At 36.5% G+C, this 233046-nt stretch overlaps 3 protein-coding genes and 1 long non-coding RNA gene across 7 annotated transcripts; 3 read left to right on the top strand and 1 right to left on the bottom strand.

The window, feature by feature from the left end:
• Window positions 1-49428: 49428 nt before the first annotated feature.
• On the top strand, window positions 49429-66742 carry LOC149803796 (ras-related C3 botulinum toxin substrate 1-like). 3 transcript variants are annotated; one of them, XM_089953599.1, is made up of 5 exons: window positions 49429-49569; window positions 54198-54269; window positions 57289-57389; window positions 63899-63961; window positions 65267-66742. In XM_089953599.1, exons 2-5 carry the CDS (start codon window positions 54239-54241, stop codon window positions 65549-65551), a joined length of 480 nt encoding a protein of 159 aa, XP_089809725.1. In that variant the 5' UTR covers window positions 49429-49569; window positions 54198-54238; the 3' UTR covers window positions 65552-66742. The 3 variants fall into 3 exon arrangements, with proteins under 3 accessions (XP_089809725.1, XP_089809723.1, XP_089809724.1); XM_089953597.1 differs by having other exon boundaries at window positions 57272-57389; XM_089953598.1 differs by lacking the exon at window positions 63899-63961 and having other exon boundaries at window positions 57272-57389.
• A 12349-nt stretch (window positions 66743-79091) lies between these two features.
• On the top strand, window positions 79092-134752 carry LOC149803795 (ras-related C3 botulinum toxin substrate 1-like). Its single transcript, XM_089953596.1, has 5 exons — window positions 79092-79230; window positions 109391-109462; window positions 113204-113321; window positions 128346-128408; window positions 129748-134752. Exons 1-5 carry the CDS (start codon window positions 79196-79198, stop codon window positions 130036-130038), a joined length of 579 nt encoding a protein of 192 aa, XP_089809722.1. The 5' UTR covers window positions 79092-79195; the 3' UTR covers window positions 130039-134752.
• A 9236-nt stretch (window positions 134753-143988) lies between these two features.
• Window positions 143989-153828, bottom strand: LOC149803794 (uncharacterized). The gene is made up of 3 exons (XR_016420254.1): window positions 153740-153828; window positions 147128-147186; window positions 143989-145242 (listed from the first exon to the last, which is right to left on the bottom strand). It is a non-coding gene; the product is annotated as an uncharacterized LOC149803794 (long non-coding RNA).
• A 189-nt stretch (window positions 153829-154017) lies between these two features.
• On the top strand, window positions 154018-209203 carry LOC149803793 (ras-related C3 botulinum toxin substrate 1). Of its 2 annotated transcripts, none has more exons than XM_089953594.1 (5): window positions 154018-154194; window positions 168697-168768; window positions 170510-170627; window positions 198233-198295; window positions 200493-209203. In XM_089953594.1, the coding sequence occupies exons 1-5, from the start codon at window positions 154160-154162 to the stop codon at window positions 200781-200783; spliced, it is 579 nt and encodes a 192-aa protein (XP_089809720.1). In that variant the 5' UTR covers window positions 154018-154159; the 3' UTR covers window positions 200784-209203. The 2 variants fall into 2 exon arrangements, with proteins under 2 accessions (XP_089809720.1, XP_089809721.1); XM_089953595.1 differs by lacking the exons at window positions 198233-198295; window positions 200493-209203 and adding exons at window positions 190022-190084; window positions 191408-196049.
• Window positions 209204-233046: the final 23843 nt, after the last annotated feature.

The following is a 233046-nucleotide window of genomic DNA, read 5'->3' as shown; positions in this document are numbered from 1 at the left end:
ATATCGGACAAAGTTTGCATAGCTTTGAGAGGCAGTAAATTTTAAAGGTTGAATATGTCGGAAAAACAGGGTGATAAAATGTAAAATATAAATATGCCAAAGTACTCAACCTTCCTGTTTGATAATGAAAAGTCATACCTACCTGTTCTGCTAAATCTGCAGAATCAATATATAAAATATTTTTAAAAATCAGTCAGACTAGACGGTTCTTATTGACTAAGTATAAATGTAACAATCTAAGACGATACTGACCGATTGTTTTTATATCTGTTCCCCTTCGATTTAAGAGATTCAGTGCAAGCAATCACGTATGTATTGTGAAGTTAAGAGTTCTTGTAGTATAACATTTTACAAGTGACGCTTAATAATGAGCTGAGAGAGAGAGAGAGAGAGAGAGAGAGAGAGAGAGAGAGATTATTTCAACGTTGAAAGTAGCATAACAATGTATTCTTTACATATGTGTCAATGAAATAATAATTATAACCGATCTTTTCGTCCACTTTACGGCGTTAGCGATAAATCGAACAAGTTGATATTGAACTAATTGCATAGTAACAGTAAAAACTTGTTTGTGGTAAAAGTCACAAAATAAAACAGAAACAGTTTCCATAAATATATTGAGTGATTCTCAATGTATATGCATTGAGCAGGCATTCAGTAGTATTCATATGTAAACAAAATGTTTATAACTCTTGCTAAGTTAAATCGTAGAATATTTCGCTTTCTTTATTTTACTTTTCTTTCTTTCCATCTTTTAATTTCACTTTGTTCCTCATTTCATCTACTCGCTACATTTTTCATTATCTATATTTTCCTTAATTGCATTTTTTCTGTCTTTTATCTTTATAGCTTACATAAGTTTATTCTTTACCAGTACTGCAAAGATTAACAGCTCACCTCTTTGAGCAGCAGAGGGGGCGAATCCGACATTTTGTCCAATCGTTATTTTGCTTAATTATTACTTTCTGCACTCAACGATCTAGTGTCGTCAGCGCCTGGTAAAAAAAAAACGACGTCGGTCCATCTTACACGATGGTGACGTCATTTGGTTTAATTAACACCTTCTGCGCGCCGATCCCCAGCGTCGTCAGCGTCCAGTAAGCACATCGACGACCGCGTCGATGTCATCGCCCCCTCTGCTGCTAAGAAGTTATTTACAATGAAAATTATTTACAACTAACCGAATATTTGGTCAAGTCCGATACGATATCGTGTCCGAGGATCATGTAAATTTATCGTTATGAATCCATGTGGGGTCGACTGAGCATGACTAAAAAAGTTTCGAAAAACATTAAAGTCCATGTCACCGCCGCACCATGTCTGCCAAATATTTCGTAGCGTGTGTGTATCAACGCCGTTGAATACAGCAAGAATATTGCAGTTATCTCTGATTACTTTTGGAATCTGAGTGTATCGTTGAGTGACATATATCACGTCAGTGTTTTTATGCCTGCCTCTGGAAAATATCCTAGCTGGGTTCTTTTGATTGTCTAACATAACATCATCGTACACGACTAGATTGTTAACGTCGCCATCAATATCATCAATACCCGGTGCATCATTGATATCCGTAATAAACTCAATAACATTCTTTTTAGCGATCGCTGATGCATTCTCGTTGAAATCTTTCAACACCTCGTAGCATCGTTGATCATCTACGCTAGGAGCAACCAAATACAACTTATCCCACTTCATCCATCTCATTATTAAATTGAGTAACAATTGCGTCTTGCCGGATCCAGATGGTCCGATGATAATCATCCGGATCGAGTTTGGTAACGCTGCAACATGCTTAACTGGTTCTCTTGTTTTAGTCGCCGAAAAATCAATTATATTCATATCTCTATACATAAATTATGGATCTATATTGTGTGAAGTGTAGAGTGCGTACTGGCACAAATGATATGACAACCATTACGACAAGAAATAACAGATCGGCGCTTACTGGTAAGTGTGTACAATGCGGTACAAAGAAATTTAGATTTATTTCTATTAGACCCGGAGATGTTTTAAAAAAAAGCGAGGAGGTGACATCGCAGCCAAATTGGCAAAACTCCCCGGAACACCGTGGGCAAAGTATCCAGGAGAAAAACACCTCCCAGGATATAACTACTGTGGCCCCGGAACACGATTAGATATTAGACTCGATGATCAAAATCAGCCCAAACCCGGTGAGTATCCAATAAACGCTATCGATAAGGCGTGTCATGCTCATGATGTTGCTTACAAAAGTAGCGATCTGCAACAGCGTCATATCGCAGATGTAAAATTAATTCACGCGCTAAATGCTATTCCTGATAAATCCGTCAAAGAAAAATTGGCCTCATGGTTGGTAAAATCGGCTATGAAAGGTAAATTAATGATTGGCGCTGGTAATTAATAACAATCATCCAAGAAAAACGATGGATTCCATCTATTATTCTCCGAGAGGATACTGGAAGGGGAAGGCCGCAATTGGTAAGCTTGCAAGCGCTGCAAAGGTAACAAAGACCACTGCGGCTAATTGGTTATCCAAACAGGCTATATGGCAAATCTATCTACCACCGCCTAAACAAATCAACTTCTCGCGCTTTGATGTTAGCGTACTTAATGAAGTTCATCAGGCTGATATACTATTTCTGCCGCATGACAACGGTTACAAATACGCGCTAACCGTAGTTGATGTTGCGAGTCGATACAAACAAGCGGAACCGTTGAAAACAAAGTCAGCAACTGAAGTAGCCGATGCGTTTGAGCGGATTTATCGAAGAGGTCCTCTGCGCTGGCCAAATCTATTACAAGTTGATCCTGGTAGTGAATTTCGCGGCGCTGTTTTATCAACGCTGAAACATCATAGCGTCGCGATACGACGAGGTCATACTGCGCTACATCGTGATCAGGCAATTGTTGAACGATTCAATCGGACTCTCGCTGAACGGTTATTTGGATATCAATACGCGAAGGAATTCATTCAAGAAAAACGATCTCGTGAATGGGTCAAAAGGTTGCCAGGTGTAATTGCAGCGTTAAATAACGAGATTACCCGAGCAATCAACATGAAGCCCAGCGACGCGATTAAATACGAGTATATACCCGGAAAATTAAAAATAAATAGCGTTTCTAAGCCGATTCTTGGCGATGTCACTGTTAGATATCTGTATGAACCAGGAGAGCTTGAAGGCGGTAAAAAAAGGGTTACTGATCCTATTTGGAGTGTTACCACACATAACATATCAACGATAACACGATCAACTGGTAGACCACCGATCTATAGGCTGGATTCAACTGCTCCTCGGCGTGGATTTACACGCGAGCAACTACAAGTGATACCTAACGATACTCAATTGCCCCCACGTGGTCTTAACTAGCGCCGTTGCGTCTATTACACTCAAGACAGGTCAACCTCACATTGTTTTTGACATGACCGAGACTGTTATCGATCCTATCCACGGTAAATTGGCGAGTGTCTTTATCCGAATAACGCCAACTCATTATACAATTGCAACTCGCGCAGTGATTATTCTGTTGTTGTCGTAGCGAGATTATTAATTCGGCATCAATATCAAAACGCCGCTGTTTTTTTTTATCCTGTTGGCGGTAACCCGAGAGTTTTCTATCAATGACGCTTGCATCGATGGTGACTTTGTCGCCGGCTTCGTCAGTGACTCCGTCGGTGACTTCGTCACTGACTCCGTCAATAACAATTCTTCGAAGCTGATTTATCCTTCGTACTCTGGACACTGCAAGATAGACTAGATTCGACCATTCGATGCGATTATCAACTATCCAAACAATTGTGTCCGTGATGGTTAGTCCCTGCGAGGAATGTATTGTTGTTGCGTATCCTAGCGTCCACGGGGATTTATCAGCACGTAGCGCGTCCTCGACGACGCTGATATCAACGAGCACGATATCATTCAGCACGAGAATTTGTTTTTTTGTCCCCGACGCTGTCGGGGCTGGAATTTCAACTTCAATGTTCTGCCGCCGTGTGTCCGCGGGTCTATAACATAACGGCACTGGACGCGTTGGAAACTTTTCCTTATGCAACGCAAACAACCTCCGCTGAAGTGTGTCTCTGACTATCTTTCTACTCGCTACAATCAAATCGTTTGGTCTCCATGTTTCCCAGAATTCATTCAACGGCGTTTCCGGAATTACCTCGCGGATTATTTCACACTGAACTCTATCCGGCTGTAATCTGATTAATTTCTTAACCTCGCGCAGTTGTTCATCAAGTGCTCGGTAATCAGTATCGGTTTCTTCATAATAGTCCACAAAACCCCTTAACCAATCATGTGGACCCTCGCCGACAAATGGTGGTGGTTGGCCATGATCTCCACACATGATTACCGCTGTATTCGCGCGCAGCAACCACTCAAGAAACATTTGTAAAGTATCTAACGAAACAGTACATATCTCATCCCAGATGATAATGTCGGGAATAAATTTTTCACCCATTCGATCAGGAGTCCACTCACCGCCGCTGTATCGAAAAAAGCTGTGATAAGTAACGGCGTCAACATTTCGTTGTTTTATCTCTCGCGCTAGTCTATGGGTCGGTGTAAGCACGATTATACTTGCCCGCGTTCGAAATAATTCAATTGCCCGAGTCGTCTTTCCTGACCCGCCACAGCCGCTTAAATAAACCGTCTTGTGTCTACAAATTGGATCAGAACACGACGGTGCATTAGACCATTCTGACAATTTATCACCGCGTAAGTAGTTGTTCTCAACGGTGACATCTGCTGACGGGGAATAATCGCGTCGTATTTCATTTTTAATTCTCCATGTACCCCAACTCTCGTCCGGACTAGTAAACCCGGCTACGTTTTCCTTATACGCTACGTCAATATAAAACGAATCAACGGCTACTCTAACCGCGGTATCGGGGAATCTATTTATCATCGAGAATAAATTGATAGCGGCATAACCCAGCATAGACGCCCTCAAATGTGGATACGCCGGGCTGTCTCCATCGCTGTAGGTAACAACTGTACCCAACCTCGTTCCATTGGACAAGAAAGCTGTTTTGCAGTTCACGTATCTATTTTTTGCCACTGCGTCCTTGATTACGAAATCATATTCTGCGTCATCTATAATTAGCCGTGAGCAATATCGTTTGTAGTCGCAGTTTTTTCCACCTTGTGTGAACTTACCAATTATTCTTCTACCGAGATCTTTTGCCTCGTGGTTTCGTTGGTTAAATATCCTCCTGGACCATTCGATGATATATTCCTCGTCGGCATCAATGTGTTTTCTGGACTCGTCAATTATGCTATCTAGACGCTCCGGTTCTGGTAACCAGACTTCAGTCTGTGCCCGGTATGATATAATCGCGTCACTGACAATCAACGAAACTAGCATTTTACAATCAATCATATACCGTAGCAGCGCTATTGGAAGCCATCTCTTTTCAGCTATGTGTCTACCGATCCAAATATAGCAACAGCGATGGAGTCCTGCCGCGAATTCAAATGATACTATGCGAGCGAATCCGGTTAAATCAAAATCAGGCAGTGGTCCATTAATAGCAACACGAGTCATTTCATGTCTGGGGTGTCCAAATCGTTTGAAATACTCAGCGGCGGATCCATACCCGAGAAAACTCGCTGGATAACAGGCAACCATATCAACCGAGATCATAGCGTCGCGGTTGTATTCAGTGTTCCATAGTCCACCGTGATAGTATTCCAAACAACTGGATTGTACATCCGGTAGAAATTCCTTGCGCGTTGGTCTCCACGCATTTTTCCTTGCTGCAACATGAGCTACAACCGATGGAATCGTAAAACAATTTGTTAGCAGTTGTTCATCATGCTCTTCAAATTCCATGGCGGTTTTTTTCATCTTGTTGTGAAACGCTTCAGTGCGATATAATTCACCGTTTGGTCTTACAAACTGATCAAAGGTATCCATGTCGTTTTCAGCGCTGCGAAGTAACCACACTGACACAGGGTCGTTTTTACACAAACAAGCAATAGCATCAAATAGTTTCCTCTCCGCGAGAAAACCGTTCTCTTCCAGGAATTTCCCCGGGATATACTTTACTGTTCTATCCCGTGGAAATATTGTGATCGCGGGCGTCCATGCGTGTTCGTTATGATCAATAATTTTGATTGGGGCTCCATTTGATTTGTACTTTGATTCGTATAATACTTCACCGGTTATCGTTGTAACGGTTATTGGAAATCTCAGCAATGTTTCTAATCTCGCTATGTCGCTGATGGTTGCTCCACGCTCTTTTACGGTTAGTTCCCACTGGTTGATTTTGCTACGTCGTAAATCAGTCAATTTGTTTCCTCGACATGCATTTGTAAAATGCTCTATTATTCGTTCTGCTACACAATTTATCCCCGTTGACTGTTTCATCGGTTTCAGTTTTCCGATATCAGGTTTCTTATTTAACGGGTATATTCCATAAACAACTGCTGTTTCAGGATACGCTCGTTCATAGTATGGTTTGTCAATTCCGGTTAACAACCCCGGCTTGGAGTCGCGGCTGACAATGACTGTTTTCTTGTCGCTGAGAACCGGTTCAAATTTATCACGTATGATCCAATCACCTGATTCCACCCGGACAATGAATTTTACTCTGAAGAAATATCTTTTACCGTCAAGTTGTGATATTATCATTGCTGCGCGGTTGTCGTTCATGGTAGCATCAACAACACCATCAATTCGAAATGTTGACCAACTGTGAGATGCGCCATCACGCTTGAATTCATTGATACAATCGCGTATTTTATTCAACAGGGTTCTATCGTTTATTAACGCTTTTGGTGTGTCCTTGAGGACTCTATCGAGATTGAATTTAATATTTTTCCGGGGTTTAATTGCTGCCAATCTCTCAAACTCATCCATATAATTAAAACAAGTATTTAAATGAAAGAACATAGTATAATGAATCACTGCAAATGGTTGATGATTGGGTCGATAACCCCGTGCAATAAATCATGTAGAGGTGAATTCTGCGGGTATCATTTACAAAGCGTTCGTAATGGTTCTCTTGGCCCCCTACCGTGCTTGGTTTGCCACGTTGGTGTAAGAGGAAAATCGCAGTTGTGTATCAATTGTGGCGGAAAGCGATACAGAGAGTTAAAACGCTATTATGATAAACGAATAAAAAACGCCGTCATTGACCCCACCGCTGACTCAGTCATCAAAAACCCCCAAGACTACGTTGAAAGATTCATAATTAAACCAAATAATAAATTAGACAAATAGTATTATTATACAAATGGACCAAGAATTTCAGCCGCATCCTGTGTTCGTCAGTTACGAGGCGTCTCGCGACGGCATTGTTAGAAACCGCAAACTGAAGAAGCCGGTTGGTACCGTAAATAATCACGGGTATTTAATGTTTGGTGCCGGAAAGAAGAAATATCTCTGTCACAGAATCATCTATGAATGTTTTCACGGATTAATCGAAAATGGGCTTGTGATTGATCATATTAATAATAATAAGACTGATAATTCTCTTACAAACCTGCAAGCCATCTCTCAGAGTGAAAACACCAAAAAAGGTAAAACAGGGAAGCACGCAAAAAAAGCAAAGAGCGTCAAATCGTTTGATACAACAACGCACGAGGAAAAAACATTTCACTCCATGAATGCGGCAGGAAAATATTTTGATATTTGTATGCCCGCAGTACGATTTGTTGCAGAACGAGTATATCAAACAGCGATCTCAAAAAAGACGAGTCACAGAATTCGATTTTCATATATAACAGAAATTAGCGAGTGACAAGGTCACCAGCGCCTATGGCGCTGACAAGGCCACCATGACAGTGTGAAACGTTATTGTCTATTCCGGAAGAAAACAAAGTATGAACACCTTCGGAATTGATACACGGGGTTTCATTTTTTTTTATTTAAAAACAAGATGTTTTATAAGAATAATGAATATCGAAGACATCAATAATATATTAGCCGAGATTTCAAAATTAAAAAATCAAGGAATTGAATTATCTGATGGTCTCGACAGTGAAAAAATATTATCCGATTATGAGATTATTAACGAACAGTCGAAACGGGGGCGTTTTACCCTGGCCCGCGAGTACTTTTTTATAAAACGATTACAACATACGATTAATGAAAACTTGTACCACAATGACGCAAATGCATTCATTGGACTATTTACTGCCGTTGAAATAATACGAAAAAAACTCGGACGTGTTTATGAACGACGCCGGGAGATTTCTAGTAAGATCAAAAACATTAGAAGGATTATAGACGAAAACTCCGGCGAGAAATTAGAAATTGCGAAGCAATTGCAATAATGGTAGGCGAATCACTTACTACTCGGCTAGCCAGAGAGCGGCTAGCGGCGCTTAGAAGGTTTATACCGTTACGGGACAGGGTCCGAGAACAACTTCAAACGCGGCAGCAACTACAAACCGATTTTACTGTTGGAAGCGAACAACTCTTTGCCCCGGTAACTAAAGCGACCAAAGATGTTACGGCGGCAACTGTGCCCGTCCTCGATGCGCTTGAAAAGATAGCGGCAGAAACAGAACAAACAAAAAGGTCTTTAGAAACACTCCCTGCAAAAATAGCGGCTGCTACAACACGGAGGCCACCACCATTCGCTATAACGGAACCACAAGAACCTTATGTTACAATGGCCGACGAGGAAGAACTAGGTGCTACTGCGAAAGAACCAGAAGAAGAAATACCAGAAGAAGAAATACCAGAAGAAGAAATACCGGAAGAAAAAGAGGGGAATATACCCCGTATTGTACTCAAGAAGAGCACAATAGATCAAATTAGAGGCTTCAGCAACAGGGAAGAATTAATTAATTTTACTGCCAACAATTTTGCTAAGAGCATACGAGATAAGAAGCATATCAATAGCGGTTACGAGAAAAATATAAAGTCGTTAAAAGACTGGGCAAGAATAGTGTATTTAGCAAGTAAACATAAAGATGCATTACCACATCATAGTAAATCCGATTACGACGCATTCCACAAGGAAGTTAAGAGTATAACACCAAAAAAAGGAAAAGGATACTCTGTTGGTAAAGAATCCTATGGCGTTACCTGTCCTAATAGTGTTCTCAGTGATATATCACGGCTGGAAGTACTAATCGGAGGAAAACGAGCCGGAAATAACTCTCCGGAAATAATCAATGAGGCCGCTGATATTTGCAAGCGTTTATTTGCAGGCGGTATTATGGACATTAATGCATATCGAACGCTCATAGACGAACTCGTGGATGATTAATTGGAAAACTGGTGTTTTTAATAAGGATGATCATACACTACAATCACGATAAACCAGTACTCGTCTACGTGGTAAACTCGCGATTGCCTGTTTACCGTGCGTACTATGGAGATGGTCTCGGTAGCACCATTGCGGGGTTATTTACAAGAATGGCTCCAAAAGTAGCGCCGTTAGCCAAACAATTAGGAATGAAGGCTATTGATGTTATTCGTGATAAGGGAATTAGTGCTATTGGAGATGTTGCCGGAAAGGCGCTTTCAGCCGCGCGGGACAAACTAATGTCATTGGTGAAATCCAAGAGAAAAAAACAGAAACCACCGGTAATGCCATCAACGACAGTGATGCCTGCAAATGTCAGTAAAGTAATAAATAACGCCGTGGAAGAAAAATTAGAGTCGTTGGCGGCTCAGCCATCCGCCGATGCGGCAACCAACGCGCTCATGAACGCGATAGCGGGGAGTGGTTTAAATTCAAAGAATTTACGACGAAAAAATCGCAATTGAAAACATCAACATGATAAATAATAAAATGTTTGCGCGAACCGCTGATCCCGCGTTTGATATGGATGCCCCAGTGCACAGGGATGATTCTGTCCGCGATTATCAATATTATTCTTATTATGCAGCGCAACCCGACCTACGATCGCGAATTGAACTTCAGGTCCAAGATACCAGTAAATACTTTCTGCCGTGTGAAGCGTTTATCGAAATCGAGGGAGAACTCGTGACAAATGCCGCCGATAATGCACCATACGCAGATGACCATCGTGTTCGAGTTGGCTTCGTCAACAACGGTATCATGGCGTTATTTGAGAGCGCCAGATATCTTATTGACGGGCGAGAAATTGAATCAATAGAACGCGAGGTTGATGTTGCAACAACGATAATTGGGTTGGCGAGATACTCGGATGATTATACAAGATCGGCGGGCCCATCTATGATGTTTTCGAAGGACACCACCAATAACGCTGACCATCTTCAGTACATCAACGTGCTGGTGGAAAGAGATACCGCAACTGACCCACAGGCTGAAGCAGCCAATCCAGACCGCAGAGCAGGACCAGTCGCTAATTTCAATATTATAAAAAGTCTTAACGATAATTACAATATGGGATTCGCAGCACGAGTAGGAATGTTGCAAGGACCACGCCGAAAGTTTTCATGCGCGATTCCACTCCATCACATATTTGGATTCTGCAGAAATGTTAGAAAAGTTGTCTATGGGGCCAAGCACACAATCGCGCTGACGCGAAGGGGCGATGATAACAATGCAATATGGCGTGCTGCTGGCGTCGCTGCCGGTAAAGTCATTTTAACTAAAATGGCATTGTGGATGCCGGTGCTGACTCCATCAGTTACCACGGAAGCACGATTGTTAGCATTTATGGAACAGGGAGGGAAATCGTTGTTGAGTTGGCTAGCGGTAACAACTGATGCTAAAGAGGATAACGTCGCCGATACGTTTACATGGCACCTGGCATCAAAACAAGGTGTTTCAGCCCCGCGTCATATATTCATAGCGCTGCAGAATAGGGAACGATTGGGTAGTCAAGAACGCAGCCATATGATATTTGATCAATTAGGAGTCAGGGATGTTTCGCTGAGAATAAACGGACAACAGGAACCATCCGAGGATATACAGCTTAATTACGGCGATAACCATATCGCACGTGTGTATCATCGATTGCTGTCGTATATGGGTCGTGATCAAAACGTCGACACTGGTTTGCAAATATCACAACTTGATTTTAAAAACCTGTATCCGATTTATTATTTTTCGTTGGAGCATCTTGATTTAACGAGACAATCCGTCGTTGATATACACTTCCGAGCTCATATAGCCCCGGCTGGTGCCAATTATAGAGCGGTTGCTGTCATTCTCAGCGATAAATCAATGCTGTTGGAAGGCGTTGGTGGACGAATGAGAATCGTTGATGCGCCAGTGGAAAACATGTAATTGAAAACACAAACGCGTTTACAATAAAATGTCGTATAGTGTCGTCAGTGTAGAGTTGACTGATGGTCAAGTCAAGAAATTACGATCAAAGTCGGCTAAACAATGCGGAACCACAATAACGCTGAAGCCGTCACAGATGGCAGGTGGTAATCATAAGATATCGTTGACGGCGCGTCAAATAAAACATTTCAATGATGCGATGAAGAATAAAAAGGGTGTTCAAATAGATTTTTCAACCGCAGCAATTAAAAACATGGAAAGGACCGGTGGGATATTTCCGCTGTTAGCTGCGATTCCGGCATTAATTGCCGCGGCCGCACCAGCAGTGGCTAAGGCGGCGGCGTTAGGAGCCGTTGGTACCGCGGCGGGGATGGCATTGAAGAAGGCAACCGGGAAAGGTTACAAAAAAAAACGACCCGTAGCCGGAAAGGGTCTAAGACTACCGGGAACCCCGTATTCATGGTACTCGGGAAAGGGTCTAAGACTACCGGGAACCGTTTATTGACTCGGGAGTTAATGACTCCAATGTCTAATTTTGATTTAATAGACGCCGCAAACGCGCTAGCGATAAAAAACTTCAGAGGTGTTTTCATGAGGGATCAATTACCGGCGGCACCAAGGAATATTGAAACCGGTATAATTAACCTCGATGGGTCCTCCGGAGCGGGAACTCATTGGGTTGCATACGCGATTGATCCGCGTGCAATCGTCTATTTTGATTCATACGGGTTAGCCCCGCCGAAAGAGTTCATGCGGTATATCCGGGCGTGTTCAGCCCGGGCGTGTTCAGCCCGGGCGTGTTCAGCCCGGGCGTGTTCAGCCCGGGTTTTTTATTCCACGCTGCCAACACAGCGATTAAGCGACCCACCGATATGTGGCCGCGAGGTATTGAACGTACTTGCGGCGATTTCATCATCGCGGAAACCACCTCATGTGGTTGTAAACGAATACACTAGTGGGGTCGTAGAAGCTCAACGGATTTTAGAGAATAACATTTACAATAATAATGATTGATATCTGGGGACGACCGGTTTCGGCGCTGAAAAAGCCCACGGAAACGGCCGCAACCGATGACATAAAAAAACTAATTGAGGATGAAATCGCTGATACGTTGAATTTAACAAGTGTTGACCCAGGTGAAATAGTTGTATTTCAAGACCGCCAGGGTAAATTGAAATCCGGTAATGTGTCACTGAATGACGTTTTAATACGACAGCGTGATACCGACGAGGGCGCTATCGCGTTGTATACCGCCGACGGACGACTCAGACCGGGTGGACATATATCAGCGGTGACGGATAGGGTAACATTAGTCCAGGACGGTTTTACAAGGTTAGATAGATCGGTGACCGAACTTGACGCGCAGGTGAAAAAATCTGCCACCGAGGTGAAAAAATCTGTCACCGATATACAACTCACTACCGCTAGTTTTTTTGGAACCCCGACGGTAACCGAACCGAATCTTGCAACAATAAAAAATACTATTTTGGAGTTTACGACGCTGTCGGGCCAATTTACCTCGTTACGAAAAAATGTTAACAGGATCGATGACAACTTTGATAAATTCCTTGGTAAAAAAAATACCAAACCGGATGAAATCACAATAACTATAAATGATATCACTGCGTATGGACAGGAAATAGAAACAATCAAAACTGATGTTGCAACGAACAAAAGGAGTGTAGACGCGCATGAACGGGAAATAGAAATAATCGGCGCTAATGTTGCAACGATCATAAATAATGTAGACTCGCATGGACGGAAAATAGAAACAATCAAAACTGATGTTACAACGATCATAAATAATATGGACACGCATACACAGGAAATAGGAACAATCAAAACTGATATTGAAGCGAACAAAAAGGGTGTGGACGCGCATACACAGGAAATAGGAACAATCAAAACCGATATTGAAGCGAACAAAAAAAATGTAGACGCGTATTGGCGGGGAATAGGATTAATCAAAACTGATGTTGCAGCGAACAAAAAAGGTATAGACGTACATACATATGAAATAGGAACAATCAAACTTGATGTTGCAGCGAACAAAAAAAGTATGACCGAGAATACACGGGAAATAGAAACAATCAAAACTAATGTTGCAACGAACAAGAATAATATAGACGCGAATTTGCGAAGAATAGAAATAATCAAAACTGATGTTGAAGCGATTAAAGACGGACTACCGAGAATAACAGAGCAACTCGAAACTAATATTGAAGCGAACAAAAAAAATGTAGACACGTATGGAGGGGAAATAAAAACAATCAAAACTGATGTTGAAGCGATTAAGGACAGACTACCCAGAATGACAGAGCAATTCGAAAAAATAAAAATCCCTCATGAGAACATCATCAACACAGTATACACAATTCGGCATGGATCATTCGATTGGACTCCTACACAGAATACAGTAAATATTACCGCAACTGTTAAGGGTATTTATCGATTGACACTGGTTTCAATGATGCAGTTTAATATATTATCGTCGAGTTCATCCGGGTTTAACAATACAATATCAACAATTATAGACAGGAACGCAACTGAACAGTTTACAATTTATGCCGTTGATAGAAATCTAACCCGGGCAAACATTACATGGTATGTGGAATTTGCAGCGAATCTAAGTAATTAAAAACACTAACCCTTTTAAAATAAAAATGACCACCAAGGAAGTTGAATCAGAGGTATCACCGACGTCACATCAATATCGATTCGATACCGCAAAAGAATTTTCCGCGAATTTGAAAACGCTTTCCGAACAATACCGTGCAAAAATAAAAAAATACCGCAGAAAAATAACCGCCATCGACGCGGTCGTGTACTCGGTATCGGGTATAGTAGCTGGCGCCGGTGTTATTTTATCCACGGTGACCACGATAACCCCGATCGCTGTTCCAATCGCTATCTCCGCGATGACAACAATTGCTGGAGTTGCCAACGCAATCACTAGGAAGATATCATCGTGTTTTCAGAAAAAACTCAACGAGTATACAGTAAAACATCAAATAGTATCCGACGCATACTCGAAATTATCCGGGTTGATCTCGTTATCGATTGATAATTTGTTCGTATCCGATGTTGAATTCTCCACAATGGTCCAGTTGTATAGCTCCGCGATGTCAAAAATCGAGGATTTTCAACTGGAAGCCGGAACCACCTGGTTGCTGAAATTAGACACTAAAGACAACGAATAATAATAATGTCGCTGAACCCCGAAGGGTTTCAATTACTTCAGCGGATCGCGGAGAACACCACTCCGGTACAAACAAATATGATATCGATAACGTCAACGAAACCCGAATTCAGTGTGAACTTCCCGTCGCCGGTTCCAGTGAAGGAAATAGCGCTGGCAAAATTGCGAATATATCACAGTTGGCCTAATATTCGAGCGAACGCATTTAACGGACAACAACCTAATAACTCGCTGGTTTTTGCACGGACAAATAAACCCGATGGGACCCCAAACTGGGAGGAGGTTACAATACCAACTGGGTCATACCAAATAGAGCAAATCAATAAAGAATTTCAACGCAGGATAAAATCGATCACAGGAAAAGAATCAAAAATCGCTATTACGGTTCATGAACCGACGTTATCGTCGACGATTGAAATAAGCACACCGGGGTATATGGTTGATATTTATAACAGTTCAATAAGAACCATACTAGGATGGCCTAAGAATCCACCTTATGAAAACCCCGAGGGTAAACAATCGTATCATGAGATTAATCCCAATTATCGAGATGTTTTGTTTGTTATGAAAAACTCGTCACCCCCCGACTGGTTTACATTTCAAGACAGGAATACCATGTATTGGGATTTTAGGTACGAGAAAACTCCTGGATCGCACATCAATGCCGAACTTAATTTAAATGATATCGATAGGTTTTTTATCGAGATTAATCGTATTTGCCAATCACAACTAGAACAGCTACGGGAAACAAAAGCACGAAAACACATTGAGGTGTTAAATCAACTTATATCAGACATGGAATATATCAATGAAAGAATCATCGGGGTAATATCCACTAGCAGAATTGATAATAAACAAAAATTCCTAACCGAGTATAATATCGCAGAAGCCGATTTACCCGATTTCAAGTTTCCAGGATACAACGCGCCAGAACTAAGAAAGTCTCTTAATGATTTTCTCGGTCCATCAACTTATATCCTCAGACACGATAACGGGGATGATGGTAGGCATATTGCTCCATACAACGTAAATATCGCATCGGTGATAGCAATCAATCTAGTGTGTGATGTTATCGAAGGGAGTTACCAGGTAGATACCAATCAATCAAATCAAGCTCAACAGGGATATATCCTTTATTCATTTTCACCAACAGCCCCTCCGGGATTTTTAATCGTTGAGAATCCGATTAATCCGGTCTATATGCGATGCCATGATCGGTTTTTAACGAGAATTAATTTTAAACTCACCGATCAGTCAAATAACCTAATTGATCTACAGGAGGAGGAGTTAGTGATCACTCTGTTTGTAAGATCATTGTAAGCAGCAGAGGGGGCGATGACATCGACGCGGTCGTCGATGTGCTTACTGGACGCTGACGACGCTGGGGATCGGCGCGCAGAAGGTGTTAATTAAACCAAATGACGTCACCATCGTGTAAGATGGACCGACGTCGTTTTTTTTTTACCAGGCGCTGACGACACTAGATCGTTGAGTGCAGAAAGTAATAATTAAGCAAAATAACGATTGGACAAAATGTCGGATTCGCCCCCTCTGCTGCTCTTTGTCCGATTTGGGCACAACTTAAACATTTGTTCTTCGACAATGTTAATCCTGTGGTTCTAATAGTAATTTTTCATACACTCACATTTAACTTTAAATGTGTAAACTGTGTAAATGTTATATTTGACTGTCTGAAAATTTAAAATCAGCACAGACTTTCTATCTACAAATGTGGAGGCACCTGATTACAATACTGATGGAGAAACATGTTTATATTAACAAACTTGTATAATATATTGACGTAGTAATAATTACAGAGCCTCATGCAGCGTGCTCAGTTTAGGTCGACTGAACTACCTTTGGCATAGGATCAGACAAGTATCTGTTTATATGACTCCTGAAAAGGCAAGAATTCTCTACCAAGCTAATGATGAACAGTTGCCCCAAGTATATGATGCATGTGTCCTATACTCATGTACTGTTCTTCCCAACACAACACAACATAATTACGTAACTAACCAACTCCATTTTTCAGCCCATAAGACAAAAAACTAAATCTCAGAAAAATGAGATTCTGATGCAATGACTACAGAACTCGAATGTCGGAATAATCTAGCACTCCCTTTCTTTATCTCCATCTCTTTTTTCCCACATTTATGGACTGGGGGAGGTAAATAATAAGTTCACATGGGGAGAGGCACATACAGTGTCATATTTTGCACATCGATCCTACTGTACAAATTAATTTCTTATTAAATAAAGGCATTTCTTTTTCATCTAAGGTTTCTTAATGAGGGAGAGAGAGAGATATCATACTATTTGTGCCCAAAAATGTGTTCTGAAAATATCTATTTTAAAGAATAATGTCTGACCTGCCACTCTAACTATAACTCATTTTCTTAATGCGATTTTCATTTATTTTAAAAAAAATATAATTGTTATGCGCAGCTGTTTGTTTATTCTCGTTCAGTACAGGAATGATAACGCAATACAACAAATGCAAGAGATTCAAAACAGAAGACGTTCAGGGAAGATGCATGCTCTGCTTCAATTGCTCTGCATCACACACTTGTAAAGTGTGTGTAGTGTGGAAGGAGAATACATGGTCTAATGTCCTTAGAATACAGTTTAAGGGCCGCAGAAAAGTGCAATATCTATTTTTGTCAGCAAGGGTTACTGAATCGAACGGTAAACTTAGAATCTCTCACAAGTCTCATGGGCCATATCGATGTGCCCCCTCAAAACTCCATAAAGATTCAGAAGACAACGCTAGATCTTAAAGCAGCTAGAATAAATGAGAGAAAGTTCCAGCCAAAAGATGGAATCTTGCATGCTCTTTCTAATCGATATGGCAATATCGTCCAGACTGTCGACGACGAAACCGGAAATATTTAATGATTCCATTAGGGATAACCCTTTAGTTCCTCCCATTAGATGCGACAATCCTAAGTCGAATATCACGCCACCTGTGGGGCATGATGGTGCAGTCTTACCTATCATTGCCCATGAGTTGCGAAATATAATAACCCAACCATCATATAATTTATTCATCCGTCATATACCGTTCCGACCGCGACTCAGTGGTCACGGTTTCTTATTTCGAACACCCCAACAGCGAAACCAATCACCCGGATCAACTATTAATATACGAGTTCATTGCGATCCGACTTTATCCATAAAGCCGTCCGACCCAGCCAAACCCGCGGCGCAAAACCAGCATTCTATTATACTACCACTTTTAACAGCATATGCTATGAAAAAGGATGCATGCCAATGGTACGGTACAGCATAATCAATGCTATATGACATATATAGAAGAAATCAAATACATGCTGCTTCCGTCCCAATTTCAACTTCTTCCTATGATTATCCCTGCCAACAAGGTCAAAGGATCTGTGGATGTATACTAAGACGATAGTCCATCATTTAGAACATTGGCTCAGTTAGTAAAAGTTGCAGACACCACCCATCGTCTCTCGAAAAATTATTTGCGACCACGGTAATGCAAAAAGATTCTTTTCCATGAAGCAAGCTTCTCTTTTTACTGGTTTAAGTCCCTCTCCGATGCATACTGTTCGAATACACCAAATAATGACAATGATGATTCTGCGTTTTCATGACTGCCCCTGTGTTATAATGTGGATTGGAAGTCTTCAATATTACCTCTAAGTTACTGAGGAAGGATAAATGGCGTCTTGGCGATTTTTTTTTTGCCTCGCTGAGAAAACCAGAAAAGATCACATCTGAGATTCGGTGAGTCCTATTGCCATTGTCGTGAATAGTGCTTCTTAATGCACTATGGCTAACGCCCTGATGGCCTCCTGCAATATTGACTTTGTAAGATGATATGCACTCGTCATCTCTTAAGTCCCACAATGGGGCGGAATTGTGCATCCTTCTGTTCGGCGCTCATCTCCTTTTTGGAGGTAAAAGTGATGCAACTGCATCTCTCCGCCCAAGCTCCCTTATCTGGGCATCATATTCACGGTCGTTCTAAAGAAACAAGAATCGTCAGCAGGAATTCAATATAAGCATTTCCAAAGGCGATAGAATAGACCTGGCGAGGCGAATTATATGAATTACACGCCTACGTATCGCCGTCACGTAGGGACAGGAGATAGGAAACAACGTTTCTCCTCCATCAAGCCTCCCGCTACCCGTCAGAGCCCGACTTTTATCCCTGCCCACTGTCCACCAACTTCTGGGTGCCAGACTTCATTTTGTTTATATGAATGAATCGACTACTTTCAGAAAATGACTCGGTGGTCCAAGTTGTGTCGTATTAACTCAGAATATTGTTTATAAGGCCTTCTGGAGATTCAGTGTCCTTCGGTGAACTTATCACAGAGGGATATTAATATTTTCCTCATAAAGCGAGCTGTGGAAACTACGATAAACGTACATACAAGGCTTCTACTACAGAATGTTTCTAATCACGAAGTACTAAGGAAAATTAAAACCTGTGATCTACCATAGCAGTCCAACCAACCAACTCATTTTGACACAGAAATTCAAAATGAAGTCGGCAAAGTCTGTTGGTCTTTCAGTGCCAAGAGACAACTACGCGATCAGTTTCGACCTGTCCGATGTGTATTTTCACATTCCAATTTCTCGGCTCGCTTATCGGACAACAGTACACAAAATTCCGTAATATTCCTTTTGGCCTCAACCTAAGCATTTGCCCCTTAACCAATACACTAGACCGAACAATGTCTTGGGTTCAAGACAACCTCTTCCACAGTGATGTCGGTGTACCTGGACGACATACGTCAAAAACATTAGGTAAGTTCAATTGTGGTCTCCGGAATGCAACGGAAAACCATTGTTCATGCGTCGTAGAAAATTTCAAGGAAAAAGCGAGGAAGTTTCTTCAATTCCTCGGCATGTTCAATGTGACGTTCAAAATTTGTTACATCTCCTATCCAATAACGATATTTCACTGGCAATCTAGATCAGAATATTACGATATCTATCGACATAAAAACTTTCTTCTCCGGTGGCAAGACATGAAGTGACTCGCAGCATGAATACCCCTCGAAACCCAAAACCGGAATACACGATTTGTGCAGATGTTAGTCCGTCGGATTGGGAAGCACACATGCTACCGGACTTTACGACGGTCAGTGTGAAGTGGACGTAAAAAGAGATGTCTCTTCAGGTTAACCTCCTGGAAATAAAAACTATCCTCGATGAATCCAACAATTAGCTAGAATGTATGGCTCTCACTTTTACAGATCACATACATCTCAACTCTGTCAGCGTGGGTTCGAGTCTCTGGCTCAGCCAACGTGGGTATGTAAAAAGCTTGTCAGTAGCTTTCCGTGTAAATGTACATCTTCCCTGGGTTTTCTAGTTCTTGTTATACCAAATATACTGGTCGCCTAGTACATCCTATCATTTGCTTAATAATGGCTTTAAACCCATAACAATAAAACAGCAACACATTGTCGAGGAGAGGACAATAATTTCACACTTCTCTCCATCCTTACACATTCAATTCAATTTGCGAACTATCAGGTCGCCCGATAATAGATCTTTTCAAAATTAGGTGGAACAATAAATTGCCCTTCCGAACCAGAAGTATGGGTAGTCAAAACCTATCAGCCAGCTGGGACGGAATATTGACCTACGCCTTAGCGCCGTTAGTCATAATACCAATTGTAGTTCAGAAAAAGAAGGACGAACTGCCAGATAGGTCTGCCCGCTTCGTTATGATTAGAATTAATAAAAACCTGGGATCTACAATATATTCTTGAAAGTTATAGATACCTCCACCATACTGAGGCAACCCGGATCGCCACTGTTGCATCCGTGTCCACAGAAGTTCATCCTTCACGCCTTGCTGATACCATGGACGCTTTGCTGGAAAATGAGTATAGAACTTCATAGGATCGCAAAAGCTAGAAGGCCATTAATTCGTAAGGCATAAGAAGGAAAAATGAGGGTTTTTCAAGACAGCTGTCACATCACTAATGTTAATGACTCCACTATGTCTCGAATGAAGACATACCGTACTTTCTACATTCCTCAACTGACCTACTTCTTTCTCTTTCTCGATGAAGCCAATATCCCCATTAATATAACGGGATACCATTCAAATGATACAAGATACGTTCCAACATCGTGGACGAGATGATCTTGGACACAACAATAACCTTTCCGACTTGATGTCCAATTTTGATCTATTGAGACCATTCTCACCTGCGTTATTCCCAAAATTAAATCTCCCCTGTGTGTTGACATGTCTTATCTCATCTACATCAATCATTCAGTTATCATATAAGACGTATTTTCTGATAGCGCTTGCCTCAGAATGAAGAGTCGGTGAGCTATATGCCCTCTCCGTGGACCGAACTACCAATAGATTCGTCCGACTGGTCACTTGCCCTAATGACACATCCTGGTTTCACTGCCAAAAACAATTGCCGTCACGAGGCAACCAACAATTAACCATTCCCTCTTTCTTTCGATCGATGTGCCAAGATAGTCGAAGCTCAAAGATACCGTCCGCGCTCTCAGATATTATCTTAAGCATACGGAGTATATGTGCAATGGCAAAACCAAGTTTAATCTGTCTCTCGTGTTCAGAAATTGAGATAACACCACATCCGCTGGGTTAAATGGTGTTATATCACCGGCGTACACTGACCTCTCTCGGGGACTGATACACCTCTGGAGAATCTGGGTTCACGAAATACGTGCAATTTCCGCGATAATTTCATTTTTGTGTAATATCTCCATGATGGAATCAATTGGATGGCATGCAAAGACCACTTTCTCCAGATTTTATCTACAGGACATGGTCTCTCAGAAGAGAAAACTGCTGCACAGACAGTAACTACCCACCCCCTTCTTATGACAGCACAATCTTGTAACCAGTACATATTGGTCATTATCGGTGGATTAGCCTGGGAAAACCTTTAAAGGTGAGACCACTTAAGTGTAGAATCTAATAAGGATGTCCTCACATGTGTCTAACGAAGGTCTCCCGTTGTGCTAATAGACGTAGGATGCATAGCGTTTCTTTCTTCTCAAGCCCATTCTTCTAATGCAAAAAAAACATTCTTCTAATGTAATGTGATCGTGTAATGTGTTTGCCGGAGAAATTTTGTTTTTGAAGTAAATTAGGTTTCTCTTATAATACTTATCCGATCACATTACAAATAATCACTCTTACCATTCCACGCAATGCGAGCATCATTTAAGAGTTCGCTAAAGTAAACAAATTATTAGAAACCTGATGTATCGGTAGCATCCCAGTGATTAGAGCCTGTAAGAGTTTCTTCCCTTTGCCTAAATGATGTATAGACAAAAAGACGTTTTCCGTCTTTCTGGAATGGCTGGAATCGAAGTTAGCAAAGAAAATTATCCTAGTGTAATGTTATGTGGTAATTATTATAGGAGAAACATATCTTACTACATAAAAATTAAAAGAGCTTTCAACCTTTTATCTTGCATGTATATGCTTGAGCTCTACTAATGCATTTCATTGGGAGTGTATTTTGATTGCTTTGTCTGATTCACATAAATATACCTTTGGATGCCAGTGCACCATATCCATGCAATATAAATTGACAATTACATTAAAATCCTGCCAGTTCTGAGGTGGTTTTTCATGCTGCTGACTGTAATGAATACCTCGTATTAGAAACCATAGAAACAGATAAAAATGACTATAACATCCAATCATAGGTCTACTATTCAAGATAAAAATGCAATCTGCTATATAAACTTTCCATAATGAGAGCTGCGAATTTTGTTCGGTAGTTTCTAGAGTTTTATGATGAGCATTAAGACTTTGTAGTTTTCAGTAAACCAGATAAAGGCTCCAAAATAGATGCAAGACATACATATATTGATAATGTATCAGATTCAGATTGATTGACACAGGCACAGATAATAGTTCAGTGAATTTAATAGGTCAAGGAAGGTTACAGCTGTTCACACAACCTCATTGATGTTGAAAGACTTCTTATTTCTAAACTGCTTAATAGAGTCTTATCATACTTGACAGAACGCATTCTGGCCTGAACCCTTTTCATGTTAAATATGAATGTTAAATATGAATGAAGTCAATTGGCCATTAAATTTGCCAAATTTGATTTAAAATTAGAAACATTTGAATGACTACTTAATCCCGACTGCATAAGAGAATTTCACTAAAACTGACACAAAACATCATGAAACTGACAAAAAACATCATGCCATGAAGATCTGTCAAGTACTGGACAGGTGATGCTCATCCACGATCAATTATGGCCACTGATACTAAAAGAAATAGGAGATAAACTTCCAACATCTTGGAAATTGCTCAGCAGAATAGGACCAAGTTTTAAAGAACGAAATCTGGTATTAGGAGTTTTCAAAATTGTATTAGTGATGTAAATCTGTTATCAGATATTGTCAATATTATTAAAAAAAGAAAATTGTAAGAGCAAGCCGTCAAATGATTTGACCAAAAAAGGAGAATAAACTCACAGAACATTTCTGCATTTGTAAATAAAAATTTTGGCCTGAGAATAACATCCTAATTCCACTTTCAAAACATCATGTTTGTTCCCATGTCCACTTGTAAACATGTATGACCACAATTTCATTGTACTCAATAAATATCTCAAAGTAATCAATATCAAGACAAACATTGTTCAGTGATTGAAAATATGCACAAGTGTTTTCTGTTTTATAAGTATGGGTCATAAGTTAACTAGACTCAGCATACTGTCAATCGTACATACGTTTATCCTTTTAAACTTCAATTAATATCCATTAGTATTTCTGTAGGGACATTATCACTACCAAACTTTGTGAGATTTGTGTATGATAATTATATAGGCAGTTATCATCAGCTCTTACCTATGGCGAAGAAACAAAAACAACACTTAAGATGTACAGACGTCGGGCAAAGACTCTGGAGACTTTTAAATTTCTGAGAAAGCGTACTTTCAAATTGTATGTTTGTATACGTTTTAAACACAATAACCCAGTCTAAAGTACTGAAATATTTTAGCAGTCCACAGATTTAAACATTTTGTTAAAACTTAATTTAGAAATGTAGCTGCGATTCTTTGTAATGAGCTACATAATCAGAAAAAGATAATAATTGTTTGTTCTTAAATTAAATGAATGTCAATGGTGACATCAAATATGGCTTTCATGGCAGCCATCTTGAAAATGCTTGTGATGGCTACCCCTCCTGAATCGACAGATACCTTACTTAAACTTACAGTAGTGGTATAAGGCAAATTACTGAAGTTACAATCGCTACCATTATGTTCAGTCTTACAGATTTCATGATAGTTCTTGCAAACATGATACAGTTAGCCCTGCTACATCGAACACCATACTTCAGCAATCAAGTTTTAATGATTATTTTGTGTTTATTATTTGACAGTGTGTCACCAAATTAAACCTCTGTGTGAGACCATGTTTATGTACGGTAGAGTCCACTGATTCATAAATAAGTACACTGTGCCGTTTACCCGCGGACGCCGGTTCGAATCTCCGTAGAGTACGAATTAAAATTCTCTAACCTGTATGATAGTATTATTTGTATTAAATATTAATTCTGCCTACTATTATCAAGCATTTTTCTATAGAATCCAGGGATAGCACTTTCCGTTCTGTCTGGTGAATATGTATAATTTGCATTTGCATGTATATATTGTTATGCGTAAATGATATTTGCATGCAGGTGAGATACATATATATATATATATATATATATATATATATATATATATATATATATATATATATATATATATATATATATATATATATATATATATATATATATATATATATATATATATATATATATATATATACCTATATCACCTTTCTCAGAAGTTCTTTAGCTTTCTTCAGTTTGTCCAGGCCCCTTTTGACAAATGACCAATCTGACCATTTCATCATGCCTTCCAAAAAACACCTTACTTCAATAGCATTATCCAGAGCCTCTTTTAAAGTTCCAACTCTGACATAGGGTGGATTAATGAACCCTCTCAACTTCTTCACTTCTTCTTCTATTATCTCCTCTATCTTCTCCCTGGCTACTTTTAGTTTGTTAGCAAAGTCCAGGCTGTTTCTTATCCTCCATTCTCTTTCAGTTCTTTCCACTACATATTCATTATCCATCATCCAATAGTATGTTTCCTTTAAATTGTTGAGCAGGTCTGAAGCTGCTGCCATCTTCTTCTTTTAGTTATTCCGTAGAATGGCGCAAACGACGAACGCTATGAGATCTTATATGTAAAGCACGGATGTGAAGGAAAACATCCCCTACTTTTCTCTTCTCATATTATCTACCATCCACACTAATGTAATGAGAGAGTAAAACATAATCATAATATACTATCCACACACGCGAAGAAGGAAAATCAAACCCAAATTATACTATCCACACGCGAAGGAGCAAAAAACAAAACCCAAACATACCATCCACACACGGGAAACAGCACAAAAAAAATAAATAACATAATCTACTATCCACACACGCGAATCATCAAACTCAAACCCAAATTTTACTATCCACACACGGGAAGCAGCATAAACATAACCATAATATACTATCTACACACGGGAAGCAGCAAAAACATAACCATAATTTACTATCCACACAAACGTAGTTGAGCGCTTACAAAACCCAATAATCTACCATTCACACAAACTTACGTTAGCTTTTACAAATACACATAAACACATACAATAACACCAAGAAAAGAGTTTATATTCACTACTACTCCGCACTCATACGATTGGCAAATTGAATAGTGTTTCTTTCTAGAGATTTGGTTAGCCCTGAAAAGGGCTGATTTTTTTGGAAACTCCAAATGCATCCTTATAATGATGGCATCTTCCGGATCTGGCACCGCAGGCACATCTCTTGCTCCAATCTCCTTCGCAGTTGACTCTATTAGATGGGCGTGCAGAGGCTGGCTGGTTAGCCTCAGCACCCCAATCTTCACTTTCTGGCATTCGGAACACTTGTTGTTCCCTCTGTTCTCTCCTGCGCTGCCAGACCCGAGGATGGTGTGGTTGCGGTTGTTGTGCTGGTACCGGCGCTACCTGTGGTTGTGGTTGTTGTGCTGGTACCGGCGCTACCTGTGGTTGCGGCTGTTGTGCTGGTGCCGGTGCTACCTGTCGACGTGTCCTCACCATGGGCTTCACCTCACACACAGGTCTTACCATGACGTGAGGCAGGATTCCTTTTTTCTTTTCCTTCTCTTCTTCCTTCTTCTTCTTTTCTTCCTCTTCCTCCATTTGGGCTTCTTCGGCTATGGCCTCCATAGCCAGCTCATCCAACAGACGCCTGGCATATTCCAGATGCATCTGGAGTTCAAGAAGTTTTGCAATTCTAGTATTCATTTTTTGTTGTTAACGAATCAACAAGGGTAGCCAGACTGCCGAGTGTTTCCTTATGTATACTTAAAGCATGGACGTGAACGAAAATATCCCCTAAGACCCAAAACTTATATTACCTATATCATCACCGAGAAACGCGCGGACCTAAAAGAAACACTCACTTTTTTGTACTGACCATCACTATTTTAAAATTTTTTACAAGTCACTTAAAGAAAATGCTTATACACTCACTTTCTAACCAAGATAAAGAATTTTTTCTAACTGACTAACATATCATAGGCATTGGAATGCTTTTTCTTTTCGAGAGTATGGGGTAGACCTGAAAAGGGCTGGGTTTTTTGTGTGAACGAGGAGCTATGGCAATCTTTTAGGATCTAAGATTGTGACCTCCTCTGGCGACAGGCTTTCTCACAAGATAAGGTCTGCTTCTTCGGAAAGAGAAGGAGAACTCTTTCGTGTCGACACGACAGTCGACAAATCCTCTGTCAGGTTCATGTTGCTGATGTTGCTGTTGCTGCTCTCTCTGTTCTCTATGCTGTGTCTGAAGTCTGTACTACTCCGTCCATTCTTCTTTCTCCCTGTTAATTTCTTCTCTGAAGATCTCTTCTATCAGGTCTTCAGTGACTTTTAATATTCTAACATTCTTTATCTCTTCAGGCTTCCCTATCAGACTTTGTCTGACACGATGCAAATTCACGTAGGCTTCGTTCAACTTGGCTAATCTTGAGCACATCTTCGTAGGAGGATGAGTCAACAATGGATGGTCAGACTGGAGACTGCCCCGGTTTTATGGTCAAAGCGCGGACGCGAAGGAAAACATCCCTACACGGTTTTCGAGTCGGAACGCTAAATTAGTGTCATATGAAGGATAGAGAGAAGTCAAAGAGCATGAATCGTGATACCCATAGCAAAACAAATGACAAACGCATTTTTTTAAACACAACATTTTAATTCCATTAACTCACAACTAACCATTAACAATAAAATTTTAAAATTAACCATTCAATATAACTAACAAGCATTTTTTCTTCACAGGTGATAAGTCATCAATTCGATCCTGACTTTCTCTTGGAAAATGACATGTAAAAGGCGTTTAGCTCCGACTTCGTACCCTGGTCCAAGAGAGTTTCTATGCGACGGATCTCTTGAGTTGTTAATGGAGGACAAGAATATTTATGCAAGCATTTATACCACTCATCCAACACGAATTCTTTTGAGATGAGACCCCAAGCTTCGTCCAGATACTCGTCCAATTTTTCTTCTTTACTCAACATCAGATATTTATTGTGTTGAACTTTACTGGCTTGAACATAGCAGTCGTTCTTGATCAATTCCTTAATTTTATCTCCCAGGACTGTAGCAAAACAGCCGACTAAATATGTTTCTTGCTCTGGCCATCGGGACTTCATCATTATGACTTCTTCGTCTTTGTCTTGGGGTTCTCCTTTCATGGTCTCCTCACATTCCATGTCCAAAGTTTCTCCACTAGGTAAAGAGGGATAACAGTCTTCCATAGCTTCTAATAGTCTAGAATGACTTCTCTCAAACTGTTGATTTCTATCGCATTATCAAATTCAGCATACAGGATGACGTTCACCGTATTATCTGCGCGTAGATTTTCTGCAAACTGAATTTCCACACGAATCTGACCGGATTTTATAGGGTGGAAATGTCCCTCTTCGCTGCCTTGGTCTAGAGTAAAATCAAAAGCCAACAAAGCATAGCCTCCTGAAGAATTATCGTACGTAATGCCGTGACTGGTGTTGGTTCCTAAATGTTCGGTGGCTTCATACAGGGACAAGTACGATCTCAAGTAATTCTTCTCGTCACCAAACTTAGGTTCGAAAGGTCGGGTACACAAGATCTTGCCATCGCGACTCACTTCGATCTTGGACACATTGTAATGTTGAAACTGGAAAGGAGTTTCATTGTAGGCTCCGTTGAAGGCTGAATTCTTGACGATACCAATAATCAAACGCTTGGGTAACTGGCCTTGGAACAGATGATCTTCGATCATGGATCGCTGTCCAGCAGGAATAGTGAAGGTTTTCACTTCCACGCGTTGTATTGGATACTTGGCGGTCGTTCTGCTCAACGTGAGACTGATGTCGTTTCCCACTTTAGGTAACACTTCCACACGACGCACGTAGAGTCTGGCTTCTTCGATTTTGGTTTTGTAAGTGGCATCAACAGCAGCCATCAAATGGAAAGCGGCACTGCTACGATTCAGTCTCAGACGGATATCCACACCGCTCAGCAAACACTTTTATTGCAACCACATGTCTAAATGCAAGCGATCCATCAGTTCTAAACTACGGCTTCTAGCAATTTTCGTTCTTCGTTCTACAAATCCCGATACATTTTGATCATCCCCAGCAACTGTAATGCTGTTGAACTTAGTCGCTTTGTCAGGTTTCCGTACCACGCAGGCATCCAGATGGGTGTTCTTGGCTTCTTTTCCGTACGTCAAGAGATTTTCCAGGTACGCTCGGTAAGGGTAAGTATCCATGCTGCTGATGACCAGTTTGTTATTCAAGTACAAATCCACTTCACTGAACAAGGAATGCATGAAATTGTTGACGGAAGCTACTACATCATCGTTGTCTATGAGAGTGTTGGGCGGTTCTATCACTTTCACTTTCAGGTACAAGTAACTGCTATTCAGATCGATGTAATCTTCTGGCTGTCCTTTGATTTCAAACTCGATAGTGCTGAATCCGTCAAAGAGGAGACGGGGTGAAATTCCACCTACTGAGATTCTTGAATTGTCATCATAGTGGGTGGCATGGCAAACAGATCCAGTTCCGACTTGGAACAGGCGCAAGACTCTCGGTGCATCATTTTTCTGTTTCTCAATAATGTAATAATCAAAAACGTCTAAGTCTCGAACGGTTCTTCTTTTCTTTGTCTTTCTAGCTTTAGAAGAGTGAAGTCTTGTGAAGGGGTGTTTTCTTCGTCGTATCTTTCTGCCTTGTCCTTCCTGTGGCGTCAGGGAAGTTGGAATGCCTGACTCGGCCGCATGCAGGGCATTTATAGGCGTTTCTCGTCAGCCCAAAATGTCTTTGCCCGTTTGCAGCAAGACATTTTTGCCTGCTCTTAAGAATACTTCTTTAAGGTTTTGTTTGTCGATGATAACATTTTGGAGAAATTCTTTACCGTGTGTCAATGCCGCATCTTTCAAGGCGTGGAATCCGCGTGTCACCATCGGTTTCAACACGGGGGCCACCGAACGACAGGCTGATTTTAACATATCTCCTAAACCGTGTCCTCTCTGTCGAGCAACGCCTCGGTACACTGGATACATGACTTACAATTCGTTAGAGAACCGTTTTCGAAAATGGAGTTTCATTGTGACTTTCCCCTATGGAGAATGGAATATTTTGTCCCAGATCTCCTTTTATAGCAATGTTGACAGTGTCAAAATACAACTTACTGACAGGCAAATAATGAGGATGTAGAAATTCACGGTGTACATGAAGGTGTTCGCACCTTCCTGGTCATTGGTTGAGGTACTATCCACTTTGAAAGGATTGGCACGCAGTAACGGTACGGAGGTGTGTCCCACCACGTTGTACTCCACCACATCGGAATATACAAAGATCAAATTCAGTCCTTCGTTCAGTTCTACCGGGTTTCCAAAAGCTCTGTAAAAATCCATATTACTGTTGATCTTGGGGCTCAAATTGTTTATTACCATTTGTGCATGTCCACCCAAAATTTCAAACAAACTACCATTAAACCTGAGGGACAATGTCTCCGTATCTTGAAATTTGATCATGAGGTGATGAGCCACTTTATGGTTCTAAATCTTCACACTTTTTTTGGCTCTGTTCAGGGCTTTGCCAAAGGCTAAGTCGAATCTGGCTGCAATAGTGTCCACCAAATATTCACCACTAAAATAATAACCTAAAGGAATTTTTAATGTGTAGATACTGAAGGATTGGATTGCTTGCTGGTCTTGTGTCCGCAAAAAACCAGATTTTATTTATTTCTTCTTGCAATTGGGCATTCACGATTTCCACCTGGAAGTGTTTTTCTTTTCGGTGATGTTTTTGATTTGTGTCGGGTGAATGATTTCCACTAAAGCCACTTCCCAATGAGCTTCGTGATCTAATTGGATGGTCAGAGGTAATTTGGCCGTGTAACAGCACAAAGCATTGTTGGGAAACACCTCCATGGAACTGTCACTGGGTAAGGTTAAGTAAAATTGGTTATGGTGGCTCATAATTCCAGAGTTCTGTGACTGTCCGAGGGGTTACTGGAAGTCAGAGGAGTGTCTCCGCCCAAAATGGGGTTGTTGTTGGAGTGGTGACTGGCACTGACACTGGACACAAGGTTCCCGTTGTTCCCGTTGGAAGAGAATTTCAGGGAGAGATTGGGAAGAAGGTAACCGATGCAACTGCTCAGTAAAATCGTCCACAATTGTTTGTCTCCTTGTTGCAAACTCAGAATTGGCAATGACACAATACACCACAAAGATTTGGCAGAAAAAGACGATTTGAGTTTTAGGCACACTTCTCCACACCACACCCACAAGGGTTGTTTTTGTAAATCTTGCAGAGAAGAACTGGGTGAAGGAGTGGTCGCTGAAGTGGTAACAGTAGTTGAAGCTGTGTGAAAGGGCATGATGGTCACTTCTTTTGATAGTCGATGACTTGCGAAGCGTCGATCCAAGAATCAAAACTGGGAGGATATCCTTTCCAACGTACTTTGACTTCTTTGACACGTCGTTTGCCCACTTTACGGTTCTGCGTTCGAGAATGCTTTCGATGTCGTACACGTCGTCTTCTTTTTTGGTGACACGTTGTAATCGGGTAAGTAAAACGTTCCTTTTAACACTTCTCCGTTCATGTCTTCCAATTTATAGACGGCAGGATGACGGCCATGCACTCGTCCAGTGACACGAAACAATTCGGTAGTCCAGTTAGGTAAGTAACCTTTGTCGAAAGTGCGTTTGGCTTTGCCAATGCGCACCTAATCTCCTACGGCCAACACTCCACTTTTCTTGGGGACAGCCCCCGTCGGGGACGTACCAAACAGACGATCAGAAATCAGCACTTCGTTTTCGGGAGTCACCTCTTGCGGGGCACGTCCAGTGCTTCGATGGTAAGATTGGTTGTACGCTTGCACCAGGTGTGGTAAGATGTTGATGACTTGAGAGTGTGGTGATGCGTAAAATATTTCCACATGCGTTCTTTCAAAGTGCGTTGAAAACGTTTTACGATGCTGGCTTTGGTTTCAGGATTCTCGGAGGTAAAAAAAATGAATGTCACGTTTCTTTAATTCTTTTTGGAAAGCTTGTTTCAGAAATTCGGTACCTTTGTCCGTTTGCCATCGAAGAGGGTGACGACCACTTTGTTTCAACACCAGTTGCAGGGCTCGCACTAACTCGTTGCTCGATTTGGAAGTCAATAGCACGACTGAGGCAAATTTGGAAAAGACGTCGATGACACAAAACAAATATTTGTAGCCGCGATTGTCGGTGGCCAAATGAGAGACATCGGCTAAATCGGCTTGCCATTGATGATCGATGCCTTCCACTTGGGTGCGACTTCTGGAAAACTTGTGTCGAATGGGTTTGTGTAAAGTGTAGGTTGCTTGTTCTTATAACCATCATTGCACTTGAGGTAAACGGAGACTTTTCAGTCGAGTTTGGCAGCACGATACAATTTTTGAACTCCTCCGTAACCTGCAGGATGGGATGGATCGTAGTAAATGCTGGTTAACACCTTTTCCATTTTTTGTTAATAAGTAACCCACTCTTCGCTGATGCTACTTTGAATGGGGCGAAAGGGTGGCTTAGAAACGGATTTACGTGTCCGATGGGCCACGGGAGTAGAAGTCGAAGCTAATGGCGGAATGGCTTTGGTCATCTTTTCTTTCTTCACTTCTGGTTTCCCTTCTTTCTTTTTCACTTCTGTCGAAGGAGGAGTGGACATCATCTTTTTAACCCAAGCTTTCATTTCTTCTAGTTGGGGTGTGGTGGAAAGGGGACAACAAGGATGCTGCAATCTTACTAGAAATTGGAGCTGCTGACGGTGTTTGAAAAACTTCTCGTTTCTCTTCTTCCTCAGACTTTCGTGGGGTAGCGTCTCTCGTGACCCCTGGGGATGGTACTGGCAGTGGTGGTGGTGGTGCTGTGGGTGATGGACTTCTCATCAAGGTCTTAAAATCTTTCAGAGTGGGTAGAGCTGTTTCGTCTAAAGCTTTCTGGTGAAAGAGTTGCAGTCGTTGGAAGAGTTGACCGTACTTTTGCGATTTTTCTGTTTCGGACAAATCGTGGCGATCCATCAGTGACTGCAATTCGTGTTGTAACTGGGACATCTCGGTCAAATTGGGATTGGGAGGCAAATGCAGAGTTCGTTGTTCTTGCCAACGATGGTATTCCATCCATCGTTTGTAAGGTACTAAAGCTAGTTTTCGTCCTTCCATTCGATGTCAAGGGTCGCATCTGAGATCTTGGGACTTCAGACGGCCTTATTATCTTGCTCCCACGAGTCCTCCCAACATGGTTCCCAAGACTCCTTTCAGCAAAGGTCCTAACAAGAGTGGCAAAATTCCTCCACGTTGGACCAACATCTTCTTCTTTTGACGAATGGAGATTTTCTTTTGAACCATTTAGCAAAGAACGTGACGATGTTTGCCTAAGCATTGTTTCTGATGCTTGGACAAAGGGACTGTGCCTTTCAAGACGTTGAAACAACATTCGCACACGGTATCGATGACATCTTTGGATGCCGTTTGAATGAGTTTTTTTTCGCATGGGTGGAGAAGCTTTGGACAGGACAGACAACATGTCCCCACGTTTGACTAAACGAGGAGGGAGTCCTTTCCTTTTCTTTCCTTTGGGTTTAGAAGAGGGATGTTTTCTGGGGGGTGACATCTTTGCTTGTTGGTTCCGAGACATTCACCAAAAATATACTAAAGACGATGTCTAAGCACACGCCCTTTTATCTGTTTTTTTGGACTATCGCTTTGTCATAAAGGTGATAACGTGTTTTCCAAAATCGCCAAGGACTCCTCCCCTTTGGTGACTCCTCTTTTTCTTTGAACGACTGTATCTTTTCTTAGGGTAACGTCGATGCTTCGCTAAGCTGTTTCTCGGATGACGAGATTGTCTTTGTCTCTTTCTTTTTTGACGATAGGGACGGTGTGAACTTCTTTGAGGTGACATCTTTTGGGAGTTCAGGAGCACAAAAACACTGATACCCCTATTTTGTCGCAGCCTTTTTTATACTGGAACGCGTCGCCACTGATTGTCTTTACGTCGTATCAACATGAGGACAGGCATCACACTTCGTGCAGGGGTACGCAAGGTACTAAATCGAACCAGTTCTTGCTTGGACAAATCCAGTAAACTCTGTAACATGCCCGATCTCTCTAGGACTTTGATTTTGGGAGCAGGTACTTTGTGAGTAGCTGCCACTGCCACTAAAGAGGAGGGTGTCGCCACTGGAGGAGAAGTTCTTGGAGACACGGGCTTCCATGGTGTCATCAACGGAGAAGTGGATGAACCTGAGGCTACCGGAGACGCGGTCACCGTCGTTGCAGGTCGTGGTTTGCGAATGTAAGGTTGCATCCTGGCCGATGTGCCTCTCTTGCGACTAGAAGCTGTTTTCTGTGGGCTTTTCTTTTTCGGAGGACTTCTCTGTTTCTTTTTCTGTGGGCTTTTCCTTTTCTGGGGTTGTGACCTGGTCTTGACACCGTTGCTCTTTTTCTTCTTAGGGCCTCGTTTGGCTTTTTCCTTGGGGAGAACTTTGGGGGATATTAGGACCCCATCTTAAGAGGGAGCGAATGATGACACCTCCTAAAGTACCGCTCCCTCCAGGTTTCAAAATGATTTGTTTTTTGGTCTCTGTATCGATGCGGGGATCGGCCAGTTGAGTCAAAGCTACTTTGTTTCGATCAAAAAAGCGTTTGGTTTGATGAGGAATATGAATGATGCCTTGCAGTAATTGACGTGCTGTCACCGTGAACCATCGTAAGACTTCTTTGAGACTGGCTTCTAAGACACCAGCACGCATTTGTGGATTTTTTTCGCGACTGATGCCATACAAGGCACGAATCAATTTGACGGGAAGATGAGACTAACGGGACGTCATGTTGACACTGTGTGAGACAGACGAAAAGTCTCTGAGGTTTTTATAAATTTTGTTGGGATTAAGTCGAGGACGGAGACGTGTACAGGACAGGTCCTCCGTCTTGACACCAGTGGTAAAACAAATGGGTACGAAATCGCAAATAATTGGGGGTAGTGGGTTTCAAATCGACGAGTAAATAGGCGTGTGGAGTTTGAGTGGCATCGTCGTAGGCCTGAGTGAGCCAAGGCGTTCCTAACTGTTTGGCTAAGACTTGCACTTGCGATTTATCTCGAGGACTTTTAAACAAGACCACGTAATGAGCATTGAGACTGATGGTGCGATGGACTTTAATTTGTTGACACAAATTTTGAGTGATGTAAATGACACTGGCATTACGGTGATGCCCTTTGCGCGTAAACCAAAGTTTAATTTCTTCTTCGTCTTCTCCTAACATGTCGTCGAAAATGACCAAATGGGTTTGCCGGGGGTCAGACACGATTCCGTCGTCTTCGTTAGGAATGCCTTCCACAAACACGATCGAATCGCCTTGACAATCTCGCAAGAGGCTGTACGCCGATTGCCACTTATTGTAACACCACGCGATGCGCTCAGGTGGACGATCGATCGAATGGTGTTTATGTTCGATCAAACGTTTGATAAATTCGGTTTTGCCTGAACCGCTAGGTCCAGCAATGAGCATGTTAAAGGGATGACGAAGATACAAAGCTTCCCAACTGGCACGATCTAAGTGTTCGTCGATGACTTTGAAAGTGGAGGAAGAGGGAGCAGAGACAGCAGAGGTAGCCATAGTGTCGGGAATGTCACTTGTGACACGAAAACTGACAAGACAAGAGTTTTTATACTTTTTTTCAGGACACCTTTATTGATGTTTTAAAAATGAACACCAAAGACAAAAATACATAAAAGCCAAAAGCTTAAGTACAACGATAAAATGCATATGAAAACGATCAAAGTGGAATAGAAACAAGTTTCTGTACAACATGTTTTGGGCAATGTTCTGACAAGTTTTACAAGGGGTAATGTTACACAAGTGTCACTAACACAGGTTGAAAAGTGACTTTTTTCCTTGGACAACTCTCGAGCACAGTCGGCCACTTCTTGGGTTCAAGCCTCAAAACCCCATTTTTTCCAGTCACGTACATCTGTCCAGTGGGGGTGTAAGTTAGAAGCTACTCACATATAGTCATACACGTCTTCGGTAGCTAAAAGTTGACGAATCTTTTTTCCCGTAGAGGTCGAGAAGTATCCAGATGAAAACGCAAGGCTTTGAGCAAAATGGGTCTCTCGTGATCATTTAAGTCCATTCGGGTGGTAAGTACTGTTCGTAAAGAGTCCACAAGGAATCGGCTGGTAAACGAAATCCCAGAAAACAAGTCACTAAGACACACACCACTTGTCGACCCAAATTCAACGGAAACAGTTCTTGTAATAATTGATGGTAATCATCCACGGTTTGAATATTGTCATTGAGTTCCTTCCACGGAATCTATTAAATCACTTTTGATAAAAGCCTTGGCATGGCAGCCTGTTTTTATACCCTCTTTTTTCGGAAGCAATAAATGTACTTTCTGCCCAGAGACCTTCGTTCTTCAGTAGGAAATCTAAATCTTGCAAACTGTAACCTAAACTTCAGAGTTCGTTCATAAGTTTCCTCTTCCACTAAGTAGATTCCACGTAAAAGATTTTTGTAATCCTCTAACACTTCTTCCTCAATTCTTTGCAGTAGGTGAATCTCGAAGTAACGAAAATCATGAACATGTTGATCATTTGCGAGCTCAAAGTGTTTAACAAGGTCTGACCACTGGAACACTTTCTCATGAATCAGTCCTCTTATAGCATTCAGGTACCAGTGGTTCAAACACCGGTGACGTAACGGATGCAATTGTTCTTTACGTTTGACTTGTATTTTGACAAGTTCTCGGTAAATGCGTTCTCTCAATTCCACAGGCAAGCCACGAATGTTCTCGTGTAAAGTATATATGATCAGGTCATACTAAATCCTCTTTTCTCTGACACAAGAAATGTACTGTTTGCACGGACATGTTTTTACTTCAGTGTCGAATCTAAATCGTTTAGTCACTAATTTGCACATCACAGTTCGTTCAGAAGTTTCCTCTTTCACTAAGTTGACATTGTGTAAAAGATTTTGGTAAGTCTTTAACTCTTCCTCTGGAATTCGATGCAGTAAGTTTACATTGTAAGAAATAGAATCATCAATAACAAACCAATCCTTTTTTAAACCAAAGGGTAGTTGATGAATGTCTGACCAATGGAACACTTTCAACTGAATCAGTCCTTGTATTGCATTCAGGTACCAGTGATTTAAATACTGGTGACGTAACGGATGCAATTGTTCTTTACGTTTGACTTGAATTTTGACAAGTTCTCGGTAAATGCGTTCTCTCAACTCCACATGAAAACCACGAATGTTCTCTTGTAAAATATCCATTCAGGGATTACTGATATCGTCCCACTAAAGATACATAGTGACAATTGGGAGACCATCGAGCATGTTCTAGGTAGGCCGAATCTTGTGGTTCCCAGTGGTGAAGTGACACACCGCAACTGAAGCACTTGACTTTATCCCCTTCGCCCAAGTAGAAAAATCCGGCTCTGGCTAATTCTTCGGGGGTCGGTCCTCCCAGATAGTTAGGCCATTTTCCTTTGAACGATTGAAAACGATTTTGAAAGTCGCAGTATTCAGGCAAACGCACAGGGAACGAATATTCGTCTTTCACAAGTTCGTTTCGATGAGGGTAGGGTGACATCGACAGGAGTTTGCTCAGGGCTGGATGACATCCGTAGGGGGGTGGACGTGAAGGTTGACATCCACATTTACCATGAAACCCTGTAAATGTCCAAGATGACGAGTGGCATCGCTTTCGCATCCATCAGGTTTGACACGCACATCATCACTTTCCATGATAGGGGTAGTGACACTAAAGTTCCCATGATGCTTTACTGCATCACTGAGGTCACAGGGTACAGCATCGCTCACATAGCAATGCTCAGCATCGCATTCCACTTCAGAGGCCCCAAACTTGAATTGTGCCTGTCTGAACTTGTTTTGTGTTTCTCTGAAAGTATTCATCTTGTTCGCTTGGTCTTAGTAGTCACAATGAATTATTGATCCTGCTCATTGTCCCTTTTTATACTAGTCGCAATGAAGTCTCAAGATTGTACATCGTTCTTTTTTATGTCTAGTTTTGGAAGTCTTCCTTTTTTTCTTCCTGGACAACGGTACTACCTTCTCTAAGGTACCGTCATAATTGTACCGTAGTGTAATGGGTGGAAAGGCCATAGAAAGGTAAGGACATTGCGGAGACCATCGAGTATGTTCCAGAATAGCTGAATCTTTATAGATACATAGATCCATTCGTAACTTCAGGCCACAACTGAAACACTGTACTTCGTATCCCAATCCAGTCTCAGGTCCCAAGTAGACAAATCCTGTTCTAGCTAAAACATTCAAAGTAGATAATCCTTCTCTATCCGTGGGCCATTTCTGAAACGTTTCCAATCAATGGGCACAATCACAATAGTCAGGCAAGAAGACCGGAAAATGGTAGGGTTTGAACTTGGAGTTCTCATTGCGTTTCTCACTTGATTCTTGCTGTGGCGAAGTCATCCTTCTGGTGGGTGGCTATCCTCTTACAACCAATGTTTTATACCGACATGTCCATACGGCAAAGTGAAGTGATTGGGAAGTCGCACTCGCTTCTGGTACACGATTTGATAGGTTTTTTTTCCAAGGGTCGACTGACGATTTGGTGAGTAGGTAAACGTACAATCTTATGCGGTTCACGGGTGGTCACTTTAAAGTTTTCATCTTCTCCAGACTGCAAGGCTTCTTTCAATACGCCAAAGTTCACCACTCGAGTGGTACGATAATTCAGAGTCAATCCTTTCACTTTACACTCGGTGTACACTTCTCCTTGTTTGTCCCGGTATTCGTAGCCGTAATTTTTGGGACCGCCACTAGCAAAACTTAGAATCTTCTCGTTGGGGTGCTCGTCTGTCCAGGCTCCTAAACGGTCTCCTTCGATGTTAGGGTGATGTTGACACGGGCGATCGATGTAGATGCAACTGTCCGTGTCAAAGTAGAGGACGCGTTCCCCTAACAGTTCTAAAGCTTCGTACAATTTTAAGCGAACATGAGCTGTCACGTAAGCCGCAATGATGACATTTCCAAATTCGTCGGCTTCTGCAAAGTCCAGAACTTCTTCGTAATTGACTAAGATCAAATCCTCGCGAACGACGTCCACGTGTTTCATGTATTTGGTTTTGTCGTGAATCATCTGGAAGTAGAGAGAAAGATCTGTCAAATACTCCGTCTTGGGTAAACACGATTGTTGTGCCATTTTGCCCACAAGCAATTTACATCACTTTGGCAAACGATCGCCTGCCTTCGTGTTTATCGATGTGGTCTAAAGTGATGCCTTCTTGTGCCCAGTATTTCTCTTTGAATGTCTTTTCGTCTTCGGGAGTGTGACACCAGGAAGGATAGCCACTGACCTCTTGCTTCAGTTTCAAAAAGGCATCCACGTAGTCTGCGAAAATGCCTTTCTGAGTGGGGTCACCCTTGTGGTAATGTTGTGTCCTTGGAAAGTGGTAAATTTCGTACACTTCTAACAGTTGGTATCCCATGTCCAGAGCTTTGAACAATTCCACGCTGACCCACGTTCCCGTTAATGCGCGTTCTTCCTGAGTGGGCTGACAAAGCTGATCTTGGTTACACGTTTCAGCACATGTACGGCACAAGGGAAACATCAGTTTGCCTTGGCAATGGTGAGGTAACACGGGATGGTACAAGGCCGTGGGAGGCAAAACTTTGCACTTGATCAAACCTTCGTATTGTCGAATGTGGTCCAGGTCAATGTGTTTCGTCAGCAATTGCGGGTGCCCTGCAGGAAAGCGACAATATTTACACACGTAGGGATACAGTGAGCACACGTCCAAGTATTTGATTTATTCTCCTTTCTTTTTGTTCGGCTTGGACAGGTGGCATTTGTCTGTCCTCCGTACAAACTGTCCCTAGGGTTCAAGGGGTCCACCCACTGGTAACTTTCTACGATACGTTTAAACTCGGGATCGGTTTCAAACGGTGATCGTATTCGTGTTCTCACATTTCCACCACTTGGTATCGTTGCTGTTATAACTTCAAACGTCACTGACAAGTTGCCTGGTACAAGTCTTCCATGGTTCGTTGTAAAAACTGATTTTTAGTGCCACGATCAGGGTAACAGACGGGACATCCGTGAAATAAGCAACCGTTAAACTCGTATACGATCTTGGGGTTTTCTAAGTCTCAGCCATCTACCGAATACGTTCCGATGGTCTTTTCGCCCGCTCAGTTGCGGACATGCTGAATCCATTTGTCTTCCTTGTCGCACAAGTAATGTAACCAGCGTAGGGCTTTGACCGAGTATTGACGTTTGACATAGTTGTTCGTTTGAGGACTGATGACAGCCAGGGTGTTTTCGGATAATAATCGTTGTCGGTACACTAAGGAACACGCTTTGGCAATGGTGCAAGCTTCTTTCAAAGGATCGACCCCTCCGTGTTCCATGAACAGTTCTCGAAATTTCCACAGCAACGTCGTAAAATGTCCACGTCGGAACGACAATACTTTAACATTTCTTCCTAAAAGGCGAAAGGGTCAGAGGCATGGGTCTGATACCAAGCGTAGAAAGCTTCTCGTTGTTCGGTACGCATGTTGTCGGGGTCGTAATCGTGAGCCTCAGGCAAATGGGGTAGAACGGCATAATGATTGGCTTCGGTATTGAAAAAGTGTGGAAAGCAGCCTTTGGCCATTTCTGTCATTCCAAACGTTTCAGGCATTCGACTCAAAGGCATGGCCAAATAACTCATCGAATCTTTAAACTGTACTTGTCCTACTTGCATGGAAATGATTTTGGCTCCGTTCAAAGTCACTTTAGGACGTTCGGTGCCTTGTTCCGTATAGTATCTGAGAAGAAACTGTCCATCGTATCACGAGAATTGTGAGCCATCACTGTGGCCTGGCGATGACAATCTCCGTAACGTTCGATGTCCTCTTGGTTCCACGTCTCGTCAATGGGGTCTAAGAACCAATTGAGCGAATTCGGCTAACGTGTTCGGTCCCGAACGATTTTTCACGTCCTCCAGGAATCTTGCTGCAGTGAGAGCAATTACTAAAGATAGGTTCTTGAATGCACTTTTCACTCGCTCGATAAGCAGCACAGAAAATAGGAATGTGAATGTCGGTCTCTTGCATGCATTCGAAATCGAATAAGATGGAAATTCCCTTTCTTCTTGTCGTTTTCTCTTGTTGGGGTTGATATTTTTGCATGTAGCATTGATGTTCCAAGTCCACGATTTGGTGACAAATGTCACATCGCTTCTTTCCTGAACATATGTGAGCCTTGGTATTATTGGTAAGTATGCCTTGTTCACACGTAGGACACAAATCTCAGGAGTTGACAAGCACATTTCTGCTGTGAACCTTGTGTCTTCAAATGTTGTTGGTAACAGTCAGGGCTGACAAGCAGAGCAATGTACTCGTTCTTGTCCTTTATCCAGACAGGGTTGAGAGGCCAAACATCATGAGCATTTCGATCCACAATGCTTGTGTTGCTCTCGATTGTTATAGCCATAGTCACATTTCTCACAATAATAACCGTATCCCAGGAATGCGGTGATACTGGGACATCTTGCAATTTTTGCATTTCAGGAATGCCACAGGGTGTGTCTTTGGAAAGACCCGCTTGTTGTAACAGTAGTTCTGCTTCATTTCGTTTGGCTCGGTTCGATTGTTGAATAGTTTTCCAGGCTCTTTTCCATTCTGCCGTGTCGTTCTTGTTGGCATACGTTCGTCCCACCACGATGGCTAAGGCTAAACACATCTGGTCTTGAGGGTTGTTAATTTGGACGAGGCTACGCTTAATGCTGCGAAGGTCGTAAACCAATAAACCTTTTGCGTCCAATCCCTTTGGGAAGAGAGACGTGGGTCATAGACAGTGTCGCTTTTCCATCGTTGATGTCAAACTGGTCATTGGATTGTTGCACGTGTTGTATCTTGTCGATGACTTTGGAGGTGTCAGTTCTGCTGGACTGCTAAACTCGATCCCAAACAGGGGATTTCAAACTGTCGTGATGTATGGAAAGTCTCAAGCTATCGTCTTCTTTGCTTGACATTGTCGCTTTAGTGTGGTTAGCAAATAATTCCACATCTCCAGTGATGAAGCCCCCTGCTTTCTTCAATGGTACGTCGGACTTGAAATCTTTAAACTTCACCCTGTAAGTGTAAGCCGTGGTTCAAAATTTTCTAGAGGAGCTCTTTTCCGCCTCTCGAATGTGATAGTAATTTTCAGGGTTTACTAAGAGTGGTGAACTTTGGTTAGACGAAGACTCTTTGGGTCTGGATTCTGGTTCACTCATGCCATCTTCAAAATCACTGGCATGAATTTGTGCCAAGACTTCAGCTATGGTACAAGGCGATAGATCACGTTTCTTCTGCCTCTTACTTTCTTCTTCTTTCTTCTCGAATTGATTCAATCGTTTCATCTTGACTGCAGAAAGTCAAATGACTAAATGTTAAACACCAAGGGTCACTTTATATCCATGGCAGACCAGCGTATATATAAAGGGTTTGTGTCTTGTCCTTCCACTATTCATTTCACTCTCAAACTGAGCAGAACAATGGAAGAACCTACACAGATCGAACGTTTCATCAGAGCTTTGCGAGGGGTCATCAGAAAATTTTCTTCAGACAAGCCGACGGACTACTCACCCTCCTTTCGAGATAAAAGTCAAGATACTTGCTATATCTGTAAGAATAAAGGGCATTGGTCTTCAGAGTGTCCAGACCGTCAAAAAAGTAAAACAGGGGCTAGAAGAGACAAAAGTCAAGATACCTGTTATCATTGTCAAGAAAAAGGACATTGGTCTCCAGATTGCCCTAAGAAACAACAGGAGCAAGAAGAAGAAGAGAGGAATTATGAAGAGGAAGAAGAGGTAACCTCCCCCAAGCAAGAACCCATACACGTGCAGAAAGAGAAACAAGAGAAGAAAAGAAGAAGGGGAGAAAGTGAGGAGGAAGTGGAGGAAAAAAGCTGTGAAAGTGAAGAAATTAAAAAAAAACAGAGAGTGAACATAGACACAGAAGAAGCCTAAGAACTTTTTAAAGTGCTATATTGTAATCTGAATTGGATTGTAAAATTTGTACTAGAATAGACCAGTCATAAAACGTAAGTGTCTCTTCGTTTTGTTTTTTAGAATAAGAATCTACACTCACGCACTCATACATTCACACGTACCATAAGGGTAAAAAAGGACTTTTTGAGTTTTAATTGATGTTGGCAATTGAAATACTATCTCTTTTCGAGAGAAATGGGTGGCCCTGAAAAGGACCTTTGGGTATTTGTTGATTCAAACAATCAACTTTAACTGTCTTAAGTCTTTGCCGGGGCCCCGAGTGGCCGAGTGGTCTAAAGCGCTCTCAGTTACGGATCACTGCCATCTCACCTCTGTCTGCGTGGGTTCGAGTCTCGGATTCGGCTAAAGTGGGTATGTGAGAAAGCTTGCTAGTAGCTTCTCGTGGGTCGGTGGTTCTTTCCGGGGTTTTCCTGGGTTTTTCCTCCACCATTAATACTGGCCGCCATGTATAGCCTATCGTGTGCTGAAAAATGGCGTTAAACCCTACAACAACAACAACAACAACAACTTAAGCCTTTGCCACGGCCAAGGCCTACTTCTGGACTGCGTCCTGACGATGATTTGGTAGAAATCACTAAGGGTAGTATGGCAGGCGTAGACACAGGACTGGGATGTTTAGCTCGGGAAGGTCTTTTTATCTTCGGTCGTAATAAAAAAGTCTGATAAATTTGTTTCAGACTTCTTAACTCCGCTAAGATGTCTAACAGTACCGTGACCGGTTGACTTTCACACCCTTGTTTCTTTGCTGCTTCTTCTTGTTGTTTCTTTCTTACCTCTTCTTCTTGCTCCTGTTACTGAAGGAGAAAAGCTTGTTCTGCTTCCTTTTGCTGCTGTATAAATTTCTCCAATTCTTCTTTCTGTCTCTGTTTAAAATTCTCCACGTGTGGTAAAGAAGGAGAAGGTGGCGAAGGTACTGGTTCCGGAACAAATTCTTGCGAGGTAAGAAAATCCACAAAATCCCAACTGAAATTCACCTCTTCTGGAAGTAAGTCCGGGTTAACTTGGGTGATCGATGCTATTCCATTGCTTTTCGTTTCCACGGCCGGTGCACCCCAATTCATCGTCTTCTGAGTTTCCGTCATGATTGAAAACTGTCGTATGGATTGACTGCGCACAGACGCTAGCGCCTCTATATAAGGAATGTGACGTCACAGACTGCTGTCTTCGGATTGGACGTGTGGTGACTGAATTTTGTAACGCGTGTTTGGATTTGTCAATGAACTCAATCCGTTTCTATCCTCCCTTCCTCTATAAATAACCGCAGTTCACTGCATTCCTTCACCTGTTCTCATCAACAAGATATGGACCAACGTGGAATCCTCTACTCTAGTCTCTTCAATGCTGTTCCGTACGGACTTACCGAAGTATGTCCGATCATCGTGGACCATTGTCAGGATGACGGATACAAGTTTGTGGAAAAGAAGAATCTACGTAGAAAGGCAAGGCTGTTTAAAGAGAGTTTTAATTTACGTACCAGAAGTGATCCAAAGTTTAAGGAAAAGAAGGAGGCCTATACGATGCCCTCTATGTTAACATGGAATAAAGTTAACATAAACCCAAAGGCCCTTCTCAGGGCCTCTCATTGATCTCGAAAAGAAATTGACTTTCTTCCTTAAAATTTTTTTTTAATGTTGTATATGTGTTTATAATCCCACGATATATTCCCATGTTAATATTCTTCTTGTTGAAAATGCCCAGAAAAGATGTGATAACATCTCCACCACATTGGTACATACAGAATATTTTCCCAATGATAAACACGAACATTAATAGGTGGTGTAGCAACAAGATATGTTTTTCTTTCCCTACTAGTTTCCGTATTTGAAGCTGCATTCACAGGCTGTCACGTCAGGTCCTAGGATGAGTGATGTGAGGCCCACTTGGTCCTCTTGCTTTATATACTGTCCTCTCCATCTTTTTGAAGAACGGTAGGGAACATACTATCTGCATTTCTATTTGCCCATATATCTGTCCTTCACACTTTGCTTAAACATTGATGTTGCTTGAGATTAAAAAATCAAACTTGGTACTGTATGTACTTACACATCATCACAAGAAGGTATATCAGGTACCTCATTTGGGGTCTTATCTTTAAGATCACAATTACTGTTTGTTTTGTCCCTCTTCGTACTTTCCCTTCCATTATATATCTTTAAAGTTGTTTAAAATCAAGGGAAGCAACTTGGAAGACTTACATTTCATTACTATATAGTGTGTTACATACAATATTTGGAGTGCTATCCTCAATGGGAAGGTCATAGCTTAGGTTTGTTTTATCTTTCCTTCATGATTCTCTTGAGCTTCATAACTTTTAAACTGTTTAAATTAAGAGATGAAACTTGTTATAATTGTGGATTATAATAGGCCTGTCGATGCATTTGGAGTCTTCAGGGCGTGGTCACATATCAGTATATTTTTTTAATATTTTCCATCAGCCTTTTGAAATTAAGTGATGCATCTTGATACAAAAAGATGTCATTGTTAGCTGGTGTGTTATGTACCACATTCGAAGTGTAATCTTCAATGTTAGTGTCATGGTGTTATATATTGATTTTTATATTATACTTTCCACTTCATAATGTTAAAACCGTTTCAGATGAAGGGATTAAATTTGATTTATCATAACCAGTTTCAGTCTAAGAATTCTTTATTGTAAATATATAAGTATCCGTCCGGTTCATATAACTTGGTGTGGAGCTCTTGCAGAATGAATCAAAGAAGAGGTTACACTTTATTTCCTACATTGATTTATTTTATAAGTTTATTTCCATTTCAAATCAATTCAGTTTCCAAGATACTGGAAACATAAACAATTGACCATCTTCCATTCAATTTATGTATTTCATCTTTAAGCAAAACAGCATGGTACATTTACTTTTTGTGTTTAACAAACGTTTGCAAATTTTAACACAGAAGCTTTTGGATCAGAATATTTTGGTTCTCGATCAGCTGTTCGTTCTGTTGACAGATTATATTTTCCTCCACAAATGCGGCACAAATTCCTGTTTTGTTGGGGTTTTTTTTGACCAATGGGAATGTCCTATACCATGATTCATCCAACAAATCTCCCAGTCTATCTGGTTTTCTGTTTTCATTTTCAAGCATTCACCTTATCTATAGCCTTAAGCTTAGTACGAACGTTGTATAATGCAGACAGATTCTAGAATAAAGTGACGACTGTTTTTTTTTTCTCCATTCAAATTACATTGTTCATTATATGAATGACCATTAATTAAGAGCAACAGTCAATGGGATGAAGACAATTCCACACATACCTTCTCATTAACAATGTTATTTTCAAAGTTTAACATTAAAGATACAGAAGAACATTTTTTGCAGCATAAATCATGCAATAGTCGTCATTTTAATTCTAGTATAAGAAGCTACTATTCCCATAATGCTTTATTGTTCTTGACCCTACATGTAACATATAAATAGTAATGCGTTCCGTTGTAATCTCTTTCCTGTTTTTTTTTCTCTCTATTATCTGTCAATAATTTCTTCAAAAGTGGGCCTTGAAAAGAGTATAAAATAAAGGGAATCTACTACAAATGAGTAAGAAATATCCAAAGCGCTTTTATGAAATATCATTTACTAAGAAAGAACATTGAAATTACTACTTGATGCAGAACAGTATGTCAATTTCCACTTGTATATATAATAGGTTTATGTATAAATAATAGGTGTATGTATACATATATAATCGATCAAAAGGGATGCACTTTGTAGCTGGACAATTTTTGTGATGTACGCTGTGTCATGGATAGGGCTGGGAAGATATCCAAAATATTTATAGCCTCATGTTTCTTGTGCGTTTTTAAAAAGAAATGTATTCCCAGCCACTAAAAATACACAAGAAATGTTACCACTGTACAGTATAACAGTTAAAAGACATTAAATTTACACCTGCTAATGTCGGGATTATTTGGTCGGGCTGTCTCCCATTTGTGCCTTTGTGTCGATTCATGGAGCAAATATACCAGAAGCAGATAGTGGTGATACACCATACTGAATGGACATCCACTACTCATAGTGGACACCTAATTCCTTGCCAGTCTGTTCACATCAATCGGACTGAGTGGGTACTCCACCATCCACGGTGTGTGTACTATATGAGGCAGGTGAGCATTATCAGGCACATTTAGGCCTCTTGTCAAGACCTTGTGCTTGACAAAGACAAGACACATGCTGTGATTTTTTAAACTCTTATTTCTCCAGCTGATCATATACAGTCTGATATGATTTAGATGCCGAATGTTGTATGTCCCCTATATATGGCGAGAATGGGGCACACAGTGGCCCCTATATTTGGAATCCTAGGTGCAACAGGGAGCTGACTTCAACTTGTTTCCGTATGAAATTGATATGGCTAATCACTTTGGACCACTGGAGGAAAATATCTTGAAGCTACTCTAATGAATGCTGATTTGAGAGCAGATGCTGAGAAATAATTGAAAAACAATTTCTGAAATAAGAAATTAAGTTCTTTTTCCTAAATTATTATAAAGTGGAGTTTTTCTTTGCTGCTGTCTGAAACATCATGTAAATCGCGTAAGTCATCATTTGCCTTTACTTAATTAAGGTTACGTAAAACAAAAATGTTGGTTTTCATGTTATCAGCCACATGTCAGAAAACAATTGGTAATATTCAGTAATTTTAGTTTAAGATAATCCATTTCTTGGAGCATTTAAGAATGTTTGAATAATATCTGCATTACATTGTCCATAATAGTATCAGCTGATAAAAGCAGCAGAATTGCAAATGATGTTTGCTTACAGTAAAGTAAAAAGCCCAAGTAAAGTAAAGAACGTAGCTATTCATATAGATACTATCAGATACAATTAAAATGCAATTTAAATCACATGTTACCTAGAACATCCCACATAAGATTTGTGGCGTGTATTCATTGTTCATTATCCGGCATATCTTATATTCATTTAAACTGCTTTGGCATTTACTCTTCTTATTTAAGAGAGATTTGTTTTCAATGATCTTGTTTCGTAAAAGAAAGAAATGATATGTACACACTGTTCATTATCTGTTATTATATATTTTCACTGGTGTAATTTGCTGGTCCCTATCTTTAGTTATTGATTTTAATGATTGCTCGTTTATTTATAATGCGGCTGGCATTGTTTCAGTTATTTATATTTATATGCATCAATAATGCCACGACTCTACTGTCCTAAATTAAGTAACGAAAAGATGGGGAAACCAGCAATTTCTTTAAAATAAACAATTAATTCATTTCGTTAAGTTACAAAGTTCAGATTTAAGAGGAACTTACATTATTGTAATTAAATCCCAAATGATACTAAAAGTTTATCGCAGGTTCAAAATTAAAGTCCTCCGAATGAATCCCATTATTGAATGTGCTGATATGCTAATAATTTTGACCAAGCTGATGTACCAACAGTCTTAATGTATCACAATGATATAATCCATAATTTCTTTGAAAGAATTCAGAATAATTCCAAAACAGTACTTTAATCCAAAAGGTCAATGAACACTTTGGTATTCCAAAGACTAATTTTTAATAAATGATTCCTCCCACATTATATCTAAACACAACTGAAAAAATTCCAAAGAATGCTCTGAAGATAAGAATGAAATAATTTTGCTCATCGCAACCTTATATAAATATCTGTGACAATAAAATGTCCAGGGTGTACGACTGAAGTTCTCTTCCGGAACACTGTAAGTTTTAACTTGAACTCAAATATCAGTAAATGTCTTCATTCACGGACAAAGGTCAAGCACATAATACAGATTAAATCTACATAACACCTCTCCTCATAAAAAGAAAATAAATATACAATAATATTCAATATTGCATATTAGTCAAATATATGTATGATATTATAATAATTAAAATTTGATAGAAAGATATCATAGAGATGTTTCAAAATATACATAAAGCACTATTGTACTTTTATACACAGCTTGTCAATGTTCTATTCCTAGTCAATGTTGCATTCCTACAACATCGATCTCTGATTTTTGTTTTTCATTTTGTTAATGAAAGTAATTGGATTGTGATCACTTGATACTATAATTAGAGGCACACTCATAAATATATATTTTGTATGCGCTTGTTTTCGTATTCTCTTCCATTACGGAAATGACAACACAGTGCCACAAATGCAAGATATTCAAAGTAGTGGAAGTCGTTCTGCATCACAAACAAAATATGTGCAGTGTGGACAGAGAATGTATGGTCTAATTTCCTTAGAATACAGCGCAATGGCTGCAAAACATCCAATATTTAGTTTTGTCTCTATGGGATACTGAGCCTACGTCAAACTTCAGAATCCCTCACAAGTGTCACGAGGGATGTCGAGATGCCCCTCCTCACGAAGATTAAGAGGACAACGTTATATCTTAATGCAGTTGGAATGAGAGACGATTCCTGAGAGGAAGTGGAATCTTGCATTCTCTCTCTTTCTCCTGCTCTAAAATAAGGTAAAATTGTCAAGATTAGAAATTCCCATTGGCTCACATTGGGAATTCAAAGTAGTGGAATTCGTTATCGCCTTTAGCTCTGCACACTAAGCGTGACAAATCTAAGTCAAATATCACCCCGACTGTGAGGCACATTCCACATGCATACAAACAATCATATTCCATCTTTTGTCTTCTGATTGTAAATGTCGAGTCAGGATGGCGTTCACTTTTTCATGGCTCAGAGGTCCCTCTATCACTCATGTCATCGCAGATTCCGCGTTCTGTATTTTCCACCACGTTTTGTGTGAGTTTTCGAGGGAGAAATATATTATAAAATTAGTACCGTGTCAAAGGAAGATAACTCTTTAATAATATTGTATGCACAGAGTACCAATCCATCACCAATTATCCCAGCGATTTTATGGTGGGCAAAATGGTTCCATCGATCTAATATTTATTATTAAGTAAATGCAGTTCCCACTTTTACTAAAAATTGTTCATGTTTATTTGTCTATGACCCAAATCCATTCTGCCACATACTGATGCTACATACTACTCAAAATTACGCGATGGTCACCGGTGGTGTAAAAGAGGTCAGATATATGGAATGTGTCTGAATATAAAAATGTTAAATATGGAGATATTTCGTACTGAATTGTGGATTGTTAGAATTCCTGTAAACGTCGTACTCGGCGTACAAAGCAAGGTCCAAGGTCCTGCTGCCAAAGTGATGTCATTATTTACGTTACGACAGCCGCTTCTATCAACAACAAAAATAATACGTCAAATCCGGGACGATTAAACATACAATTCAATCACATTTAATAACTAATATGGTTACTGAAGTCATATAATATAAAAAAAAATTAGTGTTAGTCAATTATACGTATTGTTAAGGAGTTAAGTGGTAAGACACGTGCTCCTTGTAAAAATAGATTCTTATCAGGGATCACTATATAAATGCAACAGCCCTTATAAACAGTCGTATCAATCAAAGAAATTCTCAGCTCTAAGATCTTTCATTGCACAATAATGGGTGTTGAAGATCTGTATATCTGACAGCAGCAATGCAGACAATCAGATGTGTGGTGGTTGGCGATGGGTAAGTTTTCATCAATTGCCCCACAGGAAAACGTAAATTTGTGGGGCATGTTCATTAGAGATAACATTAACAGCCTAACATTAAGAGGCACGATGATCTATATAATACTCGTTTTCTTCAATAGAGCTGTTAGGGGGAGAGAATGTTTGTGTGACTATAATGGCTGACATTAATCCATGAAATGCTTAGGAATGAATAACAAAAATCGAAGCTACTCGAATACCGTAGCAAGTTTTCAATAATGATCCCAGTAAAAAGATAAAATCAGTATTTTTATAAACAACCTCTCAAAAGAACCGTTAAATGTTTGTTTCAGTTTGTTACTATCTTCCTAATTCTGGTTTTGAAAACTAGGACTTAAAATTCTGAATTTCAGGTTAACAATGCATGGGGAGAAATGTGTTAAATATTCAATAATATGTATGTACATATGTTATTAGGCATTGGAAAGGATATTCCTTTTGATCCTTGAACTATCAGAGTTTCAAATCTATTAAGGACATTAGTAACATGGGCGCAATATTTCAATGTAATCAGTATCAATTTGAAAGAAGTTAAAAAATGATAAGACGTTAAACTTTAGAAGAGCTGCTAGAGAGAATCAAATTCCTGTTAAAGTGGGGATATCAATCCTTCTGGGAAATATTACAGATCGAATTAAGAAAACTTTACAGTCAGCTATTTTTCCTGATCGTCTAATGGAAGCTCAAGTAGATGCGATTGACAATGGCTACCGACAGCAATTCGATTCACACATGTAAAAAATCTCTTTTGGAAAACTTAAATGCAACTATCACTTTTGTAAGTATGGGTCATAAATTAACTAGAATCAACATACAGACAACCATACATATTTTTACCCTTTTCAACTACATTTTATATTAATTATTATTTCTGTAGTGATTTGATCACTAACAAGCTTGAAAAATACAAGAGAGTGCTCTGAGATTTGTATATGATAATTCTACAGGCAGTTATCATAAGCTCTTACTTCTGGCAAAAGAAACCAGCTCTGAAAATGCAAAGACGCCAGTCTATGACTCTGGAGACTTCAAAACAATTCTGAGAAAGCGTGCTTCCAAATTGGTTGATTTTATACGTTTTAAACACAATACAGCCTAAAATATTGAAATAGTTTAGCTGTCCCAGGAATTAAAACACATTTGGCAAAACTTATTTTAGAAACGATGATGCTATTATTTTGAATGAGCTGTCTAATACATTTAGAAAATAATAGTTATTTGTTCTGAACTTAAATTACTGTCAATGGTGATATCCAATATGGCCTCCATGGCAGCCATATTGGAAATCTCGGTATGGCCACTCCTCCTGAATAGACAGATGTCACTACCTTACAAAGACTTACAGTACTGGTATAAGGCAAATTACTGAAGTTGCAATAGGTACCATTCTGATCAGTCTTACAGACTTGATGATAGTTCCTGCAATCATAATACAGTTTGTCCTGCTACAGAGAACACCATCATTTATCTGCCATCTTTGTATGATTTGTGTTTTTGCTTTTTGACATTGTATCACCACATTAAACCTCTGTGTGAGACCATGTTTTGTACGGTAGAGTCTATTGATTCATAAATAAGGACACATTTATATATACCACCTGCATCCAAGATCATCTACGCATATCAATCCATTCTTGTTGATACCTAGGCAGGCTTGAAAAGAAAAATGCCTAAAAGGACAGCGCATAATTGGAATCCATATGTCCAGCCTCTTTGGAGTTGGACTTGTCTCTGCTTCAATTGTCCATGGTAAAATTTATTTGCCTTAATATATACAGTGTCGTGCAGAAATAGTTAAATAACATTTGTATCATTTGTGCAACATCCCAGAAATTAAGAGCAAGATAAAATGAAAATTCAGTAATTTAATTCTCTCTTGAGTACTACTTGATTTTAAGTCTGACCTTTTGACAAGTGTTCTGAGAAAATTCTATGAATATTATTCGTCATATTGTTAAGTGAAAGTTTAATTAATTCTTTGATAAAGTGGTGCAACATTTTGTTTTATTTTACTATACTCGCTTATAACTCGAACCCAACTGCAGACTTCAAACACAAAGATCTACAGTTTGTATGGCGTAGTCAGTAGAACAAAGTACATAGACCCTGATCGTCCATTGCATATGAAATGGCAGTTCAGCAGTTGTTTGCATTGGTCTTGACTTGTGTAGAGTACATATATTGTAGTTGTACATTACTTGGATGATCCAGGAAGTCAAAAGTACAATGATGTTCAAGTACTGATTAGCTCTGACACGGTATGAAACTTCGTGTTTTGAGATTGATGATTGATATCAACATGTAACATCTCCAACTAGGTACATTGCATAAGTGTTCAGTGGAGATATTTTATGTCTTACATTCCAAACTGTCAGTATCCCCTAATTTTATCTACCTAGCATTGTTATTTTCAAAGTTTAACATTAAATGTACAAAAGAACATCTTTGCAGCATAGATCATGCAATAACTGTGATTTGAATACCCGTATACGAAGCTACGATATTCTCACATGTCATAATCTTAAAGTGTTATTGACCATGCATATATAACATAAATAGTTCTTTGTAATCCCTTTCCGATGTTTTTTCTATTAATGTTTTCAATAATTTCATCAAAGTGGGTATTGGAAACACTATAGAATAAAGGGAAACTATTACAAATGAATAACATATACCCAAAACGCTTTTATGAAATAACATCTACTGAGAAGGAACATTGAAGTTATCACTTGATACAGAACATTATGTCAATTTCAACTTCTGTGTATAATATGTGTATGTACATGTAATAGGTGTATGCACATATCATAGGTGTATGTACATATAATTGGTGTATGTACATATCGACAAGGGTGAACTTTGTAGCTTGGCAATTTTTGTGATGTACGCTATGTTATAGATAGGAATGGGAAGATATCCACAATATTTAAAACCTGAGAGGTTTTGCTATTTTATTTATTCCCAGCTAGGCTACTAATAAATACCACAAGAAATATTACCACTGTACAATCTATACAGTTAAAAATTATGAAATTGACATTTGCCTTAGTCGGGTTTATTAGATCTGGCTGTCCCCCATTTGTGCCTTTAATATCTAGATTCATGGAGCGAATATACCAGAAGCAGATAGTGGTGATACACCATACTAAATGGACACCAGCTACTCATAGTGGGCATTTAATTCCTTGCCAGTCTGTTCACATCAATCGGACTGAGTTGGTACTCTATCATCCACGGTGCGTGTACTATATGAGGCAGGTGAGCATTATTAGGTACATTTAGGCCTCTTGTCAAGACCTTGTGCTTGACAAAGACAAGATACATGCTATGATTCACAATAAAGAAAACATGTCCTTATTTGTATTTAATTTTGATAAGACTTTATTTATCCATAGTTCTAAGCTGTTACTATGACAACATAATTTTCTTCGTATGGAAAGTATAATGTATTTCAAGGTAGAAACATACTAAACCACAAGATAAAAGCAGTGTTGGACCGTGATGTTTGGTGGCACTACACATCAATGCAGAATGAAATAAGGCCGTTCAGTACTAATCACTTCATACTGAAATTGTGATGTCGCAACTTGTGATATCACAATCTAACCCTTTACTACTCTTGCCCCTAGGTCAAGTTTGTGTTTAGGACCACGGGGTCAATATATATGACACCTGAACTTATTAATGTTGTGCATGTATCTCTTACTTTTTTAATAACTATTTATCCAGTTCATTTCAAATTTGAAATAGTGTATGATCACAATGTTATCTTTCTCCATCAACTAATTTTGTCCACGATTAATTTTATTGCGATTGTGTAGAAATTGGGCAGCTTCCACACTTGCACGACCGAGAATATAACCTATCACTGTAATACATGTTTGTGTTAACACTAACATTCTCTCTTGTGTAAGAATGGAGAGATATACGTATCACTTTTTCAGTGGAAATGGCGGAATCAATAATGAAAAAATTGTAAGTAATAGGTTTTGAAAGTGACTTATCTTGGACATCAGTGACTTTGGACCCTGATATACATGTGCCTCTGATTTCTGGCTGGACAGTGTAAACATTTGAACTTTAGCAGGCAAAACTTCATTTTGAACAGAACTATTGGTTTTCATAGTTCGTGTATTGTTATGGAGAAAATACAGAATTCCGTACTTGCAAAAGCAGTTAGGACCAACCTATCGATAACTTTTGCATGAACTTGATGTAGAAATTACTTGCAGTATATCATTGTGTTTAGGGTATTTCAGTTTTCTTTGTAGTTAAACACTCCATTTCAGTTTGAGCGTGTAAATTGGTACAATTTTGGGATGTATTTCTGAGCCGAAAAAAACAGAATCTTTTCTGACCATAGAAAAATTACTGCTGAGAAGACAAAAACAAAATCTTTGGTTCTTAAATACACCACACAATATCACGTGTGTCATTAAAACACTTTTATCAAGTTCCATAATGCCACAATATTGAAGAAATGAATTTAAATTTGGCATCATTAAAGGACCAATTGATGGCCTGGATAAGTTGTGATTTAGTATTCATTCCCTTATGATGTGTTTGGACCAAACTTGGTAATAATCTTTGTTTTCTCCTATGCAGTTCGGTTGGTAAGACCTGTCTTCTGATCAGCTATATCACCAATGCCTTCCCAGGGAAAAATGTTCCAACTTCGTACGTATATAACTTGAATATAAACTTTAAATCACACGAATTCATGATTTTTCTTTTTTTATATTGATGCCAACATGACAGTTCGTATGCTGCCATCTTGCTTTTGATATCTTAATGATTGTATTCTATTGATGCAATAAATAGCAAAACTTTCCTGAGATTACGTAGATTTTCTTTATTTTACTAGTGTTTGTATGTACAAAATGGACATTTAAATACAGCAGAGGGAAATGTACTTTACTGAATAATTAGATATGCGTTTTCATCTAATCAGATCGGACTGTTGTAATCAGTAAGTTGTTTGGTGTTTAACAACAAACGAACAAATTCAGCACATATAAATATTAGTGTCTGCTGTCTTGCCATAGGACATACCCAGGCTGCTAGTCCAGGCTAAATGCTAAATATAGCGTGCATATATTTCTTTATGCACTGCACTTAGCTTTAAGGATAAGTATAGCTCTATTCTAATCTTATGCTTGGAGATTATTAACGCGCTTTTACTATAAATAGGGAGGAAGCCTCGGTAGTTCATTTGATATAGCCTTGGATTCGTAATCCAAGGGTCACGTATTTAATACCGATCCGTGCCATCCCGGGTCATCTGCCTAGGTATTTCATTGGATAAAGACACAATTAGGCCCCATTTCCTCGGTATGATAATAGCAAATTATGTATTAAAATGTCATTAAACGTACAAGACACGAAGAAAATATTTCAGAAATGAATAAATATAAGTAATCAGTTAATCAGAAGATAAACAAAAACATAAAATAAGAATGCAGTTCAATTGCGATATACAAGAAAACAAGTGCAGATATTCCATGGTCATGTGCACTTTGCAGCTCGTCAGAATCGTGCTAACAAAAGATATTCTCGCAACAATGTCAAACTGATAATCTCCAGTTTCAGCAATGGTCAGATTTTTCATTTCCACATTTACTAACAGTTTTTCTTTCTGCTGTAAGTATTTAATAATAATAATAATAATAATAATAATAGATTCACAAATTTAGTACTCAGACCTATTCTGCAAAACATTCTACAAATAAATATAGTATGCGCCATGGTGTGCAGGAATTAAATGCGGTTTTCAATTAAGTATGCATACACAATTTCCTTTAAAGAATCAGTGTATGATATTATAAAGGTGTTTCTACCACAAACTGTATCATTCACCATTCGTGTGAATTATCAAAGATTGTCGAAGACTAACAGCCGAATTGATATAGTAAGAGAGATTTCGTATAATCAATATATTAGTGTGACTCGTAAGGGATAGAATTTTTTTTACAGACGGTTAGAGATAGTGAACTAGATTAAATTATTTCTTTCTTAAATGGTCGTAAGCTGGACAAACACAACCGAAAAAGAATTCATCTTGTATCAACATTATTTTTCCGACGTAAGTCACAGTACCAAATATTGCTCGTGTTATTCTAGTATGCCTATCGGTCTTTATTTGCAGTATGTAAGCCGAGCCCCTGAATTTAGTACAAACGTTACTAATTAAATATGACAGTCCATATGAGAAGTCTTTTTACGGTTCTAATTTAGTTTTATATATTAACGGTACACACATTTATGTGAATTCTTAATATTGTTTTACCTGTTTTGGAAAGTCGAATGCTCAATTCTTTGCGAAAATATGGAGTAAGATAGTTTTTCGTCTTCAACATCCTGGTTTAGCGCGACATACCTAAACCCGAAGAGAAATAACATGTCTTTACCTTTGGTAGACCAGTTGAAATAACATGTCTTTACCTTTGGTAGACCAGTTGAAATAACATGTCTTTACCTTTGGTAGACCAGTTGAGATAGCTAGTTTCATCCAGTAATTTCAACATTAAATAATGTTGGTTTGGGAAGCGAAATGGATGCATTTTTACAAATTTTAGTCAGTTTTAATACATCATTAAAAAATAAATGGAACAAAGCGGGTATCTTCTGCTCTCCCCTTAACTCAATCGCATTATTGGTATTTTTATGAACACTGAATACTGTTTGCAAAAGCTGTTTGTACAATTTCAATATCTCTACTAAATTCATATCCCGAAAATTCTGACCTGTAGCAAGCAATTAGTTTATATCACAGAATAAAACATTTCAAAAACACACTAAAACTGTCTAATAAGTTTTGAGAATTCAAAAACCATGTAGTTGATTTCATTTCCTGAAATACTGGCGGTTATTATCGGGATACACCTTTTTACATTTCTATACCTATCTGTTAAAATGTTTACTGTTTTACCGTTGATACCGTTACTTATTAATGACGACCATAAAATACCATGATATACTTTATCAAAAGCTTTTTTAAAACTCGATAAAAAGACAATAAAATGTACCTTTCCACTGAGAGATATTTTTTGAGCTAAAGACTGAATAAACGTTTTGGCGTATTCGAAGTATTTTTAGTATACTCCACTTGTCAATCAGACCATTGTCCTCCGGTCAGGTTTTTACTTAGTACGATATACATTTTCTCACATAAAATCATTAGGCGTGGAATCGAGTTCAAATAATATAGCCATATTTTCATCGAGATTGCAGTATGCTTCAACTGGACAGGACTACGTGGTTAGTAGGCCGCGAAATATGTTTTGTTTTACATCTGGTCATTTCTCGACCAGTTAAAAGATGTTGCTGATGAAAATGAGAGCATGTATTGCAGGATTGTTTGTAATAAAATTTTTTTTTTACTCGAGCTATTATTACAAAAAGACAATACCCCTACCCACCCTATTCGGTGCATAACTAATGTTGTAGAAATCAGCTCATCATCACGACAAAAAGTAAAATTACAGTGATATGTTTCAACTTTTTAAATAAAGAACTTGCAAGAAATCATGTAATATAATTTATCTTTTCCGTATTTTCTTGTATTGTGAAGTTGAGAAACATATAAACAGCCCTGTTTTATCGATGATAAACAATGCTATAATCAAAATACCTATATGTACATGAATTCATCAGTTTAATGCAAATTTGTTACTGCCCAGATTTTCTAATTACTCAGTCAATGTGAGGGCGTATGGTACATCAATCAACTTACAGTTGTTTGATACAGCTGGTTGTGAGGACTACGACAGACTGCGTCCACTTTCCTATCCCCAGACAGTAAGTATCCACTAAAATATAGTGCAAACAAGTATTGGAACATTTTTTGATCATCCAGATAAATGTCCCTAAACCTGATAAATTGTCTTGCTTGTGAATAGCACAATACATATATATCATTGTCTGAACGCAGCAACAGAACAGTCTGCAGTGACATATACAATGTATATCCACTCATAAGTCGGGTCCAAACAACATAAACACTTGTCTGCTATCACAAGGTGCTGGCAGATCAGGGTCTGTAATATTTGTTATGCTATTTACTTCTAACAAACTGCATAGGTTCCAGTTTAAGTGGTGAATCATGCGATGGCACATCTGGGTCTATGCACTTAGCTGTTGAACCCAACTTATAAGCGAGTAAAATCGGCATCTGGAGTCCGACGTTAATAGCTTTGAAAGATCTAAAAGGGATAATTCCTTGGTGCAGCACATTTAAGGTCAACCGGATCTTCTGTAATTGGTTCTGCAAAGGGCTGAAAATAATTATGTGCCATAGCCTAACTTGTTAAACATTCACATAATGTTCAAGGCTAAGTAAATACTTTATAGAAACAAAAACATTCTCAACAAATACAAGAAACTATACACTTAAACGTGTTCTACAATAAGCTCACACGTATCTCCCTCAACGTCGTCAATTAATAGGACAGAAACTTCTCCGGCTAATATATTATCTAATCAAATACATTTGGATAATGTTCTTTGCTACCTCCAAATACAGACCTCGCAGAAAGACTATTTGTCTATATAGTATATAGAGAAATGGAAGTAATTCTAACAGCTTATCTCCCTATCTACCCTCCAGGTGGCTATTGCTATATCCAGTTTAAGTCAGTGTTATGTATATAACAATATGTTTTTGTAACTCCTGGTATTTGATTTTGTTTAATTTTTTGTAATTTTTATTTATCGTTTTAAATTATAGTGATTACATATAGCTTAATTTTAAGATATTAATGAACGAAATATTGCATAGAATTTATAAATAGATGCTTACGTATGTTTTGAACGTTACTAAAATAAAATGTTGATTAATATGTTTACGAGATTCGTCCTTTTTCCCACTGGGCAGATCGGTTAGGTGGTGTCTTAGAAGAATTAAGTTAATAACTATTGGATGATTTAGGTCACACGAATAGGTATTTTGAAATATTAGATTGAGTAGCAAGATATGTCACGTGGAGTATATTGCGAGATATAGTCGTGATAGACTCTTGAAGGTGTATATAAGAAGAGAACTAAGCAAGCAGATAAATTCACATTTTGTAATCATTCTTATTTCTTGTGTTTCTGTTGTAACATCAAGTTTGCAGACACGTCTTATGTTGTGCTTAGACATTATTTGAGAGGAAAAAACATGTTTTGACTGTTCAGTGGCAATAGAAAGTGCTCATTTGTTGGAATATATCCTGGAACTATGGCGAATTATTTAAAGGAGTTCTGGATAACGACATATCGATAACTGGCGTACCAGTATATTTTTGGTCCTGAAGTTTACACTAAACTAATCATTCTTTGTGCTTTAATAGAACTTACTCAAGATTACTTTGGAATCATTTTACAATTTTAAGTTTCTCCAACATTTTAATTTATAACTATGATAAATAATTATATGGCCTATCTTTTGCTGAAAAATGGCGCTAAACCAATAACAACAATGATTTATCAAGGAGAGGACACCTACTAAATATTTTTCTCGATCCTTGCATATTCAATTGAGCTTGCGCCCAATGAGGCAGCCCAATCATAAATGCTTTGGAACGAGGTGAAATAATAAATTATCCATCATCGTATCTTCTTTTCGGGACAAAGAAGCAAGGGCCGTAATTGTTCTGTCAGTCAACTTGGACGGAGTATGTACCTGCACTTTCCCTTCCCATTAGTCCTGATAGGAAAATATTACAGAAAGTGAGGGAGATGGACTGCCATATAATTTTTATCGCCCATCTGCGATGGGAGACGTCTTAAATCTACGATTTGAAACCACTGGCGACAATCGTACCCAGGAATATTCACCCCGCTCGAACAGCCCAGATAGGCACTGTTCCATCCGTGCCAAAATTGGTTGTCATAAAGTGGCAAACGAAAACGAAATATCCGACCCCTCTCCCCGACTAATACTTCGAGAGATATGAACGTCCAAGATCCGCCTCATTAAAATCTTGAATATGAAATACATGCAATTTCCACTAGCCTGTTATTCGAACTCATTGTCTCCATTCAAGGCATAGCGGAGTCGATTCGATAGCATTCCCAACCACTTTCTCTAATTATTATCTGCAGAACATGGCCCGCAGAGGAGTCTCATCGGGCCAGTGGAAGTTGCACGGACATTATCCTCCCACTAGCGCTTATGAAAGTACAAGCAAGGTATTGGCCACTTTCGCTGACTGCGCCTAAGAAACACTTTCACAGTGAGAGCAATCATATAGGGATCCCATCTCCCGTTGCGCTAAACTAACACAAAAGAGAATTTCATCCGTTAACAAAGCAAGCATGATCATCCTGGATGACACATAGAGGTAGAATGCTCAGTATTTCCCCTTCATCTTACCTATTCTCCTGATGTAATGTGATTATGTAATTTATTTGCCGGAAAAAAAGAATTGTTTGAGTAAAATTATGTTTCTTCTATAATCTGTACTTGATCACATTTCAAATAATCCCTTCCACTATTCCTCGAAATGCGACCATCCTTGAAGGACTCTCTCAAGTAAAAAAAAAACAACTGGGTTAAACCATATATACTGTAGCTATGTAATGGGTACAAAGGGAAGTTAAGCTGTAATAGTTGCTTCCCGTTGTCTAAGTAATAGAGAGACAGAAAGACGTTTTCCATCTCTTCAGGAGTGCTCGATTCAGTGGTAGCACAGAAACTTTTATTAATGCAATGTAATGAAGTAGGTATTATAGAAGAAACAATTTTCTCAAAAAATTGATTTTCGTTGAGTATCACAGGTCTGTTTGAAGTTTTCTTAGCTTAAGACTCAATCGACTGTAAGGCCATATGAGATTATGGCATGACCCTTCATCCTGTGTCCAGACACGTCAAGCAACCGTTACTATTTTTAGCTTTAAAAAAATGCCAGACTATTTTCAACGAATTTGTTATAGAACACTTTGGCGTGATGACCATTCATGTTTGTGCAAATGATGTCATTACCCATCAAATATCATTACTATTACCAAAAAATAGAAAAATTTAAATCTTCTTCAATAATTGCTATTTTACCTGCTTCTCAAAATCACCAGTGGCAACCATTTCACACAAATTTGGCATAAAGCATCATGGGATAAATGCCTTTCAAATTTGTACAAATTATCTATCCTGCCATCAAATCTGGCTTCAATTACTAAATCGTAAATAATAGAGGACTTATCAAATGCTGCTGAACAAACCTTGAGCAGATTTGACAAGGAAATATAGTTCATGAAGAATTTTGATTTTTTTCTTCAATATGTGACAAAGATGTTTTATCAGATTGAAACAACTTTCAACCGATTACTTGGGTTGAAATTCTACTAAAGCATGTCATTAGAAGTGGAAATTAGCTGATGCAAAAGATTCATTTCCATCTCCAAAAATTGATTACTGCATTGGAAATGCAAAGCATGTCACCAAATTTGACCTCTGAGAGGATTCTGTGAAATTCCACTGACGGAAAGGGCAAAGGAATTTTCGGAATCCGTGACTCGAGATGGACTTTATCAAAATAAAGTGTTCCCCGGAATGAATGGTTCGCCTTGTACTTTTCAACGTTTAATGAATATCATTACGTCTGGTCTAGATAATGATGATGCTTACATCGATGATGTAATCATCTGCAACGACACCTGGAAAGATTTCATTTAGAGACAATTTAGAAAGTTTTGACAGACTCACTAATGCAAATCTGACAATTTATTAATCCAAAGGTGAGTTGTGTTTGTGTTACATTTCTGTAACATAATGTTGGATATGAACAAGTTAAACCTATATATAATAAGGTCAAGGATATATCTGTACCCCTCTGCCTATCAGTAAAAATCAACTGATTTGAATTTTTGGGTATGGCTGGATAATTTAGGAAATTTTGTTCTAATTTTTCGTAATTGCTGAACGTCTGACAAATTTGTTGAGCAAGAAAATTAAGTTTCATTGGTCTGAAAAATGGCAGGAAGTTTGCGATAAGTTAAAGGCGATACTTAAGGGAGCATCAGTTCTTTCAGTTCCAAATTTAGAATGATCATTAAAAATATCTGTTGTTGCAAATGAAGTTGGTGTTGGTGCAGTATTGATTCAAGAAGACAAAATTGTGAGATTCAGCCAGTGGGCTTATTTTCTACGAAATTAAATAAGTACCAGAACATTTTTTCCACAATCAAGAAGGAATGTTTTGCTTTGATATTGGCATTGCAACACTTTGAAGTCCGTATTAATTAATGTCCTTCTCCGATTATTGTGTTTAATGATCACAACACTCTTACTTTCATTGGCAAGATGAAAAACTATTTCAGAGATTATTAAGGTAGAGTTTGATGTTGCAGGAATACAATAATGACATCAGGCACGTGAAGGAAAAATGCATTTTAATAGCTGACGCACTTTCACGTGTATAGAAATATTGTATTGTTGTGTTTATACTTTGTGACATTCATAAGATTTGATCTTTTGTACTTCTTTATTTCATTGTATATTTCGTCTTAAGTATTTTTATCATATGTTAGTTCACTATTGATAACAAGAAAGCTTTACTGTATAAATCTTTATTTTATCTTTATGAGGGGAACTTTTATATATATTGAATTTGCATTGTTTCTTAGTAATAATATATATGCTCTCTCTCTCCCTCTCTCTCTCTCTCTCTCTCTCTCTCTTTCCCTCTCTCTCTCTCTCTCTCTCTCTCTCTCTCTCTATATATATATATATATATATGATCTCTCTCTCTCTCCCTCTCTCTCTCTCTCTCTCTCTCTCTCTCTCTCTCTATATATATATATATATATATATATATATATATATATATATATATATATATATATATATATATATATATATAATAGAATGGAGGGAGTGGCTATATCTTACAACTGTCTTTGAGAAGTTCAACTTTATATGAAGTGACCAACAATACAGTTTATACTACGCACAAAAGCTCTAAGACCACTTAACTGGAACAATTTAATACTTTGGTAGAAACGTCATTCCTTTCTAGTTTTAAACTCAGATACAAACGTAAACTTTCTGCAGTAAAAATAATAAACAGTCCAATCCCTTTTTAACACACCCACGACAAGGAAGAGTGTAAAACTGGTATGTTGTAAGTCCATCTATCTGACTTAACCAATTTGATTCTGCACAAGAATCTGACCGGATATAGATTTCAAACTTTGTGGTCAGATTGCACTTGAGGATTGATGACGAAACGTATTCAATTGGGATATAAAGGTTAAAGGTCTAGATCATTGACTGACATGACAAAAACCGTTTACTATAAAGAAGATGTGGTTGGCCCTGGAAAAGTGTACAGCTTCTTTTGTGCAAATTCGTGGTCCATGTCTCCAAAAGAAAATTATGGTTGCTCCATAATAGCATTGGTTCTATAGCACCCACATAACTAAATGTTTGTAGAGAACTTCGTCTTGATGTATGCAAAAAAATGCGTACAGATTAATGGTTAAACAAGGCAAAGATGATTGGCATTATGGATAAATTAATGGACTTTGCAAAGTAACTTATGTTTTGCACTAGATTGCTTGACCAAATTTTGTGGATTAATTTTTTATAAAGTTAAAGATGAACACTCAGTATGTAGGACATCTGTCATCGGGGTTTATCATGAAAGAAATACTAAAATCATTATAAAATACCAGCTTAGATTAAGCTCTGGCATATTAGTTATAGTTCTGATGAGTAGAACATTAATTTATAGTTCCCAGTTTGTTGACAGTTAATGAAATTATTAAATGGCATACCTGTGTATACACTAGCTCATATATCCATGTGAATTGTGGCTTAAACCCTCCTGCATTTAACAAGATAAAATAACTCAGACTTTCCAATAGTATTGTTTCTTCTTATTTAATTTGTATTACACTGGTGCATCCGTGGGGAATGGGTTTAGGAGATAAGGTGGATTAACTGAGAATAACTGAGAGAAATTTGGGGATAATACATCTTTGCAGCATCTTTTTTTTTAGGCCAGGTCTGCTATGTTGTCATTAAATAGTGACATACATGTACATGATTGGCGGGTTTCATATTTCAGCGGTGATGCATTACATGAATAATTTTGTCATGACTTACATTTGTGGAAAGCCAATGGGGGTAGCTTCCTTTATTAGCTTCAGAGGTAAATTCTTACATTCTTATATAATGAGTCTTTCAAATTCTGTGTATTATGGTTCCACAAAATAAAAACTTGAAACTTTACAAATACTAGTGAATTCACATATTTGACAGGCGGATGTGTAATGTTACAGTTAAAAGATTTGTCCATTCAACCAAATTTGTATATTTTTTTCAGGATGTTTTCATTATCTGTTTCTCCTTAATCAGTCCAGTTAGCTTTGAGAACGTGAGGCAAAGGGTAAGCTGTTAATGAGGGCAATTTGTGTTCTTGAAAAACTTGCAATGTTTATAATATTGAGATCTGACTTTAAGACTTGATATAATAACAAATAATTTCATATGAAACACAACAATAGTGCAGTAACAATACACAAGAATTTAAGCTCTACTTCTCACACGATCATGTATGTATATTAAATTTCGTGGGGATGTTTCAAATTTAACGTGACTTTTTTCCAACTTATTTAATACGGCTTTATACCGTATTTGCAGGGTGTAGTTGTAACATACCTGTTTTTCACCACTTTAGATCCATGCCTAATGAGGGAGATTCAAATACTCTAACTGGATGACAAGTTGACTAATATGCGTAATGTCAGGAGCATGATTAACAGTAATAAAAATATATTTCTCTTACACTGTCAGTCAAGAAAACTCTAAATATTTAGTTGCAATTTAACTTTTAATGCAGAGAAAAATTTGTAATTTATACATCAAACTACTCATTTTTCTAACTTAAAAATCTTTGATTAAATCTGACCTTCATATTTTTCCTTAGAATAATCAGTTTTCATTCTCTTAATTAACTTCACCATTCAGTTGGAAATACAAAATAAATCGTTGCTTTGTCATCATGTTATGTCATTTTTAGGAATCGTATATGTGAAATATCTAATATGTCGTATTTTCCTGGAAAGGAATTATTTATTATATTTACTTATACGATGAAAATAATTTTTAAAAAGATAAAACGGAGCCTATTTATATAACAAGCAGTAGTTACTGGATTATTATTTTACACCGAATGGAATTTCATTGAGAAAGGGAAGAAATATTAAATGTATACACATTCGGAGTCACAATAGCTTAGTTGATAGAGCGTCGGACTTATAATCCAAAGGTCTCTGGTTCGATACCCACCCAGGCTAGCCTCAGCTGCCTCAGTGTATCCTTCGGAACGGCACTTGTTTCCCATTTCCTCGGCTGGATTTTGCCAAGAATGTGTAATTAGAACCCACAAAGGCAAAACAAAACACATACATTCTAACTTAAATAAGTATTCTTTCAATCCAGACATTTGCTATGTCGAGCTTAAATGTATATAGTATTAGAAAAATAAAGACTGATACAAACGTTTAGTAGTACATCTTCGTTAAGTAATGAGGTTGACAATAATATGCTAATTTTCCACTTCCAACCCTAATTTACATTGCGCTCTTTGGGCTAAACATGTAAGAAACACTGGAATCTTTTTTTTTTCAATTTAAGGATAACTCTTACATGCAATTAGGTCTGATAACACTTGTAATTTTTATATTTATAGTGGTTTCCAGAAGTCAACCGTCACTGCCCCAAAATACCAATCATTCTAGTGGGAACCAAACTGGATTTGAGAGAAGACAAAGAAACAAGAAAACGACTACAAGAAAAGAAACCAATTACCCATGAACAAGGACTGATCCTGGCTAACGAAATTAAGGCAGTCGCTTACGTAGAGTGTTCCGCCCTTACACAGAGGTGCTTACAGCTAGTTTTCAATGAAGCAATAAGTGCTGTGATGAACACTGAACTACTATATAACAAAGAGCGACAATGTTTAATTGTATAACCTTCAGATAACCTATGTTGTTTTGGTGCAATAACTGGACAATTGTTCATATGCATTGCCCAAAAACAAATAATTTATATTTATTATTAATTGTTCTTGTTGATTTATGAATATTTGGGGTTGTAGATACTGAACACTTGAAAAACGTTTGTCTTTCTTATCCTTTTCCCTTTTTATGCCAGCTACGTTAAAGAAATAAGATCAGTAGTAAGTCTGCATGTTCATATATTATTATAAGTTATAAGAAAGTCGTATCTACCTTTTAGCGATTCAGATTAATTTAAAACTTTACACTGGTAAATTTCTCACAAGTTTATTTTCTAATAAAAAAGAAAAGTTGCTTGCCAGTATTAATATATCAAAATACTTAGACATAAATAAGACTTCTTAGGAGATCTGTGCTGATTTATTTTTGTTGAGCACACATTATTCGCTTTTCTGGCAACGACATTGAAATCATCAGTAGTTTGTTAAGTGTGGTTAACGCTTTTTGTTTGCACGTATTTCTTAAACTCTTTACTCGACTCGCAAAGAATCATTATACAGCTAAGAAAATCATTGCATGTCATGCTTTTTGCCTATTCTACCTTGGTGGATGGTCATAGTCTTACAAATGTGTGTAGGGTTTTGGTTACAGTATTTTTCATCTGAATTATTTCCGAAATCCATTGATAGATTCGTCTCATATTTGGCATTCTACAGCACACTCCCTAGTCCCCATATTTGGCATTCTGTAACACACTCCTTAGTCCCCATCAACATGGACTCAAAGTCACAGTCATTGAAAATGTACGTTAAGGAATTTGGTTTAAGCTTGTTTAATTTTTTCTAAAGTCGTAGATGACTTTCTTAATGCTAGCGATGAATCGTCAAAAAGCTAATTCAAGTCATTTTCTGAAATGCATACTTGTTCCTTCTACCTTAAGATCAAAGTAATTGAAAATTTAAGCTAAGGTTTTGTTTAAAGCTTTTTCATTTGTTCATATTCCCTAAACCTCTTGATGCATTTTCTGCATACTTGGATTGAATAATTATGATGCTGATGCAATTTGGCATTATGTCCACTCAGTCTTTGATGCATTTTTGTCATACTTTAATCATTATGAAGTTATTTCATTCTGCGACATGCTCTCTCCAGCTTCTTACACTGGAATCAAAGTCATTTTTTTATATTACAGCAATTAGGCTAGACATGCCGGTCTTGACCTTCATGCTTTAATATGCTGATCTATGCATTATTGATATATATATTAATATGCTGATCTATGCATTATTGATATATATATATATATATATATATATATATATTAATATGCTGATCTATGCATTATTGATATATATATTAATATGCTGATCTATGCATTATTGATATATATATTAATATGCTGATCTATGCATTATTGATATATATTAATATGCTGATCTATGCATTATTGATATATATATATATTAATATGCTGATCTACGCATTATTGATATATATATATATATTAATATGCTGATCTACGCATTATTGATATATATATTAATATGCTGATCTATGCATTATTGATATATATATTAATATGCTGATCTATGCATTATTGATATATATATTAATATGCTGATCTATGCATTATTGATATATATATTAATATGCTGATCTATGCATTATTGATATATATATTAATATGCTGATTTATGCATTATTGATTTATATTAAGATAAATATGATTAGAGACTTCATGATCATAGTTATTGTTAAAATAGGAGATGCTGAAGTGGACCTTTCCTTTAGTCCATTCTTTCGTCCTTTCTTGCATCCAGACAGCTCACTTTTTGTGCACAATAATTGCCTTTATAGGTTTTGGATTGCATTAAAATATAATATACGCCTGATGGCACCCTGTTTCTATTTCATTTTGACAGCCAGTGTACTGTATCATTATTTGACGTATTGACATTATTCCTAGATTGTTAACCAAGCATTTGTTAATATTCGTCATCATTTTTATTAGATTTTAATCAAATTGTGTAGCAGATTTATGTTGATGAGGCCTTGGTAGAGTGATACAACCAACATTTTATCACATGGTTTAATACAATTATAGCCCATTAAACGAACCCATTCAATTTTCTTTTCAAGTCAGCAAATATTTAATCATTATATTTCAACTAAATTTGGTATGCAGTTTGCTATTGATGAGCTCTTGGTTGAGTTTATCACCATTCTACTTTATAGTATTCCACAGTTAAAGTCACTGGTTTTCAGAGCAACCTACTGTAGTGTTCACACACAAACATGTAATTATTATTAAGGGATTTCAACCAAGTTCTGCATGCAGCTTGATATTGATGAAGCCATGATGAGTTTGTTTGTTCAGACTTTTTAACTTAGATTGTTCATCCCATCCACTTTTATTTCCTGACAATAAGTTCTATATTTATGTCATGGTGTATCCTGTGTAAGTCACTTTACTAGAGTTACCTTGGTATTAAATAGCCCATGTGTGTCGCTTTGCTGTAAAACACGAAACATTTACAATGTCAACCGGATAAAGTAGAGATTTTGATATAATTCTTTTTCTGAGACTGATTATCAGCATTTACATTATTATTTATCAGAAATGCCAGTCTACTATCAACTTTCATTTCAGCATAATAATCATCTTAACTATTAGTAGATTTTAACCAAATATGGAATGCAGATATTAATGAGATATAAGGTGGGCTTCATTATTAGCATTCTACATCATTCTTCAGAGTTATGGCCATTATTTTCAGCCCCAGTAACTTTTGCTGAAGGACAATAACTCCCATTTTTATTATTAGGTTTGAAACATTTAATATTCAGCGTGATTCTGGCAAGACCTTATATATGTTTTATTGTTATGGTTGCTGAGTTAAATTTTCAACATATTGCATCTTTTTTTAAGGCCCCTTATTGTTGCACACATTGTTTTTTCCTATCCGCATCATACATATACTAATTTTAAATAGATTTCTGTCTATATTTTTGCACATTTATATTGGCTTATTTCTTCAAACACTTCAAATAAGTATTGCAAATTCCTGAAGCATAAAGCCAGCGATTTATTTTACACGCTTGTGACAAAGAAAATCGTTTATGCTGACAGATAAATTGCTGTATTTATATCTAGTTCATTTGAATCGCAGTTTTAAAGATTACACAAAGTCTGTTTGATAAGCAAATATACTGACCAGGAAAGAAAGGTTCGACAAACTTAGTTTTTAGGCATGCATACATGTACATACAAACACGTATCTGCCATTTCTCAAATTGTTTGTGGATAATTTGCTCTAATTATCTCGTTTATAAATTTAGTATTTATGTTATGTACTGATGCAGATAACGAGCATAAACTTTTTTCTCCAATCTTTTTTTACGTGATTTTCAAAAAAAATTAAGGTGTTGCTAAAATTTGAACTTTGAGAATATCAGCTTTAACATGAAATGCAATTTTATCAGCTTTTATTTGAAAGGCAATTCTTCAATCATGCGGGAAAAAGTATATTTATTCAGCCATTTTAATCAATTGGTTGGTTGCTATCTACTTGTAAACATATTTATTTGGATCTGGGTCTAGGATATAGTTGGTATTTCCCATGGAAAACCTGTTGCGTCTTATGTTTACCACATTTTTTATCATAATTTTAGTAACAGATTGTATATGTTCACACCTTAGAATTTTCTAGAAACGAACTGGCTCAATTGTTTTGTCAGTTATATATATATATATATATATATATATATATATATATATATATATATATATATATATATATATATATATATATATATATATATATATATATATATATAAAATCTTGTTTACTTGAAAATTATTAACATATGAAGCAGAATTATTTGTATTGTTGTGTTCAGTTGTTGATCTGGATGGAATTATTTATTGAAAATATTATTCACCGGAAATACAAAGTGCGCATATGTAGTATTCTTGGAGTTGAACATTATTTGAAAATTAGAGTGATTCCAGACAAGAACATCTAGGATTAAATTATTTTCATTCATAAAAGACTGATGGTTTATCTCCAGATAACAGGCTACTGCCAGATTTGAAGCCTTTTAGAACACCAATGGAATGTGTGTGTGTGTGTGTGTGTGTGTGTGTGTGTGTGTGTGTGTGTGTGTGAAGTGATTTAGATTTTTAACATAGCTTTAACAATTTTCCAGTCACATCGCTACGATGTCTACAGTGGGGCAGGTTAAAGTGATGTCTAGCCCTGGGGCATCATGCCTCAGACATGTAGCATGATGTCCCACCCAGTCACATTATCCTTACACAAGCCCGACCAGCCCTAACATTAACCTTTTTCATATAAATCGACGTTGTTTCTAACCCACGACCTCCCGCATAAGGGGCGAACGCTCTAACCACTTGGCCACCGGAGCGTTACCCACTTGAATTTAATTAGACCTTTATTAATTAGGACTGGTGTTAGACCTTTATAGACTATTTGGGATTTAATTAAAAATACTTTAGGGTCTCTTTGAAAGTTAATTTTGTATTATAAGGAAATGAGTTGTTTGTTAAATATTCAAAACTTGTTTGTTTTCGTTCTTTTCTGTTGCTTAGCTTAAGATCATAGTCAGAATAGAAATTTCATAGGTTGTGCTCTTCTAAAAAAAAAAGGTGATAAAAACTATGATAGCCTAAGATATCTTATATCAATTGAAGAATTCAAGAACTATGTCCACAGTGACATCAAAACCTACCATGATAAGCGTTGAAACTTTAGAAAATGATGCTCGTACAGCTGACGAATATTCCTTGACTCACATAGTTTATTTTGTCAGTAATTCTTCCACTCAACATTTTATTGCTAAAATGCCATTTCAGAGTTAAACAAGCACTTCCAAATGTCAATCTGGCAAAAAAAATATTTGGAATGATAAGACTGATCACAAATCCTTATCTCTTCCTACTTGCCCCTTTTGCTTGGAGAATGGCATGCTATTTCTGATAGCTACAGGTTGAAAATTAAACTACAGAATTAAGACAGACCTATTCCAAGTGCCCTTATTTCTAAGAGGTCAAAGTCACGATTATGTATTGAAAGCAATACATTGTTGTGTCAATGCAATCCCAGTCGGATATTATTAAGGAGAAATATGAACCATTCACGCATTAAGGTGCTGTATCACTCAATAATTATCCTGCTAATCCTGTCCCTAGTAAATCTTTAAGGGACACATGAGATTCTCAGAGTATTTTATTATCATATACCTTGCATTTTTCTCAGAAGTCTTTTCCAATGAAAGTGTTTTCATCATGGCAGTACAGTGTACTTCTGTTAATGTTTATCTTCATTGTGTAAATTTGTCATCAGACTTAGTCTCAGGACCCGAGGTTATCGGAACAGTAACGTTTGTACCCAGGATATTCATTTATTACTAGGCAATGGCCTAGCTGGAAAGAAAAAGATTGTGGTTAATCCGTCTGTAACTAACATCGCTTGTTTAGATCAGAAAAGTCGATAACATTGAAAATGAAGTCCCTGATGTATACCCAGTTCGTGCGGTTAATAGAGTTATTATGAAGAAAGTTCTTGATGAGTGATGTTGATCAGGAAAGTATTCATTTAGCTAGCACATTTATTGGTCAGAATTTTGATGAGGTTACTTTTATTCCCGGTATGGATCAATTGAATGATTCTGATCACATTAATCCTTTCTTTACTACTCATTCACTTTAACAGGGTGACAAACGACGTTTGTGTTCTAAGAGGAACAACATCCAGAAATCTCCTGTTTTTTTCAGAGGTGAATTAGGAAAACCTAAGCAACAGAAGTATTTGTTTGTTATTTTGTTAAAAATTGAGTCCTCATGAGAAAATGGAGAACTGAAGTACCCGCTGGTGACGAGTGGACAGTGAGCAATAAAACTGTTGTTCCAAAGTCGTATAGACAGGAATGTATTGTCCGAAAATCCAAAGAGATGCTAGACTGTGCCGGTCCCTTACCTAAGACCAAGTCAGGCAACCAATACTTTTGATCGTAATGTGTGAGTAAAAAAGATTCCTAGAGCCAATTCCTTTGAGAAATATTAAAACTAAAACAATAGTAAAAAGCTTCGATAATTGTTTGTGTGCATAATTTTGCCTTCCTAAATCTGTCCAGTTCGATCAGGTGTCAAACTTTTATGTCTGAACTTTTTCAGCAAGTAATGCATGAATTAGGCATCTAGCAATTTAAGCCTTCTGTCTATCATCCTGAAGCCAAGGGGTTTTATAAAGATATCATCAAAACTTTGAAAAATACGATTCGGTCATACTGTTTTTATACCGGAAAAGACTGGGGTGACAGTATTGATTTATTGTTGTTTGCTGTTAATGAATCAGTTCAAGAATTTTTAGGATTTAATCTCTTCGAACTAATTTTGAACACACTGTCAATGGACAACTGAAGTTATTAAAAGAGAAACTTCTTTCAAATGAAGATATGGAAATGAATCTTCTTGACTATGTTTCTAATTTCAAAACTGAAGTTCTCAAAGGTTTAAGTTTCAAGAACTAATCTTCGCTCTATTCAGTTAACATTAAATTAACGTATGACATAATACAAAAGAAAGGAGTTTTTAGCCTGGTGAAGAGGTTCTGCCACTTTTCCCCTTTCCTCACAATCCACTTTAGTCTAAGTACTGTGGTACTTACACAGTTGAAAAGAAAGTAAGTAATTTAATACTCGTGGGAGTCGAAAGGAAAAAGAACTTTGCCAAATAAATATTTTAAATGCGTATGTTGATAGAGATAACCAGGGAAATCATGCAGTCAGTATAGTATCAGTCTAACACAGTGAGGATTTAAGTGATGGTATGAAATCGGAATGTAGTGACTTTGGTGTCACCAATCATCGGTATTCAGAAATATTGAATAATCTGGAACTGAAACATTCACATCTTCAACAGCAATAACGATTGAACTATAACAGCTCTTATTTGAAAACGAACACTTGTTTCCATATGTTTCTACAGGAACAAATAGATTCTACCATGCACTGAAGTTGTAGATTCCACTTCTGTGAAACATAATCCTTACTGGATGATTCCTCTCAAACAGGAAAAAATAAATTCAGCATTTGCTGGAGAATTATTTCATATAATCGACTAAAAGTGACTAGAGTTCATGATGTATTCTTGTGCCGATACCAGGAAAAAAACGAATATAAAAAAGTGGACAGTGTGACCAAAACCAATTTTATTTACAATGCAAAGAATCGATGACTGCAGTAAAAAAATTGGAAATGCAAAATATGCCACGAAGTTTGATTTTTCTAAAGGAATCTGGCAATTCGACTGACTGAATGGGAAAAGGAAATTTCGGCATTCGTAATGTCGTTTGGGATGAAAGGTTCGCCTTGTAATTTTCAATGTCGATTGAACATGTTTACATCAGATGAAGATAATTGTGAAACTCACATCGATTACGTCATCATATACAAGACACATGGAAAGATCACCAAGAGACAGGTTTAATATTATATATAACTACTCTTAGGTCCTAAACTGAGTAACAGAAAAAGTGAAATCCATTAATTTTGGTAATATTCAAGAAATAATTTATTTGCCTAGAATACAACGTAAAAATTTAAAAATAACATATTGTATTGTGAACTAAATCCCATTTACTCCTAAACGTTCTATCACGAATCCAAATGTATAAAGTTCTTCATGAATTCCAGAGGTGATCCACGTTCTTGGCATGTCTTTTCAACCAGGCTGAATTCTTGTCACTAACAGTAAATTTGAATTTGTATGTCATATATGATGCTGCCGAATACATCAAAACTTTCTGTCAAAGCAGAAGTTGTGGACTTGGATCAATTGGATTGTAAAACAAAAGTCATTTGAAACCTGGCTGTATTTACCATTATTGACATAAAAATAACTGTGTCTACTGCAACACTAGTTTGTGATAATGTAACATCCATAAACTGAAAAGATAATGTCACATCATCCAAAAATTGCTGTACGGGAGGTTAGGGGTACATGAATTAAGCACCAACAAGACATGACGATCAGTTAAACAAAATGAATCAACAAGACACATTCCCCTGATGAATTAGAAAGGTAACGAAACCGGTCAGGGGAAGGGGGTGACTAGACACGTTTGCAGATGGGAGGGAACGCCTCCACATTCATTCACATAGTACCTTCTCTGAGTTTTAACTTCATTGGCAACAAAGGCGACCCTCTACGGGATACTAATATCATATATCCCAAATCTTTAGAAAGACCGACGAACCTGAAAAATGTGTTGTCATTCTCTGTTGCAGATTTGCTGTTGCTAAAGTTCAAGCATTGTCCTTCAGCTCTTCACCGGTTATCTTTTGAACTTTGAATTTTGAGAAGAAAAAATATTTCACATTAGAAACAATACATCTCTCCCTCTGCGCCAAGATAACTCGCAAAACCCTCTTATAATAGAGGGTTATGTAAACACCAAAATTATTGACCTTTTTTTTCTTGAACGTGAAGAAAATAGCGGTCATGGATGGTATATGAACGTTTGATATATCGCTCATTTTACCATCCAAATTACTAATTTCATGAAAAACAATTGGTTTAGAGTAATCCTTATCTATGGTATTTGATTAGGGAGAAGCGAGTTCCAAAGTTATGAACATAAAATTACCAAAACAGCACCCAAGGACTTGCTCGAGGATGAGTAATACTTGCAACTGAATCAAGACATCAATATGTTACTAATAGAACTTTAAAACAAAATCAAATGTTTAGTTAGATTGTCGTTGTTTCATTAATTATAAATATTGGTTACTTTTTTGAAACAAAGGAAATTTTGTTTCGTTTTCATTCAGATATGACACTGGTATATATCGACATTCACGTACAAAATGCTCTTTCGTAGCACAAAATATTTTTGAAGATATACGAGATACATGTTGAAACTTCCTAATGTTATGCTTTTTTTACGATCTTTCACATGTTTGTTATCTTGAAAATAAAGGTAATTTGTACAGAAAAGATAACAACTTCATTTGCAAAACAGCATCGTATTGAAAATTAATCCAAACACGACAATACAACTAGCATTAAACCATTAAACTATCCCACCCCGAACCTTCGTCTTCTGATTGTCACTGTCCAGCCTCTATATTTTAAAATTATTAATTTACAATATGTCGACTTTCTACCTCAAAGTTTGTAACACTTAAGTGGCAGATATTTTCAGTAAAGTTCAATGATCAAATTTTATTTTCCAGGTCTCTGAAAATTTTTTCCTGGATACTAATAAATGATAATTGTTGTCGCAGATAGCATTTACCTTTTTAATTACGGATTAGGCTGCAATGTACTTTGTTCTGCAGGTCTGATAACTATTTCTACAATAAAATTAACAAATATACTGTAATGGCACATTTTATGCCTGCCCTCTGTTTAATAGTCCTCTTTTGCAGATTACTGAAATTCATGTGTGAAAACCATTTTCCTTCTTTCAGTCAGGGACCTTGACTTATGACATTTTGACCCCAAAATAAATAGGCTACTTCCTTACTTAATTGCAAGCCGTCGTCAAAGTTGAGGCATGATGTCACTGTACAGAAACCATTTTTATTATTTGATCCCCAATCAATTGGTTTCTTCCTTAGTTAAGTTAATGTCATCCAAAGTTTGATTGAGGTATGTGGTTTAGAATTAATGACGTTAAGCAGAAATCATTTTATTATTTCTGTCAGTGTCCAACGTTTGACCTTTTGCCCCAAACTGGTTCTACTACATCTCATGTACAAACCATATCCATAGTTTGGTAACTGTAGTTGATTGAGAACCCATGCTATTGAATGAAAACTATTATTTTCCTTTTAGATATAGTGAACTTGGCCTTTTATTTTTTTAAATCCAAGATTGATATAGTTCTTCGTCATCCCAAGTGCAAGATAGCGACACAATTTGGGAACTGCTGATGGTGGAGAACATGTTATTATGCAGAAACTAGTTTTCTTCTTTCTGTCAAATTTTCTTTGACCTGAATTAAATAGGGTTCTTCCTTGCTTTAAGTGCTAGCTGTAAACGAAAAGGTTATTAAATGGTGGACAATTTGGGGTATTGTGTAGAAATTAAATTGTTAACAAAAAGATGGACGAATGAAGAGCATCATAACGTAATATTTTAGCCTTCTATGGTGTATGATATTGATGTTATCATTCCAGGAGATAAGCTTTAACACATCAGTTGTCGTATGCTTTGTGGCTATTGAGTGATTAAACAGTTGGAGAAGAAAAAAAACAATGGACAAATAATTGTTTAGGATAATTAAAAGCACTATATTTCTAATAGCTGACGTGACACATTAGCAACCAAACATGTGACAGAATCAAGACGTCAAATCTTTTGATCGGTAAACTAGCTCTAAAGCCAGAATACTTTTAATAACATGATACGAATTGTTTCGAGGAAACTAAAACAAATCAAGCGCATTTTCGCTTAGAAATATATTCTTAATCATGACATAAAACTTCTGATTCCTACACATATTTTCAACTGTTCAGTAACAGTATGGGTCTAGGACCTGGGTCACAAATGTGTTGTCTATGTACATTAGCATAAAACTCTCTATGCAATTTTTGAACCTGGAAACGTAACATAAACCAGTTTATATAAATGGTCTTGAGTGAGGTATGATAAATTGTACCCTGCTTAAAAAATTTGCAAACAAAAGTTTCTGTAATGCCCCATTTATCCACTTTTAATGCGGTCTCAAACATAGCCGTACTAGTTTATGCTTTTTTTATAGGAGAACCAAGCGATGGTGTGATATAATTCCTTCCTCCATATACCATCTTAAAATTAATTTGCATGAAATATGCAATACAAACTCAAAACGTTCAGGCATTACTGTACTACTGTAATATTTTGTTGCCAGTGATTTGTTTAGCATTAGGAGAAAGTAAATATTTCTCCATTCTGACATAAATTAACCAAATATGATGACAGCTGCCCTTAATTATTCCGCTTAAAGAAAAATAAAATATTTACACCATTGTTTCTGTTGTTATGTATATTTAATTTGTATTGTTTGTTGACATTTTTGATGATTATATATTATAAACATCTGTATTATGTATCTGACCTTTGTTTAAAATCAAATTATGGTGTACCTGACCAGTGACATTTATTTTGTAAGCAACATAGCTACATTTTATTTTGATTTAATTTTGAAATTATTAAAGTAGTAAATATGTTTATTTCAATTTAAGTTAAAGTTACAGTATTGATTCTGACCTTAGAAACCTCCAGAATTGAAAATTTCTGTTAAGTTTAGTTATATTGTAAAAATAGCTTTCAAAGTATTTCAGAAAACGGTAATCGCAGCCTAGGTCAAGTAAAGGGCTATATATCTTGTTTATCTAAGAATTATTCATTCTTACCTTAACATCTGAAGTAGAATCAATATTTTTGTTTTGTTCAATTAATTTTTTTATTCAAAACATTATTAGCTAGAATAGAAAGTGCTCAATAATTTTCTTGAACTAAAACATTAATTTGGAATTTTGGTGGATTCAGACAAGGAAATTTCGATTATATTATTGTGATACATCAAAAGGCAAATAAACGCATCACCACATTCCAGGCAATTGGAACATTTGCACATTCGAGACTACAGGCACATCAACACATTCAATATTGGCACTTATTCGGAAAACCAGTGGAATTCAATTCGAGCTTTATAGATTTGGCCCTGTGATAGAACTTTTAGGACAATTAGGACTTAATTCACAATACTTTAATATCTTGATAACTATTCACCTTGTAATCTAGTTAATTAAATTATTGGGTATGTGAGAAAGCTTGCCAGTAGCTTCTCGTGGGTCGGTGGTCCGGGGTTTTCCTGGGTTCTTCCTCCACCATTAATACTGGCCGCCATGCATAGCCTATCGTGTGCTGAAAAATGGCGTTAAACTCCACAACAACAACAATAATTAAATTATTTGTTGAATTTTACAAAACGTGTTGGTTTTCGATCTTGTCTGAGAATTAGTTTAAGGCCACAGAGTCGTTACACTGCCAATATAATTTCTTGGTAGATCTTACCTTTTGATCTCACCTCCATCAAAGGTTCAAAACTCATCTTGGATCACCGTTGAGCTCTGTATTACTTACAACACCTTAAAAACCCAATGACTTTGGCTTTAAGCTCTCCAAATTACATCAACATGTACATCAATTAACAGCTTCTTGTGTAGATATGTTAGATATCATTTAACAGTAATAAATTTGACTACATAGCGCGAACCATAACACCGTTTCGTTCCAATGATGGAACAGTTCCATTCCCCAGTAAACTGGCTCTGAGAAGTTTTTATCATTGGTGGATACAACACATAAACATGCCGTACTTTTCTTTTTTCAATTCGTTGATTTGAATAAAAAAAATGTATTTGCATTCGATCACATTAAAGAGGAATTCTTGTCTTACCACCAGTAGCATCATGTTCATTCACAACGAATATTTGAAGTTATTGATGGTCATACACGTGAAACAAATTCAGCCAGTTTTTCAGCTCTGGACTAGAGGTGTAGATGTGCACAAATATTTCAGAATTTGGAGCGATCACCCAAGAGCCAAATCGAAGGTTTGAATGTATATTTGAAGGTTCTTGGGCCAAGTATTATTTAGGAAATTATCAGAATGTGCAGGAAACTAGCCAGAACACTGTTCCATGCCATGTTCAAGCTGACATGCCAACAAATACAGTATATTATACAATCTGACAAGGGAGGAAACGTGCCAGAACACTGTTCTATGCAGTGTTCAAGCTGACATGCCAACAAATACAGAAAATAAAGTCAGGTGCTACTTATATTGTCACATTCGCAAACATGTATGTATTAATTCTGTTCAAAATCTTTAGGACCTTGCCAACCAATTCTTGCTTGTTGACAGTAAATTTGGTTGAAACATGCAAGTTCCACCAAAGAATTTCCCAGTAAGCTTCCTCTTTTGTTAAATTGTAGTCTCACCCTTCCACCACCAATCATTCCAGCGATTTTATAGTTGGTAAAACAAGCTAACTGTTTTTATTTTACAGATGCAGCTCACACTCTAAATGGACTTTGTTTATTTGTCTACGACCCAAATCCGTTCCGATACGTGTCGATGATGACTGCTACTCAACATTACGGGATGGTCACCGGTGTAGTAAAGTGGTAAACTATATCGAATGTGTCTGATTTTAAAAATGGTTAATAAGGACATATTTCGTCATGAATTATGGATTGTTGGGAGTTTTGTAAGGTCCCAAATTTATGTCATTATATACCTTCCTTAGGCCGCTCCTTTCAACAACAACACAAATACTTTTTCTTATATCTTCAGATCCCGGAAATTTGAAAATATAATTAAATTAATTTTAAAATCTGATACGATAGACAATTTCATATAATGTAAACATTACTTAGAGTAGGCCAATTAAACGTATAGTTAAGGATGTAAGCGGTAAGACACATCAGTCTAAAATTAGATTCTAATCAGGGAACAATATATTAGAGCGAAAATTGTTTTAAACAAACAGTCAGATCATCTAGGAAGTCTCCGTTAACACCTTGAAACATTTTATTACACAATAATCGGCCTTGGAGATCTGTATATCTGACAACAGCAATGCAGGGAATAAAATGTGTTGTGGTTGGCGATGGGTAAGTTCTTATCAAGTCCCTTACAGGATCTGAAAAACTTGTGTAGAATCGAAGGGTAGAGATTTTATAATTAACTTCAATATCATAAGAACAAGCGACAGAAAAAGCTATATACTAATCTTTTATATAATTATGTAATAGAACTTGCAGGGGAAGAGATCTATGAACCAAATGGCTGGTGCAGATTTAATGTTTGATAATAATCCATGAGAAAATAAATGAATTTACCATATCAAGCTTTCAATAATGATCACTTGAATATCCATTTGTATTCATCATCATCAACATTCAATATTGTAAGCAATATTTTTTTACCTTCCAGACCAACTGTATAATGTTTAATTTAATTATGTACACAATTTTTTACTTTCCATTTTTGAAAACTAGGATTAAAAATGTTGACGTTAAGGTTTAGCAATGACAACGAATTGTTAACTGTTCAATATTTTTTATGTACATGTAGCATTATACATTGGAGAGGATCTATCACTTGACCGTTCAACCCATCAGGAAATCAAACGTTATTAAGGACAATAGTAACATATATACTTTTTGAATTTCCTGGATACATACAGCACTGTGCAGAGATTGTTAAATAACTTTTGCATGGTTTCTAAAACATCCCATAAATTAGGAGCAAGAAAAATATAAAATTCAGCTTGTCATATATCTATGGAGCACTAGATGATGTGAGGAAATATTTATGTTTGACCTTTAGACAAGTGCTCTGTGTACATTTTCTGAGTATTATCTGTCTTTTATCTGTACAATTAACTGAACGTTAAGCTAATAATGTTAAAAAAAAATGTATTAAAACTGTTAAATGATTTATTAATAACGTTAAATGATTTATTAATAATGTTAAACAATTTCAAGTGTTTTATTTTTTAGTTTACATACTGGAGACTTCACAAAGGCAGGTCTACACTCTATTAGGAGTAATCAGTACAAAGTACATCGACCCTGATCTTCCAGTTCATTATGCAGTGGCAGATCAGGGTCTTAGTGGTTTACATTGGACTTGACCTATATTGAGTATATATTGTAATTGTACATTACCTGGGTAATTCAGGAAGTAAAAAGTCCATTGATACTCAAGTACAGATAATCTGTCACGGTATCAAACTTCCGTAATCTTGTTTTAAGATTAATTATATAAATATGTATACTCTTCAACTGTGCATTTTTTTTAAAAGTGATTGGGGAACATGTTATGTACCTTTGTCCCCCTATAATGATAAATATTTGTCAGGTAGCTAAATTGTAGGCAGACACTGACAGTTTGGGATTAAAGAATGTCAAGTGATTCGTTTAAGGTATAACACTGTCTATTGATGGGAACGTTGTGCTGCCCTACAACATCTCATCGGCATGTGCAATAAACCAGGTGTAAAGTCACCAAACGTTGTAGAAGCTATGGCATCCACAAGCAGTAGGGGTTAGCTGTGCTGTACTATCGAATCTAATCCAGTTATCTTAGGATTTACCACTTAATCTATCCCTGTGGTTTCATTTTATTTTCGTGGTTATCAGGTTTAATGAATTGGGGCTTTCTGAATCACATGTACCTCAGTTTTTCCTCGGTCTTAGGTTCATTGTTTGGAGCATTCACAAAATGATTCAGAAATGATTATGAAAAAATCACAGAATACCTTCTTACTACATATACTCCACATGGAGCGTGAAAACAAGATTGGTTACTTTTATTGTCTGAGAAATGTCTACATTTCTAGAATTTTTCCAACAGCAATAAAAGCAAAAGTACATAGGGAAAATATAGGGTAAAACATATCTTTATTCACACGCCCATACACACAGACGCTAGTAAGAATCTTTGCACTAAAGTAAAAACTCTTGAAGAACAAATCCTACTTTTTGAGATAACCTCTTTCCCAACACAATATGATCTCAATACAGTCGGTATCGCAGTAGAGAGAATGATAAATTTATCTTACAAAATAAATCCATGTATTAATAAGCTGGTCGTTGAAAACGACAGGTAGTCTCCCAAAACATATGTCTTTCAAATGTGGCTTTAATGTGTATAAATTATCTTGCATTATAAGAGCTACTACAAAATAATGATTTATTCAAGCTTTATAAATAATAAATTATATTAGCACATGGACAACTGTGCTTGTAATCAGTATAACTCTGATAAAAATATACGTCATTGGATGTCTTTTGGTATGTAAATTGCCAATTATGCATGTCCCTCAAAGGTTAAAAATGTTAACCATCAGTTTTGTTGGACTTATTATCATTTATCATTAATATTATATCTTCATTACAGCAGATTTCTTTAACTAGACAACACTAGCTGAAGAACCATTCAACGTATTATAATGTAATATGATATGTACACGTGTTTGAGTGAGTGTTTTTTCAACTCCATTTTGGACAGAGCTATGACCATGGAATTTTGCTTGTAATCAGCATATTCGGAAGCAATTTGGAATTGATATTGTCTTGTAGACTTCATGTGCCAGCTGTGGAGTTTGTCTTCTTTAAAAGAGCTATAACCCCTAATTCCTTGTCCTCCTGACATAGCTAAAGCAGGCTTTCTTATATTTCATATTGTACAACATTCTACAGTTCTATTTCTTGTTGAAAATTCCTAGAAAATATATGATAACATCTCTAGTGCATTGTAACATAAAGAAAAGAAATTTTAAAGAGTTTTCACAATCAAATACAAAAATACAATTTTCAACAGAACTGATGTCAAAATCACACCAATATTAATAGATTATGAAACAACTAGGCACTCTTAACGTTTTCTTTCCCCACTACAGTTTCAGTTGGTGGATTATGCATCATCTCAGCAACTCAAGGGAGTGATATCAGGCTCACATGGGCCTCTTGTTTAACAGTCTGTCCCACGTATTTTGAAAAACAGCAGGGAACATAGTATCTGCAATTCCATCAGTCTGTTCATCACTCTTTCCTTTAACTTTCAAGTTGCTTGAGATTAAGAGATGAAATTTGGTATAATGTGTACTTACACATCATCACCGGAAGGCGTATCATATATGACTTTTGGGTCCTATCTACAAGGTCACAGTCCCTCTTCTTTTTTATGTTTTCCACCACACTTTGCCTTCCATTCTATATCTTTACAGCTGTTTGTATGTATTGCTATAGCGTGTTGCATACTATATTCAGAGTGATGTCCTCCATGTTAAGGTCATAGCTCAGTATTTCATGTTTCCATTAAGCTTACTCATCAAGAAGTACCTTCAAGTTGTTTCATCTAAGACCTGAATCTTGGCATTCATGTGCATTATAACTAGAAGGTTCGTCTCCACATTGGTGGTATTCATGGGCTATATCACAGATCGGTATTGTTTTGGGGTTTTTTTCCCATCCCACTTTCTTTTCATTCAATAACTTCAGAGTTTATTCAGATTTAGTGATGCTGCTTGATATGGTAACCCGACAAAAGCGCGCAAGACAAATGCGCGCCGACATAAGCGCGCAGTGACAAATGCGCGCAGGACACAAGCGCGCAGACATAAGCGCGCCTAAGAACGTTTGTACAAATGTTCTTGTAATATAATGCATTAAATCGATAAAACATAAATTGCTTAAAAAGAATGTTGGTTATTTACTTAGAATGTTTATTACTCTATACACGGCGGGCGCCCTATACACACTTGTAGTGAAATGCTAACAAACCTATTATTGACTTATTAAAATACTGAAGAAATTAAAGGAGAATAATGTGCAAAACTAGCCTGATTTATGTACAAATCATAAGTAGAAATGTTAGATGTTAACATTGTGAGCTATTCCTCGCAAGTAATCTTTTAACAGTACTGTTCCATATGTTGGGACCAAAGCCTGCATACGGCGTTAAGGCGAACGTACTTTGATTTAGATCCATCTGATTGTCTGATGCCCAAACGAAATCTCAAATTTCAATTTGTAGAGATCTTGTTCTTTCCACACAGTTAAATTGTATAGAAGACCGTACGATTTACTTGTGCGTATGGTCTCTTCTCAGTTAACATTTTTGTATTGTCTTCTCAGTTAATCTTTTCTTTATTGTCTTCTCAACCTTATCTTTGTATACATGCGCGCTTTTACCTTGTGCGTATTTGTCGGGTTGTTTATCATTGCGCGCAGTTGTCGGAGCGCTTTTGTTACGGCGCCGCTTGATATACATACATGTCGTTGTATGCAGATCTGTTGTGTGCCACATTGGGAATCGAATCTTCAGTGTGTTAGTGTCATGATGTTATGTAATGAATTTCTAATACACTTTCCCTTACACTCAATAATTTTAAAACCATTTGAGCTAAAGGGATAAAATTTGGTTAACTATATATCATTACCATGGTTCCTCCACTGGGTTGTGAAAGTTTCAGTCCAGGAATCTTCCCTTGGAAAAAAAGTTCAGTCCCAGCCCTAAAACTGGAGGTACCAATAACAATGCTATTTTCCATGCAGTAATTCAAAACATTATGCCTGTTATGTTGTGTCATCATCATCATCATCATCATCATCAGATGTATTGTATTATTGTATTATAAACTGATGCAGTTGATAACATTTATCATAGCAATAATGACGTAATAACTATAACAATTCGCAATGCCTTTACCTGGTGATTCTTTAATTTTGTTTGGAGCTACTGTAGAAGGAATCAAAGAATAGATTACATTTTTTTCTGCATGATTTATTTCATTAGCTTAATTCCACCATTTTAAATCAATATCTTCTCCAAACAATTGGAATACGAAACAAATGACCATATTGCATTGAATTTTTCTATTTCATCTTTAAGAAACACAACATGCTGCATTTACTTTTTTCCTAAACAAGCTGTAACAAAGTTCTCCATAGCAGGGTTTGGATCAAAATCTTTAAGCCGTGGACCATGTGTTCATTGGGTTGACAGTGCGTGTTTCCGTCCACAGTTGCGACACAATGAGCATTATAATCCTTGGTGTCACTCTTTTTCCATCTTTGGGTGTATCCTATTCTATGATTCATTCCACTAATCTCTCGGTCTCTTTGGCGTTCTCTTTTCCTTTTCAAAACGAGATGCAGCTTCTAGTTTCTGTCGGCCTGCCAGACAAGAACCGTGCTTATCTGAAGCCTTACGCTTGACACCAACGTTGTTTAAATAAATCGTATAATAATGCCATCGAAAAAGTACACATATATTAACGTGAAAACAAGAGTATATATGAAAAATGACACCAAAAACTATATTCTTATCACGATTTACATGGGACTTCATATTCGTCCAACACATAAAAGAAGTTCCATACTCTTGGCATTATTTTTTTTTATAAAAGCAGTATATGATTAAATTAAGACTCCATGATTCTGAAATTTTGTGACCTCGCCATGACAGTCAGTCGACAAAAACTCGGACAGTTTGCTTGTGGCAGACAAATGAAATTTGCTAAGGCTATTTTGCATTATCATGTAGATAACCTGACAAGATTTGCAGGCCATGGAAGCAATTTGTTAATTTTGTTGAACTTATTTTGAAACTGTTTAGACTTGGACATTTAGGACAAAAATTGGTAGCAAAAGCTATTTAAGTTTGTCAAAAACATTTGGCATGAATATGCATAGGCATATGTCGATAACTTCTTTTACACTGTATGCCATTCTAGCAATGTTTCTACATTTTTAAAATATTGTTTTGACTGAGACTTAATTTAATGAGCAGTGTTTTACAAACACGTCTCTTTTTTTTGATCCAAGAATTTTACCCACTACCCCATCTTCTGCACAAATATAAAATTCGTCCAAATATTTGGAAATCTTAAGCTTTCTCATTTCATTTTATTCACCTGTTCTTCGTAATTTTTACTTTCTATCTATAAAGTATCCGAGTGACATTTGTAATGATGGGGGAGGGGGGCAGAGTGAAAGTGGTGGAGGGGTGGCAAGATACACGTTTTTGAGAGAGAGAGAGAGAGGAAGACACACACACACACACGCAGACAGAGAGTCGAGCGTGAATTCTCTGTACATTGTATGTAGGAGAGAATGACGTCATTTAAAACATAGTTATTATATATAGTGAATCTTTGTTAAATTCATGAGACATTAAGTTGGATGGGCTCCAGGACGCTGAGTGATCGAAGGCCCCCGCCTTTACGTCTTTACAAGTCACTGACATCTGACCACTGTCCACTTAGGTTCGAGTCTCAGGCTCTGCCAAAGTGGGCATGTGAGAAAGTTTCCGGTCGCTTACTGTGGGTTGGTGGTAATTCCCGGAGTTATTCTGGGTTCTTTCGTCATTAAATATTCTGGCCATCATGTTTAGCTTATCAAGTGCTAACAGATGTCGCTAAAAATAACATCAGCGTTTTAGCTCCTGAATATACATTTTTTCCAAACTTTGCTTTTCCAACAAATGTTCTTCCATTTAAGTCCCTACCGAGCAAAGTGGTGAGAGCAGTCATTTTGCAATGTACATGTGCTCTAGTTTCATATTGTTTTTCATATTTTGTTTTCATGAATAAGATATTTGCAACATTAATCTACACTAAACAGTTGTGAGAGTGTTGAAGTTTCAACAAAACAGCAATTTTACAGTATTGTATTCAGTCTGTGGTATATCAGCCATAATGTTATTACAGTCAGCCGATTGATAGATACCTTTTAGTTCTATAAAGAGGCGACTGATGTTTCAGTCAATATGGTAGTACCCCACTGTAAAGCTTCTGTCCGCGGCCTTTTCACATAAATACAGTATTTATGGTCATGGACCTTATTTATTTTCTTACATTTTATCAGTGCTTGTTTTACATCATTTCATATTAGTTCCAAGCCAATTGTAATGTGATTTCTTATCATTACCTGTTTTGTATGCACTGTTATGGCGTAGTCTTATCGAAACATTCCTCATAAAGCTCCCCCACTTAAAACAGTTTTGTAACAGTTTTATTGGAACGTCCCTAACTACTAGACTCCCCACTTATCTCATGAGTTTCATTTATGACTCCAATCTACCTTGCGATAAAGAGTTCGCAGTGTATTTGATATTGTGATAAAGAATAGTGTATTTGTCATATTTTTCCGCACCGATTCTGATTAAGTTAGTGAGAATTATCCCTACGTGATTGGATCGGAATGATAGATGAACATTTGTCAATGTTAAATACATGTAGTTAGTATCTATTGGGAAGTTTACATAATCATTTCATTTGGGTCCAAGCTTAATCTATATGAATGTGAGTAATTTTATCAATGATCCTTCTAAAGAACTTATCTTTAGATCGGGACGTGTTGTGTTTTGACCAGGTTATAGTCCAGACGGTGGACAGGTATCTACGCATGATATCGTGTTGTACATTGATTAAGATGGTAAGCAATGCAAAACTACAGTACCATGAAGCATACAGTACCAAGTACATATGAATACTGAATGCATTATTTTCACATATTATAATTTAAGCTAAACTGGACCTTGTTATTCAAATGAATGTGGGAGAAATAAGACACTTGATGTTCGGAATACACCTATATTCATCCACACAAACAATCCTCAGGGATTTGACTACTCCTATCCCTCTTAGTTCTGTCCATAATTGAAGTAATTTGGTTAGGAAGTACATGTATGATTTAGTATATAAAAAATTATACTTATTGTTAGAACTTACTGATTTCTTTTAAGGAGGTTTCGGAAATAGTTTGAACATTAAAGGGAAACTAAGACAATTTAAAAACTAGTATAATAAGCAGTTTTGCGTAAGATTATATATTGAGAAATAGCATCGAAGTTTATGTTTGACGCAGAAAAGTACATGTACGTACATGTAAATATTCAAATACTCGCCTCCTATAAAGCATCCATATACGTGTATTGCGAGAAATGAAATCTAAATTATCGGACAAAGGATAATGAGAACATTTAGGTGCTACATAAAATACAAAATTATAGTAATTATAGTTTAAAATATTGTGTTTATAAACAATTGAAGAAAAAACCTAATCAAATATAACATTTAGTGGGTTTTATTCTATTATTAATAATAATAATAATATGAAAAATTGTGTTTTTCGTCTGGGAAGGAAAGAAATGGAGATGATGAGATATAACTTGGAACATGTTGTTGTTGTTGTAGGGTTTAACGCCATTTTTCAGCACACGATAGGCTATACATGGCGGCCAGTATTAATAGTGGAGGAAGAACCCGGGAAATCCCCGGAATAAATCACCGACCCTCGAGAAGCTGTTGGCAAGCTTTCTCACATACCCACATTAGCCGAATCCGAGACTCGAACCCACGCAGACAGAGGAACTTGGAACATATACACTGATTCCTATTTTTGGAATTAAAGAAATAATTTAAGACATGCATCAAGGCCTTTAAATTTGTTCTAAATTTGAGTTTGAATTTCTTTAGATTTTGCATATAACGCCTGAGAAAGGTTTTACATGATAATATGAGACGTGAACATCAACTGCGTATATATATATATATATATATATATATATATATATATATATATATATATATATATATATAAACAACTAGCATCCTTTATTAAACGGTGTGGTTTTGGGACATTTTCGTTCAACAGTTAAAGTACCTTTGAAGTACTGAAGCTAGACATTACTGAGCTGTCCTTACTGACTGTTATTTTCTCGAGGCAGGAAACTGCAGTACAGGCGTAAGTAGTGAATGGGGTCGGATTAGCGACAATGGGAATTAGCATTACAGAGACCCTTGGGTCCGATTAGCGACAAGGGAAATTTAACATGGAGAAAAATCGTGGGTCCGATTAGCGACAAGGGAAATTAACATTAAAAAATATCGTGGGTCTGTCTAGCGACAAGGGAAATTTAACATGGAGAAAAAAAAAAAATAATCGTGGGTCCGATTAGCGACATGGGAAATTTAACATGGACAAAAAAAAAAAAAAAATCTTGGGTCTGATTAGTGTCAAGGGAAATGGAACATGGGATTTTTTTTTTAAAAAAAAAGGGTAGGCAATTATAAAGGCTATCTCTTTTCGAGATATATGGCTGGCCCTGAAAAGGGCCTTTGGTTTATGTTAATATGCCCTTAACATAAAGGGCATTTGCGACATCTTCTTGTCCTCAAACTTCGTCTTACAGCAGGGCCATACATCAGAGTCCTCTTGAGGCAACCTTGTCTCTCTATATAGACTCTTCTTATCCACAGGCTGCTGCTGGTCCTGTGGACAACGGTCCACTTGGATCGGACATACATGAGCATGTCCGTCCTGAACATCATTGTTGACACAAGGGTTGAAGATTCAACGTCGGTCCACATGTTGAGGCTCCGAAAATAGGTGAATCAATGCAGTGAACTGCGCTTATTTATAGGGACAGAAAGGATTGAAACGGATTGAGTTCATTCACCAATCCGAACACGCGTTACAGAATTCAGTCAGCCCGCATCCAATCCGAAGAGAGCAGTCTGTGACGTCACGTAGTCAATATAGATTCGCTAGCGCTTGTGTGCAGTCAATCTATGCGACAGTGATTCAACATGACGGAAACTCAGAAAACGATTCAATGGGGTGCACCAGCAGGGGAGACCACCCAAGGGAACCCGGACTTACTTTCAGAAGAGGTGAATTGGGATTTTGTGGATTTTCTCTCCTCGCAAGAATTTGTTCCGGAACCTGTGTTACCTTCTTCATTACCGCAAGTGGAAAATTTTAGACAGAGACAGAAAGAAGAATTGGAGAAATTTATACAACGACAAAAGGAAGCCGAACAAGTTTTTCTCCTACAGCAACAGCAGCAAGAAGAAGAGGTAAGAAAAAAACAACAGCAGCAACAGCAAGAAGAAGTAGCAGCAGCAAAGAAACAAGAGGGTGAAAATCAAACGGTCACGGTACTGTTGGACATTTTAGCGGAGTTAAGAAGTCTGAAACAAATGTATCAGACTTCTTTATCACGACCGAAGAGAATACGACCTTCCCGAGCTAAACACGTCAACCCTGTGACTAAGCCTACCGTACCACCCTTAGTGATTTCAACCCAATCATCATCAACATTACGCAGTTCAGAAGTAGGCCTTGGCCGTGGCAAAGGCATAAGGCAGTTAAAGTTGATTGGTTGAACTCACCCCTGCACCTAAATAATAAAAGGCCCTTTTCAGGGCCACCCACATTTCTCGAAAAGATATACAATTTCAAATTGCCAATAACTCAAAAAAAAAAACCCACCCATTTTACCCTTATAGTACGTGTTTGTGTATGAGTGCGTGAGTGTACGTTCTTATTTTAAAATCATAACTCAAAGACACTTACCTTTTTATACCTAATTTATTCTTTTCTCCATTTTTTTTTACAATCCAATTCACAATTCACCAACACTTTAATTAAAAGTTCATTGACTTCTTCTTTCTCCTTATTTAGTCTCTCTGTTTTTTTAATTTCTTCACCGTCACACTCTTTTCCTCTTCTTCTTCCTCCTCGCTTTCTTCCCTTCTTCTTTTTTTCTCCTGTTTCTTTTTCTTCACCTGTCTTCTTTCTTCCTCAGAAGAATCCCTCTCTTCCTCTGAAGAATCCCTCTCTTTTTCTTCTGAAGAATTCCTCTTTTCTTCTGACTCCTCTTGTTTCTTTTTGGGGCAATCTGGAGACCAATGTCCTTTTTCTTTACAATAATAACAGGTATCTTGACTTTTGTCCTTTTTAGCCCCTGTTTTTGTTCTTTTTTGACGGTCTGGACATTCTGAAGACCAATGCCCTTTCTTCTGACAGATATAGCAAGTATCCTGACTTTTATCTCGAAAGGAAGGAGAGTAGTCCGTAGGGTGGTCTGAAGAGAATTTTCTAATAACCCCTCGCAAAGCTCTGACGAAACGTTCAATTTGGTTAGTCTCTTCCATCGTTGTGCTCGGCTTGAGAGTGAAATGAATAGTGAAAGAACAAGACACACACCCTTTTATATACGCTGGTCTGCCATGACTATAAATTAGTCTATGGTGTTTGAACTTGAGTCATTTGACGTTTTTCACTCAAGATGAAACGAGCCCATTCATTCGAGAGGAAAGAAAAAGAAAGTAAGAGGCAGAAACGTGATCTATCGCCTCGTACCAGGGCTGAAATCTTGGCACAAATTCATGCCAGTGATTTTGAAGAGGACATGAGTGAACCAGAATCCGAACCCTCTAAACCAAGTTCCTCACCCTTACTCAACCCTGAAAAATACTATTCCATTCGAGAGACGGAAAAGCGCTCCTCTAGAAAATTTAGAACCACGGCTTACACCTACACGGTGAAGTTTAAAGATTTCAAGGCCGACGTACCGTTGGAGAAAGCAGAAGGGTTCATCACCGAGATGTGGGATTCTTTGCTCACTTCACTCAAGCGACAATGTCAACCCAAAGAAGACGATCGCTTGACACTATCCATCGATCACGACGGTTTGAAATCCCCTGTTTGGATCGAGTTTAGCAGACCCGCAGAACTAACCCCTTCCAAAATCATGGACAAGATTCAACACGTACAACAATCTAATGACCAGTTTGACATCACCGATGGTAAAGCCACACTGAAAATGGCTCACGTCTCTCTTCCTCAAGGGACTGGACAACGCAATAAGGTGTTATTGGTGAACGAACTTCGCAGTACCAAAAAGAGCCTCGTCCAAATTCACAACCCTCAAGACCAGATGTGTTTAGCCCGTGCCATCGTGGTGGGACGAACCTATGCCAACAAGAACGACACGGTAGAATGGAAAAGAACCTGGAAAACTATTCAACGATCCGATCGAGCCAAACAACGAAACGAAGCAGAACTCCTGTTGCAACAAGCTGGACTGCCCAAAGACACACCCTGTGGCATTCCTGAGATGCAAAAATTGCAAGATGCCCTAGCTCCACGATACACCTTGAAAGTGCACCCTCAAGAAGTGCGCGGACCTCTGTTGTTTCGAGGTCAAAACTTTAAGGACGGAAAATACATTCATGTCTATTATCACGATGACCATTTCGATACCATTACCAGTATCACTGGATTCCTGGGATATGTTTATTATTGTGAGAAATGTGACTATGGTTATAATAATCGAGAGCAACACAAACATTGTGGATCGAAATGCTCAGGATGTTTGGCTTCTTCACCCTGTCTGAGCGAAGAACCAGTGCCTTGTTCAACTTGTCTGCGCACGTTTGTCAGCCCTACCTGTTACCAACAACATCTGAAAACGCAAGGTTCACAGCAGAAATGTGCTTGTCAACTCCTGAGATTGTGCCCTACGTGTAGACAAGGCATACGTACCAATAGTACCAAGGCACACATATGTTCAGGAAAGAAAAAATGTCACATTTGTCATCACATCGTGGACTTGAAACACCAATGCTACGTGCAAAAATATCAACCCCCACCAGAGAAAGAGGATGGTCACAAGAAGAAAAGCAATTTCATCTTTTTCGATTTCGAATGCATGCAAGAGACTGGCATTCACATTCCTAATTTCTGCGTGGCTCATCGAGCGTGCGAGAAGTGCATTCAAGAACCTATCTTCAGTTATTGCCCTCACTGCAGCAAGATTCCTGGAGGGCGTGAAAAAATCTTTCGGGGACCGAACACGCTAGCCGATTTTGCCCAATGGGTCTTAGACCCCGTCGACAAGACGTGGAGCCAAGAGGACATCAAACGTTACGGAGATTGTCATCGTCATGCCACGGTGATGGCTCACAATTTCTCCGGATACGATGGACAGTTTCTTCTCAGATACTATACGGAACAAGGCACCGAGCGTCCTAAAGTCACTTTGAACGGAGCCAAAATCATTTTCATGCAAGTGGGACAAGTACAGTTTAAAGATTCGATGAGCTATTTGGCCATGCCTTTGAGTCGAATGCCTAAAACGTTTGGAATGACAGAAATGGCTAAAGGGTACTTTCCACACTTTTTCAATACGGAAGCCAATCAACATGCCGTTCTACCCCATTTACCTGAGGCTCACTATTACGACCCCGACAACATGCGTACCGAACAACGAGAAGCTTTCTACGCTTGGTACCAGATTCACGCCTCGGACCCCTTCGACTTTCAGGAAGAAATGTTAAAGTATTGTCGTTCCGACGTGGACATTTTACGACGTTGCTGTGGAAAATTTCGAGAACTGTTCATGGAACACGGAGGGGTCGATCCTTTGAAAGAAGCTTGCACCATTGCCAAAGCGTGTTCCTTAGTGTATCGACAACGATTCATGCCTGAAAACACCGTGGCTGTCATCAGTCCTCAAACGACCCACTTTGTCAAACGTCAATACTCGGTCAAAGCCCTACGTTGGTTACATTACTTGTGCGACAAGGAAGACAAGTGGATTCAGCATGCCCGCAACGGAGGAGGCGAAAAGACCATCGGAACGTATTCGGTCGATGGTTGGGACTTAGAAAACCCCAAGATCGTGTACGAGTTTAACGGTTGCTTATTTCACGGATGTCCCGTCTGTTACCCTGACCGTAGCACTAAAAATCAGTTTTTGCAACGAACCATGGAAGACTTGTACCAGGACACTTGTCAGCGACGCCTAAAGTTAGAACAGCAAGGATACCAAGTGGTGGAAATGTGGGAACACGAGTACGATCACCGTATGAAAACCGATCCCGAGTTTAAACGCCTCGTGGAAAGTTACCAGTTCATGGACCCGCTGAACCCGAGGGATAGTTTGTACGGAGGAAGGACCAATGCCACCTGTTTGCTGTACCAAGCCGACGAAGAGAAAGGAGAAGAAATCAAATACTTGGACGTGTGTTCGCTGTATCCCTACGTGTGCAAATATTGTCGCTTTCCTGTAGGGCACCCGCAATTGCTGACGGAACACATCGACCTGAAAAACATTCGACAATACGAAGGCTTGATCAAGTGCAAAGTTTTGCCTCCCACGAACCTATACCATCCCGTCTTACCTCACCATTGTCAAGGCAAACTGATGTTTCCCTTGTGCCGTACTTGTGCCGAAACGTGCAACCAAGACCAACCTTGTCAGCACAGCCAGGAAGAACGGGCCTTGACGGGAACCTGGGTCAGCGTAGAATTGTTCAAAGCTCTGGACATGGGATACCAACTGTTAGAAGTGTACGAAATTTGCCACTTTCCCAAGACACAACAATACCGCAAGGGTGACCCCACTCAGAAAGGCATTTTCGCCGACTACGTGGATGCCTTTTTGAAACTGAAGCAAGAAGCCAGCGGCTATCCTTCCTGGTGTCACACTCCCGAAGACCAAATACAATTCAAAGAGAAATACTACGAACAAGAAGGCATCTCTTTAGACCACATCGAGAAAAACGAAGGCAGGCGGTCGTTTGCCAAAGTGATGTTAAATTGCTTGTGGGGTAAAATGGCACAACGCCCGTGTTTACCCAAGACGGAATATTTGACAGAACCTTCCCGCTACTTCCAGATGATTCACGACAAAACCAAATACATGAAACACGTGGACGTCGTTCGTGAGGATTTGATCTTGGTCAATTACGAAGAAGATCTGGACTTTGTACAAGACGACCCTTTTGGAAATGTCATCATTGCGGCTTACGTGACAGCCCATGCTCGCTTAAAATTGTACGAAGCTTTAGAACTGTTAGGGGAACGCGTCCTGTACTTTGACACGGACAGTTGCATTTACATCCATCACCCGATTCAACATCACCCTAACATCGAAGGAGACCGTTTAGGAGCCTGGACAGACGAGCATCCCGACGACAAGATTCTAAGTTTCGTCAGTGGCGGTCCCAAAAATTACGGCTACGAATACCGGGACAAACAAGGAGAAGTGCACACGACGTGCAAAGTGAAAGGACTGACTCTGAATTATCGTACCAGTCGTGTGGTCAACATTGGGGTAATGAAAGAAGCCTTGCAATCGGGAGAGGATGGAAACTTTAAAGTGACCACTCACCAACCGAACAAGATTGTACGTTTACCCACTCACCACATCGTCAGTCGACCCCTGGAAAAAATTTATCAAATTGTGTACCAGAAGCGAGTGAGACTTCCCAATCATTTCACCTTACCGTACGGTCACGTCGGTATTGGTCTGTATATAAAAAAAGGAACCCTAGGCAAGATCGATAGTTCATTGTGACTACCAAGACCGAGCGAACAAGATGAATACTTTCAGAGAAACACAGAACAAGTTGTTTAGAAGGGCACAATTCAAGTGTGAGGCTTCGGAAGTGGAATGCGATTGTGAGCCTTGCGATGGGTACGATGCTGTACCTTGTGACCTGAGCGATGCCGTAAAGCATCATGGGAACTTTAGTGCCCCTACCCCTATCATGGAAAGTGATGCTGTGCGTGTCAAACCTGTGGGATGCGAAAGTGATGCCGCTCGTCCTCTTGGACATTTTACTGGGTTTCGTTTTAAAGGGGAATGTTCACCTTCACGTCTACCCCCCTACGGATGTCATCCAGCCCTGAGCAAACTCATACCCATGTCACTCAACCCTCATCGAAACGAACCTGTGAAAGACGAATATTCGTTCCCTGTGCGTTTGTCGGAATACTGCGACTTTGAAAATCGTCTTCAATCGTTCAAAGGAAAATGGCCTAAGTATCTGGGAGGACCGACCCCCGAAGAATTAGCCAGAGCCGGATTTTTCTACTTGGGCGAAGGAGATAAAGTCAAGTGCTTCAGTTGCGGTGTGTCACTTCACCACTGGGAACCGCAAGATTCGGCCTACGTTGAACATGCTCGATGGTCACCGAATTGTCATTACTTACCTTTAGTGGGACCGAGACATTGAAGTAACTTACTATAATCTGTTCATGGATACTTTACAAGAGAACATTCGTGCTTTGCCTGTGGAGTTGAGAGAACGCATTTACCGAGAGCTGGTCAAAATACAAGTGAAACGTAAAGAACAATTGCATCCGTTACCTCACCGGTGTTTGAACCACTGGTACCTGAAGGCTATACAAGGATTGATTCAATTGAAAGTGTTCCATCGGATAGACATTGATCAACGATCCTCTAGTTTTAAAAAGGATTGGTTTGGTATGGACGATTGTAGTTACATCATTGTAAACGTACTGCATCGAATTCCAGAGGAAGAGTTAACGAATTACCAACATCTTGAACACAATGTCAACTTGGTGAAAGAGGAAACTTCTGAACGAATTGTAATGTGTAGATTAGTGACTCAACGATTTAAATTCGACACTGAAGTGAAACCATGTTTGTGCAAAGAGTACATTTCTTGTGTCAGACCAAAGAGGATTTAGTATGACCTATTCATGGATACTTTGCTAGAGAACATTCGTGCTTTGCCTGTGGAGTTGAGAGAACGCATTTACCGAGAACTGATCAAAATACAAGTGAAACGCAAACTCAAAGTGATTCATCCGTTTTTAAATTATGCTCTGTTCCAAAGTACAAGAAGACTGATTATGAGTGGATATTACATTAGACACAAAGTTAAACGAGGCTATTGGTCACCACCCAACGATTCCAAAAACAGTGTATATACTTATGGATACTTTACAAGAGTACATTTTGGGCTTGCCTGAGGAGTTGAGATAAAGGATTTACCGAGAGCTGTATTGCTTCCGAAACAAAGAGACTATAAAATTAGGCTGCCATGCCACGGCTTATGTCACAAGTGATTGAACAGATTCCGTGGAAGGAACTCAATGACCATATTCAAACCGTGGATCATTACCATCGATTATTACAAGAACTGTATCCATTCAATTTGGGACGACAAGTGGTGTGTGTCTTAGTGACTTGTTTTCTGGGATTTCGTTTACCAGCCGATTCTTTGTGGACTCTTTACGATCAGTACTTACCACCTCCATGGCCTTAAATGGTCACGAAAAACTTCTTTTGCTAAAAACCTTGCGTTTTCATCTGGATACTTCTCGACCTCAACGGGAAAAAAAGATTCGTCAACTTTTAGCTACCCAAGACGTGTATGACGATGTGTGTGTAGCTTGTGACTTACATCCCCATTGGACAGATGTCCGTGCCTGGAAAGAATGGGGTTTTGAGGCTTGGACCCAAGAAGTGGCCCAGTATGCATGAGAGTTGTTCAAGGAAAAAAAGTTACTTTTCATCCCGTGTTAGTGACGGTGCCAGAAGAACCCGTCACCCAGGACAGGACTGTCGTGGACAGGCCTGAAAGACCCTTTCGGGAGGACACTTGTGTGACCTTACCCCCTGTTGAAGTGGTTAGAACATTACCCAAAACATGTGGTTGTTGTACAGACACTTGTGTTTATTCCACATTCATCGTTATCATGTGCCTTTTATCCTTGTACTTAAGCCTTTGGCTTTTATGTATTTTTGTCTTTCGTATTCATGTTTGATAAAAAACATTCAATAAACGTGTTCTGAAAAAGTATATAAACTCTTGTCTTGTTTGTTTTTTCGTGTCACAAGTGACATTTCTCACACCATGGCTGCCTCTACTGTCTCTGCTCCCTCTTCCTCTACTGTCAAAGTCATCGACGAACACTTAGATCGTGCCAGTTGGGAGGCTTTGTATCTTCGCCATCCCTTTAACATGCTCATTGCTGGACCTAGCGGTTCTGGCAAAACCGAATTCGTCAAACGTTTGATCGAACATAAACATCATTTGATCGATCGGCCCCCTCAACGAATCGTGTGGTGTTACAAAGAGTGGCAATCGGCGTACAGCCTCTTGCGAGAAAGTCAAGGCGATTCCATCGTGTTTGTGGAAGGCATTCCTAAAGAAGACGATGGCATCGTCTCTGACTCCCGTCTAACCCATTTGGTCATTTTCGACGACATGTTAGGAGAAGACGAAGAAGAAATTAAATTGTGGTTCACGCGCAAAGGGCATCACCGTAATGCCAGTGGCGTTTACATCACCCAAAATTTGTTTCAACAAAGTAAAGCCCATCGTACCATCAGTCTCAATGCGCATTACGTGGTCTTGTTTAAAAGCCCTCGAGATAAATCGCAAGTGCAAGTCTTAGCCAAACAGTTAGGAACGCCTTGGCTGACTCAGGCGTACGACGATGCCACTCAAACGCCACACGCCTATTTACTCGTCGATTTGAAACCTACGACCCCCGAGGATTTGCGATTTCGTACCCACTTGTTTCACCACTGGTGCCAAGACGGAGGGCCTGTCCTGTACACGTCTCCGTCCTCGACTTCATTTCACTCCCCATGAAAAAAATCTATAAAAACCTCAGACCCTTTTTCGTCTGTCTCACACAGTGTGAACATGACGTCCCTTCAGTCGCATCTTCCCGTCAAATTGATTCGTGCCTTGTATGGCATCAGCCGAGAAAAAGATCCACAAACACGAGCTCGTGTCTTAGAAGCTAGTCTCAAAGAAGTCTTACGATGGTTCACGGTGACGGCACGTCAATTACTCCAAGGAATCATTCAGATTCCTCATCAAACCCAACGCTTTTTCGATCGAAACAAAGTCGCTTTGGTCCAACTGGCCGATCCCCGCATCGACACTCAAACCAAAAAACAAATCATTTTGAAACCTGGAGGGAGCGGTACTCTAGGAGGGGTCATCATTCGCTCACTCTTAAGATGGGATCCTAATGCCCCCAAAGTTATCCCTAAGACAAAAGTCCAACGAAGCCCCAAGAAGAAAAAGAAAAAGACCAAGTCCCCAAGAAGAACTTCTCCAGTGGCGGGACCCTCCTCTTACCAGACACCACCACCATCACCCCGGAAAAAGAAAAGAAGCCCCCAGAAAAAGAAACAGAGAAAAAGTCCTCAAAAAAAGAAAAGTCCACAGAAGAAAACTAGTCGCAAGAGAGGCACTTCGGCCAGGACGCAACCTTACACTCGCAAGCCACGACCTACCACAGCGTCTCCGGCAGCCTCACGTTTGTCCACTTCTCCGTTGATGTCACCAGGAACTGAAGAGTACTTGGAGACGTTGATCACACCAAGAACATCTCCGTTGATGACCCCCAAAAGAACTTCCCCAGTGGCAGGACCCTCCAATTTAGTGGCAGTGGCTGCTGCTCACAAAGTACCTTCTCCCAAAATCAAAGTCCAAGAAAGATCGGGCATGTTACAAAGTTTACTGGATTTGTCCAAGCAAGAACTGGCTCGATTTAGTCCGTTACGTACCCCTGCACGACGTGTCATGCCTGTCCTCAAACTGATAAAACGTAAAGACAATCAGTGGCGACGCGTTCCAGTATAAAAAAGGCCTGTGACCGAGTAGGGTATCAGTGTTTTTAGGTGCTCCTAAAGACTCAAAGATGTCACCCTCCAGAAAACCCCAAGGAAAGAAAAGAAAAGGACTACCACCACGTTTAGCCAAACATGGGGACCTGTTATCTGTCCTGTCCAAAGCTTCTCCACCCCTACGAAAAAAACTCATTCAAACGGCCTCCAAAGAGGTGATCGATACCGTGTGCGAATGTTGTTTGAACGTTTTGAAAGGCACGATCCCTTTGTCCAAACACCAGAAACAATGCTTAGGCAAACATCGTCACGTTCTTCGCCAAATGGTTCAAAAGAAAATTCCCATTCGTCAAAAAAAGAAGATGTTGGTCCAACGTGGAGGCATTTTACCTCTCTTGTTAGGCCCCATACTGAAAGGAGTCTTGGGAACCATGTTGGGAGGACTGATGGGAGCAAGATAAAAAGGCCTTCGGAAGTCCCAAGATCTCAGAATTCACCCCTGACAACTCCATGGAAGGACGAAAACTAGCTTTAGTGCCTTACAAACGATGGATGGAATACCATCGGTGGCAAGAACAACGCACCCCGCATTTACCTCCCAATCCCAATTTGAGCGAGATGTCCCAGTTACAACACGAATTGCAATCCTTGCTGGATCGCCAAGATTTGTCCGAAACAGAAAAATCGCAAAAGTACGGTGAACTCTTGCAACGACTGCAACTCTTTCACCAGAAAGCTTTAGACGAAACAGCTTTACCCACTCTGAAAGATTTTAAGACCTTGATGAAAAGTCCAGCACCATCACCAGTACCAGTACCACCAGTACCCGTGACCAAGACAGAAAAAGGAAAAGAAGAAGAAGAAGAAGGGTTTCAAACTCCACCAGAAAAAGTACGCAAGTTAACAACACCACCTACCTCCAGAATTGGATGGATTAAAAAGATGATGGCCACCCCTTCTTCCTCACAAGAGAAAAAGAAAGTGAAGACAGAAGTGAAGACAGAAGTGAAACAAGAGCCGATATCCCCTGCTCAGACATCCTCCTCCTCTTCGACACCTATTGCTGGCCGCACACGCAAAGCCTTGCAATCCAAGAAAATACCCCAAGAGAAAAAGAGTAGCCTCTTCCAAGAGTGGGTGCCTTATTAAGACACCAATCAACACAAAAAAATGGAAAAAGTCTTAGCTAGCATTTACTACGATCCCTCTCATCCTGCAGGTTACGCAGGAGTTCAAAAATTGTATCGTGCTGCCAAAACGCGACTGAAAAGTCTCCGTTTACCTCAAGTGCAACGATGGTTACAAGAACAAGCTACCTACACTTTACACAAACCCATTCGACGCAAGTTTGCCAGAAGTCGCACCCGAGTGGAAGGCATCGATCATCAATGGCAAGCCGATTTAGCCGATGTCTCTCATTTGGCCAGCTACAATCGTGGTTACAAATATTTGTTTTGTGTCATCGACGTCTTTTCCAAATTTGCCTGGGTCGTACCCTTGACTTCCAAATCCAGCAGCGAGTTAGTGCGAGCCCTGCAACGGGTGTTGAAAGAAAGCGGTCGTCGCCCTCTTCGATGGCAAACGGACAAAGGCACCGAATTTCTGAACCAAGCTTTCCAAAAAGAATTAAAGAAACGTGACATTCATTTTTTTACCACCGAGAATCCCGAAACCAAAGCCAGCATCGTGGAACGTTTTCAACGCACTTTGAAAGAACGCATGTGGAAATATTTTACGCATCACCACACTCTGAAGTACATCGACATCTTACCGCACCTGGTGCAAGCGTACAACCAATCTTACCATCGAAGCATCGGACGTGCCCCGCAAGACGTGACTCCCGACAACGAAGTGCTGGTGTTCGAGCGCCTGTTCGGTACGTCCCCGACGAGGGCTGTCCCCAAGAAAAGTGGAGAGTTGACCGTAGGAGATTGGGTGCGCATTGGCAAAACCAAACGCACTTTCGACAAAGGTTACTTACCTAACTGGACGACCGAACTGTTTCGCGTCACTGGACGAGTACATGGCCGTCATCCTGCCGTCTATAAATTGGAAGACATGAACGGAGAAGTACTCAAAGGAACGTTTTATTTGCCCGAGTTACAACGTGTCACCAAAAAAGAAGACGACGTGTACGACATCGAAAGCATTCTCGAACGCAGAACCCGTAAAGTGGGCAAACGACGTGTCAAAGAAGTCAAAGTACGTTGGAAAGGATATCCACCCAGTTTCGATTCTTGGATCGACGCTTCGCAAGTCATCGACTATAAAAAGAAGAAGTGACCATCATGCCCTTTCACACATCAGACGCAACTACGTCGACCACTCCTTCTTCCCCTAGTTCTTCTGTGCAAGATTTACAAAAACAACCCTTGTGGGTGTGGTGTGGAGAACGTGTGCCTAAAACGCAAATCGTCTTTTTCTGCCAAATCTTCGTGGTGTATTGTGTCATCGGGGCAGCCATCGCCAATTTGAGTTTGCAACAAGGAGACAAACAATTGTGGACCATTTTATTGAGCAGTTGCATCGGTTACCTGCTTCCCAATCCCTCCCTGAAATTCTCCTCAAACGGGAACGTTGTGTCCAGTGCCAGTGCCAGTCACCACTCCAACAACAACCACAACCAGAACCCCATTTTGGGCGGAGACACGCCTCTGACGTCCAGTAATATCCCCTCGGACAGCCACAGAACTCTAGAATTATGAGTCACCAAAACCAATTTTACTTAACCTTACCCAGTGACAGTTCCATGGAGGTGTTTCCCAACAACACGTTGTGCTGTTACACGGCCAAATTACCTCAAGCCATCCCCTTAGATCACGAAGCCCATTGGGAAGTGGCTTTAGTGGAAATGATTCACCCAACCCAAGTCCAAAATATCATTGCCCAGCAAAATTGGTTTAAGGTGGAAGTTCATGACCAACAATTGCAAGTGGAGTTGGATAAAATTGGCACATCTACCAATAGAACCTATGATGACAAACTTAAAACGTGGACCTACAACTTGTCCATTCTCCCAGGCTATTATTTCAGTGGTCATCATTTGGTCAGCGCCATAGCCTCCAGGTTTAATGGCGTGTTCCATAAAGCTTTGAGTAATGTCCAAAAAAGTGTCACCCTGGAATACCACAAAATAGCTCGTCGCTTTCTGATGAAATTTTCTGAGGGGTCCAAAAAATTCATGTCTTTCTTATTTTGTCCTGAATTGTTTGACATATTGGGCGGTGACACGGAGATGAGAATGGTCATGATGAAGAAAAACGAATTGCCAGTCATTTCCGACAACGATATTTTTGCCAGGTATTTTCGTTTCCCGGTAGAACTGAACCAAGGACTGAATTTGATCTTTGTGTATTCCGATGTGGTGGAATACAACGTGGTGGGACACACCTCCGTACCGTTACTGCGTGTCATTCCTTTCAAAGTGGATTCTGCCACGAACGCTGACGAGGAAGGTGGAAACACTTACCACGTACACCGCGAATTTGTCCATCCTCACTATTTGCCGGTCACTAAGTCGTATTTGGACACGGTCAACATTACTATAAAAGGAGATTTGGGACAAAATATTCCATTCACCAAAGGAAAAGTCACGGTGAAACTCCATTTTCGAAAACGCTTCTCTCACGACTCGTAAGCAAGTCATGTATCCAGTGTACCAAGGGGTGGCTCGACAGCGAGGACACGGTTTAGGAGACATGTTAAAATCGGCCTTTCGTTCGGTGGCCCCAGTGTTGAAACCGATGGTGACACGCGGATTGCACGCCTTGAAAGATGCGGCACTGACGCAAGGCAAAGAATTTCTCCAAAATGTCATCATCGACAAACAAAACCCTAAAGAAGCCTTCATGAGGGCAGGCAAAAATGTCTTGCTGCAAACGGGCAAAGACATTTTAGGCCGACGAGACACACCTATAAATGCCCTGCACGCTACCGAGTCAGGCATTCAGCAAGGACAAGGCAGAAAGAGACGACGAAGAAGAAAACACCCTTTTACCAGACTTCAAGCGAGAAAGGCCAAGAAAAGAAGAACCGTTCGAGACTTAGACGTTTTCGATTATTGAGACACAGCAACAACAAAAAATGATGCACCGAGAGTCTTGCGCCTGTTCCAAGACGGAACTGGATCTGTTTGCCATGCCCCCCACCATGATGACCATGCAAGAATCCCAATGGGTGGAATTTAATCCCATCTCCTCACTGACCGATTCCGCTCCCATCGAATTTGAAATCAAGGGGCAGCCCGAAGATTACATCGATCTGAATAGCAGTTACTTGTACTTGAAAGTCCAAGTTCTAGAAAAAGATGATAGTGGAGTAGATGACGCTGACGAAATAGCTCCCGTCAACAATTTCATGCATTCCTTGTTCAGCTCAGTGGATTTGTACTTGAATAACAAACTAGTCAGCAGCAGCATGGATACTTACCCTTACCGTGCCTACTTGGAAAATCTCTTGACGTACGGAATAGATGCCAAGGATAGTCATCTCAATGCCTGCGTGCTGTGGGTAGCTGACGAAGCGAACAAGTTCGACAAAACAGATGGAAGCAATTCCGGCTTTGAGGCAAGAGAAAGCAAAATCTTAGACAAGAAAAGTTTAGAACTGATGGATCGTTTGCATTTGGACATGTGGTTGCAAGAGAAATATTTGCTGAACGGGGTGAATGTCCGCTTGAGACTGAATCGCAGCAGTGCCGCTTTCCATTTGATAGCTGCTGATCCTACTAAGGCTCCTAAAAGCATAATCCAGGAGGCCAAACTCTACGTACGACGCGTAGAAGTGTTACCCAAAGTGGGTAACGACATCAGTCAAACGTTGAGCAGAACGACTGCCAAGTATCCCATCCGACGTGTGGAAGTGAAAACGTTCACCATTTCTGCTGGACTTCAATCCATAACCGAAGATCATCTGTTCCAAGGACAGTTACCCAAACGTTTGATCCTTGGTATGGTCACGAATTCAGCCTTCAACGGAGCCTTCAAAGAAAATCCTTTCAACTTTCAACACTTTTTAGTGAAGAAAGTCGAAGTCAGTCGTGATGGCAAGACCTTGTGTACCCGACCTTTCGAAACTGACTTTGATTCCAAAAAAATGAATTACTTGAGATCGTACTTGTCCCTGTACGAAGCCACCGGTCAGTTAGGAACCAACACCAGTCACGGCATTGAGTATGACGATTATGCAGGAGGCTATGCTTTGTGGGCTTTCGATTTCACTCCAGACCAAGGCAGCGACGAGGGACATTTCCACCCTATAAAATCTGGCCAGATTCGTGTGGAACTTCAGTTTGCAGATAAACTACCAGCGACAGTGAACGTCATCCTGTATGCAGAATTCGATAATACCATAGAAATCAACAGTTTGAGAGAAGTCATTCTAGATTATTAGAAAGCCATGGAAGACTGTTATCCCTCTTTACCTAGTGGAGAAACTTTGGAGATGGAATGTAAGGAGACCGTGGAAGGAGAAGAATCTCAAGACAAAGACGAAGAAGATATCATGATGAAGTCGAGATGGCCAGAACAAGAAGCCCATTTAGTCTCCTGTTTTGCCAAACACTTGGTCGACAAAATAACGGAATTGATCAAGAAAAATTGCTATGGATGTCAAAACGATCATCCCAGTCAAATTCAACACGATAAATGCCTAATGTTAAGTCAAGAAGAAAAATTGGACGAGTATCTGGACGAAGCTTGGAGTCTCATCTCGAACAAAGACGTGTTGCACCAGTGGTATAAAGACTTGCGTGAACATTCTTGTCCAGCATTAACCACTCAAGAGATCCATCGTATCGAAGCTCTCCTGAATCAGAGTGAGGAAACAGAACGAATAACCGTTTATTCGTCAGACATTTTCAAGCAAAAAGTCAGGATCGAATTGACGACGTATTATTACCTGTGAAGAAGAAAACAAACACAAAACAATGGATACCTGGGAACTTTATTACCTTTTGAACCACAGTTCGTATACGTCTTCTTGGAATCCTGTCGTCTGTGCTAAAGATGAACTCCCTCATCGCAAACCTAAAGACCATCAAGCTTACGTGATCAACACGGACGACAGTCATCTCCCAGGAACCCACTGGGTAGCCGTCTACTTTCCTCAAGAAGGCTGTGTGGAATATTTCGATTCGTACGGATTGCCCCCTTTGGAAGACGATATCATCGACTTTATGAGAAGAAATGCTCAAACCACCCGATTCAATAACGTGAAATTACAAGGCACAGATTCCTTGGTGTGTGGACAATATTGTGTGTATTTTCTGCATCATCGCAGCCTGGGCTATTCCTTAGAACATTTAGTGACTCATTTTGATCCTCGTTCTTCTGCTAGAAACGATGTGAAAGTAGATCGATGGTTTTGTGACCATTATGCTTATCTTTTGTCTCAAGCTAGGAAACGTAGTGTCCATCAATGGCCTAATGATTTCCAACAGTGGAAATCACAATTTCATTCACAACGTTGTCAGCCTTGTTTAAAGTAGATTGTATTTGAAGAAAAAAAATGTTTGTGATTTGAAAAAATTGTTTGATGTTATCATGTTGGATTATTGTTAAAAATGTTGCTGTTTAGTGTTAAGTGATTTTTTGAATAAAAAATGTTGTGTTTAGAAAAAAAATGCCTTTGTGGTTTGTTTAGCTATAAGAATGTTGGATTGATGCTCTTTCATTTCTTACTATCCCTCTCATGAACGTTGCGGCTCGAAAACCGTGTGGGGGATGTTTTCCTTCACGTCCGCGCTTTAACTTTAAGAACCGGGTTGTTCCCAGTCTAGCCATCCATTGTCGACTCATCCTCCTAAGAAGATGTGCTCCAAACTAGCTAAGCTAAACGAAGCCTACGTGAATTTACATAGGGTCAGACACAGTCTGATACCGAAGCCAGAAGAGATAGAAAATGTGAGAATGCTAAAAATCACTGAAGACCTGATAGAAGAGCTCTTCAGAGAAGAAATGAACAGGGAGAAAGAAGAATGGACAGAGAAGTACAGACTTCAGAGACAGCAGCAACAGCAGCAACAACAGCAACAGCAGCAGCAACCTGAAGCTGACAGAGGCTTTGTCGATTGTCGTATCGACACCAAAGAATTCTTCTTCTCTTTCCGAAGAAGCAGACCTATCGCCAGAAAGTCTATCCTCAGAGGACATCGCATTCTTAGAAACTAAAAAAGAATGCCATAGCAAAACAAAAAACAGCCCTTTTCAGGGCTACCCAATACTCTAGAAAAGAAATAACGATCGATTTGCCAATGTGTGTAGGTAGAGTAGTGTGAAAATAAACACTAACTCTTTCTTAAAAAAATGTGAGGATATGAGTTTGTGTGTTTGTGTTTCTAAGTGATAAAATAGGTTGGTGTGGATAGTAGATTAAAATGATGTTTGGTTTTTTGGGCTGTTTGAGGTGTATATTTGGGGTTAGATTGGATTGCCTTGCGTATGTGGATAGTCTATTGAAGTGATGGGTAGCATAAAAAAGTGAGCGAGTGTTTCTTTTAGGTCCGCGCGTTGTTCTGGTTAATGATCTAGGTAAGATGAATTTTATGTTTTTAGGGGGATGTTTTACTTCACGTCCGCGCTTTCAGTATAAATTGAAACTCGTTCGGCAGTCCAGCTACCCTTGTTGATTGATCAACACAGCCAGAAGAATGAATAGCAGAATAGTGAAACTGTTAGAACTCCAGATGCACCTGGAATATGCCAGGCGCATAGTAAACGAACTATCAGCGGAGGCTATCGTAGAAGAAGCAAGAATAAAGAAGGAAGAAGAGGAGAGAAGACAGAGGGAAGAGGAGGAAAAGAAAAGAGAAGAGATGATGTCGTTTAATATTCCTGAAACAGAGGATTGGGGTGCTGAAGCGAATCATCCTCCCTCTGCGCTCCCCAGAAGAAAGGTGAAAGAAGACTGGGGAAGAAGATGCGTGTGCGGCGCCAGGCCAGGAAGGTGCAACCATTAGATAGGTGCATCTGGAGTTTAAAAAAAACAGCCCTTTTCAGGGCTACCCAATACTCTAGAAAAGAAATAACGATCGATTTGCCAATGTGTGTAGGTAGAGTAGTGTGAAAATAAACACTAACTCTTTATTAATAGTGGAAGTGTATGTGTTTGTGTGTTTGTAAGAGCTCAGGTATGTTTGTGTGAATAGTAGATTATGGTTTTTTTTAGCAAATGTGGAGAGCATAGTTAGGGTTATATTATATGAAATGAGAAAGTAGGGGGATGTTTTCCTTCACGTCCGCGCGATGTTTGGTCATCATCTAGGTAAGATCCATTTTATGTTTTAGGGGGATGTTTTCCTTCACGTTCGCGCTTTTCGTATAAGAACCCACAGTATTAGTTGTTCAAACCATTCTGCAAAGAATACAAAGAAGATGGCGTCAAACCAAATGGACAAATTACAAACCTTGCAAGACGTTTTAGACAACTTAGGAATAATGGAACAGATGCTATTAAGACTGGTTGAAGACCATTATTCCTATAGTCCCCATCGTGTGAAGATGGAAATTAATAACTTAAGGAAAGCAAAGGACAAGATTAGTGGTGTCATGAAAGAGATCAAGGAGGAGAAGGAGGATGAAGAGGAAAGAATAAGAATACGCAATTGGAACGAAAAAATTGAAAAAGAAGAAGAAAATGAAAAGAAGAAGAAAGAAGAGGAGGAAGAGAAGAAAGAAGAGGAGGAGAAAAAAAAGAAGAAAAAGAGTGTAGGTGAGAAAATAAGAAGTTGGTGGAGGAAAAGAAGAAATTAGAAGCAGAAGAAGAAGAAAACCCAAAGGCCCTTTTCAGGGCCAGCCATATATCTCGAAAAGAGATAGCCTTTATAATTGCCTACCCTTTTTTATAAAAAAAAAAATCCCATGTTCCATTTCCCTTGACACTAATCAGACCCAAGATTTTTTTTTTTTTTGTCCATGTTAAATTTCCCATGTCGCTAATCGGACCCACGATTATTTTTTTTTTTCTCCATGTTAAATTTCCCTTGTCGCTAGACAGACCCACGATATTTTTTAATGTTAATTTCCCTTGTCGCTAATCGGACCCACGATTTTTCTCCATGTTAAATTTCCCTTGTCGCTAATCGGACCCAAGGGTCTCTGTAATGCTAATTCCCATTGTCGCTAATCCGACCCCATTCACTACTGGCGTAGCTGCTGACTTCAAGGAAAAATGCCAATGCCCGGCTATTGTCTTGTGATGCATGTATATTTGCAAATACAAGTTACAAGAGAAAATGCTTTTTTTCATTTAAATCTTGACATGAATGACCACTAATAGGTCGTAACAGCCAATATCATTTATTCAGAAAGAACATCAAAGTTACCACTTGATTCGAAGCAAATCAGATTCTGTATATGCTAATAGTTGCATATACATATAATCAATCGATATGGCTAGGAAATTTTTCTGATGTTCGCTTTGTCATGGATAGGACCGCAAAAATATCCAAGATATTAAAAAAACTCATTTTTTATTCGACGTTATCGGTGTTCATATTTATGTATTCCTAGCTCGGTCACTGATAAATAACACAAGAAATCTTACTACCGGATAGCTTGTACAGGTAATGGTATGAATTTGAGACCTGCCATGATCTGGTTTACGGCGTCGGAGTTTCTCCCATCTGTGTGTTTAGTGTGTCGACCCACAGAGCGAATTTCACAGATTCAAATAGGGGTTACACACCATACTGAGTGGACGTCCACTTATCATTGTGGGCACTTAATCCCTTGCACCACTATCTATATCGACCGGATTGAGTTGTTAATCTATAATCCACAATGTGTGTAATATATGAGGTTGGTGAGCATTAAAAGGATGCACTTAGGCCTCTTGTCAAGATCTTGTTGTCTGTAAATTTGAAAAAGAACAGATGAATGCAGTGATTCGCAGTGACAAAACATTTTTTTTTCTTCAAATTAAGTTAAATCAAACCTAATTTATCCTTAGAGCTGTTATTTTAGCAACCTAATTTTCTTGATAAGGAAAATATAATGTAGACCAAGGTAGCAACATAATAAAACATAAGATAAAACGATTAACCGGGATTTTGGTACTACTACCCATCAATGCAGTATGAAGTAATGGATTTTGATCCAATCTCTTCATAGTGAGATTGTGATTTCGCAACTTGTGGTATGACAAATCCCAACCCTTACCACTGGTTCAAGCTGGAAGTTGTTATATTATATGATGCCAAAGTGGTCTTTCTCTATGAACTGTGTTTGTCCCCAAATGATTTTTACGCGATTTTTTTATTCAAATTTAACAAGTTCCACAATTGCAAGTACGAAAATAGAACAAATTACCATGATACATATTTGTGTTAACACTAACTTTATCTCTTGTCTATAAATGGTGGGATATTTGGTATCACTTTTCATTGGCAATGGCAGAATCAGAAATTTAAATGCCGTAGGCTTTCAAAGCTTTTGACCCTGATATACACGTACGTGTTGTTACTGGCTTCACTGCCTTAGCATAAGATCTTAAAAGGCGAAACGCCATATTCCACATAACTATGTATTTTTATAGTGAATATTTTGTTATGGAAAAATACAGCAGAAGCTGATTGCAATAGCTATTAAGACCAACCTATCGATAGCTTTTACATTGATGTAGAAACTACTTGCAGTATGAAAGTGTATTTCACGTAGTTCAGTTGTCTTTGTAGTTAAAGCGCCTCGTTTTATTTTGGACATGTCGAGTGGTGTAAGTATAGGGTCAATTTTAGGCGAGAAAAAATTCGAATTTCTTCTAACTATTGACAAATTGTTGCTGAGAAGTCAAATATAAACTATTTGGTGTTTAAACACCACCACCTTACCCCACTCCATATCAGGTATAATGAAAACGTTTTCTTAAGTTCCACACTGCCAAACTATAGAACAAATTATTTGAATTTTGGCTCAATTAAAAGACCAGATTATTGCCTGAACAAGGTTAGTTTTCAATACTAACTCGTTTCTTATGTGTTTCTAGCAACCACGTAAAATTTTGCAAGTTTTAATTCAATTTACAGAAGATGTATGACTTGATAGTAAATCTTTGTTTTCCATGTTACAGTGCTGTTGGTAAGACCTGTCTTTTGATCAGCTATACCACAAATGCCTTCCCGGGGGAATATATTCCTACTGTGTAAGTATATAAGTGGAATATAAACTTTAAATGAAAATGAGTTTTGATCTTTAATTTTCTAATACTGATGGTCATGATATTTTAATAATTGTAGGATTATGAGACAATACAAAGACAAGATTTTCATAAGGTTATATAGCTTTTCTTTTTTTTAAACTGTCCTTTATTATTTTAGGGCCCATTGGGCGAAGTCATGAAGCCCTGAAGTAATCATGTCTGTACATTCGTCAGTTTATTTGTCTGTCCATCCATCTATTAATAATTTGCTTATGCAAAATGCTTTACCTGGAATTAATGGATTTTAACCTAATTTGGTATGTAAATATATGTATTGATAAGAATTCAAATGAATATTACTTTTAGCGTTTTATGTCGTTTAGTGAGTTATGACTTCAGTCCTCCAAACGTTTGTTTTCAAAATGTAACTTTACCAAGGTTTGTTGGATTTCAGACAGTTTTAACATGCCGTGTTATATTTTTGAAACCTTGAATGACTTGCATTGCCGTTGTTCCTCCATTTTAACTACAGGAGTTATGCCACATGATTCCCCATCCTACTGACCATGCTTTCTAGAGCATATGGAATCGAGTCTTGCTTGATTTCATGCAAATGCTGCTTGTGGCTTCATACTGGTAAGACTTTGAACGAGTTTGATTTCCTGCATTTGATAACCACAGTTCCACGAGCTATGCCACCTAAATGTTCTTCCTACGAACTTGGGTTTCTGCAGGTTGTAAGGTTGGTTGGATTTCAGACAAATGTGGCAGGTGATTTTATATTGATAATACCTTTACTGAGATTGATGGCCTGCATTCCATGACATGATTTACAGAACTTATGTTTCTTGATTTCCACTCCTCCTGGCTTTGATTTTTGTTGCATCATTTAGCAAGTATTGTTTGATTTCAACTAAATTTGAATGACCAACGGTTGAATGAATTTTATTACAGTATTCCAGGCTGTTATTCCGAAAAGTTATGGCAATGATTGTCCTTTCTTCATAACTTTGGTTTTAGTATCACAATTGTATAAAAGACTTTTTGGATTCCAGTAAGATTTGGAATCTACCTTAATATCAATAAGTCCTTGAATGAGTATAATTTTAGTTTTGACAATATGATTTACAGACGTCCTGGTCTTTCATTTCCTGTCCTCTTAAATCTGGTTCCTATAGAATTTAAAGGTGTTATAGGCTTTGAATAAACATCCCTTGAATCTCAGAACAAACTCATCTCCTTAACATCCTGATTAGTGAATTGTGTGACAGTGGAACTTTGTGATGCAACAATAAATGTATGCTTTTAAATAGAAAGTGAAACCAAACGTACATTTACCATTCAGGCTATGGAAAAATCAAATGACTATCTGAACATCTATATGAAAATATAAATTGTATGGTTTCACTATACAGTTTCTGATGATTTGAAATAATTGCCTACATGTACCTTCCAAAGCCTATCTATCTGTATGAATATAAATAGATCCATGGTAAAGGAAAACAACTACATAAAAATCACCATAGAAAAGGCTATTGAAACAGTTGTAATCAACATATCAATGGAACTGTGATACCCAGAATGACCTATTGGTGGCGTGAAATGTATTGTGTCTGTTAAGCCTCATTGAAACAAGAAGAAAAAGCTGAATTGGCTCAAAGCTCAGTTCGGTTTCTGAAGTATTTAGATGTATTATGGCCCTGAATAACTATCTCCTAACTTTGAAATCCCAGAGCAAGCTGTTATCTATGAACCTTGTTGAGTGAGCATAATCATTGGACTTTCCGATGCACCCATCACAGATAAGTCTAGTTGCGTGCATTTGAGGAGAAAATGAAACAAAAAACGTACCTTTACAACACAGGCAAAGGAAATAATCAATTACCTACACGAATATTTGCATGAACATATTAATAACTAGTATGTGATCCACTCTACAATTTCTGACGATGTCATTGTTTGACATAAATGCCATGATCTGTTACGCTGAAATAGTCATATACCTTCCCGACCGCAAATATCGGTATGCAGATAAATAGATCCGTGGTCATTAAACACAACCTTGGAAAATAATCATAGAAAAAGCTACTGAAACAGTTGGAATCAATTTGTTACAAGAATGTGAAATTTCAGTGCAATTACCTCAGAATTTTTTTTCCTCTTTTAATTCAAACAGCAGAACACAGACTATCCAATTAGCGGTTAGAAATGTATAATGTTCCACAAACCTTATTGAAAATTGCAGAAATACGTGAAGTATATCAAAGTTTGTGGTGATCCCGGTGATCAGTTCAGAGAGATTAAAAAAAATATTATTTGTTGGTATGCACCATTTGCCGATTCAAAACAACAGAGAGAACAGTATTTAAATGAATCATTAAATCATGGAACGAATCATGTGGGGATTTGTGGTTATTAAGTTGTTGGGTATTTAACTACAAACGAGCCATTGAGCACATATAAATATTAGTGCTGAGGCAATGAGAGCGTGCAGTCATGCCATGGGACATACCAGGGCAGCTGGTCCAGACTAAAGATAGTATCCTAATAATTCTTCATACATTGTATGTAGCTTTAAGCATAAGTAAGGGAATATTCAAATGTTTGGAGCATCTTATTCTTGGAGATTATAAAGCAGTTTTGGCTACAAATAAAGAGGAACCCATGATAGCTCATTTGGTAGAGTTTTGTACTCGTAATGAAAGAGTCACAGGTTTAATACCGATCTATGCCATCTCGTGTCAGCTGCGTGTCATAGGACAAATGCACTTAGCCCCCATTTCCTCGGCAAGAAAGCAGCCAATAATGTATTAAAAATTTCATTAAAACAGACACACAAAAACAACGACTAAAAATAACTTTAGAAATAAATGAATGTTAATGAAGTAAACAGTTAATCGGACGATAAACAAATACATAAAATGCATTTCAGATTGCGATACACAAGACAATAAATTCAGATATTTGCTTGGTCAGGTGCATTTGCAGTTTCTCAAACTTGTGCTGACCCGAAATATTATGGCATAAATATCAGCCTGATTATCTCTAACTTCAGAAATGTTCAGATTTTACATGTCTACCTTTCCTAAAACTCTTGCCCTCTGGTGTTAGTGTTTCATAGCTTTGTCTAGAAATTTTATCGTATAAAATCATTTGGCAGATTGTCGAGTCCAGATAATTTCGCCATGCATGCCAAGTAGTTTGCCATATGTTTCAGCTGCGCAGTACCGCGTGATGAGTAGGCGAGATATCTTCTCTTTTACGTCTGGTCATTTCTCAACCAACTAAAATGAAGTTGCTGAAAGTGATAGTTGCAATACCGAAATCCTTGGTTTTGTTTTTTGTTTGAAAAAGATATTGTACTCGAGCTGATATTCCAAAGACAGTACTCCAACCAACCCTATTCATTGCATACATAATGTAGTCAAAACCAGCTCAGCATAACAATTAAGGTATAATTATAAAGTGAAATATTCATACATTTTAAATTTCAAACACGCTTGTTGTTGTTGTTGTGTTCAACGCCATTTTTCAGCACAAGATAGGCGGCCAGTATTAATGGTGTAAAAAACATGCAAGAAATCACTTAATATAATATATCTTTTCTGTGTAATGTTGTCTTATATTGGGAAATTGAAAATAAATATATACAGATATGTTCTATTGATGATAAATTAAAACTAACGTCAGAATACATATATGCATATGAATTCATCAACTTAATGCACATGTTTTACCACCCAGATTTGATAATTACTCAGCCAATGTGATGGTGGATGGTAGACCAATAAACTTAGGATTGTGGGATACAGCAGGGCAGGAGGACTACGACAGACTGCGTCCACTTTCCTATCCCCAAACAGTAAGTTTATACTGAAATATAGTACAAAAATGTATTGGACATTTTTTTGATAATCCAGATAAAGATAGTGTTCCAAAACTTTATGCACTGTTTTGCATGTAAATAGCAATATACAGTTGCCATTTTCTGAAAGTATCAGCAGAAGTGTCTACATTGACACATGCCATATATATTTAATTATATGTCGTGTCCAAACATCACATAATGTGCTGACAGATCAGAGTAAGTGCTGTTTGTTCTGCTAATTACTCATAGAACACTGCATAGGTTCCTATATACCAGTGCATAATGCCTAGTTTTGAAAGTTACGTATCTTATGCATATTTGAACTTAAATATTTAAGATAATACTACTATAGTTTATATACTGTAGTTCCAATGTTTGAACTCAGACATTCTAGGATTAACCATAAAATGTTCTTGCTACATTCTTCGGCATAAGTATTTATTTTAACTATTATTTCTTCAACTGATCAGATGAGTCTTGTATCATTTAAATGGAATTTTTTGCCCTGTACATTGTTAGATATACCCAATTGTTGGATAGTTTACCTTGATATGGAATAAAAGCGTCAAGTCAGTCACATTAATAACAGTGTATTGCAATACTACTTGGGTCTACAGAAGTCTGGTAAATGATGTTGGACTGTAGCTGAATCAGATCCATACAGGGCTGTCATCTAATTGGTTGTGTACTGCTTGAATATTTAAGCAAGTGGAGAAAATCAACTTACAAAGTCCTCTTTCTATTGGCATATTTTTAATTGTGTTATTTTTACTGTAATCCAGTAATTTCAGTCAGTTTTAATTCTATATTTCATTAACTTTTTGAATTTAAAAAATACCCGTACGGCTGAAATGGTCAGCAGTGACCTGTAATTTAAAAGCAATGCATTCACTCTGCACATTTTGTCATAATCTGCGTTGTCTTAATGTATTCTGATGTGTCTCCATCACTTCCACACAGAATCTATGCCTCAACATTGTTGTGATCAGACCAGTTGCATTAGCCACTAAAACAAGTCACTGAATATTTAAAATAAAAACTACATTAGTGCGTAATTAGGTCAAAAACACCAAATTTGTCCATAGTTCTTGGATTATCTGGATGGAACACAAATGATTTATAGGACGAGAAACTGAAGAGCAAACTACCGAGATAAAACAGCTCCATTTTTGCACATTGAGTGCAGGATCGCAGGTTCAGCGATTATTTTGTCCTACTTCTCCCAAATCTTCACCATGTGCACCGGCCTGGATACAATTTTTCATCAGGAAAAAAAAAATTCTTTAGTCGATGTCCATTCACATCTATACTGACATAAGCAATGACCAGAGCCGCTAAAGGCGATAAAACCTGTCAAGCAATGAAAACATTACAGATTTGTGGATGCAATGTAAAGTTCTGGACAACTGTAGGTATAACATGTTTTTGATGTTCACGTCAGAAGTAAGGAAAGGATGATTTAATTTATTTTAAGGTTTAACTAATGACAAAACGTATGTGCCAGTAAACAATTATTTCTTGTTCAAAGAATTAGTTTTTAATCTGAAAAGAAAAGTAATTCATAAAACATGTGTATTTATTCGAATAAATTCTGGAAGATAATGAGGGAACCCTGATGTTAAATGAGAGAATGATCCAAAACAGAAACTTCCATGATGTTCATACATGTTCATGTTTTCATCTGTTAATTGAACTCATGATAAAATGTTTATTGTAATAATGTAAGTGACGAAGGAAAATATGAACATAAGGTGCAGACAACAAAGTTCAGGTGACGAAACGGTCCAAAGAAATAAGATTCGATTATTTTTAATGCTGCTAGTGCATTATATACTACGATTTCCATTTGATCTAAAATTTAGTCTGCTATCCCCACCCCCACCACAAGATTTGGAGGAGGAGGCCACAGTTATCACTGCCCTTGGGATCCTAAGTGCAATAATGAGCTGATTCAAAAGTTTTCTATGGTTCGTACAGATACAGTCAGTAATGATGAAGTATACAGTCTGAATGACAGATTAACTAGGATGAAAATCATTGTACGCATTAGAGAATATTTGGACGCCTTGATATACCCTAACACAGCTTGACCTTGATAGTCTTGATATACCCTAACACAGTTTGACCTTGATAGTCTTGATATACCCTAACACAGCTTGACCTTGATAGCCTTGATGTACCCTAACACAGCTTGACCTTGATAGCCTTGATATACCCTAACACAGCTTGACCTTGATAGCCTTGATATACCCTAACACAGTTTGACCTTGATAGCCTTGATATACCCTAACACAGCTTGACCTTGATAGTCTTGATATACCCTAACACAGCTTGACCTTGATAGCCTTGATGTACCCTAACACAGCTTGACCTTGATAGCCTTGATATACCCTAACACAGCTTGTACCCTAACACAGCTTGACCTTGATAGCCTTGATATACCCTAACACAGTTTGACCTTGATAGCCTTGATATACCCTAACACAGCTTGACCTTGATAGTCTTGATATACCCTAACACAGCTTGACCTTGATAGCCTTGATGTACCCTAACACAGCTTGACCTTGATAGCCTTGATATACCCTAACACAGCTTGACCTTGATAGCCTTGATATACCCTAACACAGCTTGACCTTGATAGCCTTGATATACCCTAACACAGCTTGACCTTGATAGTCTTAGCCTTTGCATTTACACTCACGGTTCGTGGTGTGTATTCAAAGTCCATTGTCACACATATTTATACTTACTGAATAATAATTATGGATATACAAATGACACTTACTCTTCTTGTTAAGAGAGATTTGTTTTCAGTCATCTGTACAAAAGAGGCAAGAAATAATATGTACAGTGCTCATTAGATGGTTCTGAAGAGGGCTGAAAATAATTTTGTACTACAGTCTAACATGTATCACATGAACAAAATGTTAAGACTAAGTATATAATTTATAGAAACAAACGTATTTTCTTAAATACAAGAGACTATTCGCATACACTTACCATTAAATAAGCACATATAAATCTCTGTCAATGGTGTCTATTAACAGGACAGATTTCTCCAGAAAATAATTACATCATCACATTACATTAGGATAACTTTCTATGTTACCTCCCAGTACAGCACTCCCAGAAAGACGGAAACATTTCTTTCTCTCTGCACATTATATCGACAAATGGAAGCAACTCCTACAGCTTTACTCCCCTTTCTACCCCGATTGGTGGCTACTGGAATATTCGGTTTATGTGAGTTATCGTTTCAAGTGCTAAAATATCCTACAGACATTGCATCTAATTCTACAAATTACATAACTTAAATTTATCATCCATATCTCCTTTTTAGTGGTACAGTTTGTTAAAATATTGTTGTATATGGTGTACCAACATTGTTTATCAAAACGGTGAATTTAATTGATATTTTTTAAATTATTGTTCGTGTGGTTTCGTTGCATTTGACTTCCAATGGTGGAATATCCCGGGCGTTGTCTTTATGCATGTAATCTAATTATATAACTTTTTATAATGATTCTATGATTCATAATATATATTAAATTGTTGTATGTGTTGTATGCACCAGTTTGTATATTCTCTTTCATTACAGCAATGGCAATACACGACAACAAATACATGAGAGTAGGGTACGTTTACGAAACGTGCCTTCTCTGTAGCAATTGTTCTGCATCACACACTTGTAAAGCGTGTGCAGCGTAAATAGAGAATATGGTCTAATGTCCTTACAGTTAACGGGTTGCATAAAAGAGCAATATTGATTTTTGTCAGCATGGATACTAGGCCTACGTAAAACATAAGAATATCTCACAAGTCTCATTGGAGATGATGAGATGCCCCTCCATCACCATGACGATTCAAAGGTCAACGTTCTTGCCAGACGTTCTCGTACGGTCGGCCGGACTGAACAAACTGCAAGTAAAATTGCACTGACTGACAAAAGGCCGTTACAACCGACCATCCTGACATTTATCATCCGCAGTATACCGTTATGACGGTCCACCAACCGGTCTGGCCTTAACAACGTACGATATACGTACGACACATTGGGTACAATTAGCTTATCAAAGACTTGTGAGTATTCAGGTAGCTAAAGTATCTTATGCCGAGCATACCGTACAACGAAACCGATCACTAGGACGAAACATGAATATACGACTTCATTGCGAATCAGCTTTATTCATAAAATCGTCTGGCCCCGCCTAACCGACATTCTAGAATACCATCACTTTTAACGGCATATCCTGTGCAAACAATGATGCATGTCAAAGGTATGGTATCATTGCGATTGGAATGCTGCACCAGGGATTCATGGTGTACAAGCGGTGGATAATACCCAGCTAGACGAAGTTGGTAAAATTGAAATGCCTGATTCATCTATTCCGACAATGTAACAGACGGAACGCAGTTTAACGGCAATTATAGAAGATATATGTCGCATACTGACACCACTTTATTTTAAGGTTATCAGGCGGACTGGCAAGTTTTCAATACAATCTCCAAGCTAGCGAGGAAAGTTCTATCAACTATCTCACTACTAGACTCCTTGGCGATATTTCGCTTCGCCTTGAAGGCCGGAAGTGATTACGTGTAGTATTCAATGATCCGAAACGCCAATGTTGTGAATAAGGCTTCTCACTACACCATGGCTAAGACCCTGATGGCCTCCTGCAAAATAGCCTTGGTAATACAAGATTCACTCTTGCCCTATTCGTCTCTAAAGTTTCAGCATGCGGAGAATTTGCTCATTCTCCCGTTTTGCGCTCCTCTGTTTAACTGGGATCGATTTGAGGAGCAGGCTGGAAACAGTTTCCACTACATCTGTCAGTTGAAGCTCCCTTTTTTGGACACCATATTCAGGGACCATTCCATATAAGGGACATTACCAGCAGGGATACAAAACAGGCAATTTCAAAGACGATAGAATATCCGCGACCATGAGAATTATAGGTGGTTATACACCCCTACTTCTTGCCGTCAGGCATGGAAGGGAGATAGAAAACATCGTGTCTCCTCAAACAAGCCTCCTGCCACCAGTCATTGACTTACATTTTCCCCGCCCGCTGACACCCCATATGTGAGTGCCAGACTCCTTCTTTTTCGTCAGGCTAGGATCGACCTATTTCTGAAAAACAACTTAGTGATTAAAGTTGTTGTAAAGGCCTCATAATATTGTCTATCAGGCCTCCTCCACTTTCAACGCCCTCTATATGGCTATTCTATGAGATTGAATATTCTTTAGTAGGATATAAATATTTTACCCATAAAGCGAGTGAAATAAATTGTTCAGAATAAGAACACCCAATGCTTCTATTGCAGATTGTTTCTGGTGACTAAGACCAACGGCAAATTGAGACCTTTGATCGACCCCAGCGGGCTCAACCAGCTCATTTTGACCTCAAAATTAAAGATGGAGACAGGCAAAGTCGGCTCCTCTTTCAGTGCAATGCGACAACTACTGCTTCGACCTGTCCAACGCGTACTTTCACATATCAATATATACGACATCAAGCAAATATATTCACTTCGCCTATCGGGGCATAATATATAAATTATGTGTTCTTCCTTTTGGCATCAAACTAAGCCCTTGCCATTTCACAAAATATCAGACTGTGAAATCTCTTCTTTCAAGACGACCTCTTCCACAGTGAAGGTTGAAGGTGGCGTACCTGGACAACATGAATGCCCCTCTAAAACCCACAACCGGAATTCACGATTTTTACAGATGTTAATCTGTCGGGTTGGGGAGCACACTTGCTACTGTATGTTAAGATGGACTTTGACAAGCCGCCATGACGAGAGATGGATCTTCAAGTTAACCTACTGAAAATGAAAGCCATCCTCAATGCATCCAACAATTAAGAAGAACGCTTACCAACGTACGGTCATAATACTGTCGGTCAGTTCGGTATTAGTCACGTACTTCCTCAAACAGGGATGGACAAAATCACGGACCTTTCTGTCGTGGTATGATATTACCTATGGGGTCACTCGATGATAAATATGTTGACGACGAGGTGGAACAATAAATTTCCCATCATCATTTCATTTTTTTCGGACCCAAATACATGGGCTGTCGATGACCTGTCAGTCACTTTAGAGGAAATACGGGCCTAAGCATTTCTTCCATTAGTCCAGATACCATAGGTAGTTCAGAATGTGAAGGACGCGAATTGTTGCCAGATAGTTCTGATCCCTCTATTATGATGGGATAAATCATGAATCAGCGATCTGAACCACATGGCATACACTGACCCAAGAAACAGGTACGTCTCATGAAATCGACCTATAATGACCTTTCTAAAAAAAAGCAAGTAAGCCTCGTCAGATTCTCGGTTCATGAAATACATGGCATTTTAAGGCAATGTATCTATTTGAAACATAGTGGAGTGATTCGGATGGTATGTCCAGACTACTTTATCCAGCTTTTATCTATTGGACTTGGCTGCACAGAGAAGAGAACTGAAATGCATCGGGCTAGTCCTAGATGCACAGACAGTAACAACCCACTGCTTATGACAGCACAACCTCTTACCGAGGCTTATTGGCTACTTTCACTGGATTTGTCTAGGAAAGCATTTAAAGGCGAGACCAACTGAGTGCAGAATCCCATAGGGATCTCATGTGTATAACAAAGGTCTCTTGTACGAAACAAGTATCATGAGAATTTCTTTTGTTAGTAGAGCAATCATGTTCCTTCTGGGTGACAGAGGTGGAGGTAGGGTGCTCAGCATTTCCACAAACTCTGAACTATTCTCCTAATGCAATGTGATCAAGTAATGTATTTGCCGGAGAGACCAAATTCCTTTGCAAATTATATTTCTCCTAGAATGTTTACCTGATCAATATACAAATAACCCCTGTGACCATTCCCGCAATTCAGGTATCCTTTAATGACTCGCTAAAGTAAACAACTGGTTTAAACCAAATATACTGATACAAGCCTAGTGGGTAGAGCCTGTAACGGTTGCCTCCCTTAGTCGAAATAATATATAGACAGAGAAACGTTTTCTATTTTTCCGGAAAGGCAGGTTGTCCTGATGTAATATGATCAGGTACGTATTACAGGAGAAATATAATTTATCAAAACAAATTTGTTTTTTATTCAATAACTAGAATCACTAGGCTATGTGATGCTTTAATTTAAAGCCAAATGAGGTTATGGTATGTCCATTCACCATATGTCCAATTGCGTCCACCAACGGTTGCTTTTTTCAGATTTTAAAAAGCTACCAGACAAAATTCAACCAAACTTGGTAGAAAACACCCTGATGTTAAGGCCTTTTAGGTTTGTGCAAATGATCTAATTAGCAATCAAATATGCTTACCATAACCAAAAATAGAAAAGACTAAATTTTCATCGAAAATTGCTATTTTCACTTTCTTATAAATATCACCAATGATACTAGTTTCAAACGAATTTGGCACAGAACAACATGGTTTGAAGGCCTTTCAAATTTGTACAAATTATCTAGCCTGCCATCAAATCTAACTGCCGTTGCGAAAACTGTAGAAACCTTCGGAGGACTTCTCAAATCTGGTTGAACAGAATTTGATTAGATTTGACCAGGAAACCTATGTTCATGGAGAACTTTGGTTTTTCAAGACGTGAAACAAATGTGGTATCACATATGGCTAAAATTGTCATGCATAATATTTACAAGCTACCAATACCTTGGGAAATTCCCTCACGTTTTGCTCTGTTGGTAATAGATTAGAAGAGCTTATAGGACTCCATGTTGACTATGGACTTGTCATCCGTTTGTCCATTTGCCCGTTTGCAAAATATTGTTTTCACAACAACAACAACACACACCCCAAAAAACTACTTGGATAATTGCTATGAACTTTACACACACACACACACACACACACACACACGCACGCACGCACGCGCGCGCACACACACACACACACACACACATTCATGCCAAGGTCGAGTTGGTCTTAAATGAAAATGGAACTTCTTTTTTAAAATCCAGTTATTACTACTTCTCCTGAATGGAAGGGCATATCAATATCGAATTTTCACTAAATATTTGTTATGATTCCTGCTTACTTCTAAATGAGAATGAAGACAATCGGACATCCAATATAGCCAACATGGCAGCTACTCTACCTAAACAGAAATTAATATCGCCATGGGCTTTCTACCAGAATATTTCTTATCTTGTCTAATTGGTCCTAAATGAACTTGGTGCTGCTCAAACATGCAATATGCCTTCTTGAAAATATATTTATAGCTAATTTTCCTGAATAGATCATCATCTCAGCCGGGGGTTTTGACGAAGTGGGTCCTAGACGAAAATGGCGCCAATCTAATGTCAAATATTTCCACCATGACAGCCACCTTGAACATTTTTGTTATGGCTACTAAATGTGTGGGAATTCGTATTGACATGGATTTTTTTCTCCAGAAGACTTCTTATCATGTCTAGTTTGTTCCGCGTAAATAATTAGTGCCAGCCTGTCACCAATATAGCCACCGTGACTGCCATCTTGAAATTGTTTTCACAGTGCCTTTTTAACGGAAAGCCATACTGAAATGAACTTTTTACCAGAAGGCTTGTTAAGATATCTAGTTAATTCTAAATTAAACTTTTAATTTCAAACAATTTTCCTGCTTATTAGGTTAAAGTTTAAATCGCCCAATGATCACGTGTTCCTTAGTCAAATTACAAATGGTCCTACGTCATTTTGGGTAACTATAAAGTATTCACATAGATTCGAATAATCGATTAATTTGCTCATCCTCCCAGTTTTATAGTGATACAACGATAACTGTCAAATCTTTTCTTGGCGATACGATATTTAATATTCCACCAAATGATGATAGTCAGAATATGATAACAAATCAATTATTTTTCCATCAATAAAAGTAGAGATTATGTAGTAAATATTCCAGATGTATCTGCCGATGCTGCGGAAGTAAATATATGGTTCTCGATTGTCACATGTACTTACTAGACAATTGCTGATATACACATGCAACACATGTTAAGTAAATAAATATCTTGATTTAAATGATTTTGAAGACATGCACATGCGCAATAATTAAACATTCCATAGAAATGTATGTATCACGATAGATATTGTATCGAGTGAATTGTATTGCAACACATATTGTATCATGACTGAAGTGATGATTCACATAATTAGTGCAAAAGAAAATTTCTTGTCCTATTTTGCATAAATGTGAGATTAACGGTTGTGCACCTATCATGTTCCATCCTTGGGCTCTTCGCCTGGCTCTCAGTTGCTGAAATCGAAATATTTGATAGTGAAAACACGCGGTTAGTAATTCCTTTAAAACATTTTAGTTGAAGGTTATCCACATGAGGCTAGACTGGGACGGGTGACTTGGCGTGTCCTTGAGGAAAGCAATTAACATCCATTTTCTTTTCACGATATAGATAGCAATGTGCTACAATGGCAGTTAAAATCAATAAAAACAAAAACAAACTTTGGGCTCCGTGTGCAGATTTACATTGTAGGAAAATTGTTTAAATCTCACATGCAGTAGATGTTCCATGTTCCAGTGAATAAAAAAAATAAAACCAGATCAGACGTTTTTTGCGTAAGTAAATTACCTGTAGAAGTTGATTGTAACTACAATAGTCGAAGGTATTTAATAATTAACAGAAGATGAATTGTGGCATACTGAGTTAACTTTTTAACCAGTTTTCATCCTTGCCTTTCATTTCTTGGTTTGTTGCATAAGTAATACAACGTTTACTTCTATTTACATTACACTTATACCTTTGAACTTGTAAGTTTCTATAATACAACAAAACCAGACTTTCCATAACCATTGTTAGAAACAAGCAACCCGCATAATATTATAGTTTATGACACTTTTGCTTAGATTCTGTTTAATATTAACTATACACTGTAAATTTACTAAGACACAGACGAATTTATTTGTCGTATTTTGTATTTACGATTCGTCATTTTTTTGTCTTTTTGAGTTGGATGCTGAAGTAAAACTGTGTACTTTGCTTTTGTGGAATACAAAGTAGATCATAAATATCAGGACTAGAATGTACATGTAAGAAAAACCTCCCTTCAAAATATGTAACTAATTACAACATAACTACCTACATTATTATATAGCATTTTTAATTGAAAATGGAATTTTAATGGACTAGAACTGACCTAAATGAATTATTAAATGCATGTTTATTTTTAACGCAGCTGTTTAAGTTATACATTTACGTTTGTTTATTTAAATTTTTCTGTGCAAATTTTCAGATATATACACGTCTTCACAAATACAGAAGAGATTATTTATTTAGCATTTTATATCTGTCCTTTTAATGTATTCAGTTTCTAATCAGTGTTTACATGCTTAATTTTTATGTTCTTTATTTCTGCTTGGTGGCTTGGTAAATTTTTCCACTTGAAAAATATATGCATATATTCTTTCATTTTCTTTCATCATGCAGCTCTTTTAACACGAAAACTAATGTTAAAGCTTTTGACACTTGCAATTTCATCTCTGCCATTAATATATAGAGAATGTTAATGTGTTCAATATGAAAGTTACAGACTACAGAAGGAAAAGTCCATGATTTTTTGATTTCTAAATTGACTTCTTAGATAATCATAATTGCAATGACTACTAATTTGCATACTATGTTTAGATAGTTTCTCCCCACAGAAAATTAATTCCAACTGAAAGGTGACTTGTAATTGTTTTTCTAAACTTTAACGAACCTGGACTTGAAATATTAACAGGAATTGTATAGGCATGAGCAATCCTTCATTTTAAATGGGTTGCCTTGCAACAAATCTGCCAATTTGCTAAAACTCTCATTGAAGCTGCCTTGAAACTCTTTGAATTTATCTGAGGGAATGCAGAACTGCTGAAAACTATTTGAACAAATCTAGTTCTGAGCTGAATAAAATATGGTTGATGTTAACAGTCTTGACACTGAGTTGCAGCAAGTCATATAGTGCAGACATAATGGGTAATGCACTGGGCTCCTGTCTGAACACAAATCACTGTTGCACAATCAGAACAAATACTGTCTGACAGCCTGTTCAACACAAACATCATGATTAATGGAGAATTAAACGATATTTACCTAGTTAAAGTTTGATGATAAACATCGAGATTGTAGTACCATTAGGGATCACATGAGATGACGAACAGATCACGTGACTGGTCAGTCTTAAGAGAGGTCACAATATACAAGATGAGAGACATACAAGAAGGATGGGTTGGCGTGTATTCCTATGGATACGAAAGGTTCAATGAAATTATCATCAAACTTCAACGTGGTAAGTATCATTTTATTTTCCAGTTTCATTGAACCTTTTGTACCCTAACAGGCTCAACTAGATTATTACAGTATATCCTGCAACTAAACAATAGTATGGTAAAAAAAGAAAAAAAGGCGAGCCACTGTGCATCGTAAGGCATGAACGAATTTTAACATGCAAATTCGACTCAACATGGTAAATGCATGTACTGAATTTAATCACAAGGTTGCCACAAGCACAATGTCTGGAATGTGGGCACAGTTGAATACCATACTTGTACTATATGGCGTAAAATATCAGCACAGATCCCAGCTGTTTGCGATGTGATTTTAATCCTTGAAATAGTGTCCCTGTTCAGTATACGAAAAGGGACTGGATACTGACAAATAAATTGGTTTTATTATTCCTGATAATTTTTGTCGTATCAAAATATCTACAAGAGCGACTGTACAAATGTGTATGTCTGGTGCGTAAGCTGCTATCCAAATCAAAGCCGAAAAATTTGTTGCACATGATTGCTTAAGATCACCTATTACTCTAATGACGGTAAGTGTTAGGACACTGTATGTTTTTGGACTCCCTAAATTATTTTTAAAAGCAATTTTTACGATCTATAAATGTTAGAACGCGACGTTATAATGTACTATAAATCAAGGGACACCTTCTACATTTTTATACTAATCGATCGATGTATTTTCTTGATCGTAACTTAGTAAACAAGGAAAAAGCGACGCTGTAGCTGTTAAGGGACGACCATCATGAATTATTGCATGGAAATGTTATAAATTAATATAATTTGTTTTAAAAGGTCAATAAAAATATACAAATGTCCTATGTTTTCGTATCATTTCTAACTTATACAAATATGTATAATTTTTTTGGACAATGACAAGATAACACTGTTCTTATTTACGACTTAATATATACGATCTTAGAAATGAAGGGTTTGCCTTCTTTGGCATGAAAGCAATGCTAGAAAGAAACCCCATTTATATGAGGTAAATTTCAAGGGAAGAATACAAACCGGTGAATGCGTTTGTAAATATCTTAGCACAATATCAACATCCCATGTACGTACGTTCTTTCTTGGACAAATTATGTATTTTTTAAACACTCATTTACTAAAACCTCGAAGCAATAGGTGATGTGAATAATTTTAACCATCTAAAAAATTTAGAACTGTGTTAATAACAGATTTGGCTGTGTTCATAGCACTGTTATCCATTATGAAAGAGCATAGCTAAGAATTCCAAATCAATATGTACAAACGAGAAAAACGAAGAGATCTGGTTTTTGACATAAAAGCACATCCATCGCTGGAGATATGTCAGATATAGTAACTTTTTTGACTAACTGACAGCAGTAAGTTCCTGTTTTCCATAGCCCTCATGATAACCCAATCACATCAAAACGGAGTTTTGTTAATGGATGCAATATGTGCTATATGGTGGGGTCCTGTGAAAGAAACAGAATCTCGGATATTCTGGGCAGTGTGTAAGACTGATCTGACACAAAAAGACGATAGTTTGGGGAACCATGGCTGAGTCCTAATTATTGCTCCTACCATACCGACCACCCCTCCCCCTTCTCAAAAGATTTACACTGAACGCGGGATGAACATATGGTAGAATGAAAATACTCCCAGACACGTCTTACTATTAAGCACGAGGCTGGGATATAGATACAGGTGGAATGGTGAAATGTCCATTCTGAATCCACCTGTCAACAAGTTTGCTACTGTTGTCACACACACACACACACACACACACACACACACACAATCCCCAAAACAGAATCTGCAGATATTGTCTTAGGGTGGTGGTATTTCATTGTGGGGCTTCTGCTTTTGTTGGTCATTGCTCATCGGCCGCAGCCATGCCTACCTGTTTATCAACTCCTTTTTTATCATTGTAAATGGTGTTTCTTCTCCAATTGGATCATGTTTGTTGTCAAGAATTGGATTGGGTCATTTGGTTTTGGTAACTCTGATTCACACTTATGCCACAAAAGGCACTAGAAAAAGAATTGGCAGGAACACGCACACAACACTTGACACAAATGCATATTCCCTCCGTCAGTTAGTGTACGAACGTAAGAGTTGTGTATCCTTGTGATTTTTCCGGCACTTCGAACAGCAGTAGGGTTAAAACACCAGCGTTACAAGTGAGGATAAATCAACACAACTATCACTGTATAAGATGACTTTGTTAAAATTCCTCCTTTTTGTAACTACGCACAAGAAATGCGTAAAATAAAACAAAATATTAATATTAATACATGCAACTACTGACGGGCTATCCTATTATGTTATAAGTTGATGAAGTCTTGCTGAATCACCATAGCTGAAGGACTATAATCATTTACTAAGAACTTTGAAAGCCCACGATGGTACGTTGGTCCTGACTCTAATAATATCATGTGGGCTAAACGTGGTGATCGTTGACCATATTTAGCATGTGATTGCAACACACGTCTTTGAAAGCAAGGTGATGAGATTGACTAAATCTGACAACTCTCTTTGAGAAGTTCAACTTTATATGAAGTGACCACCAATACAGTTTATACTAGACATGAAATCTTTAGCAATTCTAGCAAAAACTAACTAGAAGAATTGAAAAACCTAGGTTACAAATCATTGATTGTTAGTTTAATCTCAGAAACGATCAGAAACGTTATATCGTAAAAAATAAAAACGGACTAATAGCGTATATACTTCAATGCAACATTGATGTTGATTTCTCAGAAATAGTGCCAAATCGTGACTAAATGTGTGGAAATCACAGATAATAATTTTATTCTCTACGTTTGTTTTATTGAAAGCCCATCTTTATTTAATAAAATTCCTCCTTTCCTCTTTATTTTTTTACAAACCAACTATAACGAAGAGTGTAAAATGTTGTGTTGACCATTAATTTGTCTGCCTTTCCAATTTTGTTTCTGCACAATAATTAAAATTCTTCATTATAAATTGCTACCAAACTTTGTGGGGAGGTGGGTAATGAAGAAGCTTTTTAATTTTGGAATATAAAGGTCAAAGGCCCAGTTCACTGACTGAAAGGATAAAAATGGTTCCCATACAGTAACATGATTTTATGGATGGCGTTGAAAAAAGTGTATTGCGTCTGTAGTCAAACGTCATCGTGTCTGTGACTAAAACAAAATACATGGATGCTCAATATTAACCTTGGCACATTCCTTGTCCCATGTTTGCAAAGATTTTCGACTATAGAGGTGGTGGTCAAAACGACAAACATCATGGATAGTATTACTAAATGGGCTTTGCAAAGTATCGTATATTTTAGAACCAGTTACACGACCTAACATTGTGGAAGACTTCTTTATAAACTTAGAAGGAAATGAATGATAAATAATAGAAGTGTGTGTACAATATTTCCTTGCTACATTCTTGTAGGCCAGGTCAGCTAACGTATCACTGAATAGTCACCTACATGTACAGTGATCCCAATTATTGGTAGATTTCATATTTCAAAGGTGATTCATCAAATAGACAATATTTTCGTTACTTAAATTTGAGGATAGCCAATTAGGTAGCTTGTGGTGGCCTCCTTTATTTTCTCCAGAGGTAAATTCTAGTTCTTTGAGTCTTATAAAGGTCTATACTGATTCTACAAAATAAAAACTGGAACACCACAGATAATAGTGAATTTACGGTATTTACAGACTGTTGCGTAATGCTAAAGATGAAAGATTTGTCCATCCATAGAACTTTGTATCTTTCTTTTTCAGGATGTCTTCATTGTCTGTTTCTCTTTAATAAGTCCGGCTAGCTTTGAGAATGTCAGAGCCAAGGTAATCATTAATCAGAGCCTTTTTATATTATTTTGGAAACCTAGCTGTGCTTCTAGCACTAAAATCTGAATTTAAGAATTCATATAATAAGAAATGATTTCAACTGAAACACAACAATTGTGTAGTAACATTAAACAAGAATTGAAGTTCGATTTCTGAAATGATTATGTATGAATAATTGGATTGGGAGTAATGTTTCAAATTCATGATGACCTTTTCCAACTTTACTGCTTCATGACCTATTTGGATAGTGTAGTTGTAACATATTTGCTCTTCAACACGTTGGACATATTTATGAACGGACGTCGAAATACTCCACCTGTATGGCCAGTTAACCATCGTATGATCTGTCAAGAGCATGGTGTACAGTTAGCACAAACTGTTATGCAGTTGCCATATAATATCATATGATCAGGGTTTTATTTAACAATATCCGTCAAGAAAAGCCTCAGTATTTATTTGTAATTTAAGTTTATCTTGTACAGAGTACTTTGCATTTTTAAAAAAAATAATAGTCAATTTTTATACTTAAAACTCTTAGATGAAAACAACACCTCATATTTTTTTTTAAAAGAAGCAATTATTCAATGTCTTAATAAACTTCACAATTCACATGGAAAGGCAAACCTTCGTTACATTTGTCATCAAATTTTAAAGTTTTTGGCACTGAAACTATTAGACATGACGTTTTTAATTTAGTTCAACTTTCTTAGAGAAGAATTATTGTGTTATTTTTACCTAGACGGTGTATATGTTTTTATTTTTTTATTTTTATAAATAAGACCGAGCTCATTTTATCACAAGCATCACATAGTGGATTGTTTTCTTTATTCAGAATTTCATTTAAAATTTATTTTAAAAAAACATCAAAAAAACATCAATTATTCAGGAGTCAAAGAAGCTCAGTTGGTAGAACGTAAGAATTGTAATCCAAAGGGTTGCTCGTTCAATACTGACCCAGGCCAGCCCGGGTCAGTTGCATCTGTGAGCCCTTGGAAAGGCACGTTAATTCTCCCATTTATTCGGCAGGATGTAGCCAAGAATGTGTCATTAAAACCCGCAAAGACAAAGGACAAACATTAAAAACTGAATAAGTATTTTTTTTAATCAGGAAATTTGCTAAATCCATCTTTATTGGAGATCAAATGTATCTCATAATAGAAAACACCAAGACATATAAAAAAATATTTCGTTTGTCTTCGTGAAAAAGGTGTCTCCCAATCATATTATAGTTTTCCACTTTCAAACGTAATTTTCAAGACATTTTCTGGGATTGTCATGGAAAAAATAGCCATAACTTACCTGCAAATGATAATACTTGAAATGTTCGTATTTATAGTGGTTTCCAGAAGTGACTCATCACTGCCCACATAGGCCAATCATTCTTGTGGGAACCAAGCTGGATTTGAGAGATGACAAAAACACACAACAACAGCTAGGAGAAAAGAGATTGAAACCAGTTAACTACACACAAGGACTGGCCATGGCAAACGAAATTCAGGCAGTCAAGTACCTAGAGTGTTCTGCCCTTACACAGAAAGGCTTGAAGCAAGTTTTCGATGAAGCAATACGAGCTGTGATGAATCCTAAACCTCTACCTAAGAAAAAGCGACGATGTATAATTTTATAGCCAACAAATATCCCATGTATTATTTTGGTGCTGTAAATGGAAAGTTGTTCATTATTCGTTTACACATAAATAGTTTGTCTATTTATTATTACTGGTTTATCAGTGATTTGTGAAACTCTGGGATTGTTGATAGTGAACACAAAAATCTTTTGTCTTTTTTTTTTCTTCATCAGCCGTCTTTGTATATCTACCTACGTTAAAGGAATGGCATTAATATTAAATCTGTGCAGTTTCAGATATTGTTTCAAATAAGTCATGTTTTCTTTAAAATGATTAAGGCCAGTTTAAAACTTTATATTGGAATATTTCTCACAAGCCTAAGTAAAATGAAAGAAGGGATATTTGCTTTTGGATGATAATATATCAAAATACTCCCACATGTTATTAACTTTTCTGGCAAGGACATTGTTATCATCCTTAGTTTGTGAAGCTTTTGGTTAACACTTTTTGCTTTCCTATATTTCATAAACCCGTAACAGACTCGGAATGAATCATTATACTGCTAAGAAATTCATTCTTTGTAACGCTTACTGGCTCCTTTTTTACTTTGGCGTGAAGGATACAGGCATAACAATTTGTATGATTTTGGTTAAAGTGTTTTCATTTGCATCATTTCCGAAACTCATTGATAGATTATCCTGACATTTGGCATGTACAACACACCATCTCATCCCTATCAATATGGAGTCATAGAAAATAGGCGTTACTGAACTTAGTTTAAGTTTATTTGCTTGCTGATATTTTCTTAAGTCCTTGGTGTGTTTTCTTCATGCTTGGGATACATCATTATATAGTAAAGACAATTCCTATGAATTGCATACTTTGTTCCTTTGACCTTATGTTCAAGGTCAAATTCATAGAAGATTTAAGTTAAGGTCCTGTATATAAAAAAAAATGAATTATTTTTATTCCTTAAACCCTTTGATGCATTTTCTTCATACCTGGATTGAACCATTATGATGGTAGGTCAATTGTGTAATATTTTATATCACCACTTGATGCATTTTCTTCATGCTTTAATCATTATGAAACTAAGAAAATTCATTCTATAACATTCGCTCTCTGCGTTCTTAAATTGGAATCGAAGGCACGTGTTATAGAGCAATGATGTGATCATGGGATTGACATGCAGGCCTTGACCTTCATTTTGCAATATGCTGATCTATACATTATTAACAAGTACGAAGAAAAATATGGTTTCATACTTCATAATAATGATCATTGTCAAAATAGAACACATTAAGATTGGGCCTTTTCGTTAGTCCCTCTTTTCGTCCTTCCTTCCCGTCAGCCAGCCCTATATTGTACACAGTAACTGTCTTTAATGGCATTGGATTTCAACAAAAATTTGGTTTGTATCTGGACGAGTCTTTAGCTCCGTTTTAATTGTGATTGCCAGTATTCTCTGTTATTGTTTGACAGTTGGATAGAGTTATAGTCTCAGACTGTCAAACCAAACCTTTTTTCCTCACAATAACTCTCATTACTTTTCATTCGATTCTAACAAACTTTTGTCGGCAGCATTATATAGATGAAGCCTTAGCCGACTTCAACTGTCAGCTTTTATATCATTGTTTAAGAGAATTTTAGCCCAATTGACGAATCTACCAACTTTTGTTTCAGCTCAGAAACGCTTTTAATTATCATTAGATTTAAACTAAATTTGGTTTGTAGTTTGCTATTAATACGATCTTGGCTGAGTTTATGAGCATGCTGCTTTGTCATTGACCAGAGTTATAGGCACTGGTTTTCAAAGCCACCAACTTTAGCGTTCACACATAAACATGGAATTATTATTAAGAGATTTCATCAAAATTCTGTAGGCAGCTTGTTAATGGTGAAGTAGTGTTGAGTTTGATTGTCAGTTCTGAACTGTAAGCACAGATTGTTCAACCCACTTTTACTTCCTCACAATAAGACTTTTATTTTGCCATAGTGCATCCAGGTGCTAGGCACTTTACTCGATTTGCGCTGGTATTAAATAGCCTATTTGTATTGATGTACTGTAGACACGAAATCCTTCAACCAGATTTAGTACCGCTTGGTATTGATAATTCTTTGGCTGAGTTTGTTTATTTGTATTTTACATCATTATTTAAACAGAAATATTGTCTAGATTGTCAACCTACAAACAGTATTTCCCATTACCCTCATTTGTGCTTCAGAGACCCCCAAATTTTTAATCTGACCCCCAGTTTTGATACCAAAGTTTGTTTTTAAGTCAGTCTGACCCTCAGTCTTGCACCCTAGGGGATACACTGCTACAAATTTACTTTCATTTAACATAATGATTGTCTTAATTGTTACAAGATTTCAACAAAATTTGGTATGCAGATATTTATCAGATTTGGTATGCAATTATTGATGCGCTCTAAGGTGGACTTGAATAATAGCATCCTACATAATTAATCAGAGTTATGGCCATTATTGTCAGCCCCAATCCCAATAACTCCCATATTTATTATTGGATTTCAAACATTTTGTATTCAGCGTTATATTCACGAGACATTAGATGTGTTTGATTATCATTGTTGCTTAGTTAGGCTTTCAACATTTTAATTATCTTTTAGCAGAGTTATGCCCCCTGCATTTTGGACTATCCTTCTTTCCTTGCCGCGTAATGAATACCGTTATTCTTGTTGGATTTCAGTCTATATAATATGGTATGCAACTTTACATTATCTTATTTCTTCAAACATTTCAAATGATTGTTACAAGTGACTGAGACACATAGTCACTGGATTCCTGCATGGGTAATATGACACAAGAGGGTGAAAATGGTGTATGTCAACAGATAACTTTCTGTATTTGCATCTAGTTTATTCAAATCACTGTTTGAAAGGTTATATAAAGTATGTTTGATTATCAAAGATACAGGAATGAACGGTTTGAAATCTTTAAAGTTATAAAAAATTATAAAGAAAAATAATTCTTAATGAAAATGACAAAATATTCAGACATACCCACATATACATACAAACACATATATGCTATTTTTATCAAATTGTCTGGACAATAAAATCTTATTTCCTCTCTGGATATGTTATGTATATCTATATTTGTTGTAACTCCTGGTACATGATTTTGTCTATTTTTTTATTAATTCATTGCTATAAATTGTACTTACCTTTAGTTAGATTTTACCTACATAATTAGGGTCTGTTTAAGGAATATGAAGAGCGTAAAATTACATAGAATATATATATATATATATATATATATATATATATATATATATATATATATATATATATATATATATATATATATATATATATATGCTTACCTATGTCTTAACATTTACTAATTATACAATTATTAGTAAACATGTTTACGAGATTTGCCCTTTCCCATTGGACAAATCTTTTAGGACAGTTACAGAATTAAGTTAATTCTTCTTGGATGAGTGAGGTCACATGAATAGGTATGTTGAAACATTAGAATGAATATAATGATCTGTCACGTTAGGGTATGTTGTAATAAAAGGTGTATATAAGGAGAAAACTGAACAATCAGATATAATTCCCATTTTTGGAATCATTCTTATTTCTTGTGTTGTAAAATCAAGACTGCAGAAGTGTTTAATGTTGTAATTGGATATTATTTTGAGAGGAAAAAGATTTGTTGTACTGTTCAATGGAAATAGAAAGTGCTCATTTCTTAGACTATAATATTATTCTAGAACTATTGAGAATTATTCAAAGGATTTCTGGACATCACATTTTGACAAAGTCACAATTCCTGGTGCACCAGTACATTGCCTTTTCTAAGCTTATACTGAAATTTTCATTCTTTTAGACTCTAATATAACTCTTTCACGTCACATTACTGTAAGATCCTCTCACGTTTTTATTTTATATATATTGGTTTAATAAATAATTAATTCTTCTTTTAGATCCATCTCAGGGAATCCAATCTGTGGTCAGAGTTTATGGTTGTTGTTAACATTTTTCAAAGACATTCTGAATTGACTCATTGTGGTACATCAGGACATTCAACACTAATGGATTTTGTTTAGAACATTCAATATTTTTTTAACTTGTTATAGGAAATTTAGGATTATTTGGTATTTATTTCACAATACTGTACATGGCTCTTGAATTTTCACGTATTGTAGAGAAATAAATTGCTTCTTGATTTTACTTAAATTACGTTGCATATTTTAAAACCTATAGTCGTAACTATTATCACAGGTCTGTACTAGTTATTTAGAGTAACACGTATGACAGCCATTCAGAATAACAGTAAAGTTACCATGTCTACCATTTAAAAAACTTTTGTGATCTATAACAGTTGACCCTTAGACAAATGGAGAATGTTCCACCTTCTCAAAATTACGTTTCAATTTCTTTAAAGTTATGAAGAATTTTCCATTGATTGAAAGATGCCTTGTACATAATACATGTATTGTGAAAAAATGGATAAAAATGCTCAAGTTATAAAGTATCTGTTAATTCCTGCTAAAATAAAATTTCATCGTTTAGGAGATAATGACACAGAGTACTTTCACCTTATAACAGGCACTGTCTTGAAATGAAGGGCTTTATAGAGATAAAGTCCTGTATTCGTTTGTTATCTTGCCTTATGACAGGAATGGATGTGTGTTCTAATGAAGGACTTTATTGTGATGGAGTGTTGATAACTGGAACTGTATTATATGATGGAGTGCTGATAACTGGAACTGTATTATAATTAAACACATTTTTGTGATGGAGTGCTGTATTCATTTCTTCTTTGATTTATAACATTAACTGTGTTACAATGAAGGACTTTGTACTGTCTTAATTGTGCTTTGAGAATATCAGCTTCTGTATTTATGTTCATAATTTGTAGATTTATTTGTTCTTTGCCTTATAACACGAAACTATGTTATAATTAAAGACCTTGTACTTTCTTTATTGTGTTTTGAGAATATCAGTTTCTGCAGTTATCTGTTCATATATTGTAGACATACCTCTGATGAACAGGAGCTGGTCATGTGATCCTCACTCATGGATAAATTTTGCTGGATCTTTATACTCTTTATTTGAAGCATGACAGTCATCAAAAATGGTTGTCTCATGAACATTAATGAAGTATGTATATTCTGACAGATATAAACAGCAACCAAGCAACTAACCGACCAACCTACAACACCATAGATAACTTGATAAGACTGCAAAGGATAAGGTTAGCTAAATATGGAACTTTTGACAGAAAGCACACTACTGATCCAGATTTTGTTCAAATTCAATTTTCATTTGTTGTTCAGGTAGAGGTCAGCCATGTAAATAATCTCTAGGCAACATGGGCCACATGTGGGTGTTGTAGTCTGAATTCAATGTCTGGCCTCCTATAGTATTGCAATATGAGACAAGATGAGAAGAGAACCAACTGACTGATACTTGTATACTGGAATAATTGAAAATATTTCATCTGCAAAAAATTACACCTGTACTGTACTGTCCTATGAAATTTCCAGCTGCTAATTACCATACATATCTCTAAATTGATTATTGGTTAATGGTGGTATAGCAGATGTCAAATCTTATCTCCAAAATGGGATTTACTTTCTTGTCTTGCCCTACAACATTATTGTCGTAAGCTCCATTTATCGGACAATATAGCATGTATGGTCATGAAACTCCACTGCATTCATCCTGAAGGGTGATACTAGCCACAAGAGTTTGTCATAGTGACCTACTTACTATAATTCAGCAGTTAAATTTTTGCACTTAGCTCCATTTCTCTGATACTGATGCATCTAGTCATTAAGTTTAATGGATGCATTCATCGTGAGAGGTACTGTTCACCATGAGTAAAAGTAGGTCACTTACCTTCTTTAGTGACTAAAGTAGGTTTTTAGATCTGTTGGTCATAGACTCCTCTTATGGGATGGTCGTCCATCCATCATCTATCTGTCCATTAACATGAGTTTATTATCGCTACTCCTACTAACTACTTCAACAGAAAGTCATATTTACAAAGGCTTCTTATGAGTGACTAGATGGTCAAAATAAAAATGGTGCCTATTGAATGTTGAATATGGCCAACACGGCAGACATTTGAAAATCTTGTTCTTGCTACTTCTAAATGGAAAGTCATAACCTGAAAATATTTTTTCTTAACTTTCAATCATAGATGGCTGCATCATCATGGGGTTTTCACCAATAGACCTTTTATGATACCTATTTGGTCCAAAATGAAACTCAGATGCCAGTCGTACATGGCTCCCATGACAACTGTCTTAAATATCTTCTTGTCATGTTGTCTCTACTACTCCTGAATGGATCATCATGTGACGCCATCTTTATTATGTCCTAAAGCAAATGGTGACAGTTGAGTATCCAATATGGCTTCCATGGTGACTGTCTAAAATCACGATATCACTACTCCCCCCGATTGAATGATCACTGTGACACGAGGTTTTCACCAGAACACTTCTGATGAGGACTACTTTGAAATAAAAATGTTGCCAAACTGACATCCAATACTTGCACCACATCAGCTAATTTGAAAATCTTGATATCACTGAAAAATTTTGGTTTCTACACTCACTGGTTAAAAGGAAGAAATGGTCCTATCTTGAATTCCTGGAAATTATATTTACCCGGTAGAGCCTCAGTCCCCTCTTGTGGACTTTTCTAGGGTTTTTGGATTAATCAAAGAAAAACAGGTAAGAGACAACATTCTGCAGAATTCGCTCTCTCTATTAATTGTTATATATATTTGATTTAATTTATATTTGATTTAAGTTGTGTTTTATTTGATTTGATTGTTTGTGGATTTTGGAGTATTTTTATTGTCTTTACATGTCAATGTAATGTAAGTTTGTTTACTAAGAATTTAATATTTTCAAGAAAATTCAGTTTGACACTTGTTTCTATTTTTGACTTAGTTCCTGGCCTTGATTGAGGGTCAAGTAAACAACTTTTTCTAGGAGTAAAATGATTGGTTCTTATCAAGGACATACAGGAGCCATGTGATTATTTTACATGTAAGCATGATGATGTCATCCTCTATTTTGCAATTTGGCATTTCCGAAATTGTGAAATACTTATTATTAATAGTGATGTTTAGAGAGAGGAGAGGAGAGTCCAGGCTTTAAAACACTCGATGTCAAGTTGTTTTCTTCTGTTGTGACCAGTATTGAAGAGTTTTTGAGTTCTATGTTAATTTTTCTTGAGATTATTTGAACTCTAGAAGATTAATTTGTTTCTCTGGAAATATTATTGTATTTATACAGAACTCCTGAACAAGGTCATTTCTTGAAAATGTTATTTGGATTTCCAAGACCGGAGGATTAATTATTATGTTTCTACAAGGAACTGTAGATGTCAAAACAGTACAGGATACAGCATATGTCATCACCTTCCATCTTGGATTCTTCGTCAGGACTCGAAATTGGAATCATTAGAACATTTCAATATTAGGACTTTAAAAATTTTATTCGTGGATTAGTCTTGTATTATTTTTGGATTTGATTCTGAAAACTGTAAGTTTCACATTTTTTCATTTTTACAGCATTATTTGAGCCTAAACACGTAATATAAGAATAATATATATATATAAATAAAGTCTTTAACTTTGTGACCTCTGTTACTTATATGATTTGATCCCCATAAAATGTTATGGGCATTAAAGTCCCCAAGTAAAACAAATGGCGCGGGAAGCTGTTGAACAAGGTTGTCTAATTCGTTTGGTACTAGGTTAGTGTTTGGTGGGAAGTAAATAGAGCAAAATGTAATCACTCGATGAAGAGTGATGCTTACAGCAACCGCTTGTAAATTTGTGTTTAAATGAATGACGCTATGAGGGGCTCTGTTGTTCACAATAACAGAAACTCCTCTTGAGGCCCTATCAACATTTGGAGAGCAGGTGTTAAACAGGGAGTAGTTTTTAAATGTTATGTTGTCCGTATCTTTCAAGAATGTTTCTTGAAGGCATAGTACCGCAGGATCATGTTCATTTAAAAGTAGGAGAATATCATTGTAATTTGCTTTAAGTCATCGACAATTCCATTGTATGATATTGTTTTTGATTATAAATTTAAATTAAAGATTGTGGAACTAGGTTAGACCTTTCACAGAGGGAATTTGTTTGGTTATTTCTCTGGAAGAAGTATGGGGATGAAGTTTTTGTTTGTAGGTCTGGAGCTCCCTTGGGCACATGGAGCAGTTTCTTCTGCATCCATCTCTCAATGTCTCCAAACCTGTTATAGAGTTTGATGGGGTCATCTGACCCCTTTTGTTGCCTGTTTCCATGAGTTTTGTTTTTGTTTTTTGGCGATTTCGGTGGTTGGGTATTGTTGAAAGTAGTTTGTGTAGATGCTGTGTTTTTCTGTGCTTGGTAATGGGGGTATTAGAGCTTGGTGTTGAATCGCGTAGATATGTCTGTGTTTGAGCGTCCTTCATTGTTTTAGGATTGCTCTTCACTACAGTGGAGAAGGATGGGCCAGGATGGGCTGTTTTTGCCTGTACAAGTTTTCTGGCTTCTGGATAGGGAATATTAATTGTGTATTTTACCCTCTGAATTTCCTTCTCCTGTTTCCAGGTATCGCAATCATGCATGTTAGTAAGATGAGGTGTCCACATTCACTGACCTTATTTATTAACAGATTTTGATGAAACTGCTTTTATCGTGCCTGATATCATGAATTATTCATTCAAAATTCTTATTGACATTTTTCATCTCAAAAACCACTTTACATAATTGAACACGATTTTACACAGATAATTCTGGTATGAAGACCTTTCAGACTGGTCAACTCACCTCTGTCTGTGTAGGTTCAAGTCTCAGATTCGGCCAATGTGGGTATGTGAGAAAGCTTGCCAGTAGCTTCTCGAGGGTCGGTGGTTTTTTGGGGGGATTTCCCAGGTTCTTCCTCCACCATTAACACTGGCTGCCATGTATAGCCTATCGTGTGCTGAAAAATGGCATTAAACCCTACAACAACAACAACAACAGATTGGTCAAATGGACATTGATATGTCATCCATTACGGCCACCATTACTAAACATAAAAATGTTTTTAAAACACTCAGTAGAATTTGACAAACATTTCACAATTCATCTGCCAATTCACTATCAAATATGGCTGCTGTTACATATATAATGTTCTTCAAATTGGAACAAATCATGCCAATATCCCAGCAGATACTACAACAAACAGAAAAAGAAAAAATATTAAATGGAATTTTTTTCGGAAACCCCTCAGCAGAATTTGGCTAAATCTGAAATAAAACATTGACATTAAGAGTTTCCAGATTTATACAAATTGTTTCAAATATGGTCACATTGATTAAAACCAGAAAATCCAGTAAATGACTTGTTCTCAAACGCTACTCAACAGAAAGTATCCTGACATGAAAGATATTTTAATTTGCACAAATTATATCAATCTACTACCAAATATTGTTTCTGATACTAAAAACAGAAAACTTTTATTAACTTGTATGTTACTACAAAACAAGATTATTTTATCCTGAAACAATCACACATCAGAATTTGAACAAATCTGACAGAATGTTGTGGCATTAAAATTTATAGACATTATGCAGATCTGCCATCAAATATGGATACCATTACTAAAAATAGAAAAACATTTTCACAATTTTAACTCAAGAAACTGCTTGACAGTTTATTAACCAACTTGAACAGAAATCCTCTTCTAAATACTGGACAAAAATATAATTATGTACCATCAAATATGGACGAAAACTTTTTACATTTTGTAGAAAGGACTAAAGCAGAGTATGATGATAATGAGACAATTTATATTATAGCTATTAAATAAAATATTTAAGAGGACTGGATGATTATATAACAAAATAATTTTACAAAAGCAGGGTGGGTTTCTTAATTGTAGAAGGATGATGAGAGTAAATGAGGTTGTAAAAAGACAAATAAAAATCTTCAAAAGACACTTTAAGAGTATATCACTCGTGTTTTCAAAACAGATTATATAATCAAAAATTATTATGATTATGTTTCTTCTTGTCGTTTTTACTACATATATATATATATATATATATATATATATATATATATATATATATATATATATATATATATATACATATACATATATATATATATATATATATATATATATATATATAGAATACAAACCATATCGCGAACAAGTCCTTTTAAGTGCACTGGATCCAGCAAGAGGTGTGTCAAGGATTAATTAAGATAAACGCAATAAACTGACAATGAACAGTGCAAAACTAGTATCTTTCTAACCTGAGTGCTTTTGACTCTAAATGAGTCCTTTTGAAAGACAAATACAAAACACAGACAAGACAAACAAATAAAACAGAAAAGCCATTGTGTTTGTAAAACATTACATGGCTGTTTCTACAGGAATTAAACCTTTAAATGTATTATATTTCAACTAGTTTATTTCAGCTTGCTACTGATATTGGAAAATATCTGTATTGACCTAGAAATTGATGAGCCATAATGACATCTGTTATTTTATGTAAATTTATGTAAGTGCAAATTATATCCTGGATATTTCATTGTTATACTAGTAGTTATAGGCTACTAAGCAAATCTGGAGAATTTTTTAAAGGAAAATGTGTCGGCTGCAAAAGATAATTTTATTTGTGCATGGCTGTCTTTTTCTAGTATATATATATATATATATATATATATATATATATATATATATATATATATATATATATATATATATTCTTTGAAAAAGGAAAAGCAGAAACCATATTGTATTGGGAAGTGTTTATTTTATTAAAGAGAGAATCTCCCAAAATGTACTACAAGAATCAAATAATAACATCCATAGTTTGTCAGATTTTCTTCATAATCCAGCTGATCCAAATCCATCAGTTATGTTATGACAGGACTATCAAATAAATATCATACAAAATCAAGAATGCATTATGGTTGTAAAAGGGTGCCAAAATCAATATTTCTTCATTCATAATTATGATCAATTATTCCCAGAAAGACATAATTTGAATTGCCTGCACAATTAATGTAGTTGCTGATAGAATTCTGACCCTGCCCCTTGAAACTAGATTTGATTTCTTTTTAGCATTTATAGAAACATAAATCTACCTATTGTGTGAATAATATTTTTGCAGCTGTACGGTGTTACAGCTAATCAGGAACTTACAAAGTTACAATGATTCTGGAGGAGCAGTTTGGGACAGAGGCAACCACCTCGGTCAGGAATGTCATCAGGCCAAACTACTGGACAGCATTCATGTATCTCCAGGATACTTATCTTCAAATCTTTATCTTTAAGGCCTCTGGAAATTTCCGTAGTTTTTTCTGACATGAGATCTTCAATAATGGGATCTTCAACACTGGCTAAACTACTAACACATTAACAAACTGTTGATGCACCACTGGAAACATGTCTGCAAGGTCTTGCTTCAAACTAATGTGGGCTTGACAGCAAATAAAAAAATAATGATTATATAATCCTTAGGGATACTCTAATTCTGTCAATATGCTATGTATGGATTTATATTAAAAGCACAGCCAATCAGTTTCCTTTCTTGTTCAACAACGTAGAGAGTGATCTAAGCTATGTATTGTGCTGGGTGAATCCAAGTAATTTCAAACCTCAGTACCCATTTGGATCTGAAGACCACTGTTACTTGAAAAAGATAACCACAATCAGTGTGTGTGTGTGATCTGGATTTTTACGTAGCTTTAATGATTTTCAGTCATATTGCTACGATGTCTGCAGTGTGGCAGTTTATAGTGATGTCTAGTTCTGAGGCATCATGCCCCAGACATGTAGCATGATATCCCACCCAGTCACATTATCCTGACACCAGGACAACCAGTCCTAACACTAACCTCTTAATGCTGAGCAACAAGCAAGGCAGCTGTTAGTACAATCTTTAAAAGTCTTTGATATGACTCAGTCAGGGATTGAACCCACGAACTCCCACATCCAAAGCAAATGCTCTAATCACTAGGCAACCGGAGCAGTAAACCACAACTGTAATGCACATATTAATCTTGGACCACTAATTTATTTCCCATATAAATTAATGTTCATAAATTTTAAAAATAAGGTTCTTCATTAGCTTATAAAACCACACATGGTTCCATTCACTAGTGTTAAGAAATTGTATCAACCTTGAAAAAGGTGGTGCTTCAATGCATGTTATTGGCCTCATACTGCTATAAGGGAGTGAGGGGGCACTTCCCTGGTCTGAACCTAATAGCACAGCCTTGCACCCAGGGTTCATAAATGCTATTTTGTCAGCTTGGCCATACTTCAGATGTGCACCTTTAAAATAATAACTGATAGTTCTGCTTGATCATTTTCACTTTCAGGAATTCTGAGGTAAATTGTTGAGAAAAAAAAGAGCGGATGACTTTTTTTCAAATTTGATATATTTTGTAATTAATTCATTGCACTTTCAGAAGCTGGTATTGTCTAGTCTGGCAAAATTACTTTTCCTTATTTTAGTAACTGTTAAAGATAGTGTAACTACGACTAATTTAGGCTGATTTGTAGCAAAAGAGAACAGACACTGTAGTTAACTGTGTGCTTAAATCATATACAATTTCCACAAGTACAATATCCAAACAAATTTCAGCCATAATACATGAAAGTAACATAAAGATATACCAATATTCTCCCTAATGAATATATGAAACAGTGCCATCAACCCATCTTACTTTATTATACTATCATCAGACTGGCCAGGTTTCCCTATCCAAATTACACAACCATGCTTGTTTTCCATAATTCTTTGCTGTTTCACTAGAATCTGCTCTTAATTGCTCCAAAAATGATCCATTTTACAACGACTACTTTTAAATCAACCAATAATACTAAAACAGATGCTGAGATGCATGTGGTTGTCTTGAAGACACACACTACCACCACCTATGTATTTCCCATATGACTTTATATATTAAAATATCAAAATAAGATCTTCATTAATGTAGCATATGCTATTTTGGCAGTAGAAAATTAAATACAGGATATCAAAATTAAAGTAAATATTTTGCTATCAACTATAGTACAAAGATTGAAGTTTATGAAATTAATAATGATTTTTTAAAAACCATTTATTAGCCAATGGGTGCATAACAGAAGATTTAGTATTCTATTTTTAATCCCTCCACCAGTAGACTGGTTCCCAAGCTGTAAAAATAAATTAGTGGTTTGATACCTGTACATGGGAGGGTTAAACGTCTTTAAAAAAAATGGCTCATATATATCTGTAACATTGCTTCTGTGGTTTATACTTGTGTTTAATAAACTACTAAATTTTAATGACCACTTACCTAAACTTTCAGTACTTTGTAATGGATCCATTGGTTCTAAAATATGCCTCATTCTTTTGGGCAAACTATTTTATAGGACTTTTATATATGTTAGAGTGAAACGGTTCCAAATGTCCATTACAGCCTTCATTACTAATGATTAAGTCATATCTATATTTGATCTGCCCTAATCTTTTCCTGAGCTTAAAAAGTTTCTTGTATGGTTTCTAAACTTTCATGTATCAGTTATTTTCAAATGTACTTATGTTTTTGCCACCCACAATCCACAACCCCGCCTTTACATACTTGAACTCTATCCACTGAAAATTTGAAACAGAAGATTTGCTTCTTGTCATCTCTCAACCCATTGAACATTAATGAGCCACATGGTCACAAGACACCATAGCATCAGGGAAGGGACTCTGGACAAAATTCACAAGACACCATAGCATCCGGGAAGGGACTCTGAACAAAATTCTAATAAATCTTAAATGCTGAGATTGTGCAGTGTCATCCTGGAAAATCCAGAGCTAGTTTGAATAACATTTTACTACTACTAGTGACATTTTGTCTTCCAGGATTTGTAAATACTTGTCAGAATTAATACTACCATATCCACTGATACCAAATATTGACACTTCTACATGTTATGCAACCCCAACCATAACAAAAGGAGTTAGGGTGAACATATTCTCCAAGACATCCTAACATCCAGAATTTATTATCAACATGCCATATATGAATCACATTATCTTTTCCAAGCACAGTCTGCATTTCATATATGGAAATAATGTTCTTTCAATTTCTATCTACTGTCTGGACTAGCACCATATTGGCTGCAGCAATTCATCTTTACAATGTGAATGAGTTTCCTCTCTGCCACCATGCTTGACAGACACTTGTCTTTCCTTTACATGTATTCAAGAAAGTGATACTGCTTGAAAAATTTAGACGTTATGGAATAAATAATGCCCAACAATTCTGAAATCATGTGAATGCCTGTTTCTGCTCAAGAGTCAGCTCTTTCCACCTATTATGTGCTATGACTCTTGTCTCAAAACACATAACATGAAGGAATGAAAATCAACAAGTTATTTATTTCTCTAATTTACAAAATTAAAATTTAAGAAACATGTACAGAATTGTGAATTAAAATCCAAATAATCCTAAATGTCATATCACAAGTCCAAAAGTATAGAATGTTCCAAATAAAATAGTCTTGAACGTCATGATATACCAAATCTTTAATGTCCTGAAGTATCAACAGTCTACAATGATGCAACCCAGAATGTCTTTATATGAGATCACAATAATCCCAAAGTAATGTATTACTCCAGAAGTCAATGACCACAATGTTGTTCCAAAGTATAATTTAAATAAATAAATCCGCTCAAATTAGATCTGAACACAGCACAAATGATTCCACAAACTGATCTTAAAACAGGAATGAATAATTTGTTTATCTGGTTCTATATTTATACTCATCCCCACTTGACCTAACTATGAATCATTCAAATGGAAAATTCCATCAAACTACAAACATGTTTGTTTCTAGAATATTATAAGCCCCAAAACAAGCTATTTACAAATGACTATTATCTTAACATACAATATACATGGACAAAAGACTGTTGATAAACATAATTACTCCTCTTTCCTGCCAAATTAATTTGAGTAACAATAAGTCAGCCAGTGATATTTTACACAGGTTAATGTTTACCTTCTGGAGTGTAACATTAGCACAGATAGAAAGTGCTACACAGTGATGTGACATGAAACAAATTTATTAACATTAGCCATCAAGACTGTCAAGGTCTGTAAGCATTATTTTTTTCTTTAATAAGGCTATTACTGGTAAACAACTGAATCCCAATGCAACGTGCAACAGATTAAATATTTCAGAAGTGAATGTGACACATGTAGGCAGCTATAATGTCTTCATACTTTCATCAGATGAACCTGGAAGAAAAATGTCTTTAAGTTCTTGTATAAAATGTGCACTGAAAATAGGAAACTCTGGTGAAAAAAATGTTTGTTAAACAGAACTAAATATGGTAATAAACACTGGAAAGGATACTATGCTGAACTGATAATGAACCTGTTATTTTGGGGGAAGAGACTGATGACCTTCAATATAGTTTTGTCCTCAAAATGCATACATTAACTTAAATATGATCTGATACCTTTCCTGTAGATTGAATGGTATAAAAACTTGGTAAACATCCAAGAGGTAACACTGAAGGAATCAATATTGTCATAAAAGGCCATTCTGAACAAACTTGTTAGAAATACAGCAAAGCCTATCTTAAAAGGCTGCCAATTCCTCCATCTGCAAATGATCTTTTAAGAAGGCATGTTCACAAAAGAGGTTGTCACATCAGTGTTTTCCTTTACGCACAATTGTGTCAGGGACGCATGCTGGAGAAAACTGATGCACACATTTTGTTACGGTGCGTTTTTTTGACGCAAAGGATTTTCATAATGAGATCAGGATTTATTTAACACCCAATGCATTGGACGATGGATGGCATCGTATATACTTCGAGGCTTGAGCATATGCATTGACTGGTTCCCCACTTTGTTTGTTCCTTGCCTTGCACTCCTCTATTCGTATAGCAGAGTGCAACGCAGGGAACATTCGAAACAATGAACCAGACTAGCATAGGCAATGTTATGATGGAGTAGCTTCCCATAATCTCGTGAGCTTTCACGTGATTTCCATCTAGCTCAGCAAGCTGTCATCTAGATGTTTAATCTCAATGCATGCTGCACTAGAAAGTGATCTCCAGATTAAAACACCGTGCACTAAATAGCATTCATGAAGAAAGTGAAAGAAGCAGAACACAAAAGAGTAACTGTGGACCTAACTTTAATGAAAAATGGAGAAAATAATGCCCTTAACTGGAATACGGTATTCATGCATTAGGATTACTGGTGTGACTTATGATCGCGTGATTGCAAAGACTGCAAAAGTGAATAATCCTTTCTTGACAGGGTTTTAGAATTTTAAACAATCTGCCCTCGTTTGCCACAAGATATCTGCAGAACAAATTATAACCCAAGACATTCTTTCACAACAAAGAAATCAGTAAACTTGCAGAGACAAATGCATTATTTGGATTACAAAAACAGCAGGTCATTGCAGATTTTGTTGGTTTTTAACTTTGCTGCAATAAAAGATAGATCTTAAAGTTCAAGTGTAACTTATTAGAAAGAAGATGAATCATTATCCTCCTTGATATTTGGATAATTATGTTCTAGGGTGAAGTACAATGAAACCGATGATAGTACACATTTTATGAAAGGCAGTAATTTGACTGCCATTTTGTTAAAAAGATTTATCTGGCTTTTTGTATTGGCCTGTATGTAATGTGTTGGGATATAATATTGCTTCATATTGATTATAAGGAGACTGTTAACAGTATGACTTTAAAAGAAAAATGAACTAATAAAATTATTCTTTGAATGGACAATGCATTTGTTTGTTAATTGTGCATGTTGATTTATTTGTATGTTTTGAGAGAGAGAGAGAGAGAGAGAGAGAGAATGTTGTGCAAGTTGCAATATCCTATTTCAAGCTGAAAAAGTACAAGTCATATGAAAATTTGTCAGTACATTTTTGACCCCCACATTTTTTATCTGACCCCCAATTATGACACCAAGGTTTTTTTTTTTACCCTCAATTTTACACCCCTGGGGGATACACTGCACATTGTATAATAAAAAGATTGGGACATGATATATTGATCATAAATGACAAATTGTTTCCAGTATTAAATACTGGTCTCACAAGGCAAAGTTCACTGTTTATGAAAAACATGACAATTTGAGAGCGACTACAAACCTCAGCTAACTTTGATTTTTCTCTCAAAAGTTGACTCCTGAATCTAATGTACCAGGTTCCTGAAAAAGTAAACCATGAATAGTTACAAACTTCCATCTACACAAATCAGGATCAAATGCTTAAAAAATACAACTAGTTCACAGTTATATCTTCCCTTCCTACAATAAGTATTATGATACTGACTGCATTTATTATAAATATATTCCTTATTTATTACTAAAATAAATAAATGCATTAATGTAATCAAAAATGAGTAAATAGCACATTACACACCTGCTCCATGCTGATTGGTCCTCCCATGCTGGCTCTAGTGGGGCATGGTGGACTCTTGAGACTACTGACTAATGGTGCTCAGTGACCTTGACCTTTACAAAATGTATCCAGTCCTGAACACATTACTTTCTTTTTAGACTTAACATGACTGTCCCTTTTGACCTTTCAAGCCCAAATTATATAGGTGCAAACCATTCACAAAGCTTGGCCATGGGATTTACTCTTGAAGAAATGTTATTCTGCATAATTCATTCTTTTAGTCACTATGACCTTGACCTTTGACACCAAACATTACCTTAAATACAAGCCCTGATCATACTTTGGTAAAGGTAGGCTGTCTTGAACTCAATAGGCTGTCTTGAACTTAATTTATTAAGCAAACAAAATCATTTTTGTATTTGTGTCACAGTGACTTTAGACCAATCTGAAAGCAAAGTCACCTCATGCCAACATCTCACTCCAAGTGCAAGCCATCCACAAAGTCTACATTTATGTACAAGTAAAGTTACTGTGCACAAAATCATTTCTTCTTTCCATTACAGTGACTTGACTTTAACCCTCTGACCCTAAAATCAATAGTTCTTTTTAATACCTCAAGTACAAGCCATCCACAAACTTCAGTTCTTGTATATCATGTAGAACTATTATTGTGTAGAATTGATTTTCTTCTTTCTGTCGGTGACTCTGACTTTTGTCCTTTTGAACCAAAAATCAATGTCTCTTGCTTGCCCCATATGCAAACAAACCACAAAGTTCTGTCATAGTTATTGCCATGGAAACTAATTTTTTTATTTCATTCAGAGTCCATGATGTTTGACTTTTTAATCCTAATATTAATTGGCTTCTTTTCTTCAACAAGTGCAAGATATCCACCAAAATTGGTCCAGGTACATGATGCAGATCTAGTGCTATTGTATTGAAATAATTTATTTTTAATTCATTCATTGACCACAATACTGAGCAGGACACTGGTAAGAAATCTACTTCAATCTGTAACACAGTACATCTTTCTAGCAAATATTTCTGAGTGCCAAATAAAAAAGAAAATTTACTTGTTACGAGTGAATAACGAATAATTTCATCTCGTGGGTAATAAACTTTAGTATTTTCACTTACGGTGGCCATGTTTTTCACCCACTCGATGAAATATATCCATTACTCACTCATTTCAAGTAAATATCCTCTATATAATTTGCAAATTAAACATTCCCAAAAACATTTTGGCAAAAGATTATCTGAAACACTATTTTATTATAATTATGACATCTGAATCAATGAACTTTTTTCTTCTATTCCTTCCACATTCAGCAAGATAAGGGAATTTCAACAAAGTTATGGGGGGGGGTAGTATAACATAAAAAAACCTACCTTTCTTTGTGTAAACAATGTGTGTAAACCTTCCTACCCTGTTCAGATGAAAACTTATATCCTTTTTTGAGTGACACATTTTCCCAAAAATAAATGTTGGAATCAGATATTTATTAAATTTAACATTCAAATGCAGTATAAAATAAAAATTAAAAATTTTCAATATACTTAATCAAATATACTGCATAATGTGTTGTCATTTTCTGGTGTAGATTTTCTGTTGCTTAAGTTTAAACGTTATCCTTCCAAGCTTCACACATTATCTCACACATTATCTCTCAAACTACGAAATTTGAAAAATTACTTTTTTTCTTCATAAACTATATACCTGTCACTCATGCCAAACTAACTCACAAACTCACTTATAATATGGGGTTGGGAGTGGATCCGATCTTTTTTTTTCATAGAAAATACCAAAAGAAATGGCCTCTATCTGTTGAATATGAAGAAAATTGGTATATGAAACTTTGATATATTGCTTGCTTTATCATAATATCTTAATCCTACCATCAGAAGGATCACAAGTATGAACAACAGTTATCTGAGGTCACTGATGCTCATGCATGTCAAATACTGCCATTTTTGGAATTTTGAAGTTGTTGTTGTGGGGTTTAATGCCATTTTTCAGCACACAATAGGCTATACACGGCGGCCAGTATTAATGGTGGAGGAAGAACCTGGGAAAACACAGGAAAGAACCACCGACCCACGAGAAGCTACTGGCAAGCTTTCTCACATACCCACATTGACAGAATCTAAGACTTGAAAAAGTGCGGACAGAGGTGAGATGGCAGTGATCCATAATGGAGAGCTCTTTAGACCACTCAGCCACTAGGGGCCCCTGGGAATTTTGGACTTGAGGTGTTCTTCTGCATAAATATTTTAAAATTTGGATCCATCACCAGAGAGCCACACTGATGGTTTGAGTGTTCATTTGTAGAGACAGAGCTAAATATAACAGGAAATTATCAGGATAAAGGATATGCAGTCATACTTCAGAAATCTCACTTTACTTTAAAAACATGTACACTGTTACAAATATTTGGTGTTTTTTATAAGAATACATTCTGCAACAACTTAAACATGGTATTCTAGCAAAGGTTAAGAATTTTTATGAAAACATGTTTTCATAATAATAATTATATTAAAGACTATTTTCTGAGGGTGCCTCGATTAGTTACAAAAGAGAACGAATCTACCTTGATGTCCTCTGTTATGTACATATATAATTCAAGCTGATACTTTGTTAAAGAGATACACATAAATATATACACACAACCAAATACAGACCACATAAACAACTATTTACATACATGCCGGAAAAAAACTAAAAATGAAAAAGTATGAACTTATGGTCTTAAGAGTCAAATTTAAAAATAATCCAAGAATAAAATTTTAGAAGTCCTAATAATGAAATGTCTTTGTTCAAGAATTCTGTACGAGTACACAAATATTTCCAGGAAAAAAGAATTAATCCTTTTGAATCCAAATAAACATTAAAATAACTCCCAACTGACACAACAGCAGGAAACAACTTGACATTAAACCCAGAGATTATTTCTTTAAAACAATGGTTTAAAACCTGAATACTGAGCAAAACAGATGACTGGATGAGGGTCATGTGATCATGTTTACATCACACACTCTCAACATGGCCCTGAAAAAAACCCAATCATTTAATTCTAAGAATACAATTTTAAAAAGTTGTCTACTTCACTAAAACTATTTACAAGTCGAGGGTCATGTATCCAATATAGCCTCGATCTCACCCTTATTATTCCCACAATAAAAATAAATTTAAAAAAAAGAACTCATTCATGTGACTGTTACTAATTTTGAATTAAAGCAGGGAACTAGGTCAGCTTTATGTGTTTACAAATTAACAGTCAATGTCAAACTATTTTCTGGAAAAGTATCGAGTTCCTAGTAAACAGAACTACATTATTTTGACATATATAATAAAATTAAAAATAAAAAGATTTTAAAACTTAAAAACAATTAAATCAGATATAAATTAAATCAAATATTCATAGCATGCTGCATTGCTGCATAAATGAAAAATGAAAAAAGAACAGATGGGTAGTGTAACTTATAATTTATTAAGCACACTATTTTTTCATTGATCTTTTTATGATTTCATCTATATACATGTATTACACCTATGGTGGAAAGAACAGATACTTGAAGCTGATTTAATATACATGACTTTTGTAGAATGTTATTCAAAACAAGAGCACCTGAAAAGTATAGTTCTTTTTGAATAGCTCCATTTTTGGCTTTGATACTTTGAAACTGTGACTTTTTCATGATCTTAGATTTGGAGCACTAGTAGATTCTCTTTTGTGGAAAACATTAATAATGTAAATGGGAGGTAGGTTTTGTAGACACCTTATACATTATTTAGGCATATTGCAAGATTATTCTCTCATGCATTGGTAATAATCTTATTGTAAGCATTGCATTCTGAACATTATCTATTTGCTATTAAGAATTATTGTACATGCCCTTTCCTAGATTCTGGAAATTTTTCTCATATTTGTAGATGTGTTCCACAAAATCATATTACAGTAGGCAAATTGTGGCTGAATGTAACTTTTGTGAAATTTAACTCTGTAATAGAATGAAGGCCCTGACTTTCATTAGGAGCCTGAGATAAGAATCTATTTTCCTTCAAATATAATTTTTATAATGAGATCATCTGAAGTTCTTGTCTATAAATATTCCAAGACTTTTATCAACATATGTCATTCTCAGATCAATGTAATGATAGAGAACATACAGCATATAGGTTTGCAATCTGACCTTTCTGTCCTGTAGTTACCAGCATGAATTTTGTTTTATCGGTTCTGAGGACCACAAGAGTTATCATTTCAAAAGTCAAACTGATTTTCATGAAGTAGATTGATTGCTGAGATAGTTCATAAAAGAACTGTGTACATGCTTTTTTTTTAGTAATTTGAAAAGCAACAGAAGAATTGATATTGGTCTGTAGATGTTTCCATCCTCTTTAGATCAAACTTTATTTAGCAGTTTTACTTTGGCAGTGTTCCAAGATTGAGGAAATTGACTTGTTCTCAAAATGTAATTACTTAGAAAAGGTATTAATATCAGCAATTAATGAATCTGATGCAGCTGCCTCAAGAAGCCTTGGATCCATTATGCCAAGACATGTAATTTCGAAACATCCATGTGTTTTACTTAATTCAAAATAAATTCAGAACTCATTTCAGGAATTTCAAATTTAATATCATTTGGAAGTTTTGTGGAAAAATATCATTTTAGTTCTGAATGACCAGAGTGTAACTTATGTTTTGTAATGTTTAAAAAAAAAATCATTGAAACTATTTCTAATGTCATCTGGATCATATGCATGGTTACAATCATTAATTTGAAATGATATAGCTGTCTTTTTCTTTTGCACTTCCATGCTCCAAATTTCTTAAAACATTTCCAGATAGTTTTGGGATTGTATTTCTTGCCATCAAAAATTTTGGGGCAGTGGTTTTTCTTTCCCTGTTTAATCATTTTGCTTACTTTATTTCTCTGAATTTTGTATTCATATTCATTACCTACAGATTTCATCAGTAAGAACTTTTCATAATGGATCATCTCAAATAGCCAGATTAAACTATCGCTAATATTACCTACTGCAATTCCTCAAATGATGATGAATATAATAATGATAATGAAATCATTTTATAATTGTTTAATTGTTTCTCTTCTCAATATGATGTAACCCAATCCATAGTTATTTTATGATTATAGAAAACAATGTACAAATGCAGCAGGACAAAAAGTTGTCCTTACTTTTAGGTTGTTGTTCCCAGAATACCCAAATAAATATATGATAGCATATTGTTTCCTATTTCACTTCAGACATCTGCCCAGTTTTGATGTTAATCTCATCAATATCATAGTTGACTCATCTGATGGTCCTTTTGACAAACAGAGCTCTGGGTAATAATGGGTGGTGGAAGGTGACCTCTTTAGGACTACTATTAGTACTCCTACAGTACTTAATATGAATCTCAATGTGTACAGTGCAGGGCCAGTCATGGCATAAATTTGCACTGGAAAAGAGAGTGAACTAGAAAATAGTATTGTTCAAGAGCCACCTCAAAGCTCTCGAATGATTGCACATACACATCAGTCGCTCAGATGATTCCAATCCACAACTGTTTTCATGAAGAAACAATTTCTAAATTGTTCTGTTCTACATTGCTCAAAGTTACAAAACATCTGCTATTATTTGATACTACTTTTTCTACAATGTTTGTAATTTCTTCATTGATGATACAAATGTCAGTCGAGGTTATGATACTGTAACTCGAGGACCTCTTTGAATGTATAATTTGACAGCGTAGAAAATTCGCCAGGACCCTGTTCCATACCCCTGCTGTGTTCAAGCCGTGGTGCAAATAGTCCTACAATGCAGCGCATTATGTTGTTTGGGTTGAACCAATCAACATAAATATCTGGGTAGATGTCTTACACTGTGGAACTACTATGCAAACAAATACAGAATGCTAAGTCAGGCGTGACCTGTATTGTCCCGTTCGTCAAACCTTTATTAATGCCGCTCAGAATCTTAAGGATCTTCTCTAAAAAGCTTAAGTGTTGTCTGTTGACAATGACTTGTGCAGTGCCATGCAAAATTCCATCAGTGTCCTAGCAAGCTTCATCTTTCGCTCCCCCCCTCCCCCAACCAATCAATCCAGCAATTGTACAGCCGGTAGACCTATAAAAAAAAAAAAGCTCCGACGAGCAAATGTTTCTTACTATGTAAACGACATCCCCACTCTAAGTACAAATTGTCTATAGGTCTATTCATTTACGACCAAATTCCGTTCTGCGACATGCTGACGTTACATGTGATTACAAAGTATGGGATTGTCACTGGCGTAGTAAATTTGGTAAAACATATGGACAGCGTGAGTTTAAACTAATGTTAAATATGGACACCATTCATACTTGCTATGGTTCTTATAAGTGTTATATTTAGCGTCCAATGCAAGGACCTATTGCCAATAATTATGTGTTCAGTAGGCCGCTTCTATCACAACAAAACATATATTGCTCCTTATATCGTCCAATCGGGGACATTTCAAGGTATAAATTCAATCGAATTTATTAATAATATGATGACTAAATTCATATGGTTGAAACATTACTTAGTGTTAGTAAATTCTACGTATCGTTACAGATTTAAGCGGCCATTCACATCTTTCTAAAAATAGATTCTTCGCAGGGGTCCCTATATAAGGGCGACAGCCATTTTGGACCGTGTATAAATAGTCACATCCATCAAGGAAGTCTCAGTTGACACCTTCACATCTTTCGTCACACATTAATCGTAGTTGGAGATCGAGATCTGTATAACTGACAGTAGCAATGCAGGCAATCAAATGTGTGGTGGTTGGTGATGGGTAAGTTATTTCCAAGTGTATTTCAGGATCTACAAAAGTTTCTTACAGTGTGGGGCAGGGTTTGAAAACCGGAACTTTGTACATTAGTCAGACAAGCTTGTGTCACGCTTTCGATAGGCCCTGTACTTTACTTACTTTGTTTTGTTTGTTTTGGGTCTTTACCCATGTATATCTTATGTGAAGAGAACAGTTTTAAGCATGGCGCAGGTAGTTTTCACCCACACAGCAAGCACCTGTAGGCATCACGTTATACTTTACAGCCTAACAATGAGGTACAGACTTTATCATAATGATGTAATAGAACTGTTACGGTAGAGGTCTACGGACTAAACGAATTGTGTGGATCAAGTGGTTGACACTAATTCACTACATTTGTAGGAATAAATAATAAAAAGCAAGAGATGAAAGAATTATTGTTAAATAATTTGTATACTTCTGAGATCAATCAGTTTTTGTGTTTAATTTACCATCAGTTATACTTTCAGATTGAAAACTAGGACATAAAATGTTGAGGTTTTGATTTAAATATGCCTGAGAAATATGTGAAATGAAATAATTTATATGTAAATGTGGGATTACACATTGAAAAGTATGTTCCTTTTGGCCTATCACAGTATCAGGGCTATTAAGGACAATGGTAGCATGGATATAATATTTTACTTTAAGCAATTTAACCATGAAGAAGTATTAAAAATGATAAGTTTAAATTAATAAAATCTACTGGAGGTGATGAAATTCCTGTTAATCTGTTAAAAGCTGGGACACCAATCCTTTTGGTCCATATTACAGATCTCATTAACAAAACCTGACAAATATTTCTTCCTGATTGTCTGAAGGAAGCTCATGTAGTTCCATTTTTAAAAAACAATTAACAGTACTCATGATAAAAGTAACCATAAATCTGTCATCATTCTCTTATCATATCCAGACTGTTTGATAACAGAGACCATGTTAGCATCATTTTTTAAGTACATTTTTAACAAACATTGGGGTGTTTTTTTGTAAAGGTCATGGATGCCAGACCTATCCCTTAGGTTTACTTGAAGACTGGAGGAAGGCTCTTTATGTAAAAATATATATAAATTAACATACATGATATCGTGAGTGATTGGACTGAAATTCAAAAATGAGTTCCTCGGGGTAATTCCTCAGACTGTTTATCCTTGAATAACATTTTTGTCAGCTATATATTTTATGTCATTAAACATCGCTTTTTATTTAGATATGCCAGTTATAGCACTGGATTTTGACATTAAATAACATGCTTAAAACAGTCTGATTGACCAGTTCATAATACAAAATGTAATCCAACCCAGAAAAGTTTAATGCACTATCTGTGGTTAAAAAGAATTGTGTATGAAGCTTATACTAACATAAGCATTGCCATCATACACTTTGAGGAAATTGTTCAGCTGCTAGGATTTGACATTGAGCTATCAGCTGCAGTGCATTTGACTTGTAAAACAAATTCTCTGTAGGAAAGCTTCAAGAAAATATGTCTTGCAATATACTGGTCTGGAGTTAACTATACTCTGCAGACTGATAGTCTTACATACTATTGTCCTTTCCAAGTAAAATTTCCATTCCTTAGTCAGGAATTTCTGCAGTGACATGAACAGAACTAACATTGATAAAATACAAGAGAGTGCTCAGAGATTTGTGAATGATGATTTCACAAACAGTTTTTTAAACTCTTGTTTAAAAATGCCTCCTTGAAGGACATTGGGCTATATTTCTAGAAACTTTCAAAATTCTGGATAAGCCTGTTTTCCAAATGTTTGGATGATTTGATGCATTTTAAACACAGTAGATACAGTTGTTCAATATAAAATTATTCAAATATTTTAGTTGTCCCAAGAATTAAAACCTCGGCATGTGGCCAAAAATCATTTACATATCTGGCTGCCTTTTATGGAATGAAGTACCTAGTCACTTTAAAGAACAGTCAAATTTAATTCACTGATTCTATCTTTAAATATGACAGCTCTGGTGGCCTAGTGGTTAGAGCATCCACCTTGTATGTGGGAGGTCGTGGGTTTGATCCCTTGTTGAGCCATACCAAAGACTTGCAAAAATGGTACTAACAGCTGCCTTGCTTGGCACTCAGCATTAAGTCTGGGCATTATGTCCCAGTGATAGACATCACTATAAGCTGTCACACTGCAGACATCATAGTGATATGACTGAAAAATTGTTATAGCTACGTTAAGAATCCAAATCACACACAACACACTATCTTTAAATGGTAAAGAATATAAATGTAATATCTTCAGATAATACACACACACACACACACCTGATGACAATGGCTATCATCTGTGTTGCCATTTTGTTTTATCTATAATACTTCGACATCAGTTATAAATTAAACCAAGGTCATTAAATTGGTGTTGAAGATGGTAGGGATTTTTATAGACAGTAGTGTTCTAGGGCAAGTCAGTGAAATTACAATCAAGTGTCACCATTCTGTTTGAAGGCCAAGTTCTGTGTGGTTGAGCCCATTGGTTCATAAGGATAGTTACCTTCACATAACAGTCCATTCTTGTTGGTAAACAGGAAGCATACATGCCATCCATTTTCTTTTTTGCGTAATTGCATTATTTTCACTGAATTATATCTTATGCGTGCTTGTAGATAGATTGCTCCTTTCCAGTACAAAAAATTTCTAAACTAAAAATAAAGCAGTAAGAAGTTGTATTTGTCATTTATATTATCATCTCATCATAAAAGTTTGTGAAAATTCTTACAAGAAAGACCGCTGAATAAGAATAGCATAAGAGCTACCTTTTCCATCGTAGATCTACATGTACTTTCCTAATTTTATGTTTATAGCAACTGTACATGACCAATTTCCCAGAAAACATATGGGATTTCTTTAATTTGAAACTTTGCCTTGCAGATTCATTGGCTGACCTTCCCTGCTTCTCATTGCTGACCCTAGCACTTTTTCCCCCATTGTAAAAAAAAAAGCACATCAGATGTTTTTTTAAATGACCTGCCTACCTTGATTTTAAAACCAGTGCAATAGGAAACACATATTTATTTGGCCTCATATTGATAATTAGAGTCAGTTAGCAGACCAGTGTGTGCTTTTAAAGAAAATGGTGCCAGATATTAAGTGAAATGGGCTTGTATGGTTTGACTTGTGGATGAAAGTTCTTAGAGCAGATGGGTCATTTTAAACTTCAAAACATGTCTGATCAGAAAAAAGATAAGTCTACACCACTTTACAAATTTGTCAAGAAGAATACAGAACTCTGATTGAGCTCATTGCAGGATTTGTGGACTTAATGATCATTTGGCAAATTTAGACTAGCTAAAGTGGGAGTTGAATATAAATAATTTTTCATTATGTTTTGTGTTTGTATTCTAGTTTTAATCCACATGGATTTCGCCAATTTTTGTCAACTGTTTTGACTTCAGATCCAGGTTAGTTATAAAAATCAGCATATATTTTTCATACAGTGTACTGTGATTATCATGTAATGTATTAGCTATCAGTTTTTAGCCTCAGTGAAGCCACTGGCATGCTTTCTCACATACCCATGTTGGCCAAACCCAAGACTTGAGCCCGCGCAGACAGAGGTGAGATGGCAATGATCCATAACTGTGAGCACTTAAAACCACTTGGTCACTCAGGGCCCCCGAAGTATAGGTATTAATATTAGTACTTGTAAAATATAGAGTACACATTTTATGCTTTTTTGCTACTTATATTAGCAAATATTACACTTGTACCTCTCTCAGGGTTGGAATATAGGCATGAAAAGAAGAATACCCAAAAGTACAGCATAGCATATTCTTGTGATTCATCTGTCCCTCCTCACTGGGCTTTTCTTTTCCATTTTTCATGGTGAAATTTCTTTGCCCCAATGCATATAGTACATGTACTGCACAGAGATTGTTAAATAACATTTGTACATTTCTGAATCATTCCATGAATTAGGAACAAGATTAGTGGAAAATCAGCCATTTGTTTTTCTACTGAGTACTAAAATGGTGCGAGTAAAAGTTTATGTTCGACCTTTTGACAAGTTTTCTGTGCAAAATTTTCTTGGTATTAATAATTAACGTCTTTCATGGTTGTGCAGTTTACCTAATAATGTTATATGATTTATTAAAATGCTGTAAATCTAGTTTGTCTTAATGATACATACCATTTGTACTTGCTTATAAGTCAAGCCCTGCAGCTGCAGGCTTCACGACATATATGTACAGTTCGTTAGGAGTAATCAGTACAACCAAATACATCAACCCTGATCTTCCATTGCCTCAGAGTCTTGGTTGTTTGCATTGGACTTGACTTATATTGGGTATAGCTTTCATAGTTGTACATTACTTGGATAATCCAGGAAGTCAGCAGCCCATTGATACTCAAGTACAGATAAGTTCTGTCATGGTATCAAACTTCCTGAATCTTGCTTTCCAGTTGAATATATAAACATGTATCCTTCTCAATTATGTACCTTTGTTAAGTGGTTAGGGGGACATTTTGTGTACCTTTGTCCCCTTATAATTAGAAATATATGGTAGGTAGTTGAATTTAGGGGGACACTGACAGTTCTATATTTGAGAATGTCCTTGGGTTCATTAAAGTATAACACTGTTTCTTGTTATCCCCTGCCTCCATCTTGAGTATTGGGGATCTTGTGCTATATTACTTATGTGCATCAACCTGTCTTTAAACCACAAGGTGCAATTTAACCAAACTTGGTAGATGCTGTGGTAACCATTGTAACTATCAGCAGTAGGGGTACAGTTTTATGCCCCATACTAAGTTCCACAGATCCATAAAATCGCACTTAGAATGCATCAGCATTTTTACTATTTTTATGCCAAACTTCATCCATGCAGTCATGGCAGGAAGACACTATATATAACAGATTTGTAGTTATGACCAGGGATCGCAGACAGATAAAATGATGGGGATTATGTAATTCAAAAGCAATTGGATTAGCTGTGATGAACCATCAAATCAAATCAAGTTGTCTTAGCATTTGCCAATTAATCTTTCTTTGATTTACCATACAGTATACTATGGTTTCATTTATTTTCGTGTGTATACAATTTCATCGCTTTGTTTATAAATAAAGGAAATTTTTATGAGTACGTAATTCATGGATTTATCTTTGTCAGAATATGAATATTGTAGGTATTTTATTGATGAGATTAACCTCTGTATATACCCAAAATAGAGAACATAAAAAGAACAAAAATTAGGCTGACAATAAACAGTGGTCACTTGAATGATTAAAACAGTTCTGTTGCAAATATGAGCACAAATGAGACACTTGTCAAGATTGGCCCCCCATATTACACTGTACCATGTTTTTATTTGAGTGTGCAACATGAAACAAACCGACTCACTCAACAGCACAAAGCTACATGTAAGCTGTACTGAAACCTATTTATATGATCTTTATCTTCAGCACTATCCATAAGGTTGCACCATGAATACATTCTGATGATGAGGCTAATGTGAATAATTCCATCACTTCATATGTCAGTCAAGCACATGCACAACTGCACTTTCATTGCATCAGGCCTTCTGTGACAAGTTGTGATATTTAGACTAGTGGAAGAAAGCAGCTCACCAGAAAATGTCCATGGGTTTATGAAATCTGGACTTCTGAACAAAGGCAATTTCAGAATTGTTTTCAGTGCTAATGATTGTGTGTACCAGGAGACTTGATTCAAACAATGTTTATTTACTAGTTTTGTTCAAAAAAGTTTGTAAGGTGTGAGATTTGTTTTTTTGGATTAAAATGCATTGTTGAGAATAAATTGTGCTTTCTGGAGGATTTAAGTTTTAACAGGAACATTTACTACCTGTAATTAATACCATGCATACAGTTTTATCTCATTTATGCAGATTATTATTTCAGAAAGATCACAATTATGGTTAAATTTTAAATTGCAGAGAATAAAGAAATTGAAGTCGTCTTAAAGGCTAAGGTCATTGCTCAGATTTTGTTTCCATCAGTCTTTGTTTTTAGCTCCATTTCTTTAAAGCTGTTTAAATAAAGGGATGAAACTTGGTATTCATGTGCATTATAACTAGAAGGCATGTTGCCATAACTAGAGGTGCTTTGCCACAATGGAAGTCTTCAACAGCATGGTCGCAGATCAGTATTTTTTATATATATTCTCCATCAGACTTTCTTTGTTACTCGGTAACTTGTGTGCTTTGTAAGAGATGCGTCTTGATATACATATCTGTCATTGTGAGCTTTTGTGTAGTGTGCCACATTGGGAGTATGATCCTCAATGTTACTGTCTGGTGTAATGTGTGCCATATTGGGAGTATGATCTTCAACATTACTGTCAGGTATGTTGTGTGTCACATTGGGAGTATGATCCTCAATGTCTAAGCTGCTGCCTTTACAGGTCATTGACCTCTCACCTCTGTCCATGTGGTTTTGAGTCTTGGGCTCAGCCAGTGTGGATATGTGAGAAAGCTTGCCAGTATCTTCCCTGTTTTTCCCAGGGGGTTTTCTAGGTTCATCCTCCCTGATATTCTGATCACCATATAGAGCCTATCATGTGATGAAAAATGGTATTACACCCTAACAACAACATCTAAACTGAGTTGGATTTCCAGTATTTTATATCATAAAGAAGAGTTCTGAATGCCCATCATTTCCAAACTTGGGGGTGGGGTAATGTTATTGTGATCAGCTGTTTGAATGTACCTTTTATTTTTTTAAATAAAAACTGATGCTTCAATTAGTTTGGTAGTACATGTACCTCAGTGTCAAGCCTCTGTCCACTGCCTCTTCTCATAAAGACTATTCATGGTCATGGATCATGTGAATTGGTTACATATTGTCATTATTGCTGGTTCTACTTGACCTATTCTTAGTTCCTGGAAAGTTGGAGCCAGTAATGTGATTTCTTATCATTACCTATTTTAAATGCACATTTATGACACAGTCTTGTTGCAACATTCCTAATAAAGCTCACAATTAGGTCATACAAGATATCATGAGCATGTATGTGTTTCTAATAGATAATGGAACTTAGTATTTTAATACTAAACATGTTAAAATAAACACTAATTATTGCTATCTTCATATATCGTGCATTGTATACTCTTCTTAAGACGGCCTCAAGGGAGAATAGTCCTTGACTAATGAGTCACCCTCTATAAATAAAGCATTATTATTATTATTTTTATTATTATTATAATTATTGTGATAATGTAATACATTATGGTGTGATTCAAATGATAAAAACATAGCAGAACTAGCACATCTTCAAAAGAGAGTGTTTGGGCTAATATCAAGTCAAACTATAATCAAGTAAGAGTTAGGCAGTAAAATTAAAAATATTACCAATTAAAGACTGAATCCGATTGAGAAAAGCCAAATTAATGTACTAGATATCCAATAATAGTGCTCCTGAATATTTACAATCACTGTTCCAGTATATGCTACCTGCTAATACCTGCAATCCATGTCTGCCAAAACTGTATTGAATTCCCAAACCAAATAAGGAATTATTCAACAAAAGTTTCCATTACTCTGGAGCTTTGCTCTGGAATTGTATTCCAGTTGAGATTAGAAATGTCCACTCTAATTCCTTCTTCCAAACCCTATATATCCCATGGCTTCAGAGATGTAGTTAAATGAGAATGAAAACAACTGTATTTGTATTTATGAATGCTTTTGGGCATCATTAAATATACCAACCATCTACTTGTCACAAATTGCATATTGCATGTATACTTAATATGTGGGTTCAGTATGTATGGGTGAGCATCCATCTGGTGAAAGGAAAGAAAGTAAATACATTGTGTGTGTAAATTTACATGCTACAGTGTATAGGTATGCATGTACATTTGTATATAGATACATTCCTTCGTGTGAGGATCTCATGGTAGATTAGTTCTTCAGCTAATTGCGTTACCCTCTTTAAATAAAGTCATTATTATTATTATTATTATTAAATATAAATGTGGGTGAGTTTTATGATGGACTTGTTGCAACATCCCTAACTTACAAGATTCCCCCACTTGTAACATGAGTAACTTGTATGACCTAAATGTACCTAATGATACTGAGTTGCCAGTGTATTTAAACCCCCCCCCCCACAGACACACATGCCACCACTCACTGCTAAGTTGTTGACAGTTAGACCTGTATGATTGGATTTGAATGATGAATGTAAATGTGTCATTATTAAACACATCTAGTTAGTTTTGGTAGGGAAGTTTATATAGATCATTTCATTGAAATCTTCTCTATGAATGTGAGTAATTTTATCAATAAATCATACTTAAAATGTTTATCTCAAGATCAGGAAGTGCTGTTTTGTGACCAGGTTATAAGCCAGGTTGTGTGGACATGTATCACCACATTACAGTCTTGTGGGTCGGTGGGTCTTTCCAGGGTTTTCCTGGGTTCTTCCTCCACCATTAATACTGGCTGCCATGTATAGCCTATTGTGTGCTTAAAAATGGCATTAAACCCAACAACAACAACCACATTACATCATGCTGTAAATATAAGATGATATTTAAGAAGACTAGCAAAATCAGTGTACCATGAAGCATATAGTACCAAGTATATAGGACATGAATAGCAAGATCAACCCCAGTTTGAAATTTCTTTTTATATCCAAATTCTTTGAATTTCCTTTTACCGAAAACAACACTTAAGACCTATGGGGGATACATAAACATAAAAAATCCTTTATAAACCCTTGGCCACATTGGGGGACACCTTAAAGTTTACCAGCTAACGTTGCTGGGAGCTTGCAATGGGCCAACATGTAAAGAACATTCAGTGATACAAATTGAGAGCATCATTCAGTATCGTGTGACAAATTTGGTACATTTGAAAATTAGCATACTGTCAAATTATCATTTTGTAAGTATATGGAGAAAGGTATTTGTATACTACTTTTATATTATTTAATTAAAGAAGGTTTTGGAAATAGTTTGATAATTAAAAGGAAATTTTGACAAATTACTAACTACGACAAGCAGCAGTTTTATGAATATCATTTATTGAGAATGAACAACAAAGCTACCACTTGGTGCTGAACAGTACATGTATGTACAGGTAAATATTCAAAGACTGCTTCTATAAAGCATTCACATGTGTATTGCGAGGAAGTGATGAAATATAACTGTATGAAAACGTTTAATGAGGAAATTTAGGTGCTCCACAAGATATAACAAGTTTAATGATACATATAGTAATTTTAATCAGATTCTCCTTTTAGAGAAACAAATGAAAAAAGAAATCACCATTGAGTATTAGAGCATATCATTCCATTATTAAAATAAAAATATGTGAGAAATGGGGTTGTAGGCTGAGAGAGAAAGAGACAGAGGGGATGGGATACAGTTTGAATTGAAACAAGGGCTTTACTTTTTTTACTGAATTTAAGTTAAATGGTCAGTCTCATTTTCTGAACATAAATAATTATATTTATATAATTGCATTGAGCTTTTAAAATAACAATCGAGATTAGTGTTTTATAATAAGAGAATATAACATCAAATGAATTTCTAAGTCCAAATTTGATTTCACAAATTGGCATATTTTTTGTTTTAAGACATGTGCTTTGTGACATTTTCACTCAACAGTTAATGTACATTTTGAAATGTTGAAGCATGACAGTGATTCGAAAATGTAGGAACTGTCCTGACTGACTCAGGCAATAGGCTGTAGTAACAGACCAAGTCATTGTGGATGCCTTAAAAGTAAGAATGTCAGTCCTCAGCTTGTGCCTTGTGATTCATGTAGATAGGTGAAAAAAGTGATGATATAAAATATATTTTTTTATTGAAATCACTTTGTTCATGGCATGAATGGCTAGTGATAGTGCTCAACAGTCAATACATTGTACACAATACCACAAATTTACAAAATTCTTCTATTCTCTCGTAAACTTTTTTATTTTCAAAGTTTCAGGTAAGGGTTCAGAAGAATCTTGTTGTAGGATAGTGCATGTAATCTGTTTTATTTTAATATACGATGCCACATTATTCTCATATAATAAACTTTGGAAATAATTTGACATCTCATAATGTTAAATTGTTCTTGATTGTACATGTACTACATTACTAGTACTGCATTCCTTTGAATTCTCTTTTCACATTTTTGTTGTTGTTGGTATTACTGCTTTCAGTAATTTCAGAGTGAGTCTTGGAAATGGAATGGAAATAATAACCAGTGCACAAACCACTTTTATGAAATATCATTGAGAAAAAACATCAAAAATTTAGAGTGAAACAGAACAGTGTATAAATTTCTGCTTCTGTATATGCTAATAGGTACATGTACATATAATCAATCAACAGGGATGGACCTTATAGCTCGGCAGTTTTTTATGTAGACTGTCAAGGACAGGGCTGGGAAGATATCCAAGATATTTAAAACCTCATATATATTTATGTTATGTGTTTGTTTTTACCTAGCTAGGCCACTGGTAAATATATAAGAACAAGTGTTACCACAGTATAATTGTATAGGTAAGGCAGGGATTTAAAATTTTTAATTAAAGTCAACTTGCCCAGGGTAAGCTGAGTGAAAAATTTAACTTGCCCTAAGGAAAAGTTGAGCTTGTTCCAAACATAGTATCCCAACATGAGTAAAACAATAAGACAAAATGTGATATATTTATAGGAAATCATATTTTATTTATTAAAATTTTTGTTTCTTTTTTATCACTGTATGCTCCTTACAACCATATACCGATTGTGTTATCTAAAAATATACATGTAAGTAATACATGTAGATGTATATTGGGTAGAATTCACATGTACATATAGTTGGAAGAGCAAAAGCAGACATGTATATCAATTAAGGGATAGGTAGAAAAGATTTTGGAAATAACAACATGTTTAAGAGAGGGAATTAAAGCAAGACTGTACTGATTTATTTATACTCGCAACTCAAGGACTTGTAAACACATTTGATTCCTTTATTTACTCACCTTCAGATCAGAGATGTGCCTCAAAATATTTTTAAGCCCAACTTTTGAAAATGATTTGAGAACACTTAATTTTGTCCATTTAATTGTTTGCCAAATAGTATGTTTCAGGTCTCATTTAAATAAGACAATGTGGCACACACAGGTTGCATTTATGATATCTTGTATATGTAACAACATATCACAAATGCAACCTGTGTGTGCCACATTTTCTTAAGATAATCGTGCTTGGAATGAAAACCTCATGGTAAGTTCATCATTAGAAGCAAGTGCCTTTTATTAATATTTCCAAACACACACTTATTCAAAGAAATTTCAAAATTTGCTTGTAGTATATAATGCCTACTCAAATAAAAATGGCAACATGCATCAAAACAATCTGTGAAAATTTCTGACACACTGTCAGAGACTAACTTAGAAAGTGCAAGTCCACAAGTCTCTGTTGTGCACAAACATTAAGATTTCAATGTAACTAATAACTTAAAATACATATATTTCTTTATTTGTCAAACCATGTTTTAAATATACATTCCTTATTATTTTCTTCTGCGTGAGAAAATGCTAGGTTGATCTTTACCATAATTGCAGGATGGAAATGATGCATACAGTAGAACAATGTACAACATATAAACACTTGATAAAGGTATTGATATATGTATTGTGGTGAGATCACAGTGATAAAACTAGCACATAAATGATTAGGAACTGAACACGACGCGTTGTCAGTAAATTAGCTCTTATAGAGTTATTGTATTTTACCCCCAACACTGGTGTTTAATAAGATTTCTTGTATTTTGTATCTCTCAATTTTGTGTACTTGCACATGGGCTTGTGCCTTGCAAAACTGAGCTTGCTTGAACTGAATTTGACTTGTTCCAGGAGTCAGTTAAGTGGATTTGTAAGTCTGTGGGTAAAAGTATGAAATTGACACTTGCCAATGGTTGTGTTCATGGGATCATGGTTTATCCCATCTATTTTAGTATGTCAAATTGCAGACTGAAAGCACTAGAATCAGTGAGGTTGCTCTGCTATACCGAGTGAACATCCACTACTCAGTGCACACTTATTCCTTTGTTTGCCCCTCATCACTTTTTATCCAGGTCATTTCAGATTTGGGATATATGATCCAGAGTCATCTTTCTTCATCAACTTCTTTTGTCACTATTTGAATTTTTTATGCGATTGTGTAGAAGTTGCACAAGATCCACTATGACACCTAAGATCCACTATGACACATGAGAGAATAGATCTAGTAACTGATACATGTTTGTGTTAACACTAATGTTTCCATCTTGCCTATGAATGGTGAGACATGTATATCTTTTTCACTCGCAATGACAGGATCAGTAATGTCATAGTCTTAAGTCATAGGTTTTGAAAGTTTTATATCTTTGACATCAGTGGCTTTAGACCACCATATATCTGGAGCTCCTGGCTTGACTGCAGAAGTACAATAATGTTAATGGGCAAAATGAGGTACACGTATTTAAAGATGCCAACAGGTACCCTGATACTCGGGTTTCCACATGTTGATATTAACCTGGGTAATAAAATGAACAACCGGGTGTCCGTTAAAAAAAAGTATTCCAAGTTCAGATTGAGACACACAGAAACGATTACAGTTCAAGGCTTGTGTCATATGTGCATTTATTCATCATCACATGGGCTGCTATGGTTGCTTACAATTCACTTGTCATACATGTACTATATAATAATGCAAGGGAGGACATTTCTTTCCTTTCTTGCGCTACCTATTTAAGAATCAACACATATTTCAAGTCAGATAATCCTAACTTCATGCCTGTCCATGGTTCATGTGCCATTTTCCCCGCAACTTAAACAAGCTTTTGAAATCATGATGACATTAACTAGGTTAATACCTTTTGTCAATGGCAACAGTGAGTACTGATTACAAAATATTAGATGAAACAAAATTTAAATATGTACTACAGTTCAAAAAAAGAAAGCACAGTATGAATGTCCGGTTTAACTAATGCCATATTTGTCTCTGGTTTGTTTCACTGGAGCGAGTTCTAGCTGTTAAAGTCTGGTCCACTGTTCACATGTTTGTTTACTGGACCTTTTTTATTAGCGGGTACCCAAGACATATTTTTGTCACAGCAAAGGCAAAACAAAAACTTGGTTTACTGTAACATGCACTTCTTATACCATGTTAGGAAAATATGTCTGAAATGGATAACTATGCTGAGTGAAATTTTTCACTGAAATCTTTAAATATAATGGAAATCTTTGATATTTAATAACACGGCAAAAAAAAATTAAGAAAACAATTGACCATGTTTGTAAACAGATGGGACTCTTGAATGTGAAACCATTTGTCGTAGATACATTCTGTTTTGATACTACATACATAGCAGACCAGTCTAGATTGAAAATAAATGGCGCCTGATATCTTTTTATAAAAAAGGCTGTATCAGTGTGACTGTTAGAGGAGAAGGTTTTTGTTAAACTCAAAAAAATGTCCACCAGACCATTATTAAGGGACAAACCATGGCAGGTCAAGGATACTACAAAAGTCATCATTTGTGGACTTAACGACTATTTTCAGAAGTTACTGTAGACATTTAGAGTAGTTAAAGTGAGAGCTATGCATAAATAATTTATCAGTTTCTTTTGTGTTTATACTCTTGTATTAACTACTAAACCACATGGATTTAGTCGAGTTGTGACAAACATTTTAACTGCAGATATAGGTAAATAGCAAAAATAAATGTGTTAAATAAAATATGTATGTTTTTCATAAAGCTTTTTGCAATTATGACATGTGATATATAGACTGCACTTTTTATGTTCTGATTACATTTTTTCCCCACATAGTAATAAATCATGCTTATTACCTCTCTTGCGGGTTGGCATATTTGAACCTACAGCAAAGCAGTTAAGGTTCACATTTAATACAATTTCCCTTTGATTGGGTACCCAGGTAACCAATCATTAGGATTGACAGGTGCCTGGTAGAATTTCCCAAAATTTTAATATCTCTACATGTATTCCACAGAACTGTTGTTTTTCATAGTATGTGTATTATTATGGAAAACATACAGAAGAAGCTGATTGCTAACAGCTGTCCAGACCAAGCTGTCTAAAGCTTTTACATGAATTTAATGTAGAAATTACTTGCAATATATAATTGTATTTCATGTTGTTCAGTTGTCTTTTGCAATTAAAGTACCCCATTTTAATGTGTAAAGAGTTGTGATTGTAAGGGTAAATTTCATGAGGGGGATTAGAATATCTTCCTAACCATAAAAAATTGTTGCTGAGAAGTCAAATACAAAATCTTTGGTGATTAAACATCACCACTGTACTCCCCCCACTTGTCACAGTTAGAATAAAAACATTTTTCTCCAGCTCCATAAAACCAAATTATTGAAGAAATAAATTTGAATTTGGCTTCATTAAAGGACCATTTATTGCTTGGACATTTTAGCATTCACGCCTTTTTGAAGTGTTTGAAACCAACAATTTTCATGTTTTAATTCAGTCTACAGAAGATGCATGACATGGTTGTAATTTTTTTCTTCTTCCCGTTTCTAGTGCCGTTGGTAAGACCTGTCTTCTGATTAGCTACACCACCAATGCCTTCCCAGGGGAATATATTCCTACTGTGTAAGTATTGAATTTTAACATAAACTTTCAGTCAGATGTATCCAGAATATATTCTCTTCCTATATTGATGCTCACATGACAGTTCTTCTGTTGCTATCTTGGTATTCTTACCTTAATGATTGCAAGATTAAGATGCAATATGGAGACAGGATTTTAATGAGATTACTTGAAGCTTCTTTATTGTATTGCACTTTATTATTTTAGGGCCCATTGGACAAAGTCAGGGAGCCCTGTAATAATTGTGTCTGTACATCCATCAGTTTGTTTATCTATCTCTTCATCCATCTAGCAATTTGCTTTATGCAAGAGTTGCTTTGAATTTGGTGTGTGTGCATATATATATATATATATATATATATATATATATATATATATATATATATATATATATAAACCTTAAAAGAATCATTTGATTTTTAGCCTTTTGCATCATTTGGAGGAGCTATGGCCTTAGTCTCCCAGACGTTTGTTTTCATGATGTAACTTCACCAGGGATTATTGGATTTCAGCCAGTTTTAACATGCAGTGATATATTGATAAAACATTGAGTAAGTTAAGTTTCCATTTTTCAGAGTATATGTGACCAAGTCTTGTTGTATTTCTTCCTCCTAACTTGCATTTCTGCAGCGTAACTTTTCCATGGTTTGGTCGATTTTCAGACGAATGTGGCAGGTGGTTTTATTTATATTGATAATACCTTCACTGAGCTTGGTGGCCTGCATTCCATGACATGATTTACAGAACTTATGCTTATTGATTTCCAATCCTCCTGACTTTGATTTTTACTGCGTCAATTTACAGAATGTTGTTGGATTTTATCCAAATTTTGCACACAGTTGAATGGGTTTTATTCCAGTATTCCTTGCTGTCGTTTGGAAGAGTTATGGCAATGATTGTCCTTTCTTCCTAACTTTGGTTTCACTATCATAATTTTACAGAGGCCTTTCTGGATTTCAGTCAGATTTGGAATCTACCTTTATATCAATAAGTCCCTGAATGAGTATGATTTCTTGTGTCGACAACACGATTTACAGATATTCTGCCCCTTTATTGTCTGCCATCGTAAATTTGATTTGTGCAGCATTTAGAGATGTCGTGGTCGTGGTCCCTGAATAATCATCTCCTGTCTTTAGTTTCCCATTAGAAGCTGCTCTCTCTAAGACCCTGCTTAGTGAATTGTGTGACATCTGATCTTTGCACTGCACCAAGAAGTTTATACATTTCATTAGAAAGTAAAACCAAAGCGTACCTTTGCCACTGAGATATATTCTCAGTCAAATCATTAGGCAAGGAGTTAAGCCCAAATAATGTCTCCATGGTTATCAAGTTGCTTGCCATATGTTTCATTTGGGCAGGGCAATGGGATTAGTAGGCCAGATATCTTCTGTTTTGCATCCAGTCATTTGTCAACCATTTTAAATGTTCTTTGCTTTTGCAAGAATCATGATGTTTCAAAGACTATCCCCACCCACCAACCCTATTCATTGCATACATAATGTAGTTGAAACCAGCTCAGCATACAAATTAATGTAAGTTACAAAGTTAAATGTTCAGACATTCTAAATAAAGAATTTGTAAGAAATCACTTAATAAAATGTATCATATCTGTGTGATGCTGTGTTGTATTGAGAGTTTGAAAAATATATACAGGCATGTTTTATTGATAATGAACAGAAACTCGGGTCAGAATACATATATGTGTATGAATTCTTCAGTTTAATGCAAATTTGTTACTACCCAGGTTTGATAATTACTCGGCCAATGTGATGGTGGATGGGAAACCAATCAACTTAGGATTGTGGGATACAGCAGGTCAGGAGGACTACGATAGACTACGTCCACTTTCCTATCCCCAAACAGTAAGTCTCTTTGGAAACAGTATATACATATATTGGAACATTTTTGATCATCCAGATAAAGATAGTGTCCCTAGACCTGATAAATTGCCTTGCATGTGAATAGCATAATACATATATGTCATTTTCTGGAAGCATCAGCAGAAGTGTCTAGAGTGACATATGCCGTTTATATTCACTTATAAATCTGGTCTAACTGCAAACAGCGTGAACCTTCATCTGCTGTCACATAATGCAGACCTGCCAACCCTTGCAATTGTGCTGCAAGTCCTTTGAAAATGATCCTTAGAATCCAGACTTAAGGAATAAAGAAAAGTACAGAACTTTTGTTGTTGGGGGTAAAATCCGGATTAGGGGCTCATCTGTGTTTATTTGAATCCACTTTTCATATTAGCGCAAGTGGAGTTAGTAAGTGAACCATACTAACTTTACATTAGAACCTCAAATGCTTTAAGTTGCACATATTTTATTTTTTTCATGCTAGGCATCTGCATGGTCAAACTTTATTATAGAATTTTTTAAAATGTGCATCGAGCTACAGATATACATGTTCAAGATGGAAGGACAAAATAAGCCTGTTAAAATGTTTTAATAAACAGTGGAGAAGAATAAAAAGGAATATTCAGATTGTTCTAAATAAAAGCAGGAAGGAACATAATTATGTTTATTGGATATCACATGTCAGTTTGAGTGTATCATGTGGCAGGAGATACTATTGCTGTTGTCATGTTATGTCAGGTTGAGAGATAACAACTATGACTTACAAGCAAGTATAAAATGGTATTTTAAAGTTGTGCGCTTTAAAAAAAAGTTTTTAAAGTTACATATCTTCAGCAAAAGTTGCTGTTTTTAACTGAAATATTTCAGATAATACTAATGTAGTTTCTATACTAGAGTTCCAATGCTTGTACCGTGATATGCTAAGATTAACCATAGCAAAATTCTCGCCACATTCTGTAGAATAAGTATTTATTTTTAACTTTATTTCTCCAGCTAATCAAATACCATATGATCTCATTCAGATGAAACTGCTGTCATCTACATTGTTAGATAAAACTGATTGTTGGATATACCTTGATATGGAATAAAAGTGCAAAGTCACTCCCATGAATAACGGTGTATGACGGTGGTACTTGATTCTATTGAAGTTTGACAAAGATGTTGAATTGTAGCTGAATCAGATCCATACAGGGCTATCAACTGACTTGTTTTTTTTTTTACTGCTTGCATATTTCAGCAGGTGGAGAAAATCAACTTGCAAAGTCCCTTTTCAACTGGCATATTTTGTCTTTTGTTAACTTGACTGTAATCCAGGAAGTTTGGAATAAGAAAGAACCACTTTTCTTCAGTTTCTTTTTGTAGTTTTCATTGTCTTTCTTAAAAAAAAAAAATACCTGTAAATTTAATGGATAAATTGGTTTCAAGTGATATAATTTCGAATCCATCCATCTACAACATCTGAAAGTATTGATATCTCTCTGCATATCACCTCCACACAATCTATACCCCTGCATTGTTATGATTAGACACAAAAAAAAGTTTCCTGTTGCATTGGTTTTAAAATCAGGGTAGGTGGGTAATTTTTTACCAAAAAATTATTATATATATTGTTTAGCATATATAATGTATGAAGCACTTAAAGTACTGGGCTAAACCAGCTCAATTAAATACACAAATCAATTTTGAGAGTTTTTTTCTTTATCCTGGGGCTGGGTGTGTGTGTGCTAGGGTCGGCAGTGAAAAATGGGGATTGTCAGCTGACCAGAAACACACATTGGGAAGGGGGCTTAGGATAGTTGCATTAGCCCCTGAAGACAATTACTGCATGTTTAATATGAAAATGATATTAGTGCTGTAAGTCAGTAAGACTTTCCATTGGTTTTAGATAATCTTAAGCAAACTCATCTGATTTATAGGATAATAAACTCTTGAGAAAACTACTGGGATCTTACAGCTGCAATTTTTTGTCATATTTTGACCTTGTGTACCTGCCTGGGCACACTTTTTCATCAGGAAGAAATTGACACTAGTAATGGTGATAAAGCCTATGTCAGGCTATGAAAACATGAAAGGTTTGTGGTAAGCAGCCAAGTTGCAATATAAAGACCTTGTTAGTCATTGGTGTAATGCATCTTAAGTTAAAGTTACACTACAGTAAAGAAGATTTAATATATTTTCAGACTGAATTTTTGACAAAATTCATGTCAGTATAAGGTTGTTGTTTAATAAATGATTTATTAATTTGAAACTAAAATTAGCTCAGGAAACTTGGGTACTTATTATGATAATTGCTCGTAGACAGTGAGGGAACATTAAAGTTAAAAGAAAGCCAGAATGGATAATTCCATGGTGCTGCACATTTCAGGTTAACCAGATGTTCATACATGTTCATGAGTTACTTGAACACATCATAAAATGTTTATTTTGATAATGTCAGTGTCAAGGGAAATATGATCAACGAGTGTAGAAGACAAAGTTCAGGTCACAAAACGGTTAAAGGAAATGAGATTTGCTCTTGTCAGGATTGTTAAGCACCACCTGTAGCAATATCAGAACTAAAATCAGAACTGAAATTGTTCTCTTGAACCCCTCAGGCATTGAAGCCAGATCATTTTATCTTGTCATCAGTTTTTGCAGAAAATAATATAATCTTGACATTCCTGACTTCATATACATCACATTTTAAGATCTAGGCAAAATATAAAATACTGAAAATACTTGCATGGTGACATGGTTACAGATTTAACCAAAAATGAAGATTCATGTGAAGTCACACTAATGTTTCAGTATTTCTAACTAATATTGTTGGGCATGAAAGAGTCAACATGCTTCCACTTTGGAAACGTATTTGTATATGTCATTGTTTGTTAGTATTAATGATTAGATATAATCACTGGAAGTATTAATGATTGGATATAATCACTGGAAGTGTTAATGATTGGATATAATCACTGGAAGTATTAATGATTGGATATAATCACTGGAAGTATTAATGATTGGATATAATCACTGGAAGTATTAATGATTGGATATAATCACTGGAAGTATTAATGATTGGATATATATCAATGGAAATTATTAAAGTTTGGATATATATATATATATCACAGGAAGCACAGTATTAAAGATCACTGTCAAGTATTAATGAACTGATATATATTACTGGAAAGTTTAACACTAGCATAAAGAGACAAGACCTTGAAGTCTTAATTCTGATTTTCCTCAGTTGTGAGTTGTCAAGAAATAAATTCTATCCCTGCCATATCTCTTGATATACATGGATAATATATACGTATGTACCTGTTCTTGAGATGGGGATACCCAGTGTATTGAGTTACTTGATTATAATTGGGTTTATATGTTATGCTTATCTTCTGTTTCATTATCTGTATTTGCTTTACTTTTTCATAGATCCATCAGAGAACATTTTATAAGATTTGTATATTTTCATAAACATAGATATTATAGGTAGGTAGGTCAGAAGATCTTGCAATAGCAAAAGTAATGCAAAGGAGAAAAATTGGTTTTATCAGTAAATTTAGCATTACATGTTACACTTGTTACATTTCAATAAACAGTGCAAACAAGGAAAGGTTGGTTTTAGCCAGTTTGAATGGTTATGTTCTCAGTAACTTTATCAACATAAGTTACATTTGTTAAATATTAATGATATTGGGAAGATTTAATGTGAGTTCTGCTCATATACCACCATCTCAGCCAGTTCTCCGCGTCGGGTAATTCTGCTCAACAATACATCATTTCTGTAAACATTGGATCATGTGTTATTTTGGATAACAATTTCATTTTGTATCAAGAAAGAATGGTTGTACTTTAATTAAGAAAAGACGTATTCATAAACTGTACAAAAATATCCCACATTTTGACTCAAAATGCATATGAAAATGTGATTTCTAAATGTCAGCATGAATACCCACTCCATTACCTTCTGGAACCTGTAACCCAGAAAAATCCTGTTTGCAATGTATCTTTTAGAATTATACAAATAAATATGTTATTTAAAAGATGGAAGAATATACCTTAACACATTAACCCCTAGCGACGACTTTATGGTGCAGGAGGTAGTAGCCTACTGCTGAGCTCTGTAGCGTCATGGTCATGCATGATGCACTAAAGTGGGTGGTATTATAGAAAGGTAGACAGATGTAGCTCTACAATGATACCAAATAATCTGGAATATCTAGTTGCACTACAAAATACAGATAGAAGAACCTCATTTTTTGGACCCGACTTTTTTTTTACCCAAAATTCGCCCGTGGTCGGAATCCGATTTTGTGTCTGGATTTTAGACTTTTTCGTCTCAGATCTAAGGCAAACCGGTATGAACTGCAAACAGACAGATGAGCCTTTGCAGAAAGTAGGACAAGATGGGCATTTGGAATAAAGAGTGGTCTCCATACAAAAATAATGGCTCCATTTAGCAACACAAAAAAAAGAAGTCCAACTTTTACCCTTCTTCTCATGTGTGAGTCAAATAGCCAACGAAAATCAATGTTTCTAACACCACTAGGCAGTATTTCTTGAAAGATGACTGGGGATTGGTGTTTTTGAACCTATTCAGAAATAGCTTTCAAAATGGGTTTCCTACTCGATTTTCAGGCAAAAATGACAAAAAGCTCCAGGGGTTAATGTGTTAAAAGAATTCTGCATTTTAATCCAAGTTTCTGTATTTTAATTCAATTTTGCAAGAAGTTGTCCCACACATACAAAATCATCTGCTATCCAATGTGTCAGCTTGCCACTAGAACAGGATTCTGAAGAAATTCCTTGGATTATAGTCTGTTTCTAAATTCTTTAATAATTTTTTCCCCATAAACAAGATGTAAACACATTACACCCTATTCATTGTTGTTTCTCTTTTGCATAATAGCTTTTTTTTTTTTATAAAATATTGAACTTTACTAATTTTTTTACAAGGTTTTTTTAGTTGGCTTATTATCGCTTGCTATTTATTGGCATTGTTACGTTGAATTTTGTAAAACTAGCTATAAACCTGACCTAATTACTCGACTTATCTGCGACAGAAATAGTCCAAAGTAATGTATTTCATTTCTATAGCGCGATGGATACATATTTCATCTTTTCAGAGATGTGCGCAGAATAGGCTGACATATTGCGAGTCATGAAAACATATGGGTAGTATCATGTGTCCAAAATTAATATTTTGAACAGAATATTCAGGTGACAATTGCCTCTTTTCAAATGGTAAGCATTGCAGTATTTTATTTTCGTCAGTCGGTCGTATTCATTATGCCTTTTGCAGACCTGCCAACTCTTATGATTTTGCCGTAAGTCTTACGAAAATTACCCTTAAAATACAGACTTACGGCATACTAGCAAAAACTATGAAAAAATGATCATTGCTGAAAAATCCAGATAATTGGTTCATCCATGTTTTATTTGAATCTAGTTTTCATCTTAGAATTAGTAAAATTAGTCAAGGAACCAGACTTACTTTACAGCAGCACCCCAGACAATTTAAACTGCAGCCAATTTGTTCATGCGAAGCATCTGTATGATCAAACTGATGATAATAGAATTTTTTCAAATAGCATCCAGAAAGCATTGCATGTTTAAGATGAAAGGGAAAATAAGCTTCTAGAAAAGTGTTAATAATGAACACAGAAGAATAGAAAGGAGTATTCAGATTCTTGTGAATAAAGGCTTGAAAGGACACAATGACTTTTATGGGACATCACATGCAAATTTGAGTATGTCTGGTGGTGGGAGATATGATTGCCATTGTCATGTGAAATGGAAAAGAATTTCCAAGAATTATGTCAAGTTGAGAGATAGTAATAAGTCATTGAGCTGCATAGGGTTTGGAACTAGAGATTGTGCAACTGTATTGGTGGTAAATAAAGTCTACACGTATATTACAAACTTTTCAGATGAACATAATGTTTATTGTCGATGCATCAAACTTTTAATTACATTTTGCCATTTTTACAATAGCAGTTATTGATGTTTTGTTACACCTTACTGAAACATGTCAATTTTACGGGGAAAAAATCAACTGCCTTACTGAGACAGACTCATCAGGGCTGGCAGGTCTGCGTTTGCTTCAGTATTGTTGATGGAAACCTTAGGTGCACAGAAATACCCGATTGCATTGTAGTTTGAAGAATACAGAACCAGTTTACATATATATTTTCTTTGTAAGTTACACATTCAAAATATACAATTAAATATGTTTTAAAGAAGACAGTATATGTAGTTTCATTCAGCTAAAATCATGCAGCCACTTGAAAAGTAATCTTCAAGTGATGTCTTGCAAATTTTATATTCATGACCCTTGCCAGAGCTATAAAGCTTAATGCAAAATATAACCTGCTTTTTAATTGGCACTAGGGAATATAATATTACATCAATGAAAAGTTGAGCCTAATCCCAGTGTAATCTTTTTATCTTCTGTCGAGGATTTTGTACTGTAGTTTACATTTTTAAAAAGGACATGCATTATCAGAACTTGAAGAATTCCCAGCTTTTCTTTGATGTACAGTGAATGTGCTTTTATGCCTCATGCTTATCTGTCTGGCCATACGTTGTCAAGTTTTACATTTACATTAATTTCCCAAGCAGTTTAGTGGAGCATCTATGATCACGTCTGGTTCCTTTGCAATAGACATCTTTTACCACTGGATCTTTTTTGTTGTCTTACCTAGTCATCCTATGTTTCTTAAGGCTTTTGTATTCTTATTTTCTCCTCTGTTAATATCAATGAACATGGATCAAATTCTTGTCTTAACATTTCTGTATATTTAAAACAAGAGATAGAGAGAGTATTTGAAAAATGTCTTTCTTAGGGTCCCAACATTGAAAATCTTCATTTTTTCAGGAGACGTGATATATTTGGGTGCAGTGATAGCACAGTTGGTGGAGCATCAAACTCATTAACCATGTTTAATACCTACTTGGTCAGTCTGTGTATTGTGACAGTGTATCTTTAGGAAAGGCACTTAACCCCCATTTCCATAACATGATGTAACCAAGAGTATGTTGGAATGCCACTAGAAATCAAGTATCCAACCTTAATTTTATGCCATTTGGTCATGTAAATTATATGTAAGAGACAGATACACGTACAAGAGTCATGTCTGTTTGCCTCCATATATGTTTCAGTAATTGTCCTTTTTTGAATGTGAAAGGGGACACAGTGTAACTCTGTCCTTCCATTTTTCCAATTAAGTTTACTGTTGATGGGCATTGAGGTTTCTTGTATGATATGCCATTTGCAATACTGTTGTTAAAACTGAATTCAACTAACAGATGTCCAACCTGAACATTATGAAGTACATAATGAATTGTCACATCCCTGCATGGTTAGTCACATTAATCTGATATTAAATGTAAGATTTCACATGAAGTATTCATCCAGTATGATTTCTGTTACAGGCATTATTTCTTGGGATTAAATTTTGTACATGTCATAAATTGTGTGTTTGATAATTTAAAAAATCAGCACACTAAAACCAATAATAGCCCACAGTGCCGTTAATTCATATCTTGTCATCTTCAACTTAGAAAATTCCCCCATTTTTATCTAAATCAGTCTGAGAGCGGAAGAGCTTACTGGATGGCATGTTGTCCATTGTGCATTATCAAATGTCTGTCACCTGTCCATCCATTAACACAGGATTGTTATCACTACAACTCCTAAGCTAATTAGATTGCTGCGAAACTTAGCTTGCCCCCTGCCCTACTGTGTTTTAATCCTGAGATTAAGCATGTTACATGATAAATCAATATCATTTCTGAAATCTATAACTTTTATACAATGTTGCATGTGCTATATACCCAAACTTTGTGATAGGAATACAACTGAAACTTGGCTATAATCTTACTCTATGCCCATATAATGTACACTGGTAATCTAGGACTTCAGCAGGAGCTTTGATATGATTTTACTATATGCCCAGATTATGTACACTGGTATTGATGCTTCCCGATATGGTTGCCATCAGATGGTATTCTGCCCATTTTACCTGGCTGGTGGGCAACCCAGAAGTTTCTCCTATATGTGACCACAAAATTTTACCATTTTGAACAAGGCACAATTAAGCAAAATTAATTAATAAATTACAAATATAGACACTCATTTGTGTTCTGTTCATGTTTGTATTTTGTTTAACAGTATCTTGAGATTCATTGAATTGATTTCAGCTTCCAAACACCATATAAACTCAATAGTAAATCTGCCAGCATACCACAAATATGGCTGCAGCTGATGTTTTTTTAGGAACTGCCTATTCTAGGACTTAAACGATTTTACCATATGCCCAAATTAGGTATACTGGTACTCTAGGATTTCAACTGGAACTATAATATGATTTTGTATGTTGATATTCTATGATGTACTGTTATATCAGGCAAAATAGTTTCCATTTGGTTGACTGTCCATGTTTTTTGCAGTCAACCTTAGCACATTTTGCCCTCATGTTAAAAAAGTTTTTAAAGAAAACAATTCCAAAATTTATTTGTGCCTCTAATTTAGCTATTTTAGCCCAGTACTTGAATCGCTTAGTACAATATATGTACTAATCATTATATATAATTTTTTAATAAATTTAAATTTTAAACAAAATTCAAGAAATTGCTTTGTGCATTTAATTGAGCTAGTTTAGCTCAGTTTTTTAAATGCTTAGTAATAATATTATAATAATAATAATAATAATAATAATAATAAAGACTTTATTTAGAGAAGGTAACTCAGTTAGTTACAGAACTAATCTACCTTGAGGCCTTCTATCTGTTATGTACAATATATACAGTATATACAACATGATGTGAAGAGTCTGGCTTGACACTAAATAATTAAGTAATTTTAAAATTCAGAGTATCAAGCTTGGAACACATTCACAGGCATCAGTGAAAACATAAACATATATGGTATTTTTTGTACTAGAACTGTTCAGTTTTCTAAAGATTTCATCCATTTAAGACATTGATTGTGAAAAGATGAAATGCTAGGAGCCTGCCTTATGTCACTGGGAATGTTGTTCCATACCAGTGGACCAGTATATTGAAAACTTTCTTTTAAACAATTCCTTCTTTGGCCTTGGTATAATGTAATTTTTTCTTCTTATGGACCTTAAATTTGGAGTGCCATCAGCATCTCTTTGGTGAAATATATTGCTTAGATAGACAGAAATGTCTTTTCTGGATACTTTATACATCAATTTGGCCTTTCTAAGAAATATTCTTTCATGTATTCTTTGCATCCTGAAATTTGTCTATACTTTGATCTAGAATTAAATGGCAAGCCCTCTTTTGGAGTCTTAAAAGTGTTGTTATGTTTGAATTAGAGGTATTACCCCAAATTACATTACAGTAGTCCAGATATGGCTGAATATAACTTTTATAAAAGATGACCCTATACTGAAGAGGAATGTATGTTTTGATTTTCCTCAGTAGCCAAAGATAAAAGTTAACCTTTTTTGAAATATGTTTAATGTGAATAGACCAAGTAAGATTGTTATCCATAAATACACCAAGAATTCTATCTTGAGAGGTCATATTGAGGCTCACATTGTCAAATAGAACCTGGAGTTTGTCGCTATCTAGCCTTGCTCGTTTTTGTTGTGTTGTAACTAGTAGGGCTTTCGTTTTTTCTGTATTTATGATCATACTGTTTTCCTTGCATCATACTTGAAGTCTGTTTAGAGCATCTTGTAAGTTATTTTCAAGTACTGTTTTGGTTTTACCAATCTCAGACAGTGTAGTATCATCTGCATAAAGGTCAGAGGAAGAAATCGAAGTTCCAATCTTAAGATGTAAATCGTTGATAAATAGTATGAATAAGAGAGGCCCAAGGATAGAGCCTTGTGGTACTCCACAATTAATATTTTTACTTTCAGAAAGTACATTATAGATACTAATCTTTATCATATATATAATGTTTTTAAAAAAACAACTTACCTGCCCTAATTTTAAAACCAGTGCAATAGGAAACATTTGTGTTGTTGCCTTGTATGCATAAAGTCTGTGCCTTAATATATTAGGATTTCCTGTAAAACGTGTATAAGCAGAAATTTATATCATTCTAGCAACGTACCATATATACTGCTGTATAAGCCTCAGAATTTATGAAAAAATAAAGGCCTGGAAGAAGGAACGTTGGCTTATCTATGGGTGAAGGTCTAAACTTGAAAGTTTTTTAGATTTTTTTGTTGACAACATAATGGCTGTAAATTTTGGACACAAAAATGTAGTTATTTTCTGTGTCCTAAGACATATATGCATGTGGAAAAAAAATTACATTATTGGTGAACAGAACTGTTATACACTACTATGATTACTTTTGTTATTACTTTGCATATGCATAGTTTCTGATTTCTCCAACACTAAATAAAGGTAATAAAAAAACTTCGTAATTCAAGGGGCTGGTTTGAGTTTACCCGGAGACCAGGCTGTACTATAATGTACAGTACTTACATAGTGCAAATTGTGCCTAGCATCACTGTAATCATTGTGTATTCCCATACATATTAGATGCAGATTTTGCTTTATTCATTTTTTCAGCCAAATCCCATTCTTCCAGATAACACTTCAGCTAGTCAGTAATAGCTGTTTTATTTACGTCGATCCATGCACTCACAAGTTACTCTTGTTCATTGATATAAGAAATGAGACAAATTGAGGTAATCTTTATGAGAAGTTACTCACATTCAGATGAGCAAGGCACAACTTACATAACTGTTACATGTTCATGAAAGAATGGCAATAATAGAGGATAAAATTCTGAATATAGATCAGCTAAGATCATTGTCAATCTGTTTTGCTCTTGTGTTTTGGCTGATCAAAAACATAATTTTCCACACAGTGGAAAGTTGGATGTTTCAGTGTTTTCTTTGTTTATAAGTAGCGGATTTGTCTTTTGTTTTCTGATATCAATACAGGCTAGTTAATCATTAAAACCATGGAACTGGCTTGGGTTAAGATGGAATTTTGATTGGCAAGCATTACCAGTACTTTGATGTGTAATTGCCTTTCAGTCTGTAATTTTAGCACAATTACTGTAAAACAGGGTGTAAGGTTGATTACATCAAAAGGAAACTACAACTCAGTTTTTATGGTGTTGGCATAATTTTTGAAGCATTATTTCTGAAAAGTGATTATTGTATTGTGGTTTTATCATTAAAGTTTAGTGCAGTGGTGCCCATGATTTGAATCAAAGAGATGTACTTCATTCAGCACATGGTCAAAACTGCAATGTACATGTAGTGACACCATTATGTAAATATGCTTTCTAGCCTAGTTGCAAATGTTGAATCAAACCTTATTGTTATCACACTGGGATAATATTTTAATGAGTTAAGTATTTACAATTTCGAGGCAAAATAAAAAAGTAATTACTGGTGCACTGATATAAAAGTTTAATGCAATAGCATAAACAATAATCAAGTCAAAAGGGAGAGGTAGTGTTACAGCAATGCGCAAATGCTCAATTCTTGCCATCATACGATCAAGTTATACACAAATGTGAATTATGCAAAAACAACAAGAAAACAATTTATTAATTTTCTTGACTTCTCAAACAAATTTATACTATTTCAATGTAATAATCATACATGCCAACTTGGAGAGAGCTATACTATAATTTTTGCTAATGTAATAGTGCCGTAATAAATGCCTTTAGAACTTACAACATGCATTTTCTGATGTCGTCTCGGACCATTGTGTTGGCTTATATGCAGGTCATGCACTTTTTAGTATTTATACCTATTCATTTTGGGGTTGGCTTATACGCGAATGGGTTTATATGCAAGTATATATGGTAATCACAGGCCAGGCACTGCATTTTGTGGATGTGGCTCTCTTGTTTGCTTGTACGGTGGATTGAATGGAACCATTCTTATCGTTGCATTACCAAGTATAGGTGGTAGCTATTAAGAGACAATATTCAAGATACACATTTTATGTTAATGGGGTTTTTTTTGTATTGATGTTGTTAAGTGCCTTATATGTGAATATTTAGTGTTGTGGTCTCCCCTCATTCTTATCTTTGCTCCAGACTAGTTGAAAAATGGCAAAATATTATTAATGGGGATTATTTTAAATTTGTTAACTCCACCAGATTATTGGTAAATAGTTCTTTTAGTAGTCCAATTGGCCATGGGTCAACGTTATTTTAGGTAACTGTTAGAGATTGACATAGATTCTGATAATCAAATCAGATTCTGATAATCAAATCATATACTCATCCACCTGGAGATGTGGCAATACACAAATACTTCTTGGTGAGATGATGTATCCTGTACCTCCGTAAGATGATAGAATATGATACGTCAACCATTGTATCTACACATACTGTGGAAATATATCTGTGGTTCTGTATAGTCACTCTTACCCACTGGACATAAGTTAATATTCACATGTATCAAAGAACAATGACTTTTTAAGGTTCTTTTTAAGACTGTGTTATATTATCTTGATTAAAATTATATCAAAGATGTGTGCATGTGCAATAGTTAAACAATCCATAAAACTTTATTTATCACAGTACATATTGTATCAAGTGATTTGTATTACAATACGTATCATATGTTTAAAATGACAATACACACAATTGGTACAAAAGTAAATCTATTTTCCCATTTTGTATAAATGTGAGATTTACAGTTCTACACCTACTAGGTGTCATCCTTGGGCTGATCAGCTGGTTCTCCTTTGCTGAAAAGCAAAGAATTTAATCTTGAAAATACAAGTTTAGGAACTCCTTTCTGAAATGATACTAAAAATATTATTTGAAGTTTATCCATTGAGTTAAAAGAGTACATATCAGGGTAGCTGGAGTTGGCTGCTTTAGTGTGTCCTTGGTATGAAGTAGACATTAATGCGTAACAAGTGCAATTAAAATCAACAAGAACAGATTTGGGACTCTGGAAAACCACGTCATATGATCCTGACAAGTTTTTAAAAAATCTAAGTGCATTTTCTACCCTTAAGAAACATTCGGTGTCACTTAAATTTGGTGTGCTTCATTTATAAATAACCTTTGCTTGCCTACTTTACCTAATTGTTGTCAGTCTCAAACGCGTCACAAAGGAAACGACTTTGTTTTCCTTTACATCTTCACCTGATGTAAGGTTGACACTAAATTAGCTAAATATTACAAACATCTTACATTGCAGTTTCACACCTAGACCTTGATTTTTTTAAGGGTGTTTGCATTTACAGAAAACTTGATAATTTAGGCATCATTTTGGTCTGTAGAAAATTTCTCTTTAAACGAGCTGTTGCACATCTTCACAAGTTAGACCTCTGAGAAGTTAAGAGAGACAGAATAGTTGCTGTGATTTTGTCTGGTCAGACAATGGTCTAGATTCCTAAGGTTGTGCTTTTTTTCAAGACAAGCTTTTCTGATACATTGTCATGATAAAGGCAAGATGCCAGCATATATTTCTAGCAGTACATAATTACTTTTCAATTACAAATACGATTACACTTTATTTCATTTACAGGTTGTTTGGCACTGTTGATTACAATTACAATTACACTTTATTTGGAAACCATGATTACGATTGTGACTCTCATTACAGGGTGATGATTATGATTGCTTATCATTATTATACATTGTATAACTGAAAAACAAACCATTTTAACTCTGTAAATGTTTTTTGATAATTATTTACATGTTGAATAATTGACCTCACAGTGAACAATGACAAAGAGCCACACAGCAGGTCTTTTTACGTGGGCCTTCTAAGCTTCTCACCCAAGCTGTATAAACATCTCAGAAGCCAAGTAAAGGTCCTTAGCTTTATAATTTTAGTAATTGGACTTCTGCTCAGAAAACAAGTAAAGTACATTTATTTGAAGTCTGTTTCACTGCGAACTTGTACCTATGAAAGAGTTGCCAACTAAACCTGAATTTTTGTATTAACATACAGTCAACCTAAAATTATAAGATACATGTAGCATATTTTTACTTTAGAAAATTAGCTTAATGTAATAGTCAACATTCATGGTCTTTTGTTTATGGAAAATTTTATTATTCTTACAATTATTAAGAATATAATTGCAGATCTTTTGGTTGCTGTCATTTCTAAATGTGATTACACTCTTTACACTGCAAATGAAGGACGATTATGATTATAGAGTTTTTGAAATCAGTGAATATGATTACAGTTACAGCTCCTGCTGTAAGTGATTACAATTGATTCAGATTTCAATTGTAATAGGCCCCATACCTAATATCAGTTACTGCAAATATTGCAAAGTAGAAGTATATGGTAGGTAAACAAATTTTTCTTCTAAAGTAAGACTTAGAAATTATTAAATTTATATCTTGTCTGTAACATAAATTCTATGACAATTAACTACTGTCACAGGAACAAGTTTTTGTCTTAAGATTTCATTAGTATGATTTCTAAGATATAAACTTTGAGGCTAGAATTAATAAGTAGAACTTTGTGGAGACTGGGCTGTTCATCGATTATCAGGGATTATAAATACGTCTCAGGGCAAGAAAAGTTTGCATCCACAGTTTGTATTGTAGTGTATGATAATCCTGATTAAATCCAATCCAAATTGATGGCCATATTAGGGTGCATGCTGTATTTTATTTGAGATTTCTGGTGAACAAAGACTGATCCACTGGTAATTCAGTGTCGGTATTCCATGGCAGACCTGAGCCAATATTATTCTCAGTACAGAATATGTTAATACGCAAGCAAATATTGTTTATCAGGGTAGAAAGCCAATTGCAGATTTACATTACAGCAAAATTGTTTAATTCTCAACTGCAGTAGCTGTTCCAGTGAATGGAAAAAATGAAACCCATCAGATTGATTTGCAAAAGCAACTTGCCTGCAGAAGTTGATTTTAAGTCTAGTATAGGTGAAGGTATTTAATTACTAAAGAATGTTGAATTGTGTTCACCTGTTTTCATACTCGTATATCTTTTTGTTGTTTGTTGTAGAAGTAATACAAGGTTTGCTTTTGTCTACATTACACTTATGGCTTTAAACTTGTTTCTCAAGTACAAGAAAATCAGATTTTCCATGATCATTGTTAAAAACAAGCTACCCTCATAATATTATATTCTGTGACATTTTTGTTTACAGGTTGTTTTCTACTGACCATATAATGTAAATTTACTAACACACAATCAAATTTATTTGCGGTATTTTGTATTTACGAGTCTTCATCCTCTCGTCATTTTGTTTTGGATGCTGAAGTAGAACACCGTTACTTTGCTTTTGTGGAATACACCGTACATCACAAATATCAGGACTAGAATATACATGTAAGTAAAAGTTTCCATCACAATAAGTAGTTCTTGATAACATAGCTACCAACACTTTTATATAGTATTGAAATATAAAATGAAACTTTTAAGTGACTGCTCTGCATGTTCATTTGTAGACAGCTGTTTAAACTCTCTCGATCGATATATATCTCTCTCTCTCTCTCTCTCTCTCTATATATATATATATATATATATATATATATATATGCGTGTGTGTGTGTGTGTGTGCTATTGTTTAACTCAGATTTATCATACTTTCTATGCAAATTTTCTGATCTTTATACATGTTGATATACACTAACAGAAGAGATGATTTATTTAGCTTTATCACATTTTCCCCGTTTTTATGTATGTATTTAGTTTGTAATCATAGTATGTGCAGTTTGTAGTCATATTATGAGCTTGCTTTTTTTTCTGTAGTTTTGCTTAGTGGCTTGCTATTAATTTTGCCTTAAAAAAATATATGCATATATTCTTTCATTTTCTTCTTCTTGCACAGATCAAAGCAGCCCTTGTTTCACAAAATTAATTTCCATATGACTTGCAGTTTCAGTTAATATATAGAAAATTGTGTTTTCAAGATGAAAGTTTAAAAACTACAGAAGAAAAAGTTGATAATTACTTTCTTACAATATAAATGGACTCTTGGGTAATTATAAAATGCCTTTCTTACTAATTAGCATAATTTTATTTTTTAAATCTCTCTTTTCCCATTTAAAATAGTTCTGATGGAAACAAAACTTGTAATTGTTTATCTTAATTTGAAAAACAACTGGACTTGAAATAATGATCTGAACAACTTGAATAATCCTTAAAAATTTGAGGGGTTGCCTTGCAAACTCCATGAATCAAAACTTCTTTAGTTTATCTGAGTAAATGCAAAACTTTAAAAACAATTGATTTCTTATTTACATATTTCTACACATAAATAAAGAAATAAAATAGGATACATAAGGTTGGATTAGATGACTCAAAACATAAATGAAATAATGAGGAGAAAATGAAACTTTGGTAAGAAAAGTTTTCTTTGAAAACCTGACAGATGCCCTCCCCCCAACTTAACCAAAAGCTATTTAAGCAAAACTTGTACGAGCTGTATAAACTATTGTCACTGTTAAGAAAGACTGGACATTGCATACCAGCAAGTTGTGTAGTGCAGATATCAGGGTTAATCCACTGAGCTCTGGTCTGAACATAGAGCCATTGTGGCACAGTCTGGATTGCTGGACTTCTGACAGAAAGGTGTGGATTCTAATCCTACCATCTGATAAGTCTGGTTTTATTACTGTGGCATGTCCTTGGGCAAGGTACTTTACTCCAAATGCATTGGTAGTTAAGATCTTGTGTTGCTGTCTTGTAAATCACCAAATCAAAACAAATACTATAGTCAACTTGTCCAGCACAAACATCAGGAGTAATGGTAAACACCACTGGGGGATTAAATTTGTGAATGAGTCATTACAAAGTTGGTTCTGCAAATTGACAGCCAAAATACCTATTTGAGGGTCTTTTAATTACTGCAATTTTGAGTCCATTTTATGCTGAAAATTTCTTTTGTGAAATTCGGACATCAACTATGTAAATATTGTGCTTGACTCTTAACCAGAAAGTTGAGTTCAAATCCTGCCTTTGTCTTTTGGCAAGAACATTTTATTTCTAATGCATCATTATGATAGAACTGTTCATATGTTTGTGCTGTGCCTGTCTTTGTCTGTCTCTCTCTGTCTCTCTCTATATATACTTGACACACCAACAACAAAAAAAAAACAACCACCAAAACTAACAAGAGCTACATATATTGTCTTTACTGGGGAGGGGGTGGGCTGTTTTTATTTCAGTGTGGGACTTGTTATATTGCTGGTCATTGCTCTTCTGTCAGATGCCATGTTTACCTGTTTACTTCTTTATTTAATTGCTACAACTGGTGTTTCTTCTCCAATTGGTTCATATTTATTATCAAGGATGGGATTGATTCATTACATTTGGTAACTCTAATTGACACTTATACCACACCATGCACTAGGAAAAAAATGCCAAGAACATGCATACAACACTTGACACAAGTGCATATTTTCTCCTTCATTTAGTGTATGAACCTTAGTTTTGTGATTTCCTTGTATTTTACCTGCAATTCCAGAAGTATTTGTGTTAGAACACCAGTGTTAAAATTGAGGATGAATCACCACCACTACCACTATTTTCTTCCCACATTTCAAATTCTGTCCTTAAAGAGGTTGCAGAGGTTTATCACTTCTGTTGTAACTGTTCTTCTAAACTCATCCACTCCAAAGTAATGATGGTTTTGATAGGCAAGATCCGATATCTTTTTTCTTTTGTTTTAAACTCATCCACTCCAAAGTAATGATGGTTTTGATAGGCAAGATCCAATGCCTTTTTCCTTTTGTTTTAAACTCATCCACTCCAAAGTAATGATGGTTTTGATAGGCAAGATCCAATGCCTTTTTCTTTTGTTTTAAACTCGTCCACTCCAAAGTAATGATGGTTTTGATAGGCAAGATCCAGTGCCTTTTTCCTTTTGTTTTAAACTCATCCACTCCAAAGTAATGATGGTTTTCAATCACTTAAAGGAATGATGGTTTTCAATCACTCCAAATAATGATGGTTTTCAATCACTCCAAAGTAATGATGGTTTTGATAGGCAAGATCCAATGCCTTTTTCCTTTTGTTTTAAACTCATCCACTCCAAAGTAATGATGGTTTTCAATCACTCCAAAGTAATGATGGTTTTCAATCACTCCAAATAATGATGGTTTTCAATCACTCCAAAGTAATGATGGTTTTGATGGGCAAGATCCAATGCCTTTTTCCTGTTGTTTTAAACTCATCCACTCCAAAGTAATGATGGTTTTGATAGGCAAGATCCAATGCCTTTTTCCTTTTGTTTTAAACTATCCACAATGAGCATGTAAAAACAAAAAGTAATATTTATTCATGTAAATACTGAGGGACCTATCCCATTTTAAAGTTATACATTTTAGGAGTTGTACTGAATTACCATTGCTGAAGCACTACACTCATTTACTAAGAACTTTTAAAGCCCCCGATAGTACCTTGTTTCCGACCCATATATTATTATTTGGGCTATATATGGTGATTATTGACCATATTTATCATGTGATTGTTATATACAGGGCATTGGTTTTTTTTATAGCGAGCAGTGGTGAGATTGATTAAATCTGACATCTCTGTTTGGGAAGTTCATCTTTATATGAGGTGACCACCAATACATTTTTTTACACACAAAAAAGTCTTGCAACACTTAACTGGAAGACTTCACAATCCTTTGATGGAAAATTTATTGCTTTTAGTTTTTAACTCGGTCACAAAATGAAGCTTTATACAGTACGTATATGAAAAGGTCAGATACTTAGTTTCTGTTCTTGAATGTATCATTCATTCTGATTTCTAAAAGAACAGTGCCAAAAACTTTTTTTTAAAATTTAAAATCACAGACAGTATTTTCAAGCTCTAAATTACTTTCATTTAATAAATCCCCTTCACTTAGATAATTACTTCTTGCCCTATTTTTTTAATACACCTAATCATTTATTTATCTCCCTTTAGATAACACCACCTGATTGCCTGAAACCATTTCCCACTGATGCACCAAAATGACACCCATGTAATACCAATCAAATAAGAAGAAACAATAATATTCACAAGTCAGCATTTTTTACCTTGATCCATGCAGCAGGAGTTTAGACATATTTCACATGCATGATGGTGCTGTACAAATAGAGATGAATATGAGAGAAGCCTGAGGACTAATTTTTTTAGGTCAACATATTATTGAATAGTAACATAAATGTACAGTGATTCCAGTTTTGGTGGGTTTCATTTTTCAAAGGTGTTTTATCAAATGAATATTTTTGTCATTACTTAAATTTGTGAATAGCCAGTGCAGTGTGGTGTGACCTTTATTTTCTCCAGGGGTAAATTATTATTTATTAAGTCTTTCATGTAATGTATATACTGGTTCCACAAAATCAACAAAAAACTGGAAACCCACAAATAGGAGTGAATTCTCAGCATTGACAGACGTGATGTGTAATGTTTCAGATGAAAGATTTGTCCATGCACAGAAATTTGTATATTTCTTTTTCAGGATGTCTTCATCATCTGTTTCTCCTTAATAAGTCCAGCTAGCTTTGAGAATGTCAGAGCAAAGGTAAGCTGTTAATTAAGGGTGCTTTGTGACCATTTGAAAACCCTGCTGTGCTTACAGTAATACAATTTTAATTGAAGACTCAGATAATAATGAATAATTTCAAGTGAATAACAACTATTGTGTTAACATTCAACAAAAATTAAAGTTTGATTTTTCAAATGATCATTTGTGAATATTAAATTTCATTGTAATGTTTCAAACTCACCATGACTTTTATAAACTTTTAAGATGGCTTCATGCCCTATTTGGATAGTTGTAACATGCTTGATTTTAAGTTTTTACTGCTTTGGACCCAGGTTGAAATGGAGGTTTAATTACACTACCTCAATAACCAGTTAACCAACATATGACATGTCAAGAGCATGTTGGATATGTACACTTAGACAAATTTGTATGCAGTTGTCATAGAAGGTCACATTATCAAGGGCATCTGGGGTGTTCTTACTCTGTCCATGAACAAAAACCTCAATATTTATTGGTAATTAAGTTTATTTGTACAGAGAACTTTGCATTTTGTAAAAACTAATCATACTTAAAAATCTTAAATGAAAACTACCCTTCATAATTTTCCTTAAAAATAATTTTAAAAATTTGTCTTGCTGAATTTCATCATCCACTTGAATAGACAAAAATTAATCAATTTGGCATCAAGTTTTAACATTTTTGGCATTCCAAATGTTAAAGTTAATTAAAACAAATTTTTACTTTCCAAGAAAAGAAATGTTATTATTACTTGTAAAGTGTAAAAGAGTTTTAAATAAACTGATTCCATTTTATAACAACCAGCAGTTAGTGCATTGTTTTCATTTATCAGAATTTCGTGTGAAAAGAGGAAGAAATACATAAATTACATGTACATTCAGGAGTTACAATTGGTAGAGCATCAGATTTGTAATCCAGGGGTCACGGGTTCAATACTCCCCCATACCAGCCCAGGTTGGATGCCTCTGTGTGTCTTTGGGAAATGCACTTGGCTCAGATTTCTTTGGCTGGATGTCACCAAGAATGTGTCTTTCGAGCCCACAAAGACGGAGCAAAACAAGCACATTCAAACTGGAATAAGTAATTCTTTCAATCCAGAAATTTGCTAAGTCCATGTTGAGATTATATGTATCTAGTAATAGAAAATACCAAGACTGACAAAAAGTTGATATATCTTTATTAAAAAAAGAATTTGCCAATAATATGCTTGTTTTCTACTTCAGACTTATTTTTCATGGCACTCTTTCGGCTTATCATGGAAGAAGTACTGTAATTTTTATTGATTATAGGATAACTCGCACCAAATAGTTCTGATAGTACTTGAAATTTTCATATTTATAGTGGTTTCCAGAAGTGATTCATCACTGCCCAAAAACGCCAATCATTCTTGTGGGAACCAAGCTGGATTTGAGAGAAGACAAAGAAACAGTGGAACGACTACGAGAAAAAAAATTGACACCAATTGCCTGCACACAAGGACTGGCCATGGCTAAAGAAATTCAGGCAGTCAAGTACCTAGAGTGTTCTGCCCTTACACAGAAAGGCTTGAAGCAAGTTTTCGATGAAGCAATAAGAGCTGTGATGAATCCTAAACCGCTACCCAAGAAAAAGCGACGATGTCCTATTTTATAGCTAAAAGATATCCCATATATCGTTTTGGTGCAGTCAGTGGAAATTTGTTCATTGTTCGTTTGCACAGAAATTGATGATCTGTATTTATTAATTGTTCTTGTTGATTTATGAATATTTGGGGTTGTAGATAATGAACACTTGAAAAGGGTTTGTCTTTCTTATCCTCTGCCCTTTTTTGTTATGCCTACTTACGTTAAAGGAATAACATCAGTAGTTAGACTGCCTGTTTTTAGATTGTTCCAAGAGAGTCATGTCTTCACTTGTTCAGTCTAATTTAAAAGTTTAGATTGGTAAATATCTCACAGATCTTTGCTGATTTATTTTTGTTAAGCGCCCATTATTCACTTTTCTGACAGTGGCATTGGCATTGCCAGTAATTTGTCCAGACTTTGCTTAAAGCTTTATGCTCGCATGTATTTCGTAAACGCTTAATAGATTTGGAATGAAATATTATACAGCTTAGAAAATCATTATTTGTCATGCTATAATGGCCCCTTTTACCTTGAGGTGAAGGTTACACAAAAAATTGTGGTCAAAACTTTTCGTTCGCTTTATATTCTAAAACCCTTGATAGATTCTCCAAATATGTGGCATTCTACAGCACACTGTCTCATCCCTATTATCAGGGACTCAAATTTAGTCATAGAAAATGCATGTTAAGGAATTTGGTTTAAGTTTATTTGTTCATTTTTTCTAAACTGCTTGATTGATTTTCTTCATACTTGGGATGAACCATCATGAATTTAAGACAGTTCATTGATTATTCCTTCCACCTTATGTTGAAGGTCAGAGTCATCGAAGATTTAAGGTAAGGTTTTATTCAAAGTTATTTTCTTTTGTTTACATTCCCTAAACCCCTAGATGCATTTTCTGCATACTTCAATTGAATAATTATGATGCAAAGAAAAATCAGTTTCCTCACCCCATATTACATTTTCTTCATTATGAGGCTAAGACAATTCATTCTGGTACATGCTCACTCTACATTCTTAACTTGGAATCAAAGTCATATGTTTTATAGCAACGCTGTAATCATGAGATGACATGCAGGCCATGACCTTCATGCTTCAATATGCTGCAGACCTGCCAGCCCTTACGATTTTGACATAAGTCTTATGAAAATGACCCTTAAAATACAGACTTAATGAATAAAAGGAAAAGCTATGGAAATATGATTGCTACAGGAAATTCTGGATAATTAGCTTGTCTGTGTTTGATTTGGATCCGAGTTTTAGGGTTGCCATTGTAATGCAAAATGAAGAACAAAATTCCAAGAACTACATCAAGTTGAAAGACAGCAACAAGCCATTGAGCTACATATGGGTTGAAACTAAGTTTATGCTACTGTGCTAGATGTAAATAAGGTGTATGTGTATGTGCACTTTGCAAACTTTTCAAATTAACATAATGTTTACTCTTGATACATCAGTTTGGGATTCCAAACTTTTTAAATAGATGTTTTTGAACTTGATAGTAACAGTAGATGATATTTTGTTACACCTTAATGAAAGCTGATCAGACTTATGAGGAAAATCAGCTGCGTTACTGAGACAATCTTGTTTGAGTTGATTGGTCTGATGCTGATCCATACATTATTGACATGAACAAAGAAAATTATGGATTGATACTTCAAGATTATAATTATTGTCAAAATAGGAGACACTCAATTGGGCCTTTCCATTTTTTGCTCTTTTCATCATTCCTTCTAGCCAGCTGACCAGCGCACTTTGTTTGCACAATAACTTCCTTTGATTGTATTGGATTTCAGTAAAAAAATACGAGTGCAGCTTTATGAAATCTTGGCTTCATTTGATTTTTATTGCCACAGTTCTGCATCATTATTTGAACGAGTTATTATCCCATATTGTCAAACCTAACCCCTTTTGCTTCCTCACAATAACTTCCTTCATTTTTATTCGATTTCAACCACAATTTGTCAGCAGTTTTACTTTGATGAGGCCTTGGCCAAGTTCAACTGACAGCTTTTATATCATCGTTTAACAGAATTGTAGACTAACCAAATTTTGTTTCTCCTCAGCAGAATTCTTGTTAGATTTCAACTAAATTTGGTGTACAGTTTGCTATTGATGAATTCTTGGTTGAGTTTATGACCATTCTACTTTGTCCTATACCAGAGTTATAACCACTGGGTTTCAGAGCCACCTACGTTAGTGTTCACGCATAAACACGTAATTATTATTAAGGGCTTTCAACCAAATTCTATAGGCAGCTTGAAATTGATGAAGCCATGTTGAGTTTGATTGTTTGTTCAGACTTTTTAACTTAGATTGTTCATCCCATCCACTTTTATTTCCTCACAATAAGACCTTTATTTTGCCATAGTGTATCCTGGTGCTAGGCACTTTACTCGATTTGCCCTGGTTTTAAATAGCCTATTTGTGTTGATGTACTGTAGACACAAAATCCTTCAACCAGATTTAGTACAGCTTGATATTGATAATTCTTTGGCTGAGTTTGTTTATCTGTATTTTACATCATTATTTAAACAGAATTATAGCTCAGAAAGTCAACCTACAAATTTACTTTCATTTAACATAATGATTATATTAATTGTTACTAGATTTCAACAAAATTTGGTATGCAGATATTTATCAGATTTGGTATGCAATTATTGATGCGATCTAAGTTGGACTTGAATAATAGCATCCTACATCATTCATCAGAGCTTTGGCCATTATTGTCAGCCTCAATCCCAATAACTCCCATATTTATTATTGGATTTCAAACATTTTGTATTTAGTGTTATATACATGAGACATTAGATGTGTTTGAGTGTCATTGTTGTTCAGTTATATTTTCAAAATATTAACTATCTTTTACCAGAGTTATGCCCCCTGCATTTTGGCCTACCCTTCTTTCCTTTCTGCATACTAACTACCTTAATTCTTGACAGATTTCAGACTTTATTTGGTATGTAACTTTATATTGGATAATTTATTCAAACAGTTGTTACAATTGACCGAGTTGTAAAGCCACTGAAGTATTCTGCATCATTGTGACATGGGATGTGAAAATGGTTTATATTGACAGATAACATTCAGTTTTTAAAGGTTACACAAAGTCTGTTGGATTAGCTCAGGAGAGAATGGAGAAAGCTCGCAACATATATGATAAAAAAGAAACAGTATGGTAATGAAAATGTGAAAATGTTCAGACATGCACACATATGGGGGCGCTCACCAGATAATATGTACTTTTGAGAGAGTGATGTATGTAAGGTGAAGTAGTTCACATTTAAAACATGCACATTGGAGAGAATGTTTGCATACCTCTATGTTACATTAATGTAATGTGGATGATATTTCTTTTGGATATTGTACTTTTGGAAATTTTACATGATTTAAGCACACTGCTAACTAAAATGACTGCTCCCTTATGTTAAAAAAAACAGCCTGAATTAGTCTAAAGTATACTTTACATAGCAGCTATTAAAATAGGGAAAATGAATTTTGCCAGACTAGACAATACCAGCTTCTGAAAGTGCAATGAATGAACTACCAAATATATAAAATGTAAAAAATTTATCAGCTCTTTTTTATACAATTTACCTCTGAAGTTCAGGAAGTGAAAATGACCAAGTAGAGCTAGCACTTTTTTGAAAGGTGCACATCTGAAGTAAGGCCAAGCTGTATACTCTATAACCCATAGTACACCCATCAATCATACACCAAAATAAAGGGAATTAAAGGTTCTTTGCATTATACCTAAGATATACAAGGTCTTTTTTAAATAGCCAGTATAACCAGTGAGGAAAGCCGGGGAAATTCTTATTCTTTAAAATCCTAACCCTATGCAAAATACGAAACTGTAGAGCGCCACCTATACACAAAACACATTTATGCCATTATTTATAACATTTTGGCTAGAATAAAATGTCATTACCTTGCTGGATAATTTTTCCCTAAATATCTTGCCCAGAAAATTAGTATTTCCATTGTGTATTGATGCATCTGGCAAGTGGAAACCTTTTTTGCCACATATTTTCATTTTATTATCAGAATAAGGTCAGGAAAATCTCAATGATTGTAACATTGGATTTGCTGAATAATAGGTATGTCATATTTAATTAAATGTACCTGCTCCAAATCGATATCTCCGATGCTTTTTCTTATTGAAACTTTATTGATTAAAGTTGCTTTTATTTCAATGATTTTCAGTGAAAATTTCAGGTGCTGCTTAATTGTACTTTTAAAATATCAGCTTTAAATTAAAAGGCAATTATTTTCTCTTGCACTAAAGATATGTATTTTTTAGCCATTTTTATCACCTTTTTTTTGCCTACTATCTATATGTATTAAATTGAACAAGTATAAATAAAAAGTACTTTAGATTTTGTTATTTTGTTTTGTGTTTGTTATGACGGATCTGTGCTAGGTGTTGAAACAAATATAATAGCAGCTCAGAATAACAATAATGGTAACTTGTCTGCCGTCGAAAGCCTGTGTTGAACCTTGAGAATAATGGAGAATTTTCCACCTTCTCATTTGCATTTCTCATTCTTTACCGTGGTTTTGTGGGGGAGGGTATGAAGAATTTTCCAGGAATTTAAATATGACTTGTAACTATATAGTGAAAATTTCTTGAAAATGGATGAAAAACGTTCAAGTTGTAAAGATTTCTTTTTGTTTGTGTTACTTAATAAATGCTGTCTGTATGTGTTATTTGTAACAATTCACACTTAGATGGTGATTGAAATGGTAAGTCATAGATTTGAATCTCTTTTTTTAGTGATAGCTTGACAGATACCACTCTCAGCCAAGGTGTAAGCATTGTATTGATTAATGCATCATATTGGGTGGGGACATCCATGTTATCTGGATACATTCATTGTTACAGTGTCTGTTAATTTCTGCTAATACAAAATTTCATGATTTGGCAGAAAATGATATTCAATACTCGAACCTTGTAACAGGAAATGTGTTATAACAAGGCTCCTAAGAGAAAACTTTGATCCACCTACAAGTGTATGTTTTGTTGATGAAATCTCCTGACATGGTGACAGAAAGGAAGTAAATTGGAATTAAAAGGATTAACTGAACTGATCAGGGTTGGTTATTTATCAATTTGTAACATTTACTTAATCACTGGCAAAGTTAAGACTAGGTTTGTGATATGAGGCAGGTTGTGAGAACTAAATGTCAGACACATAGACAAATAGATGGACATACTTGATCTGTATATAATGACACCAATACTGTCATATGCACAAAAATGTCTGATTTCTGGTTGCATTCAGTTATGAAGTTTCATTGATTTATTCATCTTGAGAGGTACTATTCACTGTGGGTAAAAGGAGGTCAGTTACCTTCTTCAGTGATATGTGTAGCTTTTTAGCTCTGCAGGTCATAGATGAGAAGAGTTTATGGGATGGTCTCTTATGTGTCATCCATCATGTCTGTCCATTAGCACAAGTTTGTTATCGCTACTCCCTCCTAAGCTTGGAGGATTGCCTTGAAACTTAGCACACATTCATCCATCTCTCTATCTCTATCTATCTCTCTCTCTCTCTCTCTCTCTCTCTCTCTCTCTCTATATATATATATATATATATATATATATATATATATATATACGTTGCATTGAGAAATCCTTAGAATTTTAGCTTCAGCTGTGGGTCGGTGCTGCCTTCAGATATTTTGGTGGGTCATATTTTGTAACTGGATGAAGAATTTTAGAGGAGTCTGATGCATAAAAGCTAATACATGTAATGTGTACAGTGTCATGGATCTTTATTTGCACCGCAACTTTCAGAAATAGTGTTACAATCCAAAGGACATGATTATACGTGAGAGAATAACTGTATTAAAGGGATCCAGAACTATTACCTTTGTATGGTCAGTCTTGCTTCATTGACCTGTATATTAAAAATAGCAGGATATGCATATTTATGCCAAGTTTGTACATAAATCAATGCATGCTTAACTGCATATAAGTGGCACCTGTTCATAATGACTGCTTTATAGGCTGCAAAAAAATTACTGTTTGTTTGCTTCACTCAAAAAATAAGTATTGCAGTGCATGCATCATGCATGTGTAATTTGAAGGAATTGTTTATTATCTTTTTTGCAGCAAGCATATGATCTTACCAGCCATATATACTCACATATAAATCACATCAAACTGCATAGAGCCAGATCTTATATTGCATAATGCATAAGCAGATTGGGGTCAGTGCCGTTTGTTAGGGTTAATAAATAGAAGAATCAGCATAGGCCCTAACCTGGTTGTTATGGTTAATAAAAAGAAGAATCAACATAGACCCTGGTCTGGAGGCCTATTATGTAATGGCATATCTGGTTGCAAGTTGTTCACAGTAATAGGTGAGTACGGAAACTATTTGTCTGTGGACCATGCCCTAAAAATAATGCTTGTGTAAGATCAGTGAACAAGTAATTGTTATTGGCCTATAGCCGATATCATTATTGATAGGTTTGACTATTACTGGGTAACCCAGGTGAATAGGAAGAATTTATTTTTTAACTCAAATCATAGTAATTAATTTCTTTCTTTCAGGATGTGTTTCTAATATGCTTCTCCTTAATAAGCCCGGCCAGTTTCGAAAATGTCAGGGCAAAGGTGAGTACCGATTCAAATAAAGAAATTAACCTTGTTTGATTTACTAGCATTATCTTCACCCCTTATTTTCATTTAAATCATACCATCTTATGCAGAATTAATTTTGTCTAGGAGGTCTCTTCTATAAAATGAAACATCTTCAAAAGAAAACTACTTTTTATCTCTACTAATTAGCAACCTTCATTATTATTCAGATGTTTCACTGAATGTTAGATAGTTATTGTTATATTGTATATAAATGTTTTGTACACTTTGTAGGCTACTGGCCAAGAGTGAGCTTACATGCATGGTTGATCTTGCGTTCATTATGCTTTATATGTCTGTCAATAAATACTCATGGATGCATTCTTGTGGCTTTATTTATTGGATGTTAACAGAACACAGTGTAGCTTTATATCAACAAAATCTCAGACAAGTTCACTGATCAGCAATGTCAATTCATGTGAGATGACTTAGTGTCCATATTCGTTGCCTTATTTATTCACATATTTTGATGAAACTGCTTTTCAGCTCCCCTGATATGAATCATCCATTCACAATTGTTATTTACAACTTCATCTCAAAAACCACTTTACCTAAATGAACATGATTTTACATAGAGCAGTTCAGACTTTTTGAATAAATGCTGTCTCTGATCCATTATGACCACCATTATTAAATACCAATAAAAATGAGATTTAAACAACATTTCAAAAGATGCTCAATGAAAATTGACAGATATTTCAAAAAGCATTGCCAGTCTTCTGTCAGATATGACTGCTGTTACAAAAAAAAATATAAATCCTTTAATGACCTCTTAGAAACCACCAGAACTAAACCAAATTTAATAGAAAGCTTCCTGGCATGAAGTTCTTCAGATTTGTACAAATAATGCCCATCTGCCAACTAGAAATGTGAAAATTTTAGGAAACTTCTACCATATACCTGTCAGTCCTAACAATCAGTTACCCACGTACCTGATCAAAGCAAAATTGTATTAAATGTGAACCTGGACTGATCAGTTGGAGGTTCATACATGCCAACCATCAAGAAAAGATATAAGCATATTGTTTACTATAAGTGTCTAAAAATGCATAATCTGCATGTAAATAAAGTAATCTGTATATTACATGTCTTAATTACAGAAACTAGGAAAAATGTATTTTTGCTACGTACCTGTATCTTCAGTTAAATTTCTTGTCACAAATTGGTTAAATCCATGTGGATGAGATTATAAACACAAAACAAATTTATAAATTATGCATAACACTCAATTTAACTGGTTTACGTCTTTCTCAAATGGTTGTGAAGTTCACAAGTGATGAATACAGTATTACATCACTGTCAAAAAAAATTCTTCAAAATTTGCAAAGTGCCATAGATTTGTCCTTTTTCAAATGTAACATGCAATTTTTTTTAAAAACATATCCACGACAGAACATTTTTGAAAGAATATTCTTATAATCATGTTTTTTTTATGAGATCTAAATCTCATGGAAACATTCTGTCAGTCATTCCCTTTCCCATATGTAGTACACTGTAGTCTTAGTGTTTGTTTTGCTGGTTTTAAATGACTAATTTATCAAATCAAAGAATCATATTTTCTTAAAATTACAGTGAAATGGTTGATTTTATAATATCTGTTCATAACAAGAACATGAAAGGCAAATTGAGTGAGTTTACCAGCAGTTGTACCAGTTCTGTTTTATCGGAGATGCAATATTTGACAGTGTTCCCCATATAGGGATGAGACCCTGCCAATTTATTTTCTGTAGACTAAAGAATTAACTTTGAAGAAAATAAACATTTTTGGTGCACTTTGTGGCTCAGTACATAGCATATGTACTTGTTGATTTAAGTTGGTACAAACTTTATAAATAACTAAAATTATGCAAGTACAAAGAGAATCGATGTAAAAATTACAAATTGTATGTTTAATTTTTACTTTTTCTTCACCACATTTAACTGATTTATGGTCTTTGTTTGACTTCAAATTTTTACCTTGCATCTTGAACCAGAACACACAGAAACCTATGTACCAAAATTTCAATATGAAACATGTTCATAGATGAGATCTCAGCATCTTTTTAATATGTAATATATGCACATTGTAAGTACACTTGCAATACCACTTTTCTTTGAACCTTAGGTTGTTTAATTGTACATTTGTTGTTAAATGTTTGAATATAAATTATGCATATACTCTTTAAATTCACAGTGGTATCCAGAAGTTGTACATCACTGTCCAAATACTCCCATCATTTTAGTTGGGACCAAACTTGATTTAAGAGAGGACAAGGAAACGGTAGAGCGACTGAAGGAGAAAAAGTTATCGCCCATCACATACCCCCAGGGCCTTGCCATGGCAAAGGAGATCCATTCTGTCAAGTATTTGGAGTGCTCTGCTCTGACACAAAAAGGCCTGAAAACTGTGTTCGATGAGGCAATCCGGGCTGTCCTGTGTCCAAAACCTAAGCCAAAGCCAAAGAAGCATTGTGTCATGTTGTAATTGTTTGATATACTGTACAACCTGTCTAATCTGGCCTTTGAGTAATTCAGTCAGTAATGCAATTGCAGATTTCAGTCCTGTTACTGATAGATTGGACCTGTTTATTCTATCTTACTGTTAATTCTGGACTTAAGTTTTTATCTTACTCAGGGCTTGATTACACTGGTGCCACTGTGTCAGTTATGGCTTTCACCATATATCTTTTGTGACAAATATTATCAGCATGGCAATGCTAGTAGAAAGCAAGAAACTCATTATGTATAGTGAAAATGCAACTACATCCTTTTAACTTGTAACACCATAGCAACACAGGGCATTTATCTGATATCTTGATTTCAGTGACAGAAGCCACTGAATAAACGAACCAAACAAGTGGGTATGCTTTATCTTTTTTAACACAACTATTCAAATCATCAAGCTGATGGTTTTGCAGTAAGTCATAATTTTCTTATAATGCATAATGAAGAACAAAAAAAGTAAAAAAATAAAGATTCCACATGAATGGTTCACAGTATGAACACTAACGCCTGTCATTATGAATGCCGACCAAAGTGTGTTTGATTGACTTCATTTAAATTTTATTCATTATGAAGCAATTTGTGTTAGTATCATTTCTCTTGACAAATTAGTATTAATTGTATGAAACAAAGCACAGATAAGAAATTTTGAAGCAGTCTGAATTTATATAGTCAAACCAAAAGTAAGAAATCATTTTGTTTAAAATTGCTTACTCAGAGAGCACTAATTCACCTGTAATTCTGCATGAAGACTTCTCCAACAACAAAGAAAAACAGTATAAATAGGGTGTTCAGATTATGCACCTTGTATAAAATATACCATCTATACTCATTTGTAAGTTAAACTGCAAACAACAAAGATCCTGATCTGCCATTGGATAATATACCTGCAGATCAGGTTCTGTGTTGTTTATTCTACTAATTATGCCTTAGAAATTCAACAAACCCCGACCTATTGGCATATTATCCAATGGCAGATCAGGGTCTCTGCAGTTTGAAGTTCATCTTGTAAGCGAGTATATATGGTATATTGAGGATATTGTCATGCTACTTATTGTTTATGAGGTAGTAAAGAGTTTTTTTATCCTGTCTTCCATATGTGGATCATTGAAATTACTTGCGTGCATGCTTTACTATTTAGAACACAGTTGGCTGTTTCTGTCACTGAATGAAAATGCCTCGGAAGTAATTCAGTAATTGCCATTTGGACTGTTTCTGTTTACCGAGTAGCCAATATGGCAGTCATCGAGGCATAATTTTTATTTGTAATTTGGGAAATATTGGATTTTTTTCAAAATCCAGCTGGTGTATCTTTAGTTTCATTTTGAAACAAAATTTTACTATATGCTCGTCAGTGTGTATTTACTTTTCTGACATGCAACCTTAAAACCCATTGTGTCCAAACATGTAGTTCAGTATAGGTTTCTTGACATATCGTCCTGCATAATTTTCAGTTTCATGGAAATCCTAGCATTTGCTATGCATATTGAAGTGCATTAATGATGTCATGTTTTATTGGGATGGTGTCTCCCTGTGTATGCAAATAAATGAGTTCTGTGGCATTATAAGGCAAATAGCCTTGCCACCCTTTACACTATTTCACTGTGTTTAAGTATTTTTGGTAGAAAAGTCACAAGTTGTTCCACTTGTTGAAAAATATGCTACTGCACATTTCTGCAAGTTTTCTTTTTTTCTTTCATCCTTTTTTCTTTTCAGCAGAAGATGAAATTTTACTTGCATTTGTTGGGACAAAAAAATGGAAAACCTTAGTACTTATTAAACTGTTCATTCATTTATAGTTAATGAAGGTATATTTTTATTTGTGGCTTTGCAGGTCGGAGTCCAGGGCTTTTTCTTCTTTTTTTGGATGTAGATTGTGGAGTTCTAGTTTTGGTTCGGATGAATGTATTTCTCTCAAACCATATTAAGCTGCCTATTCCAAGTTACAAAGAATAGTTTGTATTTTGAATAATAAATGCTTTTCTTTATCTTTGTTGTCCATTTTACCATGGAAACGAGTAACTGTCATGGGTCATAATTGAAATTATAATCCTAGGAGGAAATAGTTATACTTGAAATGGTTTCATCTTGTTACATTGTTTGACAGCATCTGGTTAGAATCATTACAGCACAAAATGCTTATGGAAAGAAACTAAACATTTTCTATCCAAAATATATGAATTTTTTATCGTTTGCTTTTAAGACATAAAGAGAAGAAATGACTTAAAAATTTACAAATCCAGACTTCATATTTTTAGAGGGTTGCTGGTATTTGCTTATTATCATTAAACATGCATGCTTTCTTTAAGTGAGGTTTAATGCCCTTTTTTAGTATGTAAAAGAGCATGATTATCGATATCCTGCTTAAAGTACTGTATTTCCCAAAGCCAAAAGGCTTTCAGATTAAGCAGAACTTTGGCAAGAAAACTTAACCTCTTTGTACTCCTGGACTCTCATGCCAGATTAACAGATCAACATCACGAGTCTGCACCATAACCATTCAACTACAGAGCTGACAGATATGCCATCCATTCCAATTTTTGTCCTAAAATTGTGTAATTACAATCATTTATCTCAAACTCTGACTTTATGGTCAGAAATTGTTATATATATGTAAACAGCAACTTAAAATGCTTGTGTATCTAGATCACTGAATAACTTACAGCGTCTGATTATAGTTCTTTTGTGAGATCATACCTAAGAAAGCTTGATAAAGATTTCATACAAACAGATGATAAGGAGGAAACCTTAACAAAAACGTGACACATGCTTGAGAAATTCTAAAAAGGATACACAAGACATAAAAACTGGATAATTACCATGCCATTTCATTTTTTCTTCAATAGATTAGTGTGTCACTTGGCTAGAAATATAATTGTAGGAAACATATTTCATCCAAAACACACTGTGAATAAATTTGGTTTAATTCTTAGGGCTGTTCTAGTAAAGAATACTTGGGACCCAGGGAAGGCACTTTTAATGTGAAGTAGTCACCCATAGATGCAATTTAGAATTTTGTATTGTTTTTATATAAACTGTAATCTGAGTAATCTGGTGTGTATTTTTCTTTTAAAGTGTCTTCCCTGGATACCTTGTATGTTTAAAGTTAACAGCCCTTACAATAAATTGTAGGATTCAAATTCCTATTTTTGCCTTCTCAGCCCATCGTGTGTCATCTGTTGTCAACAATTGCTTATTACCATTCCGGAGTGCATGTGTCTAATCATACTTGGAATTTCGGCTTGTATTTTGAAAATCTTGCATATGATTTACTGGCTTTATTACCGTTCAGGATTCCATGTTCCTGATAATGCATTTCATTATAACTTGGAATATGGGCCTACATTATCAAAATCTTGCGTCTGGTTGGCTGACATTGTTACCATTCTGGTGGCCATAGTTCTGATCCAGTTTTGATCACGCATGGAATAGATGCTTTTATCTTATAGATCTCGGATGAGTGAGATGCGCAAATACTTACAAGGTGATCTTGCATCTGACTGGCTATGTCTTACTACTCTGGAGTCCATAGTTCTGATCCAGTATTTTTCAGATTTATATTAAATGCTTAAATCTTTAATATCTTGGACAAGTCTGATTATGAGTGAGATGCATGTTAAAGAGGTGATCTTGCGTCAGAGTGACTTAGCTTGTTACCACACATGAGGCCATGATCTAACCCTGTTTTGTTGAAACTTGAAATGTGGGCTCTTGGATGGAATCAAACCTGAGTGAGAATCTAATTGGCTGACCTTGTTACCAGTCTGAACAAGGTCTCATTTCTGACCCGAATTTGATAAAACATTGTATCTATGCTTATGTTATCAAGGTTTTGGACAAATTTAGTAATGAGCAAGATACACTCTTATTAATGAGGTGATCTAGCGTCTGATTGGCTGAACTTGTTAACACAGTAGATACTAATGTTTCTAATCCAGTTTTCGACAAATTTTTAAACATGGGCATATATTATAACAATCATCAGTGTGTTCAAGGCAGTCCTGGTAGCTCAGAGGAGAGAGCATTGGATTTGTTGTCCCTGGATTCGATATGATCCACAGACAACCTGGGCCAGCTGCCTTGGTGCATCCTTGGAAAAGGTCATTGTTCCAATTTCCAAAATATGATAATGCCAGCAATATGTTGATATTGCCTTTAAAAACCATCAAAAACCATCAGTCTATCAAACAAGTTAGATAATGAGAATGCTCCACTCATATTATTGAAGTAATCTTGCAGCTGATTTTTTGACCTTGTTACCACTGTGGAGGTCAACTTTCTGGTCCAGATTTAACCAAACTTGCAATATCAAGCTCTCAGGAGAGTTAGATGATTGGTGATATTTATGCATATTGGTACAGTTGTCTTTCATCTGATTGGCTGAACTTGTTAATGTGATCAGACATTTTGAATATACGCATATATCACAGTTTTACCCAAGTTCTATAATGCTTGGAATCCATCAGTATTAATGAGGCTTGAATGTGATTGGTTGAGTTTGTTATCACTCATGGGATGATAAAATGGTAAAGAGGAATTATACAACCAAGGCTTTGAATGAGTACACTTATGAGCAAGATCTGTGCATATTAACACATTAACCCCTGGAGGTTTTTGTCCTATCGTCTGAAATTTGAGTAGGAAACACATTTTGAAAGCTATTTCTGAATACATCCAAAAACACCAAATCCCAGGTGATCTTCTAATAACATACTGCCTAGTTGTGTTAGAAACATTGTTTTTCATTGGCTATTTGGCTCGCGCATGAGCAGAAGGGTAAAAGTTGGATTTGTTTGGTTGTTTTTTGTTGGTTTAACGGACCCATTATTTTATATCAAGACCACTCTTTATTCCAAATGTCCATCTTACCCTACTTTTTGCAAAGGTTCATCAGTCTGTTTGCAATTTGTACCAGTTTGCCTTAGATCTGAGACCAAAAAGTCTAAAATCTGGACACAAAATCGGATTCCTACTACGGGCAAATTTTGGGTAGAAAAAAATCGGGTCCAAAAAATGAGGTTTTCCCCTCTGTATTTTGTAGTGCAACTAGAAATTCCTGATTATTTGATATCATTGTAGAGCTACATCTGTCTACCTTTCTGTAATACCACCCAGTTTAGTGTATCATACATGACCTTGATGCTACAGAGCCTGGCAAGTGAGGTGAGCAATATAAGATCCACTTGGATCCCACTTTTATCGTTTTTAAAGCTGACATTCCTTTTTCACAATCAGGACTGACATTTCATAACTGATATTAATTTAGGAATTTCTTTTAATAAAGTGGCTTCAGGTGCTGCACAAACTTTGTTCTAATTCTTGTTAATTTCAGAGGAAATTGTCAGTAATGAAATGCATTTGCATGCCAGTGTTCCACATAAAATCACCAGCTTGATAAGTATTTGTATATAGATATTACAAGTAACTGCATAATGATTATGTTTATTGGTATATTTGAGATAAGGTACAAAATGGACCAATCTAAGCAAAATTATGCAAACGAGTTTAAAGAAAGCATGTTAATCTAAATAATTAATTATTGCATTTTTTCTTTGTTGGCAGACTTGGTTACTTGGTCATGGATATTTGGTATTGTTTAAGAAGTTACTTATGTAGGCATTCCTTATTTGCCTATGTGAATGTGACAGCAGCACATGGTTTGTACCCTACTTGTCCAGGTGTAATCTGCATGCTCTAGACTGTTATGCCAATGTATTATTAACCCAGCCATAATGGTAGGGCTGACAGAAATAAAATGTGTGAATTTTTGTGACATATATGTAGATCGCTGCTTTTTTATGTTTGTGAGGTTTTTTTCTCCAATATACTATCCCAATTTTCTGATTTTGCAATAGAACTTATATTACATGTATATTTGTATTTGTACCTTCAAGGATTTTCCAACCGTTTTTTATGTTTATATACAGAGATTATTAACATTAGGTAAACTATTGTTAGTAAGTATTGACAGATGAGGAATTTAATTTCATAAAGGGAGGCATCACAAGTTATTCCCAAGCAGAGTCCAAGACTTGCAATGTTCCAGCATTCCTGACCTGATTTCACCAATACACTTTCAAGTACAAGTTCAGACTTCAGACTTTCGATTGGTACATTTTTAAGTTAAATTTAAACAACAGATTGATTGATGTCAGACTTGAATTTAAGTTCAAATTTGATTTTTGTTGGTGAAATCTATACTTGGTCCTAATGTATGTCAAGGATATTCTGTGATCTTTTCTAGTATTTACCAGGATTGAAAATTGCCAGTTTCAGATTAGTACAATGTTATTTTAAAATTTTACATCAAATGTGAAGAATGTTATAAAACTTATTTTAGATTGTTTTACATTAGCAGAGTTTTTGAATACTTTTGTTGAACACAAGTATAGTGTATAATTTTACAAAAGAAAACTTAAATGTCTTAGATGAACTTTGATCTTGAATTTCATGAAACTAACTACTGGTAAAAGCAATCTGAAAACATTTGTCCATCAGTGTGCCTTCATTGCTCCTGACTGAGTTTAATATCTTTCCCAGGATAATGGCCATTGAATGGAAAAGCACAGGAACAATTACTCGGTCGCTGTATTTCGATAAAACAGCTGCTAAGTGGGTATTTAAAAATCCACAGAATCTGCACTCCGACTTAAAGATTATTTAATTTTTTTATTTAAAAAAACCGTGTGGAAGTGTTTGTTATTGAGTCCAGCATTTGAAAATTGTTGCATAGAAATATGTTTAAATTTTTTATGAATTATTGTACTGAGAGTCTCACCAAGAATCTAGTTTACAAGCTATTAAAAAGCAAATGAGGAAAAGTTCCAAGTAGATTATTGCATATTCTGTTAGTCGTATGGTATCAAAGAGAAACCCTGATAAATAATAATTGGAAACTGCAAATCAATTGGTCAGTCAACTCAGTTGTAGATTCTTTGAATATGGACCTGAATCAAGGCAAACAAGAATTTTAGTTTTTGGTTCATCTGGCCTTAAGGCAAAGTGAGCTTACAGTATCATCCACTGTCTCTCTCACATCCATCAACTATTACTATCCTGAACTTCTCAAAAACCATCACCCCATTTCAACTAAACTTCACACAGAGCATCAGGGTCTTTGAAGATTTTACAAATGATGCTGATCTGTCATCAACTATGGACGCTATTTGTAAAGATTTAAAAAAAAAAAACTTTTTAAAGAACTTTTTTAAAACTGCTTAACAGAATGTTACCAGAATTGACAAAAACCATCCAGGGATGAAAATCTTTAGCTTGCTTATCCAGCATCAAATTTACCATTACCAGAAATGAAGAAAAAAACTGTCAATCTGTCAACATTTCCTGTTTTCAGCTTCACAAAAACTAAAACCAATTTCAACAAAAATTGACACAAATCACTTAGCAGAAAGATCTTTAAAGTTGGTACAGTTGTTGCCAATCCACCATCAGATGTGATCACTGTTACTCAAACTTGAAGAAACTTAAAACTACTACTTTTCCAAAAGTAGAATTTGACCAAACTTGACAGAGCATCCTGTCATGTAGACCTTTAAAATATGTATACAGGATGCCAATTTGCCATTAGAATATGACAACATTTACTAAAAAAATAAAAACCTTAAAACAACTTCTCGGCAACTAATCAACAGAATCTAACCACATTTTGATATTTAGGGCTTCCGGATTGTGTAAAGATTATTTCACCACATTAAATATGATCACCATTACTAAAAATTTTAAAAATCTTTTAAATTACTTCTCAAAAACCACACAGAATTTGAACAAATTTTGCAGGAATCGTTATGGCATGAAGGGATTCTAACTTGGTAACAATGATGGCAATCTTTCTGTTGTTACTAAAAATAGAAAAACCTTGACAGAATTTGACACATGTCCTAGCTTGAATAGATTTCAGATTTATACAAATGTTGCCTTCCCAGCTTAAAATATGGTTTTCATTACTAATAGAAATATTTACACAACTTTATATCAAACAATGCTGAAAAAAATCTGGCTAGTTGTGACACTTCAGTACACAACAGATGGTGTGTGATTAGATAATGGATGAAGATACAGAAACTAGAAAAGCATTGAAAAAGAGGTTTTCATACCATATTCAGTCAAGAGCTTTGGAAAAATTTCATCACAAAGGATCTCACTGACCCAGATCTTCCTTGACAAGTTGCTCTTTCATTAGGCTATTAGGCAGATATCTGCCAGGTGAGCAATCTCAGGCACTTTAGGGCCTAATGTCTTATGATCAGTTCTGAGGGTTAGATTGTTAATTGAAATATTATTTAGAGTATCTATATTTTTACTTGAAGCACAAGCTGTAATTCTCTCTTTCTCATCATTCTTTAAATATATGTATACATTATGAATAAATAATCATTTAATTTTTAATTTGTTGTTATTTCTACTGCATATTTGGGCTAGGGCCTTTAATTGAATCTATCAGTTTACAATTATTGATACAAAAGTGTGGTAATTGATATTTAATGACATTTTTACCACCATGAAAATTATTTTTTTATGTTAAATTTATAACTCAAATTTCTTAATCCCCACACAGGAGCTTGTTGTGAAAAAGTAATGGATAAATTTGTGCTCTCAACCAGTGAGAGCAGGAGATTCAGTTCTATCCTGACCAGGCACGGACACAGACCTGCCAACCCCAATGAGAGTCCTCGAGGGAGATCTTTAAATTTTTTCAGGGAGATTTCAATTATTTCAGGGAGGGTTTCATCAAGGAAGAAACATGTTTACTAAAAGTGAATGATTTTGAAATAAACATATACTGATTCAATTCTAAAATGGTTTATGATAATAAACAACAATATAAAAATAACAGATGAACAAAACTTAACAGTACCTGATTTAACCGATCTATTGGTGTATCCTAATTTTGCTAAAGATAATCATAATTTTAATGCTGGCACTCAAATAACAATTTGCAGCATACAGTTAAGGCCATAAAAATAAACATTCAAAACTTACTTTTGTGACTGGAGATTTTGACGACAGTCATCGCGCCTGCCACTGGTAACACTGAAACATGCGGAAATTCCAGGCTATAAGAAGCTTGGAAGGAAGTTTTATATTTCTTTGACTTTACAACTTCAAATGAATCTCCCTTTCTTTTAGACATTATAGAAGAGATCACCAAACCTATGGATTCAAGTTTGTGTGGTTTTCAAAGAACTTCTGCACACTTCCGGTCTTACACATTGGGAAATTTCCAAAACATTAATCATTAAACGAAACGAATTTTTCCTGATTTTTTTTTTGACGAAACAAATTTTTTTCAGGAGGAAAAAATAATGCAGAAGGTGTGATTGAATTCGGTGAGTCTCCTGCAAAAAGAACGGGATGGTTGGCATGTCTGCATACATGTGAACTTCTTTTCCACTGTCTTTCTGTCCAGATTGAGGAGCCAGACTGGTTCAGTGGTTTGTGTGTTGGACTTGAAGTTGAAATGATAAGGTTCAGATCCTACCTTTGGATCAGGCCAGATAGTCAACTGTGACGTCTTTGTACAAGACACACATACTAGTGTTGTTTTGCCATATAAAACCAAACTAACTTAAGTTGGAATTGTTTCTTTCATACTGCTGTAGATGAACAAAGATGGTGATGAGCTGGTCTTGTCAATTCTTACTATTTAATAATATGGAATGTTAAAAAAATCATGAGCAATTTTATGGACAAGTTTATCTGCTTAATTTTTTTAAGCAAATTTCCTGAAGTGTCGTTAATCACGTTAATTTTCACACTTCTTGAAGTCCTTTTTCTGTACTTGCCCATGAAAGAAAATCAGTATAAATTGATTATTTATCAGTATGGTGAAGATGATAATAGCACCCATTTTAAGAGCCAGCCCTATCCAATACCATGTTCAAAATTGGATAACTTTCAGAGGTACAGGTTTTTTGACCTTGTCACGATTCCACCAAGCCATACAATTCTTCTCTACTAAGAATACTTATTGTTTCTAATACATGTAATAGGCAAATTTAGCTGTATTTGCCTTTGTCCTGAAAAAGTTGGTCAGGCAATTTAAGGATACAGAATTTGCATTTGAATTCATAGAGCAAATGTTTACTTGGAGTGGTTACCTTCCTTGATAAAGTTGGCCCACTTCACTTTAGAAGGTAAACCAAGTTATAATTCCTGTACACAATTCAAATGCAAGGTAACTGAAAAAAAAAGTTTACTCTCAAAATATGAAAGATATATGCTTCTATGATCATAAGAAATGAACAATATTTTTGTTGCAATTTTGTTCATTTTTTTGATTCTGTTATATATACAATATAAACAATACTCCAATAGGTAACCTACAACAGGTTAACTGTGCACTTACTTGTGGAAGATTGGACTCACAGTTGTCCAAGTGGTCTAAAGGTCTAAAGTGCTTACATTTACCTAACACTGCCATCCCACCTCTGACTGCATAGGTTCAAGTCTTAGGCTACTTATGGCTACTTATGTATCTTTACTAGACGGATGTACCTAGGACTACTTATATCGCTTTACTAGATGGATGTACCAAGGACTACTTATTTATCTTTAATAGATGGATGTACCAAGGACAAATGTATCTTTACTAGATGGATGCACCAAGGACTACTTATGTATCTTTACTAGACAGATGTACCAAGGACTACTTGTGTCTTTACTAGACTGATATACCAAGGACTACTTATGTATCTTTACTAGACAGATGTACCAAGGACTACTTGTGTCTTTACTAGACTGATATACCAAGGACTACTTATGTATCTTTACTATACCAAGGACTACTTATGTATCTTTACTAGTCGGATGTACCAAGGACTACTTGCGTATCTTTACTAGACAGTTGTACTGAGGACAATATCAATATACTACACTATGCAAGAATTCTGGTGGGAAAAAATGGGGAGTGGGAAAGCATTAGCAGCTGTGCCTAAAGTGTGGTGAAACAAATCACACTACCTTCAACTGCAGACATAAGGAGCAACTTAAATGTCACTCATGCGGATTTCTTGGACATAAGCTGTCCAAGTGCCAAGGACATAATTAGGTTTATGTCCAAGAAGCTGTATCATTTAATACATTCAACAAGTTCTGCTTAATATATGTGAAACTTTCAATTCCATCAGGAATAACTGTGTGATCAGAAACTCTTGCAAAGGAGACACTGTTAGATTTTCATAGCAAAAGTTGTGTATATGATGGATCTACAATTATTGATGTAAGCAGTAAAGTCAATACACAAAAGCATATAAAAAAAAGTACTCTGCTAAAGGAAGAGGATTTACTTGACTCTCGTGTGTCCAATTTATCTCCCTTGTTGACCCAAAATACATGTACATGTAAATATGTGTATCCAATTCATATTTATCTCCCCTGCTGACCCAGTGTACTGTACATGTAATGTTTTACAGCTAGAATTAAGAGGCAAAGGTATGCATATAGGTCACCTTAACATTGAAAGAATAAGAGCAGTGGGTAAATTTGATCAAATTAAACCTGTTAAAAGAAAATAATATCTCAGTGCTTGGTCTGAGTGGAAGCAAACTTGGGACTGATCAGCCAGACAATGCTTTCCAAATTGACAATTTTTAAATTTTTAGAAAAGACAAAATTGATGGATCAGGAAGTTTGGAAGTCTGTGTGTTTGAAGATTTTAAATGTAAATGCAGAGAGGATTTGGAAACATTTGATTTTGAAAGTTTGTGGTTAGAAGTTTCACCTAAGAATAGCAGATCTTTTCTTGTCAGTTACCTCTACAGGAATCCAATTTCTACTATAAAATGGAATGAAATGTTTAAAGATCAGATTGAAAAAGTTATAAACAAAGAAAAATAATTTTCTTCTTGAAGAGATTACCAGGGACTTACTAAACCCTCAAATTAAATATTACTGGCTCATTTGGACTGGTTCAGCATGTAAAAGAATACTAGGGTTGTCATTGGAAAAAGTCAAACTCTGATTGACCACATTCAGATTTCATGATTAATGTTTTGTATCGACATACTTTTAAACCTCTTCTGAATGCTGTAAACATAATGGCATGTGATGCTGATAACTACTCAAGAGAAGCCTAACAGAATTAAAGATAATATTCTCCACATCAATTTTAATGATGTGGGAATGAAAATTATTAAGCAACAAGAACTTTTAGGAGCTTGAGTTGATAACAATATGGTCAGACCATGTTAGTAATGTTACCAAAAATATCTGGTTACTATAAAACATATAATTAAAAAATTTCTAATTTTAAATTACGGGATAATGTTTTACAAAAAGTTATATTCATCCACATCTAGACTAATGCAACATCATACGGGTAATGTTTCTAAAACAAATTTGTTAAAAGTGGAAAAGAGCCTTCAGAATTATCCATGATTAGACAGTTGATAATGTCCATGAATGTACGAGGGATTTGGAAATTATGACAATCTAGGAAGAGTATGTGTAAGAATGATTAATTTATGTATAAAGATTCAAATGGTTCCATTTCCAACAATAAATGATATGTTCAGTGATAGGACTAATAAAGTATAAATGTCTCTTGGTGTTAACGTGTGTTTTCAGTCATTTATGCTTGTGTGTACACAATGCTGTCTGCTGAATACATACTTCTGTGCTCTTGTATACACCAATCCATTATATCTTTTTTGTATGATGTTTGTTTCCCAGCTGTATTTTATATACTTGCCTGTATATATGTAGTTAATTGAGGGACACCAAGTGAGATTAGTTTTCGTACTAATTGAGTCACCCTCATAAAATAAAGACTGAACAAAGATAACAGCTTCTGAAGCAGATTTTAAGAACAAATATATGGGTAATTATCCATGCTGCTGCTGACCAGTTTGCTATTCAAGAACAAATGAATGAATGAAATTGTTGATGGGAGCTACCGGTACTTTGTCTGTATCTAGAATTTTGACTCGAATACAAGTAACTGCTGTTCAGACCGATATAATCTTTGATCTGTCCTTTGACTTCAAATTTGATGTGAGCTGAGGCAGTAAAAAAAAAATGACATGGGATGAAATTCTACCCATTGGGATTCTTGCATCAGTATCATAGTAGGGGGCATGGCAAACAGATCCAGCTCTGACTTCAAACATTTGCAATAATTTCGGTGCATCATTTTCTTCATAATCAAAGACATCTAATTCTCTGGCTCTTCTATTTTCGCAGTCTTTCTTGCAACATGTTTATGAACTCTGGAAGGGTATCTGCATCTCTTTCTGCCTTGTCCTTGCTGTGACATGAATGAGGAAGGAATGCCTTGGTCAGCAATGTGCTGTACATTTACAGGGGCCTCTCAGTGAGCCAAAAGGTCTTTTCCAATTTGAAGCAACACGTTTTTGCCTGTTCTCAAGAAGGCCTCTTTGGGATTCTCCTCGTCTATGATGAAATTTCTGAGAAATTCTTTTCCTTGCATCAAGAAAGCATGCAAGTCTCAAGTCACCATCTGTTTTAAGACAGGGGCCACAGAACGAAACACAGATTTACGCATATCCGCATACCTCTCAAACAATGTCCTTGTTGTCGAGCGACTCTTTGGTACACAGGATACATAAGTCGCTAGAGAATCTTTTTTAAAAATGTAGATTTATCATAACTTTTACTTTCGAGAATGGAATATTTTGTCCCAGATCTTCTTTTATAGCAATGTTGACACTGTCAAAATACCGCTTACTGACAGGCAGATAATTCAAGGTGAACATGAACATGTTTCCACCCTCATCGTAAGCAGCTGTAGCAGAATGCACTTTGAAAGTAATGACTCACAGTAACGGTGCGGCTGTTTTTCCCACCCCATTATATTCCACCATATCGCAATACACAAACATCAAATTTGTTCCTTCATTTGATTGATAGGCTACTTAAAATACTTGAAGAATTCCTCATATTTTTCTTGACAGCCTTAGTAGTGATTCCACCCAAAAGAAATACAACTCGGGAGAAAAGTAATGGCCAGACTTTTGTTATCCAATAAATACATGTTCAGACGATGAGAACTTTTCTATGGTACTCGATCTTGACAAGTTTGTTATGTTTGGCCAAGATTTACCTGAACTCCCCGTCAAAACATGGAAGCAATCATTTCCACCAGATGTTGAGCACTAAAGTAATACCCCACTGGAATTTTGAAGGTGCAGGTAATCAGCTGAGGATTGTGACATGATGCCATTTTGAATTCATACACTAAATAATCATTTTTGACCAGGTATTTTTGCACTTGTTCGTTGAGGATGTTGTTTTTCGGTGATGTTTAGGATGTTTATGGGAATAATGATTTCTACCAGAACGACTTCCCAATGTGCTTTGTGATCCACTTGGATGGCCCAAGGTAATTTGACCGTGAATCAGCATAAGTTATTGATGCCTACATTACAAGTTCTTTGGTCAAGAATGCATCTGATGTCGCACAATTCTTCTTTTTGGTCACTTTTTGTAACTGGCAGGTAGACTTCATCTTTCATGTCTTCCAGTTTATAGATGGGATGATGACGGTCACACACTAGCCTAATGACACAAAAAAATTTGGTGGTGCAGTTAGGTAAATAACCTTTGTTGAAGATGTGTTTGGTTTTTCAATTGCGCACCCAAATATCCGGTCATTAACAGTCCGTGTTTCTTGGAAGTAGTAAGGGACGTTTCAAACAAATACTCAAACACGGTTACTTCATTGTCTTGGGTCACTTATTCAGGGGTGCATCCGATGCTGAGATGGTATGACTGATTGTAATAAGCTTGACCAGATGCAGTAACACATCAATACTTGAGCTTGTGTTGATGGGTACAATATTTACACATTCATTATTTCATAGTGCGTTGAAAACGTTTCACGATGCTGGCTTTGGTTTTGGGGGCTCTAGGTGGTAAAAATAATGGACGTCTATTTTCTCCAATTTCTTTTAGAAAGCTTGGTTCAGAAATTCGATGCATTGGGGTGGACGATCGATCAGATGGGTTTTGTGCTCGATCAAACGTTTGACAAATTTGGTTTTGCCTGAACCACTCAGTCCTGCAGTCAACATGTTAAAGGAATGGCAAAGATACAGTAATACCCAACTTGAACAATGTAACTTTTCATCAATGACTTTGAGAGCAAATTAAGAGGTAGAGGAGGAAGATGTAACGAAAGTGACTGTGTTTAGAATTTTGAGATTGACATAAACAAAGCAGGAGATTTTATACTTAAAGGAAACGTTTATTGAAAGTCACAACTTTACATGAAATACAAAACCACATAAGAGCCAAATGGTTAAGTACATCATCGCTAAAATTCAAAGCAAAAGGATCAAAGTGCAATACAAACAAGTCACTGTACAACATTACTGACGAATGTGTGCTGTCCTAGAATTTTTAATGACGTGCTGTAATGTTCTTTGAGTCTCTATGCTATTAAAAGTCTCTAATTTTTCCTCCCAGAATGGTTTTTCATTCATATATATGTCGATGACAGTACTGTTGTCCTGAATTTTGTTTTTTCTCTGTGTCAGGTTCTTCTACCACTGTTTCTAACATGGGTGCAACAGTCATGTTCACCTTGGGTTTTAAGTCAGTTGCACAAATCTTTGGCATAGTCGGCCACTTCTTGTGTCCAAGCAACAAAGCCAACACTTTTCCAGTCACGAATATCTGTCCAATGTTCGTGTAACCAACAAGCTACACATCTTTGCAAGCATCCAAAGTATATAAAGCATCATAGATCTTTTCTTCACACAGAGGAAAAAATGTATTAATATGAAAGCATGACACTTTTAACAGAATGAGTCTCTCGTGTACATTTAATGGTGTAGTGGTTATGCTGTCTTTGCAGGAACTGCTCATAAATATAAAGTTAAAAAGGTCGTCATGACTTTGCAAGAATTGTTTGTAAATATAAAACTGAAAAGGTCAAAATGCCTTTGCAGTAACTGTTAGTAAATAGTCCATAAGAAATCTTCTGGTAAACGAAATCCCAGAAATGTAGTCAGTCATACACCCACACAGACACACGCACACACATAAAGGAAACAAGGAAAAAGTTCTTGTAAAAGGTTTCAGTAATTCTCCAAGGTCTGAACATTGCCATTGACTTCCTTCCACTGAATCTGTTGCAACGCTAATGATAAAGCTCATGGCATGGTGGCAAACATTTATATCCATGTCCGGCAAATTTTGAATCTCCTTAGTTTTTCACACTCTTGTAGCACGAGTTGATTCAGACATCGATGCAGACTTATTTCTGACTGCTGTGGATAAGGGTAACTTTCATGAATGGCAATGAAATCTTCTAATGTAAACTGTATAAAGATGAAGACTCTGAGGAACAAAGTTTTGACCAAAAGAAATTTAATTTCTCTAGGTTGCAAAGCTTCTTTCAGCACATAAAAGTTAACCACTTGACTCATTCAATAGTCGAGCGTCAATCCTTTGACTTTGCAGTTGGTGTGCAATTTTCCTCGATTCTCTCAGCATTCAAAGTCGTCATTTTTAGAACGCACCTAGCAAATTCAGAATCTTGTCTTCGGGATGTTCGTCTGTCCATGCCCCTAAGCTGTCTGTTTCTACGGTAGGGTGAGGGTGATCAATGTAGATGCATCTGTTCATGTCAAAGTACAGGATATGATCTCTTAATAGAGAGAAGGCTTCATACAATTTTAATTGAGCGTGGGATATCACGTAGGCAGCAAATCAAATACATTGATGTGTGTTTGCTGTTTCCAAATTTCCAAATTCATCAGCAATTACAATCTTTGGTTCTTCTACGTAATTCACCAGGATCAAATATCTGCAAATGACATCCACGTGTTTCATATTTTTTCTTTTGTTATAAATCATGTCGTAGTAGCAGCATGGATCTGCCAAATACACCGTCTTTGGCAAACACTGTCATTTTGTCATTTCCCCCCACCAACAATTCAGTATAACTTTCGCAAATGAGAATCTTCCATTGTTTTTATGGATGTGGTCTAAAGCGATGCCTTCGTTGGAATGGTACTCCTCTTTAAATTTGTCTTGGTCTTCGGGAGTGTGGCATGAGGAAGGATAGCCGCTGGCTTCCAGATTGAGTTTCAAAAAGGCAATGACTTAGCCAGAGAAAATGTCTTTTTGGGAGGAGTCGTATTTCTGGTCCTTTTCTGTGTTGGAATAGTGGTAAATGTCATACATTTATAAAACCTGGTATCCCAGTTCCAGAGTGAGAAACAATTCTGCACTGCCCCACGCTGTCAAAGTACATTCTTCCTGGGTGTGCTGACAAGGCTGATCTTAGTAACCAGTTTCGGTACAGGTATGGAACAAAGAAGCTTCAATTTTCATTGGCATTAGTAGGGTAAGACAGGATGGTACAAGTAGGTGGGAGGCAAAACTTTGATTTGATCAAGCCTTCATACTAACAAATGTGTTTCATGACAGTTTGTTCTGACTACATTTCAGTGTGTCCTGTTGGAATGTAACAATATTTGCACACCGAAGGAAACAGCAAACACACATCTGATTTCTTCTCCTTTCTCCTTGTCTGCTTTGTACAGCAGGCATGTGACATTTGTTCATCCTCCATATAAACTTGTGCGGTTCTAGAGGGTCAACCATGTTGTAACTTTGCACGATCGCTTAAACTCGAGATTGGTTTTCAAATGTCGATCATAGTTGTGCTCCCACATTTTTAACACTTGATAGCCTTCTTATTCTAACTTTAGGCGTCGTTGGTAAGTTTTCTCATACATACAATTCTTCCATGGTGTGGTCTAGGAATGTGATTTTCATGTGACACTGAGGTTAAGAGATGGGGCATCCATGAAATAGGCATCCATTAAATTCATATGATCTTAGGGTCTTCTGAGTCCCAGCCATCTGCCGAATATTTCCAAGTCTTTTCGCCTCCTCCATTTCTGACATTATGAATCCATGTCTTCCTTTTTGCACAAGTAATGTAACCAGCGCAAGCTTTGGTTGAGTCTCAACGTCTGATGAAATAAAACGATTGAGGGTGTATGATGGCTAGGGTGTTCTTGGGCATGATATGGTTGCAGTACACTGAGGAGCACACTTTGGCAATGGTAGAGGCTTCCTTCAAAGGATCGATTCCTCTGTGTTCTATAAGCAGTTGTCTAAATTTTTCACAACAATGCCATAACATGTCCACGTCTGAGCAACAGTACTTTAACATTTCTTCCTGAAAGTCAAACGGGTCTGAAGCACGAGAGCGATACCAAGCGTAGAATGCATCTCATTGTTCAGTGTACATATTTTCAGGGTAGTAATAGTGCACATCAGGTAAATGCGGTAGGACTGTGTGTTGATTAGGTTGGTTACTGAAAAAGTGTGGAAAATACCCTTTAGCCATTTCTGTCATTCCTAAGGTCTTATGCAATCGACTCAAAGGCATGACCAAATAACTCATGGAATCTTTAAACTCTACTTGTCCCACTTTCATGAGTTTTGTTCCACGTATGATGACTTGGGGTCATTCGGTGCCTTATTCTGAATAATATTTCAGAAGAAATAGTCCATCTTATCGTGATTCATTGTGAACCATCACAGTAGCATAGTGATTGCAGTCTCCGCAATGTTGAATGTCTCTTGGCTCCACATGTCATCAATAGGGTCTAAGAACCATCATACTTAATGGGGAAGAGTGTTAGATCCTCGAAAGATTTTTCAGGTCCTCATGGAATCTTGCTATAGTGAGGACAATGAAAAGTTCTTGGATGCATTTCTCTCATGCTCGATGAGCAATGCAGAAATTAAGGATGTGAATGCCAGTCTCTTGCATACATCTTAAGTTTTAAAAAGAGAAGAAATTCCCTTTCTACTTTTTAACCTCCTGTTTAGATTTGTATTTTGGTAAGAAGCAATAATTTTCCAGTTCCATGATTTGGTGACAAATATGTCATTGTTTCTTTCCTTGATAAATGTGAGCTATGGAGTAGCTGGTGCATATGAAATATCCACAGGTAGACCGCGATCTCAGTAGTTGGCAATCACTTTTCTGCAAAACCCTGGTCACATTTCTCACAGCAGTATTCGTAACCAAGGAATCTTGTGATACTGGTGATGGCATTGAAAATTTCTTACTGATGATAGATGTGCAGGTATTTTCCTATTTGGGAAATCAAAGACCTCAAACCACCAGAGGTCCATTGACATAACAACTTTGGGATACACTTTCAAAGTTTTGCGTGGAGCCAAGACTTCTTGCAGTCAGTGCATTTCAGGAGTGCCACAGGCAGTCTCTTTGGATAGGCCTGCATGATGTAACAGCAGTTCAGCTTCTTGTCATTTTTTGGCATGGTCTGATTGTCGAATGCTCTCCCTGGTTCTTTTCCATTCTGTGGTGTCTTTCTTATTGGCATACGTTTGTTCCATGACGACGGCATGGGCTAAATATTTTTAGTCTTGGAAGTTGTTACTTTGAATGATTCTGTGCTTGGTGCTATTATTGTCACCCACCAATAATATTTTTCTGCGTGGCCGCTCCATTTCAGAGGGGACGCTTGGGTCATATGAAATGTAGCTTTGCTATCGGTAATGTGAAATTGGTCATTAGATTGCTAAACATGTTGAACCTAACCTTGGAAAGTGTTAATTCTGCGGGGATGCTAAACTTGATCCAGATGTGTGACATCAAACTGTCGTGATAAATGGAAAGTCTCAAATGATCATCTTTAAGATCTAGCATAATCACTTTAAACTGCCACAATGCAGACATCATCGTGATATGACTGTTAAAGCTACGTTAAAAATCCGAATCATACACACACACACCTAAAGGAAAATAACCTTCTAGAAAGTTTATAATATTTACAAAATAATGAAATGTTAGTTATTATTAGAGAGACTCTTTGTTACTAAAATCATAATGTAAAAACCTGGACTATGTCATATACACCAGGTAAAATTGTTGGGGAATTCCAAAAGCCTAGACCCAGACCAAACTAAACATGTTTACTTCTATTAATAATGATCCTGATATTAAACCCATACATCTAGAAAATATTTTAGCTATGTATTAGTTGTTTGCAGAATAAATTTAAAAAATCAGTAATTCAGGTCAAGTAGATAATAAACTCTATTTTGGACAAGGTTAAGTCCAAGATACAATGTTACAATACAATAGTATGCAATGAAATAAAACAAAAACTTAAGCAATTAAAAAAACCAAAAAAAAAACCAATGCAATTTAAATATACATAACACTCCTTGTCTTGCTTTTTAATATACTATGGATAAACCCACACACATGCACGCATGCATACATGTTGTCACACAAAATCACCATCAATCATGGGGAAAAGGGATTTAAGTTTTACTTGATTTGGCAATCTTTGAGTATCTCTTTTGAAAAGGATGGTTAAGTGTTTGTTATTCAACAAGCTCATGGACAGGATATGATGAGCTTTAACTGCCTTATACCCTTACTTATAACCAAGTCCTTTTCTTCTCCTGCTACTGTGGATGCTTTGGGAATGGCCAATGCTGCTGATGGCCTCTCAGTAGTAGTAAGTATAGAGGTAGTGATGGGTGGGCTAAAATGCTTTGCACAAGGTCTCAAGACTGATAGCAGCAGAGGGGGCGAATCCCACAGCTTTTAGAAGCCTCCAAACGCCGAAATAAGCCCTTTATAAAAACCCACGCTTCATTGTAAACGCAATTGTCGCCGCGCTGTTGTCGTCGTCGTCAGAAGGGGCGCCGACTACAACTTCCAAACGCCGAAATAAAACCGCGAGGGTGCTTCATTGTAAACGCAATTGTCGCCGTTGTTGCTGAGTGCTGTTGTCGTCGCCCCCTCTGCTGCTCTCTAGCTTAAAATAGTATCTAACCCAACTCGATACCGTGTTCGAGGATCATGTAAGTTTATCGTTACAAATCCATGTGGTTTTGCCTGAGCACGACTAAAGAAATGTTTAAACTTATTTACATCCATATCACCACTGCACCAAGTCTGATGTATATTTCGTAACGTGTGTGTGTCAACGCCGTTGAACAGTGCACGAATGTCACAGTTGTCCCTGATCACTTTTGGGATTTGTGTATATCGCTGGGTTACATAAATCACATCAGTGTTTTTATGTCTGCCGCGTGAAAATATCCTGGCAGGGTTTAATTCTTTATCTAACATCACATCATCGTATACGACTAAATTATTGATGATCCCGTCAATATCATCAATACTTGGTGCTTCATCGATGTCAGTGACAAATTCAACGACATCATCGCCGCCGCTTATCGATTTTGCATTCTCGTTAAAATCTTTTAACACGCTGTAGCATCGTTGATCGTCCACAGATGGAGCACCAAATACAACTTATCCCACTTCATCCACTTCATCATCAAATTAAGTAACAACTGCGTCTTACCACTCCCAGATGGGCCTATAATTATCATTCGAATTGAATTTGGTAGCACCGAGTTATGTTTGATTGGCTCTCGTCGTTTTGTAGCAGAAAAGTCAGTGATCTCCATTAGATATATTATAAAATAATATTGATTTATATTGTGAGAAATGTAGAGCACGTACCCCAACAGCAAACATAAAAACCACTACAACAAAAAAAAAATCGACAAGCGCTTACAGGCAAGTGTGAACGATGCGGCACAAAAAAGTTTAAATTTATTCCGTCAGGTGGAGCGCCGAAACCAAAATCAGCGTCGAGTAAAAAAAAAAGGAGGTGATATCTCGGCCAAGTTAGGAAAATTGCCAGGGGCTCCGTGGGCTAAATACCTAGGAGAAAAACATCTTCCAGGATATTATTACTGTGGTCCTGGAACCCGACTTGATATCAGACTTGATGCCTTAGATCGGCCCAATCCAAGCAAGTATCCGATAAATGCTATCGATAAAGCATGCCATGTCCATGATGTAGCTTACCGAAGTAAGGATTTGCAACAGCGCCATCTCGGGGATGTGAAATTAATTCACGCGTTAAATGCCATCACTGATAAATCTTTCAAAGAAAAGTTAGCTAGCTGATTAATAAAACCTGCGATGAAATCTAAGCTTGTATTAGGCACTGGTATTTAATTATAATGGAGTCAATTTATTATTCCCCAAGAGGATACTGGAGAGGTAGCGCAGCAATCGGCAAGCTTGCCAACGCAGCAGCGGTTACACGTGATACTGCTAAGAATTGGTTATCCAAACAGGCAATATGGCAAATTTACCAACCATCGCCTAAACAAATTCACTTATGCACATTTCGATGTTAGTGTGCCAAATGAAGTTCATCAGGCTGATATATTATTTCTGCCACATGATACCATTCGTCGTCGAACATACAAGTACGCGTTAACTGTAGTTGATGTTGCAAGTAGATACAAAGATGCGGAACCGTTAGCGACTAAAACAGCATCTGAGGTTGCTTCTGCGTTTGAACGAATTTATCAACGAGGACCTGGACCACAAGGTGGTCTGCGATGGCCAAATCTATTACAAGTTGATCCTGGCAAAGAATTTCAAGGCGCAGTATCGTCGTTGATGAAACAACATAACGTTACCATCAGACGAGGGCATACTGCAATTCACCGTGATCAGGCAATTGTTGAACGATTTAATCGAACACTTGCTGAGCGTTTATTTGGATATCAGTACGCGAAGGAATTCATTCAGGACAAGAGATCGCGCGAATGGGTTGCAAGATTACCAAGCGTGATAGCTGCGCTAAATAATGAAATTACTCGAACAACCAACATGAAACCTGCCATCGCGGTCACTAAAAAACATATACCTGTGCAACGACGTGGTATTTCAGCGCAGCCAATATTGGGTGATGTCACTGTGAGATATTTATATGAACCAGGTGAACTTGAAAAAGGTAAACGAAGAGCGACTGATCCTATCTGGAGTGTTACCACACATAAGATATCTAACATAACAAGATCCTCAGGTAGACCCGCAATCTACAGGTTGGATTCAACTGCTCCTCAACGTGGATTTGTACGTGAACAATTACAAATAATTCCCGAGGACACTCAGTTACCACCGCGATCACTTAACTAGCTCCTCTACGTCGATTACATTCAAGACAGGTCAACATCACATTATCACGTGTATGACCGCGACTGTTATCTCTTCTATCTACGGTAAATTGTCTTGAATTTTTATCCGAATACTGCCATAGCATTATACAATTACAGTTCGCACAGTGATTACTCTGCTATTGTTTCAACGCTTTAATAAATTCAACATCAAGGTCGAAATCGCGATTGTTTTTTTTTTGTCACTCTGTTTGTAACCGACTAATTTTTTTTTTATTATGTCGCTGTTGTTTTCATCGCTATCAGCGTTTGACTCTTCCAAGACAATTCTTCGCAGTTGAGATATTCTTCTAACTCTGGACACAGATAAGTAAACCAAGTTTGATCACTCGATTCGATCATCAACGATCCAGACAGTTGTATCACTGATAGTCAGTCCTTGAGATGAATGTATCTTCATTGCGTATCCCAGCGTCCACGGGGATTTATTCATTTTTAGTGCGTCTTTGACAGCATCAATGTCAACTAGCACAATATCATTCAATACTAAATTCTGTTTCCTTGACTCTGTCAAGTTTCCAGGAATATCAACATCTATATTCTGTAACCGCGTATCAGCTGTTCTATAACATAACGGTACTGGCAAATTGGAAACTTTTCTTGTTGTAATTGAAATAACTGCTGTTGAAGTGTGTCTCTGACTATCTTTCTACTTGCCACTATCAAATCGTCTGGTTTCCATGTTTTCCAAAAGTCGCTCATTGGAGTTTCAGGAATCATTTCGCGCATGATTTCACATTGAATTTTATTCGGTTGTAATCTGATTAATGTTTTAAATTCCTTCAACGTTGCAGCAAGTGCTCTATGATCATCAGACACTTCTTCATAATAATCAACAAAATCTTTTAACCATAAATGCGGAGATGGACCAACAAAAGGTGGTGGCTGACCGTGATCGCCGCACATTATCACAGCTGTATTTTTTGTTAGCAGCCAATCCAGGAACAATTTTAATATATCTAACGATACTGTGCTTATCTCATCCCAAACTATTTTTCCAGGAATATATTTTGTTCCCATTCGATCTGGAGTCCATACACCACCGCTGTATTTGAAAAAGCCGTGATAAGTGCAAGAATTGACTCCTCGTTGTTTCATCTCCCTGGCAAGTCTGTGTGTTGGTGTTCGCACAATCATATCTGAATTTCGAAATAATTCAATCGCTCGAGTTGTCTTACCAGAACAACCCGGTTCGTTCAAATAAACGGTTTTGTGTCTAGTGATTGGATCATTTACAGATGGTGCATTCGACATTTCTGATAATTCTGATTTGCAATAATCGTCCTTAATTTCAACATCAGCAGATTCACAATATCCATATAACATCTCCTTTTTTATTCTCCACGAACTCCATGATTCGTCGCTGCTTGTAAAACGAGTCAGTGATTCTGAATATCTTTTACTTAAGTAAAATGAATCCGTTGCAACTCTAACTGCAGTGTCAGGAAATCGATTTATCATCGATAGCAAATTTATAGAAACATAAGCCAGCATCGAAGATCTTAAATGTGTGTATTGAGGTGACTCTCCGCTAATATAACTTACAACTGTGCCCAACTTTCCCCCGTCGGACAAGAGCGCGTCCTCCCGATTACAAAATATATTTCTCGCAGTGGCATCAGCAATTATAAAATTTAATTCAGCGTCATCGATAATCAATCGTGAGTAATGTAGTTTATGATCATATGCACCACCTTGAGTAAATTTACCGATTATTCTTCTACCGAGATCTTTTGCTGTTTTTTCACTATTGCTGAGTTTAATCTTAAGAACTTTAGAAGCCTCACCGACAATGACATCCATGGGAGTATTTGGGCTCTCTCGTGCATACTCTTCATCGAGACTGATACGCTCCGGTGTTGGCAACCAAACTGAAGTCTGCGGTCGATATGATATAATTGCTTCACTGACCGTCAACGAGACCAGTATTCGGCTGTCAAGCATATATCGCAATAACACTATTGGTCCCCAACGCTTTTCACTAAAGTGTCTCCGAAACCAAACATAACAGCATGGATGAAGTTTTTTAGCAAATTCAAACGACGTCACACGAGCAAATCCTGCCAGGGAAAAATCGGGTAAAGGACCGTTTATAGCAACTTGTGTCATCGAGTTTGTGGGATGTCCAAATCTTTTAAAGTATTCGTTACACTCGCCCATCCCGAGAAAGCTTCCCGGATAACACGCAATCATATCAACTGATATCATCTCGCTGTAGTCATACTCGGTATTCCACAAACCGCCATGTTCATCTCGACACAACTCAATTGTATGTCTTCGAGAAACTCACTTCGGGTTGGTCTCCACGAATTTCTTTCTCTGGCGGTGTGAGCGGCAACACTCGGAACTGTAAAACAATTAGTTAATAACTGCTCAGTGTTTTTAAAATCTTCGATTTTCATATATTTTTCTGCGAGTTTTTTCATTTGTTGTTGCAGAGATTCCGTCCGGTATAAGTCACCGTTAGGTTTTACAAATTGATCATACTCGCCATCTTCGGAACTCTTAAACAACCACGTCGACACAGGGTCGTTTTTGCTTATCTGTTTAATAAAATCAAATATATTTCCCTGATAATATTTCACAACACGATCCCGCGGAAATATCGTAACTGCGTTAGTCCAAGCGTGAGCGTTATGATCAATGATATTTATTGGAGCTCAGTATCGATTATATTTCGATTTGTATAATACTTCCTCTGTTATCGTTCTTACGGTTATGGGAAATCTTAATGCTTTTTCTAACTCGGCGACATCGTTTATTGATGCTCATGTGTGTTTGACTCGCTCAGCCCACGCTGATATCTTGGACTGTCTTAACGCAGTCAGACCGTTTCCGCGTATCGCATTTTTTAAATGTTCCATTACTCGCTCGGCTACACAATTCAGCCTTGACAATCTCATCGGGGTGAGTTTATTGATTTTTGGTTTTTATATCGGATAGATTCCATAAATGACCGCGGTCACAGGATACGCTCGAGCGTAATATGGTTTATCAATCCCAGTCAGCATTCCTGGTTTGGAATCTTTACTTAACAGAACAGTCTTTCCGCTAGTTTATTGATTTTTAGGATAGGGTCATTTTTGTCACGGATAATCCAAGTATCGAAATCTGCTTGCACAATAAATTTTATTTTGAAAAAATATTTCTGATTATCAAAGAGATAATCAATAATTGTTTTCGCTCGTGCATCATTCATTGTAGCGTCCTTGACAGAGTCAGCGACATTGACTTCGTCAATGTTGGGTATAATTTTAAATGACGACCACACGTGAGATGCACCTTCGTCGCTGAATTCTTTTTTGGCATTCCTGATAATATCAAACAGATCAGTCAGGGCTTGTCTCCGCGAGTCATGGGTATGTCTGTCAAGATCGAATCTGGAAGCTTTCCTAGTGCCAATGGCAGATAATCTTTCAAACTCCTCCATATTATATTTAAGACAAACATTTAAATAAGAAAATATTATATATATAGCATGAATAAATGCAAGTGGCTTCAAGTTGGATCCGTAATTCCTTGTAATAAATTCTGCAGAAAAGAATTCTGCGGGACACATTCCCAAAGCGTCCGAAGGGGAAGTTTAGGACCAATACCGTGTCTGCGATGTGGTGTTGGGGTCAGGGATAAAACACAGTTATGTACAAGTTGCGAAGGAAAGAGATACCGTGAACTTAAAAGATATTATAACAAAAAAAAAATAACGACGTTGCGCTAAAATGCGAGCGCGATTATATAACTAAGTTTTCAGACAAATTATAAATTAGACAAATATATTATTATATAAATGAGCCAAGAATTTGTCTCACATCCTATCATTGATAACTACGAAGCAAATCGTGAGGGAATAGTCAGACATTGCAGGTTGAAAAAACCAGTTGGTGCTATTAGTAATACTGGTTATCTTAGATTTACTGTTGGGAAAAAGAAGTATTTCTGTTATCGCTTCGTGTTCGAGGTATTTAACGGAGTGATCCAAGACGATCGTGTGATCGATCACATCAACGGAGTGACAACCGACAATAGTTTATCCAATCTGAGGGTTGTCACACAAAGCCAAAATTGTAGGTCTGGTAATACTGGCTGTAGTAATAAGAGCGCCAAGAGAGTTGTATCCATAAACTTAGATACGAATGAAGAAATAATATTTCAATCGATGAACTCACCTGGCAAATATTTTGATATTTGTGAACCCTCAGTACGAAAAGTCGCAGAAAAAATATACAAGTCTGCCATCTCAAAAACATATAAACAAAGGATTGTTTTTCATTATTTACTTCACTAAAATCCGAGGATTTTTAATGTAAAATGGGAGATAACTCCGTTAAGCATATCTCATGCAATTAGTTCCCACCCTTTGTCAGTGTGATTGCGCAACACTCCTTGAGATTGTGCAATACCCGAGCGGTATAACAATTGAGTCACAGTCTATAACACTTCCACGTTTACAAGTACAGGTATTTTTCAAATTCTGTGTTAAAATTTAGAATTTGTTAACGATAGTATACTACAAACGGGTAAACGGTTCTCCGTGTTACCTATACGGTCTCCAATTACTTCCCCTTTGACTTTGTCAAGGTGACTTTATCAAAAACTGTCAACACGGGCGGGCGTACAATAAATAATATTTTTTTCACAGATAAAATCCTTGTTTTATTACATTCGTTTGGTTTTATGGTTCATCTGTATTTTTTCTGCGATTATATTTAAGAAAACAAGTACGAAAAACCGAGTGAGCTATTTTTGAACTTCCAAGTATCAGTCGGTTTATATATTATAGCGTCCAAATTATGTACGGGGTTTTCGAAACCCAACAAAGTTGCACAACTTTCCGCTTTATCGCCCTAACGGGTGACATTTTGCCACTCCGCGGGATTGATTTTGGGGGAGGGTGTGCAACTTTGTTGGGCGTAGAATATAACCCCGTATGTGTCTGTGCCGTCCTTAGTTACTATACTATATCCTACTGTAAATACATGTAAATAATATATGTTGTACTGTCCTACTGTAAGCTTGCTAAAATGCGGTGGCACTTTAGGAGTTTACAAATGTAAATATTATGTAAATACTATATGTTGTACTGTCCCTATATGAGCCTGCTAGCATATCACTTAGGTAAGCTAGGAGCTCAACACGGGGAATATCTCGTCTCTCGCAAACACGCCCTCTGGGCTCTCTAGACTGTTATTTGACAGGTTAGGGGTTCACATGGGGGTTGTGTTTCCGCTCCTGAGTTTGGTAGCCTATTATTTGATAAGCTAGAGACTCAAGGAGATGTGGTTTCCATTTTTTTTCTTTTAAATATATTATATTATATATATGAATTACGAAAATATCAATGATGTGATCGTTGCTATTAAAAAATTAGAGGAGCGCGGATTTAATATATCACTAAATTCTGAAACAATTATATCTGATTTTGAATCACTGCATGAAGCTAAATGCGCAGGGCGTTATATTCTTCCTGCTCAGTATCGATTTATAAAAAGAATTCAAAACAATTTGTGTAAATCGCTGGCTACAGTAGAAGAATCACAAATAAATGAATGTGTTTCATTGTCTCGTGCAATTGAAACGATTAGGTTGAAATTAGCTCAAGGGTATGAAATAAAAAAGATAATAAATACTCGTGTAAGGTCAAGGATGAAATCAACGCTGACGAAATCAAGGAAGTAAATACCTCACCTTGACAAAGTCAAGCATCAAGGAAGTAAATATCTCACTTTGATTTACTTAGAAGTCAAGTACTTGGAAATGAAATTGCCTTGATAAAATCAAGGAAGTAAAAAAATATATCACTTTTTTTTTACTTGCATCAGCGTTGACTTCATCAAAGAGATAGTATTTTCCTTAGTCGGTGGGGTTTAATGCAGGAGTGTGCATAATTGAGAATTTGATCTCTGTCACACACAATTGAAATAATATGCTCGCGTCTGAAACTATCTAACTGTTGCTGTGTTAGTAAGAAGTCTTCGTCTCCGTATTCGTCAATAATGAATTTAACGTTAATTTCTTCTTGTGCAAATGCAACCCTAACTGCTTGCTCGAGCGCTTGTTTGTCATACACGAAAACATTTATGTGGTGGTACATATTCATAAATCTAAGATCTAAATACGCGTATATATTCGAGGATTTGATGTATACAGCAATGCGCGATCACAATATGATCTTTTGCTAGTTGCTGTAGTTGTGTATCAGTCAGTATAAAATCGTCGTTGCCGTATTCATTTTTTCCGGGGTAACTTTCCCCCGCTAAAAGCTTCATCAAGAAGTTATTTGTTATGTATGGAACATTTTGCGCGGTGATACATTATATAATACTTGCTAGATTAATTGTGAAATCGTAAACGATTTTTCAGTAAAAAATATATTTTTTTTGCTTTTTACTAAATTCGCATGATTTTTACTAGTAAACACCCTATCAAAATTGAGAAATTGGACGATTTCTGTGATTTTTACTAGCAAATTACCTTTCCAAATTAGCAAATTGGACGATTTCTGTGATTTTTACTAGCAATTACCCTATAAATTTCAGTGAATTTGCGAGCGTTGTAGAAAATATAAAATAAAATTAATTTTTCACTGAAAAATCCCTAGGATTGAAAATCGTTTTACGATTGAAAGTCCTTAGGACTTTACTAGCATACTAATATGTAGAGTTTCACCTCGAAAATCAAAAAGATGACCACGCTGGTCTGTCAGCGCGAAATTTATTCTGGTTAGCCACGGATTATGACATCGTAGATAGACCGGATTGATCGGCTCTTGCACAATCAGAAATCCAGGTGGTACATCTTTCGGAGTAAATGAATAAAGAATAAATCCTTGCTGGGCTTGATTTGATACTGTCGTGTTCGCGCTGTAACTGCCATCAGTGACATCACACACAAGATTGACCGCGACCACTTTGGTTATATTTACGATGCCCGGGGATACATGCCAACCGTCACCCGAAATATTATTGTTGTGTCTGAGGATAGTTGGCTCCGGTAATGTTTTTCTGTGTTGTGCGAGTATGTCATCAAAGAGCTCATTGATGAGGTCGGTGACGGATTTTCTTAACTCGGGCAAGTTATATCCGGGAAGTTTAAAATTTGGCAGAGTGGCTTCTGTCAGTGAATAATGGGCTAGAAATTGTTTATAGCGATTTATGTCATTAGTGTGATCAATTGTTGCCTGAATTGCTCGCTGGTTAATATATTCCATGTCGGCGGCAAGCTGATTTAATATTTCTACGCGCTTGATAATTTCACTGCGTGAACCAGTTATATCAGCAAGGTGTTCTTGGAAGCGCTGCCGTAGTCGCTCTAATTGTGTTTTATGTTCTTGATTAATGGTTTTAAAATATTCAATAATATATCTTAGGTCAATAAAAACGGATTTAGTTCCTCCTGTGAGAAGCTGTTCATAAATAAAAATCCACCGACTATGGTCCTTACGGTAGAAGCCAAAATCACTACCCAACGTTGCATTTTTTATACCATCCAGACGTTGTTTGTATGATGGTGTAATGTCATCGTATGATTGTGTGTTCGTTTTTTTGTATAATCAGACTTTATCGGCGTTGGTGGTATTGGTCGTATCGGTGCGGCAACTTCAGGCCATCCTAACACTGTTCTGATCGAACTATTGTATATATCCACGGCGTAGTCTGGGGTGTTTATTTCAATGGCAGAAAACAGCGTTGGCTCATGAACAGTTATTGCTATTTTGGATTCCTTTGTTGTAATATTTTTTATTCGACGTTGTAATTCTTCATTGATTTCTTCGATTTGATAAGACCCGGTTGGTAACCCAATGACGTTCCAGTCTGGTGTACCATTGGGTTTATTTTTATATGCAAACACAAACGAATTATTTGCTGGCAATCCACCAAACGATCTTGATCTGATATTGGGCCAACTGTGATATATTCGTAATTGTGCTAACGCGATCTCGCTTACTGAAATCTCAGTTGGAAAATTAATATTTAATTCTGACCTAGTTGAGGTTACTGTTATTAAAGAAGTTCGCGCCGGGCTTGTATTTGTGACTATCTGTTGAAGTAATTCCGTTGACATTGTTATTTATCTGCCGTCGCTTCAAATGACCAGTATAGTCTTCATACACCTTTGCCATTTGCGCGAATTCGGAATCTGATATTGTTGTATCATCGAGACTGGATGATATCAGCGACGACAATTTCGAGTAGGCGCTCGTGGCCGCGCTGTTTAACTTTTCATACTCGTGCAATTTTTTTAGCGCACATGAAGATATTTTTTTCGCGATAATATTAGCAACTCCTGCAATTGTCGTTGATGCTGAAACTTTAATTGTGACCGCGACTGCAGTTGTCACTGGTGTTAACGCAGACAATAATACTCCTGTGGATGCAACTAATGCTGACACTGAATACACTATTGTGTCTAACACGATCACACGTCGCTTGTATTTTTTTACCTTTGCTGTGCATTCGTTGATGCTAATTTTTTAACTCTGACTGCCATTCGCGTACTTGATCATATCTGTATTGTTGCGCATCCAGTGTTGTCGTTGATGCTGCCTTCATTAGCGCCATTTTATTATATTAAGCAGTAACCAATTGAGGCGTTTCAGCTACAAATTCCAAACACCACCAGTAAGATGTTGCGGTTAATTTCTTGTCGGCGGATTCCAGTATAAATGTTTCTTCGGTTCCCTGGTTTAATATGATAGTTACAACCCCGGAATACTTGTCGGTGGAATGTCGCCAGGGGTATGTTGTAAATATCAAATTTAGCGGCACTGAACACAGACAGTCTATACACTCCAGTGACAGTTGCTGTATATTTGATAGTATTATTTTGTCGAGACCATGTTACAAATCCAGATGATACTGTGTATACTATGTTGGTAATATGCCCGGCAGTTACTCCAGATGGGATTTTAATCAAACTGGTTTTGTTAACGATCTCAGGAATCCCACTTACGATATCTTGCTGTGTTTGTTTGATCGTGTCAATGTTGGTCTTGATATCAGAAAGTTTTTTGTCAACGGTGTGCGGAGTACCAAAGAATTCCTCTGCGGCTTCATTAGTTTTTTGAAAGTTTCTTCGAAGTCTTGCAAACGCGTTTATGTGAATATCATACTCGGCTCGCAACGTGGATAATTTACCGTCAACGGTGTCATCATAATTTTTCGTCGCGGCATCTTCCGGGGATGTTGGATCTCTCAACACGGTTATTTTGTTAC

Source organism: Sinohyriopsis cumingii, chromosome 3 (assembly GCF_028554795.1).
Source record: "Sinohyriopsis cumingii isolate HCF-2022 chromosome 3, ASM2855479v2, whole genome shotgun sequence".
Lineage (NCBI taxonomy): Eukaryota > Metazoa > Mollusca > Bivalvia > Unionida > Unionidae > Sinohyriopsis > Sinohyriopsis cumingii.
This window is presented reverse-complemented; position numbering and strand designations above follow the sequence as displayed.

What these genes read in the sequence shown, in the direction of transcription:
- LOC149803796 (XM_089953597.1), top strand. Translation starts at nt 49,535, where the DNA reads ATGCAGACAATCAGATGTGTGGTGGTTGGCGATGG. An exon ending in GGGAAAAATGTTCCAACTTC is followed by an intron (nt 54,270 to 57,271) that starts GTACGTATATAA and finishes GTTACTGCCCAG; the next exon opens with ATTTTCTAATTACTCAGTCA. An exon ending in TTGAGAACGTGAGGCAAAGG is followed by an intron (nt 63,962 to 65,266) that starts GTAAGCTGTTAA and finishes TTATATTTATAG; the next exon opens with TGGTTTCCAGAAGTCAACCG.
- LOC149803795 (XM_089953596.1), top strand. Translation starts at nt 79,196, where the DNA reads ATGCAGGGAATAAAATGTGTTGTGGTTGGCGATGG. An exon ending in CACTTTCCTATCCCCAAACA is followed by an intron (nt 113,322 to 128,345) that starts GTAAGTTTATAC and finishes TTTCTTTTTCAG; the next exon opens with GATGTCTTCATTGTCTGTTT. An exon ending in TTGAGAATGTCAGAGCCAAG is followed by an intron (nt 128,409 to 129,747) that starts GTAATCATTAAT and finishes TCGTATTTATAG; the next exon opens with TGGTTTCCAGAAGTGACTCA.
- LOC149803793 (XM_089953594.1), top strand. Translation starts at nt 154,160, where the DNA reads ATGCAGGCAATCAAATGTGTGGTGGTTGGTGATGG. An exon ending in TGTGTGGTGGTTGGTGATGG is followed by an intron (nt 154,195 to 168,696) that starts GTAAGTTATTTC and finishes TCCCGTTTCTAG; the next exon opens with TGCCGTTGGTAAGACCTGTC. An exon ending in GGGGAATATATTCCTACTGT is followed by an intron (nt 168,769 to 170,509) that starts GTAAGTATTGAA and finishes GTTACTACCCAG; the next exon opens with GTTTGATAATTACTCGGCCA.